We start from the raw sequence: 288,358 nt of genomic DNA on the forward strand, positions 1-288,358 counted from the left end.
GTGTTAATTATAGGTTAGGAAAGAACCTGGTCTACAGAGGCCAAAGGAACAATGACAAGCTGCAGAGCAGGAAATTCGAAGTGTGAAGACAGTCGTAAATGGCCTCTGCAAGGAACAAACTTGGGGGATGGCTCCTGAGCTTCCAGGGAGAGGCCAAGGGGTGGAGCCAAACACCCATTTGTTGCTTAACAAGGACAAAGAACACATTTTAAAAAGACCGATAACCTTGATTTAAAATTGTGAAAAATATAATGAATGTAATTTCTGGCTGCACGGGTGAAGAGGTGCCAGAAATATGTGACATGTTCTGGACAGCAATGGCAAGAAATGTGATTTTACGCAAAATGTATTTCTGCTAGAATTGTGAAACTTTATGCACTTATTCCCATGTTAAGCACGCACACTTGTAGAAATTTGCTTAAAAAGTGGACATTGTGTTCCTAGTGAAAAGGGCAACATTCTGTGAAAGGCGGAGACAAGATCCCACAGCTGCAGGGTTTTGAGGAGTAGCTGCTATGTAAAATATGTAATCTGTATATGTGATTTGTATAGAGGTTCCACATGTGAAAATATGTATTTGGCCAAAAGTAGATTTTGTGTTTCAGGGGCTAGAGGTGGATTCTCAGCCTCATAAAATCACACCATAAAGATGACACTATGTTTCGCTCCTCCTATCAAGGCAGAGAGTAGACTCTGACCCAATCACCTTTCAAAGGGGCAAGCTTAGGCTAAACCGGCCCACACACCCCCTTTACAATGTCATTTCATAGCATAAATAAAGACAGCTCACCACTCATAAGGACAGACAAATTCACTTACTATCCTGATGCTGGCGGAGCACCCTGCTGCTGAACTCTTCTTTGCTCCAGACTCCAGAAACTTGGCAAAAGCAAAGGGCCTATTGCATAGCTGAACCATTCTCAGCTAGGCCTTAAATTCCAGAACAGAACCCCACAAGCCTAAGGGGAAGCATCAGAATACAGTCGGGCTGTGCTGTTACTGCTTGCCTGCTGAAAATCAATATCCTCAGAACCAAGAAGGGCAGATCCGATCCAGTCCTGTGCCGTGCTGTGACCAGAGCCCCTTGCTGACACTGCCGAGTCCGATGTGCCAAGCTGTCTTTCCGAAACCAGATCCCATCCCCTGAACAGAACTGTCAGTTGCAGTTAAAAATGTATCCAGTGAGTATAAATAGGAAGAATTGTGTCACTAGCATATGTACTTTGCATGGTCTTATCCCTATCTTAGACCCATCATATCTTGTGTTCAGAACCTGTATTGTTAGGAGTATCTTTGCATTGTCATTTCTGTGCTGACTTGTTTTGCTCACTACTTACTCCTTGTGTAGTAAAGAGATTATTCAGTGTTACCTCACCACATTGGTGATTGCTGTGTACCTATTAAGACATATTGTGATAACATTTTAAATACATAAACAAATATTTACCTTTGCAAACCAGCCTGGTTCATTGTGACCGGGGGGGGTGGGGGGGGTCCAGGAGAAGGGTGTGATGTGAGTGGTATCTCGTTCAGAATAAATAACTTTTAGACAAAAATAAATAAGGATTTCAGTTGTGCACTACAATCTAGGCGTTGACTTGGGTGTGTGCCGGATTGAAATCATTTACAGTTTGAGGGCTCGCCCAGAGATCTTGATTTAGACATACCACTTGTGACAGTCTAACACAGCCTGCTAACTGACGGGGTACATATACCTTGTTGGGCTACCATACTGTGCTACACTGTAAAAACGCCCTTCAAAAGAAATACTCAAAGGAGTTGGGCCTGTTTTGCAAAAGTAAAGTAACCCTGAGATAAGTCAGAAGGAAATTAATATTTCCGGGATTTGGCGACCCTAGTGGAAATCAATATTGCAAGGGAACACCTACTGCACAAATTGTTTGTCAGGGATGAATGGGTAGAGTAGGATGAGAAAGTTTGGCTGAAGGAAATCAAACAACAAGTCACTGCCACAGAATAAGATTCATGGCAGGGCCAGGGTCCATTACACCAGGCACTTAGTGAATTGTATATGGCCCCAAAAGTAAAAGAAGAGCAAGGCAAAATTGCCAAAATAGCAGTTTACCTGTACCTCCACATTGGAGTAATACAGTAAAAATATGCCGAAAGCCTAGATCTGGCAAACAGGCAAGTACAATCCCTAGAGAAAACCCAAACTGATCTGGACTCTGCAGAGCAAAGGCTACAACAGAGCCAGGAATCAGAGAGAGAAACCAGACAGTATCTGACATAATTAAAGGAAGATCAGGATGTCCTGCTGCAAGAGAAGGCAGAGCAAGATACCAAAATACTGACACTGCAAAAAGAGTGTCAAGAAAGGTTGGATTTTCTACAATAGAGCCAACAAAAGCTGGAGCAGCATTTAAATTATAATAGAGCCTGCGCAAGGCAGATAATTGCCCTAGAAAGTCCGATTGATGAAATAAAGGAAGAAAATAAATTAATAGTGAAGGATCTCCACACTCAAACAGATTTTGATGACAAGCGCCAGAAATTATATGCCATTAGGAAACAAAGGGACGACCTGGCTGAGCAGAGGGGAACTCTGTCAAGAGAGGGACGCCCTAGGCCAGGAAGTCAGCCAATTAAAAACCAAGCTAGAAGAAAATCACCTGGCCCTTCAGGTACTGGGTGAACTCAAAAGGGACTATGAAAAGCTGTTGGAGCATACCAGGAGAGTGGAAGATAGTCTGGCAAAGAATAATCAGGCCAGTAAGGACCAAACTCAGGAGGTGAGCCTCCTGCAACAAAAATTGGCCCAATACTCCCAATGCAGGCAGGAAGCACAGAGACAATGAGGCTCTCTGTGAAAATAATGACAGGCTCCATAGACAGATAGCCATGCAGGAACAACTCAGAGACCAGTGAGGCCTTAATAGAAGAACAAAAAGGTCAGATTCTTGCCCGTCATCAGGGAGTAGGGGCTGAAAGAGATGAGGTCAGATGGGAGAGGGAAACCCCTGAGCATAACCTCAGGAACGCTGGCATCAGGGACTTTAATCCCTTCAATTCCATGGACCATGCCACCTCCATGTCCACTGGCTCATATGATCCACAGGGATGGTAGACTTCAACCCAATGGGAAATACGGGGCTAATAGGTCAGCGCCTTCCAGGAATGGATGGGCGGGTGTCTATGTACAGGTTCCCAAATACTAGGGCCATCTTCTCTGATCAGGGAGACTCCAGTGAGGGGAGAATCGGAGAACTGGATCCTCAGAAATATCACATACCTAGGGACCAGTCACTGAAATTGGGTGGGGAATTCCATGAGACTAAGCCCACTAAGAGCATACTAAAAACCTCTTCCCAGCTAGGACAGGAGGGTGTGGGGGGGGGGGTACTCAACCAATCCTGGGAGCAAGGAAGAGTCAGAAGACTCTTCTGAGTGCCACAGATCCCAAGAGACTAGGCCCCCACATTCTGCCAGCCATTCCCAAGCTCACAGATTCCGGGAGAGTTTAGAAGATTTAACAGCCACCTCTGGTAGCAGTGCCCATGAGTCAGAGGATGAGTGGACCAGGGTGACCAGAATTAAACAGGCTAAAAAAGTCGAGAGCTTTACTCAAGGATCCCCTAAAGCAAATAAAAGCTATTAGGAGCGTCATCACGCCCTACCACAAAAATGCCAAATATTCGGTTTGGGAGCACCTTGAATTGTTTGAGCAGATGATGCAGACTTTCCACCTGAAGGACAGATAAAGCTGTATTCAGTATGTAAAGTGGACATTTTCACCTGAGTACTCCAGCTTCTTTGCGGGGCTGGAGGATCAGAACCATTCCAGATGGTCCACCTATAGGGCAGCCATCCTGAAACATTTTTCTATTCATAGAAACCCTCAAGAGGCCCGCAAGGCAGCCTACAACCTACAATGTGGGGAAGACCAGGCCCCACAAGAATGTGTCCAGGAATTGAAATGCGCCTTTGCGCAGACCACTAGAAGGGTGCACACTGACAGTAAGGAATTTGTGAACACCTTCTTTCATGCTCTAGTGCAAAAGCCGCTAGTAAGTAAAAATATTACCAAAAGCCCCAAGCCAACCAACACCCCTGCTGCTGCCAAGGTGGCAGAGGTGAAGGTTGCCCCCATTTTAGATCTGGGGATGGGGGGGGGGGAATAAAAACCTTCCTGCGCAGAACCCGACCAACCCCAGACCCAGAAGGCCCTCGGGCCAATCCCAAACCGGGAGTCAGGGAGGTAACCGCACAAATGGGACCCCTAACTCCCCAGACTACATCAGCCCACGCTACAAGGGCAACAGACCAATCCTGGGCTATGTGTGGACTCCCCCAGCCCAAGGGGAGAGGACACCCAACCAGACAGCTGGAAACCCAGGAAAATTCCCTCCTCACTTTCCCCAGGAGGGCAGTAATCCCCCAAATGCCGGACCAAATTTCTTTCCCCGGTATCCGCCAAACTTCAACCCCCCAAAACAATCCCTGCTTCTTTCCCCACTTTCCTAAGCCCAGACAGCCCAATCCGGGAGAGGGGAGGCCAAGGGTGGCGGGGTACCCAAACTATCTTAACCTGGGGTATTATGCAAAAAGGGATAGTTACCCTTCCCGGGATCAACCCAGGGTAGACCAGAGGACCCTGTACCAGCCAGAGCTGGTGTCCCAACTGGAGGGCCAGGTCCAGAACATGGCATAGGGTCTGGGTCGCATGTGGAGGGCTCAACAGAACCCTCAGATGAGCATGGCGGCTCAGAACTCCTCAAATCCAGGGTCTGCTGCTCCAGAACAATGACAGGGGAAGAACCCCAACAACCCACTAGTTCCCAGGGAGGAGGCACTGGGGAAAGGGGGGTGTAAAGCTTTAGAGGAAGCTTCCTTCCCCACTTGCGAAAAGCCCCTGGAAACCCAGGAACCAGAATCTCCTGCCCCCGAAAGTCTGCAACCCAAGGAAAAGAGGGTGGGTAGGAGAAACAAAGAGCCTAAAAAGGCCCATTTTGTGGAGGAGGTGCAAATCTTCCAGTTTGAAGGAGGGGTCCTCAGAGGATCCTGGGAAAAAGATCTTCTTCAGGGATGGGGGGACTCCTCCCAAAGAAAAATGGGTCCCAAAGAATCCCAATCCAGACTGGATAGATGTGGGGACCGAGTTAAAACCGCCCCTTAATCATCAAACCCCAGAATGACCAGCACGGAAATCCCCTTGTTCAAACCCATTCTGGTGACTGCTTCCAAAAAGTGGGGGACAGCCCAGAATCAGAACCAGGGGAGTCCAGAACTTCCCCCATATCTAGCGGTCACCTTTTTCTTACAGGTTCCCAAGATCCCAAACAAAACCTAGCCCAAATCACTGCTCTGTCGGTATCCAAAGCAAAGAAATTAACCCACCAATTGGCCAAAAATGTGCATTATCTGTGCCCCCTTGAGGAAAAGGAGGGAAGATGTTATGCCCTGGTCCAAATACAGGGGAAATGTACAATTTTGGCACTGGTGGACACTGGATCCCAAGCCACCCTTCTGTCTAAAAGGGCCTTTGATCAGCTGAATTCGAGAAGGGGGGAGGAATACCAAATTCCTCTCACCTCTCTTCCTGGACAATGTCAGAACTTCGATGGGAAGGAAATTCCTGTTGAGGGGACTGCGGATTTAGACATTAAAATTGGGCGACACAAGGTGAAGCACCAGGTCATAGTTGTGACTCCAGAGGGCACACCATGTTTACTAGGGAATTACATCCTGCGTAGATTGTCTCCCCTCAGGTTGTGTAAACAAGGTCCTCTGGACCCAGACTAAGCGACAAATAAAACTGAAACAGAGTGTCAACCATGTTAGTATAAATGGCACATGCCACATGGTCGAACAAAAACCTGACTAAATTGAATTTCATTTCCAGAATAATCAAATCCCAGACGTGACAGTAATTGCAGTAGGGCAACAAACTGGTGATGGGGAGTCCTCTCCATTTCTGAAAATCAACCTTCCTTCCAGTCTAAGGTGGCATTCCACACTGGAAGGAAACACTCTGAAATTCTATACAAATTCACAATCAGAAAATCCCATTCCTATAGTCCAAAAAGATGAGAAATCAGCTCAAAGCTTGGCTGGTATTCAGAAAATTGGAGAGCAGTTCATCCCTATTCAGTTAAATGAGGCGAAGGACTCTGTTCTTGCCCGAGTATGTGTGAACAACGGTTCCCACATTTAAACTGTTTGACAAATGGGAAATGGACCTGGAAATGCCCAATTCAAAACATTGCCTGCCTAGCACGTGTATACTCAAAATCTCCATAGGCAACAAGAGCATAGTCCATAATTGTTGGGTCGTCCGAGATGTCCCTTCTGCATTTTATTTAGGCAGTGACATTCTCAATCGTTTTGCCATTAGTTTGGACCTAATAAACTTCAAAGCCTGGTCCCGATTAGTGGGTAATTCCATGGCCTTTGATGACCCAGAGAAAGCATTGGTCAGCTCAGCTGCTGCCATATGCAGTTGAAATTGATTGGAGAGGAAGTCACCATCCCAGAAAGGACTAGACAATTCTCACTGGAAGTAAAAATTAAGAGGACAGAAACTGAAAAATCCTGACGCCTATATCCATCTCAATGCTCATTTCCAACTGCAAGGGTTGGGGGTAAACTCAACACCACTAGTCAACATAGAACACGGCACAATTCCAATAGAGGTGGATAACAGCGACCTAAAAAGTATTACTCTGGGCGCAGGCACCATTATTGGAATGGCTGTTGATGACCGACATTTTTCCATAGATTTGGGTAACGAACTGTTAGGACCAATCCCCAAGGACTGTTTTGACAGTGATAGCGACGATGACACCACACCAGACAGGATCTTCACCCGGCATGGGGGGAATTTCCTGGTGTACTCTTCCTGCCCTTATGGTAAGGAAGATGTGACCTGTGACTTCAGGAGGGATGAGGGGATTTTACAAGTCCACAAGGACTGCCTTCCCCACCTGAAGCCATTAGTCCAAATCAACACTTTGACCAGGGACTTTTCCACCCAGCTGCAGGAGGCCGCTGAGATAGCCAAACCAGAAGTCTTTCCAGGCTTCAGGCAGATGGTTGAAGAGAGAGTCAACCTAGCTGATGCCTGTGAGACTCTGGAGCAAAGGCAAAAAATTGAAACAAGTTTTCTTAGATTTTCAATATCTCTTTGCGGTAGACTCATGACTGTGGTCGCACCGACATCCACACAACAATTCCCACGGACCCTGGCATGACTCCAGCATTTGTGAAGCAATATTGCTTGCCTCTCGCATCAATGGAGTCCCTTACTGAAATAATTAAGAACCTTGAGTCCCGTGGGATAATTCGTCCAGTCCACAGCGCCTTCAATAATCCGGTTCTGGGGATTTTGAAACCTAGCAGCTAGTGGAGACTCTGTGCTGCCCTAAGGGAGCTCAACAAACGGGTCCATACTTCCCGATAGCCTCTTCCCTACATTGACCAAGGGCTGGCCCAGATCCAGGGGTTGAAGGTATTCACTGCCATTGACCTGACCAATGGGTACTGGACTGTGCCGGTCAGTAGGGAGGACCAATACAAGCTGGCCTTTACCTTTGGGGGGGGCAGCAGTACACTTGGACCCGGACTCGCTTCGGATACATCAACTCCGGCAATGAATTTAACATCCTTCTACATAAGGCCATGCCCAACCTGGGTGAAAGGGGTAACATGGCCTATGTAGACTATGTTATAGTCAAAAGCTCAACTGTGGAGGAACACATAGCAGAGATCCGTTATGTCCTGACACAGTTGAGGGCTGCCGGAGCAAAACTCTCTTTCCAAAAGGCACAGTGGTGCAGAACCAGTGTCAATTTCTTGGGGCATGAGATAACTCCTCAGGGTCTCTGCCCCCAGGAAAAGATAGTAGAAGCCCTCCAGAAAATAAAAGACCTCACCACTCTGCGGGAACTAAGGAGCCTCCTTTGACTAACTAATTGCAGCAGAAAGTTCATTAAGGATTACGCAGAGATCACAAGACCCCTGATCCATATTTTGAGGGGGGGGGAGGGGGTCAAGTGGGAGTGGGGTCCAGAACAAGCAGAGGCAGTAATAACTCAAAAGAAGCCTCTCACAAGCTCCTTGCCTAGCTTAACTTGTCAAAAACAAGGAGTTCTTCTTGGAGACAGGGTTCTCAAATCATGCTTGACTGCAGTATTATATCAAAAGCATGACAAGGTCAATAAAGTAATCTCCTATGCGAGTAAGACTATCCTCTGGAGGAAAAATTTAACGATTGTGAGAAGGCACTCCTGGCAACGGTGTGGGTATTAAAGAACTACCGCCCATTTATCCAGGGGGAACACATCATAGTTGAGACTCCACACCAACCTTTGCAATATCTTCAAAGTGACAGAATCCGGGCCGGAAATGTGAGTAATTCCCAAATTACTTCCTGGATTCTGTCAATGCAAGGCTTTCCTGTGGAGGTCAGATATGGCCAAAACAAGAAGAGTCCCCTCGCGTAGGGTCTGGCTGACTTGCACGATTGTGCCAGAGAAAACTGTCTCGAGGATAAAAGTCTTAAAATCAAGGACAACATGGAGGCCTACCTTAATTCCCCACACAAAGTCTATGAAGAAGACCAGTGTGAGGGAATGCCCACTGTCTATGTGGATGGGTGCTCCTACCATGTTGACCACAACGGGGAAAAGGAACTTGGCGCCGGCTTAGGGAATGCATGGGTGAATGATTCCCCAGAACCCTCCGCTGGGTACAAAATCGGTCCCTGAAGTAGTCAAGTGGCAAAGCTGATGGCTGTGCATCAAGCCATCCTCACTGCTGTCCAACACCAACTCCACAAACTGGTCATAATCACTGATTCAGATTTTGTACAGAACAGGTTCGTGGAGCACCTTGTTAACTGGAAAACCAGAGGCATGCTATGTGCTAATAATAAACCTTTGAAACATGGGAAATTAATACAAAACATTGATGATCTGGTCACCTAGAATGGGATGACCATCTACTGGAAAAGGGTCATTCTAAAGTAGAGGGACCAGACAAAACTGGAAATGACCTTGCTGATCACCGGGCCAAAACCGGAGCCATGCAAGGGGATCTACTTGAGATTGAGTCCCTGTTGGGGGCACTCCAGGTCACTACTAACACTAGATCCCAGACAAATGCTCACAATGAACTCTCAACTGCACAATGGAGTAAGGAAACCCCATATGCTGATTGGATTACGGCTCAAAAAGGGGATCCAATAATTGGCAAGTTTTATCAACACATTGAGTACCCTGAGAACTTTCCCCTGATGGATACCGATTACATTGGGAAAGAGGACTGCAGAGTGTTGATGAAATGTCCAAACATTTTCAGAATCCAAGACGGTTTGTTGGTAAGGAGATCCATAGCTGGCCATGACCAGTGGGTGGTCCCTACCTCATTCCGAAGCCTGATGCTAAGTCACGCCCATGATGCCGCCACAGAAGGTCATCGGGGGTTTCATACGACATTAGAAATATTGCGAGAGGTTGCATACTGGCCACACATGGGGCAGGACCTCAACCAATACTTGAAGGGGTGTCTTGTGTGTGCACAATTTCAGCCAACATCACTCTCACACCATGCTCCCCTCCAAAATAGGGGGATGACACTGCCTTGGTCAGATTTGCTAGTCGATTTTATCAGGCCCGTGATTCGCTCCTCTAGGGGGAGCAAGTACATGTTGACCGTGACATGCTTGTTCACTAAATGGGTGGAATGTCTCCCGGCCCCAAATTGCAAGGCAGAAACAGCAGCTGCTCTGATGATCAATCACATCTTCTTGTGTTTTGGACTACCCCAAAGGATTGAGTCAGACCGAGGTAGTCACTTCACTAGCGAAGTGATGACAAAGATGTGGGAGATACTTGGGTTCAAAAGAAAAACTACACAGTGCCTACCGGCTATCCTCTAGTGGTGGAGTTGAGAGATTTAACAAAATTATTATACGCATATTAAAAATGTTTGTTGCAGATTCTGGGCTAAGTTGGGACATTTGACTACCCCTTGTCCTGATGGCCATCAGATCTACCCCTTCTTCTGCAACAAAAATGTCTTCATTTGAGCTGATGACTGGATGAAGGATGGTGCTACCCCAGCATCTGCTCTACAGAACCCAAGAGCAGACCTTGATAAATGCTTCCACAACTCATGAGTATGTTGAGAATCTGAGAAAACACCTTCAACAGGCTTTTGCCTATGCTCAGCGGAATCTAGAAAGATATGCAGACAGTATGAAAACCCACTATTATCTTAAGACAACTAGAAAAGAATATCAAGTAGGAGACCGGGTCTACTTGTACAATTTCCAAAGGAACCAAGCCAAAGAGCACAAATTTCTCCCAAGTTGGCGAGGTCCTTTTGAAATTGTGGACAGAATCTCACCAGTCGCCTACAGAATCTGCATCCCCAAGGGCAGTTTGGCAGCAGCGGAAGCTAAGTGGGTCCACATAAGTCAGTTGAAGAGTTGCCATCCCAGGCATACTTTGCAGCAAATAGAGGAGCCAACCGGAAACCCAGAGGGGGAAATTCCACATCCCTAGAAGAATCCACCTGTTAAAACCATTAGTAAATACAGGTGGGGAATATTGTAAATTGTATTCAATGTATGCATCTGCCCCACTACACCTTCGGGGAGTAGTAGTGGGGAAATGTCCATAACCATGCTATGTTCTGTCTCCTAGCATTGGAACTAAGAAATTCTAATTACCGAGGAAGACCACTTGGGGACCGGGAGGAAAGACCCAAGGAGCCCGGAGTGCCGTTCCATACTCCCAACCAGAACCGGCGAGGAGAGCATGTCCATCCAGCACTGATGGGAGAAGCAGACGGCTTTCTCCACCTGGACCAAAAAAAAAAAAAGAACATCCCAATCTCCTGACTTCCCCTTGACAGGCGGTCAAACTCAAGTCATGAGAGGGGGCACTGTGGGATGTATTGACCCACTTTTGCAATGCTATGCTGCAACACTCGGTTATGATGGTGCCAGAAACAGCACAATGGCCGCAAAACCCTTGTGTGCGCCAAAACCCATGAAAATCGCACTTTTCCATGCAAAGAAAACGATGGCTGCCCAATCTGCCACGCATGTTTTTCGGTGGTGGACCAGAGCTCTCACTACTGAAATGTGTCACTGGGTTCCACAACAATTGAAAGTGGAATGCAGAAGGAAAAAGCAGTGCTTTGCTAAATGAAAATCCAAGATAGCTTTAAATCTCTTTCTTTGCTGCTGAAACTTCAGAATGCCTGTACAAAACACCTTTCAAAAATTCAAAATTCTTACTGGGTGCTACAATTCACTTAGTTATGAAATTTTTGTGAACTTACAAGGTGCTGAAAGCATAGAAAGATTTTCACAGCAAAAGTGGCCTGCCTGTGGATCTGTCAAAAATCGTTGTGCAGTTGAGGGCTACTGTGATGACAGCTGTCAGGGGCCTGCCTGATTAAACTTTAACATGTATAAACTGAAAGTCAAATGTTTGCAATCTAAGAGGCCTGTTACTGATAGTAACCCATATTGTAATTGTTTTGATCCCATGGTTTAAAATCTTGAAGGAGAATTCTAGCTGTTATTTGATAACAAGTTTGTTTTGTGCTAAGGAAAAGGCCACATAAATTAACAATTTAATTAAACCTGGCTGAAGCTCCAGAACTTGAATAACAGGTTTTTCTCACAGAAGGAAGGTCTTTCCCCCCAGCAGGAAATCACGCACAGGTGTTAATTACAGGGTAGGAAAGAACCTGGTCTACAGAGGCAATAGGAACAATGACAAGCTGCAGAGCAGGAAATTTGAAGTGCGAAGACAGTCGTAAATGGCCTCTGCAAGGAACAAACTTGGGGGATGGCTCCTGGGCTTCCAGGGAGAGACCAAGGGGTGGAGCCAAACAACCATTTGTTCCTTAACAAGGACAAAGAAAACATTTTAAAAAGACTGATAACTTTCTATTTAAAATTGTGAAAAATATAAAAATAACAGTGTTAATGTAATTTCTGGCTGCACGGGTGAAGAGGTGCCAGAACGATGACATGTTCTGGACAGCAATGGCAAGAAATGTGATTTTACGCAAAATGTATTTCCGCTAGAATTGTGAAACTTTATACACTTATTACCATGTTACACACGCACACTTGTAGAAATTTGCTTAGAAATTGGACATTGTGTTCCTAGTGAAAAGGGCACAATTCTGTGAAAGGTGGAGACCAGATCCCACAGCTACGGAGTTTTGAGGAGTAGCTGCTATGTAAAATATGTAATCTGTATGTGAGATTTTTTTATAGAGGTTGCACATGTGGAAATATGTATTTGGCCAAAAGGAGATTGTGTTCCAGGGGCTAGGGGTGGATTCTCAGACTCGTAAAATCACACCACAAAGATGACAGACACTCTGTTTCGCTCCTCCTATCAAGGCAGAGAGTAGACTCTGCCCCAATCACCTTTCAAAGGGGCAAGCTTAGGCTAAACTGGCCCACACACCCCCTTTACGATGTCATTTCATAGCATAAATAGAGACAGCTCACCACTCATAAGGACAGACAGATTCACTTACTATCCTGATGCTGGGGGAGCACCCTGCTGCTGAACTCTACATCTTCCTTGCTCCAGACTCCAGAAACTTGTCAAAAGCAAAGGGCCTATTGCATAGCTGAACCATTCTCAACTAGGCCTCAAATTCCAGAACATGACCCCACAAGCCTAAGGGGAAGCATCATAATACAGCCGGGCTGTGCTGTTACTGCTTGCCTGCTGGAAATCAATATCCTCAGAACCAAGAAGAGCAGATCCAGTCCTGTGCCATGCTGTGACCAGAGCGCCTTGCTGACCCTGTCCAGTCTTGTGCCATGACCAAAGTGCCTTGCTAACAATTGCCAGTCCGATGTGCCAAGCTGTATTTCCTAAACCAGATCCCATCCCCTGACCAGAACTGATGGTTCCAGTTAAAAATGTATCCAGTGAGTATAAATGGGAAGAATTGTGTCAATAGCATATGTACTTTGCATAGTCTTATCCCTATCTTAGACCCATCATATCTTGTGTTCAGAACCTGTATTGTTAGGAGTATCTTTGCATTGTCTGAACCCACACCAAAGTATTTCTGTGCTGAATTTTTATTTTGCTCACTACTTAATCTTGTGTATTAAAGAGATTATTCAGTGTTACCTCACCCCATTGGTGATTGTTGTGTACCTTTTAAGACATATTGTGATTAAATTTTAAATACATAAATATTTACCTTTGCAAACCAGCCTGATTCCTGGTTCAGTGTGACCGGGGGGTTCCAGGAGAAGGGCGTGATGTGAGTGGTATATCGTTCAGAATAAAGAACTTTTAGACAAAAATAAATAAGGAGTTCAGTTTTGCATACATGCTAGGCATTGACTTGGGTGTGTGCCAGATTGAAATCACTTACACTTGGTTAGGTGTGTAGATGGTTGCAAAGATAATTTTCGTATTTTTTAAATGGATCCCAAAATTAGTAACACCCTCCCTTCTGTGTCCGCCCAGGTTTTCGTGACCTCCATGGGTAAGTCTTTACGTTTTAAAAAGCCCACCCCTACCTTTTGGAGGATACCTGAGCTCCAATATGTTCCACCTATTCGGCCACTGGGTATTTTGCACTTGTCGCCTTTTTGGTATCTGGTTTCTTGCAGAAATAGGATAGCAATATTTGACCTAAATTCTCTGGCGACTAGGGTTCTCTTTGTGGGAGAGTTTAGACCTTTGATATTTAGTGTGCATACTCGAAGTGTGCCATTTTTGTGGGCTCCCATTATTGTCACCGTATGTGGCGATTGTGAAATTCGCCTATTTGTGTGTACCCTACAAGTCCCTCGGGTGTGTTGTTCTTATTTGTCACACTGGTTGCTTTTTGAACCCTTCCGATTTGTGGAGTGATCTTTGGCATTCTCTCTTTTCTTTCTCCCCACGGACCCTCCCAAACCCCTACTCCCACATCCCCACCCCCATTAAGGCGCCCGGTCCCTCCCAGTTACAGTCACTAGGCGTGTCAGAGCCACCAGTGGTGTCTTCTAACCGGACCCCTTCCCTTTGCACTACATTGTTGGGTGCCCCCATGTGCTTTTGCTTATTGTTTTTTAGCTAACCATATCACATTAAACTTTAAATTTTAAGTAACATTTTCCAAAAGTGTGAGATATCCTGTTACGTTACAGCTCCTGTGACCAGCTGTTTGCCACTCTACTTGTCTTTATGGTGTAAAGGACGTTTCTCTACTCACCACCGTCGATCCGATAGCTGGTCGACCTGTGTGGGTGATCTCTTGTTCACATTGGTTGTTAAGGTCTGATGTATCCTCACGGTGCATTGGGTGAGGACGCTTTGAGTTTGATGAACTTCCTTGAACCTGGTATTCTCCTCCTGTTCGGCCCCTTACCTCGCCATCCTGTGTCTGGGATGCAGTCTTCCCCTCGGATTTATTCCTGTATGGTGTTAGTGATTTCCAGTTCTGTGATTATTTTCCGCCTCTGCCCGTCCAGCTCAAAAGGTAATGGAGAAAGGGTATCACCATTTGTAACTTATTCCCTTTTCTTTAAGCCATTTAGTTAGTGATGAGCATAGTCATCTCTTGGCAAGGGTTAGAGATAAATCGTGGAATATGGCTATTTGTGCTGTGTCCAGCATTACAGTGCCTTTCGCGTTGGCCTTCTCCAGGATTTTCAAGTCTATCAGGGTAGTTATGGAAGCGAACTAAGACCGATCTCGATCCTCCTGTTCTATGGAGCCTTTTGATCTTTGTGGCATCAATGGATTCGTCATCAAAGAGATGTTTTAGGATCTGGTGGATTGCATTCTTAAAATCTTTCAATCTCTTTCTGGAATTCAGAAGAAGCAAAGGTTGTTCCTCCTCTCTGTTTTTGAAATCGTCCATCTTTAGAATCATCTCCACCACTCTACACTCTATTTCACTTACTTGGACGTCTATTTGAGTTTCCATGGCATCGAGGCAGGCCTGTTCTACTTCCTGAAGTCTGTCTTCCATTTTGTCCACTTTGCTGCCACTGTCAGTTCGTATACCCCTTATTTTGTCTAATGCAGCAATGTCTCCTTTCGTGGCCATTTATTCTTGAGTTCCTGCAGCCATCGTCTTTGTTGCATTTGAGGGTTCGTTCCTGTTGCCACCTGGGAACACAATTATGGCCAGCGTGTGTTTGCACTCCATGCACCGGTGCGATTGCCTGTGGTCACATCAGCGTGGTGCAGCATCTGGGTGTTTTTTACATAGTTTGTGCTTGGTGTTTAGAGGTGCAGTGCTGGGGGTTGCCTGGGATGTCTGATTGTAGTTACCCAGGGGGTATTTTTAGAGCTAGTTTCAGGGTACGAGAGGCCACTGGGTATTAATTATGATTCACTTGTACATTGGGCCTCAGGTCGCGATGTTGGACGTTGCAGGGTATCTGTTTTCGGTTTCAGACCCGGTTGGCCTAATTAGCTTGAGTACATGTTAAAGAAGAAGGCGGGCACACACCCCTAGTCGGGCCCCACACCTTTGTTTCTTCCTCTGTTATTCCGGGGTCTTGTCTGGTGCTTTTGCGAGATCTGCAGGTTTCTCCTCTGATTCCAGTTTGGAGTCACTGCTGGTCGTTGTCTTCAGAAGATGATGCGATTTCAGGATCTAGAATTCAATGCCCGTTTGTGTTCAAGAGCCCTATTGTCTTGTTCTTTATTATGTCAGGACGACAGATCCTGCGGAAGGTTATGGTCCTGGTGATATTCGACCAGGTTTTGCAGTCTTCCGACTTTACGTGTGTTTTTGGTTAGCAGGGGGTCAAAAAGAAAACACAGGCTGTGTATGAGGCCTGCGGGGTAAGTTCACCTCTATTGTAAATGGGATCAGGATCCTTGGTGCCCCCTCAGGATTCCACATGTTATCTAGCCTCATGTACGTCATGTTGGTGATGTGGGGGTGCAACACAATTATATGGGGGGGGGCAGTTTGAGCTTGCTTTCGGAGGGCTTACCCCTCTCCAGGTTTCGTATATGTCCCGTGGCCGGTGCAGTGACATGGTACCAGATTATGTCGGGATGCCAGATCTCGCCACTGTACCGCAGTGACTTGCGTAGTGGTAAGGCGTGGTGCGGGGTGAGTGATGTGCGATGGTGTGGTTTTGCAGGGCACTACAGGGCCTCCCGGTCAGGCCTGTTCTCCCTGCAGGATGCGCTCCAGCACCCGGCTGAGTCACGTTGTTAATCCGGCAATGTCTGTCAGTCTTGGCCTAGTGGCGCAGAAAGGGTCACCCTTTGTACAAAGGGCAGGTCTCTTACCGGGTGGGACTATGTTCCCAATGTTCTCGGGAAGCTTCTGTGGTGTTCGTTCTGCAGGGGGAACGGTGTCTGAGCAGTGTGTGTCGTTTATTTCCTTCACTGCGCTTGTATGTATAGCACTGGGTTCCCAGGGCAATAAGGTTAAGCACCATACAATGGGCTGATACGAAGATGCGTCACCATACATGGAGGAGGGGCTGATTAAGTAGGTCCAGGCAGTGCAGGGAGGCAAGAGCCCCAGATGTTTGTTGTCTGTGGTTACCACTGAGTGCTATCTACTTTCATGGTTTTTCTTGTTACGGGTAATTCGGCCTTCTTTTACTACATGAAGCGCACAAGTGTTTTGGGGGGCTTACGTTGACAATTGAGGTCCTTGTGCAGGAGCCTATGTTCAGGTTCCATATGCGTTGTTTGTCGGCGGGCGGTCAGGCCACTGAGTTTTGCAATGCTCAGGGAAGTTGTACCTGTTCCACGGCTTTGTAGTTCTTGCTGTCCAGTCGGGGTGACTGTAGTGTGTTGGTCATTGCTGCGGTGGGCTGCACGTTTCTGCAAGACTTTCCCCGTTGAAGACCTCTGCCAGCTACGGCTCCTTGTGATCCTTCAGGGGAGTGACCGATGGGCATCCGCAACACAGTTTCCACCGCTGAGCTCGGGCATTTGTTTCAGACAATATTTTCTCTGGGATGGCGTGTCCGATTTCGATCAGATTTTCTCTGAGTGTGTGCGCTCTGGGAGTCCTCCGACCCAGGCAGTGTTGTGGAGTTGTCGGAATATAGGCAAATGGGGGCACATTTGCTAATTTGGGGTCCAGGGACAGAGGCCATCCAAAGTTTTTGCATTTTAAGTACACATTGAAAGCAAATTAAATTGGTTGTTTTAATGTTCTGAAAGAAATCTTTGCTGTACTTTTCTCCCCTATGAATGCTGCACTACATGATCCACCTACAATGTGCGCCTCTCAAAGAACATGCCTGTTTCTGCATCTACTTTATACAAATTAGTTACTCCTGCTACATCCCAATTAGCAGCACAATGTGGGAGAGGAATTTGGGAATCAGATTTGGGTTCAGTATTGTCTGATTCTGAATGGAACACAGTATGCATGGGTCCGATTACATATAAAGTTGACTTCGATCTAAGGTACATGTAACAGAATTAATCATTACCTGTACTGGTCCCCCTGGAGATGCGCTCGTGCAAAATGTGTAATGAAGATGTTTGTTGCAACTGTAAAAGAGATGTGGGTACCACGTTACATATGCTGTGGTTGTGTAGAAAGATGCAATTATTCTGGGTTGCTGTTTTTCAAAGAATAGATTTGGTTTTGGGTCCATCTCTACCAAGAGCCCCTCTTCTTGGTGTGTTGGGCCTCTTCCCCTCAAGCATTGTATTGTCGAACAGCAAATTGTTTTGGATATATAGAGCCCTTCTTCTTTCTAAGAAACATTCTTAAATTTTGGAAACACGACGCATCCCCTTGTGTTGATTGGTTGCAAAGATGATCCCTCTTGTCTAAGAGAGAGAAGGTATCCTTTAACGCTAAAGATCAACTTCATTAATATGAGATGATCTCTGGAGGATTTAATGATCTTTATGCTTAGTTATTTCTCATGCTAAAGGATTTTTTTTTTTAAATTCTCTTATTTCATCTCCTTTTGTCTTTTGTCAGCATTTCTCATTCTCTTCACCTTCTATTTTTCTCTGTCACACCCTTCAGAGAATTGAGCCGATATAATTTACTTTTAACAGTGTTCCTATATACTAATGTTACTTTATTCATTTTATTGTTCATGTTTATATTATTTGAATAAACATAACTTGAAAGAAAAAAAAAAGAAGATCTAGGGTAAGAATGAAGGCTTAACCCTCAGAACAATCCTATCCTTATGGTAGATAGTAAAGGGTGGCTTAGATGAAAGGGCCTGCAACTCACTCTACGGGCTTAAGTCGGCAACCAAGAGAAAGGTTTTAAAGGTCAACAACCTTAGAGGACATGAGTGTAAAGGTTCAAAGGGTACACATCAGAAATGTTAATACTAGATTAAGGTTCCAAGTTTGAACCTGAAAAGGGAGGACTAGGGCACACATTGATGAGCCCCTTTAAAAATTGCGTCACCAGTGGAATTTGAAAATATGAATATTCCTCTGATGAGCACTTGGACAGCGCCGCCAAAATAGCCTTTAATAGTACCAATCTGGAACCCCAAATTGGCTAAAGATAGTAGAAAGGATAAAACATCTGGTGTTTTACACATAAAAGGATCTACAGTCTTTGCACCAGTTGCAGAATTTGTTCCAATGGCAAATCATTAAGGAAGGCAGGAATTGTAAGCTCCTGGGAAAGAAGGAATTTTTACACTATTAGACGGAAAGTAGGGTCATACCACAGAATGGCTGCCTCTTGAGAGACACAGGAGGAAAGAAGAACACAGTAGTAACTCAAATTGCCCTACTCTATAGGCAAAGACCAAAGCAGTCCCCAAAACAGTTCACATGGTGAAGTATTCGAGTTCTTCAGACTGCAGAAGTTAAAACTGAGGACATGGCAGATCCTGTAGCACCAGCCCTAAGTCCCAAGGCGGTGACAGATTTAACTGTCTAGATATGAGAACATTTTGCAACAACCTTAAGCCTACTATTTCAGATTAAAGTGTTACTAGCCAAGAAGCCCAGACCATCCAAATAGCAGCTACTAGGTTCCAGAGTGGCAACCAAGAGACCCATTCTCCAAAAACCTGGCAACGTCAGGGGAACCACAGTCCAAAGGAAGCAAACCATACCCATCACACCAGCCAGAAAGGCCCTCTAGTGCCTGTAAGACCTAGGAGTAGAAGGCTTTTTAGATTCTTGGACTGCTAAGGAAATCGAAGAGGACAACCCTGGACACCAACTCCTGCCTTTCAAGTATCAAACTGCACAACAAACTCATGAGGCATTTGGTCGGATGCCAAAATGGAGGGAGAAGCAACAGAGGGGTCACTGCTAGCTGAAGCAATTGGGGAAATGAATCCATGCGCATCGACATGGGGCTACCAGATGTACCTCTGCTCTGGAGGACTTCTTTCTCAAGACTCTGGCCAACTTTGGAATTGGGAGCTGGGGGGCATACAGTAGCTCCACAGGCCAGGAAATTGATAGAGCATCCACCACCCATTCTCCCCACCCCACACTTGCTTGGCACAAAACAGGAGCCTGTGATTGAGGTGGGATGCAAACATGTCGACCAATAGCAGGCAAAACTTGTGATCCATCAAAAGGCCTCTGGACTGATTGACCTCTCCTGCTGAGGAAGGAAAGCTCCTACTGAGGAAGTCTGCCAAGGTGTTGTGCATCTACCATATGCAGGCTGCTTACATGGATAACAAGTTCCTCTCTGCCTAAGAACACTGTGTGCAATCTTGGCTAAGGATGCCAAACCAACACTCTCCCTTCCCCAGAGAGTTCAATTAAGAAACTGATGTTGTATTGTCTGAAAGTATATGAATTGGACAGGCTGAATGTAGCATAGCCAGAGAACCACCATCAAGGCACGTCGCACTGCTTTGAATTCACTCCATTTGAGACCTGCCTGAATTTTCTGCTCAGCCATTTTCCTTTTATAGCCATGTTCTCATGAACACCTTCCCGGATGTCTTCTTCTGAGGAACCCTCTGCTCCTCCTGCAAAGTTTTCCTGATCAGTGATTTCAACTTTGCTTTGGAACACCCTTTCCTTTTATGAGTGGAGTCTGAAGAGGGGGACGAGTCACTAGAAGAGGGATTCTACACCTCCTCTCTTTCTTATGGCAGTCAGTCTTCTAAGCAGCCACCACTTCATGGTTACCACTTAAGTGCGGTGAGTAGGGTGGGGAGGGTTACAACTGCTTAAGAAGCTTCTCACCGACTGGGAGGTGTATACAAAATCCGCAATGCAAAAGCTTTTAGCCCAATGTATGGAAGGAAGAGGTCCACCCCTGGGTCTTCCATCTGCGTCGTTCAGCCATACTGCCAGACCAGCAAATCCACCTAGCTGTGCCCAGATCTAAGTCCCTGTGGGCCAAACTTAAGCAAGTCGCAGTTGCTACCTCAAGCCCGGCAGAGGAGGTGGGAGCCCTCCAAGAAGCTCACGTGTGAAGACAATCCAAAAGCCTGCCACCCAGCCAACAAAACAGTAGTGTTTGGGGACTTTCACCTGCTTTAGACCTCAGAGAGGTGGGGGCGAGTAAGAATATTAACATTGAAACGTGAGTGGGAAAGGACTGGGTGTGGACTTACGTCCTACAGAAAGGTAAGGACTGGGGTGAAGAAGAGGATGGCATGCATTACTTACTGTGAAAGCATTTCTGATGGTTGTATCTGCTTAGATTCACATGCTGTGCATAGTCCGACATCCAGTGGTCACTGCAGAGTATTGCATCTTGTTTTTCAAAAGTCCAAAAGGGGACGTCGACATAGGTGTGTCTAACACTATCCCTATAGTGACATGTGGTGTACCCAAAATCCCTCACGCGTTGAGGTCCCTCTGTATTTTTTCTGCCATGAGGGAGCCTTATGACTAACGTGAGTGAGTACAGAAAAGAGAAAGTAAAAGAAGTCTATGTTCCTTCCATCCGAGCGGGGAGGAAGGGTGAGCACATGTGAATCTAAGCAGATTCAACCATCAGAAATGCTTTTACGGTAAGTAATGCATGTCTAACAAACATCAGAAATCTGCTTAGAATCACATGCTGTGCATAGACTAGCGAGCAGTACCCGAAGTTGGAGGTGGGTTGTGAGAAAGAACAGTAGAGAAAAGATGTCTTAGTACCGCTTGTCCCACCTGGGAGTCAGATCTAGAATGGGCATCTAGACAATAGTGTTTTGTAAAGGTGTGTACAGAACTCCAGGATGCCGCTTTGCAAATTGACTCATGGGGAACATTTGCAATGAATGCTATGGATGCCCCGGTGCCTTGAGTAGAATGAGCTCTAGGCTTGAAGGGCAGTTCTCTCTTAGCAAGAGCGTAACAGAGTGATGCACTGGACAATCCATCTAGATATAGTGGATTTGGAAACTCCATCTCCTTTTCCTGCCGCCACTGAGACAAAGAACTGATTAGTCTTTCTTAGTGGTCGAGTTCTTTCCATATAAAACATGACCGCCCTGCGCACATCAAGTGTGTGCAGGCTCTTCTCTCCCAAGTTTGATGGGTTTTGAAAGAACGTTGGTAGTTCTATAGACTGGTTGACATGAAACTTTGAAATGAATTTCGGTGCAAACCTAGGGTGTGTGCATAGAACCACCTTATCTTTGTGAACTAGAATAGATCTAAGAGATCTAGAATAGAGAGCGCTTGTAGTTCACTGACTCTCCTAATGGAGGTGATTGCTATCAAGAAAGCAGTCTAAAGAATGAGGTCCATAAGGCTAGCTTTATGCATGGGCTCGAAGGGGGAGCCCATTAGCCTGGTTAGCACAACATTCAGATCGCATCCGGGTTAGATATAGGCGGGTGAATTCTTTTCACTCCCTCCATGAAAGCTTTAATAACTGGAACCTTCCACCATGACACCTTATGTTGTGACGTAGTGTAGGCGGAGAGTGCAGCTAGGTGAACTTTAATAGAGTTAAAGACTAACCCTGAGTCTAGCAAGTGAGTCAGGTATAAAACAATATGAGTGGGAGAGCAGTCGACAGGGTTGATGCTGTTTGAGTTACACTAGATGATGACCGTTTCCACTTAATAGAGACCGTTTCCACTTAATAGAGTAGCAGTAACGAGTGTTCGGTTTCCTTGCATCCCTGAGAATGTCCATGCATCTCTGAGGAAGCTGCAAATGTCCAAATTCTATGACCTCAGGAGCCAGGCTGCCAAGTTCAGGGTCTGCGGGTATGGGTGCAGCGTTCGGCCCCTGTCCTGCAACAATATGTTGTATGGGCAGGGTAGTTTCACTGGAGGAGATAGTAACATCTCCATCAGATGAGCGAACCAGGGTTGGCGGGCCCACATGGGGGCCACCAGTATCATGGTAACTGGTTCCTGGTGCACTATCTTGCTGAGAAGGGGAGTCGGGGGGGGGGGGGGGAGAAGTGTAGACACATTTCCCCGACTGTACCTGGAGGCATAATCTTGGCATTGGGTGTTCTCCAGAGTTGCGAACAAGTCGATCTCTGGGAAGCCCCATTCTGCGAAAACTTGAGAGACAATGTCTCCGTGTAATTGCCATTCGTACTCTACGGGTAGAGGGAAGTCTCTGCCGAGTCAGTCTGCCAGAAGATTGAGTTCCCCTGGTACATGTGATAACAGGAACATGTGTTTGAAAGCCCACTTCCAGATGTTCTGAGACAGCTTGGACAGTCCTGGAGAGTGAGTGCCCCCTTGCTTGTTCAGGTAGTACATGGCTGTGGTGCTGTCCGTGAGGATCAGCACTGTTTTTCCTTGTAGGTGTGTCTGGAAGGCCTTCAGTGCTTTGAAGACCGCCAACAACTCCAGCAGGTTTGTGTCTTTGGACGCCACACTTGGAGTCCAAACTCTGTGTTCAGTCTGATGGGATAGGTGAGCCCCCAAATTGTGAGGGATGTGCCTGTGGTTAGAGTGGCGTCTACTGCGGGCGTGGTGAAGGATTTCCCCAACACGAGGTTTTCCTTCGACCACCACTGCAGCAAGAGAACCAAGGCTTGCGAGACAACCACTAGATCGTCCCATTGTCCGCTGGCCTGACACCACTGGCTGTTGAGCCACTCTTCATTGGGCGAATGCGCAGGCGCGCGTGAGGGACCAAATAAATACAGGACGCCATCATTCCTAGCAATCGTATGGCTTTGCGTACCGTCACCTCTCGACCAGCTACATATTGAGGGATCTGAAACCGCATGTTTTGGACCCTCTCATTGGAGGGAAAGACGAGGCCGTCCTTTGTTCGAATTAGAGCCCCTAGGAATTGCTTGACTTGGCTGGGGACTAGAGTGGACTTCTTCTCATTGATGGAGAAGCCCAGGTGGAACAAAAGGTCTATAGTCTTTTGGGTATTTGAGAAGTAGGTTTCGTAAGAATCCCCGGTTATGAGCTAGTCGTTGAGGTAAGGATAAACCGGAATGGACAACCTGCGCAGGTGTGCCACTGCCAGCACCTTCGTGAATACCCTTGGCGCTGAGACTATGCCGAAGGGTAGCACTTTGAGCTGATAGTGTTTGCCTTCTATCATGAACCCGAGGCATTTCCTGTGCGCTGGAAACATTGAAATATGAAAGTATGCAGCGTTCATGTCTAGTGTTGCCATGTAATCCTCCTGTGTGAGCAGGGGGATTACTTCCTGCAGAATCACCATACAAAACTTTTGAGGTATTACAAATTTGTTCGATGGGGGCAGATCTAATACAGGGTGCATGGTTAGATCCTTTTTGGGGTACAAGGAAGTACACTGAATAAATACCCTCCTTTAGCTGTGACAGAGGCAGGACCTCAATGGCTCCTTTTTCCAGCAGCGATTCCACTTCCTGAAGAAGGATGAGAAGGTGTTCTGGTGTGAGACGTCTTCCCTTTGGAGGTCTGAATGTCGGGGACCGGCTGAACTCTATACAGTAATCGTGGGCTATTGTTGACAGTACCAAACAGTCTGTGGTAATTCCCTCCCATGCTTGCAGAAAAGATGTTAACCAGCCCCCGACTGGAGATGCAAGCGAGGGGACCCGAATCTTCGGGTCATTTGGTGGTGGTGGCGGGGAGCCTCTAGGAGTAGGGCCCCAACCTCTTCCCTTGCCACGACATTGTCCTCTTTGAGCATACTGCTTGTTATAACCACTGGTTTCCTGAGGGGAGTAGCTACTGGCTGAGGTGTATTGCTGTTGAGTATGTCGTTGGCCACGAAAAAAGCGCCTATTGCAATATCCGTGCTTATTAGGGGGTCTCGTTATTTGGTCCAGGGTCTTTAATGTTTCATGCTCCTTCTTAGCTGTTTCCAGTGCGTCATCAACCGCCTTACCAAACAAGTTGGAATACTCAAGGGGTTTGTTGAGGGACTCCTGCGTTTCTGGCTTGAAACCCGAGTTTCTGAGCGATGCATGTCTTTTAAGGAGTACGCCCTGGACTAAAGAACAGTCCGCCATTTCCGAGGCTTCTAAGGTATTCTTGATTGGTTCACTTGAGTGCCTTCAGTGACGGTGGCCAATAAGCGGGTACGAAAGGGCTCAGGGACTTCTTGTAGGCCTTCGCGCAACAGGCCCCATTGTGCATTAGCGTAACTAGCTAACAGAGCTGTATTGTTGGCAATACGCGTGGCGAAAGCTGCAGAAGATGTAATCCTTAGCGAATAGAGCTTTTTCCCCCCCTCTTTATCGGGAGGTGCCTCGCTGGTGGACAGCAGGACCCCCGCCCTTTTTCTCGTGGTGGTCCCTACCAGAGAATCTGGTATGGAATGACCCCCAACATATAAGGGATCTGAGGGTGAGGGGCTAAAAAGCTCCTTGATACGTGGGTTTACACCTCTAAGGTAGGTGTAGATAAAGAGGGAACGAGGCGTCTCTTGATGGAGGCGATGAGGGGTATGGCTTGGTTTTTCTTCGATTATTCTTTCAACAAAAATCGACTTCTGGGATAGTCTCCCCCGTATCAATTAGAAAGTGTGCTGCCGCCTTGCGTAGCGTGGCATTAAATGTTGATTGATCGTCCACAGGTGAAGCATATCTGACAGGCGTAGTCTGTGAAGAGGCCAGATCCAAAGCATCAGGGTCCGTTGATGCCCCTGGGGACTGCCAGGGCTGTGGCTCGCACATGTCCAAAGTCCCCTACAGGGTCTTGTAAATCCTTAGTATTTATGAATGCATCCTCTTCCTGAAAGTGGGGATCCTCTTCAGTGAGGTCAAGTGTATCTAGTTCTTCCTCATGTGGGTTGAAAAGTCTTGGGAATTTGGCTCTAGGGTCTTGAGGGAGTACCTCCCTTGGCCTTTTAGGTGTAGTGTTCAGAAGTGGACACAAACCCATCCAGCCTGTTCATACAGGATTCAAATCTCTCTCTAGTCCAGTGGGATGACCCAGAACGGTCTAGTGGCGGAAAGGGTTGCTCCTCCGCCTCTAGGCGTTGAGATCTCTCCCATAAAGTGGAGGAGATACCCCCGTCGCCCTTTGAGAAACCTTCCCGTGGGCCCGATGGTGGGGGAAGTACCTCTGGGTCTGTCCTTCGACGTAGGGGGAGGTACCGGCGTACCTTCGCTTGGTTTCGGCATGTCCCTGACCTTTTGAGCGGGCTTCGGTGACTCCTTCACCAGCCGTTTCTGAGAGTCCTGTGAGACTATCCTTGCTATGCTTTCCCCGACCATCCTGTCCGTCGGGGGCTGGTCGTGAGTAGCTTTCAGCAGAGCCAGAACCTTGCAGTCGACGGACGCCTTCTTCCAAGGAGTCTCGACGGATGATGTTTTAGTGATAGCGCCCTTAGTACTAGACGGCCAAGTCGCTAGGCGCGGCTGCAGGGAGGGCGGACGACCCTTACGGTTGGTGGAGGCAGCCGGCTGTGTCGGCGTCTGTTGGTGCTGAGGCCGCCTTCGATTTACTCAACAAATGGCCGTGGGTTGTGTGCTTAGTGACTTGTTTGCGTCTGTCAGCGTTGACGGGTTGTACATCCCCAAAAGCAGGGCCGGGGACAGATGCCACGGAGCGAGATCGCTCCGATGGGGGTCACAACAACCTCCACTACGGAGGTAGAGTTATCACCATCTCCCTCGTCACACTCGTCGGCGGCGGGCGAGGAATCAGCCTTCGACATTCCGTAGGCTGCCCACCTTTTGACCCTGCGTTCCTTCAGAGTTTTTGGTCGAAGGAGCTTACAGGCCGCGCAACCGACTCGTTGTGGTCGAGGGGTAAGCAGCGGTTGCACCGCGTGCTTGTCCTTCCATGTAAATTTGCCCTTACAACGTGGGCAAAACCTAAAAGGAATCCTCTCCACAGCTGTGGACGTTATAAGTGATAACAACCCGGAAGGAAAGTGGGGAGAATCGGAAAGGCATTCTAGAAGAAACAAAAATCGCCACCCCGACCCCCACTCACCCTACTGTGTAGGCCGGCGAGGCCGGGCCACGTGTTCGGCAGCACCGATAGGATCACCGTCTGTTGAAACCTACAGCTGTCGAAGATCTTGTCTCGGCGGGGATGTGGAATGGCTGTCGAAAGAGGGCTGGAGAACAATAATTAACAAATTTGACCAAGGGTGGAGTCAATGGTAATGTCTCTTACAAGCTCTGCTTAAGGCGACCAGTATTCTGGGCTGAAAAAAACAATCTGTGGGACATCGACGCGTGAGGGATTTTGGGTACACCACACGTCACTATAGGGATAGTGTTACAGAGACGCCTAGGTCGACGTCCCCTTTTCAACTTTCGAAAAACAAGATGCAATACTCTGCAGTGACCACTGGATGTCGGACTAGGCACAGCATGTGATTCTAAGCAGATTAACAAATAAACATCAGAAACATGGAGATATCCTAAGTTTCCTAGGGTCATCCAGACGTTGACCCCTTGCTCACTGTTCTCAGAGAGGCGCAGCTGCACCTCACTGATGAGGCCCAACAAGGCTGGAACAACAAGGCTGTCATTGAATTAATTTCAAAAGGTGTTGACAATGTATATTCTTTTTAGTTTTCTTCTTTCATTTTCATACCAATGTATATGGATTTTACCAAATATAGGAACACCTCTATGGTGTGAGCCAAGACACTTGATAGTATTAATTCACTTTGCAAGGCCCCAAAAATGTTAATATAGTGGTCAGCCGGTGTCCTAAAAGAGTGTATTGCGAGTGTATTGTACATGGTATTTCCTTACTGAAACACTCCTTTGTCTATGCACTATCATTACACAATGCAGCAGTTGGAGCACACGAGGTTCTGCATGCATGAGATTACACAATGTGTCTGATGATGATGCAATAGTACCTCTGCCTGTCCAACAAACTAAGCCTTCACCTCCCGCTAGCTGCTAACATTGCAAGGTTGCGGTCCCTTCACGTGACTTATCAAAACGGTGGCGCACCCACCATCTAGTGGGAGTATTTCCACTATGTTTGGGTAAAGATTGTACGTGTCCTATATACCAGATCACCTTCAGGTTATCGTGAATCTGGTGGGTTGGGTTAGCTGCCTAGTAGTGTCGACCGGTTTCAGCGGGGTAACTTGTTTGCCGCTTTCTTCAGGTCCTTCTATAGTGCCCCATATGGCTATCTTCTAACTTCTTTTGCTGGTGTGGGCATCCTCCACAAAGTTGGGACATTTCATTGTTGCGTCCATTCCCTGCAAGGGAAAATACATACATATCAGGGGGCTGGGGTTGGCATGACTGCTGTATACTATACTATGGTGTCCTCAGTATCTCTTATCGAAACGTGTAGCCTGTGTGGTATAGGCATGGATCCTGTCTCCGTAGTGTGTCTGGTGCACCCCTATGAAGTAAGTAGCCACCAGTGAGTTTTCTATTCTGCTGTATTATTACCAATCTTAACTGTAGGGATCTTAGTATCAGGAGATGCAAAGGGACACTTACCCTATTGGGTCAAGCACAGTTCATTCGGTACGTGCAGGATTTTCATGTCCTTCTTTGGTTTTGCTAGTAGACCGTCTCGTATGATTGGTGAAATGTGCCTAAAATAATGAGACATCGTCAGGCACAACGGTTTCACCCTCTGTAAGTTACATATGGTATCTTATTGTTGTATTGAGGCCAATTACTCCTCGTGGCTAGGGAGTGCCGAGTTAGTGTACCCTAAATCTTCCCTGCATAAACAAATGCAGTCCTAATTGCCGGTAGCCGCATGTTACAGCCGAGTTAGTGTACCCTAAATCTTCCCTGCATAAACAAATGCAGTCCTAATTGCCGGTAGCCGCATGTTTACATATCACAATAGCAGATGGAGATCTAGTTACAGCGGCTACGTTTTTTTTTTTTAAATTAAGAATTTAGTCAATTTAGCAAATTTCGTGATGCGCGTAATGCGAGTCGTCCATGCGTGGGCTTAGGTTTACCTGTTCTGTGGCTGGTTTCTCGTGTCCGTCCCCTTCAAGCTTCCGCGTGATGTGCGGTCGCCATGTTGGGAGAGTTGCCCTTATGTACTTGCCTGGTAATCGGCAGTCCCTTTTCAGTTACTATTACGAAACGTACCTGCTAGTGGCGTTCTCATGGTATTTAATACTTAAACAGGGGCCTTATTGCTGATTTGACAACTTTGTTTGCATAGATTTTTACAGTGAATGCATTTCGTCATTGAGCAATGATGAAGTTTAAAGGAATCCCTTAGTGACAATCGCCTCGTTCTTGTGTAGTCCTCTTTCAATTTCTATTAGACATTTGTATTGGTGTCATCAATGCCGCTCATGCATGAGTGTTATACAGGTATGTAATTAGGTGGGGGGTTTACCTGGGATTGTATATCCTCCATCTATGGATGCACCATGTCATTCAGCAATTGGTGATATTTCGTAACAGCGTCTGGTGTTGTTCCGGTCTTATTGCTATTGGTACAGATGTGCTGGGCAGTTTATGAGTATGGTATTTTCGGTGCAATTTAACTATGTCATGCAGCATTGCTGGTTAATACAACTATAGTTCCTTAGTCCGTTAGGTGTGGATGTAATTCAATCAGACTGGGTCTACATATTTGGCGATTCTATTGTCCAGGGCTGCTGGAGTAGTTTTGGTAGCATCCTTGAGGCCTCATATGTGTAATGATCCAATTAGTAACATTTACAGGACTGCAAGGGCTTGCCAACAGATTGCTTCATTCAGGCCAATCAAGTGGCTTTTAAGTTTGAATGTTCTCGTTTGAGACGCATGGCTCCTAGGTTTTCACCTCTTTTTGGCTGTATTACTTTTTCCAATATCATCCAGCTTACATCGTTCTCTGTGTGTTTCATAAGTAATGCTCAACTATAGGGGCAGTGGTCCTTCTCATTCTTATATTGGACCCATGTTCCCCAATACGCACTTTTATTGGTCTTGAGGTCATCCCTACATATATCTTATTGCAGGGGCATTTTAGTAGATAGATCACATTGGAGGTGTTGCAATTTGTTAGTACCCTCTGTTCCCAAGGCGTTTTCCACCCGATGTCAATGGATGTGGTTCGTTTCCTGAAGGGGCAAGCTGAGCATGTACCACATGGTGTGTGTCCTATTGCTTTAGGTCGATTCCACAGGGTGGTTTGGTTGTGCGTCATGTCTTTTTTCTGTTCATAGGTCTGGACTAGGATGTCTCCTATATTTCGTCTTCTCTTGATAGCGAACCTGGGGGTGTCCAGGATGTTCTCATACATTTAGGATGTGCCAGAGTTTTTTTTAACTCTCTTTATTCGATTCACTATGGGTGAGTGGCTGAACACTGCTGTTATTTGGTTCTCATCTCTTTTTCTTGGAGTGTTCCAGAGTTGTTTCCCTGGGGATGTTGCATGCCCCTTTCTTGGCATGTCTTATGATTTTTTCAGGATAGTGTCTTTCCCTTAGCCTTTTTGCTAGACCTTCTGCTTGTGTGTCATACGGGTTGAGCAATTGCGTCGAAATCTAAGAAACTGCCCGAAGGGTAAGTTTTCTTTTAATGATTGCTGGTGGAAGCTGTTGTATTCCAATAAGGAGTTCCAGTCAGTTGTTTTTTGGTAGACCGTTTTGATTTTTCTTCCTTGCCTCAGTAGTTTTAGATAGAGAAAGGTTGCAGTCTCTTTGCTACTTTCCGATGTGAAAGTTAAGAAGGGATTCTGTGAGTTCAGCCATTCCGTGAATTCCTGGTGTGTTCTTTCATCTCCACTGAACAACATTAATATGTAGTCAATATAGCGGCGCCAACTCAAGATGTTATTTGCAAAACGGTTGGATGGATGGTAAATCATCCGCTCCTCAAAATCTGCGACATATAGATTCGCTAGGGGTGGGGCAAATGTTGCCCCCATCGCTGTTACCGAGATCTGTTCGAAAAAACTATTCTCGAGTATAAAATAGTTCTTCATGAGGGCTAGTTGTGCCATTTGCATAATGAAGCAGATGGGTATCTTGATCTCGTGATTTTTTTGCCCGTAATGTTTTTTCAATGATCTTGAGGGTTTCTCCCTGGGGTATCTTGGAGTACAATGATTCTATGTGCATGGCGACGATGTAGATGTTTTCATTGTCGAATGTGAGGTTGTCCAGGTACGCAAGGACCACAGTGGTATCCTTTGTATATGATCTCATGTGGGTTACCTCGTCCTTTAGGAAGAAATCCACGAATTGGGATAGTGGTTCTAATATAGAGCCTATGCCCGATACTATGGGGCGTCCTGGAGTGGGTATGATGCCCTTATGTATCTTTGGTAAAGCGTAAAACGTCGGGCATCTGGGATGTTTAGGGCACAGAAATTCTGTCTCTTTTTGACTTCTATACCCCTCTGAGTGCCTCCTCAATAATGGGGTCGATTTGTCTAAGGGCCTCTGTTGGATCTCTACCTAGTCTCCTATAAGCGGTAATGTCATTTACCAGGGTATTTGCCATATTCTGGTAGTCTTCCTTTCTCATTATCACTATGGCACCCCCTTTGTCGGCTGGTTTTATTACAATGAGTTTGTTGTTTTCTAGTTCTGAGTGCTTGGATTTCTGCTTTCTGCAAATGGGTTTCTTCCGCCTCTATGGTTTCAATTTTCTTGAGCAGTGCTTTTTCAAATGTAATAGATTCTGGCGTGATAGAATGGGGGGGGGGGGAGTGGGAGGATAGTAAGATTTATTGTGGAGGTCAGTGGACCTTTGGTTCTCTCTCGTTATTGTGTCGGAAAAGAACTGTTTTAGACTGATCTTCCTCACGAGTTTTGTCACTTCTATCCGAACTTCAAAGGGGTTGTGTTTAGGTGTTGGGACAAAGGAGAGTCCCTTCTGTAGGACTGAGTGTAGACCCAGTCTGATTGTTTGAATTGCATCCACATCTAACGGACTAAGGAACTATAATTGTATTAACCAGCAATGCTGCATGACAGTTAAATTGCACCGAAAATACCATACTCCAACTACCCAGCACATGTGTACCAATAGCAATAAGACTGGAACCACACCAGACGCTGTTACGAAATATCACCAATTGCTGAATGACCTGGTGCATCCATACATAGAGGATATACAATCCCAGGTAAACCCCCCCCACCTAATTACATACCTGTATAACACTCATGTATGAGCAGCATTGATGACACCAATACAAATGTCTAATAGAAATTGAAAGAGGACTACACAAGAACGAGGCGATTGTCACTAAGGGATTCCTTTAAACTTCCTCATTGCTCAATGACGAAATGCATTCACTGTAAAAATCTATGCAAACAATGTTGTCAAATCAGCAATAAGGCCCCTGTTTAAGTATTAAATACCATGAGAACTCCACAAGCAGGTACGTTCGTAATAGTAACTGAAAAGGGACTGCCGATTATCAGGCAAGTACATAAGGGCGGCAACTCTCCCAAAATGGTGACCGCACATCACGCGGAAGCTGAAGGGGATGGACACAACAAGACGCCAGCCACAGAACAGGTAACCTAAGCCCACGCTGGACGACTCATTACGCGGATCACGAAATTCATAAAATTGACAATTCTTTAAAAAAAATTACAAATAATCACGTAGCCGCTGTAACTATTTCCCCATCTGCTATTGTGATATGTACACATGCGGCTACCGGCAATTAGGAGTGCATTTGTTTATGCAGGGAAGATTTAGGGTACACTAACTCCACACTCCCTAGCCAAGAGGAGTAATTAGCCTCAATACAACAATAAGATACCATATGTAACTTACAGAGAGTGTGAAACCGTTGTGCCTGACGATATCTCGTTATTTTAGGCACTTTTCACCAATCATACGAGACGGCCTACTAGCAAAACCAAAGAAGGACATGAAAATCCCGAATTAACTGTGCTTGACCCAATAGGGTAAGTGCCCCTTTGCATCTCCTGATACTAAGATCCGTACAGTTATGATTGGTAATACAGCAGAATAGAAAACTCACTGGTGGCTACTTACCTTATAGGGGTCCACCAGACACTACAGAGACCGGATCTACGCCTATACAACACAGGCTACAAGTTTCCGGTAAGAGATACTGAGGACACCATAGTATAGTATACAGCAGTCATGCCAACTCCAGTCCCCTGTATGTATTTTCCCTTGCAGGGAATGGATGCAACGATGAAGTGCCCCAACTCTGTGGAGGATCCCCGCACCAGCAGAAGAAATTAGAAGACAGCCATAACAAAAACGGTCCTTTTTATAACTGAATAGGTGTCCACATGGGGCACTATAGAAGGTCCTGAAGAAAGCGGCAAAAAAGTTACCCCGCTGAAACTGGTCGACACTGGTTGGATTAGGCAGCTAACCCAACCCACCAGATTCACGATAACCTGAAAGTGATCTGGTATATAGGACACATACAAGCTTTTACCCAAACAGTGGAAATACTCCCACTAGACGGTGGGTGCGCGTTTTTATGATAAGTCACATGAAGGGACAGCAACGCCATTGAAAGACAAATGTTGTCTGACCTTGGTGTGCAGGTTTTAGCGTAGGAAAGTAGTGACCCAGGCTAGGGGGAGCTTTTTCACTCCTCTTTCTCTCCCTCCCCAGATAGGCGAGACACCAGCGCCTCACTAGGGACACTATACCCCAAGGGAGAGCAAGCTTGTTCTCTGGATAGGAACAAGCTAGTTGAAGGGACTAAAGCGGCAGGTTTAAATATTTTTTTTAAGTGACATAATTGGCTCTGCTCATGATGCGTTAACCACAATTGACATGAGCCTCATCCACATCCTTTACAGATTCATGTTACACAAATACCTGGACCCCACAGCAAAAATTGAGCAGGTTTTCCCCACACTCTTCAGAGGGTTGGGAAAGCTGAAAGGACGTCAAATTGAACTGCACATTGACACTAAAGTCCCCCCCCCCCTGTCGCACAACACTATCGGGGAATCCCCATAAACATACAAAGGCAAGTGGAGGAAGAACTGACGAAATTGCTAGAAGCGGACATCATCGAACCTGCCAAAGGACCCACCCCGTGGGTATCCCATAGTCCCTGTGCCCAAGAAATACTCAGCAGACATTTGTTTATGCTTGGACATGCGGCGGCCCAACTAGGCCATCCTCAGAAAACGCCACCAAGCTCCTTGCATCACAGACACGGTGCACCTCAACCGAGCAACAATATTTTCCAAGCTAGACCTCAACAAGGGGCATCATCAAGTTGAACTCCACAAAGCGTCCAGAAAAAAAAATAAATTATAATAATTACAAACAAAAACAACACCACATTCCCCACTCATCTGGGGCTATACAGATATAAAGCGTCTCAGCTTTGGCGTCTCATCTGCAGCAGAAATCTTTCAAGCGGAGATCCATAACATCATCAAGCATATACCCATTATAGTGATGATATCCTAGTGTTCGGGTAAGACCAAGAGCAGCACGATAACGCTCATGAAAGTGTGCATGGCCGTCAAGGAGAAATGTGAGTTTAGAAAACGGACATTGTTTCTTTTGTCACTTATTCTCATCCAAGGGGATGACACCAGATCCAGAAAAAGTCAGTGCCCTCACAGACGCAGAACCACCCATGTCCACGGCAGACCTACGATCAACCCTCGGACTAGCCAGCTATTGTACCCTTTAAATACTTTGCATCTGTCAGTGAGCCCCTCAGGGCGTTAACCAAGCAGAACGCAGAATTTGAAAATTGCCAGCAAGCGTTTCAACTAATAAAGCAGCGCATATCCAACGCCAAGAACATGCCCTACTTCAATCCAAGGCAAGAAACTGAACTGGTAGTGGATGCAAGCCCGGTGGGTCCCGGGGTCATCCTGATGCAAATGGATGAGGGACAAGCAAGAAATATCGTATCCTCTGCCAGCAGGAGCCTGTCCAAAACTGAACAAGCCTACTCACAGGCTGAAAAAGAAGGACTAGCAGTAGTGTGGGCCTGTGAACACTCATCTATTCCTATACGGGAAACAGTTCACAATTGTCACAGACCGCCAGGCCTGGTTGTTAATTTATGGAAACCCTCAAGCCAAAATGCCACTGCGCATAGCGAGATGGGCCCAGAGATTGCAAGACTACCGCGTTGACATAATTCACAGAACGGGGAGAGATCACAACCCGGCTGACTTTGTCAAGACAACCATGCAAGGAGTCCCAGCCGCCACCATCCATTGCAGACCAATACATTTGCTATGTGATACACAGAAGCACCCTGAAAGGTCTCGCCTCTCACCCAATAGCCCAGGAAACAAACGATGAAGGGCTGCAAATCCTAAAATGCTTAGGGACGGGACACTGGAAACAGGCACGTCAGCTGAAGGAAAACAAGAGTGAGGACACAAAACAAGACATCACATGTCTCCTAGCCGTCAAGGACGAACTAGCAAAAACAGAAGGTGGGCTACGACTAAAAGGCACCAAGCTAGTCATCCCCAGGACACCAAGAAAGAAAGTATTAGAACTTGCACATGAAGCAAAGTGTCCACAAAAAGGATGCTTAGGCAAGAACTCTGGTTTACCCATCTTGACACACAAGTAGATCAAATGAAACACTGCCCTACGTTTGCGGTCATAAACCCACAAACGAGACCTGAACCCCTGTGCATGACTCTTCCAGAGGGCACGTGGGAAGAAATTGCAGTGGACCGTTGGAAGGGGGTGATCACATACTAGTAGCGGTTGATGAATACTCTCTCTATTCCAGATATTCAGAGCGTACCCTCCACCTCAGCGTTTCACACCATCCTAGCTCTTGACCAAATGTTTCCACATACGGTATCCCGAAGGTCCTCAAGTCAGACAATGGGCCCCTGTTCACAGGCAGGACTTCAAAACATTCTCAGAATATATGGGATTTCACCACCGGAAATTAACACTGCTGTGGCCACAGGCCAACGGCAAAGGAGAGCTTTTCATGAGCAACATAAAAAGAGAACAGTACAAATTGCTCAATTAACTGGAGAAACTGTGGTTAACTGGAGAAACTGTGGAAAAGCTGCTCTTCCATCTACTGAGGGACTACCGGAGCACTCCCCACAGCACCACGGGAAAGGCACCCTCTGAAGTGATGTTTGGGAGAAGCATATGAACAAGGATACCACACCTAATCCGAGAAGATGAAAGATATCGCGAGGACCGAGAAATACAAGCCCGAGACTCATGAGGAAAAGGAGATGAAAATACGGGCCAATGAAAAGCAGAAAGCCAAGGAAAATGACTTAGAACCCAGGGATATAGTCATAGCTCAACAAGCATGGCCGTAATTTTAGGGGGAGGGGGCGGGGGGCGTTTGTCCCCCCCCAACTTTCATGGCACACCATTTTGTCCCCATTCATTTGGCTCGGGCAACTTTTCTTCAGATGTCATGTCCCCCCCAACATTTTCAACAAAGTTACTCCACTGTCAAGTCCAAAGCCGCAAAAGCATGGCCGCGTTTAGAGAAGAGCCCCTAACAGAAGTTGAAGTGAAAGGGTCCCTCATCACAGCGGAAGGTGACCGGAAAACCACATCCAGAAACTACTCACATTTTCGGTGAATGCCAGGGACTATCCCAGTCGCGAACCCCTCTTTAATCATCACACCATCCATGTGGGATTCATCCTATGAAGGAGATGAAGACTCCAGCGCAGAGACAGCACCTTGGCCTCCCGAGATCAGTGAAGAACAGTTGGACATGAGACCACAGAGCGCGGAAAAAATCTCAACTAATTGAGGAGAATGGACTTCGTGTTAAGTATCGGCGGGGTGTGATGTCATCACAAGTCTCACCTCACGTGACAGGGGAGAAGGGGACACGGGGAGGGGCGGGAAGGAAAAGTCAATGCATAGTAGGAGGTCAATGATTAAAGGTGCGTTTGACCTTCCCTCCTGTCTCCGGCTCGTGTGTTATACTGGAGAAGCTTGAGGCCGTGTGAGTGTTGGAGGGACATCTAGAATTCAACACTGACCAGGATTGTAAATGTTAAAATTAAATCAAGTTCTTTCAGACAGTCTCAAAAAGTTTATTTTAAAAAAAAAAGCCACTTTCACGATTAAGATTGAACATAGTAAAATAACTACTTACTTTTCTGCAAATATACATTACAGTAACAAATTGATGCAAAGATTCAAATGACGCAGTGAGGCAGTTGCAGACTCTAATAGGCCGGTTACATGTTACTGGACAAATACAGTTAGGCGAAAAGAAGTGCACCTCCGGCTTTTTTTTCCCAAATTCACATGTTCATTAAAAAGAAAAACACAATGGTTCGTTTGGTTTGAAGCAGGCTGCTGTAAATACTCCCCTAATGATGCAGAGTGTCAAGCTTCTCAAAATGGACTTCAATCAGGTGGGAATTATAGCGCCTCCAATCTGCCATGAGCTATAGGCTGGCAAGTTATCCTTAAGTATTCCAACTAGCTTTCCAACCAGTTGCAACATGGATTCTAGTAGTTTACAGTAATGAGACTTCCTCGCCCTCATCAGGGTAAAGCCAAACATAACATGGCCTGGTATGAGTCACAAAACAGCCCTATCGGAGAGCCCGCAATTTACATTTGGCATGCAAAATGTGCCACGTTTCAAACTGTAGGCCAGGCTAATAACAGGATTCGAGCTGCTCACAAAAGGCCTTTTTGGTTCAAGTTATTCTACTTGGTAAGTTTAGCTTGTTTTTTGGTATGAAAGAAGGAAGAAACATTAATAAAATTAGGTCCTCCAAATCTTGGCCTACGAATGTGCACCTTTTGTTTTAAACACACTTTGGTAATCTCTCCTTCAAAGAAAAGCTCTCCAATCAGAGGTCTTTGTGAGCATAGGCAAGAAAGAAGAGATCCTCTGAGGCTTGGCACATTTGTAAAGGGCACTGGCCCACGGTTGTATCCGTGCAGTGAATGATTCGTGTAGTGGACAAGGCCTAGTGTAGAGGACAGGGACTTTTTGTAGGATCTAGGACGCAGAATCTATTGCCGTAAAATCGGCCGTGCCCTCAGGAGAATATGCTCAGTTTACCCAAAATGCGACTTTAAGGGGAAGTGCAGTAACACACAGTGAACCCATATGGAGAAAAGCCTTTCTTTTCAAAGACAGTGCAGACAAAAGTAACATTTTTATAATAAAATACTGATTGGTCATCTAAAGCCATGTTAGATGTCAGAAAATGGGATAAACAAGTATGAATGGCTTGGATACGAATGGATTGTTAAATTGCAGAGATCACAGTTTCAATCTTTCTCCACCACTGCCAATATTCCTCCAACCACCCAAATGCTGTTCTGCGCGACACCCAATACCAAGTCATGAGGTGCAGACATCGCTGTGGCACACGCATTCAAGGTGGCATATGCAAAACGTCTTTATTTTGTAACGATGGGGGGGGGTGAAGGGCATAATTGGACGTTTGGAATACTTAACATCGGTCATATAGGACCAATTTGAACACATTTTGCCGACCCGGTCTACCTCCCATCTCCATTAGTGTGCACATTTTCTCTGAAGAGCTTGTGATGTAGGGGTAGGGGGACAGTAACTTAGGTGACAGCAAAATGTTTTCTTTCAGTTACATTTTACAGAATACAGGGCAACCAGTTCCCTTGCACCTGCACGATCTCAAGGTCACCTGGCCTAGGAAGATCTTTGTCCGTCTTCCCCCTATTCCCTCTCCCTTGCCTCGTTGCGCCTTGAAACACTTGTGTGTAGGCGCATTATAAATGCCATATCATAGATACCAGAAGTGGGGCAGGGCAAAAAGGCAGGAAGATCCCTTTGCCCTGGGAGGCAGGCAAATGGTATAGTTTCCATTACTTGTTGGGGGACTTTAAATGCACAGCTGTACCACTTTCATAACTGCCCTAATCCCAATGTTCGTTGGAGACCGTGGTGCCCACAAACTTCTACAGGAGTGGGTTGTGTTTAGCTGCCGCGCATGCCATCAGCGGCACTGCTGGCTGGCGTGTTGATGCAGTCAAGCTCCCTGCCAATGGGGCTGGAAAATGTCCAACCCACTGGCATCACCAGTGCCTTTGTAGGGGCTCCCAATAAAAGTGGGATCTATGGACAAGCAGCCGGCAGCTACAAGCCTACACTGGATGCAATGGCTTGCTTGCATTGTCCTTAATGGGGAGGCAGGGGGTGAGGGGCGGGGGAGGGGGGGGGGAGTCAAATAAAACACATTAAAAAGCAATTTCATTTTTTGTGTGCATTTTTTTTTAAAACTTGTGTGCAATATCGGAAAGGGAAGGGGAAGCCTCGACACTTTTTTTTTTTAGCAGTAGATCTGTGGGTGTGGGTTCAGCTTTACTTTTAATGGGAATACATTATTCTCATTTCCACCTTTGGGCCATTATTTCATCCCCCTCTTCCCCGAGCATTTTCCGTAGTGCAACTGCTTAACACCATACCGAAATCATGATCATCAGCTTCACGAGTCTTTCAGTGCATACGTTTAAATATAAAAAAGGCTTTATTTCCTTGATCGTTGGATATTTTAACAAACATGTAAGAAACAGATAAAATGAGGAATTTTAATAAATAAGGCAATTACACATGTGCTATACATTAAATTAGATTCTTTTGTATTAGCTCCATTTGATACAGACGACATTACAGTTTAGAAAATGTTGTACAATACCAGACGTCCAGCACTGGTGCTGGGTCTCCCATCTGTTAGCATCATGAACAATAGAATTCTCCAAAGTTAAATGCAGACTAACATGCCCGACCCCCTCGATTTTCAGTTTCCGTAAAAGCGTTTAACCTGGACGTCTTTTAGGAGGATTCCATTTGGGCATAGAAATGATGGGAGAGTTAACAGATGTTGCATCCCCCTTCCCCTCTCGCTGCCATGTCCTCTGAGACTTTCCAGCATTTGAAATGTCAGTTCTGGGATTCACCCCTGCATGTCCTTCATTTAAACATTTAAAAAACCCAAGAAAAACAGTACACAGATAGCTTTTAGCATGGGGATACTTTGTGTTGTGTGCATTTAATGTTCTATAGATCTGTTGGACGTCTGACCTGTGCAAATTGATACATGTAACACATGTTCTCGCATCATGTGCGCACGCGCACCACTCATGATTCTAGAGTAGGAAAAACATCGAACAACAAATGCCATCACTCTGCCTGCAGCCCATCACATTTATGAGCCAACTGTCATAGTACTTGGTTACTGTCCATAAACTACATCTTGAACAAAATGGATTAAAAGTGCTCTGATGTTATGAGTAGGTTATGAACACCAGAACTTTGCGTATTTTTAGAAACCAAAAAACATTGCAAGAACAGCTTAACCTAGTTTGACTTCCATGCAATTGTTTCAAGTTAGGATGACAGGCGTGTGTTGGCAAGCCTTAAGTGTCTAGAATGTAGGGACATTCTCTGAATTTTCCCGAATGGATTCCAAGTTTGCAGTTAGAGCTGGGTCACAAGCATGTCTAAAGAAAAGGGGTAACTAATTGAATCTTTAGGAGGCAATCTTCTGGGTTCCTCCCTTTTTACTAGTCACCTGATCAGCCTGGTTTCTATCAACTCTAGAAGATCCATGCAAACCCTGCAAAAATAAACTCCATAACTGGGCCAAGATTAAAAAGAAATCGAAAGGACTAAAGAGAGAATTTGGTTTCCTCGTTTGTGGTGCTTTATCCCAAACCTTTTGATTTTATTTCGGGGAACAAGATACTATTATGACACCCTCAAGGAATTGTACAGACTTACTAGTCAGGCAGTCATTCATCAACAAATGCACCAGCGCAGGGCAATCAAATACTTTCCACAGGAAATGGCTCAGTATCCCTGGTCTGAAACAAAATGTATGGTGTATACAGAGTTAAATGGAAGAGGTTTGTAACAGTACTGCGTTCTCATCAAGAGTTTCCACACAGCAAAAAGGAAAAAACAGCCAGCGCAAATAGTATACTCTCACAAACCTATCAAGCTTTTTACAAATTCTATTTCGGCTCTAAATTCCCCATTTACAGCAGGAGAGTCAAAGTGAGGGCTAAATGAAATTGGTTGACACCCAATGCTGTCCTACACGAGAATACCCATATTGAGATATGGGCAAGGAGGGAACACGACGGGACAGAATAACTTGCCATTCTTTGCCAAGCAGACAATGGAAATCCATCCATTTTACAATGGATGCATACATTGATGAACTTTAAGTAAACACTAGAGCAGCGTTTCAAACAACCAATTAACTGAACGATCCTTTAAGCCCTTCACTGCCTATTGTGATGCGTTCCGAGAATCTTGAATTCTAAGTCAGAGGGGGCTCAAACATTTTTCTAGAGAACCTTTCAGATGCAGTTTGCCCAGCAGTTTCGTTAATCACCTGAAGGAAATCATTCAAGAGAAACTACAGTGATTACATTTTAGATAGTCATTTAAGTGTCTTCCCTGATGATCGTAGGAAAACTCCCTTTGAAAGAATTTGGGATGATGTCATTTGAGGCTCACCTACATTCTAAGACCGAGGATTATGAGAAGCACTGAAGAAGTCGCAGTCTAGTGGCACTTTATATTCTGCCAGAACTCTAATCGCATAATTGAAACTTGTGTAGACTCACAAATGATGGCATAAGAGTCTCACAATCTCCACGAGAAGTCCATTTGAGAATTCAATAGGTATATTGAGACGAACGATATGGAACAGCCAGCCAACACTCAGATCATATTAGTCTAGCCCGTATTAGCAGTCCGATAGTGGAAGCAACCCCTTCCATGGACTCGGTGGACAGAAATATGTGCCAAAGTCACTGGGAGCCCATTGGTCCAATTCTCAACCTGGCATTTCTATACTAAAAATACAAACATTCCGTAACCAGTCTCATGTTGGGGGAGCAGGTGGGTTGGGAGGGTGGAAGGAAGGGTGATCTGATGTTGCAGGAGTATTGGGGTTGTTGCTGCAGATGTTTTGTGACGGATGCTGAACTGGTCCAAGTTTGCCTATCCTAGTGGAGGATTTGTTTCAAAGTTGAGTCTTGGAAACCCTGTGAAAGGTCTATTAGCAGTTTCCCATGGTGCACTGAATCGAAGGTTAATCAGCCATCGACAGCAGCCTTCCATCCCAACTCCCACTCTTCATCCCAAGGCTGTAATTTAGAGACTCCTACAGAAAATTAGAGCAAGGAGGTTGGAGATGGTGTAGCTTAGGCAATTTTTGTTAACTCGTGGAAGAGGTAGTCACTACACGAAGTGTCAAATTACTGCAGCTTCAAATTAATATAATTTGAATCTGAACCAGAAGGATCTAGTGCAGTGATGGTCCCGGTTTCGTCTACGTATCCAAGTCATGGAATTTGGCATTTCTTGGCAAACTTAAAAAGGTCTCATCTAGATCCTTTACATTCGCCAAATCACGGACAATCATGGGTGCAATTATCTTTCCAACAAGCAAATCCAAGATACTGGCTACTTGCAGCATACTGTACAGCCACTTGGAAAACCAGCCCCTACAAGCTATGCCAGGCATTCTTCTCAGGTTGAAGCCAAAAACATTGTTTTAGTGGCGCATCTCCAAGATGCTAAAGGCCTCTACAACGAAACTGCACACAGTCTCTTGCCACACACACAGTTGCTGTGCATAGGTCCCTCCTTTTGCTTCACTGGGCGAGCAGGCCCCGGGAAAGCAGTCACCATAGCTTGTCAATGAAGGTTAGCTGCACAAAAACCTTATATCCTTTACGCCCAATGCTGGGCTGATCAACTGCACACTAAACCCAAGGGGAACACATTTAGGTAGAGCCACTTCCATACTGCAGCCAACACAACGGCCCCTGTGCATATTTCCCAAAAATGATGTTACACAAGTCGCTCACCCTTTATAAATAGGGCTCTACTTTTTCCTCTCTTTTTACGAGTCCAAACCACTTTTGGTAATGGTAATGCATTGACATTAGAAACGTGCATTTAAACAGATTTAGGGTGCATAGAACTCGATAGAAACTACCAACTACATAAGGTATGTTAATTATATAGAACCACTTGTGCATAGTAAAAAGAAAAATGCCACCAACTTTTTTTTCGAAACCTGGGGTCTTCTTTATAGGTTTAAAAAGGCATATTAAAGTGCAGAATGTGCCACTGCATTGTCAACGAACATCAAAGCAAGTGTTGCATAGCTTGTGAAATTATACTGCAGTTCAGAAAAGAAAAAAAAACAAAAAAAAACGGCACCATCCATTTTGCAATGGTTCTTTTGTAATGGACTTGATCATATTTTCTGTAATGCCCTTGTCAAAAAGCCGATTTCAACCCTAGACGTAGTGACAGAGTACGTAGTCAAATTAAGAAACGAATTGCTTTGTCACGTTTAACCCATGCCTCCCTGGTCAATGTTAATTTTCATTGTTTGGCCCATCCTTCCTGCTCCAGCTGGTGGATCTGGAGTGCCTAAATTGCACACACAGGCCTGTTGTAGAGCACATACCAACTATTACTCCAGTTGCCTCATTGTTGTGGAAGCACTACAACACTGAATAGGAGTAGAGTCCCCATATCTCCAATCTATGCGTGGCTATGCAGATCCTACCCAAGATTCACCTGCTGGGCTCGAGTTTCCATCTGTGTAGTCTATGTAAACAACGGCCCCACTTTCTCAGATGCCCTATTCAGACCCCTAGATGCATAAGAGCTCCAGGGCGTCAAAAACAACTGGATGGTAAAGTCTGCAGATTATTCCTTCTGTGCTAACCTCTAGTTAATAATTTGGCCATTGTCTGCGGTTGAAAGATTAAGCAATGTGGAAACAGGAGAACCCCCTTACAAAAAGGAACACCCCCCTTTTGCAAAGCAGGTCTCTTATTTCCATCAACACGCTCTTCCGTTGAGCTATACAACCCTTCCCGTGTTCAGGCCCTGTCAATTGTGAAAAAGTGAGTGTTGCAGCCTGGGGCATTTTAATGCTTAAATTAGCCCCATGGACCAGAGCTGGATGGAAGGTAATGGCAGAGCGTGGAGCTACTGTACATTGGAATAAGTCAACACTAGGATGTTGCTTCTTCCATCATTCAGTTGCCTTTTACTAAGCAAAAAGGAGAGGGATTTATTTGCCCATTGAAAAAGGAATCTACATCATTAGGTAGCACTGGCTCTGTTGGCACCTCCCTTAATGGTTCTGCCAGCTCATGAAAGGAAAGAAACAAAATGATACCGCAACATGGTGGGAGGTCCCAAGGCAGGAAATATTAGCCACCAAATTTGGTGCAAAAGGTCTGCCAATTTCCCCAGGACAAATTCCATGCATGAAAGCATTACACACTTGCCCATTTGTTGGTGGACTCTACAGGACTATTGGTGACAAGTCACAGAAAGTTACCAGTACTTTTCACATAGTAGCTTGATATGAGTCTTGCAAACCAGTCTAAAGTCACAAACGGGGCACAAACAATGCATGTATTCGACAATGCAATCGAGCCACCCATGTGTACCTGCATGGACACTAGGTTTAAAAATAAAAAAACAAAAAATGAACAGCACAAGAAGCTACAATCAACATGATGACCTGCAGACCAAACCTTGGGTGTTCACAACACTATAGTTTATAGCTGATGGAGTTATGATGCTGTGCACAAAAATAGATAGAGATCCACACGCCAGGCACCTTCATAAAAAAATAATAATTCAAATGTACATTTGTTAAGAGCATTCGTTTTTCACATCCTCGAGGATCGGACGCCACCACTGCGCACAATATGTCCAGGCTGCCGCCTAACTGAGCACAAGTGGAATGTTCCGCTGTAAACCATAACTACTGGAATGTCGATTGAGGTCTGTGGGGGGTGCAGGGTGGCATCATATGACAGCATTGCCTGCACTGATGCTACTGATTTGCAATTGTCTGGCGTAATTGGCTTGGCCATTGGGGCACTTGGAAAAACTGTCCTTCTTGCAAACAAAGTACTTGGAGATGATCTTCCGAAACGTGCAGCGGAAGTCCTGAATTTTGTATGCGTAGATGATTGGATTGACAACAGAGTTTGCATGCGAGAGGATGATGCCAGTGAACATCACCTCGCTGGGCTTTTCCAACTCTGGTGCAAAGAGGTTAAAGCAGTTCAGGATATGGACAGGTAGCCAGCAAAAGGCAAATAGCCCCACAATGATGGCCAGCGATTTAGCAGCATTCACTTCCTTCTGCAACGTGGACCGGATTGTCCGGGAGTTGTCCGAGCTAATGCACTTGAGCTCGATCTGCCGCAGCTGTTTTCGGGCCACCATAAAGATCTTGATGTAGATCCCCAGCATGATCAGCATGGGGAGTAGAACACAGCCAAAGAAGTTAAAATAGACCATATAACTCATGGTCACCACACTCTCAAACAAGCACTTGACCGAGCAGCCAGCCTCGGTCATATTTCTAGTCCTGTTGGCCCCACATTCATAGTCCCATCGGTTCCAGCCCATGAGCGGAGTTAGGCCGATGACGAAGGACAGGATCCAGATGATGGCAATAGTGGCTCTGGCTCGTTTCCCAGTCACTAAACTTTTGTATCTGAAAAGACAAAGTCATACACTCGTCAGTATGGGGATTCCAGAAGATTCACATCCTAATGTGTATATCACTACACAAACATTCCTATGTGCTCACTGTTCGTTCCCACTTCGCTGGCTACTTCCCAACAAACATTGGCAATTGTACAGCAATCCGCCAGAAGCGAATGGCTGTCCCATCAGTGCCCAACATTAACAGGAGGAACGATAAAACACAGAAGACTAACAAAACCCCACTTTCCTGAAATGTTACAACTCCATGTGACGGGCTGGTACAAGGGTCTTGGCGAATTAGGTTTGACGGTTTAGGCAATAAGAATATATGCAACACTTAACCACCCAAGAACACATTTCAATGCTCTGTGAGGATTTGGAGGTGGGGAGCTTAGACCAATAATATCTATGAATCATACAATCCCACCTTTAATGTGCAACACATCGATTCTCACACCTGATTGAGAGCATTCTAGTCCAGGCTAATCAGTGGTCGGGCCAGTCGTGAGCCATGTCCTCGCTCTCCTTTTCCTGCCCCCACCTTCAAATATGTCCTCCCTTGCAGAGAAATATTTTTGAATAATGGTGCATTGTATAGCACACTCTGAATAATTACTTAAAGAGCCAATGTGCCATTGGTTTTAATCCAACAGATGCACTTAACCAACAGTGCACAGGAGCATTTCCATGATGCTTTTGCCCACAAAATTTGCCAGTATTAAAGCATTTTGTTGCCCATACATGTCCACTTTGGCAGCACCTATGTATATGGAACTAATATAAGTACATGCTAATTGTTCCTTTGTGCATAATGCAGGCAATGATACTGTAAGAAAATATGTCCAGGCTGGTTATGCCAATATATGGCAGTATCCTTGCCATAAAGGACATGCTCTTGTGGCTTTGCCATTCAAAATGCCATGCCACAGGAAAACATGCCCAAACTGGCTGCATAAAAATGCCAGTTTGCCCATGTAATTATCATGCAACAATATATGCTTGCTTTAGGATGGATGGCTGCGCATTAAAAATTTCATGCCAGAGTAAGAACTAACTACCCTCGCTGCACCGAAATGCCCGTCTAGCCAAATAAGACTTAATGCTTGCTTTATCATAAATGCGTTGTAAAAAACAGCTAGACTGGCTGCACTTAAATTCCTAGCTAGCCAGGTAATAAAGCAAGCTACAAGCATGATAAGTTATCATTAATTGTTTAGTGACTGGAGGATAGGCCAGGGGCAATGAGTTTCTCTTGGAAGCAAGACCATGCATAGCAACAGGTTTGAATCCCGGTCTCGCGCTTAGAAACTAGTCTTCGGTAATTATAAAACAACAATTATGATCAATTATAATGAATGAATGATGCCCAGATATGCATAACACCCCTTCCCCCACCCATCATCCCACACACCCCTACCTTCCCTGCCACCAAATCCCACCCCTCATCCCCTACTCCCAAAATCAGCACCTCAACAGACCAAGCAAAAACTCACTCACATGCAGGGAATTAATTGGGCCGGTACAAGACAGAGCTGCGCTTCGGCAAAAAGTCTTGCCAGAGCGCCATTCCACGTAGACCCGGGGCCCAGTTTTGCTGTCATGGTAACTTCTGACAGATGAAATTAGCATCATACCAAGGTGTGCATTGCATGCTCAGAAGGAATTCACATTTTTATCACCATTACAGACATGTTTAATACATTGGTGGTCATTCTTAGGTTCCAAAAATGCACTCAGTTTTATGCAAAGCAGCCAGCATCCTAAATTCAGGGCACCCACATTATTCGACACCTAGCTCCGCTCCTCAGCCTCCCCGAACTTTATCTTCTCCTCACGCAAGGGGACGGGTGGTGGGGAGTTCCCCTAGTAATTTTTGTCCATTTCCAGCGCACGCGCGCACACACACACAACCCTCTCCCCCCCCCCCCACATGGACACCCATTCACACAACATTCAGTCTCATTTACTCCATTCACACCAACACCAAAAACGTGTTCATTCACATAGGCACACACAGCCACCATATTCGCATATACATTGCATAATTCACCCTTACATGCAAGCATACATACAAACCACCATCATACCCATGAAACGTTTTTTTCACTGCTTGCGGCAGCAAGGGCCTCTCCAGGTAGGCATTCGTATCCCCGAGCTCAGTCACTCCGACAGAAGCCAGGAAGCATGGGCTTTCCCTGCTTCCTTTTTCCTGACGTGCATAGAGGAGCCCGAGCACCTCCATCACAAAGAAATGTTCTGGTTGTGCAGCGGTAATGTATCCTCCATTCTGCGGCACAACTGAACATTTCTTTCTGAAGTCGCGCTTCGACTTCTGAAAGAAAGGATTTTTCATTAGCCTCTGGAGCCTCCCCTAGAACATGGTGTGGTGTTCCCAGAGAACATTCCCATTTCCGTCACAAAGTTAACTTATATTCAGGTTATAATGACTGAACATGAGTCGCTGCAAAGAAGCTGGGTAGGGAGAACGAAAGAACTAAAGAGGAAAATCGGAGAACGAGGAAAAAAGACTGGAAGAGATGGATACGGGTCATTTCGTTTCAGAGTGACATTGAACAAATCTTTGTTTTGCTAAAAGAAAAGTAGACCACATAAGGAGAATTTCTCTTCATGCAACTTAAAAAGGCAGTGGTCTACATTTAACTACACAATTGGCTTCTGGCAACTGGGTATATAGCTTGAAATTAGGAATTTGGCAATGGACCAGAGGGTGGGTGGCATTTTCTTCTTTCAGTATCACTGCATGGCATTGAATGGACCATATGCTTGGTTGACCGGATTTGTACTGCAATCACAACTGTATGGGTAGGCAATCGTGGCAGGTTGCTGCGTTCCAGAGTGGACGTAGTGTTGGGAAGGAAGCGAACCCATCCCACCGCGCTAGGTGCTTTGGGGCAAGGCGGGCCCAATTGTAAGACCTGTAATAGGCCGGGGGGGGGGGGGATGTGGGACATTCTAAAAGTCCCCACACAATCATAATATTGTACGCAATTTAGACGTTTAGATATAGTGCAGAAGCCATTTTGCAGATATGTAGTAGCCATAATATAAGCATATGGCCTGCACGGCCAAGCAGTATTTAGTGTATCAGACACAGGCCGCACACTTGGAGGAAATCTGAACAGGTCAAAGCTCTGATAAGAGGCTTGCACTGCTAACTTCCACAGAAACTCGGTTCTAAAATGGTTGCCAATATGTTTGTTCTAAGAAAGAATGTGCTCTGCAAGGCCACGAGACAATCCTGGGCACCTTGGTGTACGCGTAGCCTCTGACCCCCACCCAGCTCACTACGAGCTACAGCCAGCCAACCCCAGACCACCGACCATAAACCAGTGAACCATAAAAGGTGATGGAGGGGGCAGGATGGATGGGCAGATGCAGAGACAATGGACGGCAACTGAACAGAGGACACCTGAGCTTTATGGGAGTCCAGCATACTCTGAAAGGTTATACCCTCGGTTTTGGCTCGATGGTAGAAGCGTATTGGCTAGATTCCCCCACACTAATGTCAAATGAGTCCTCTGCCCACAGTGCCAAGAGTAACGTGCAGTTCAACATGTGGATGATACCGAGTGAAGGAGTTAGAGAATTGCAGAGCAGAGATGAAGTGACATACTTTTATGGTACCAAAAAAGTCGATGGAAAACTTGAAGGCTTCGCCCCCTCTATTCAATCACAAGGGTTATCCAACAGTAAGTCCAAATGGCTATGAACCATTGTGTGACGTCACTGCACCCTGCTCCCAGGAAAGTTCCTGGGATTCCCCAACCTGCTCGCATGACAGTCTCTGGGTTCCCTCATCCCACTCTTAGCTCAGTTCCTCGGTTCTCCCCACCCTGCTCCCAGCACAGTCCCAGGGTCAGTGACGGGTGGTGAATTTTTTAAGTGGAGGGGCATAAATATCTACCCTAGATATGCCATAACGACCGATCGTAGCAAGGGAGCCTGATCCAATCAAGGGAAGTTCGGGATCTCCCCCTGGGAACTTTTTTAAAATAATGAGTTAAAATGTGGTATTTTAGGGCACACTTTTTAAAATAAATTGGTAAAAATCTAAACACTTTGCAGTTGGCGCTGGGGGGGCCCACTGGGCAGGCATGGCCTTTTCTAGTGGACATCTAGGATAGATGTCCAGTAAAAAGATACCATCCCTGTCCCCTGGGCCCTGCAGTGCCTAACACGCACACAACGTGTGTATGCAAGGCACTGGAGGGCCAAGGTGGAAATGGCACTCAGCTGGCAAAAGGACTGGGCTGGCTCCTCCATAGAGACCCCTCGCCCATAGTGGACGCGCCACCCATGCACAGCCCCCACCACCTGCTCTACTCCTCCCTACCCCCACACCCTGAATAGTATCAGGGCTCCCAACCCTCTGCATAACTAACCCTAGGCCCTCCCCCCCCCCACCGGCTCCAAAAAACCACCCCAGGGCCCCCCTCCTTACCTCTTATAATCCCGGTCCTGTGACTAGATTCAAACACCCTGAAAGCATGCTCTGGAAAGGGATAGAGAGTGTGCTCCCAGGGTGTCTATTTCCTGGGTCAGCCACTCCCACGGACCCTAAGCCTGACCCAGTCACACTGAGCATGTGCGGTCATGGTTAGGATGGGATATGCACAAACCTGCATGTCCCATCTTATGCCTGCTTTTTCCCCCCTCCCTTTTTTGTAAAAATACATTTTAAAAAAATCTTTGGGGAGGGCTAATTTCAGGCTGGGATCCCGTGCTGTCAGTCTAGAAATACGGATACCTCTAATTTGAGGCCGCAAATGCATTTTGGTGGCCGTGGACCAACCGTCTCATGCACGATACAACAGAATATAGGTTTTCTAGTTTGCCAATGAATGGCCATTTTGATGTAACAAGAATCACCATTTTGTTTTCTAACCATTGCTCATTGCTTTCTGTTCCTATTGTTTCGCAGTATATTTTCCGCTTACCCTGCTCGACTGTGGAACACTGTTGTCTGTATGTGAAAAGGACAAGGCCACAGGGCCGAGAGGATAACAAGAGTTCGCTGAAACACAAACGTAGGCAGTGCCAGGAAGAATGCCCGGCTCCCTCCTTAATGTAGCCTTGAAGCAGAGCTGCAGGGCATTTAATCATTTCACAGCTGCCAGCCAATCTCGTTATATGGTAGAATACGTTAGAATAATACCGCTAAAGGCTTGAATTATGATTCTCTAATGGCCCCCCTTTGCTGAGCCCGCTAAGAGCATGTCGGCTCCCAGGACGAATAGCACCCGATAGCAAGGTCCGGAATGCAACTCCCCCCCCCCCCGTATGTAGTTCGCTTCCAAGAACAGAAGCGCCGTGTTCTATTCAATAACCGAAAGATGCCTACGCACTCACAAATTGTTACTAGAATAGATGTTTGAAGGTGTCATAGTGGTCGGAGATGTCCATCACACCAAGTTCAAAGAAACCCAATAAAGAGGGGTGTTAAACATGTCATAGCTGATCGTTTGATATGCATTTTGTATATATGTAACGGATGTACGTAATTCACTATTGCGTCCCTCGGGGTCTAGAGATACACGTCGCGGGGCGTGAGACCGAGTTGGCCAACTGAGACTTTTGCTTTGCAATAAAACCCTAGCTTTGGGAATACAACCTTGTGTCGGGCGTCTATCGGGTGTGGTGACCCGCCTTGTTTCCATAGACGTCAGGGTCCCCTAGGGGCCCCTTTCAGTGCCACCCCCTGTGAGTTCGGCCGTGCCCCCTCCCTCTGTCCCCACCCAATGGGGCACTTCCCACAATTTGAACACCTCTGGATTAGAGAATAGACCATGTTACTGTGCTTTTGATGTAATCCAATGCTAAAAATAGAAATCAATATGGCTAGAATGGCCGGTGGTAGCATGTTCCACAACTAGGCTGCGAAGATCTTGAAGCTAATCAGCCTCGTGTCCATTCCGAGTGTCATGGTATTGGGATGTTTGCATTTTAAGGTGCATGACCAACGGCCTATAATGGTGGATTGTTTTCAATTAGGAATGGTTAATACCAATAGTGAAAGGTGCGCTGGACAATGCATAGGGAAGTGCATTTGTTTGTGCACGGTCGGTATGTGTCAAAATCTGTGGTGGTCAATTAGTGTTCCGACGTTCAACGTCACCACCCAAGAGGTCTGTAGTCTTACTGCCTCATTCTTGTGTCTGTTGGAATTGTTGGGAAGAGTTGACTCGATATCACTCTCAAACGATCACACCTTTCCCAATAGATTCTGTAAATGGATGAGAAAAACTGTTCAAAAGGCAGCCACATTAGCAAACCTAGTGGCTCAAGCTGCATCTATACAAATGGATATTTGTCCTCTGAAGGGGAGTGAGCTAAAACGTGGTCGTAGACCCTCCTGAGTGGAAGAAATTCCATGGAACCGGGTATTTGGCCAGTGTTCGTTCTCAGTAGAGGGGCTCCCACACTCCTTTTGAAGCTGGATGTTTAGTCTGCTTTTTCCAAGCTCAGGAAAAACCTTGTACAATGAGTTGGAGACCTGCCAGCACACTGAGATCAGAATTCGGGAACTCCTCGTGCACCACCAGCATGACAATGAGGCACAAGAGGTCACTTGCAGAAAGCTATTTTCTGCATGGACCTCCATCGGCAACATTCAGAATGCGGCAGTTAGAAGTCAGCACACAGACTTCCTATAACCTGCTGTAACCTTCACACATGTGCTGTTTGTGTAGTTCAGTTATGATGTAATGTGTGGACTGATGTCCTCCTGGCTGGAAAGTAGAAGACAATTCCAGTTGGGGTTTTCAAAATTTACTATACAGTTAGTACGCATTTGGGACTTGCTAATGTCAAAACAGCGAGGATATCATTTGTTGAATGTTTTAGTAGTTTGTAAAAGGATTCCAAAAAAGTGCAACATGCAGGGGGGGGGCGACTACCCCGACGTGGTGAGTAAGCTCAGGCCCCCACCCCCCCAGAGCATCCCATATTTTTACAAGTGCTTTAAAAAGCATTTGCAGTGCACTCAACGTCTGCTTCTCCCGGCAGCCCCATTTGCTTCCTGACTCCCTGTGCCCACCTCCCGCACCACCCCTGCGACCAGATTGGTGCTCTGCGCGGTCATAACGAACACCCCAGGCAGCGCCCCAGCCCGTGCAGCCCCCATGGCTAATGGCCCCAAGGCCAAGGGCAGCTCCTACATTGGCGGCTCCAAGATGTGTCTGCTCTGCAGTTGTCCGCACGGGGAGCCAATGAAGCCAGCAGTGAACAGACACCAACAAAACTAAGTGTGGCATGGGTGGGGTGTAGAGCAATTACTCTACTCCAGAAAGCCCCTGCCACCTTTCCATAACAAACTGCCATAGACTTGCACCATGCAGACCTAGAGAGATTCATGACCACCAACCTAAATCTATTCATGGCTGGCCTGTAAATGTTGTCTTGCATAATGTACTAACATACTTGCCAATGTTAACTAGTGCCACAAGTAGATAGAATGATGAAGATTAGCCAGCCTCACATTTAGACAGGTGTAACAATGTTAGCATGTGCCACACTTAGATGGAATTCTCAACTTTAGCCTGTGTCCCATCTAGATAGGATTGTGAATGTTCGCATGCGCCACACCTAGATGGAATCGCGACCACTAGCCTGCCCCACATCTAGATAGGATATTGAAGATTAGCATGTGCCACACTCAGATGGAATAGTGAATGATAGCAAACATCACACCTAGACATAATTCCAAGGACAGCAATGCCAACCAATCCACTAACAATTCCACCCCTCGGCATACACCTCAAAGTCTAACCAAACACAACCAAGCCTGCAACACTACAATCCGCACACACGCCACTACACTGCAACAACAAACTACATAGACTTGCACAACAGCACATGACTACCGGCTGTAAAACACCCCAAGACCAGCCAACAGACCCACCGGGCTGAGGCTGCCAACAGCACATCACTGCTCTCTTGCACTTTTCCAGCTTATTCCCACTAACTCTCCCACCGCCCATCCTTTTTCAGAGCCGCCATAGCGCCGGGGGACCACTCCGGTGGTGATAGTGCACGGTACAAATAAAATATCCTTGAACATTAACTGTAATCCAACTAGTTTCTATTTATGATCTACTGTGCAGAATTGTTTTAGCCATAGATGGTGAGATTTCTAGTTGAATGGATGGAACAGGATTGAGGGATACATAGATCTCCATGTACTTTGAAATACAGCCATCTCCTATTACGCCACATATCTATCAAAGTGATAGAGTTAATTTATCATTGGCTAGCACAAGAACATTCAATTGCTGTGATGCCATCCTGCCTTAGAGAGTGCTAACTGCTAATGAAGTGTATATATCCCATTCTTAACAGATCGTTTTACCGTTAGATTTCCCGTTGCTAAATATAATGTAAAACATGAAATATTTGTCAAACGCCTGCGTGTATAATCATGGCCTTGTCAAGCCATGGGATCACCGACAATGTTTATTTTGAGCCCTGGCTGTAAATCACTTGTTTTCTTTCTAAGCTTAAGTGTTGTTGAGCCAAAGAGCCGACTCGGCACACATTGTTTTTATCCCCCCTCTGAGTAACAGGGATTATAGGATTTTACCGACCTTGAGCGGTTCTATATCCCTTGTTTATAAGTGGTGTCTTGTATCAACAAAGCATCACGCATTCTCCTAGCGAAGGTTAAAGAGCACGCCCTTGAGGCTCACCTACCTCCTAGTGAAATGGCATTGACGGGTACCCCCTGAGAAGCTATTCGCCCTCACCTGCCATCAAATTTTACCACTGACACTTGTTTTTGCCATTTAGGCTGTCTGAAGGATAAAAGCAGTTGGAAGACCAGACGTAAAATAAGAAACCTCTTCAAAAAGGAGGCAACAAGAATGAAGTGAAACACAATGTTTAGGTCTACTTGATCGAAAATATTCCTTTTTGACCGACCCCCATATATATTTAAATGAATTTCGACCGCAAAAAAAAAAATGGATCAGAAAAATTCGATCAAATTGAAAAGGTCAAATCATTTTCAATCAAGTATGCAATATCAAACGCAAACATTTACAGCACCACCACGATCAGTATTTGAGGGACGCGACACAACAGCTACACCTGGACAGACATTAGCCTCGCTGCTATATAAAATAAAACGGCACCTAACCATTCACATTAAACACAAATAAGTTCTAAATGACAGTTATTTTCAATTTCTACGCCTGCCTGTGTCAGATCTTGTGGCAACCATGTAGCTAGAAACTACTGGGCATCTGATCCAGAAGAGAGGACAAGTGGTTCCTCACTACCACCACTGCAATGGCCTCAAGTTAGGAGGGGGTCACTGTGCAGTCATTAGGCAGCCTTCATGATCCATCATGGAGTTAATTTGAGAGCAAATTTTACGAACCAAGCAAACTGGGTGTGTCAGACAAGCGTTCATTCCAGTCCAAGGAGGGAAAGTCAGCTGCTTTGCAGAAAAGAGATGCACCTCGGGGCGTCCTCATTTTCCCCTTCCGTGCAAGGGGTTGTGTCAGTCTTTCTCCTCCTCCCCCCCCGCAACTCCCCACTTTAGAGAGATTAATAGAACATTCAGGCCTAACACGGAGTGTATTCATGCATTCGCAGTCAAATGCTTTCTGGATATTCTCCAGTTACCAAATGCCATGTGCGTTGTAGTACCTTCTCAAGGCACTGAAGACACATTTGGAATACAGCAACGTCAAGCGGCTATTGTGCTTTTCACAGGCATCGTTAACCTTAAGTGGATGCAATTAAATAAGATTTGGTTTTGGGCCAGATAGCTTACCATCCAACAGCACTTTCTACAATGTGGACCCCGAGTGCAGGAGAACGAGCGTGAACCCCTTCTGCTCCCGCCTGGATCTTGCTCGCCTCGTCCATCCCGCAGGTAAATCATGCTCGCAGATTACTGAACTACCAGCAACCCACAGTGGGATTGGAATGCAAAAAAAGTAAGCACCATCAACCCAGAAAGCTTTTGTGAAAGATGAGCCCATTCAGTGTCTACGAAGATAAGCCGTGCTTTGTAAGTAACTTTTCCTCTGCAAGAATCATCCCTCGATTTAATTTCTCTAAAGAAATAAGCTTAGCCACGCAATCACTACACAGAACGCTTTCGAGCTAGTCTATAACATGATGTCTTTAAGGAATATATTTACTTCATTTAAATACTGCTCAGGATTCCCCATGCCATACATAAGAACTCCAGGCACTTTTTCCCTGGCATTTTGGGATTTATAGTCTTAAATGTAAAACCGTAACAGAAAATAACGATTTCCAGGAAAATCATGACTGGAAAACTAAGGGATGGCATGGGGATCCTTGAGAGTTGTGCATCCACACATCAGAAATAAATGGCATAGAGTATACCTACATTACATAATCAACTAATTGAACGGGTTGGTCCATCATAGATTATGGAAGAGATTTATTTTCGTTTCTAGGTCACTAGTTAAACCATTTTGGGACCGATAGTAGCTTGCTCGAAATACCCGTAGAATCCCACAGCCATTTACACACATTACAAACTAAATTGAATAGATAGGGCTATTAATCTCAATCATTTCATCAACCTCAGAAGGATGAAAGGCTACGTTGATCTTCCATGGTTTGCTGGTGCACTTCATGTTACATTCAGATCTCAGAAGTGAATACATGAATCCTCTGCACTGTCTAACCAGAACATGAATTCCAGTCTATGGGTGCTTCAGACTAAACGGCACTGTAATGGATACATTGGTTAAATTATCTGAAACATCCGAAGATAAACAATAAAATTAAAATAAATTGTTGCATAACAAATTTAAAAGCAACATTAACACCTACAAGGCTTAACGCGTGAACCTAGTACGAGAGCGGCAGAGCGCTATACAGAGTGTGGGTAGCCAGAATTTGGACTGGCATCTTTGAACAGTAGCGCAGTACTGTGAGGTATGTGCACCCATTACAATCTCCCATTGGTACAGCCTCAGTGCTTTGGATAGTCTCATGTTCCTGCGGTGCATGGACCTGCGCGTTTGTCCACAATCAAGCGGTCTCACTGCACCTGCATAAGAGCCACAGCAGTATGCACGCTTGCCTTCCAACACTTGTTACTGCAGCGTTGGTGTGCCCCACTTTAGCACACTGCTCCTCCACCTTTTAGTGGTGCCATCCCAGGGAAATGTCCTACTTAGTAGGTGCCATGGAAGTAGTCTGCATCAAAGGTTTAGCTCACATGCGGGTTGCAAGCTTAATAGTCCTCGTATGTTTCCACAGCCCCACCAACTCCATGACTGATCCACACCACCAGGTCCTTCCTAAACGTTTCCACTCAACTGCATTGCCTCCTGCTCCTCAGACGTTCCTTTTGGAGGTACCGGCTCGGAGACAGGCTTCACCTCTGTGTGCTGGTAGGGGTGCAGTCTTGTTTGGGAGGGCAGGGAGAGGGGTGAAGGGTGGATCACTTTAGTATTGACTGCTTAACATCTGGCGAGTCCTTTTTAAAACAGGCTCATTGTGCCAAGATGCACAGTTAGGGTTATTTCGCTTGTCCTGCAATGGCCGATTGCAGACTGAAACCATAAGAACATATACCGAAAGGCTAGTGTACATTTCAGACCACTGTTCATTTTGGTAGAAGATATAACAGTGCACAAAGAGCGTGCATAATAAACCCAGTTATTATGCGGTGTAACACTACCTGCATGCTAATGCTACAGTTTGCGATCTGATTGGCTATGCCACTCATGTGCCAATGTATGCCTGGCTAGATGGTGCTATGATCCTGAGTGAGGCAGACCGGTTCTGCTTTTAGGGAGGTGTTTTTTGAGTCATCCAGCCATCAATAACCTTCCACAGAGTCCCTTTAAATAGCAACACCCATTGTGGGATAATGTCTGATCTGCTCGGATCATTTTATATCCAGCAGGGTAGTGAGGATAGCTTCCCGGGCAGTGGCAGCATTAAGCCAAGTCTTGGTGAGGAACAAACTAGCCAACTTGGATTCCTCTATTATGTCAGACAATTAAACTGCATGTTAAACGAGCGCCAAGTTCCAATTCAGATGCCTCAGCTAAAGAGTTATCCAATGTGGGCTCAACCAGGGGGAACACAGAATGGACGATCCGGTATCCTGCCATTTTGACTTAGGCCAGATGCAACAAGGACATCAAAAGGCATAGGAACAGTGTCCTGGACATATTAAGAAAGATTTCTGATGCACAGGAGGATTAACTGAAAGGTAGATCCATGTATGGCATCATCAATTGTATTGGACTTAAACCCATCAGCTCTGCCTTTGTCTACATTGACAATAGTTGAGATAGGAGCAAACGCATTCGATAGGGCAGTAGTATAATGGCAGTATGTGTTTATGGGGGCTTGGGACATGTCGAATATCAATTACATCAGAGGAGTTAGGACTGCAATATACCAGATTTATTAAAAGAAGTAATCGAACATGATAAATTGGTGCCAAAATCAATTTCCTGATCACACGTAACGATGGAGGTCATCTGAAATCTACCCAAATTGGGGTAGTGTTTGTGTGTCAGTGCAGACCAGCTACGTTTACGATGGAGGTCTGCACTGCAAATTCGTATGAACACCTGTTGTGTGTGAAGGAACCTTCGCTTGTCATGTTTTGAGAAGGTGTGCCGATGAGGAGGATCTCAGTCTCGCTGGCATTCAGACAAAGATAATCACCAATCTTGAATGGCAGTAAGGCAATCAGAGATGGGAGAGGAGGTGGCCGAGGGCAGCCTGAAAATTGGAGTGTCATCAGTGTAGCACTGGAAATTTGAGCAGAAAATCTGTACACAGAAAGTATCTACTATTCTATCACCCACATCCTTCGAACAGCACATGGCAGTTAGCCACCAGAATTATACCTACCGGTGAATTCTACGTGCATACGTAACGTACTACCCGTAACACGAGACATTGCCATTTACAGAGAACGCCATCCATGGTGGCTGTACTCACTACCTCATCGCAGGATGCCTCCACCCTGTCCTAGGCTTATTTTGCACTTCCTTCATGTGCAGAATATAGCCTTGTGGAACCTGCATTCCTCTATTATAATCTTGTTTGCAATTACTTCACCATTGCCTCTCATAGTAACTCATAGTAACTGTGTATACAGTAATTCATGTATGGGTCTGCACTAATCCCACTGCCTGACTTGCTATTAACCTGCCGCATTTGCACCAACAAATTGTGTACTGCCAATAAGTCTCCCATGCAATTATCAATTTGCCACATTGCCTATAGCTGCCCTGTACACCTGTATTGCAGAACTGCCATACACCTTCCAACTGTCCTTTAGTTAGACCCAGTATATGCTAGTACATTACAGTTGAACTGTATATCGCCCATGTGTCTCCCATGCCTTGCCTAGATCTGCCACACTCCTACACCTGACTTGTACACCTGTATTGCACAACTGAGTACTGCCAACACCCCCCCCACTCCTCATCCTTTGCCATAGACCTGACGAACTACATCCCCCCAATAGTTCAATGCACCAGCTCTCATATGAAAAGGTCTAGCCCTACCACAATGCACCAGCTCATATATGAAAAGGTCTAGCCCTACCACAATAATGGACATTACATACAGTGTGATACTAACTAGGTCTATGTTACTACGTCCGCCCCAAGCAATGGCACCTACCATATTCCTATCAGCACTACTGTGTCAGGACCATCACTAATACCCACGACTCACACCTAGCCAATGGATCCAACGATTGTCACACGGCCCACACCAAATCAATTGTGTCATTAGGAACTCTAGACAAGCCTCTCGAAAAAAAAAAAAAAAAATCACCAGATGCCACCCACCACAGTACTCAACCAAGGAGGAAAGCTACACCTACCATGTCAGGAAATGGTAACCATGACATCCACAAGACAGTAGCAATCCGCCCACTCCTGCTAACATTGTGCACCATAGTCACTCCCAACTCTGATGCGGCCCACTTATCAATGGTGCACTCATAAATGCAAGGTCACTTCTAGCACACGCGCTAGCTATAGCGGACCTCATCATAACAAACAACTTAGACTTCCTAGCTATTTCTGAAACCTGGCTCCATGTCACAGCAGGCCCTACCCCATCACTAGCCATACCGGATTAACTATACTATTCTAAGGTCTGATGGGGAAACCACCAGAAGTGGCGGAGTAGCCATCATTGCTAAAAATCAGTTTGGTCTAAGAAAACGACCTAACTAAGTGCTCCCTTCAGGAGAACGCCTATCAAACTACCACTTACGCCTGCTCGCACTTTAAATATCCACCTCTATATAGACCCCCCATGCCCTACATCTTTTGAGGAAGACGTCGCTCATCTCCTCATGGAACACCAAACCAGGTTCCCAAATCGTGTTTATTCATTTATTACATTTATTATACGCCCAGACCCTGAGGTATCAGGGCGTAGTTGCAGTTGATATATGGTACAATATTAGCAGTGATCATTGCAAAGAGGCAATACAGTATAGGTTACAATACTACAATATGTACATTTATTTACATTTATATACAGTGCAGATACAGAATTGGACAGGGAAGAGAGGTGCCTGGGCTATGTTAGAATTGGTTGAATAACCACGTTAGTTTTTTTAATTGTGGGAAGGACAATTCATTCTTGATAATGGGTAAGGCGTTCCAATGCTTAGGGGCAAGTACTTTGAAGCTGCTGCCCCCAGCTTTTTCTCTCTTGTAGCGTGGGATTTCGAGGTTATCGCTGTTAGATCTGAGTAGTCTGGGTTTTCTTGGTGATTGTATTGAGGAGGTATTTGGGGGCTTTATGGTTGATGCATTTATACCTGATGCTGATGGTTTTGAAGAGTATTCTGGCTTTAGTGGGCAGCCAGTGGTTTTGTCTTCTGATGTTGGATATGTGCTCGGGTTTTTTTTTTTTTTTTTTTTTTATACCCAGTGCGGCACGGAGGGCTTTGTTCTGCATAAGTTGGAGTTTAGATAGGTTAGTATTGGATGTGCCTAGGAAGAGGATGTTGCAGTAATCAAGCTTTGATAGTAGGAGTGCTCGTGCGATGCAGTTTTCTGGTGTCAGGAATTTGCGACAGATATGAGTTTGGCTGTGTAGGAGGTGGATGTTGGGAGATCTGAACCTAGTTCCCAATGACTAATGACAACAATGCACTAGCATTTGCCAACAAATCACCGAGATGGGGTTCTCTCACCATATCACCAATCTTACGCACAAGAAAGCTAGAACCTTAGATTGGCTTACAGACCTAAACTGTGACCCCAAGATATTATCCAACTCTCCATGTGCTTGCTCAGACCATCACGTTAGCTCCTTCACCATCCAAGACAGCAGAGACCCAATTCCAGCACCCCCAGCCTGCACCAGAAACAATTGGAATATCACAGTACAGAATGTATTGCCTTTACTACAGCCCATCAATCAACCTACTTCAAGCTGTTGATAAAGTAGCACCACTAAAAATGTGCAAAGCCAAGATGCTTGCACACTTAAACATATGGCTCACGCCCAACCTTAAAACCATGCGCAAGAACAAAAGAACAGCAGAAACTGGTTAAAATACCCATTAGATTCTAACTAAATAAAGTGCTGTACTGCCTCTAATACTTATAAGGCGGCTATCATCCAAACTAAAAGCGATACCTACAACAACCATATCTTGAATGCCAACTCTAGAACTAAAGAGTTTGTCATCATCCTGAGAGAATTAGAATCCCCTACACCACCTCTAGAATCCTGCACTAAAGACGCAACATGGTGCTCGAACATACAAAAAGCACTACTAGACACAATCTCACTCCTACAAACAAAAATAGAGACCAGCTGACACGCCAATACTCATACAACCATATCGCCCCCCCCCCATGAACCTTTGTAGACCATTTGAGTTTGCCCCCCTTTCAACCAGGGATGTAGAAGGAATAACAGTAAGTCTTAAACCATCAAAGGGACAACTGCCCTGCGACAAGCATCAAAGAGGTGTCAGTGGAGCTTTCCCCATTCATCGCCTTGCTCATAAACGCATCCTTCGATACGAGCATTGTCCCCAACTAACTTGAGACGCTTGGGTCCGCCCCCTACTAAAAAAAAAAAAAAAAAAAAAAAAAAAAAAAAAACACACACCATAGACACCAACATCCCCACAAATTATGGCCCATAACGACAGTACCCTGCTTACTGAAAATTCTGGACAGGACGGCATAGCTACAAATTTAAGCCCATCTGGAAGCAACTAATCTCCTAGGCCTTCGACAATCAGGCTTCAGACCAGGTCATGGTACTGAATCAGCCCACAGACTTAAAAACCCAAATGGATGAGCTAAAAGATAAGGAAGCCTAGCCCTCTTCCTCCTATTAGATCTATCAGCAGCCTTTGATTTAGTCGACCATAAAATCCTGTGCAAGCATTGGGCTTTGGCTGCCCACTTTACCACCAACGCGTCCATGTGGATACAGTCCTTCCTTGCCAACAGAACCATGAGGGTTTTCACACCCGCAGCTGAGCCGGCCCTAGTCTCCTGTGCAGTACTTTACCAAGCCACTGTGACAAACTAGATGACATGGGTGTCACCTACACGAACTATGCGGATGACACCCAAATACTCATTCCCATTTCAGGCTCCTACGACACCGACACGAAATTACTTATCGAAATCTATCAAACCATCCAAGCGTGGATTGCTATCCACGGCCTCTCCCTTAATGACGGAACTACTCCTAGTCGGATCGCAGGCCCGACTAGCCAAACTGGACACTCAATTTAACTCCATCAATATCGATGGCATCAACATTAAAGTCTCCAAGGAAATAAAAACTTGCATTTACCTTGACTCCACCCTCACTCTTACTAAACATGTGAATGCAATGGCTTCAGCAACAGCTTACACATCCAAATTGATTAACGCCTGTAGACCATTCTTGTCACCAGGCAGTTGTATTACATTGGCTAGAGCCCTTGTACTTTCCAAACTTTTCAACGCCCTGTATCCAGGGATGAACAGACCCAATATCAATAAATTACAAGTACTACAAAATAATGTATTGAGAGTGGCACTCAACTTCCAAAAGCCAACCACATCTCATCAGCTAGACAAAACGCCCACTGGCTTCCTGTGCGAGACAGAATCATGTTCAAAACCTTAGCACTCACAAAGGTCTCTCCAGCTCAGCACCAAAATACCTAGTGGATAAAGTCACCAGAAATCACTGACAGACCTACCCGATCCATACATACACACACACACACACTGCTTAAAGATCCCAACATTTAAGCTACAAAAAGCTGGGGCTAACGGTTTCCCAGTTCTAGCCGCTAAATTATGGAATTCCATGCCTCTGGCTCTTAGAGCAAACCCTCCTTCTGGAACTTTAGGAAAAAATGTGAAAACACGGCTCTTACACAAGAGCAATAATGTTGCCCCTGACCCATAGCTGCATTTACCTGGCCTGACTGTCCACTCACCAGCTATGTCATTATTATCATGAACTATGAAATGATGGTCCCTCTACATGCTGTGCAATGATATGCAATAATTTGTCGGTCACTGCCTTGTGATAACTGTGTAACCTCAAGTATTGCGCCCAGATACCCTTGGGTGAGGTGCGCTATATAAATAAAAATGACTGCCTTACCAGGGCTGCCCCACCCACCTTTCCTTTATGACCGGGCTAGTTTTCAGGTTGTGTGACTGAAGCGTGCCAAATCTCTCCGATGCCGCCTTATTACATTACCAGCCCTGGTTGCACACTTAAGGCCAGACCAGGCAAACTAACCAGGATCTAGGTGTCAGCTGCCAGCAAACCAAAGCAGCTCAGCCACTTCAGCAGGCACCCCTAGCTCGAAGGCCCCATCAAAGATACTGCACACCCCTGGGAGACATGGAGATTGCTAAATGCATAGGAATCGACAGAGGCCTCCTGTGGGGATTTGGGGGGAGAGAGCCAGATGAAGCCAGCTCACGCAGCTTAATATTCGCGCCTCTCCATGGCACCAGAAGGCACAGCTCTCCCACAATGCCCTGTGGCTCAGACTTCCAGGCACTTAGCTGGACCCTGGTGCAACCCGAGTAAAAGCGGGAAGGCTAACTGGCACAATTACCTTCTCGCTCCAGAGTGACAAGGTGAATAACAGGAAGATAGCCATCTGCAGGATCCCGCATGCAAAGCGTTTTCCTGGAAAGGGCGATAAGATGCACTGAAGAGGTCTAGATCGTGTGCGCGATGCATTTATTGTCCGTGCTTGTAAACGTCAGAGGACCATTAAGCGTTCGGGTGGGCTGCACATAGTCGGTGTACACATCAAAGACCGTCTTGCATGAGCAATTTACGATAATTTGGTTACCTGTGACGCTCCGAGTTTCCTTTTCTAGGAACCCAAGAGCACATTTTATTATCAATGTACGTCGAAGCCTCACTTCCAACATGACACAAACGAACCAAACCGGACTTGGAGGGAACCACGGTATCTGAACTAAGGAACCACTCCATTACTCTCAGTTCCTTTTCTACAGGATCCTCGCACATTGATTACAGGCAGGCATTTTCAGAAAGGGGGTAACAAAAGGAGAGCCCGACTTTAAGCTGAGGGGTTGAAAAAAAAGGCACTTAAAAAACATGGAATTAAACAGGCAGGGTGAGGATCAAGTAAACCTGCCTTTTGATTTGCTGCACATGTGCGTATGGGATTGATAAAAGGGCAAACCTTGCTGAGAAACAGCAGAATGCTGTACATAAGGGACGTACCCAGGGGAGGTTACAAGTAGGGTCCGGCTTAGCAGAGGATCTAGGATGGGCTCCAGAGTGGCAGAAGTGAGGAAAAGTGCAGCGACTGGCGAGATCTTCTTGGTTCTTCAGCAGCAGAGCCACTTCCTACAGTGACTTCGGCCATAGTGAAATGGTTCACTTTGGCATTTATCTTGGTTTTGTTCTGGGGCCATTTCCAAACATTTGGTCGGTGTAGCCAACCCAGTCCTGGCGTTATTCTTTGCCAGTACTTTTATTTCTTCCATTTGAAGTACAGGACTACAAGTCCCAGAATCTAAAGAAACTCAAGGGAGCATTTGCAGGCTTGTGGCAGCTTTAGGAAAAGGGGGGGACGGGTGCTGCGCCATTAGAAAGCACCAATAGATTAATTATGTCCATGGTTTTGCTCTGTATGTAGCATGTAGGATTGAGGAAGCCATTATACCAATGACTCTTCAGTAACTCCAAGATCCGTGGACTGATTTTAATTTCCATGGTCTCATTTGAAAAATGTTCAGGCGGTTCAAACATTTACTCCGAAGTCAATGGTGTCTCAATATGTCCATATTTACATTATGAAATCTCATGTGTGCTCTTAAATTGGATGTTCCACCCATAGGCAATGCAAGCATATTGCTACTCTTTTTTAATTTGTGCAATAGGATTATAGGACTGAACTTTTGAAATTAGTAACCTTGAGAAAACATAATTCAATGGGGTCCTTTAGTTTTGCAGAAATTATTTTCACTGTCAGTCTGCTAAGATCAGTACAGTGTTAGAATCATTTACATAGTTCGTTTCCCCCACACTCACATCTGTACAAGCGGGTGGTTTGTTAAACATTTACATGATGAACTGAAGCCGCGAGTCACACACGAGCATCATAACTACGGAAGGGCGTCTGGGGCACATGGAGCTATTTCTGCATCACCCAGGTTTCAGATTAAATTGTTGCTAGCAATCCGTAATCTTGGTTTCAGATCAGGAACTGGTAGCGCACAATCATTACAGGTATGAAATCACATTTTGTGGGTGGTAACTTTTCCAGTGCAATTTTCTTCTTCTATGCACTTGCTCCATCAGAATTGTTCCTCGGCCTAGTACGATAGCAATCTCGTCTGTCTCCTCCCCCGTCCCCTTACTGTTTTTCCTCCCCACCCCTCCAGCACTATCTGAAATGTCATCAGGCCTAGTATGATAGTCGCTTGTATTGTTTCTCTCCTCCCTTTTTGCGCCCCTCTCCATCACATTTGTTTTTCTCTGGCTCTACCAGAAATGTCGTCAGGCCTAGTACGGTAGTCGCCTGCATTTCCTTCCCACTCTTCCCCCTCCCTTCCTTATCGATGTCTTCTCTTGCACTATCTGAAATGTCGTCAGGCCGAGCATGATAGTTAATTTCACATCCTTACTGTTCATGGCCTGTAAGAATGTCATTGTAGAATGTCATTGTATTTTCCCCTTGTTCCCTCCCTTGCCTTGAAGCGCTTTCAAACACATTGTGTATAGGCGCTATATAAATAAACTATCATATCATGTCAGTTTTGTCCACATCTTAAAAAACAGTCCACACAACTCAGCAAATGTAGTTATCGCAATTCTGAGCTGATCGACTTTGCATATGAATGCTTCCAAGTATATTCAGCACATTTTCAGGATTACTTTTCTTGTGTTCTTAGTGCATTAAGTGTCGCTGTGGTGAACAATGTCCAAAATTAAAATACTACCTTTACTGAATAAGTACCTGTGCAAGCAGATCATGAATGCAGTTAACTGAGAGGACTTCAGAGAGCCTAGGGATACAATTCTCTGCAATCATTTTTTGCAGGTGACAAAGACCGACTCTAGGGAGGGGGGGGGGGAGGGGTGTTGAATACCTTCTTAGAGCAAGAAAGAAAACATATGTTGTTCAGCGTCCCTTTCTGCGGCATTGATGACATGAAGAATGTTCTTCAGGTCTGGTTCTTTTGTACTCTGAAGACAGTCCAAAGAACCATCAGAGACGGACCCTTTACGCCATGCCACAACAATGTCTTTAGTCATTTGTGATGCATAGATCCATCACTAAACCGTATTCATGGTGCAGCATGGAATTCATAGAGACCACATTTTTCATGTAAATGTGTGCTTCTTCAGCACATTAAATGTGTTGGCCGATGATGTGTTGTACAGTGCTCACTGTACTAAACGACCCACATTTCAAGAATACCAAGCTCATCAATAAGAGCCAATAGCACAAAGTAATGCCGTACAGTTTGCCCATTTATAAGGCAAATCGATCACAAAGAAACGTGATATTAATTGCTGCACAGGACAGTAGAGACCCAATCTAATGTCAACATATTTTAAATCTGTTCGACGAATTAGGTTTTGTTCAATTTGAAGTATATGTCGAGGAAGTCATCAGAATTGAAAGATATGCTGCGATAGCCGATATGACTGGCAGAACATATGCAAGTTATTTGCTTTGACTTCTTGTAATGCTGCATTGAAAACAGTGTTCGTTGGCACACTCAGTATAAGAACTTGTTTTCCTATGTTGGTTTTGGTAGTCTGTAAACATTGCATTATCAGTCCTGTGCACTCAATATTCAAAGTAGTAGAAGTTGCTATACTTCCAGTTTTTCATTTAAAAAACAAAACATACCAAGTCTCCTTCTCAAAAAGATCATGTCCTTGGGTAGCTTATCCGTTAACATCAGATTCCTAAAACACTGTACGCTGTGAGCCTTTGTAGGAGATGAAGTGTGCCATGCAGTTTTTTTTTTCTTAATGTAGTGAATGATTCAGCAAACTTGCAAAATGGAGGAGTTGCTCTATGCAACAAGTTTTTCTGTTGCTACTCAGCCATTGACAGAGGAGAAGCAGACCAGATTACCCAGCATACTTGGGATATTCTTTCCTCTGTGTTATGCTACAAGTGTCCAAACTACAAAAACAGCACCTTGCTTCTTGAAAGTCTCCAAATCTAGAGGAACAAAATGCGTACCCACCAGGAAGTACCAGTAGAGCTGTTTCTCATCACTCTACACCATAGGTAGCAGGGGAAGCTGGTCACGCCACCTTTGACAAAAACACCCAATTCCCCCCCCCCCCAAGCTCCAGAAACGACCACTTCCCTGCCTAGCAATAAGAGGCACACAACCCACTTTATAATGCAAATCCGAAGGAAGAGTTGAAACATTTTCTTTTAATTGGTCATTTATCATGCACAAAGCATGACAATTTAGCAGTGACCATTGCCTACTATGAGGCTCTCTCTCAAAGATGGCCACCCGCCCGCCAATTCCGACGACTACAACCTTTGCACAGCCACACCGAGACCACATAGTGCTATACGCCTATACAAGTTATGGAACGCTCTCCTTGCCTACCAGCATAATCCTGTGAACTCCATGTGACACTGCCATTAATACATATTCGTCTGACCAATGCTATGAGTTCAAGACATTAAGCAGATCACTATACATTTTAACTGTGCTCCGTAAAGTTTATATTGCTGCAATCATGTATGCCGATTCAACAGAATGTTCTCTTCCTTCTCGATTAGCTAAATATTTTTGATGTTTGATGCAATGCTAATTACCCAGCTTGTCTCAAGTTCTGCTAAGCTCCCGCACATTGCAGCCTCATGCACCCTAACACAAATATATGTACTTTTAACTAATGCTGCTCAAAGCTGTGACATCTCCCCCTATATCTAGGGAATGGTTAGGATTAGCTCACCCATACGGTTCATGCATCTCTTAACATAGCGCCAACTGTATAGTTAACAGCGCATATAGTACTATTTGCATTCAGTAGTGTTCCCAATAGTATTTTTCTATGTATCCTAGTATTATGTCCTGAAATGTCCTGCCACAGACCATCAGATTTGCCAACAGTTCCCATACTAGTACAAGACAGCAATTTTCAGTGAAGCCCATTACTATCTTTACCTACTAAATGTAGTTGTAACCTCCATTGCAGTATGTACACCCTGCCACTCTACATTTGCATGATAGGCACCCTGCTCATCCTCAAGAGCTAACTGTATCACCACATGTTAGAGACCGCCAACCACTTTAACTCCATCAACCTCAATTCCCACACTATGGATTTGCTGCATAGACCACCCACCTCACTCATCACACTACACAGGTAGTCACACACGCACTTAACCATCCGTACAGACTACACAGACTTGGAACACGCACCCACCCCATGAACATCTCTGCCATTCCCATATTGGCAGCACTCAAACACCCTAGGTTCATGCACTACTCTCAGAGCAAACACCAATGACCAATGCATATTTGACCGCAAATTTAGCAATACCAAACCGACACATGTAATGCCCAGCCTTACCACCAAACAACGTACCTCCTCCACTATAATAGGCTCCCCAGAACTGTAATTCAGCCATAGTTTCTAACACTGTCCTCCCATGGGCAGACCACAACTGTTTACAATTCACCCTCCCATTAACGCTACACACTAAATCTACTTCTACAGCACCTGCCACCTTAGCTAGAAGCACTAAAAAACTTACAGCTGACAACATCCGTGCCTTCCTTGACCTTCCTTGCCTAGTACCGCCATTCTCAACAGACCCGAACATCCTAGCAGAGATATTCAAAAACACACTTACACGTGCCATTAACACTGTTGCCCCTTCAGAAAAGAAAAAATAATTCCACTCCAATTCTTGGTTCACAGAGGAGCTCCATACTCTACGCAAAAGTAAGCGTCAGGCGCTTAAATTCTAGCAGATCAACCCCTCTGACATCACTAAAGAAAACTTCCAAACCAATGCTAAAAAATGCAAAGACTCCATCTTCATTGCCAAATCCGAAGCTTACAATCACCGAATCACTGATGCTAACTCCCAAACTAAAGAACTCTTTACTATCTTCAATGAACTAACAGTCCCTCCCTTCTGCAGTGATGAGATTGTTAAAGATAAAGCATGGTGCACCAGCATACAAACTGCTATGTTAAATAAAATAGAACTCCTTCAAAACAAAATATCAAAACATTACAAGGCACTGCCTAAGCAGAACTTTCAGACCCAGACCATTCCCCAACGCTAAAAACTCCAAACTTACCAAAATTCTCATTTACGGAAACCACAGAAGCAGACGTCGTAGACATCCTTAAACATCTCAAACCATAACAATGCAAAAGCGATGTGTGCCCCCCCCCCAAAATCAAGGAATGTGCAGAGCCACTTGCTCCTCTCCTTACCGCCTTCATCAACGCCTCATTCAACACAGGCTCTGTCCCAGACAGCCTCAAAGAGGCTTGGGTGTGCCCGCTCTTAAAAAAAAATTTTTTTTAAAAAAAACCTACGCTAGACCCCTCTCAACCTAATAACTACAGACCTATAAGGACTGTCCCGTTCCTCATAATTCTAGATAAGGTCGCGCATAGGCAAATCCAACTGTACCTTGAAACTAACTCCATTTTAGGTAAGAGACAGTCGGGTTTTTGCAAAGGGCACGGAACTGAAACCGCCTTATTATACTTAAAAAAATCAAATCACTCATAACCTGGACAAGGGCAAGCCGGCTCTCCTCCTCCTCCTCCTCCTCCTCCTCTTCTTCTTAGACCTCTCAGCGGCATTTGATCTGGTTGATCACAACACCCTCACCAATCAGCTCACGCAGGCTGCACACTTCTCCAATCATGTAGCGACATGGGTCACATCCTTCCTTGTAGGCAGAGCTATGAAAGTGGGTTCACTGTGGTGTGCCCCAGGGATCTTGTACTGCCCCCACTCTTTTCAATCTTTTTACTAAGCCACTCTTTGATAAGCTGGTTGCACTTAGGATCACATACACTAACTATGCTGATGACCCAAGTGCTCCTTCCCCTTACAGGGAGCCATCACCAAGACGCCACTACCTTACAGCAAATTTACTCCCCCATCCAAGCTTGGATGGCAACTAATGGCCTTTGCCGCAATGGGGACAAGACAGAAATCCTTATTCTCGGTCAAAAGTCCACATTAGCTAATCTCAACTCGCTCTACTCCAACTTCCGTATCGACAACTGTCATCCCAGTCTTATCCTCTGTTAAAACTCTAGGAGTCCACATTGATGCTACATTATCTATGGACACACAAGTCAGTGCCATTGTCTCTACCTCCGCATTGAGCACTAAACTTATTAATGCTATTAAGCCGTTTCTAACTGAGGAAAACTGCCCATCCATTGCCAGAGCAACTATAGGAGCCAAGTTGGATTACTGCAATGCACTACTAGCTGGCACCTCAAAAAGAAACCTTACCAGACTCCAAACTACCCAAAACAGCGCACTCAGAGCAGCACTCAGTATACCCAGAAGAGACCACATCACAGAAGCAAGAAAGACGGTTCACTGGCTCCCTGTCAAAGACCGCATTACATTCAAAGTTCTCACCACCACACACAAATGCATCAACCTCTCAGCACCCTCATACCCATCAGGCACCCTATCTAGATCACTCTCAACAAGGCCTGCTAGACTTTGCTACACCAACCAACTCACGGTACTGTATCAAAAAGGCCAAGGCAGGTGGAATAAGCTTCCCTTATCTCGCCCCCAAGCTATGGAACACGCTCCCTACAACTCTTAGAGCTGGAACGTCCCTCTATGCCTGCCGCAAAAATCTCAAAACCATTCTGTTCAATTAACTGGCTACACTCATACTCACTATCTGCATTCCTCCTCTACTATGCACACTATCTATTCCTAGCATGCTAGTCTGTATTTTTCTGTATGTAACTAAGCCAGGATCACCCACTGTAACAAGCGCCACAATGCCTGCGGGCTGCTGTGCGCTCAACAAATGTGCATAAATAGTGTTTTATCTGTTATTCAGTATATCTAGGGTTAAGAATTTGAAGTCACCCCCTTATAAAAAAGCCCCACCCAAAAGCCAAATAAAACCAAAGAAAAAAGTTGGAACTTTTAAAGTCCATGTTTTATTTTTTAACAGTTACAGGTGGCATACAGTCAAGCTGCAAGCTGTTTTTTGGTACAAAACGCATCTTTATTTGACTTGGCAGTAACTTTGAACTAAAGGCTCCAAATGTAACTTCATCCGAATTTAAGGAGGAACTTCTTCTGTCTGACCCATTGCTCCTTTTTGCCAGTAGTGTCAATCAAGCTTATGAATATGTATACCAGCCTGAATCAGCTAAGGATAAGACGTCCATTGGTAGTGAGTGCTAGATAGATCATGTGGTGCAGTTTATGCAGGACTTCAGTTTATCCTGGCTTTTTTCATTAGAGAAAGAAGTTGATTTATGTAGTATATCTACCATCTGATGTCCTTTCTGTGCTCAACACTAGGATCAACCAGAACATACCACAATACGCAATGCTTCTCCATTGACTATCCTTCCCTTCTCACCAAGTCTGGTAGGAAGAAGTTCAAAAAGGATATCTTGGCCTCTAATCCTGGTCTTCCCATCGCCGACACCTACTCCAATGCTCCCGCCAGACAGACCCTTACCGACGTTCTCTGTCGTTCCTTCGCCAGATCTATGGACTCCTCATATGGTCTCTGTGCTCCGCCCTATCTCCTCCTCTCCCATTAATGGTGGCACTCGCTGGGAAGTTCTCATGGCTTCCTTCGACTCCTCTAAAGTCATCATTAATGTCTACCTAAATGGCACTGTCATGGTCCAAGGCCCTCAGGCCAATCTCCTCCTCTTTGATAGGCGCTTCCCTCGCCTCAGCAATTTCCTCTCATCTCCTGCTGTCCCCTCCTCTCCCCTCCTTGCCCTCTCTCCCTCCTCCTCCTCCTCCTCCTCCTCCTCCTCCTCCTAGGGCTCTTTCTCCTCTGATCTGTACCCCTCCCCGGAAGGTATTCAAGGCTGGCAACCTTCTTCATATTACCACTCTTAACTCTCGCTCTACCGTCAAACACTCCTCTGACATCTGCCACCTCCTTGAAGAACTAGACCTTGATGTCCTTGGTCTTACTGAGACATGGTTCACGGCCAGCTCTGTTACAAGCTTTGACACTCTCCTCCCCGATGGCTACAAGATCCTCTCAGCACCCAGATCCTCCCGGTCTGGTGGGTGGGGGGGGGGGGGGGGGGTAAGCCCTGAGCTTTCCTGCGTGGATTCCTGCCTCTATCATTCCCACTCAGACCTACTTCTCTTTTGAATGCCTTGTCTGTAGGCTTTCTCTCTCGCCTACCCATTCTCTTACTCTGGTTACCATCTACCGGCCTCCTGGGCAAATCACCTCATTTCTCTCTGAGTGGGCAGACCTCTCCACCTCCCTCCTGGCCTCTACCACTAAACTCTTCCTCCTCGGTGACCTAAATATACATTTAGACTCTCCTTGCTCCTCCTCTGTACTCTTCCGTGACGGTATCAGCTAATATCGCCACCAAAAATATCGCCGTACATATGGTCATCGGGAACGGCCATAGGCGATATTTTGGGTGGGGATAATTTATGGGGTAAATGGATGTGGGGTCGTGGGGGGGTCCCCCGCAGGTTCCATGGGGTAATATTGCCGCAAAAATATGCCGAAATTTTTGTACGGCGATATTTTTGTGGCGATATTATCACATGGAACCTCCGTGACCTCTGCGACTCCCTCTCCCTGTCCATCCTCCCCTCTGGCCCGACTCACTCTGCAGGGCACACACTCGATGTCTTGATCTCCTCTGACCACCCCCTCTCCATCCCTCTGACCACTCCTCTCTCCTGGAGCGATCACTCCCTCCTCTCATATCTCATCTCTCCCTCTCTCCCCCCCCCCCCCAAGCCAAGCCTACCCCATTACTGCCACCTACCTTCCCGGACATCCGGCGCATTAAGCATGTGTCAGTTGAGGCTTTTGCTGCCACTTTCTCTCCCCACCCCCTCCACCTTTGGCCGTCTCTCATCCTGATACAGCCCCGTCTCTGCTCTACTCTTCAATTTCTGATACGCTTCATGTTCTTGCCCCTGTCATGAGGATGCGTTTGAAGTCCAAAGCCAAGTGCAATTCCTGGTATTACTCACCTAGCTACACTTAAATGCAAGTGTAGGGCAGCTGAGAGGAAATGGAGGACTTCCTGTTCATCCTCTGACAAACTGGCCTGTCGCCTGCTACAAAGGCAATACCGACTCTGTCCTCACCAAGAAGAGAGTCCACATTTAAGCTTGTGTCTCTGTGGCATCTAACAACTCGGCCGAACTCTTTAAAATCTGAAAGGAGCTGGACAACCCTGCTGCAGTCCCTACCCCTCCTGTTGCCTCCCAGGCTCTTTGAAATGAAGTGAGAGGCAAGGGCATTGCAAACACCCAGGACAACCTGTCTCCATCCACACTCCTCCTCCTCCTCTTCCCTCTCCATCTGTGCTTGTTGACCCTCCTTTAGCCGCCCTCCCACCATTCTTCTCGTCCTTTCCTCTTTTCACCACTGACAAGGTTGCTAGACAAGTCCGATCTATGAAAGCCTCTTCAAAACAGGTTCATCCCTGTTCCAAAGCCATCAAGGACCACATGGACACCCTCGCTCCGGCCCTTGCTGATTTTTGCAACTACTCCTTTGCCTCTGAATCCTTCCCCTCCAAAGCACTCCTTTGTGCATCCTCTTCTCAAGAAGCCCACAGCTGATCCTTCTTGTCCAGCTAACTATCGCCCAATTTCCATTACTCCCTTTCTTGGCAAACTCCTGGAAATGTTGGCCATCTCTCAGCTTAACCTTCATTCCAATTCTGTTGGCTGTCTCCATGACCACCAGTCTGGCTTCAGAGCTGCCAGAAGCACAGAAACTGCTCTCCTAAACATCCGTGAAGATCTGCTCACCAACCTTGACTAACATGCCCTCCGTCCTCATTCTCCTCGATCTCTCTTCTGCCTTCGACACGGTCAACCATACCATCCTGCTCAACTGTCTCCGTGAAAACCTGTGCATCACTGATCAAGCTCTGGCCTGGCTGACCTCTTTCCTCTCAGATTGACCCTCCCAGGTCCAACTTGGGTCCTTCCTTTCATCTATCTTCCTCTCTACCTGTGGTGTTCCCCAGGGGTCTAATTTCTCGCCCTGGCTTTTCAACCAATACCTGGCAACTCTCGCCCACTGCATTGCCATTTTCTGCTCAAATTTCCAGCACTACGCTGACACTCATTTTCAGGCTGCCCTCTGCCACCTCTTCTCCCTCTCTCATCTCTGATTGCCTAACTGCCATTCAAGATTGGTGTGCCGCCAATGATCTTTGTCTGAATGCCAGCAAGACTGAGATCCTCATCGGCACACCTTCACTATCCTTTCCCCACTCTGGCCGGCCTCCCTTGGCTCTCCTCCTACCCCCACCTGCAAGGCTAAGAACCGCGGGGTCATCTTTGACTCCACCCTTTCCTTCTCCGCCCACATCTCTGAGGTCTCTAAAAAGTCAAATTTCCGACTGCACCTCCTCAGAGGTACTCTGCCTTTCCTCTCCTTCCCCCAGAAGCTCATGGTATCTCAAGCTCTGGTTCTCTCTAGCTTGGACTATTGCAACAGCCTCTTTCTAAATCTACCTGCCTCTACTCTCTGCCCTCTGCAACTAATCCAGAACAGGACTGCAAGACTTGTCCTTGGCCTCAAGCCCTGGGATCGTATCTCTCCAGCGCTGAAATCCCTTCACTGGCTCCCAGTTGATGCAAGGATTAAATTCAAAACCCTCTTGCATTGTCCACAAGGCTTCCTGGGGCCTGGGTCCAAAATACCTTCAGCTATCCCTCCACAAATACCTCCCCTCTCGAGCTCTTCGCTCCTCTACCTCCAACTCACTCAGTGTCAGTTGTTTTTCTAAGAAACGAGCTGGGGGTAGACCTCTCTCTTCGGTTGGGGCCTCCCTCTGGAACAGTCTCCCTGCTGCTCTAAAACTTGAGAACCATCTCCGGTTCCGGAAGCACCTCAAGACCTTCCTCTTTTATTCTGCCTTCGCTCCCCCTCTCCCCTACTGATCTGTTTTCTCTTGGCACCGTGCACCTGGCCACCCTCTGTCTTTTGGGCCCAGGTACCTGCTCATTCTGTCACCCCTTGCACTGGGGTCTGCATCTGTACCCATACAGCCCCCCCCCCTTTTTCTTCCTGCACTTATCGGACCTACCCTGTCTGCTGCCTTATACCTAGCACTTGCAAATTGCTGGCTGCATTACCACGGTTTGTTGCCTTTATTATTTATTTATTGTTATTTATCTGTTTCTCCTCTGCTTCCCACTTTCCACCTCGCCCCCCTTCCATGCACTTTTCCCCTCCCCCCCTCTCCCATGCATTTGCGCGTTCTCAATGTCATTGGGCCTAGTAAGATCGCTGTTTTGTTCTCCCCTGTTCCCCTCCCTTGCCGCGCTCTGAAACACTGTACAAGCGTGAAATAAATATAATAGAAATAAAATATCAATCACAATCTCAGTTAGTTTCCTAAAACTGCTGAAAACACGTGCCTATCTTGAGGCTTAAACGGAGGATGTGTCCTCTCTGAGCCCTACATGTGTATTTACACCACTTGTTTATCTGTTCAGATTCCTTTAGCAAAGACGTCTGTCACAACTAAAAACAAAATCAATTTTATTCTAAGTAGGCATTTTTATAAGTCCACAAGACCTTCTAAATCTCGGCTCTTACCTTGGGTGGGGAAACCCTTACAGTTTGGAGAACATTGTAACAGACTCGTTCCCAAATTAAGCATTCAAGATCATCTCATAAGAAGTGACCAGCACGTTCAATTAATTCATTCAAATAGGATTTCATCAAGCTGAGAAGTTCACATCATGGTTGACATTGGAGCAAGTGTTAGATGTCTGCAGTTCTTAGCTTTATATCTTGAATAGCATCACTGGCTACCACACACGATTAGGGAAAGGGTCATGCATCTCGATTGTTTAGACTCTGCCTCATTCAAGTGCTCTTGGGGTATTGCTTCTCATTCGGGTAGGTAGGCCACCAGCCCTTTGGAATGCTCTTCCTCCAGATCTCAGAGGCTGCATATCGACTGTTCAATTTAAGCAACATCTAAAGACCTTAGGAAAAATGTAAATTGTAGGTTTCTCTCCTTTCCTCTGGCTAAAATCCCTGCTGACTTGTTGTTGGTTCGTCTATCTTGAGGCCAATGGGCGAGTGGAGCAATCGAAGAATTAGATAGAGTGCCCCTGCTCTCACCGAGTTCTGCAAGCACTCTTACCACAGGATCTTCCCCACTCCCCTAAAGCACTCTCTCGTGCTCCCACTCCTGAAAAAACCTTCCTCTGACCCTCCCATCTATCGCCCTTTTCCATCACCCCATTTCTTGGGACGCTTCGAGAAGCTGGCCTTGCCCAAACTTCTCTCACGCTAAACTTGTTGGTGGCCTCCATGACCAGCAATCTGGATTTAGAGCATCCAGAGGCATGGAAAGTGCTCTTCTGAACACCCATGAAGAACTGCTTGCCTCTCTTGACCCAAACAGTCCTTATCCTTCTTGATCTCTCCTCTGCATTTGACAGAGTTAACAAGTGTATCATGGAGCTTTTGTATGAGGATGGAATGGTTATCTTGGAGCGGGCACTGGACTGCCTGTCCTCTTTCCTCACCAAGCGCTCTTGCCAAGCCATCATGGGCCCATTCTCGTCTCCTACTTACATCTCCACCTGTGGCATCCTCCAGGGCTCTATTCCTTTCCCCAGCTCTTGCTCTCCTTGCACGCCTCATCTCCTCCCACTTCATGTTACGCAGATGACACAGCTCTTCTTCAGACTCCCTGCTGACCCTCCATCATCCCCAACTGCCTTTCTGCCATCCAGTCCTGGTGCACCTCCAATGATCTCTGCCTCAACGCCTGTAAAACGGAGATCCTTCCCATTTGAGACCCCTGCACCCTCTTTCTTCCCTTCACTCTGGCCTTCATCCTTGGGTTCTCCCACTGCTCCTTCAACTGAAGCCAGAAACCTTGGAGTCATCTTTGACTCCTCCCTCTCCTTCCTCCCTCACACTCAGGATAAGTCCAACTACCAGATCTTCCTTCTCAAAGGAATTCTACCTTTTCTCACTTTCCCACAGAGGCTCAATATGACTCAAGCCCTAGTTCTCTCTAGACTAGACTTAAGAGCCTTCTCCTGATTCTTCCATCCTCCACGCTGTATCCCCGCCAGCTTATCCAGAATAGAGCAAGACTTGGCCTTGGCCTTAAATCCAGGGACTGCATCTCTCCTGCTCTAAAACATCTTCACTGGCTCCTGCACAGATCAGATTAAATTCAAATCCCTCTGCATCATCCACAAGGGTGCCTGGGCCCTGGGCCCACACCATCTTCAACTCTTTAATATTCTCCTACTAGACCTCTTCGCTCCTCTGCCACCAACTCTGTGTGTAAAGCATTTTGCTAAAAAGAGGGCGGGGGGGGTCACCCTTTCCTCTGAATGCTCCCTCCTTTGGAATAGCCTCCCCCTTGAGCAGAACCTTCTCAAATTCTGGAAGCTCCTTAAGACTTTCCTCTTTTCCTCCACCTTCTCTCCTCTGCTAGTCCCACAGTTGCTGAATCGGTGTCCTTGGCCCTTATGCATTTTCAGGGCCTTGACCTCCCTCACCATTACTCCCAGCTCCTAACAAGCAAACAAATAAATAGGGAACTAGGGGCATACAACACAGCAACCTTCCCACGGTTTTCCTGAATATCAAACCCCTTTGTTCACGCACCATTACACCACCAGCAACGCCCAGTCACCCTGCAATGCTGCCTAAACACACCTACAACATATACATGCCCTTCCTATTCATTGTAGCCTCTTATCCCCTTCCTAATCCTTGTAACCTCTTATTCGCTCAACATCCACGCATGCATCTAGTCAGATCGCTGGAGAGAATCAGATCGCTGGAGAGAATCAACATCAGTCTTGAAATACAGAGTTCATTGGAGGGTTGCTGCCAATCTGTTTCAGTCAATTCTGAAAATAGGCACTGTACAGGGAAAGTCACACATTATAGTGGGTGTGGGGGGGGGGGGGGGAAATGGAGATGGAACCAAGCAACACCACATAGGCTAGTGCAATTTATACTGTTCTAGATTTGGTAATATGGTCCTAGTCCTAAATCTAGAAGACATTCAATTGCAGGGGACTGACTACTGCTGGATTACCTTAGAGTTGCAGATTATGCATTTAACATCCCTTTTTAAAACAAATCAAATTTTCAGGAAGTACCAAGACTGATCTCATGAATGAAGTGCACTCCGATAAGCAGTGGTTTTGAATGTGCTTATGCTGACGGGGGAGCTTCTACCTCTTTAACGTCTGTGGCGTTGCCTGGTTCCATCTCCATTCCCGTCCTCAACTCCATCAGAGGTTGATGTGCCATTTAAACTGTTCCCAGTACCAAAATAGTCTCCCGTTATTATGCCCATCCAGCGAGCAGTGAGTCTTACTGAAGTGCTGCAGAATAAAACCGCCTGGGATTGAGAAGCAGCAGGTTACCTCCGATTTTAAGTGCAAAGATGCAGCTCATCTAAATGTGCACAGAAGACACTGAAAGTCTTCTTAATGGCCACCAAAAGGCAACGCACGTTTAGAGAAAGCCTGGGTAAAAGTTACAGATTAAGTAGGATCACCGGGTGTTGTTGCAGGTTAGGAGACGTACCTGCTAGCCCGGCCTGGACACTATGAAAAGCGACAAACTGAAGTCGATGCAGTCAGTACAAACCACTGTTTATCATTGACTAAGCCCTGGCCAACTGGACTACACGATGGAAAAATGAAACCTAGCTGGATGCACAGGCACCTCTCAAGTCCCACAAGCAAGGTTACTGATAACCAGAACAAGCCACAATACGTGTAGCCTTACTCTATGGACCCCACCCTCTGGAATGCCATATCTATCCAGCTCAGAATTCTAACTACACAAACCTACAGGAAAGCACTAATCGCCCTTCACCTCTCCTCCTCTCCCAATCTGATCTCTCCTCCCTCCCCAATGTCCAGTAAAAGCCATGTAACACTACAAATCCACCACCAACTAGATTTTTCTTTTTTAATTAGTTATTCGGTTGACAAGCAACCTTTAAAAATAAATTCATACATAGATCAAAATCTCAATTCATCTGACAAAAAAAAAAAAAAACACAAATTAGATGCACACAATTCATTACTCAATTCCTAGTAAACGTTTTTTCTATTTGACCCTTAAGATAAAAGCTCACAGATTAATTCATACTCTGACTCATAAAACCCTGAATACAAATATAAATGTTCTCCACATTCCAGATTGACCTCATATCATAAATCCACACACCTAAGAAAACCAATGACTGATCTCACATCTGTCGTCATTCAGCTTCGAAGATACCTATTCCATAAGTAAGACTGGCCAATTGATTCCCAAGAATAGAAAAAATGTCCAAAGTATTTCTCTCACAAGAGTATAAGAGAAGGGCACTCACTACCAAGTGCCTAATTGTTTCTATCTTCTCTTCTACACAGAATCTTCATTTGGTTTCAGAACTATGAATACTCATATCTGATCAAGATTTCTTTTGTCAATGCCTCAAAAATGTATTTGACAGATCGAAAAGGTGCCAGGATTCCCTGTTTCTCCAGCATGGGGTCTGGCATGGATTCACATGCTCATGAATATTCCCCGTCGTCAGGCTGGGAATCCTCGGTAAAGAAAAAAAATCAGTATCAGTTTCGTTTCTGATCAGTCTTTCTTAGTAGTAACCAATCACTGATCTTTGGGTCATAGTGCCCCCAGCCAATGACTGCCCTCTTCCTAAGCCCCGCCCCTGGCAGCCATCCTCATATTTTTACCGCACGCTCAAGTGTTGGGAGTCCTCGTGTTTAGCGAGTTTTTCACTGCGTTTTCACGCTTTTTCAGGAGAATTTCTCATTTTTTCGGTTTAATCGAGCCTCAAGCTCCACCGTCTCTACTTCCGATAACGGGGACGCGTTTTGGAATTCTACGCCCCTCAAGGGTGAAGTTTTCGTCGAGTTTACACTTCTTGGAGGATTCCGGAAGATCTGCGGCCTACGTCAACGGACATGGCCCAGGACAAGGGGAGCTCGACGCCCGGATCCAAGCTGTTCAGGAACTGCCCTGGATGCGGATTATATAACGTTTTCAAGAAGGACGAGCATTCGCAATGTCTCTGTCTCCATGGGGACAAGACGCACGTGGAGAAGGACTGTGCGTTCTGCAAGAACCTTTCGGAACGGACCAAACAAGATCGTCGTTCCCACCTTGCCACCTGGCTGGAGAAGGGAACAGCAAGTGAGAAGGCGAAGAAGAAGTCTGAGCGGGCTTCTAAGTCCTTTGAGGGCGCCCCGGCGACAGGGGCCCAACAGAAGGCCAAGCACCGCGAGTCTGCGGGCTCCGGGAGCGCCAAAAGGTCAGGCTCTTCGGTTGCCAAGCAGGGCGCTACTTCCTCGGCACGTTCGACCACGAGCCAGCGCTCTGGTTCGGGGAAGAGGAAGTCCGAGAACCCGGGTAGGCCGCTGGAGCGGACCCAGTCGATCTCGAAGGGGGAGCGAGGCACTGACCCTTCCCCAAAGGCGAAGGCCCAGGACGCACCTAAGGTGGTGAGGGCTTTGATCCACCCGGCTAAGGCCTCTACCAAAGTGGTCGCTGCGACCCTGGCAGAGCTGGCTGAGGCTGCGCCAATGGAAACGGCCGTGGGCCCAGAGTATCCCTGCCGCTGCAGAGGGAATCCTCTTTCCAGCCCATCGCTAAGACCCCCGTGAATCCCCCGGCTGAAAAAGAGGGGGGGGCCGGTGGCCATTACAGACTCGGAATCAGCCTCCGAGGAGGAACTGGTGGGGACCGAAAAGGGCCTCAACGAAAGGTCCATAGGCCTCAACGAGAGGTTCGAGAAGGTTCGATCCCAGGGGATGATCCCTGCTGACGTGATCGAAGATAGCGACAATGACGACGAACAGGGCCCAGTGGAGCGGCCATCGCGTCCGTCGCAGCCATTGCCAGAGCCCCAGGATAGCTCGGCGGCCATTTTGTTATGTACCGAGATAAGGACGAGATTACCACGCACCCCGACGGAGGAGCCAGAACCAGGCCCGTCGGGAAGCCCTCCGAACAAGCAGAGGAGAGTCCACCCCGCTCCGCCCTACGTGCCTGCGAGAGCGGTGGACCCCTCATCCCCCTCGCTGGGAGAGGATACGGCAACGGATACGGCGAAGGGGACGGACGATGACACAGCGGACATCCAGTCGTCACCCCCCCCCCCCCGCGGGCGTTCCCAGCCGACGAAGTTGGCCCTTCGCCATGATAACCAGGGCATCTCAGCTCTTCCAGCTCTGCTCTGAAGAACAGAAAAAGGAGGGTTTTCTGTACCAACGAGGAGAGGCTAAGAGGAAGACGGTCCTCGCGGTGCCTTTACTCGACATCTGGGACGAGGGGCTTGCTGTCCTCAAGAACCCTGCCACGACACCCGCCAAGAGGGACAGGTACGAGAAGAAGTACTGAGTCCCTGCGGCTAAGAAGGCAGCGGGCGCGGCGGCTTCAACTTCCACTTCCCCGCCAGACAGCGAGGGCAAGAAGCTGGACTCTATGGGACGACGAGTCATCTCGTCGGCGGCGACGATTAAGGGGGCCAATGCCTTAGCAATCGTGGCCCGCTACGGCAGGGAGCTCTGGTTCAAGATAGCTCCCCTGCTAAATTTCCTGCCTGATGACAAAAGGGCGGAGGCCCTGGAAATTCTGCAGGAGGGCGAGGTGGCGTCGGATCACGCCATAACGGTGGCGACGGAAATTGCCGATACCGGATTTCGCCAACTGGGCAACGGAGTTTGCCACCGATGACGAGGATGGCTCAAGGCGACAGACTTTCGCCAGGACGTCCAGACCAGAGTGTTGGACATGCCGTTCGACGGCAACAACCTCTTTGGTAAGGCGGTGGATGAGTCTCTACAGGCCATCAAGACCAACTCGGAGACGACCCGGGCCCTTGGGGAGCTTCAGCAGCCACGGCCCTTTCGGAGCACCGGAGGCAGACAGGGTGCCTCCAAAGGATCCAGCGGTGGCTCCTCCACTTAGCGACAGGCGGCCCCGCTCCTCTTCCCAGGTGGCCTACAGAGGTCGCGGCAAGCAAGGGGGATCCCGCCGTTGTCGTCAAGGAGGCCAAAGCTTCAAGGCCGCTTCCAAGCAAGACTGACCCGGCCGGGTTGTCGGGCCCCCACCGAAGCACCCCAGTGGGAGGCCTGCTGATGAAGTTCGTCAGAGTGTGGGAGTCCATCTCCACCGATCTTTGGGTGGACACCCTGGCCAACGGGCACTCGCTTGAATTCCTAAAGAAGTGCCCTTGCATTCCTCCCGTGGCCAGGAAGGAGAATCACGTCCCTCAACCGCTATTGGAAGTAAAGGCGATGCTCAAGAAAGGTGCCATCGAGCTTGTCCCCAGGAGGCTCAGGGGCTCCGGAGTGTACTCAAGGTACTTCCTCGTCAGAAAGAAGACAGGCGGTTGGCGCCCCATCCTGGACCTGCATCGGTTAAACAAATACATCAAGGCACAGAAATTCAGGATGGTCACCCTCCAGCACGTGCTGGGACAGCTGGAGGAAGGCGACTTCCTATCGTCGTTGGACCTGGAGCATGCCTACTTCCACATCCCCATTCTAAAAAGGCACAGGAAGTTCCTCAGGTTCGTGGTTCAGGGACGCCACTACCAATTCAGAGCCCTGCCGTCGGATTAAAGTCGGCACCCAGGGTTTTCACCAAGTGCCTGGCACCAGTGGCGGCGCGGCTGTGCCTGCAGGGGATCCACGTCTACCCCTACCTGGATGACTGGCTAATCCGGGCAAGGTCAAGGGAACCCGCCGTCGATCATAAGGCGAGGACCGTCCAGTTGCTCACGGAGCTGGGATTCGCCATCAACTACCCCAAATCCCACCTGGTTCCATCGCAAGTAGCACTGTTTTTGGGGGCAAAGCTCGATACAGTGGAGCCATTGGCCTCCCCTTCAGAGGAGAGGACCAAGACCATCCTGGGCAAGGTGCGGTGCCCGTTAGCCACGGACGTGGCCAGGCTGAGGTCCATCAAGTCCCTTCTCGGGATGATGTCCTCATGCATCTACTTTGTGCCCCTTTGCAGACTTCGGATGCATCCGCTACAGGAGTTCCTCGATGCCCGCTGGTTTCAGGCGAGGGGCTGCTTCGAGGACAGGATCCCCCTCGACGAGGAGTTCCGTCAGGCGATCCTATGGTGGGGCACCCGGGCTCACCTCACGACGGGCACAGACTTTCAAACCCCGGCGTTTCAGGAGACTGACTACAGACTCCTCTCTGGAGGGTTGGGGGGCCCACACCGGAGATCTCCACGCAAGAGGCCTTTGGCTCCCAGAGGAGAAGTCTCTTCACATCAACATCTTGGAGCTCCGAGCAGTGTTCTGGGCGCTCAAGTCGTTCCTCCCGTCCCTCAAGGACAAAGTGGTGAGGATCTTCACCGACAACACCACCACAATGTTCTACATACGGAAGCAGGGGGGCACCAGACCCCCAGTCCTATCCAAGGAGGCCCAGGATCTGTGGCACTGGGCCGTCGCCCAGGGGATGTTTCTGGTTCCCTTCCACCTGGCAGGAATAAAAAATACCATCGCCGACTCACTCAGCAGGGAGCTGCGCTCGTGCCACGAGTGGGAACTGCGCCAGGATCAAGTGGATCGACTCTTCCAACAATGGGGCAAACCCCATATCAACCTGTTCGCGACAGCGATGAACTCCAAGTGCCAGAGGTTCGCCAGCAGGTTCCCACAGCCGAGGGGCATGGGCGATGCTTTCTCGTTCCCTTGGGACGGGCCGTTTCTATACGCCTTCCCTCCATTGCTGTTGCTGCTCTGCCTCATCAACCAGCTCAAGAAGTCCAGGTGCAGGATTATCCTCGTCGCACCGGCGTGGCCGAGGCAGGACTGGTTCCCGGACCATCTGGACTTGCCAACGTCCCCGCCAGTCAGGCTGCCGGCGGACGCGGATCTCCTCTCCAGAGAAGGAGGTGCCATTCTCCACCACGAACCACAGTCGCTGAACTTGCAGGCCTGGCTCCTGCAGCACTAGAGTTTGGAGGGTACGATATCCCGGCTGATTGCAAAGAGGTTCTTGCAAAGGCCAGGGCGTCCTCAACTCTCAAGTGTTACGGTCATAAATGGAAGAGGTTCTCTGTCTGGTGCCGTGCACAGAAGATTAACCCTCTGCGAATTACGGCCCCTCAAGTGCTGCTGTACCCGCTGTCTCTGGTCAAGGCTGCACTGGCTCACGCCTCGATAAAAATACATCTGGCTGCTATCTCCCGATATACCAGGACAACGGGACGGGCGTCCTTGTGGTCTCATCGCCTGGTGAAGGAATTTATGAAGGGGCTATTCCGATCATTCCCGCCGGTGAAGGCTCCTGCCCCGGCGTGGGAGCTTAATGTGGTGCTGACCAGGCTAATGGGGGCCCCATTCGAGCCTATGCATTTGGCGCCTTTGAAGTTCCTGTCATGGAAGACAGCGTTCCTCGTGGCCCTCACCTCTGCACGACGTGTGGGAGAGATTCAGGCCCCATCTTGCAAGCCTCCATACTTGACTTTTCATGACACGAGGGTGGTGCTGAGGACGCACCCCTCCTTCATGCCCAAGGTGACGTCGGACTTCCACCTCAACAAGCCCTTGGTGTTACCAGTTTTCTTTCCGTCGCCTTCGACTCCGGCCGAGAGGACTTTGCACTCACTGGATGTAGCAGAGTGCTGAAGTTCTACGTGGACCGCATGAAGAGTTTTCGGAAGACGTCACAACTGTTTGTGAACTTTGCGTCTGTGAATCAAGGGAAGGCTCTCTCGAAGACTTCCATTTCCAGATGGCTCTCTGGCTGCATCATACATGGTCACCGGTTGGCAAACCGACCGCTGCCCGGCCGTCCAAGAGCCCATTCGACCAGAGCGATCGCTGCTACCATGGCGTTCCTGTCTGGTGTGCCCCTGCTGGACATCTGCAGGGCTGCTACGTGGACGTCGACGCACACCTTCACAAGATTATACTGCGTCGATCGGGACTCCAGGGAGGAGTCCAGGGTCAGCCAAGCAGTGCTGCGCAACCTGTTCGCTTAAGGTGAGCCAGGTGAGGAGGTAAGAGATGCTCAATGTTGGGTTGTTGTATTGCTTAATGTTGAGCCTGTTGCCACCTCCCTTGGTTGTGCATGTGTATACTGCCATGTATTCTTTTATTCATGAGCATGTGAATCCATGCCAGACCCATTGCTGGAGAAGGAACAAGTTACTTACCTGTAACTGTTGTTCTCTAGCATGGGTCTGGCATGGATTCACATGCGAACCCTCCCACCTACCCCTCTGCGGCTCTTCACTTGGTCATACTACCACTTGGCGTGCTACCAAATCTGAGGATGGCTGCCAGGGGCGGGGCTTAGAGAGAGGGCAGTCATTGGCTGGGGCATTATGACCCAGAGATCAATGATTGGTTACTACTAAGAAAGACAGATCAGAAACGAAACCGATACCGATTTTTTCTTTACCGAGGATTCCCAGCCTGACGACGGGGAATATTCATGAGCATGTGAATCCATGCCAGACCCATGCTGGAGAACAACAGTTACAGGTAAGTAACTTGTTCCTTCTTATGATCCATCCGCAGATGTGTCAGAGAAGGATAACGATGAAGTTTTTCCATAGTTATAATCCAATACCATGTTCTTAGTCGTTTCATGGTGCTTTTTGGTCTTAGGGTTCCTCCCTACTAGATCCTATATCTTTCAGAAGACTCCTTTAGTGAATACAAAAAGGAATTATTTCACTGCACCCATCATTTTATGCATTCATAAAACTCCGGACTTCTCCATAAAACGCAGCAAGTTATTCCACTCACCCCTTGATCTAAGTGATTGGATACCCAATAGCCGCTTACTGGAAGAGTTTGGAAGGTTAAGCAGCTTCCTCCAAATTAAAGATTCCAAACCAGGCAACAGACTCAAGGTAACAGTTCTATGCCATACAATAATTTTGGAATTATTTTACCTTGATAACATTTTAGGGGAGGAACTAATGAAAATGTACCCTACTTCCTGTCCACCTTTTTCATTTGGTTTATTAATCAGATTGTTTTCTGCAGAAGATGCCCCCTTAAGAACGCCCTAGAGTGTTTCACAGTAATTTGAAAGCCCAAATAAACTAATGATTCCACATTATCCAATTTATGGCCTTCACTGTGGCAAGATTATTTTTCCTTTCCTTGTAAATCTAATCACGTTTACGAGACTATTAGTCGCAGAAATACCCAGTCACAGAATACACTCCAAAAGTTTCAATTTCTGAAGCCCCCTAGGTGTTTGGTCAAAGAGTAAAAACAATCATCGGCATAAGCGAGCCACTTTAGATGGCGATTATTAGGCTTGGGAAATGCAAAAGCAAACTGCTCCAATATCTTGCCCACATCAGACACAGATTAAAAAAAACAGGGAGCAAGAATGCAACCTTGTCTAACCCCCAAGAGTTGGAATCGCCCATGTTGAATCTCCCTTAGCATTCAGCCTAACTCTAATATTTGAGTTATCATGAAGAGCAAATACAATTTTAGAAGCCCGTCGGGATGTCCCAACTGGCCAGCTTTCGGCATAAAAGATTTCTATTGACCATGTCGAAAGCAGGCGTTAGGTCAATACTTGCCACTTAAGTGTCCTTAACCATTACGTTGAGAACTAGATTTGGTACATATCTCAGCAAAAGACTGTTCGGCTTCCAGAAGAACCACAGCACTAATCTGGTCTGCCATTTCTGAATCCGGCTTTGCCTAGATGACCATGCCTCTAGATGTTTTAACAGCAAGGGCGCAAAGACATTGCTGTCTGCATCTAGTACTGAAATAGGTCTATCATTTATAGGGTAATTCCTATCCCCACTCTTAAAGATTACAATCAAATTGGCCATCAGAACAGGCAAAAGCCGCTCTTAATATCTGGCGAAAATACATTGTTAAAATCATGGACCATGTAACTGACTGATATGTAACTGACTCATATTTAAACACCATGTTTGCCAATCTATTAGGGCCCGGGGTTCTAGACTTGAACTTTTATTGTCCAGAACTTCATCAAAGTCAATTGCTAACTGCCAATAGTCCCCACTCTTTTCCCTCACTATATACAGTTGCTGAACCGGCTCCAGCCCAAATTTTACCTTGTAAAAGGTCACCAACTTCTCCCCTATAGGGTTCAATTGAAAGTCTGACTGTTCTCCCAAGTCACTAATAAGGCGCCAAAACGATGCAGTGTCGGACAAAAGAGATTCAGTATTAATTCTGCATCATTTTGAAGCAGCTGTGCCTTTTGTACTGCGGTAAACTTGTTTAACTAACTTGGCCTCTAACTTGGGGCTTCGGTTGACATTAGTAATTCCCCTGGAAAAGAATCAAAACAATTTCCAATATAGGGTTGTCGAGGCCAACATTCTGACACCTTGTCATTAATAAACAAAACCTTAAGTTGGTTCATGTTATTCTGTTGGCCCCCTGATGGACAATAACTGAGGGCAATTTATGACCTATAGCTTTGCCAAGAGAGTCAAAACTCAGCAACTATCATGTCATGGTCACTCCATGCACAAGCAGTCACTTGAAAAGGAGTGCAAACATGAAAGAAATCCTGGTCTACAAACATGTAATCCAAAATGGAAGCTTTCTCACCCATTGCCCATGTGGTCTGACTTGGAAGATCCCCCATAACCCAACCATTCAGCCTATGCAGGCCCAGTGATTCCAAATTTTCCAACAACCTCTTCCCATTTTTAGATATCATAGAAGGGTTCTGCCCTGCCTCACACAGGCTAGACTCAAAAACACAAAATGGGTTCAGATCACTAGATAAGATTATCCTGCCATCCACCCAAATAGATAACCAGTTCCCTATACAATCCGCCACTTATGTCAAAATGGTATCCAAGCTACACAGTGTGGAATGCCAATAAATGCGGATTGATAAAACCCTAGTTTTGATGCCATTATTCATTATACTTTTGAACGGCAAGCATGCTTTGATATAATATGATGATCAAACCTTACCCCAATCACCTTTTTTATTAGTGTAACCAACCCCCTGGGCCACTTCACTGCTGGAGAAAATAATGACACAAACCCATCTTTGACAGGAGACAAATAACCAGATTTCTTGTATAAAGTTAATTGTATGCTGTTGTGGGGACTTCCCCAAAGTCTGTTTTGTGTATAGAGGATTATGGCTGCAACTATTCCAAGAGAGAACCCGTAAGTATCAATGCCTTTCCCTCTGCCTTGCTTGGGGTTTTTCATTATCCACACTAGGGGCCTAAGCCCAATCCTTCCTCACGCTTGGAACCTCCCCGACTTCCTGGCTATTGCGAGAGACCCTATTACAAATCTTGGACCAGCTCTTAAATCGTGAACATCCCCCTCATTTGACTCCCACGATTTTCCCTCCGGAGCAGACGTCAACTGGGGATCCATCTGGAGATAAACCCAGGTGGCGAAAAGTAACTGTTTCACTCAATCTAAGGTCATAAACCATCTTAGAACAGATGTGGTTCTGTCAGTAAGGGGAAAGCCAACTCTATCCAGATCTTTTGTGCATATGGCTCTTAAGCAGAGAATCATGAGAGAACCTTGAGAATACCAGAACGATTCAGCAGGATATATCGATTATCATACATTTCAATTTTAAACAACCATCCCCTGTGCTCATTAATTTGGCCTTTTGTTCTCTTGTTCCTAACCACTTACCACTTCTGAGCGGCAGGCTGGGAGCCTGCGCTTTCTTCCTGCCTCCTCTCTGGGCCACCACTTGCAACCAGATGGGACAAAATCGTGTCCATTCCCCTCCTTCCGGAGGTCCGCAAATGATTACCCTACCCTTCCATAAAGTAATTAGGGGGCCCGTCAAATCCACCCAAGTAGGTTTCTTTAACGCTACCTCCTGCATCATATAGCATCTAGCCTTGCCCTTTCCTACCCCATGCTTCCCCTCCGAAAGAGCCAGGTTCCCACAGTGCATTTCCCAATTCACAGAGCTTGTTGCCACCCCCGTAGCCTTCCCCTGCTCATAACAGGCAGATACTCCATCGGTATCTACACCAGGAGCCAGGCGACCCAGATCACATTGCATACATTTTTCTGTGAGAAAGACCGTCTGAGCCACTGAGTCCCTGGTGGAGACCTTTACACAGTCTGTAAGTGCTGTAGCCCTCCGCCCCCGCCATATCCCCAACAGAAGGGCTATCGCTCAATCCGGCCCCACCATGAACACCAGCCTCCTGTATCACCACAGGCTTAAAAGGCCTATGTATTTCTTACTGGCATTGGCAGGATATTAAAGAATGACTTTGTACCTGGGTTGGAGATTTTTTTTAAACATTTTTAGATTTTTTTTGTACTGTTTCCCCTTCATTTTTATCAGGCATTTGGAGGTAATGTGGGACGGAGGAGGCACACCCTCCCCTATTAACCACCCCCTCTGTTCTTGGATTATAATCCACACCCTTGCCCACGAAAAACCCAAATCGATTGCCCCATTTTCCACTGCTGGCTCAGATGCCCTGCCAAATCCTTTATTACATCAGCCACAGTACTTTGGACATTTCCATGTATGCATTTCAGTTTTCCCCATATTAAGTCCAGCAACGCTGCTTGTACAGTGTGATTCGCAAACAAAGTCAATCGAGAACTCAGTACCGGATTCAACGCTAAAATAATTGAATCCGTGACCCCCCTGTGGCAGTTTGATCAATGGACTTAATTATTGATGATAATCTTTAACGCTGTGCTGGTACAGGGGTTGAGGAATTCGATGTAATCGTCGAGTATCAACCGCCTCCAAAAAAAATAGGAGGCGTATTCAGAAAACAATCTTCTGATCCAGAGTCCTGTTGCTCAACCCTCCTGTATGACAACACGGGCCCGCTCTGTTGCAATAAGGGGTTGCCCACATGAATAGGGGGCTGCCAGGATTAGTTTTTCCAGTTCACTCCTTGATGTTGTAGGCTGCTGCAGATCACTCACTTTAGTTTTCTGCATTTTTTAGAAATAAGCGGCAATTGATTTGGAAACCGTGTTTCTCTTTGGAACATGCCACCTCTACTCCAGGGCTCAATTGCCCCAAATTAATGGCCGATCCAAAACAAGAGCGGGACCAACCAAGGACGCAACCGGGGACACAGGAAATGGTAGTTCCAAGGAAAGGGACATAACAGCAGATCAATACAACTTTGTGGCAATAGACATAGTGTCAGCTTTTGCTCCACTCTTAAAATCATAGATAGATTTTTTGTTTTTAAAGAGTAGTCACCTGGTCTCCCATAATTTATGGAGTGAAAAAACCCAGGATCTAATTAACCGGCCAAAATAAGCTAAATTCGAGCAAGACAAATCCTAGATGTTGCCACAGAACAGTAGTAGAGTAACTGATCACCTATCCTTCAGAGCCGACACACACACTCCTAGGCTGGATAGTGGAGCACTAATTCGAATGCTCCGTGACTTGCGCCCAGTCCTGGAATACCAATCCCTCGGGTCTGCAAAAGTATTTTGAGGATTTATTTTGCCCAAGGCTATCCTTATAATACAACAAGCTGAGTAGCGGACTGTGCGCTATTATCCAGTAATATGGATAAGTATTAGTGGTATAAACAATCACTGGATGGTCTCCAGGGCCCTCAAACCTGAAGTACTCCCCCCCCCCCCCCCCAGTCGCTCTGTAATTACAGAAAGAATGCAGGGTGCCGTTGCACTTGCTGCACTCGGACCTGGGAGGAGGAGATGTTGCTAAAATCAATGCGAGGCTAACCACAAGTACTACAGCTGTACCTCTTTCCCCCTCTAATAATCCCCAAGCACAAAGCAACCACCTCAGGGGTTTGTCACCTGGGTGCAAGCCTTCGAATCAAGAATGCAGGCTCTAATCTCCAAGCTCACCCAGCTATGGCTCACTCATTATGTTGCGTCAAGCTCATGATGACTTCTGCAACAATCTCTGCAGCCCCAGCGATGTCTGTGATACTCGATATTATCCACCACACCAGTAGTGTCCCGAGCTTGTGTCTGGCGGCCACAGCACCCGCCCACGTTGATTCTGCTGGTTAGAGGAATGGCATCAGCAGAGTCTTGCTTGCAATTCACTATGCGTCAAGCCGCACTGGTCGAAATCTCAGCCGCGTCAGACTGTCACCTGTGCACTATATAAGCCTCTCAAGCCTGCACTGTTACCCAACAAGTCACTAGGCTTATTTTCCCCTCCTGCGCATCAGAGCTGTGGCTGAGCAGAAGTGGATTCTTCTCATTAAAAAGGTATGTGACAAAATGCAAGTAGAAGGATGGGGCATTCTTTTAACAAACCCAAGCAAGTCATTCAGTAAAAGGTTATTGTGGGGAGGTATGATATGACATTTTATTTATATCGCGCTCGTATACAGGTGTTTCAGAGCGCGACTAGGCAATGGGGGGGTTGGGGACATGGGAGAAAACAAAAACAACGATCTTACTAGGCCCAGTGACATTGAGAACACGCAAGTGCATAAGTGCATGGGGAAGGGAAAAGGGGGAAGTGCATGGGGGGGGGAAGAAATTGGAAAGTGCAGAGCATAAAAGAGGACAAGATGAATAATAAGTAAATAAGGTGATCCAAAACAGTGGTAATGCAGCCTGTGAGTGGCGAAGTGCAAAGTTAGTCAGATAGGGAGTTTCTGATAAGTGCAGAGTGTGGGGGTGGGGGGAGGGTGTATGGGTACAGATACAGGCCCCAGTGCAGGGGTGGCCAGGAAGCAGTGCAGGAGGATGGCAGGGTGAGCAGATACCTGGGCCCGAAGGGGCAAAGGCGAAGAGAAAGGTATTGAGGAACTTCCGGAACTGTAGATGGTTCAAGTTTCAAGGTGGCAGGTAGGCAGTTCCAGAGGGGGGGACCCCGGCAAAGACAGATCTACCGCCAGCTTGTTTCTTTGAAAAACGACTGACCCTGAGGGAGTTCGAGGTAGAGGAGCAAAGGACTCGAGAGGGGAGGTATTTACGCAGGTATAGTTGAAGGCAATTTGGACCCAGGCCTCAGAAAGCCTTGTGGACAATGCAAAGGGTTTTAAATATATTCCTTGCCTTGTGGACAATACAAAGGGTTTTAAATATAATCCTTGCAACCACACAGAGCCAATGAAGGGATTTCAGAGCTGGAGAGATACGATCCCAGGGTTTGAGGCCAAGGACTCGCAGTCCTGTTCTGGATTAGTTGTAGAGGACGGAGAGTGGAGGCAGGTAGTTTCAGAAAGAGGCTGTTACAGTAGTCCACCCTAGAGAGAATCAGAGCTTGGGAGACGAGGAGCTTCTGAGGGAAGGAGAGTAAAGGAAGAGTTCCTTTAAGAAGATGCAGTAAGAAGTTTGACTTTTTTGGAGACAGATGTGTGCGGAGAAGGAAAGTGTGGAGTCAAAGATGAACCCCAATGTTCTTAGCTTCGCAGGTAGGGGCAGGAGGAGGGCCAAAGGAGTCCGGCCAGAGAGTGAGGTGAAAGGATGGAAGGGATGTACCAATGAGAAGGATCTCAGTCTTGTTGGCGTTTAAAACAAAGATCATTTGCGGCAGATCAATTTTGAATGGCAGTTAGGCAGTCAGAGATGAGGGAAGGAGAGGAGGTGGCCGAGGGAAGCCTGAAAATTAGTTGGGTGTCAGCATAGCACTGGAAATTTGAGCAGAAAATGGAAATGCAGTAGGCGAGAGTAGCCAGGTATTGGTTGAAAAGCCAGGGTGAGAGGTTAGACCCCCTGGGGAACACCACAGGTAGAGAGGGAGAAGATAGGAAGGACCCAAGTTGTAGAACTCCATGAGTTTAATACTCTCCCCCTTGCGCCCCATGGCATTTATGAATTACCTAGAGCCCCGTGTTCATAGCATGGCACAGCTTACTCAGCCCTTCATCCTTTTAAGGATGAGAAGTGGTGTAGCATTACATTTGATAAAAACTAAATGTTGCAGCACTTAGAAGCATCGGATATTAAGTGTGTATATATAATAAGAAAGTGTGTCCCAATCTGTTATTCATGCATTGACATGCATTTTTTCTATGGGTTTTTTGCTGTATATTTTCCGGAAAAAAAAACATCGAAAAAGGTTTCACCTTTAGGGTGGGGGAGTTCCTGACCCTTCACCCCCACCCAACACCTATTAATCTAACACTATTCCCAAACTCCTTATAAACCCTTCCCGACAGCCCCTTATTTTTTTCTGTGGGTTTTTTTAGAGAAAGAAAATCTGCAAAAAAACCCATTGAGAAAAATGCATGTCGATGTATGGACCTAGCAATTATGCAGTTTGAGGAGTCTTGCCTATTTTCTGTCAAAGCAGTGCGATTTTTTTTTTCTAAACCATGGTTGAAGCTCCGCTAAAGAAATCCCTGCTCTTACCATGCTGGTTTGCTTCTCGTTGTTTGGGCACGTTCCCCCATCCGTTCATCTGTCCAAAAAATGGAAACTGCGCAAAATAAAAAGGAAAAACGAAAAAGAAAATATAACGCTCAACAAGTCAAACCAAGTCTTTGTAAGTTCAGCCTGCTTCTATTGCATATCTGCTGAAGTACATTTCTTGTAAAGGGGCAAATAGGCACAAAGCAATTTTGGAAATGGGATACACCTTGATTGTCCCAACACATACTCTGGGGCAATGCGTTTGTCTTGGAAGCAAGACTACGCAGCGCAACACCGGTTCAAATCCCGATCCCGCATTTAGAAACCGCTTGGTGGTATTAAGCATGTTATAAAAGAATAATTATATTTTTTTATGCAGGCATTCAGAGCGACATTGCTTCCTTCAGGTAGTTCACTACCATGGTTTCAGATGTTTTTGCAAAGAAATTGTTTGGACATTTGCAGAGAGTTCTCCTCCCTAGGCCATCTGAATACTTGGTTTTATGTCAGGCTTCACACACTCCAAAACACCGGTGCCACAGCAAGTGTCTAAAGAACAAATGGCCAACCCTCCAAAAATCATTTGAACTCTATATTACAACTCTGCCACGTTACTGTAGTAGCACCAAGCAGAATCACCAACTGAGAAAATCGCAGAAAAGGAGGGTCTGCTAGGGGATTGAAACGAGGTCTTGAAACGTAACCATGTGAAAAGAGGCAGACCTGATGCAACACTACAAGCTAGAATGTTAGGTAGCTAGGACAAAGCTTTCATCTGGCAGCGTAACTCACAATGGCAAAACGTACAAAAAGCAGAGCAAAACCTTTCCAAAATGTATACCTGGCAGGCTGGGCCTGGCCAATAGGGCAATGCCCGAAGGGCTAGCCCCAACATGCTAATATGGATCCATATTTTTGGACAAAGGGAGTTTTTTTGGCCAAAGTTAGCCAGTTTGAGGAGTTATTGCTTTGTGCAGCTGGTAGCCTCGACCAATGTTATCTGCCAAGTATGCTTTGAAATGATTTGCAACATATTTTATCCAACACTCTAATGGGCCCAAGGACAATTTTAAGTCCCAGCCCAAACACGGTAGACTGGCCAAAACAGGAAAAAACAACAAGGCCATAGAGAGTGGACACTGCCTCAAGTGTGTCCTGAGCTGCCTTACATACGAGTACATCGAAGCCCCGTTTGGAATCAGAGAGGGAGCAAGTCTGAACGAAACAAAAGAGAAGTCCTTCCATACACAGAAGAAAGGGCTGCAAATAGATCTATACACGTCAGCAAACAATACTGTTTGCGGAAAACGTAGCAGTGGGTCCATCATCCCTAACAATTGGTCAACAGCTCTCATTTGACAAGTGTTTGGCGGGGGGGGGGGGTAGAGAGGCGAGGTAGCAGCAATGTGTCCCCATAGGCAGTGTCTCCCAGCCCACCTTCACCAGGACTGCATGCCACGTCGGAATCCCCATGCACCCTAAGATCCTAGAATGAATGGGCGATTCATGGGATCATCATGGACTCCCAGGCCGACAACAGCACAGTGTCGGGAGCAAGGCAATATGTGTTGTTCAGGCAGATGGCTCCAAGTCTGGCAGGAAGAAATCAATGACCATCAGAGAATTGGGAGCAAACATTGTCGCATTGAGGAGCGATTATGAAATAAATGGGTTTGTCTAGAAAACGAATGGCTTGTGGATGAGGCCAATCAGCATCAGCTGTCCCCGATGGGCAGCATTCTCTGGTAAGGGCACGATTCTTGCCGATCTTGGACATCAGCGAGGTTTTAATCCATAATGGTTATACGACTGAAGAGCCCACGAGCACTGGATAACGCCAAATTATATATTGTAGAGAAAAAACAAACAAGTAATAATGCATGTGCGCAATATTTCAGTTGATTGTCAACCTTTCCCTTTGACGTGGAGCTTTTGCAACTACTTTAACCAGGTAAAGTATATAGTTGCTCTCCCTGTCCCAACGTGCAACTAGAATGCGAGTAAGCAGCGAAGCCAGAAGGTTTGCCCTTGTGCGGGTTGCAGAGGCCCAACTGTAGGAACCGTGTTCAAGTTAAAATAACAAAGGTTGAAAAACTGGGTAACAGAAAGCAAGAAGAGGGCGAAATATAATACAGGATAGTTAGTAGTTTCCGGTGAGATCCAAACAAGGAAAGTAAATGGCTTTTCAGTGTAATGACGTGAGACTGAAGCCCCAATCGGCCAGAACCATTTCTAGCAAGCCAGTTACAGGCCTTATGTTGGCAGAAGTTTGTGCCAACCTTTAAATTTGCTTTCCAACAACTGTACCCATCTCCTTAGTCTGGAATTCCCCTTGGCTTTATCTTGGCTTCTCCGTCCCTCCTCTCCTAACCTGGACAAGGGTGGTGGGCATAAATTATAGAAAAAGATAAACTGCCATGCTCCCCAAAACCAGCAACACCTGAAGCAAAGCTTAGGCTTCTTCCTAGTTTTTGTCCAGCCATCAATTCCCATGTCCTTCACATACTTGTAGGTTGGTTAGACTAGGTGACTTGCCCACACGGTGGCTCTGCATAGCTCTTTCCATCTGTGATCTGTACTAGCAGGAGAGGCTCATGTTTTGGCAGCAAGCTCGATTGGGTAGAATTCAGTTTCGTCATCGTAGTCTGGACTCTATATAGCTGGGTAGGATTCCATTTTAAGAACCCCGACACAGGAGGTGACCCCTCCCGCCCCCCAATTCACTAGCCCTTCAAAGAGGAGAAAGCTAGGAGGAAAAAAAAACCTGCAGCGTAGTCTTCATCACAAACCACAGTTTGGAGTACATTTGACAAACGTAGAGCAAGAATGTTTTCAGCAGTGAAAAACCTCTCTGGTGTAAATATTGTGAGGTTGAAAGGATTTCAGTAAGTGGTTGCAAAACGTGAACCAACCTTTGGAGATCCGTTAGACTGAAGGGAGCATCTTTGTTTCCTTTTTTGTACAGAGCCCGAGGGGCATGCATTGAATATTCTTTCAACGTGAGCACGAAGATAGCTTGTATAGTATCCACATTTTAGGCAGCCCTAGGACAGAGCGTCCCAATTGAAGGGGTTAGATCACATAGCTTTACTTGTAAGGCAACAGAGATGAAGAGTTGTGTACATAGTGGGTCAGTGGTCCTTAGTTGAGGTTCGTTAGAGATTTCCATGGTACAGGAGATATTATGGACCATTGCTTCGATGGTTTGCCATTACAAGCGATCAGCCCAACAGACTTTACTGGCACATGCTGGCATTCTTCCGCCATATTGAAACAAATCCAAAACGAATTAGTACACTGCGAGCAACCAAATCAGAATACTTTGGACCGTTGGCTCCCACCACTTGAATAAGTGCACATTCTCAGCAAGCAATTGAAAGTTAGCGTGTGTTCCTCTGCCCTTCTGTGGTGCTGGCTCCTCTTAACCAATGCATCATATTCCCTGTAAAGTAAAAATAAATTGCTCTATTGTCCTTACTCTACCTCTAGGGCAGGACAAAGTCTGATATGTTTGGGATATTTCTCCTCTGTGAAGGATAGTGAGCTAAGGACTCTGGGTAAGGCTCTTGCAACCAGGACTCATGTCTGGCAGAGAGTCTCCCAGGACCCTCTTTATTTGCTTACTCTACCTCTACAGCTTGACCAACTGCTATGGAAGTTGAATATGACTGCTTCAGCCCTGGCAACCATTTTCAGGGTGGATATCTTGAATGACGGTGTTGCGGGGGATGGGCGACTGTCAGATACACACAGCACTGCCTATTTTCTCATCAATAAAATATGCCCCTTAAAAGCCTATATGTCGCATGCCCCCCTCGGCCCACAAATGCTAATTGCAAAGCTCTCATGACAGTTCATACTTGCAATTCTCCAGCATTGGATCTTTCATAGATTCACATGCTGTGAATATTCCCAGTCGTCAGGCTGGGAATCCTCCGTAACAGCAGTTTAAACTTAAACTGAAATCACTTTTGCACTCTAGTATCGCCCCAAAGCCATTAGAAACACCTCCCATAGTACCGCCCCTGTCGGCCATCTTTTTACTGCACGTTAGTGTAAGGAGTCCTCAAAAATCATCTTCAAATGTTCTACAAATATATATATATATATATATATATATATATATATATATATATATATAAACATCTTCTACGAAAAATATATCTTTAGCGAGGTCTACTCGCCGACCGGCATTCGCGGAAACAGCGCTACCTCCATCGACCGTTCCCGATAATCTTTGATGAAGCTTTGTCAGAGTTTGGCCTACCGCATGGCGTCCGAATCCACAAAGTAAGGGAATGTTCAAGGCCTGTGTCTTCTGTGGCCTGAAGAATGTCTATGTGGCGGATCACCACTACTGTCTTCATCCTCACCAGGCCATCCAAGACTTGTCAGTTTTCCAACAAGATACTGAGGGATCGTCACCACCGATTTTGCACACTCAAGGAAGCCAGTGGGGCCTATAATTCTGCTTCAGTACGAAGTAATGACTCATTACGGCAGGGCAGGGCAGGATGGCCCTGTGAACCACATCAAGTAAGAGGTCTAGGTCGCATGAAGTCCAGAACCCCAGCAGGACGAAGCACAAGGACACCTCCGACAACGAGCCCAGATCTTCGCACAAAGATCGGTCTTCACCAAAGGTCAGTGCCGAAGGGTTGGCAGAAGAAGAAGAAGGCCATAGAAGACGTTGCCTCTGGAGTGATGGAACGGGCTAAGTCCACGTCAAAGTCTGGTGGCCACTCTTCAACTTCAGTGTCGAAAACTAGCTCCTCAAGTCGGTGACGAAGCAGTCATAGTCGACCAAGTCTCACTCCAGATAGTCTACACCGAGACCATCAACGCTGTCCAACGGCACACGGTCAACAAAGCCATCCACGGCCACCTCATCATTGATAAAAACAGTCATCGCCACGACCTACCACGGCATCAACAAAGATGTCGATGACCACGTCCACGAAGATCTTAGTCCGTGTCCCTCTTCATACCATGCCGGTCTCCCAACTCTCACATGGAAAAAGTGCAGCATGTCCAGCTGCAGCGCAAGCTTCAATCAGATTTTCTGACCGGGGATTAGCCGAAAAGCAGTGTGAAGCTCCGTGCTTTAAGGAGGGATAAGACATCATGAATGGGCCACGAACAAGTACCAAAAATATTTATTTGGGGACAGTTTAAGACTGCCTAGGTGTGGCCTAAAACGTGTAGCTATCCTGTTTTTTTTTTCTAGCACTCCTTCCCATTGGTTCTCAGACCCCAACCCCTGGCATTTGACCCTTTCTTCCTTCCTCATCCGTCTCTCCTTACCTCCATTCTTAACCTCACGGTCCCAGTTCTCACTTTAACTCTCTCTGGGCTTGTCAGCTTCAATCTGTTCACTGTGACATTTGTAAGGGTGTGCCGGGAAGAGAAGGTCACCCTGTGTGTACAATGGAGGTTAGGTATTCATCTACTTGCTCCTCTCAAGACACCGCAACCGTTTGAAGATTTCCTAAAATTCCTAAAAGCAAAGAGAAGATTCCACCTTGGTAAACGTGTGGCCCTCCCACACCCCTGCCAGCTTGTGGCATGGAAACAAAGGCCCTCGAGCCAAGATACTCCATGGGGGTCATTAGGCCATCGCTTACCGAGTCTATGAATTGAAAACAAAATTAGTGGGCTAATTTACTAAGGTTGTAGAATGCTGGCTCACATTCCTGAAAATGCGAAATGCATGCAAACCGTCACAGAGAAAGTAAAGCAATGTGTGGTTTTATTTTAAGAGGAGTAGTACCCCCAACAACTTATAGTATTGTGTTGGTTGAATGAAGTAATAACTAGCACGTGAAATATTTCACAAAACAGTATTCGAAAGCCCCCTTTAATGTTTTCCATTCTTTGCTGTGGTCCTTGCTTTCCAACTCTCACAGTCCTCCCTCTACTTCTCCCACTTGCTCTTCCTCGGATGGTAGTGCCCACATTGGGTAATAAAGTACAATACAGTACAGCCAGAGAGACAGGCACATGTCAGCAAGCAGTGCCTCTCCTTTGGTTCAATTGTGGTGCCGACACTCATCAGGCAGCCCTTTTGCCACAAACCAGCATCTCCTCCTCATCCCCTAGTAACCAAACATAATGGGGTGCCATTTGTAAGTGTGGGTGTACCTAGTTCAAGAAGCGCATGCAGAGCTCTGCCCCATAGGTCGCCTCACTGGCTCCTACTAGGAGGCCGCCTCAATTCCATCCTCACAAGGCTACTTTCCTCAGCATGCTGCCGACGTCCATTATCTTTGCAAACTGCTGGCTGAGGTAGACCAGAACGGGAAAAGACAAGATGCGGAGAGTCAACAGCAGGCACTACCTAGCCCACACTGTATTTATCGACATCAGCCTTATTTGCTACTACCCTCTAACAAAAGGACAGCACCCGCTTTAGTCTGACCCAACAAAACCAATTTTCTATCATATACCTTACGAGACAGCTCATTACTTGCAATCACAGGTTCGAATCCCATCAGGGCCAACTCCATTCTTTGTCCTTTCTAAGTCGATAGGTGATGTGCTGTTAGATTGGATAAGAACAGCCATCACTCAGAAGCCGAGTAATCCAGTATTCGTGGAGATATTTATGCGGTCGCCATCGATGGAAGGAATTCTTTCCCTCCCCAATCAAAAGCACCACACCAATATTCCTTTTCAGTTCAAACTAGCCTGGTCGGATTCGTATAGCACAACATAGGTCCCTCACCCTTTATCAATGAGTAAGCCAAGAACCAGGCCATGGTATAGAAAGAATATATATATATTTTTTTATTTGATTTAGTTGACAATTCAACTTTACAAATATGTTAGAAAAAAGAACTCCTTTATTAACAATATAATACATCGTTTGCTCATAGATTGCATTCACAAACTTTTTAAAAGATCAATGTTGCAACATTCACTTCTAAGTGGCATTCATAATAAAAACAGAAATAGATTTTATCATCTACATTATGCATCATATTAATTATGTAGATACTTCCTTAAAAGAAGAGAAAACAAGTTAACAAACAGGTAATACCCTTTAGCAATTTCTGCTAAGCACACACATTCCGAGTGCTATCAAGATACACTAGCTTGTTTCCAATTTATGAGACTTAAAACTTTTCTGCTCATAAGGAAAAGCACTATCCAAGATGTGAATCGTTGCAACTCTGACAGATATTTTTGCAGTGTCAAAGATTTCAGCCCAAAATTCAGCATCGGACCGATAATATTTTGGAGTCATGCATTTGACAAGTTTAATAAACAGACACAAAAGCTTTACATTTCAGGATAATATGATGCAGGGTTTCTTTGATAGATGTGTCATTGCAAAACCAACAATAGCTTAGTTCTTTTTTGACAATGCCTCGTCTTACCAAAATTTCATTAACCAGCCACAGATTCAGGCGTAATCTTAAGGTTTTTGTTCTTAGATTTGGGGGATGGGCATTTAACAAGGTAATCAGCCATTATACGTAGTTGCTTATGACGGAAAAGGTCCCCATTAAAATCTTTAAGCCTTAGCCATTTTTCTTGAGTCATTATCCAATCCAGATGGTAAATTTTGACCTTAGCACGATTGGGATTTGTTAACAGAAAATCAATTTAAATGCTTGCATCTGCAAGGGCATTTATAATGTGCGGTCTCCATTTCAGAGGAAATAAGTGATTAGAAGTTAAAAAGTTTTCAACTAAAATAGCTAAGATATCTCTTTTGGAGAAACCCATGATACATTTTCTAAACAGTGTGCACATTTTCCAGGTCACCTACGCTTGGATTGACAGAAGACCAAGTTCATATCTTAATAACATGTTGGGTGTACTTTTAGGCAGATTTAAAACCGTTTCCCAAAATTTGGCTTCAAGTTGATTCCATAGTTGCTCAGATTTAGATAACACAGATTCCAACCCATATGTAATAACTGGTACTACCTTTTGCTGGTAGAAAGACATTATGGGAATACACGTAAATTTGCCAAATTTGGCGTGAACAATTTTAGCCTGCGATGTCAACATAATTAGTTTGGTTTGTATTGCTATTTCAAGGGATTTTTCACACATTATTGTTAAAATGTATTCCCAGATATTTAGTCTGAAACCACTTGTAGTTTGTGGCTGCATATTGTCCACTGGAATCTATTTTGGGAAGTTGTTTAAGATCTGCCCAAGATAACAATTTGTGTTTTATTTTGATTTACAGTTAGATTATTTTCCGAAACATATGTCAAGCAAAGTTTGTAGCCCAGTTGGAGTTTGGGAAATCAAGACAAGATCGTCCGCATAGAGGAGACATGCTATATATACATTGTTTCCCTAACTTTGGGGCATCAGAGCGAGCTGAGGCAAATGCGTCAGCTATGTCCAGTAGAAACAAGTTAAAGTGTGGAAGCCAATATGCAACCTTGTTTTAAACCTCTAGCTGTTGTGATTTTCTTGGATAGAATGCCTTCAATGTTCAGCTTAATTTGTACTGAGGTGTTTGAGTGCAATAGGCTCACAATTTTTATCAGAGATTTAGGACAATCAAATTTCAACAATTTTCTGATGAGTAGATCTCTATCGATTGAATCAAAGGCCATGCGGAAGTCAACAAAAGCAACATATAGAGGTTACTTCCGCATGGCATATGAAAACTTTAAGGCATTCAGAATGGTGAGATTTATCAAAGTCCCTAGCCCTGAGATGAAACCAGTTTGGAATGGGTCTCTGCTGGTTTGAGAGTGACCAAGAGTTCAAGTCACGCAGGACTAGTCTGCAAAATATTTTACCGGGAACGTCCAAAAGGGCAATTGGACGATAGCTCGTGGGATTTTGTCCATTTCCTTTTTTGTGGATGGGAACAATGATAGTGTGTGTCCACGATGTCGGACGTTTTTGATAGCGGATGATTAACCTAAACAAAGTGTATAGAATTGGAGCCCACAGATCCACATTCTTTTTATAAAACAGCATTAGATAGTCCATCTGACCTGGACCACGGAACATGCTGGATTTATTGATGAGATATCGGATATCCTCTTCATAAAACTCAAGATCGAACAGTGTCAGGCATGTCCATGGTCCCTTGCACAGATGGAGCAGCATATAGATTTGAGAAATGTAATACCCAATCATTCTCTGATACACCATTTATTTGAGTGGTGAGTTGTGGTGCTACAGAGACTGAATTGAGCATTTGCCAAATTTGAGATGTGTTCTATCATGGATTCACCATCCTTTTGATTAACGTATATTCTCGCATCCAATTTTTGTAACCAGTTTTGATGTTTCTCAAGGCTGTCTCTTTCACTGCAAATGGTAGATGTTGAGCAGGTCTCTTGTTTTCTGAACAATGCATTCCTGAGACAAATTGCATTGTCGGATACTTGGGTTTGTTTCCCATGAGAATTCTGCTTAGTGGCATACAATTGCATTAGCTGATAGGGTACCAGGTTATTTGCATTGGCAAGCTCAAAATTTCCCTTCTCATACATTTTTAAATGATCGCTATAGTGACCTAATGATTATCTGGACCATTTTAGCCGATTTAAAGAATTGTTAACATTGACTACGCCCTTAAAGGTTTGTCTCTGGAGCTGGAAGATGGGTCAGCATAAGCTTGAAAGTCAATGGCCGATGATCACTGTGATCAGAGGTTTTTACTGCAAAATCCTTTGTTCAAACAGACTTCTAGGTACGAAAATATAGTCAATGATGGCAGATTGTTTCCCACTGAACCAAGTCGCAAGAGGGGGAGAATCAGCCATACTCTTACCATTCAGCATGACCAAATTCCAAGCTTTCGCAAATGTGTTCCATAATCCCACCCGTTCTTGTTTTCTCACTGTATTCCCATTTAATAGGTGTGAATTCAAATCCGCAGCAATAATAATGTAAACAATGCCATGTATCAATATTACATTTTCCAAAGCAGTTGTTACTTTTTTTTTTTTTTTTAAACAATGCAGTTGTAATTCCCAAAGGGTTCCAATAAACATTGATGCAGGCAATTTTAAAGGAATTAATGTTAATGATGGAGCATTGAATTAACGGGTTGATCGCAGGTATTGGAACAAGATGTATATTGGCTAGTGTGTTTGTGGCAGTAAGTAGTCCAGACATAGGCCTTCCTTTGGTGGCTCGTAGAGCCGGTTCAAGTTGTGCGTCATAGTTGTTCCAAGTGGGAGGCGTAGAGAGCCAAGTTTCCTGCAGGAAAATGAGATCATAATCACACAGAATACTTAGGGTTATTGATAAGGTGGCTATGACCTCGCGTATTCCAGCTTACTATAGAGACACACACACTTGCTCTATTGTCTGTTCTAGTTATACTCTCGTAATATGGGAATATTCTTTCTGTTCAGGCGCATTCTCTCTGGCGTTACGAGTTGGTATATAACGTTGAGTTTTTTTTTGGTGTTTTGAGGCATGATTTTAATGGACATTTTGCATCTGAATTCAGTGAAATCACAAAACCTAAATTGAACACCACCTCCCGAGCTGCCCAAATGATGTTGTGTATGATCAAAGAGCGAGTCCAAACAAGGGCTACACTAAGGTTATCCTTGTTTGGAAACTCAATCTGATCAAGGTCATCCGACTCAATTTCTCTGAGCATCACAGTGTCAGAACAAACTGAGAATACTCTGACGATTCATTATATATTGACGATCTTGCCGACAAGTCAGTAGCAAGGAGTGTCTGTTCTCAGATTTGGGTGTCATCTTATTTGGGATCACTTTCGGTTGTCTTAAGGGCAGAGTACCAGGAGGTGGAGATGCATATCTATGCATAGCCTGTATATTTGTTGTGTTGTTATTGGGATTCTTTTTTGATGGCACAGCATCATTTGTTTTTGAGTTTAACAACCAAAGACGAGCAATTGAGTTTTTAATCTCATCGAGATCATTTTGCAATAGATTACCATCATTTCTCGAACCCTGAGCCACACCTCTGGCAAATGGAGGCTCATATTGAGCAAAGGACACTAGTTTTGGAATGACATTTCTTACATTCTGCGAATGTTGTTGCTGGCAAAGATATAGATGCAATGGCAGAAGTACATTTGGCAGGGCCATTTGCTACAATTGGGAATTTGGGAGGCTCGAAGCTTCGATTCTCTAGATATCGATCAATCTCTCGTCTTAGGTTTTGCCTTGATACTAATGCAATGTCAGAGTCTTCACTGTTGAGGTTTCCTATTGCATGTGAAGAGTTTGACATACTGGTTGCAAGAGTATCTTTATGGGTGAGTTGTTTAGCAGGTTGCTGAACTTGATTATTCATCAATTGGAGGGGGATCCAAGATCACTCTTGGCGACTGGCACGAGTCAAGAGGTTTGTTCTTCCTCAGGTTGGTCAGTGCTGCATATTTTTTTTGCTATGGAGCTCGAGACCAGCTGTGTTAGACTATTGGCACGTGTCAGGTTGTTGATCAATTGTTTTGTTGATGAGACCACCATCATTGCAGATTTCACATTCTTTGATTTTTTTATTTGGGCTGGTAGTTTTTTTGGCTTTGATTTTTGTGCTGCCGCTTGATTAGCAGCTTTCACGTCAAAAACAGAGTACGTGGATTTCGGTGTTTGCGTCAAACGAGATGTTTTATCCACAGGGCTCAAGTGAGGGTCATCAAGTAAGGCGGAATTGGTGTTAGTCGTTGCACATTTTTCTGTTATAATTCCAATCACGAAAGGAACAGATGTTTTCATTTTATGAGACTGTACATCTGCTGGAATTTGTTGAATATTTTGAGAATCAGGAATAAATTCCACAATGTGACACTCATCATCCTTGTCTGTTTGTGTGTAAACATCTAAACAGACCAATCCCTTTCCCACAGTGACAGTCTGTTGTTTCTCAACTAATAATTGTGCTATTCCCTTTTGCAAATCAAAAACATTAAGTTTTTCATTAGACTTGCATCGTAAACATGCCACATCAATGGTTAGTTTCACTTGCTCAGATTTAAGTGATTCAAAATTGTCTGCAAGTCCTCAGTGTGCCATCAATGGACTCAAACAATTTAGCAAGTGACATTAGTGTGATGTTCAGAACCTCAAACGTTAGAAGGGATGTTTTGGGAGTGTTGGGGTTTTTGGAGGAACCTGTGTATCATCATATATCACAGGGGGGGGGGGGTCGGAGGAATGAATGAAACATCTAGCGCTGATGCATTGCAATTAGATCATTGGAACATATCAGGAGATTGTGACAAATTGGAACCTTCTATGCTAGCTGAAAAACATGAGTTAGTTGAGTTCAAATAAATTACTGCCTCTTTAGGGTCTCAAGTTGCAGTTGGAATCACTGGGAACGGAGCTCCAGATAAAGCATTTCTCAAAAGCATGCTATCTGACATAGAGATGGACATTTTGTTGTTTTCAACCATTTGAGGAGCGATAGTTAGAGCAGGCAGATCAAGTACGCCTAGCCTTGCATCAGAATGAATAGCTACCGCGTCATTCAACAACATTGTAACGGGTGCATTTATAATAGAAATTTTTGCTGAATCAGCAGTTCCCACTGTTCCAAATCCATATTTACAAATGTCCGCATTATTCACATTTGAAGTTTTTTTTCTTGATCAACGCTTTTAGGTCGAGTAGTTCGCTGAATTGGTGTAGAGCACATGTTACTTTGCGCAACCTCGGTTTGTATATCTTCATGAAGGGACTGGGACTCAGACATAATACGATGCCTAATATTATCAGGCATGGCTGTTGTAAGTCGATAAGGACCATTAAAGCGCGAGGCCATGGTCCTAAAACACTTGAAAATAACCACGTTATTCAAAAAAAGGGTGTTCACACTAATAGTGTTATACACATACAGAGGCAGATAAGATCAGGGATTGAAAAACAAAAGCGGGCCTGCGGAAGCCCGGACGCCGTGGCGAAGCGGCAAAGAGGGACCCCACGGGACTCACTCAGGTGCGCGCGGCTCCTTGCTTTTAAGGATCCGCCTCCAACAACGCCACAAAGCCTAAACAAATAGAAAAGTATGTATAGCTAAGTGGCGATGTTGGATGGATGAGTCTCTGTGCACCGTGTTTAGATGTGAATTCACCTTGTGGTAATTGCAGTCCCAGAAGGAGCAAAACTCGTAAAACACACAGCGGTCTTCAACAGCAGAAGCAGAGAGTCGTGGCAAAGCGGGACTCGCTCGGGTGCACGCTCGCGCACGGCTCCTTGCTTTTAAGGATCCGCCTCCAACAACAATGCCACAAAGCCTTGTGGTAATTGCAGTCCCAGAAGGAGCAAAACTCGTAAAACACACAGCGGTCTTCAACAGCAGAAGCAGAGAGTCGCGGCAAAGTGGGACTCCACGGGATTCGCTCGGGTGCGATAAAGAATATATATATTTAAAGGATAGGTAAAATAATATTGGTACAAAAATCACAAATCACACCACCTCACTCCATGGCCCAAAAGCTTTTCTTTCCCAACTCTTTTTTCACAAATTGAAAACACTGGGAAGTTCAGGATAGCAGATCAAACTCTTTACCCCACAACATGTACAGTCAAAACACTTTCCATCAACGTAAAACGAACTTCAACAAAGTATTATAAACACATAATGCAAACACATGCTTCATGTAGGGGTAGGGAAAAATCACAGGGGAATCGCTTTTCGACAATCTCTTGATGCCTGGTTTCTGGGCTAAAACATATTCACAACAAAGATGAGAAACACCAAGACAACGGACATATACTCGAGTAGGGACTTCATCCCCCTACTACTTGCTTTGAGGCTGACGTCAGCATAAAGCAACAAACATCTTAAATGTTTTTTTCTAGTTATGTTGCAGTGAATCTGGGTTCCCTGCAAACCCCAACTGTGTTTAAGCACCAACATCGAAATTGCTTTCTAGAAGAGAATAAGATCGAATTACTGAATGTGCCAAGGAAGACAGCAAGGAACCCTTTTAGTGCAGCTAAATAGAGCAGGACACTGACGAATAAACTGGTCGAGGATTTCTAAATATCAATCAGCCCCACACCTCTAATACACCATAAGGGATCCGAACAGATTGGAAACAAGCAAATTATAAACCTATGGACGGAACGGCAGGCTCATCGCCGCAAGGTCGTGGATCGTTGGTTAGATGCAACATCTCGAAAATACAATTACCCAATGATAAAACGGACTGTCCAGTCAAGGTAGTATAAAAATTATTTTTATTATTTTCACAACTAACAGTTCAAGCACACTACAAAATACAACCCACCCTGTAAACGGGGATGGATCGGCCTATAGGGAACTCTGGAGATTTTCCAGTAGGCCTCTGCACCCTGGGCCTCTTATGTGGTCTTTCCAAATATTTCCATAGGAAAAGGGTTGGGCCTGTTGAAATTGCGTAATATGGGGCCACTTGGAAAATGATTTCCAGAGCCTCTTTTGTTTCCCAGTCTACCTGTAAAGGAAAAGGGGTGCACTCTGGATACTGACAGGAGGGTAGTCAGTATAGTAATTAATCGCAATAGTTGAACGATACTTTGTTTCAAAACAAAGGGGGGCAATGGGTTGTAAAATGTCATTTCGGAGAAGGACCAGGGAGACAGAACCACAATGTACCTTGTGCTTGTAGAAGTTTTTGGTGCTCGACCGTGTAGAGTCGGTTTCAGGGCGCTTTGCAGCTTCGGCGATAAAGTCCAAGACAGGAGACAGCTGCAGGAATCAGGTGGCAGACAGTTCAGCGAGCGAGGCTGGGCAGACGACTGCAGGCTGGCCTACATGGCAGTTCAGGGCCAGGAATCGTCGTCTCACTGCTGGGGAGCATATATGAAGCACTGGTTGAGGCGTCTGACGGTGCTAGCGACGGCGGCATAACAGTGAGCGGTGCAGTCTGTTGCAGCTCGAGGGGCTCCACTGACTCGAAAATGTCCTTTAATGCAGACATCAGTGCATGCTTGTCGATGCAATCCTCAAAGCTTCGTCACTGGGCTTGTGTTGTCCTTTAAAGCGGAAAACCCAAAGCTGAGGAGAGTGTTGCAGGCAGCTGCCTTGTCCTTCGTTCAGAGACTCTCTGGCACTTCACCACCTAGGAAGCTTGCTGCAGGGCAAGCTGTGTGGTGGCTGGGTAATGGTTTTGGAGCTGCTGGAGAGTCCTCTGAATTCAGTATCTCCCCCTCTTCCTTGGGAGATGTTTAGGGGAGGTATCTTGCTTCCCTCTTGGAGGTCCTGGCTATCCTTCACTGGCAGAAGATGTAAAGTAGACTGTCAGGGATGTCTTTTCACCAAAATTCCAGGGATAGCGGAAGTGACATCACAAGACCCTTGACCCCCTGATGACATCACATTAAGTGATGTAATTTGACCCTGCCCCCAGGTGGCAACATAGGAAGTCATGGCAAACGATCTTCAGATATTATAGATGCATCTAGCACCCGTGTTTCCAGGTGCTCTCATTTCAGCCAGATATAAGAACCGAGGCACAGAGGGAGACATGATTAGTCTACGATTACACATTTGGGAAATGCCATTTTCCAGATTCAATCGTGGGGTCTATATATAAAAAAAACATACATAATGCAGTATTTGTAACAGAGTAACCCAAATCTGTAACGCATGCTACAGCTAGTGTATGAAACGTCTATGGATCAAGAGACTGAGGTATGTGTGGCATTGCTGTGTTGAAATCACTGACCTGGTGTGGCGTGCACTGCTGTTTAACTAGGAGAAAAATTCTGCACAAGCAAGGCCTGAAAATTCCCTGGTTATAAAATCTATAAGTCATCTACCACTATGATAGAAGAAACATTCGATTGGTCTGCGTGCACAGAAGGGAATGCACCTGACAAGTTTCTTTGCTGGAGTATAATACCTGGAAAAGGTTCTTTCGGTGTACAAAATAACCCCCCCTCCCCCCATCGTTTTTATTATTCTAAGAGTAATACTGGGTGCCAGAGGACTCAAAAAACCTTTTAATATAATATCTTACAATTGAAAACACCCACAAGTTGCTTCTCATTCAGGAACTCACTGGCAGACTTAGGTGCGCGCAGGCGAAGAACGATGGTCTGGAGGGTTGCCCCGAGCAATGCCAGTGGTTAAGATTCAGTCTGGTTAAGATTCAGTCTTAACCTTCCAGCCATCACCCCTTTGTTTTTGCTTTGTCACCCCGAGTGGGACGAGTATGCCCAGATGTGGGTCCCATGCCTGCTGGGCCTAGAGACCCAAGCTACTCCTCACTGATGAGCCCCAACAAGGGCGAAACATGTTTGGGGATGCTTGTGGTCTCGTGCAGAAGGGATGTGACCTAGCAGTTCGGGCTGGACTGCCCCTTTTGGGGTGGGGCCTTGCCTGATTTGCATATGGTCTTTCCCCTTCTGTAATGGCTTGGCAGGTGAAGAACGATGGTCTGGAGGGTTGCCCCGAGCAATGCCAGTGGTTAAGATTCAGTCTAAACCTTCCAGCCATCACCCCTTTGTTTTTGCGCGCTGCACACTACACCTTTGTCAGATCCAGTCGTGCCCAATGGCGTAGCACAACATTTCGCAGTTCCCCTGCGAGCCATGCTGTGGGCCTCCCGCCCCGAAGCTCCTTAAAACACAGGGCACAACACACCCCGGATCAGACCACCATGTGTGCCCAATGTCCATGATGATTATGCCGCTGCAGGGGCATGCACTACTGCAAGTGAAAGAAGTAAATATGTTCTTCAAAGCTGACATCTTTAACGTAACAGAAGGGGCTGGTGCCCGATACACAAAATTACCAGCCACCAGTGGTGGCTCAGGAGTTTTTTTTGGAGGGGGTAAATATTTGCCACTAGTGCGACCGAGCAGCACCAGGGAGCCCAAACTAATGAAAATGGGTTGGGGGGGCGGATGGTGCAGGGGGATTCTTATCCTTCCCCAGATTAAATGTTTTAATGAATGGGTTAAAATGGTGCATTACACAGCACACTTTCTGGGAAAATGTGGGTAAAGGGCCATCAATCAGTTTAGTAAATCATGAAAAAAAGTACAAAAGATGCAAGTCATCACAAGTGCACAGGGCATTTCCCAATCATGCTGGTCCTTGGAATATATACAAATATAAAAAAGATGTTCATGCTGGCTCTGCCCATACATTTCCATGCTGGCTTCAACATAGTTAGTATTCCCATATAAGACCATACTTTCGTTCTAAGACTTTTCTATAGTATCATTACTAGCACTGGGCACAAAACTGGCACAGCCAATACATGCCAGTACTCCTATATAAGCCCAGAGTCCCGTAGGTTTGCCCATTAAAAGTGACGTGTTACAATATAAAAACCTGCCTAAACTGGTTCCAGTGTAAGCCAGTCGAGACCCATAAGAACTTAACTTGCTTGATTCATCATAGATGCTCAGTTAATAAAAAGTCATGCTACAGTGAATATACAATCTGCTGCACCAGAACATCAGTCTAGCGCGAGAACACTATTATGCTTGCTTTCTCAAAGATACTGAGTAATATAGGTCATGCCACAGTAAGCAATGGCTAGACTGACTGCACAATGCCAGTCTAGCCAGGGAATGGCGCACATGAACCTGCCTTTGCCCATAAATACCAGTAAAACATGCAACGTCAATAAAAGGATGTGGCAAGTGATCCCAGTGTCTCAGGGCTTTAAACGCACACATATGCATCCCCTTTCACACACCAGTCACTCACCCATACATCTCCTCTAGCATTCACTCACACTGGGTTCACCACACAGGCACACACCAAACCCCACCCAGAACATTCACACTACCACATGCATGCTCATTCATCCACCAACTAGTCACTCACTAACACCTATTACATGCACTTATTGCATTATTTACACAGGCACACACCCACCTACCCAGAACACACCATCAGATTCATAGCTCATTCACCCACCACTCATACACCTTTTCTTACCTCCACCTATTGTATTTTCTACATGGGCACACACCCACCCAGAACATTTAAAAACCCATCACTTCTCACTCACCCGCCATTCACATACATCTGACACTTCACACATGCAAAAACACACATTACAAAAAAATAAAAATGCCTTCCTACCTTTTTCCTGCAGCGTCGGTCCATCCTTCCAGGCCCCCTCGACTCCTCTGTGCTGCTCACAAACAGGAACCAGGCAGCTGCGAGAGCTTCCTGGATGTGAGCTGCAAGGAAACAGAGGGAGAAGGGGTTGGAGCTGAATGTGGCATGTGCCACATGTCACGTCAGCTCCAACCCCTACTGAGTGCCTTCCCGGCCCAGCCTTCAACCTGATGGGTGAAGGCTGGGCCGGGGACCCACCAGACCTGGTGTGGCGGGCCCCTGCACCGCAGGAGAGCCCGCTACCAGGAGAACCCATTTTATTTTTTGCAAGATAAATATATTTTTTTAAAAATTAAATTCACAAGGAGTCCCCAGGGGTTGCAGCTGTGGCCCCTAGGGGTCGCAGTTGCAATCCCTGGCGACCCCCAAGTGATGTCCCTGAAGACTGTACCTTCAGCCAGGGTCTAATGTGGCGGCGTTCTTGCTAATCCTTGTGAAGTCTTCAGATCTGCCCAAAAGAGGGTCTCAGTTTGCCTTTAAAGCCAAATGGGACACAGGGATTGGTGTAGGCTAAACCTACCTTAATGAACCAATCCTGTGTCCTCCTCAAACAACCTCCTGTATGCATGAGGTCATAACCAGAGTGCTTTGCAACAGAAAAGGTAAAGGGATGAATACTAAGTCCCACCCATCTTCTTGTCTGTTGTAGATCAAAGGGTCTCGTTAATTGAGCTTTGTGGTTCCCAATTAAAGCAGCAGGTCTCCCATGAAGCTGCGGCAGAACCAGATGGTCTGTCAAATGACATACTCTTACCTTCTGAAAGGGGTCTCCCTGTGGGGATGACTGTAGTACATGCATTCCCAGACATGACATTTGACTTTCAATTGATACGAAGGCAGGAGCTGGCTTCAGGTTGACAGTTGTTGGGGGTTTCCGGTCTCCTGTGCTAGCCTCTGCAGCCAGGCCCCATGTGGACCCGTTTGCTTGTGGCAGCTTTGAATACTAATCAAGAGTTTAATTCAGAGCTAACACAAGGACAGGGTGGATCCATGGAGCCTTTGTTAGGTAACTAGGCTGACAGGGCAGGGGAATGTTTTGCCCTCTCCCTTCTGAAAGGAGAGGTGTAATGCTGACAGAGGTCTATGTGTGTGTCTTGCGGTGAGCATAGAAAAATGTAGATTAGCCCCACACATTTTCTGGAGGTTTATCTACCATCATTCAATTTCTTTTAAAATTAAAAAAAAAAAAAGAAACAAAGAAATAAAAAATGTAAAAAAGCAGAGCGCACACCCACCGTGTGGATGGTCGAAGTCTTCACCCACACACTATGGCTCATCATCCAGAACTGCCAGAACATGTGGCCAGTGAAACCATAAGTACGCCAGTGGAGCTGCAAAATGTAGCATAAGGGTGTAAAATGCAATTAAGGTCTTAAAAAAAAAATGCACCCGCCACAGCCGTTTTAAACATGCGGATGCCAAAAACACAGCCATACACGATGTACCTCCATCAGGAATGCATAGTCACTAAACTAGAAGACATGTTCAGAACAATGAAATGCGGGTTTCCGTTATGTAATCAAGTAGCACCATTGTTAAAAGGGAATGTGATTATTAAAGTTCTTTGGGTAAAACAACTTCACCACTACTCACTAGGCGTAGACAACTACTAATAGCTAAAAGCTTCTTCTTGTGTTCAATTTCTATTTAACTCAATGTCTATTCCAATAATGAGGTAATAAACAATCATTTCAAAACCCAGCAAACTCAGTGGGGTTGAGAATCCCCCCCCAAACGCGCAGTAACCCGAATTTGATGGCCATGTTCGACCTTCCTAATCATTTTGCGAGAGCGTTTTGTTTAATGGATTTAGCTTAAACCGCTGCAATGTGCACCCTTTGACATAACGGAGAATGAAAGCAAGTGGCTTTTGGGATAAATCTGTACGGATGCAGATTAGGAAAAGCAGCGTCTTGACACCAAGGAGTGGATGGACAACCGGGTTCTGCGCACAGAAAATACAAGTCTGGTCAAAATAACAGTTTTGCAGTTTATTTTCCATGGTGTGGCTTTTTTTCGGGTGCAAGACTACAGACCACCTGCTATTAAACGCCAAATAGATGGAGCAAGTTCCCACTTGGTATTACCCACTGTTGCCGAATGACAATTTCACCGAATATGATGCCACTTTTTTCCAACCACAAACATGTCAATGGTTAAGTTGGGGTACAGTATATAGTACGAGGGGTGCGGGGGTCTCACCCCCCACCCCCGAATGTGTGAAAAAAGCAGCAAAAATCAGCAACAAAAATAAATAGAAAAACTAGGCGAAATTGCCATCGGGTGAGAAAACAATTGATACGAAGTTAAACATTCATAGATTGCAAACCTCCACTGACCAGCCAGTCACGGAGCACTCCCCCTGCCCCCTCCCACACCCAGCCAACACGCAGCTAGACTTGTGGATTGAGTGTGTGCCAATGACGGAGCTGCTGCTGGGCGACATGTCTGAGCAGCAGCAGAAGCTAGGCTTGGACGTGCAGTTTATATTAACAATGACATTTCCCTTCTGTTTCAAATTCATTAGCACACTGGCTGCACGAGCTCCCTTTTCTCCCATTTTCCAGCTGTTCTTCACGGTTGATCGTGTGCAGCTTAAAAAGAATTTCCAAGAAAACCTTGGGTCTTCCCCCCCCCTTTTTACATCGATTCCATTATGCACACTAGCCACTTAATATGATCATGTTCCACATATACAAAAAGATTTAACAATTTACAAATAAACGAAACTAAAATATATTTCTTAAATCACCCTGCCTATAACCAGTCTCTACCCAAAACATTAGCATCACTCAGTTCGTTGCAATAACATGCCCGGTTGATTTATGTGTCCACGAAGCTTAATCCGGATTAAGCATGGTACAAGATCTTTTAGGCCATGGCAAGTGATCATATTAAATTAATAATTCGCATAGAATCTCCAGACGTAATTGTGCTACGAATGTTGGTTGTTGTGGATTCCAGATTTTCCATCAACTAAGTCCTCTGTTCCCTTTTTTGGGCGTCACATTTTTAAAGTAACTATGCTAGTAGAAAGAGTCCATAATATTTTGCAGCAAGACGTCATGGCACCTTTCTAAAAATATTCCCCCTCAGCCCTTTTTGGTTTATAGAACAGCCACTCAACCATTCCTCCCAAGACTCATCCCGTCCTCTAATACACGAAGTTGCAACCTAACGCAATCTGGGAACACAGACTAGCCGGAGCTTTTTGAATCCCAAAATTATACTGGCAAATCTGCCTGTAAAAGGGAGCTCTGCTAATCAGACTCAGTGCTGGACTGGCCCACCGGGACTTTCCCCGGTGGGCCTAAAGGCATAGGGCCTCTTTTTCTGCTTGGTGGAAGGATACATAATGGGAACATCATCCATGATCCGGCCCAGTGTGGGTGGTTGGACTTCAGCTGGTCTGCTTCATTTCTCCCCGGGACATGCCGGCTGTGTGGCTCACGTCTGCGCATTTGGGTTGCTGTCTGGGGCCAGGCAAGAAGCAAACCACACGTGCCCTGAAAGGACTAACTTTGTGACTTGTGACTCGCGCTTTATGCCCAGTCCTCAGGGAAGGACTTTCTAAGTGCTACAAAATAAAAGGCAGCGTCAGACAGACCATCAGGGGGTGCAGCAAGTGACATGGCTGGTTAATCTGTCCGGTCCCCTGTTCAGGAGCCTTTTAAGCCCTTCCTGGGCTTTCTACATGGTCTGCGAGTGGAGTTTTGCCTTTGTATTGAAGGTGTGCCATGTGCGACCTCTGTGTGCACTGCCAAGCCAGGAAACGGATTTCAGTCCTTGATGGCGATTTCATTGTAGAGGCCTGGCCGGTGGATGCAGAGCGAGATCCATGCTGCTCCGAGGACAGGGCCGCAGTATGGATACAGCGATATCCCGCCTCTGAGCTTATCTAGCTATCACATCGTCAAAGTTTGTGTGCGATGTAGATTGGGAAGTCAATAATTCGACTTCGTTTACAGGTAAGAGCTGCAGCCCCGGACAGGGGCTCCACAGAGAGGTGATACCTTGGCCCTGTGTGAGACTGTGTGGTTTGCTCGCCTTTGGACTCTTCCAACATGAGTTCTCCCCAGTAGATGGATTTTCATAGCCTCAACACATGTAGCGCCCAAACGAAGTGACAGTCATTTCGAAATATACATGATTGCCATTGCAGAACCTTGCATGGTCACGAAAGGCTCACAGGCGACCCCTCCTATAGGCTGACCATCAGCTTGCTTCTTAAAGGGGACAAAGAATTTAAATTCTGTTTTCATCATTACGGTGTGCAGATCTCCAATACAGTGGTTTTCCTGGACACTTTTGCATTTACAGTGCAGTTTGTTTTTTAATGTGTTTGTGCCTTTTGGTCACATTGGGAATCTTGCTTTTTTCAGCGCTCTATTGTTTGACATACAAGGTTTGTTTGCAATTATTTAATCTAGTCAACTAACCGGTCACCTACGCCACTACCTTAAAACTTGATGCACTTTATAACAACAATAGTTAGTATTCTAGATTCAGACAGAATTTATGGTGGTGTACGCTTTATTTGTACAGCCAGCTAACACGTGTTTTGACCTTGGCAAGGAGCAAGACTTGGGGTTTAAAGGGCTCGCGCTTAGGGCGATAAACAGCAACTTTTTGACATCCTACATTGGCAAGGAATTGGGCCACACGTTTCAATTGGCAGCGGGAGGCAGAGAACAAAAGGCAATTGGAAACCATTGGGATGGTAAGCAAAGTGATTGTCTGAGAAGGCCTAGGTACTTTCAACTGTAGTCAAGTGCAAGGGGCCCCATGTTGGCAGTTATTGGCCTGGTGCCACTGCGCAATATTCTTGCGCAGTGGCACCAGGCCAATAACTGGATGATTTAGAGTCTTCACAGGGAGCGTTGTGTTATGTGCAGGGAATTACAATTCGGGAGTGTGCAGCATGCAATGCACCGATTTGTCTGCTGTGTACCATGCGGACATGAGTCAGTGGGATGTGGAGACTGATGGAGTGAGTAATGTAATTACCCACTAGAGTGGACCTAGCATCTGTGCACATCTTTTGTATGCTGAGTTGTCTGGCTTAGTAAATAGTTATGTTTGTGCAAGGCCTAACTTTAGCAAAGTATTCTTGCAGCTACTTGACATCACTGTCCTCTCTTGCTGCTTTTGTAGTTGGTGAAATGATATATGATATAGCATTTATAACGCGCCTACACACAAGTGTTTCAAGGCGAACTAGGCAAGGGAGGGGGGACAGAGGGAAGACAGACAACGGTCCTACTAGGCCAGGTGTCATTCAGATCGCGCAAGTGCATGGGAAGGGGAAGGAGGAAAGCGCAGACGGGGAGGTGGGAGGGGACAGTGCAGTACATGGGATAAGATAAATAAAGTAAAAGTTTGGCTAGCAGGTGGCAAGTGCAAGGGTAAGTGCAGACATTGGGTGTCAAGTGCTGGTAGTGGGACTGTAGGGATACAGAAAAACAGCCCCCCCCCCAGTGTGGGGTTGCCAGGAAGGCAGTGCAGGAGTGCGACTGGCGGGGGAGGGGGCCTGGGCCCAAGATCAGAGCGTGGACAGGTAACGAGTGCAGTTTCAGTATCAGCCAGGAAGTCAGCAGGGGAGAGGAGGAGAACAAGCAGAAGCAGAGAGAAAGGTTTTGAGGTGCTTCTGGAGCCGGAGAGGATTCTCCTCAAGTTTCAGGGAGGCTGTTCCAGAGGGAGGCCCCAGCCAAAGAAAGAGATCTACTACCAACTTGTTGCTTGGAGAAGCATCTGACCCTGAGGGAGTTGGAGGCGGATGAGGGAAGAGCTCGAGAAGGAAGATAGAGTTGAAGATATTGAGGCCCCAGAAGACCTTATGGACAATGCAGAGGGTTTTGAACTTAATCCTCACTTAATCCTTACAGCCACTGGGAGCCAATGCAGAGATTTCAGTCCTGGAGGGATACGATCCCTGGGCTTGAGGCCAAGGACGAGTCTTGCAGTCCTGTTCTGGATGAGTTGCAGAGGGCGGAGTAGAAGCAGGCACATTTAGAAAGAGGCTGTTGCAATAGTCCAGCCTTGAGAGAAACAGAGGTCTGGAGACAGTGAGCTTCTGAGGGAAGGAGAGGCAAGGAAGAATGCATCTGAGGAGGTGCAGCTGGTAGTGAGACTTCTTACAGACGTCAAATATGTGAGGAGAGAAGGAGAGTGTGGAGTCGAAGATGACCGAGGTTTTTGGCTCTCACGTTTGGTGCAGTCTAAATATAGAAAAAGGCAGAATAGAGTGGACTTGAAGCTACGACCACAAACCAGGATGTCCTGTGTGACAGTCTGCCAAAACATTAATTTCTTCTAATGAAAAATGTAGCTATTGTTCGAATGTGGGGTTTGTGGTCAGCAAGCTCTCACATTTTGTGCCGCCCACCTGCTGGGAGGCGAGAGAGATCTCGTATTGGTCCTTTTGACTCATCACCTTGCTTTGTGCATCTGACCTTTCTACACCACTCGTTCCACCGGAGGTCGGAGCAGCTTTGGACTTTTCCCGCTGGTGACAAAATGACTAGTGCCCTGCAGAAGTACAAGGATGAGTAGTGTCTAGCCCGTCTATTCGGTCCTCTCACTTAACAAAAGTGATCCCAATTAAAATGTTGAAACAGGCACATGTAAGAAATACACCCCTTTTGCCAGATGCATGGTACTAAATGAGGCCCCAAACTCTCAATATACCTTAACCAAAAGTGCAACATGCAAACACAGTCATTCGCGAAGTGGAGCCAGCGAAAAGCGAACCACTATGGTTGAAGGCACAGGTGCCAAACCACTCTGTCGGAACATTGTGGGCACTGCATTGGCATGACTCACTGATCTCATACCAAGTCAACCTTTTTTGTTAGTTTTGGCTAAAGTGCCACCTATAAGCTGAAACTATTGCATTAGAGTACAGCTAGGGAGAAATGGCATGTGAGGCGGACACAAAGCTTGTACATGTTTGGTTATTTACCCACCCATTGAATGCCCATGGCTGTGGTAATCCATATGGCCATGTCTACCTACTTTCTGCCCCTCTCCACTCAAAAAACGTCCTCCTAGGATGCATTTGAGCTAGTTTTATGAAGCCTTAACATCATACTGTGTGCCTAACGTGCCTGCCAGTGTTTTCTCAAAGCAGTCTTCTAAGAGTTAATGACTTTATTGGAACTGTAAAAATGCTACTGGTGAAATAAAAAGTACTATGCCTGTTCTTCACTGAAGTCCTGTGAAAAACAAGCATTGGTAAAGCCAACAGTTTGAGCTTGTGCATCAATATTAGGCATTCACTAGGCTGTTTTATTATATGCCGAGGTACTCATCAATTTGCAGCTGCTACCATCAATGGCCAGTTAGTACCACTACGGAAGCACCTGGCAAATGCCTTTTCCATGCCTACACAAAAGCCAAAACTGATGGAATTGCCAATGCTCGTTTAAGAATGTCTTATCGGTCTGCAATTCCCAGCCTAGGAATACGGTGAAATGGGTTACGGATGCATGTTGTCTGGGCACCTTTAATACCAGAAGAATTCGATTTTTCTTATCTGCAAAATGTGTAATGTCCCAGGTCCCTCTATCATTGAAGATCTACTTTATGAGATCATGAACTTATTTAAAACAGACTTTTTAATCCATATAACTTAAAACATGCTTTAAATGCACTCATTTTGACTAATTTTATTCAACACTTTCTTGGAGGATACTCCCAATACCCTCATAGAAGGGTTGGGCTCACACACTGTGCTCCCTCGTTCAGTAGAATATGGGGCCACTTTGAAAAAACATTCCGGGGCCACTTTTCGTTCCCAGTCCGGCCCTGATCAGACTCTTTCATAAATGTTCAAAGCTGAAGTACAGTGCAAACATGTAACTTTGCAGAGTATCTACAGACCCACCTCAGCAGCTGCCTTGTAGTTTAGCAAAATGATAGTTAGAGTAGCATGTGCCTTCCTGCAATCAGCCTGGTGGAGCACAAAGTTCCAACATCCAGGGACTGCCTTTAACCGTGGGCAGCTGTGTCTGCTCTCAGTGCCTGGTGGCAGATTAAGATCTAAATAGAAGCCATGTTTAATGTTGACATTGAAACCTCTGGGACTCTGCAAATAGATGGTAAATAAAACGTTGTTATAATTTTGCTAGCTCGGTTTCTAGTAACCTTTCCGTCCGGGTCTTCTGTGTATTCCCTGTCAAGGACAGAGTTTCAACCTAATCAAACCATTTGGGGCTCAGCACCAACAAAAGTGTTAGATCCCTCTACGAAAGACTAGTTGTATTCCAGGAGGATATGATAAACCCTTCCAGAGGGCACAGAGCAGCCTTGTGCTTCACAGGACAGGCGGTGCCAGACAGCAGGGAATCACACAAATTACGCATTCTCTTCTGCCTGCTCTTCATCAGAGTAGCCTGGGTTGGAGTACCAGTGCAGAGGAGGATCCCACCAGCTCCGAATATTTCAGGTATCCCATACTTCCTGTGTCCCCCCTACCCTGTGTCCCCCCTACCCCCTCCCACCCCCCAGCTCCCTCATCTACTTCCTGCAGACAAAGCACTCTGGGTCTGAGATGACTAGGAAAAGACACTGAACACAGTAGTTAGGGGTTAGGACCCTTACAGAAGGCTTGAAATGGACCAGTCCACTGTCACAAATTGATTATATAAGGGGGTGGCACTACCCCTTTGATTGAATCATCCTTGGACTTCAGAAAGAGGAATTTGCCTAGGCCTCCATTGGGCTATTGTCTGCCCATGGTCTTCTACCATAGAGGTGAAAGTAAAGGATCCAAGAACAAAGGGAGAAAGTCCCTTTGCCGACCATCTCAGAGGGCCATTTGAAGTTAACTGCTGTGCAGTTGAGGCTTACCTGAACACTGGACCCAGGATCCTTCCCATTGGTGTCACGGCCACTACAAGTGCTTTCTGGCTACCTTCCTGCCTGGGAAGGGCAGAACAAGGACTACCCATATTCCTGCAGACATTAGACAGGGTTCCCGTGCAACCCAGGAGTCAAAAATCAGTTCTGGCCTCAGTTTCCCACTTCGACTTTCAAGTTGCTGTTACCACTGCAGGATCCCAGAGCCGGTTTGACACTCCCTGCTTTTTTACCTAATTCGAGAGGTTGACTCCACCATTGCCTGCGTCGCTCCAGCTTTTTGAGCCGATCGCCACTGAATAAAGGCATTGCATTGTTGAACCTCGTCAAACCAACTCCACCATCACCTGCCAGTTGATCAGATTCAAGCCGATCACCACTGCAGGGCCATATTGCATTACTGGACCATCTCAACTCACTGGGCACAGTCGACTTCCAATCCCGTTTCTCCAGCACTGGTAGTACTTACACTCCCATGTAAGTACCTCTTGGGTCCTCAATGGGATGCTTTGATCAAGTTATGTACTCAATGATTCCACACGAAATATTGCAGGGTTATTTTTTTTGCCTCTACTGGACTCCACAATCACCCCAAAACAAATAACCTTTCCAAGTTATGAATATATAAATCACAATTCATCTTTTATACAACGCTCTTAAAGCCAGAGATCAGTCTTCAAGCGCTGCCAACACAAACTCGTTGACCCTGAGCCATCTACCTCAGGGACTCCGAAGTGGTCAGTTCCAACATCCATGGGCTTGAGTGTTCACAGCCCGTTCTATGGAGGGTCAACGAATACACCCCATCCCCGCGTTCAGCCTTACCCTTCAATGCCCAGATCCACACATGATTAGTGGGCGCCATTCATTTTTGCTGCATCAAACCGCTCAGAAATGTGTAGGTGCCTGTGCCTTGTGCGTGCCAGCAGAGCCCCTTTTATTAGAGCAGCGTCATGACGCTCTGTCGCGCTAGAAACACTAGACACACACACACACAACAGTGCCCACTGACCATTTATACATGAGCTGGCAGCATGGAGGCAACCCTAGTCTAATGCTTTATCGAGCATTGCACCAGCCTCGAACCAGGCAGAGGGACAGAAAAATAAATGTGCAAAGCTGGAGGTGAATACTCCGGATTTGGCTAGGATAACCAGATGTAAGCCAACCCGGAAGGACCTCAAGTGGAGGAGCCCTTTACAGTTCCCGGTAGCCATCCCATCCCCCTGCCCCCCTTTCCTTAAAGTTTTCCAGAACATTTTGTTTATTTCATAAACACCCCCCCCCCCCCCCCCTAAATGCAACCAACCTCATGGGAGCGTGCAGCAGGGCGTACCCCCGTGATATTTGCATTGTTTTCGCAAGGATGGGGACCCGAAGCCGGCAGCTGAGGACAAGTTTACATCACAGTAGCTGCGCAGAGAATTGTGTGGGAAGCTCTCTGCGGGTGCGGACAAGTTCAAACAGTAAAACAGGAAGCCCTCTAGCAGAAACGAAATGTTATGCACCTGCCCATACCAGATAAGGCTGTTGCCAAAGAAGAACGGGCGGGGGGTGGGGGGATGCGGTGGGTGCTAAAGGCGTACGTCATCAATTACCTTTCTGGTATGCTTTTCTTGAAGCGTAAAGTGTAAGCGCTGAACGGTCCCTCAATTTGGAAAGTTTTAAACACGGGCCATTAAAATCATAACCGTACAGCCGATAAGTGGCCGCTGTCGTGTCCAGTTCAAAAGTAAAGTGGCACTGTTGATAAGGCGCACCTGGTAGAGGTGCTGCAGGGCTGGTGTGTCAATCCACAGCAGATACCTTGGGGAAGAGACAGTTTATAAACAGAACCGTAGTAATTATAACAATAAATCTCTTTAATAGGTTCTATAAAAAGATTGTTGTAGAAAAATATATATGTTCATAGGCTTTATCATATCTCACTCATACCATTCATATCGGTGCAAACATTCTGTGACAATTAGGTGCAAAAGTTAACAATTTCTTCAAACATATCAGTTGTTATAGATATGGGAAAACCATGAGAAAAAACACAATCGAATTTTCTATAGGTCGACATATGTTTCGGCCCCTTTTAATAGTCCCATCGTTGTCTGCGGTGGTCTACGTGGTTAATGTTGGGCCATCTTCAGGACAATGATGATTTAATACAAGCTTAACGTCTTCACCCTATTTCTGTATGACAAGCCAAATCAGTGGCCGAGAAAATAGTAGAAGACCACGGAGAAGAAATTTGGGGGTATCTTCAATATTCCCCTGATCTATGGCCTAGGGTCCCTTGAGCGGTGAGTGGCGCTTAAGAGGCTCCGTCATGGATCAGTTCCAATGTCGGGAGGCTTTTTTTCTTTTTTTCACCCTCGACCTCGTAGTGTCTTGTTGGAACGTTTTAGCGGTGCGGCATAGTAACTCGAGCGGCGTCTGCTTGCTCCAGTCTGTAACCTTGTTCTTATTTCCCTTACCCTCCCTGTCTACAGACTTGTCCCCCCGTTAACAAAAAATATTTGGGAGTACCCATTATTATACCTACTGTTGATAAGGGACAGTACTTTGCCGTTTAAAGTAAAGAACTGTAAATAGTGCGCCAATAAAAAAAATAAAAAAACCAAAATCTAAACCAACCCGATTGAAAACGTGGACCTTCTCCAAGTTCAAATATCGGAGTCCTGTTGAGCAAGTGTTCATTACTGCGCCATTAGCACAGTGTTTGGCAGTCAGAGAATGGCGGCTGTTGCTGTGCCGGCTGCGCTGTCCTCCACCTCTTTCGGTTCAACTGGCTCTTGCATTCTATGTCTAGGATTAATATCGTTTCAAAACGTACCTGATGTGCCGCCACATAACTACTAGGTGGCCAACCCTCTTTCTTTGCTCCTAGTGACGCTATGGAACCAGTAAGGAAACTTTCTGAATGAGCTCCATTGTAGGTTTACTCGACAGCCATCTTTTTTTCTTTTTGGGAAGGGGTTGGCACACCGAGCACAAGTACTACCCCAAAATGAAAAGCAATGGCAACAACAATGCTGGCTGCAGCAGGTTATACAAGGCATAAAGGGGCTGCCCACCCATTTGGTGAAGCACATTAACTGGCTGTGGGCTGTTACTGCCCAGTACATCTCTCCTAAGCGGTTAAAATGTCCAAATAAGTATTGCAGTCCTGCTAATAAAGTCCATAATTGCCCTGTTAACAGTATTCGAGTGCTGTTGCAAAACACTTCCCTGTTAAAATGGTAGTGGGCCTGGTGACAAATTGGTCATAGTCCTGAAAAAGGAATTCGAAATGTTCGCAAAGGAAATAATCACCCACCATCCCTGCTCCCGCCCCCTCCCTAACCCTTAAAACACCCCTACTTCTGGCACCCACTGACCTCTACTCCTTCACTGCTACGCGGACCCTGCAACGTGAGTTCCACCTTTCGTGAGTTCCGCCTCCCCACTGAAAGGCGGAACTCACGTTGCAGGGTCGTTTTTTTTTTCCTTTTGTCCCTCGCTTTCTGAATGGAAGTGAGGGACACCCCCGCCCCCCCAAATACCCAGGTCAATGAATGGGTGCAGGGGACACCCTCGATCAACATCCAGCATTTTTGTGCATGCCTTTTTTTCCTCGATTTTTTTCTGCCGATACCCTGAAAAATGCTGGCGCCGTCACATTAGAAAGTAGTGAAGACTCAAGAAGCCTCTCTACTGGCTCGTTAATGGAATAGTGCACTGTTCGGCCCCAATATATACACTTCAAGCGTGGCCAACTGTGCCGTATTTTGCACGGGGAAAGCGCAGACTTTGTTCATTAAGCAGTTATGGAGTTATAGCCACACCAAGGCCTCCCTTTTGGTAGTGAAGATAGCACGACCGTCACAGCATTAGCTCACAGGTGCTCTAACAGTGAATGGACGGTTAACCCTGCTTAATTCCAATGAGGATTTTTTTTCTTGGGGTTGCGACCATCACGTTTACAGTTAAACTGTGTCTCCGTAGGCGCTCCTATTAACATATGAAAACGTGGCCATCACCACCCAAGGACAAACCATTGGCATAAGAACTAAGCTGGTGTTGGAGCGTTAAGTCATTCACCAATACCTTAAAAATTGGGAGTTGGCCACGGGATGTCATTGCAGAGTTAGGTTATGCTATCCAATATTTATACTGCTCCCATCACACTGGGTTAACCAAGCGAGCTGACAGGAGTGTGTCAAGTATGCCCGTGGAGAACCTGGGCTAAGTGGTAGGGAAGGCGAACAGGAGACATGACTGACCAGTAATATTAGTTTCTGTAAACTAGGTATAATTCACTGCCACTTAACAATAACATTCATTAAAAATATTGCTCAAGCAACTTTCAAGCTGGGAAGACCATTGCAGAACCTTAATAGCCTCTTCAGGAATGAACTTCAACATGCTACGTGTCTAGCATCACCATACTCCGGATCAGACAGAAAGCAGCAGCGTATCAAAGTGTCCAGAAAGTTGGCCACCCTACGCTCTTCAATTCTACAGCGTGTCGGGACTGTCCCACTAAAAGACTTGCTATCCTAGTTCGAGTTCTGATTTTAGAAAAGAAAGGACCCATGCCAGCCTCTTTAAAAGGTATGCACACTCAAAGCAGTCCCTTTCACTGAGCAGTGATCAACAAAGGCGTGAGGGAATCGTCACTTGGTTTCAAGTGCCTCTCTCCAGCCTATGCAAAGGTTGATATTGGGACACTAACTGTTGGAAAAGCAGGAATAAAAATGGGTTAAAGTGATAATTCATCTAAAACTGCTGAGAAGTGGTAATGCAATGTATGTTGGTTGTGTATAATGTATGCCAAATTCTGCCATACAGAATGTTGAAGCACTTGCCGACACATCTAGGCACAAACACATATGGTAAAATAGTCTGGAGCACCTCATACAAAATGCAACGAAATGCAAAACAAGGTTTTGAGAATGCCCTTATGGGACCGTTCTGCGCAACCCTACACGAATACGCTGGTGAATAGACTATGGATATTGGGAGACCGTAAAAATTAAGTGTGATTGAAGAATCCACTGGCCACCTTTGGCCTTATTTTGGAAATCTCCAACAGGCAACAGTTACGCTGGCCAGATTCTGGACACAAATTCTAAAGAAGTCACAGTTGTTTTACAAAAGATATAGACAACAACGGGTTGCACATAAACCAAAGATGGGAACTGAAGCAGAGTGTACAAAGTGCACCCCCCACACAATACAATGACTCTAGCTATTCCCTGGGAGCAAACACCATAAATAAGGCATTTTACACATGGACGAGATGTGTGGAAACGTTTTAGCAGTCAAGGGCTACGGGGCAGTGAACACTGAACATTTAAGGCACAGACTTTCAGACACTGGCACCACTGTCCAGTCGCAGATCAAACTAACTTCTGGGGAACAGTTTACACAAGCAATGGCAACAGTCTGGGCTTTTGTGTAGGCATGGGAAAGGCACTCGTCAGGTACAGCCTTAATGGTATTAACTGCCCATTGGTGGTAGCAGGTGCAAGCACCTGGGCATCTATTCGCAGTGCCTGGCAAATGCCAAATACTTGTACACAAGGCAAAACAGTTGGCTTTGCCAATGCTGGTGTGTCCTTCACTAAATTCCTGTGCAAAACAGAGTGCTTATAAATCAAGTGGCTAAAGGTAGACCTAGTAAGACTATTACACCAGTAGTAGGTTTTCAACTCCAATTAAATCATTACCACTTAGAAGACTGCTTTGGAAAAACCCTTGCAGGCACTAGTGCAACGTTTGATGGTAAGGTTTGATTACAGTAGGTGTTTTGTTAAGGGAGGGGCAGTAACTGAGAATGGCCATAGGGAACATTACCTTGGGAAATGGGTGGTCAAATAACCAAACAACTACATGCTTTGCGTCACTCATTTGCCATTCCTCCCCATCTGCACCCTAATGCAACAGTTTCGGCTTGTAGGTGTTGCAAGGGACACCTGGCTTTGCTGGGGCTTTTAGCACTGCTGACAGACGCATCCAAGTAGGCCGACAAGCGGCAGGCTGGAGAACTTGCAAGTCACACTTTTTAATGGCAATTTGTTCTCAAGAACAAGGAGACGTGGGAACGCTCTTCTCTCAAGAAGTAGGTTTCTAGTTCTAGCAATCTCAATTGGTCTTTAAAGGCATGGTCTAGTAAAACATTTTATTGTCCCTACGGGTCGGCCATGTTTTTTTAAGCCTAAGTGGCTCGATTTTAGAAAACTTTCCTATGGACCTTACCAGAGTTTTCGTCCATTAAACGCACGCGAAAATAAGCACCAGGGAGCCGCCATTTTTTGATAATCCTATCTTTTCCCCGATCGCCCTGGCTGACCTGCTTTTGCGGCACTAAATCAATTCCCCCGCCCCCGAGCCTGACATTATCAAAACATTCATATTCCCCGCCTCTCTCCGTGACGTTACTGTGCTGCGTAGGCAAACGCGCCCAGTCGTCTTCTGCACGACTCCACACAGAACCCGGAAACCAACACAGATCAACTCACAACACAGCGCGCCACAATTCGGAATATGAAACTGTACTTTAAAATGAAACAGCAACACGGTACATTTGGTAAAGTAAATTTATTTGACATTAAATGTTTAGAGAATATTCAGCAATTGCCATAGGAACTCCGAAAGCCATTTATTTTCTTATCTGTATTCGCAATAACTGTTCCGTTTCATCTTGAGTCACGCGCTGTTCCTTTATGGTACACAGGGTGTTCATTTTGGTAAAAAGAATCACTTTGGAAGCACGGTGAACCGCAAGGCTGTTCCATCAACTAGGCACTAGTCCAGCCTTAAGGTTGATATGTTGCTTCTAGCCACTAGTACAGCGGAAGGGCATGTGGGCCCTTGGTGATCGTCCCATAATATGGTGATCGTGCTCCAGTTGACACAAAGCTGCAGGTGTCTGCTGAAGAATCCATCCGCCGGTGTCTCAAACAGATGGCAGTGGCAGAATGGGATCAAATACCTGTTATGAGAACAAAAAAATTATAATTAGTCTCGCTAGCCGAACTTCATTAATATTACTCATTTTATTTATTACGGCCGATCAGAAACTATTTGCTTGCAAGGATAGTTCAATGGAGTATGTTCGTCTCTAAAATCAATGCGAAAAGTAATGAGATAAATCGAGGCCAACACACAATGATAAACAACAGTTAGTCTACATGCGTGAGGAATGATATATGATATGGCATTTGTAACGCGCCTATACTCGTGTTTCTAGGCGTGACGAGGCAGGTGGGGAACAAGGGCAGACAGACAATGATCCTACTAGGCCAGGTGTCTTTCTGATCGCGCATGGGGAAGGGCTGTACATGGTTAGTTGAATATCAATTAAATAATAGGGCCAGCTGGTGGCAAGTGCAAGGTAAATGCCGGGAGAAGGGGCTGAAGGATACAGAGACAGTCCCGTAGTGCAGGTAGGCAGTGCAGGGAAAAGTGGCTGGGCCAAGGACCAAGATCGGTGAGACCAGTGGACCTGCATGCCCATGTGCCCACTACGAACACGTTTTACTTGCTTTTCCTAGCTCTTCATTCATTCATGCATCCATTCATTAAATCTTCATTCCGGTATAAAAGCGTGTAAAGATTTACTTGCATTATATTTGAAATTTCCATTGTGTCTCTTCGTAATGCAGTCTGTAAAACGGACCGTGCTCTTGACAACGATTTTTCGTATACTGAACTAAAATGAAACTCGGTCTAGTTTCTGAATTTTCTGCCTTATCGTCTTACGTTAATGCGCACTCCCTTCAAATGTAGTTCTTTCAGCATGGTCCCTGTCTCAAGGTCAAAAAACAATAGACCCTTATACTTCCAGTGCGACTTGTGGGCCTCATCTGGGCACTGTCCTTCGCATTCTTTATTTGCAACATCACGTAGTATAGGCATCTGTGAGAACTTGAAGTTTAGAATCCGTCTATGTAGTGCGCCTCAATGTGCAAATGCGAACTGGCTTCTCTCCCAAATGCCACGGCCCGCTTGGCTGGCACATTCTAAGCGCCCCAATTTTGTCCCCATTGTCTGTGAGCTTTGCAGCCCAAATTGAGACATTTAATTTTTGGCGGAAGGTCAGGGAAAGTATAAAGTACCACAGGAGTGGAGTTAAAAGTGAGATTTATTGTTTGTTTGATTATTTGCAATACGCAAGCCTCCCCTCCGTTAACAGTGCGCAGCATTTACATTTACATGAGATGACATGAGAAAAATATATACATACACATATGTGAGGTGAATAGAGAGAATTCAAAGATGACACCCAGCTTGTTCGCCACCCATGATGGTGAAGGTAGGGGTTAGGTTTACAGGTACACTGTACAATAACATTTAAAAAGACAATCGTATTGCAATTTTTTAAACCGGGATTTGTACTTCACAATCATCTGTGCTTCGGGTGGGCATGGCACATTCGCAATGTTCGGTGGCAATGGATCACTGCCCTGCACAGAAACGTCCAAAATTCCATATCTGTGCTTCTCTAACACAGCAACAATAAGGCCTTTCACAAAGTCGAACTGCATTTCATCATAGACTGGTTTGATCACCCATTGCTTACTTCATTTTAAAAACACCTTAGTGTAGCGAGGCATCCTTACTTTACCCCTAGTCCTAGATTGTTCACGTCAGACATTGCAGTTATGGGCCAAGACCGCTAGTAGAGTGCAATGTTTAATGCCCCGAAAGCTAAAATGCAAGCCCTTTGGCCTGTACTTTAGGCACATATTGTGGAACACCTCCAAATCTCCTGTGTGACAGAATTCTGTCAGTCCTCTCAAATCTCTTGATAGAGTTTTGTCGAAAACAATCTTCTCAATGGCTTTGTGTGTCGGTGAAGATGGAATCAACCACTTCTTCTTCCGTGCCTCCTCTGGGGACAAAGGGCCATGTTCACATTGGTGGAAATGTTCATTTGCTGTCCAGCGGTGAACATTGGTACAGTGGTGCATCAGTGACCGCCATTTTTCAAGTAGTATTTCCACTGACCCCTCAAGTTTTTGAGCTCCACCAAAGATGGTTGGTGATAGAATGTGACCACTGCAAAATACTGTCAAAACCTTTTTTTTCCCCTGCAGCCGAGATTTTCTTATTGATTGATTTAGCAAGATGCCATACGTCAAATTGATGTTTAATATGTGGGAACTGCTCTCTCATTGTCTTGGCAATTGAAACGTGTCTATCCGTGGCTATGAGGTCGATGTGCATTCCCCTTGATTGTAGATATTCCACTGATTTTATAAATCCTAGTTTCTCCATGGCCACTGACTATGTACATTGTGTTACCTGCACGACCACCGAACTCACAATTTTCTTACTATCCATGTCCTGAAAGTGGTAGGTGCAGTACTTGGCAGAAAAACCAGGGCTGTCGCACTGTCCATCGCTGGCTAGCCTGAATCTTTTGCCTTCGAATGTACTTGCTAGAGACAATTGTTTAATTTTCCAAGCATCACTAATGGCCGGAAACAGATAATCACGTTGGTATATGTAGCTTTAGAAATGAAATGGAGTCCCACAAACTGAAAGAAAGCCTCTAACTTTCTAAAACTGGAGCCACTATAAAGTGATGCAGCTGCACACAGTAGATTGCCTGCTGGCAGTTTCCCCAGCATCGGTTGTGCAGACCATGAGAACCTATGATTTAATCTACAGGCGGCATTTATTTTGACGTTACTGCCTTTTATTTGACGAGTCACATTAATCAATGGCTTCCCACATACTTTCCCTCTAATGGAATGCACACATTTCAGCATACTTATAATTTCCATCAAACAACTGTCGAATACAATGTATTTGCTCTCTTTCATTAGACTGTCATCCTGCGTCAACGTTGTTTCGGCCTGCGACGGAGATTTCAACACATTGGAAAGTAATATCGCGGATATCAAGTTCTGATGCGTCTATGGATGCTGCGGCTGGTTCATTCTCTGTCATTTCGACATCTATTACTTAAACATTGATGGGAGAACACAACAATGTCGACAGGTTTTTTGGTGGCAAATTTTTGGCGGGTGTAGATTGTGTAAATTGATCTGCAACTACTTCAGAGCTACCTTCAATACATTCAATAACATCTTCTTGTGGTGGTGCGGTCGCACTGTAGCTATGGTCCAATGCAACTTTGCTGTAGTCTCCAAACGCAGGTAATTCATGTTCTGGACATTGGACATGAGCATCTCGAGCCTGAACACGCCTCGCCTCAATTAATAGTTCCTCCATAGTGTAGACGGTCTGGCAAGCCACAGCTCTCATTCGCTTCACTGTCTGTGTGTATGTATGCATATAGTTCTGACACCCACGGGTAACTGGAGGAGAGATTGGAAAAGGGATGTTCAGTTTAAACACAAGATGGTGTAGTAGAATTGACTGGAAAAAAACAAAATCGTCCCCAGCACAAACATTTTTTTAAAGTTATGAACTGTTTGTAACTAACCTTTTTTTGGTTTTTTTTCTTTGCAACTTTTTTGACTCGACCTTCAACATCTGCACGCTGTAGCTCCGATTCGTTTCCGCATGTCCTCCCTTCTTCTTGCGCTGCAACGACTAGATTTTCTGTATCCGCATAGACAGCACGGAATGAGGCTCCATCGTCTCCCTGAAACATAGTACTTTCATTACTATGTATCAAAATATTGTTAGCATAAAACACACGTGAGGACGAACACACAGGTACATCTCAATAGCCAAACACGATTTAAACATTGTGTGCAACAATCAAACGACAAGTATTCGACCAGTGATGATCTATTTCGATGGAACTGTCAGTATCCATACCTCTGGCTCTGCATGGACTGCCATGAATGGTTATATTGGAGAGGAGGCATCCGCATCTCCCTGAAACACAGTACTTGCATTAGTATGCTTTTCAATATTTGAAACACAACACACACGGGGTCGAACGCACAGGTACATATAAAGAGATAACCACAAATGATGCATTGTCCAAAAGAATCAAGGAAAATCTAAATATGATCGACTTATACATCGACTTATTTCTCCAATTTATTTACATCTGCATCATCTAAATTGGATGTTGTGATTGTAGTGGAAGCTTCGTCGTCTCCCTGAAACAGCACTTGCGTTAATAGGGAAGAAAGTATAGCAAATGGAATCACGTTATATGATCACGCATGATGGAGCCGTCATTATCCATACCTCGTGCTGCTGAAGAATATCTATGATGTTGCAAATGTAGTGCGCACTTCCGAAAGCTGTTGCGCCGATTCGTATACGCATGGTCCCACTTCCCCTGGAATTACTTGAATGTCAGGCTCTGCATCAAGTGCAGGGGTTGACGCTCCATCAACTGCCTGAAACATAGTACTTGCATTAGTGAGGATTACAATAGTGAAAACATAACACACCTGGGGTCGCCAGCACAGGTACATATCAACGGCTAACCACGAATGAAACATTGTGTAGAACAATCAAACGGCAAGAATTCCAGCTCTGATGACGCTCGATGGAGCCGTCAGTATCCATACCTCCAGCTGTTGAACATCTAGAAATGTTGTAGATGTGGCGGACGCTTCAGCATCTCCCTGAAAGACAGTACTTGCATTAGTATGGATAACACTAATTATGACTGAAAACAAACACCAGTGGACGATAACTAAGGTGTATATCAATTGGAAAGCACTAACCAAACATTCGGTAAAATGATTACACGATAAAATAAAAATATTACTTGACATGCATAAAACAGGTCTGTAGCGGATTAGCCTAGTAAGATTACCTGATACGCGCTAGATGCGGTTGATAACTGCGACCACGTCAAGGATGTAGAATGTTCTTGCTTCAGATTCAAGGGATAGTCAAGAAGTTGTAAAGGTAAATTAATGATTGATAATGAAATGCCAATATTAAAAATAGCCATGTAAGGCGACAGAATACTTGTAAATTGCTCAATACAGCACAGTTCCCCGTTCCCATATATACATTGCGTTTGTGGGTTATGAAATCGAAAAAGAATATATTGGTAAATGTCATTCAAAAAACTATACACTCATATCAATATCGAAATTATTACAAGGGATAGAACACCTACAATATCAATTAATCAGTTCGGATACCTACACACTACCGCAAGGCCTAAAGCTAAATCCGGACACTTGACTCACCAGTGGCGGAATGTGGACGAATAGAGTGGGAATAGCGTTTGAGCAATTTCCGTGTCGTTCGCCGTTTATTCTTCTTTGTTACCCAAGATGTTGTGTACATGTCCAAGGAAAAGTGCCGGCTGCAGATGCGGTATCGATCACCCCTCTTGTCCTGTAAGACTTGTTGGACTCTACTTTCCAGCTCATCCAGTGGATATCTGCAATGTCTGACCCATTCTCTTATTCGATCAACAGTTTTCGGGAATACATGCATTGTAGTGCCTTCAGATTTAGCATGGGTCTTCGAAGGGCAACCGCTAATCTAACGGGCAGGCATTGTTGATAAATCTGAAAAGTAAATATCGACATTATTATACAATCTTCAAGAATAAAGATTTGATACAAAAGTAAATGAATCATACAATGATCAATGAAAGGTTTGTTTTGGTCGCAGGAACTATACAAGTTCATTATGTGCGGCTTAGTATTTGCATAAGTTGCAGAAATGTATAAATGATGTGACTAAAAACTGAACATGTGACTCATCCCTTGGATGTTCTGTATTGCACGAGAAGGAAACATGCTTACATTATAGACTGGACCCCCGAAGGGTGCAATTCGAGGACAATAGACACAGATGAAAATAAATAGATCTATTGATAGCATAGCAATGGAAACTCAAGTCAATAGCAATGAGACCAATGAACCTAGCACTATTGTGTACTCAACTCGCAAATAGATAGAAATTTAAAAATCTGTGAAATATGACTAGGATACATGGCCTTACCTTGACCAACAAACAGTTGGATTCAGCAAGCAGAGCAGTATGTTGCAGGAGAATAGGTGGGTGGCCACAGGTAGCACACTGATGGGTATGCTCGAAGCGGTCACAGAAGTTCACGGATAGCACGACGACGAGCAGATTAGCGTAGATCTCAGTGGTTGCCAGGTAACACGTTCAGGAGTTGACTTGCAAAGCACAAAGATGTTCTCATGAGACATATCAAGTGGTTTATAAAGTATTAGAAACAGGGGTGTGTTTGTGAATGAATGACGTATGTATGTCGTGGTCTAAGGGGGGCGGCCTGCTTCAAGGGGAGGCGTGGCTGGAGACACGGGGTCTGAGGAGGCCATGTGACCGATGGCCCCTTGGCGTGGGATACTTTTTGAAGTGTACATGTAGTTTGGCACCTTGGCCTTTCGCGCCCCTGACAGCCCCCCATGCCAGCGCGCATCCACCGGCATGAACCGCCTTTGATAGAGGGGGGTGGGATGGATGGGCCTGGGGCGTGCAGATAAGGCACAGGAAGACTGCTGAATGGAGACACTTATGTGGATTGCAGGGGGGTGGCCTGCGTCAAGGGGAGGCCTGGCTGGAGACACGGGGTCTGAGGAGGCCATGTGACCGATGGCCCCTTGGCGTGGGATACTTTTTGAAGTGTACATGTAGTTTGGCACCTTGGCCTTTCGCGCCCCTGACAGCCCCCCCTGCCAGCGCGCATCCACTGGCGCGAACCGCCTTTATATCAGTATATCGTTGCTTATCAATAACAAATGCCACATACCGGAGATTCTTGTGAGCACAGACCCACACTTCAACCGGTGTATTATAGTGGTCAAGATCCTAAGGCCTGTATAATCCAATGGTAATTGTTAGTATAGACATATGTGTGACTTTTATAGAGACATAACCCACTGAAAGACTTTGAACAAGTGTTATTTAGTGCATGCATTATCGAGAATATGTTATGTTAGCTTAGATAGATAGTGACCACCCTGCTTCACAGCGACCAGACCTTCACCCATTCGGAGCACAGATGTCCGACGTCCATCCTTGAATGGAGACACACTTGATTCATTTAAAAAAAAAAAAAAAAAAAAAAAAAAAAAATCGAAGCAACCGTTGTTAAAATATATGTGGTGTTTTATTTTGTATCTTATTTTCATGACACAAAAATACAAGACTTTAAAGATTATACATGTCAGGTTGCAGCACAGCGAGAGAAAATCCCCTGTACTGACTGCTGTCACTCAGGAACGTTTCTCTAATGGCACGAACGGCACAGGCGGGTATCACTCTTCGAACACGGTGTGCAAGCCTCCCGTGGAGCCACCATGTAAAGGAACGATAGGCCACCAGCCTGTACCACCTGTGAAAAGGAATGAAACAAACTGTTTTTAAATGACCAAGATAAGTTTAATGAACGTTTGTTGTCAATGACAATTCTTGTAACTAATGGCATTCTGCACGGACAAATGCTATCTAGACAATGCACACTATTGAACGACTTACATGTGTTACAATGATATGTAGATGTAATTTTGGATATAGGAGAAGAACATGAAATAGGAGTGGCATGACAAGCAGAGTATACTTACTCGTTACTCGGATTACGAGGGCGAACAGTTGCGCGAAGTTCGTGCATAAGCACCATCATTATTCTCAACACGGCCCGTGTGAGGCAGGCTGCCCTGAAGTCTGGCAGCTCGGTGATGCATTGCGGTCGTGGCTCGCCTTCCGAAATGTAGGCCAGGCATCCCCAGTTTTCTCGGCAGCAGCAGTTCTCGTCCTCAGTTGGCATTAGCTCGCACCGATTGCATGTGCACCAGGTGGAGACGCCGTCCATTCGACTAGGCCCAGGCTCTTCATCTGTTGATTCGTCCTGCCAACTGCCGTCCGAATCCCCATCGTTTTCGCGCGCTTCCCTTTCCAGTAGTTCCTCCTCGGTATACTCGGGCTCGTACATGTCGGGCATTATTGTAGCCATTGTGTGTTAAACAAACTAAAATAATTTATAGCGGTGGTACTGCTATCTGTTCACACGGGCTACAAGCGGCGAAGGTAGCTGACCAGAGCACTGAAACGAGTCACAGAATACTCAAAGTAACACAGAGAGGAATGGAATCGAAAATCTGCTGCTGTATGTTGTGAAACGGTCTGTTTATACTTATTGAGGAAAGAGGCGTCCTGCCATTTCCATGGCGACACGTCATTATCTGAAGCGCAGCGAATGTTGACACAAGACGTGCTTTGGCGTTGGGAAATGGGCGGTACGAGTCTGCTGATGACAGGCTCAGGGGCGGGGGAATTAGTTTAGTGCCGCAAAAGCAGGTCAGCCAGGGCGATCGGGGAAAAGATAGGATTATCAGAAAATGGCGGCTCCCTGGTGCTTGTTTTCGCGTGCGTTTAATGGACGAAAAACTCGGGTAAGGTCCATAGGAAAGTTTTCTAAAATCGAGCCACTTAGGCTTAAAAAAACATGGCCGACCCGTAGGGACAATAAAAATGTTTACTAGACTATGCCTTCAAGCTTAAAATCTACCGGAATCTTAGGACACAAGTTCTGCATCAAAACGAACACCACCAGGTACACTGCACGACCTCTGAAATCACAGGCCTCAGACAGAGGGACTAGCTAACACAAGATGCCTGCTGGGCAGGCCCTGGGTTTACACGAAACACCCCATGCGCTGCGTGAGCTCCCTTCATAGTGGCGATTAACCCACCTGGGGAAAGGGCATTTCCATCCCCCCTGTCAATAGCTGATAAGCCACTTAGGAAATCAAACTCAAAATGGTAGCCATCTAATCTGGCCAGTCCTTTGATGCAGGCTTTTAAGAAATTCTGCAACCCCCTCAGCCTCCACCCTCCTTCTCCAGGGGCAAGAATGTAAAACGAGTCTCAAGAACGCGAAAATGCATGCATATTGAAAAACCACCTTCCTCCTTACCCCCACAAATACGGCTGATGCGGGCTAGTGATTAAAGGCCATAAGAGGAGAGAAAAATATGTATATACTGCTGCTGTAAGATGTTTGTATCATTTGTATATAACCCCCTGTATCCTTCGCCTGTAAATAGTTACCATCTGTACTTACCTTCTTGTAATTAATGACATTGTATGTAGATACTATACCTGTTTTGCATATACTTGTAATTGCTGCGCCCTGTTTACCCCCCGCCCCCACTCCCACAGGTATGATGCACATTATAAACAATAAACTAATTGCAAGCCAGGCCCAGCTTGGCTACTGCCCAACATAGTGCACAAATGTTTAAACTAACTTGGCACTCGAGGCTTTCCTGTATGAAACTCTTGATGTTCTCGCCTCGAATGTGACCAGTACCATTACAGGATAGAGAAGAACAAAAAAAAATAAACATCCTTCCCTATACGAAAGGCCTTATTCCTGTGCTGCAGGTAAAAGTGGTTAAATGCAGCCGCTAATTCAGATCAGTCTATGCACATGGTAGAAACTGATCAAGGAGTCAAAGTCACACGAATGCCTTACCAATGCAGGTACGGCGAGTCAGATCTGGCCATTGCCATGTGTGCGGGCCATGGCTGGGATCTACTATGGGGAGAGGGGGGGTGGTCGCCATAACAAACATGGCAGACATTCAGACATTTTTACAGACTCCCGCCCGCAAAGTGGACTCAGTCAGCCTGCAGAAATCAAACATCTTCAGGGATCGCATACGGATCCCAGCAGACCAGCTGCAGGCTTCCCCTCGGCCTTATAATGGGGCTAGGTGGGGAGGCTCGAAGCATTTTCCAGTGTTTAGTTCGACATCAGTCCATTCAGAAAGAGGGTGCGATTCTTCCTTACCCTATGCAGTGTATATAGTGCAATGTACACCCTGGGGTATCTTGGCATGTTAGAAGAGTACTGAACGCAGTCTGGTGTCAGATATGAGCTTTAGGGAAGACTAAATAGATAGGTAGACTGGTCAATTTCCGAAGAAGGAGAGGAATGGAGTTCCATAACTTACCTGCCCCCTGTACAGAAAAGGCACGCCCCACTGGTTCCCTTTTGTGTACTGAGAAATATTTACCAAGCCTTCATTGCCAGATCTCAAGGGCCGTCAGGGAACATGCCAGTTGCATCGAGATGAAAGAGGTCAGTCACAAGAGAAATGTAAGATTTTAAATATGATGCAAAGGGGCTCTTGGATATTATCCTCATTTTAATTGGAAACCAGTGCACGAAGAGCAGGTGGGATGTGTTGGCGTCTCCCAAGCTTCATCAGAGTTCTGGCTGCCATATTGTGTATCCTCTGTAATTTGTTCAGGGAATTAGCTGGAAGACCGAAATATATGCCATTACTGTAATGTAGTCTACATGAGACTAAAGCATGCATCGCACTCGTCTGCTGCGTGAAACGAGCAGAGGCATAATGTTCCTGATGAGGAAGGCGCCCGTTTTAGTAACTGTCCCCATTTTTTGCGTTTAGCTCTTTTTTCCAAAAGTATCTCTACATTTTTAACATCCTGTCTGTCAAGGTTCTGGACACTGGCCGAAAGGATTAGGCAGAAGGAAAGTGTCCAGTGTAATGGCTTGAGATAAACAAGGGTTGATTTTTAAAGAGTTCAATTGCAGAAAGACACTATCAGACCATGTACTATTAGTTGGATAGAAGTCCAAAACAATGAGTGTTATCTGTGAAAGTATAAACGGTCAACCCATCACTAGAAAAAAGGTCAATTAAAAGGACGCACATACAGGTTAAAAAGCAAATGGCAACAAGGCAAAGTTCCATGGGACAAAACAACCCACAATATACCTACCAACCGTCAACCCCTTACCCAATTAAAATGGGACAAAAGGCCAATATGGATAATTATTCATACAAAATTAATGATCGAAACCATTTAAGCAATGGCGTTTGGGTGGCATGACATCCATTTAAGCAACGCAGTTAGGGGTGGGGGCGCCTTCAGTGTCAAAGCGGAAACCATCAAAAGCTTTCTGCCATATCAACCCTCCCTGTGAGTTTACATCGTTTACTGAAGGAAACGCAGCTTTCAAAGAAAAAAAGAGCGATTTTAAATCTAGGCAAATGTAGGTCTACAAATAATGTACAGGATAACTTTACTTACATTATCCAAATATTTTCTGTAATGTCAAGAATGTGATGTTGCCTCAACATTGTACACATGGAAAACGTAAGACCGCTTTCGATGAAGTTAAAAAAAAATACAGCATTTGTTTGCCGTGCTCGGTTACCTAAAAAGAGAAATCCAAGTAAAAGAAAAATAAATAAAATGAAATGCACTGAAGTAGAGCCTATGCATACAATTGTATACATGGTTTGCCATCTTTAATTTGTAGTTAATTCCATCCGAGGAATTACAAGTCAGGAAGCCAAAAGACCCGCCCAGAAATGCGCATACACCCTCGCCCGTCTTCATCGTCACAGTCCTTCCAAATGAGAAGCATACGCTCCCGACAGGCATTTAACTGCCATTCTAAGATTAAATGAAAACGGAGGCAGAGGATATATTCATATTCCTTTTTCTAAAGACGTTGTTTTACCCCCTCCTACCCCTTTTTTCCGGCTATCAAAAAACACGCCTCTCCCATTCTTGACCCTCTAAGGAGCAGCGAGGGGAAAATCAAAGACTAACGAGGGAGACCGTCCTGGACTCAGTGGAATGAAGAGGAACCCTGGATGTGGGTAGAAACATAGGCAGGCGGTCCATCCACATGCCATCACATGATACAAACAGTGCCGGGTTTCCAATTGCAGCCCGCATCTGCCTCTCCCAAGCGCAGGATACACACATGCAGTCTTTCCTTGTACTATGCCTTCTGTGTCGGCCTACACTGGAGCATCATTTTCTGGCTTCACCGAACGCCTGATACAAGTTGTAAGCTTTAAACCTTGTATAATGACATCACCCAGACCTAGTAGCCCTCGTTGAAGGTTTCCCCAGCCACCCCCCTCTTTTCTTGTGGTGCTGGCACCTCACCTTTGGCTACTTGTCACGTTGCTGCAGAGTTATTGTGGCCTTGACGACACACTCGCAAGAAACGGGGCAGACCACAGGCGCCCAGGCACAAGAAACATGACCTACCCGGGCCTTGCCGCAGCTTGCAGCCAATGCATTTACTAAAGAAAAATAAATAGTGGCACGAGACAGTTTGCCGCGAGTTATTTTGGGTCATTACAGTATGTCCGTTTAGCATTCTCATTTTGTGCCCATGTGAGTTTCACTTGGGTGGTTCAATAGCTCAGTCGGTAAACGCGCATGCAGCAGGGCAGTTGTAATGAGAATATGTTAAAATCTTAGAAATTCGAACTGGTTGTCTTTCTAAAGAAAATAAAACTTGGGTAACGCAAACAAAATAAATATGAAACATGCAATATATATATATATATATATATATATATATATATATATATATATATATATATATATATATATATATATATATATATATATATATGGTAAACATGAGATTTTATAACGAGGTCTCCATGGTTTACCTCCGATCTCTACTCAGTCATCCTACGTCTCTGAAGCCTTCAACCCTGTTCATCCTCTTCCCAGCCGCCCCCCCCCCCCCCCAAGCTCTACCCCCTTGCCTTCAAGGGCACAGCACACATCTGGTGCAACTAAGCAACCCCTCCCCACACACACAAACAGCCACTAGTGGTGGTGAGCCCCACAAGGATTAGTCCTAGGTCCACTTCACACCCTCTGCACTGCAACCCCACCTGCCCCTCCCCCCCCTTAAACTCACCTCATCCCTTTGGCTTTGGCCATAGCTGCGGACTACACAAGCGTTTTGTAATTTCCCTCCTTCACCCCTGACACCAGGTGGCGGCTCGTGGTTTCTCAACTTCGAATCCAGTAAATGCAATTCACCGTATACCAGACACACTTGACATGACCCTTACTCGTACATATACAACAAGCCAGTGCACGCAACCAACCGCCTGCAAGTCAACAGACAGACGCCAGTTTCTTCTGGTGCTGGACCCATCTCATCCTCACTAACCTTGTCCTCCTTCTTGCAGAGCCACATGAGCGCTTGGAGACTATCCCGGGGTGGTAGCGGTGCAGGAGGTAAATCAACATAATAAAATGCCATGCCACAGTATGAAAACATGTCCGGACTGGCAGTAGCAAAATTCCACAACAGGGCACATCTTGCTTATTTATTATAGATGCACAAGATATGCCATTTCAAAGAAATACCTAGGCTGGCTGCACGAAAATTCCAGTCTTGTCACGTAATAGCAAATCGCGCTTACTTTCTTATAGATATCCAATAAAAAAAATGCCATGACAAAGTAGCTGGGCTGGCTTAGCAAGTCATTACACAAATCTTGAAGATGCCCAGTAAAAACATATGCTTTTAGGGCATCATTTCTTTTACTGCGTATCTATGATTTTGGCGTCGTATCCCAGCTCCCCACCCCAATCAGCGGTCTGGCAAAATACAGATTCTTACCTTCAGCCCCGACCCGGGCTCAGCTCCTAGCTGCCTAAGGCCTTGCAGGAAATGGTTCCTGTGCCACACGATCAGAAACCAGGAAGTAAATGTCACTTCCGGGCTGTACATTCCCACAGAGTCCTGAGCGCTTCTGTGTCACCGCCCCAGATTGAATGTGTGGGAAGAGCAGGAGTGGCCCCACACACAGATATGCAGTTCCTGTGAAGAATTCCACCATCCACACGGTGGGTGTGCGCTCGTCTGGGCTTTTTTGAAATTTTAAATGAAATTGAATGATTGATCAACCTCAGGACAATGTGTGGGGCTAATCCGCACACATTTTCCTATGCTTACCGCACAACATACGCATAGCCCAATCTACTCTGGGTGGACACAGCCTACAGGTGGAGTCGCCCCCCCATAATATTTAGTTGGGATGTGACAGGTAGTACACAATGCATTTCCAGAAGCAGGAGGGCCAAACCTTCCCCTTGTCAGGACCAGCCTAATTAACTAACAAAGGCTCCATAGATCCACCATGTCATTTTGTTGAGCCATGTCGCTGGTGGCAGCATTCCCATACTAATCAAAGAGTTTAATTCAAACAGGCCCATATGGGGCCTGGCTGAAGAGGCTAACGAAGGAGACAGGAAACCTCACCACCCTTTCATACGCACTGTGTCAACCTGAAGGCAGCCCTCGCCCTCAAGTGTTTTGGACTGCATGTTTACAGTAGTCACCCCACAAGGAGACGCCATTCATAAGGTACGAGCATGTAGTTTGATGGAGCCAAGAAGTCTGGTCTCACCACAGCTTCAAGGGAGACTTGCCACTATCAGGGACCACATAGCTCATAACCAGAGGGACCTTTTGATCCACAACAAACAGGAAGATGGTGGGACTTCATATTACAGGTTTTCACCACTTTACTTTTTCTGTTGCAAAGCACTCGGTTATGACTGCATGCATACAGGTGATTGTTGGTGGGGACTCAGGATTGGTTCACTAAAGTAGGCTTAGCCTAAACTAATCCCTGTGGTTCATGTGGCTTTAAAATAGGGCCAATCCCCTCTTGGCAGATCATATGAAGGCTTCAACAGAAGCAGAAGGAAGAACTCATTGTACCCTGGCTGAAGGTACAGTCTGCTTTACATCTTCCGACAGTAAAAGAAGAGGGAAGCAACATCCCTCCCCTAAACATCTCCCAGAGAACAGAGGGAGATAAGAATCCAGGACCCTCCAACAGCTCCAGAACCAGTACCCAGCCAGCACACAGTGCACCATCCTAGGCTCTGCAGCAAACTTCCTAGATGGGAAGTGCCACCGAACCAAGGACAAGGAGGCTGCCTTCAACACTCTCCTCAGCTTTGGCCCTTCCCCCTTAAAAGACAACACAAGCCCAGTGAAGAAGCTATGAGGAGTGCATCAACAAGGGTCTACCGACATCGGCCTTAAAAAGATATTTGACCCAGTCGAGCCCCTCAAGCTGCAAAGCACTGCTGACAGTTACGTCACCGTCACTAAAGCCATCCAAGACGCCTCAACCACCAGTGCTTCAGGAGCTCCGAACAGCACAGAGCCAATGATTCCTGACCCTGTGCTGCCGTGTAGGCCAGCCTGCAGCAGTCCGTCCAGCTTCGCTTGCTGAATTGCCTGCCGCCCGATAGCCGCAGCCGTCTCCCATCTTCAACTCTGTCACAGCAGTTGCAAAGCATCCTGAAACTGACCCGGTCGCACACGAAGAACTCCTACAGTATAAGGTACATTGTGGTTCTCTCCCCCTGGTTCTTCTCTGAAAGGCCCTAGTGACATTTTATGACCCATTGCTCCCTTTGTGTTGAAACCCAAGTATCCCCGAAATATTGTGATCAATTACTATACCTATTACACTCCTGTCAGTATCCATCCCTTTTCCTTCATTGAAACAATCTGTCCTCTCGATTGCTTTAAAGGGTGGGTTGTATTTTTTAGTGTGCTAGAACTGTCTGTTGTGATAATAAGGTAGATATTTGTATACAACCTTGATCGGACCGTTGCTTTTATCATTGGGTAATTGTCTTTTTGCTGTTTTGCAACTAACCAACAATCCACGACCTTTCAGAGATAAGCCTTCCGTTCCGCCCACGTTACCAAAATTGGACAGGGAGGTTTATAGTTTGCTTGCGTTTCCCCATCTGTTCAGATTCCTTCTGGTGTACTAGAGGTGTGGGGCTGATTGATGGTTTAGCAACAGATGATATTCATCCCTGGACCACTGGTGCCCTGATTAGCCACAGTTCCCCAGCATGCAGTTTACCTTTGACAGTTTAGGCAAGCCCCAGAGCACATCCTCCGTTGCAGAATGCAGCTGCGGATGAGGGGGCACCCTGTGCCTACAGTGGGCTTGCTCGGCTCCTCCATAATGACAGAAGGTACTGGCACCTCATCAACCATTATAGATGAGCCACCACTGTGGGGGTGTGGGGATTATAGAGACTATACTGGGACCGCGCTCTCTCACTTTCGGGGGGGGGGGGAAGGGGCTGGACAGGGGGGACGCACGCAGCAGATTCTCCCACCAAATGCCTGGAATTGGGTTATGTTGTAGCAAACTCCCTTTCCGGATGAGTGCTTTAAGCGTGACCTAAAGACAACCTGCAGCAAACAACATTTAAATGGCAGCCGGTTCATCAAAAGCCCTTCACTGTCGTTAGTAGACCCACACACGTTAGGTCAAATTACCCTTTCTCCCAGTACTGTAGTGCAAAGTCAGCAAAAGCACACGTTTGGCAGCGGCCAACTAGTGTATTTTTAATTTGTCTGGACAGGAGGCTAGTGCTACTTTTACTCCATGCCTCCTCGTACGCCTGGTACCGCCTCCAGCTTGCAGCTTTTACGACTGATGTGGCTTCTTTTTAAAGAAAGGCAGCGCAGGGAGAGTGTTTGGGGGAACAAGCCATATATACACATACAGGATTCCCCATACCGGAGGCAGTAGAGGGAGGGGTGGTGCGATCAATGCCAGGAAATCATGTCTACTCTGGCCATAGGCTGCAGTGCCGCAAAGCTCAATGAAGCAGCCTAATATTAGTACTGTATAAATCACAATAACAAACCACCATCATTTTCAGGCATAAAGGGAGGCCTCAGGGGAAAAACACAGTTTGGGATTTCGCACAGAAGATGCAGTTATGATGCCACGGTTTAGGATGAATGTGATTACAAGTGGGGAGGCCATTATAAAGTCGTGTACAGAGGTTATTGCATCTAGGGTGGGCCATGAATGGTCTTAAGTATAGGGGTCTTAAGTATAGGGGGTCGGTGTGCCACACCAGGGGTGGGGGATTTTTACTCACGATTAGCATATTATGAAATAAGTGAAGGACAACAAGTCTCTAAAGTCAAAAGGGAAGCGAGGTCACTAAAGGAAAGGTTATATCCACTCCAGTGAGAAGGGGATTGCGAGCATGCTGCCATGTAAAGAACATGCGGCTAACCCGTCACCAAATTGCTCCACGGATTGCAGTGGCAAACGGAGAAGGGGGAAGTGGGGAAATAGTGTGGTCACTCAGTTAAGAAAGCAATCATAAGTTCTTCAAAATGAGGCCTCTATGGGGCATCATGGGAAGGAGGAAAGTGGGAAGTCAGTCCGCAAAGGAGGTCACAAGGTCAGAGGAAAAAGGGGTCATGGAGACCCATTTACTGTTGGCTCTGTAGAGCCATTTTAGAAACAATTGGCTGCAATGTGGATTCTTCGGCATGGCAAAAACGAACTAGCAAAAAAAAAAAAACACCTCTTGCCATTAATATTTATTGCAAATGATGTTCCACCCGCTGCACCCCTTTTTATATATCTGTGCAAAGGGCTTCGAGCAGAGGAGATTAGTTATGGAGCATCCTCCCCAGTGCGTCTCAGGAGCAGATGGAAACCTTAAAAGGGATGAGAGAAGACGCGATTGTGTTGAGCATTTTAACAGCCAGAGGGGTGTCCTTGCTAGGTTTCAATATATCCGCTTTCATTACTTCTGTTTATACAGGTCTTTGCTCAGCACATGCTTATGAAGTCCTTGATGGGTCACCGAAGACGAAACTCGCCAGCCTTTCACGAATAATCACCCCACTCCCCCACAGCATCAATTTCCACTGAAAGCTCAAGACATGCCTTTACAGAAATGTTCAATTTAACGCCAGATAATAACTGGACGAACTGCATAAGTTCCATTCTGCATTTGGATGTCCTCCATGCCATATTAATAAAATGCATAGATATTTCAGCAAAAAACACAAAATGATCAAATCTACAACTTTTTATTATCGACATAACTTCATGTAATGTTTTCCAGAGTGACACTGTCTGGTGGGGCATGAATCTGCATTGGGCCAGGCTATGAAATTAGCCTTCAGTTAAATCAATTCATCTTTACATTCTGTACCCAAGCCGGGCATGGAATGTCTGCGGTTTCATGCCATTATAACGAATTAAATAACTTGTTGCAATTTACTTCATGGGTAATACTTCGATTTTTTGGGGGGGGTGGGGCTCGGAGGGGAGCATGCCTGCTACCCCTTCATTACCACCCGACCCTAAACTCCTCCCCATACCCTTAGACCCCTTGCCCCGCAAATACATATTCGAAGTAAAAGCCACAAAGTAAATTATAACAAAGAAATGTACTTCGTGGACACAACGGGATACCATGTCAACATGCACAAGCAGTGGCTTTTTATGTCAGAATTACTTACCGTCATTGACACTACTTACTCATGAGGCAACCTATCACAGGGCAAGGAACTTCTTTTTTTTCTTTCATGTATGCCTAACCACATCTGGAGTGGAGCCAGGCTACTATCCCTTTACCCAGAAAGGTTCACTTACGTGCCCGTTCTGCAAGAGTAGACCCTTCCCTGGTCTAAGCAGAAGCAATGACCGTAAAGAATAGGACTGGGAGTAATCATTATTACTGAAGTAATCCAGGCATTACTTAAACGTCCCTCTTACCTGTACTTACTCATGAGGTAGAACAAATAAAACGACATGAAGAAAAAAAAAAAAAAAAACAATTAGTGTGCAAATGCATCTGCCCAAACCAGAGCTGATCAGGGAACCCAAACACTAAAATCCTGGGGGGAAAAAAAAAATAAGTAGGTAGCCTTCATGTCCAATTCATGAAGCAGCTATCCTTCGTCTGGACCTACCGTGGACACATTTTGGTGGGAGAGTACACCTTAACCACCATATTAAAGAAACGGTGGTTGCCCTTCAACCATGGCAAGAAAGATTTCGTGTTTCATCAAAGGCCCATAAGGAAGCATTTTCGTCCTGCTGACATTAAACAGATATTCCCTTTGCACCTCAGGCAAGAAATGCAAATACAATTATTGCACATTGATAAAAGGGACTGTCCAGTCAAAGTTGTATACATCTACTTTATTATTATTACAACAGACAGTTCTAGCAGACTACCATTACAACCCACACTGTAAAGGAACACAGAGGACAGAGTTTCCACGAACGAATGGGATGCACTCTGGAAACTGACAGGAGGGTACTTGGTAAAGCAATCAGTCTTACTGTTCCAAGGTTATTTGGTTTCAACAAAGGAGCAAAGGGTTGTAACTGTCTCTAGACAGTTACAACCTGTCCCTAGACAGTTCTGCCCCCCGGGGCCTTCAGAGAAGGACCCGGGGGGGCAGAACCACAACGTACCTGGTGCTGAAGAAATGCTTGGTGCTCGACGGCGTGGAGGCACTTCCAGGGCACCTCGCAGCCCATGAGACAGTTAGTGGCGGGAGACAGCTGCGGGTACCAGTCGGCCAGCGCGTCTGTCTGGCTCGGCAGCTCAGGCCAAGAATTGTTGTCGGTGCTGGTTGGTGGATCTGGAATGCTGGTTGAGGCATCTGACGGCTCTGGTGACTACGGTGCGACAACAGTCAGTGGTGCAGCAGGATGCGGTTCGAGGACTCCATCTCCAAATGGTCCTTAAAAAGATGGATGCTGAATGATACTCGTGTGGTACTCCTCTTAGCTTCTTCAGTGGGCTTGTGTCCTTTCAAGGCGGATGGCCCAAACCTCAGCAGGGATTAGCAGGCAACGGCCTTGTCCTGTCTCCAGAGACTATCTGGCACTTCGCACATTGGACGCTTGCGGTCAAGACCCTAGCAGGGCATGCGGTGTGCTGGCTGGGTACTGGAGCTGCTGGACAGGTCCTCTTGGTATCGCCCGTGGTTCCCTAGGAGATGTTTAGGTGAGGGATCTTGCTTCCCTCATGAAACTCCTGGACTTCCTTCAGTGGCGGAAGATGCAAGGTAGACTGCACCTTCAGCTTGGGTCCAAATGAGTCCTTACTCTTTGCTAAGTCTTCAGAAGCTCTGTTTATCAGTGTGTGGTTCAGCACTCTTAAAGCCCAATGGGCCCTAGCGATTGGTGTACGCTAACCCACCTTAATGGGCCAATCCTGGGTCCCCACCAACAATCTTCAGTGATGCTTCCGGTCAGAATAAGAGCACTTGGCAACAGACAGGAGAAGGATGACAACATATACTTCCAAGTCCCAACCATCTTTCTGTCTGCTGTACATCAAAGTGTCTCCCTAATTAACTGAGCCCTATGCAGCGCTTGGTCAAGACATGGGCCTTTCAGATAGGGGGTTGCAGGCAGACTTTAGTCTCCTACAATTCACTTACTTCCCCGCTCTGAAAGGATTGGTTCCAGGAAGGACATTCACTGCCCTTTCATACTAAGGAGGGGTGGTTAGTACCAAGTTGATCCATTGCATTTCAAAGAGGTGTTGGTCTCCATTGTCACTCCCTGCGGCCTGCTAATTAACATTCTTCAGTATTCGCTGCCACCAGCAAGGTCTAACAATGGAGATGCTAATCAATCTGCCCATGGTCAGAGGCTTTGGAAGAACCCACAGCTGTGTCCACTACACATGACCGGAGAGGGCGGCACTGGTAAGCTGTGCCCTCCCAGAGTACATGACTATTTTTCTGCGGCGAGCATGGACAATATGTGCAGGAATGGACCTACACATTTTTTCCTGAGGTTGATCGTCCATCATTCATTCTTTTAAATAATCCAAAAAAATAAGCAAAAGCCTCGGCAAGCAAACTCCCTGTGCAGATGTTTCTCACAGCTGCACCTTGCATATTATTATGCAGACATGATTCATCATACAATGGGATCAACTGGGCATACGAGTAAACGTTCAGAAAATGATGGCAGCACTTGGGAATTGGGCAATATGTGTTCGCTTTACCTGGTATATGAGGGTATAACTGGCATAAGGTTGCTGGAGCTGGACTTGCATATGAAGGCTGTGCCCCATGCCCACTATGGCTGATCCTCTGGCTGGTCAGGCCCGTCAATAAGGCGGCATATGAAGGCAGCACTGTAGTTAAGGCATGGTTATGTGAAATAGATGCTTCAGTGATTTTTTTAAAATTATTAACCTTATACTGATCATGCTTTTTTTTTTACATCCGCTTTGTCACTTCCTGTCATCACTACAAATGGTCATGTGGAATTCGGGCATTACTTCCTATGACATAATTGAGTCAAAGGTAATGTGATGTTACTTCCTGTGATGTCGTTTTCCCTAGCGCACATGCTTGCAGCATAGTCTCAGAAACTTCAACCAGGGCTGTTTGCAGTGCTCAACCGGGCAACCAGTACTGAGACTGATTGCCTGCAGCTCTCCGTCCAGCCACGCTCGCCGAACTGCCTGCCGCCTGATGCCCACAGCTGTCTCCCGTCTTGAACTCTGTCGCTGAAGCTGCAAAGCGCCCAGAAACTGACTCTACACTGTCGAGAACCAAGTAGTTCAATCAGCACAAGTTACATTGGTTCTGTCCCCCTGGTCCTTCTCTGAAGGACCCTAGTGACGTTTTACGACCCATTGTGCTGAAACAAAGTATTCTTGAACTATTACAATTAATTACTTTTCCGACAACCCTCCTGTCTGTATCCAGAGTGCATCTCTTTTCCTTCTTGAAACTGTCTCTGCATCCCTGGTTTGTGTTTTGTAGTGTGCTAGAACGGTCTGTTGAATAAGTAGATTGTTCTATACAACCATGACTGGACAGTTCTTTTATCATTGGGTAATAATTATATTTTCACTGTGTTGCAATTAACCAATGATCCACAACCTTGTGGCGATGCCGTTCCGTCCACGTTACCGAAATTGAGGGTTCTGCGTTATTTCGCCGCAGTATTTATCATCGCGGGTTTTTTCATCGACGTTTTTTTTGTTTTTTCAAAATACTTTTTTGGGGGTGGGGGGGTTACCCCCAAGCCCCCCTTTTTTTATTCCCTTACTCCCACAAACATATTAAATTTTTTTAACCCCCCAAAAAAAACAAAAAAAATAAGTTTTTCGAAATAAAAACGGCGATGAAAAAACGCGATGAAAATACTGCGGTGAAATGCGTGTATACCAAATTGAGCAAGGTTTATAATGTTCTTGTGTTACCAACCTGTTCGGATCCCTTCTCATGCATTAGAGGTGTGGGCTGATTGCTGGTTTAGAAACAGATTTTCATCCCTGGACCACTGGTGCCTCGGAAGTTGATTAGTCACATCCCTCACCCTTCGCCTATGTGACGAGCTATGGGGGGGACGTGGAGGCCCATTTAAAAATGCCGTCTATGCTATTCCCTTGCCCAACTGTCTCCCTCCCCACAGTCCAACGATACTATCTGAGGCAGATGTGTGGTGCATAGAATATAACGAAGGTGTTCCTAATACAAACTCTAATGGTTGATTTTCCAGACCATCAACTTCGTTATTGCCCAACCATATTCCCGGTCCCCCACCAAGAGCTGAAAGCAAGGTACAACGTGTCTGTGATAATCTTTTAAAGAGGTCCATCGTTAACCAGAAAAAGCACAACAGCCTTTAGTGTTGAGAAGACTTGTCTCTAGGGAATATGTGCATATGATCAGGCCGAACTTGCAGCTTTATTCTGGACAAATTCGATATAAAGCAATACAGTGAGGGGATTAATAGCTACAGATATCAAGGGGCAGATTTCTTGGTATCTGCAGAGCAGAAAATAGCAAAGCAGCCAGCAGGGGGATTGAAAACCTAAATTACCACTTTTAAGTCATTTAATTTACAAAATTAAGGTGATTTACTCACAATTTAACTATTATATACGAAGCGAGAAAGCAATTTTAATAGAGCTCTCTGCTACACTTTCTAAAAGTATGTGGACAAGACCACCCGATCCCGTGCTAAGGTACCCAAAACACATGTTTGCAGGGCTTATTGCTTGGGGTTAGCAGTCCTTGCCTAAGCTACCTACCCCTGCTTTAGACCACTTCAGCACAATTTGACCACACACCCTTTACATGTAGTGAGAATAAAAGTTCAATTCTCCATCCCACTTAAAGCGCTGCACAACATATAGCAGTGTTCTACTTCTAGGCCTTGCTATATGCCAACTATCTATGCCTGTGTGCAGAGGTGTAACTAGGCTAACATTCTGTGGGAGGCTGTGGGAGAGGGTTGCTAACCCTTCAAATGATGACAGAGGGGCTATCTTCTGAGACTGTGAAGGAGTGCAAAACTTATTTGTGTCTAAAGAGACTCTTCTAGTAAAGCTTCAATGTTAGAAGCTGCTGGCTCTCCTCTTCACGACTGAAAACACACGTAAGGACTGCTGTGAGAATGCGCTATCTCCTGTCCTCTCCCCTTCCAATCAATCACCTGACAGAGTACTAACCGCCCATCATTTCAATTGGCTAAATATGCACAGGAATGCAGTCGCTAACAATGAAATGCTTTACATTAGTCATTGCCAGCAATGGAGTAAATGTTTGGGGGGGCGCGGAGGGGACATGACATCTTAAGAAAAGGAGGCCCATGATTGCCGGGCATTTAACCGCTTCCGCCAGGTCACGCGCATAACTCACATTTCGCGGGGCGGAGGGGGGGGGGGGGAATAGGAGGGATCAGCGGCTGCGTAAGCTCTGCCAATGTTCATTGCGCCACTAGCTGTGGGTACTTGAATTCATGCACATGCTTTCCGTTTAATGATCCACTTTCCGTGCACATGCTTGCGTTTAATGGTCCACATCCAGCACCCAGTAACTAGCGTTTACTCCCCCATAAGTTTGCCAGCCTTTCAGCTTCTTGTAGTATTATAACCATCGCTCCAGTGCTGCTGCAGAGGCACGAACGTCGGGCAGAAATAGTTAAAACCCTGTTAACGGGTAAATCTCGTTCCTGAGCAGTTTATTTACACCACTCCAGAAGTGATGTCCCCTGGGGAGTTTAGATACTGAAGGGGGCAGTCCCTGGTCAATGCCGGGGGGAGAGGGCTTGGGGGACAGGGGCAGCAATTTTTTGTAAAGCCACGCTCTGGCGCCTGATCAGAGAGTTAATCATCTCACAGCACCCTATTGTTAAATGTGCACCGCCGCCACTGGTACTTTTAATAACAAAGGGCCCCTGTCACGCCTTCTCCCACTACGCCAGTTTGGGGGAGCCCTTGAAAGACTACCCTAAGCTGGTGTGGTGGTGGGCGCTATTGTGCCCCAGGTATTCACCCAACCTGCCCTAAGGCCGTCCCTGGGGGCCAGTGGCAAATAATTGCCCCACTCACACCATGCCTAATCCACCTCCATATAGTCTCAAAGAAGTTGGTTAACAGCTGCCCCCAAAATTGGCAAATGTCACAGCTTATTTATACTGAGTCCCTCCTGTAGCTACTAGGAACATCTAAGTTGTCGTGAACTAGTGGCTGACAGCCATTACCTCTACCTCCTCTAACTCAGCACCATACTTCCGCATGAAGAAAAGCATCAGACACAGCAACTTGTCAAAGATTTTTAACCATTTTTTTTCTTCAGTTCTCAAGTCCCACCATATCTGCTGTGGGAACATAAGAACGTCCATTACCAGAAAACTCCTGGGATTCCCACCTTTCTGCTGTGTCTTGGCTCTTAACTCAGAAACTAAAGGAGTTGACAGGCAATCCAGCCCTCCTATTTCTTAGTAAAAGCCATCAAGCAGCCAGCAGCCCATTTAGCTGATGTGCTGCATGGTTAAAGGGCTGACTGCAGTGTTGACCTCAGCTGCACCTGTGTAGCACATACGTGCCACAATTTGACCACAGTCAGCGGTGCAGTCTGTTGCAGCTCGATGGGCTTGGCTGGCTCAAAAATGTCTCGAGGCAGACATGGTGGATTCTCGTCACTGCACTCCTAGCTTCTTCACTGGGCTTGTGTCCTTTAAGGCGGATGGCCCAAAGCAGAGGAGAGTGCTGCAGTCAACGGCCTTGTCCTTGGTTTGGTTCAGAGACTCTGGCACTTCCCACCTAGGAAGCTTGCTTGCAGAGCCTAGCAGGGCATGCTGTGTGTTGGCTGGGTACCGGTTCTGGTGCTGGAGGGTCCTCGGGATTCTGTGTCTCCCTCTGTTCCCTGGGAGATGTTTAGGGGAGGGATCTTGCTCCTCTCTGGAAATCCTGGCCTTCCTTGATAGGAGATGGCATTTATAATGCACCTATATACAAGTGCTTCAAGGCGCGATGAGGCAAGGGAGGAAGACAGACAATAATCCTACTAGGCCAGGTGACATTGGGATTGCGCAAGTGCTTCGCTTGCAGAAGCTGCAAGGGAGACCCTACCTTCAGCCATGGACCAAATGCGTTTGCTACTCGTTGCAAAGTCTTCAGATCTGCCCAAAAGAGGGCTTGACTCTTTAAAGCCAAATGGGCTCCAGTGATTGGTGGAGGCTAAGCCTACCTTAATGAACCAATCCTGGGTCCCCACCATCAATCTCCTGTATGCAAGAGGTCATAACCAGGGTGCTTTGCGACAGAAAAGGTAAAGGGGTAAAAACAGGTCCCACCAATCTTCCTGTCTGTTGTGGATCAAAGGGTCTCTAGTTAACCGAGCTCTGTGATTCCGGATTAAAGCGGCAGGTGTCCCTTGAAGCTGTGGCGGGACAAGAGTTTTGGTCTCCGCCAAACCACATTGTCGTACCTTCTGAATAAGGGTAAATGCATAGTTGCAGACATGACAGGTCCCTCCCCCTGATACTCAGAGGCAGGAGCTGGCTTCAGGTTGACAGTGCATATCAAAAGGTTGTTGGGGGTTTTCCTGTGCTTGGTTAGTCCTGCGACCAGGCCTTGTGTGGGCCTGTTTGAATTAGCGCCATGCGAGGGTGCCATCAGCAGCTAACAAAGGAAAAGGTGGATACATTGAGCCTTTGTTAGTTAAAATATTGGACTGGCCATGGTAGTAGGAACTTTTTCCCCCCTCTCCCCCTTCTTAGAGGACATGGTGTAATACTGGTTTTCATATTCCAGCAAAATCTGACAGGGGGGGCGGCACCTGTAGGCTGTGTCCACCCAGAGTGCATGGGTCTATGTGTATGTCATGCAGTGAGCATAGGAAAATATGTGCGGTTTAGCCCCACACATTTTCCGTAGGTTGACCTACCATCATTCAATTTCATTTAAAGAGTTGAAAAAGCCCAGGTGTGCGTGCACCCACCCACCGTACGGATGGTCGAATTCCTCACAGGGGCACATAGCACAAAAGTAGTCTTATGGATTCTTTGCAAAAAAAAAAAAAAAAACGAATGAAAAAAATAAATATTTTTTTTTAAAAATAAATTTAAAAAAAGCGCAGTTGGGGAATTTAAGGATGACCACAAACTTCAAAGTTTCAGACCATATCTGACACCGATTCAAGCCTTCACCCCTTCTGAGCACATAATCTAAACTGGGTGTGCTGCTCAATTTCATTTATAATAAACAAATATATTAAAAAACGTCTGCAAATAATGCATCATATATACTCTTGACTCTGACTTTGGGAATGAGGTATTGGCTGCCCTGCTTGAGCAACAATGCCTCGTTTCCCCTTCACCTATTATCAGTACACCGCTTGTTAATTACTCAATCTAGCGCCGTGGTTTTCGTGGGCCAGAGGGCGTCCCAGCAGCACGACCTACATCATAAGCCATTTTTGGAGACTGCCAGAGCTTGGCCCTAGCAAGCTCAGGTCCACTTAAACTCCCACTCATGTACTGCCGAACTTGCTGGAGGCCAGCATGAGTTACTGCATTCGAACTGGGCTACACCACGTGCACTGCCCGATCAATGTTTTTACAAAAAGGGGTTTTAATGTGTCCTCAGTGTGAACACCAAAATCTACTGCAGAAAAGGGTACTATAGAAAGAACCCTGAAAGTGGCAGCACAATACCCCTACCATAGGTGTACAGATACCAACCCGAGACGTTTTTTGGAACATCGTTCTACTTAAGTCCCAATGTTTTTATTGTGAGCTGCATGGTTATCACAACAGAATGTTCTAAGTATGAGAAATAATTTCCCATTTCCCTGCCACCTTCGGTCCGAACAAAAGGCCTGAATGGGGCCTCCTGATCTACCCTCCCTTGCACGTTGCGGTGTGGGACTCCAAACACATCCCACAAGCCCAATCCTCCAGCAGGGAGATTGTAAAGCCGGGAGTGGGTAGCAAGACTGCTCTTCAAAAAAAAAAAAAGTGCTATGCTAGGCGTCCAAATGCAACGGGCCAGATGCAATTACTTTGCTCGATGCTGAAAAGCTTATAGGCTTATATTGAATACCGAGCGCAAGTCCCGTTCTGATAGGCATGCACACATGCACAACGGTCTACAAACGGATAGAAGTAGCCTGTCTGGATTGAACCCTATTGGACCTAGCCAACATGCACTCCAGCGTACCTTATCATTTCACTCCCCTTATGGAACCTCCGCAGTCCACCTGCCCATCAGTGGTGTGTGCAACATTCGGAGAACCGAGAGGTAATTGTTACTGTAAACGGATACCTCAATGCAGCCATCAGTGAGATCCCAGTGCCCAAGGTTCCCTTTACGGGGTTCGAGAAGCAGGCATTCAAATTGCAAGCCTTCCACTTAGTCTGAAAGAGATCGGAGGCACAGAGGGAGTAGCTCAGTAGAGAGGCAGCTAGTGCATTTTCTTTTTTATTCAAGAGGAAAACGTTTCTTACAAATGTGCGCAAGGAAATGAGTTGGCATACTTTTCATGCTGGTTGTGTCCAATAAGGCCACGGTTGCCACAAAAGAACACACCGTTAGCTTTGTTCATAATGCCACTGTAAGACAACAACCATGTTGTCCGTTGCATTATATGCCAGCATTGCCCCTCAGTGGCAATGACTACTTTCCCTTGCACCTGCCCCTGCATTCACTGGTCTTTCTCCAGACACACATACACCACGCTGCATACATGTTTTTTCAAATGCTTGTTGCTGCCTCAGCGCCAGACTCCCATTGATGTGCTGGATGACATACCCCCATGTACGCTGAAGTCGGGAAGCAGCAGGGGGTGGTATCAATGCAACACCTCTCCCAGAGTCCTAGTTTGTCGCACGCAGAACAGTAGGAACTCAAACACCCCAGGCAGCCCTTACGCTTGTGGTTGCACAGGAGTGCACCCTACACAATTTGCAGCCAAACAGTACCCCAACCATGGTGGGCCATGACAGGGTGGGGGCCAAGTGGAAGGGAAAATGCTTCCGGCATTGCAGGACTCATTGAACAGGTACAGCTCTGCTACGCCCTAGGTGCATGAATCTAGATTTGGCCTCCAACATGACTGGGCCAGGAGTGCTTCTTCTGCTGCAGCAGAGGGTGTGCTGAGGTTTTTCACTGGGCTGGTTTTGTCTCCTGCATAATGGATGGAAAGCCAGCTCCGTTCCATATAATGACTAATCCGTCACTAGTAGATGAGACCGAAACCAATATCAGAGACAGTCCCTCAATCCACCCTGGTCCCTGAGGCAGAGACACATGCAGACCTTATTCAGAACCACTTTTGAGGCTCTACACTGCTGCACCAATTACCCTCCAAGGGCAGTGCCAATTGCAGGAGACTGATTCAGCTTTAGCTCATTTGCAGAGCGCAACACCCAACAATCACTTGGGCACATATTGTGAGCATCCTTTATAGAGTGTGGGGTCCCTATGGTTCCATGCACAGCTTCCTCGCCAATGGCGGAAATGGAAAACAAGCAAACTTCCTCTGCATAGAGAAACTATGCCTCCTTGCTCTCATCCCCATTTAACCACCCAAGCCCCCCCCAAGGAGAGGCTCATTGTACATCATCCTTGTGATGTCGGCTGTGGCACCTTCATGCACAGCCAAGCTTCCAAAAGAATTCAGTCACAAAGGAAGGCCTGTTCCCCTTGAAAGAGCTAGACGAGAAGCCCAGTGCCTCCATGCCAGAAAGCTGCAGAAATCGCCATCCCAGTTGCTCTGAAAAGCAGTTGATCAACGCTCATTTATTACAACAAACGGTTGCCTCCAGCAGTGTCACGGTTCTCTTGTACACTGAAGCAGCCGTACACTTCAAGCCCCATGGCATGAGATGGACGACCGCGTTACAAGTAGCATTGAGAAGGCGAGTGTAAAGAGCTATGAGGAAGCCTTTGCCTATACGGTGTAATCACATAGCTTAGGAGACCAAATATCGCCAGCCTTCACCTGTCTGCGGCACTTCACAGAGGATTAACAGAGACCAACCATATGCACAATGGTGGTCAAACGCCTGGTCGATAGAAGTTATCGCATTGCTAGGAAAACGCCAGCCTATGTGTTCCCTTAAAACACACACCAGTCCGTAGGAGAATAGGATTAGAGAGAAAACAACCACTTACGCTCGATCTTGGGTCCTAGTGGTCATGGACGGGGAATCTACAGAGGAGGGAAGGGGTAGAGTAAGCAGAACTTACTGGGTGGTGCAGCAATGGTAATTGCACCAATTCAAGAGCTGCTACCACCTACTCTACTTAGGATCTGTGGTCAATGACTGTATTTGGTAGGAATCCCCCCCCCCCTCTCAACCCAAAACGAAAAAAAAAAAAAAAAAAAAAAAAAACACACACCAAATTGTGAAGAAATACATTTCATGCCCCACCCCAAAAATCGGAGCATGATAACTGGATCTACCTTCAGCCTCATTAACTTTCATAGATTGTGCCAGGTTCCTTCTGGCGGTGGGAATCCAGGCACAATCTGGCAGAAATAACCCATTCCCCTGGCATTGCAATGTTGTGATCCCCGATAGATTGCAAAGTCCGCCGAGGAATTCCAGTGTGGTAACTCCATGCAGACTTGGCTTGCCACCAGAGATGTGTGGGTGCGGGGAGGGGGGGGCGCAGAATGCCAAATTGTGTTCTATATTCCACCCATGACTAAGAAAAATACAGCCTATTAATATGGAAATTTGTAATTTGTACAACTATGCTAGTGTAGAAAATAAATGTGCTTGCATGTATAGTTTGTGTGCATGTGTTTGCTACTCATTTCCAGGTACTGCTGATGTGTCTGATGCACCCTCATCTTATAGTATTCAGACACTCTACCATATCCATTCCTGCTGCCAAGCCATCTACCCCCATTTTGTTTTCTGCAAAACAGCCCTTCACTATGTTGGCCAGCAATTTGGTCCGAAGTTGTAAGCATATGCAGGTGAAGAAAGTTCCTCATAGGAGGACAAGAATGGAGGTGCATTGGCCACACAAAAAACAAAAATAAAAAAGTTGCTCTCTCATACTGCTCAAAAGAAGTGTACACAGCCTCATATTCCACCATTCCTAGCATCTCCTCTGTCCCAGCATCTGCGGGGGCTACTCGATGCAACTGGAATGGTAAGGGCTGAGTTAACAATGCATTGCAGTTATTGTATTTAGTGATTTACATGCAACATAAAGCCGACAACTCCAGCTGAATGCACCTTGCTCACAAGCCTCCCAGCGCCTGACACATGCCCCCACTCTCACCCAGCGAAAGGGAAGTGGACAGGTTTCTCAGGCGGAGCCAGGTCAGAAGATTGCAAACTTAGTCTTCTGGCACACAGTAAAAATGTTTAGCCAACGATCCTGAGCCAGATCTCTCAATCTTTTGTGCCCCCAGGACAGGTGAACATATCAGATTTAGTTTTTGGCAGGAGCCCATTGACAAATATGGTCGTGTAAGCAGGGCGAGTGAGCCAATTAAATGGCGGGTGGCACCCGCTAAAAGCGTGTGAATGGAGAGGAAAACATACGCATTAAAAACACAAAGCTGAAGGTTCAATCTGACCAATCTTTCTCCAGGACCAGATGTGTCCACAGAGGAGCAGCCAGTCTGTCACATGACTTTCGGCACCCAAGACGTTCTAGGGCCCCTTCACTGAGAATTCACCACAAGATGCATCTAAAGCAACTGCACCTGGCTAAAACGGAGACTCCATATTTAGATGCCCTTCCTTTCAATGGTGTGTGCGGGTGCATGTCAAATCAAATTCCTATGAGTTTGGCCTTTTTCAGAGACTAGCTTGGACATCCAGCTGCAATGTAACATCTGACCGAATTTCAATGAAAGAAACCCAGGCGGTGCATCGCATGGGTTTCCTTGGAAACTCATGGTAGGGACAACATGGGGTGTTATTTCAGCTCCATATATTCCCTCACAGACTTCGGTTTTTTTGTTTCCATTCTTTTTCCCACTCTTCGTTGCACCTGCATTTCCTTTATCCTTCTGAAATGTTGCCCTTTTGATCCTCCCCGTACTTGCCACACTTTACTCTTTACTTTTTACTATTCATCTTTGTTGGGTCAGAGATATCTCCTTTTCCAGCTCAAGCTCAAGATTTCTCACCAATTGCTTTTTAATCTATCCCATTTTCCTCTCCTCTCCCACCATGCTCATCTCTTGCCCTCATTCCACTCACCTTTCTCCTCCCATCTCAATTTCTTCCATTTAATCGCCACTATTAGGAGTCAGACTCACTGAACGTATGCAGCCAGATGAGACTGCACTGTGGCCCAGTGCAAGAACGAAGGCATCCCCCTCACTCAGTGGAGTAACTTTGCTGAAAAAGTTGGGGGGGGCGGACATGACATCTGAAGAAAAGGTGCCCCAGCCAAATGAATGGGTGCAAAATGGTGTGCCATGAAAGTTGGGGGGGACAAACACCCCTGCCCCCCCCCTAAAATTACACCCATGCCCTCACTTACCAAGAACAGCCCTAGGATTAAACTGGGCGATTGGGCCCAGTGGGGTCAGTTAGAGGGTGAAGGCTATATGAATCAGTCACAAGGTATTTGAAAATATGTGCATGTACAGTTTTTTAGACGATGCTTGTGTGCTCCCAAATGTGAGAGGCAAATGCCAGAGGCCATATCAGGCATCCGATCAATCTCCCTCTCCCTCCCCCCCCCCCCCCCAGTCCAGTTCTATGACTTTGCTGCAGCTCACACAGGGCAAGCAATTTTACCTCAATGGGCATTCTCAGGCTAAGGACAGCTATGGTGGGCAAGGAAACTGTGTTGGACTCTGGCAATGCAAAGGAAAGGGTAGTGCAGATTTCACCCCATCTCACTTCACATTGGGCCAGGTTCTATGGACTTACGTTTGCCTTGAAAGGGGGAGGTCCCAAGCAGAGGGACATCGGGCTCTCCTACGACATATTCAGTCAATGCAGAATCCTGTCCATTCAAGTCTCCCTCATTTCACATCTATGTCGAGGGGGCAAGAGTATGACCTGTCCCACTTTTGTGCAGCAAGTACATTTCAACCCTTTGTCCCGGCAAGGTTCTAGTGCTGGCAACATTACAATGCAATGCTCCCCATCCATCCCTTTCCACTATACAGCCTCCCCTGCATAACATCGGGGTTGCTTATCCCACAGAGTAATTAATTACATATTAACTAATTTATAGCCGATATCTGGTGCTAAGAAGTTTCCCTCTTACAAGAATTCCCCTAAAGTAGGTACCAAGAACCCACTGGAAGCCCTGCACACTACACAATCCACAATTTGCAATCTTGTGCAAGAGAGTTGTGGGGGACTGAGGGAGAAGGCCACACTATGGAGGTAATGGGTTCTCCGAGGAGAGCTATTAATTTCAGATGTAGCAACACTTGGAGTTTAAAGGTCGGCCCTGCTGTAAAGAGTTGCATAGCATGTAACTAGGTAGACCCAGAGGAAGGCAGGGGCATTGGCTGCTCTGTAACAGTACGAGAGCATTAACAATTCTTTATTAAGGCTACTTTATCAGACAAAGGACAAAGACTGGTTGGGCAACAGCAAACTATGCATGGACAGCCAGCCTAGGCAGTTCCCCTTCACCAGTGACATGTCTGAACACAGAGGCGCTCCGACTTTGAGGAAGTCGGAAGGGTTTTCGACTGGTGGGGGACCTCTCGAGAGGTGGGAGAGAGGCAGCCAGGAACAAGGCAGGCAACAGCCTAACATGTTCATGGTGAACAGTTAATCGGTCCATCAATCCCTGGGGCGGGGGGGGGGGGGAGGAGGAGAACAGTTGCAGGATTAAGAGTCCAGCACTCATGCGCCCACATACACTGATAGGGAACAGCTGCATTGAAAACCCTTTTGTGGTTCTAGCTAGGACCCACATGTGCCAATGTTTCCGGTGTTAAGAATGAACACACCAGGTGAGCTGAGACAAGTGCGTTTACTGATTCAGAGGAGACCCCTGTGGCACAACATGCATGCCTTGCACAACACGTCCAGCCTCTCAACTGCCATCCTAAAGTGTTCCTGAACAAAGGTTCTAGAACATTTTGACTGCAGGCAAATCATAATATCCCCCCCCCCCCCCATAACAGCGAGAAAAGAAAAAATGCAAGGAAGGTGAGGGAGGGAAAAGGAAGGTTGACAGGGTCCTTTCAGGGGAAAAGGAACCTCAAACATATTCTAAGAAAAGGCTACAGTTCAATAATTTATGAAGTCATTTCTGGTGTTCGGTAAAATTCTTCTCTGCACAGATCGTTCACGACCCTCTAGAGGACGTACAAACTGCTCTGTATTCCCCTCCCTCCCCCCACCCCAATCTCCTTCCACTTCTGCATTGGAGCAAAAAAAAAAAAAAAATCTGCCATGCCCTCATGCAAACAAAGTTAGCGAAAGACCAAACTTTGCCATCTTCCAGCACTACTCTTTTCCTGCCAACTCTTTCAATCTTTTGAGCATTTCTAAATTTGGAAAAACCTTTTGCCACTCTCGGATGCTTACAAACTCTCACCAGATCTCCTTCCTTAAATACAACCTCACAGGCAGCGCTCACCCAATCATAGTACTCCTTGTACCTCTTCCGTTTTTCTTTTACTCTAAGGATCTCATCCAGATCGACCCTCTTCCCCATTAACCACGAGGGACTAAGCCGCCCACAAGGCACCGCGCCCTTCATCATGACAAATGGTTTCATTTTGGTTGCTGTACGAGGAGTCATCCTGTATTCATTTAATGACTCTCAGTGTCTCCTTCCATGGTAATGAATTCGCCACAGCTAACTGAATCATACTTTTCATGAAACCCATGCGCTCGACAAGACCATTCATCATGGGATGGTATAATGCAGTGAGTTTATGTTAAATTCCCTGATCTTTCCAAAAATATTTGCATGTTCTCAAAAATTAACTGTGCTCCATTGTCGGTAACTAGTTCCTCTCCGTCACCTTCTCTGTCAAATACAGTTTCTAGAAATCCCTTTATGCAGTGGCCGCATTTTCCTCCATATCTGCGATGTATAATCTATGAGGACAACTATAAACACCTTGCATTGCTCCAACCCCTAAAATGGGACAGCTAGGTCTATAGCTAGCTTTTTTGACACCGACTCAGGAACTTTAACAGGTTGTAGGGATGCCATGTTGGTTTTCTTGGATTTAAAAATCACTGACAGCACAAGCCTGACATGGCTTCACTAGATCCTTAGCCTCGCGCAACATTCCAGGCCACCAATAATTCTCTTACTCTTCTCTTTGTGAGGTTTCTCCCTAGGTTCCCTTCATGTTCCAAATTAATCATTTTGTTCCTCGTGGACTTATGCAGTCTACTCTTAATACACACTCGGATGTCAATCACGGATCTGGTCGTAGTCCAGAAGGGCATTTCCTACACTCTTCCATCCCTCGCATATGGCACGTCTCAACAATTGCTGTTAGGGGTCTTCTGCTGCTTCCCTCAACCACTCCTTTTCCAAATCTTGCCTGAATCTGCACAATGATGCTCTTCTTTCTCTCACCTCTGGCTGACCTACTCCTTCAGCCCACGGTACCGAGAAAAGCAATCAGCAATGACGTTCCCCTTTCCTGGTGTACATACTACTCTGACATTGTATTGCATGATCTCTTAACATCCACCTGCAGATCCTCAGTGATGCTAGGTGTGGTTCTTTGAATTCATTATGTGGATTAGAGGTTTGTGATCCGTCTTTATTATCGCTGGGAGGCCCCAAATGAGCATACTGAAATGTTCTAGTGCTCATTTTACATCTAGAGCTTCCTTTTCGATGGTGGAATAGTTTAACTCTGCTTCTTTTAGCACTTGGGAGGCGAAAGCAATACCATCTTAAATCTGTTAAAGTACTCCTCCCAAACCTACATTACTGGCATCTACTGCGGTTATGCTGGTAGCCGCATTATGAAACATTGTAAGGGTTGGTACTTTGCTGACATCACTCTTAATCATCTCCCACTCTTTTTGGCCACTAAAATTGTACAGGAGTGTCCTCGTGTGTTCTGTTTTCTCTGTAGCATACAATGAACTGAGTAATATTCAGCCAACCAAAGGAAAGACCCAAGTTGATCCTGGTTGGTGGGGACATCATGGTTTCCACAAGTTTCCCCTTTGGCTCACTATTACGTGTCCTAGGTAAGTCCCCTCCTGCACCTTAACTTTAAGCTTCTTTATCTTCAGAGTAAGTCCCTTTTCTCTCTAATTACCTGCAGGACACCTGAAAGCTTAGCATTATGCTCCTCTTCATTGCATATCGCTATCAGATTTCATCTTGAAAAAAGTAGACCCCTTCCAGACCTCTAAATTACTGCTGCATAAGTCTTTGAAAAACTCCAGCCACCGATGCCAAACCAAACGTAATGTGTTTGTACCTAAAGGCACCCATCTGAGTCACAAAAGACGTTAAATGCTTTGGCTCATCTAGCACTACCTAGTGACAAGCAGACAAATCCAATGTTGAGAAATATTTGGCAGGCTTTATTGTCGTTTAGAGATCATTGATTTTCAGTAGAGGGTGTCGGCCAATCCAGATATTAGAGAGCTTTCTAAGGTCTACACACGTGTATTGAACAGTCTCCCTTCTGCACAATAACAATAGGAGATAGCCAAATGGTTCTATGATATATTGTCTGCAGAGACTCAATTCTTCCTGTAGTGCATTTTTAGTGCAGACAGGAATGTTCCTCACTTTGTGTACTATTGGTTTCGTTACTCTACTTATACTATGCAGTGCTTACATCCTTGGAGCTTCCCAATGGTGTCATTGAACACTTGAGGAAACTTCAGACTTTTCTTGGATGAATGATCTTGCATTGTGTCACTCAATATCGGTTTCTCTTCTCCTGGATGAATCCTCATTCGCAACGCATCCCGCTCGTCCCAACCCGGATGATCCTTTCCGAGCTACAAATAACTTGAAATAAGTCTTTCTCCAGATTTGAGATGTACCCACTTAAATCCTAGTATGTTGATGGGGCTTTGGCCATATCCAGTTGCCCTCACATTGGAGTGTTTCAATTCTTCCATGGAACAACCCAACTGCTACTGAAACGTAAGTGCGTCCACAATCCTAAGGTGATCCAGTGTCTATCATCACTAAAAGAGGCACCTTATTCTCTTCAACTCTTCCCCCCTTCCTCCCCTCGGTCCTTTTTTTAGGTGCATTCAGTGATTGGATGCATAGCGGGCCCTCTCAAGGGTCCAGGATATTGGGAAGGCTGCTGGGCCCTCCCATTTCTTCCAGTGATCTTATGGTGAGAGACGTCCCTTAGGTCTGGGATCTTTGCACACACTCCCAAAATGCCCTATTGTGCCACATTTGTAACACTCCGCATGAACAGCTGGACACTCAATATTCAGGTGCCTGTTGTGCCCACACTTAGAACAGTTCAGCTGGGGACATTCACTCTTCTCGGGAGACCTCTCTCCCTGATCTTTCTTGAACTGGTCATTGGCATTTGTCCTACGCCATGTTGCAGCTTCTGTGTTTTTCTTCACTAAAGCAATGGCCGCATTATCATTTTCATCATCATGTCCTATTCTTTTGATGGAAGCCCCTTCCTCTTGTACCACTTTCATGCACTTAATTCAAGTGTTCTAGCCAGATCAATGGCCTGGTCTAATGTCGGATCTTTAGCGGGCCACAGTCTCTGCTGAATCTGTGGGTCTGCAGTGTGTAGTACTAGTTGATCTCGGATATACTCATCTCGCACTCCAGTGCAATTGCAGGTAATGATGAGGACTTGCAAGTGTCGCTATATAGGTATCTACAGATTCTCTGGGGAGGAGGGAAGTTTCCTCCCAGTGGCAACTGGGGGTCGCCCTTCACCCACTGGCGTTGAAGATGTTGGATTGTCGAAGAGCTGCTCCCTCCTTCTCTGGTGTCTCCTCTGGGCTGACAGCAGCCCGTGTACTCCTCGTCGCCATTTTGTTAAGAATGAACGCACACTTGATGAGCTGAGAAAAGTGCGTTTATTGAGTCAGAGGATAACCCTGGGGCACACCATAATTGCCTTGCACAACACATTCAGCATCTCAACTGCTATCCGAGTGTTCCAGAACAAGGGTTCGAGAACGCTTTGACAGCAGGCAGAACATCATTATACCATTCGGTCCTTAGCCAGAAGGCAGAGCAGAACAAGTACATGTTCTGGGGTTTTTCGGGAGGTAATATAGCTTGCATTTCTCCAACCCACGATGTGACGCAGGAGACGTTTTCGTACCAATAATCTCCACTGACAACAGAAAATAAAAAGAAACGTGCGAGTAAATTGCAGTCTAAACTTGCCATTTCCCCATTGACGCCTTCCTTTCTGATTAGGGTGGAGGAGGTGCGAGGTATCCAGCAGCGTTAGTAGGCCCATTTATCTATATCACTTAAAGGCCTGCAGATATGGGCAAAGAAAGGTGGCACGCCATTATCTCAGTGGGGTGGATTTCGACATGAAGGGATTCCATTCGCTCTTGAGCTGTACACTCCTTAACAGTGTAACCAAAAACACATTGCACTCACTACCAGTAGCGTGCAAGTACAAAGCTACAGCTCAAACAGTATGAGCTGGGGAATTATTTTCATCCGACAGGAGGGATGTAAGCATTTTCTCACTTATGAGGGAAAGTGATGTGTAGTAAGTGGGCACCCCCGTGCACTCTACCTCCTACCCTCAAGACTGCGGGGGCACCCATTGGGGTTCTTCCTAACAGACATTTTGTAGAACAGTGGGTTTAAAATGGGGCATTTGTCCCCTCGGTGTAGTGACTGGTGAAGGGCTCAGTGAGAAAAGCACCTAGGGTCAGAAACCCCAGAACTAGGAACGGACACCCAAAATACAGCGTGCGGACGAGAGGGCAGTGTGAGCCAGGTGAAGAACGAAGGCCGGAATTAGACGGTTGGACTTAAACGGTTTCTAGGTCAAAAAAGAGTAAGAACCGAAATGTTAAACGAAGCTTTGCTTGAGAATGGAAATGTCAGGTAAGATTATCCTTTTAATAATGCGGGCTTCAGTGAAACTCGATGCCTTAGGCTGGCAGGAGCGTCGCCTGAAGCACTCTGTCTCAAGCCTAGAAACAAATAGAAAAACTGGAGCAAAGGCTGGAGCGCTGGCACGCGAGGGCATGTGAAAGTTCAGGGTTTAAAAACAGGTTAACAGGCAGGTGGTTTAGGGAATTTAGAATTTGACATACAAACTGGACCTTGCTTCCAACATTTAACCCCATGCCACCAGCAGGTCCCAAAGCCAACATGCCACCTAACCTAGATACCGTTTTATTAGTCTTTAATGGAAGGCAGGGGTCCACATTTGCAGAAAAAAAAAAATCAACTCAACCCCAAGTTCGCCGTCACACGGTTATAGCAATGATATAGTTTCTCTGGTGTATTGGCGTCATTTACAGAGTGCATGCAACAGTGGCGTCGCCAGGAATCAAATTTAGGAGGGGCACAGAGGGGGCCAAAGACAAAAGTATGGGGGGGGCAAAGACAAAAGTGTAGGGACACCTAACGTGTGAAGTCACAAGCACTCCTGCAGAGATGCTTTTTTGCACACCAACTACCCACCCCACACTGTACCTCCCCTCCCATCCCATCAGAATGCAGGCACGAAACCTTTCAGTGACTAATGGCCCATCATTAGCAGTTTTGTGGCTACATTCTGATGGGAGGGGCTGCAAGCTACTCCATCACTGCGCCCTTCCAGACAAAAGGAGTATCACCATGTGATCTGCAGACATTTGCCTCAGTGAGTGTCACAAATAACACCATGATCAGAGAGCAGTCACTGCTCCCCTTTGGGGGGGGGGGCGCAAGATTTCAGAGAGGGGCACTGCCCCCCCATGCCCCGCACCCCAGCAATGCCAGCAATGCCACTGGCATACAAATGGCCCAGAGTGGCGGCGGGGGGGGGGCGGGGGGGGCTGTAAATCAGAGGCTTGAGGTTAGTCTTTCAGTCTTGGAGAGGCCTACATTATCCTGTAAAAAGGCATGTTTTCATGGCTATGCTGAAAGTACTCGAAGAAGAGAGCAGGCTGTGCTATAGTACTGGGACATGTAGATTTTGGGTTTAGACTCGGAGAATGCCCTTTACTAAGGGCTACCAAAAGTTTGTACTAGAACACTGGTCTACCCCGGATAGTTTTACGAATAGAGCAAAGCAACTTCAAAATCCAAACCTTTGATGTGCTGCACTGGCTTCTTCATCTGCTCGGTACCATTGAGAAAGCAACACAGCCAGCCCACGCCCTTCCATTGAGCAAGAAACCAGCAAGAAGGAGGGCACAGCTAACAGACTTATTTATTAGCAATTTAGACGATATTGTGTGCCACTAGAAACAGCCCCTTTAGGAGGGCCAAAAACGGAAGAAAAAAATAAAATGATAAAAAAAAAGGCTCACGAAAAAAAATAAAGTGGTGCAACAGAAAACCAAAATCATACAAGCAACAACGAGGCTGGCTGGCAAGCACTGTCGTCATGCCAGAACAGAACAGTGTTTGGACCTCACAAACGATTTCACTTGGTCTTGAAAACAGTTCAATATGGATCTATACAAGATGTCGGACACTACATTAGCCCACTCCAGTCCAAAAACTCCTGGTCGGATACCTTTTTAACTAACAAAAAACTACCCGCTTATGAGACTCAAGGTCTGACAGTCAGGACAACGTTAGTCACCATAACAATTACTGCACTCAGTCGGGCATTTCCCCCAACTCCCCCAACCCCCAGTACGTCCGGACCCCGTGGGACGGAATGTCCGACAAATATGGAGGAAAGGGGACAGGAGGAGGGGGAGCTAGAGACTGGTTAGGTGGGTTAATGCAAAGCCCATGGGGCTCTGCACTTCTAGCATTTTTAGCTCTTGTTCTTTGGAGAGACTTCAACATATTCCTATACAGCTCATGCCCAGTGGCGCGGCATGACTGATGAGAATTGGCTGACTGGTTGGCATTCCATCAACTGCAATAGTGAGAAGATTGATGCAATGGTAGGAGGGGTGGGTGAAGTAGGGCTCTATGGCTCCACATTTTGGCGTTGGAGTGTCCCTCTCCCTGTGCCTGCTGCCAAAACATTGGTATTAAGTGGGATCAGGATTGCTCATTTAAACCTTATATTGGTGTAGTGACAGCAGTTTTTTTGGCACAAAATACCATTCTTTTTTTCCTGTTGAGATTAGACATGTCACCAGTGACTTAAGTGGCAAGGGAAAACGAGCCGGGGCTCATCAAGGTGCGTGGCCTAATGGCAGAGCGCCTGCTTGCTCGTTAGGCCATGCCCCTTCAAGACCTGGCTAGGAGCTACAGGCAGCCCTTTAGGGGAGAGGGTGCGGATCTCTGCATCCATTAACTATAAGGGATGTCTGGCAGGGGATAGTGACACGTTTTCAGCCTTAATGGTGGCACTGCCCTTCGCCAGACATTCCTTAAGCCACTTTGCACTGATCATCACCCTCGCACCTGTGGCGCAAGGGTGATGAACCCTGCATTTCTAATGAAAGGTGTCATGCAGGGGGTCGGCGTTGCAATGAAAAGGAAGGCAAGACTTGTTTTCTAAAGGCTGAAGCTGTTGCGTATACGTTAGCGCTTCGATCTTAAGAAAAATGGTTTTTGCTTCTAGTGGCCTCGGGTTACTAGTCTCAGACTTAATTGTCAGAGCATGCCAGGGCTCAGCCCTGGCCCACTTATAGCCCTGCACGATTCAAATACACGTCATTGCTAGCACTGAAATGCTTGCAGCAAGTTTGCAGTACCAGTTTTTTTTTATCGTTACTTTACCAGGTTATGTGAATATTTTAACCGAGAAAAGTGGCAGGCCATGAAGTGCCTATTGTAGTCTAGCTGCCAAAAGGTCACTGTAGTTGAAGAAACAGATGAAGCTGGGATTTTCTTGTTCCAAGACGCAGGCTGGTTACTACATCTCTAGATTGCCCCAGAGGCCACTCCACCTCTGCACGTGGGTTCGAAAAAACAGTGAAATCTGCATGGGAAACTTCAGAGGAGCGCAGAGCGGAGGAATCTAAAAACCACAAAAGAAAATGCAGCCAAACCGTAGATTAGAAAAAAAAGTGCGATTCCAATGACGAGAGCAGAACAGCCAAAGCTCTAAAGAGCAGATTCTCTCAGAGTAGGAAATGCGGAGATACTGTTCCCCATGGGCACCCACTTCCCTCTGAGCATATTATTTTGCCCCCACCAGTCTGTCCCTAAACGCAATCGTTTTGTATGTCCACAAGACCTATTTTCAATCTTACCCATAGCTGAATCCTCTTACTGGGATATCCTGGCAAAGGATTATGAATTTCAACTGCTGTGGTTGCACAATAAGAGGAAACCGCGTTTTTTTTCCAGCCGGATATTTTTTGGGGTATCCCTTAAGTTTGTGTACAGCGTTACTAACCTGCATCTTCTATTTTGTATATAGTTTCCAAATACTGCCCTACCACACCCCCTGCAAAAAAGGAGGGGCTATACAAATCCAACAATAGATTAGCTTTTAATTGTCACTTGGAACTTGAAGTGGAATCCAAGTGACAGACAGCTCATTTATCCCATAGTTTAAAGCTGTATCATTTCATTTGTTATTGTTATTGTTATTGTTACTTTGCACTTATATAGCGCCTTATATACCATTGGTATGGTCTGAAGGCGCTGGTAGGTTGAACGCCCTTGGGAACCGAAGTTCAAGTCAGTAGAGAATGGGGAGGGCCAAACGGCGCGTGTGCGCGCCGGGTATGTGTGCAGCTGGTGTGTTATTCGTGAAATAGCTGCTTCTTAGTGGTAGGTGTGGTGGTTGATATCAGGGGTATGTGTTCGTTCTGGCAGGATTTATCCAGACCGATTATGGCTGCGTTAGGCCTGAGGAGAACGCCTGGCTGGGGGGGGTGTAACCAGCGGTGTTTACTTAGAGTGATGGGGAGTGAGCGAGAAGTATTGGTATGAGAACAGTTATACCGAATGGGGTCATAGTATCTCTGTGTTCTATTTGAGTGGTGATGTAGAGGAGAGAGTAAGCGTGGGGTGTGATATGGTGGGTTTACATGTTCTTCCATGTCCAATATCCCACTGGCAAGCAGGCTAAAGCATTAAAGCAAAACAAAAAAGGGGATGACCGGAAGGTTTAGAATTCATCTTAAACCTTTGGCATTGCTCCGGGCAACCCTCCAGCCCATCGTTCTTCACCTGCCAGGCCATACAGAAAGGGTAAAGACCATATGCAAATCAGGCTTGGTAGTCCAACTCAACTGCTAGGGCATATCCCTTCTGCACGAGACCAGAAGCATCTCCGGATAAGTTAGAGCCTCATTGGGCCTCATCAGTGAGAAAGAACTTGGGTCTCTAGGCCCAGCAGGACCTGGATCCACACCTGGGCTTGCCGTCCCACTCGGGGTGACAAAGCGGTAATGGCTGTAACGTTTAGTTGGGCTTCCCCCTTTTCGTAATGGCTTGTAAGGCAAAGAATGATGGTCTGTAGGATTCGCCCAGATCAATGCCAGAGGATAAGATTAATTCTCCAGCATTGGATCTTTCATGGATTCACATGCTTAGAATATTCCCGGTCGTCAGGCTGGGAATCCCCGGTACATTATATAGACCCTTTCCCGTAGGAAAACTTTTTCGACGCTTATGCGTCCTATCCACCTCGTTTTGTATCATGCGTGCCCGCGCCGTCAGGACGCCATGATATAAATACAGGACCCGCCCCCGCGCTCCCTCAGATTTCAACCGTCTTTCAAAGTAGTGGGATCCTCGTGGTTACTGCTAGTCGAAATTAGGTTGTATTTTCGCTTCGGCGACGTTACATTCTGGAAAAAATATGTCCGGAAAAGCTTTATTTCGTCCTTGTGCGACATGTGGACTCAAAAAAGTCTATGAAGGTGATGCCCACATGGATTGTATCTACTGTCTCCACCCGCACCACACGGCGGATACATGCGAGATATGCCAGGGTTTCTCCCAAAAAACCCTTAAAGACCGGAAAAGAAGGTTGGTCGGCTGGCTTAACGACGGAGCGGGTGCCTATCCGGCATCAGAAGTTGGCTCCACGGCCTCCAGGAGCAAGTCGGAACCTCCCTCGAAGAAGGTGCGGCCTGTCGAAAAACGCCCTGCGGACAAGCATACGGGGAAGCATGCTGGGTCTTCCTCATCACACAAAAAGTCCTCCTCATCCTCTAAGACGGAGAGGCAAGCGGCATCAAAATCCTCCTCAGGGGACCATCCCAGGTCTTCCGTGAGTCGAGACTCTTCAGCAGGGAAGTCGGCAACGAAATCAGCTACGAAGTCTAAAGGCTCGGTGCCGGCTACTTGCTCGTCGACCCCAGTGTCGCTGACGATGCCTATTACTATTCAGGCAGCAGCGGTGGGGATTCCTTCGTCGACGGTGACTCAATCTATGGCCTGGCAGCCAGAGGTTTGTGACCCGGCCCCCCCCTGAGGTCCTACTGCAGCCAGACACGGCCTTGTCGGTGTCGTCGGTGGAAGGAGAATGTGGCATGGTTATGCAGCCGTCGGACTTGGGTTTACGGCCTTCCAATACGTCGACGACGAGTGCGAGTGGGGGTGTGGTCCCTCTATCCTCGACGTTGCTGACCCCCCAGACGGTTTTGTCTCTGGATGTGCTTAATACACTTCAGAAGCTCCTGCAGCGTCTGGATACGCAGATCCCTCAGCCTGGCACTTCATCGTTGATATTTTCTGCACCTTCCGTCGACGAACAAGCTCAAGCAGCTCGCTCGACGACCAAAAGCCTGTCGGCCTCCCAGGTGGTGAAGGATCGTCCTCGAGCGCAGGAGGAGGGTGAGCTATCGGAGTCCGATTCTATACGAGGTGACTCAGGGTCGGACATTTCCCTGTCACCGTCGAGAGACCCAACATGGAATTCGGATGTAGAGGTAGAGTCTACAAGGAGCCAGGCACAACCATCTCCTCCGGATGATGTGGGAGCCTTCCATGCAATGATGGGAAAAGCGTGTTCCGAGTTCGGCTTAATTCCTGAGGAGCAAAAGAAAGACTGTTTTCTTTTTGATCACATGGGCCAAAGGAGGAAATCGGTATTTGCCATCCCAATCCTGGACCACGTGTGGCAAGAAGGCCTCAAGACGATGCGTCATCCGTTCTCGGAACCGGCTATTAAGGGGCGTACTGAGAAAAAGTTTAAAGCTCCGGAGTCCACTCCAAAATGTCTAACATCACAGCCTCTGTCAGACTCTGTGGTATCGGCGGCAGCGGCTAGGAAGGCCAGAGTACAGCAAAAATGTTCAACCCCACCAGAAAGCGAGGCCAGGAGGCAGGACGCCTTTGGAAAAAAAGGTGCTCTCAGTCGGCGCCACGACGGTAAGAGCAGCCAACTCCTTGGCGATTGTATCACGATACGATAGGGAGATGTGGCATAACTAGCCCCTATCCTAGAACATCTGCCCGAAGAACATCGAAAGGCAGCCATGTTGCTAGTACGAGATGGTGAGGAGGCCTCGAACCACGCAATTAATATTGCGGTGGACCTAGCAGAGTCTGGTTTCAAACAAATCAATCATGGCGTAGTACTACATCGACAAGCGTGGCTCAAATGTACTACTTTCAGACCTGAAGTCCAATACAAAGTCCTAGACATGCCATGTGAAGGAGAACATCTGTTTGGAGACAAGGTAGATGAAGCCTTGAAGGGGATGAAAGAAGACACAGATACTGCTAGGTCTCTCGGCGCCCTCCAGATAGGTAGAAGTTTTCGCTCTTTTCGCCCCTTCAGGGGTTCTTCCGGAAACTCCCGCTTTGGAGCCTCTAGGGACCGTGGATTTAACAGGCCCTCATACTCCTCACAAGGTTACAGACGTGCATCCCAGTCGGCACGTAGAGGCAGAGATTATCAAGCCTCCAGACGACGCGGCTCGGGTCCCTCGTCGACGAAGGACAAGCAAACCAGCAACCAATGACTGCCTTCGGAACGTCCTGGGGGTCGAGTCTCTCATCATATCGACCAATGGAAATGCATCACCACAGATCGATGGGTTCTGGACACGATTCGCATGGGTCATGCGCTGCAATTCAAAAACAAGCCTCCAAGTCTTCCGCCAGTGTTTTCGGCCCAGCCCCACCTTCGAGTTCTAAGACAAGAGGTGGCGCTTATGCTGCAAAAAGGAGCGGTAGAACGGGTTCCTGTGGCACAGGAAGGACAAGGGGTTTATTCCCGGTTCTTCGTTGTCAAGAAGCCAAATGGAAAATGGAGGCCCATTCTCGACCTGAGGGTACGCAACAAATGGCTAAAGAGCTCAAAATTCAAAATGCTAAAGCTCCAGGAGGTTATCAGGTCAGTGCAACCCATGGATTATCTGTCGTCGCTAGACCTTCAAGACGCATATTTTCATATCCCAATACGTCCACGACACAGGAGATATTTAAGGTTCGTCGTCAGGCGAAAGCATTTTCAGTTCAAGGTCCTCCCGTTCGGTCTCAAGTCCTCCCCCAGGACGTTCACCAAGTGTTTGGCCCCTATAGCGGCCCATTTAACGAAGGACGGTCACCATGTCTATCCCTATCTAGACGACTGGCTGGTCAGAGGTTCGTCCATGGAACAAACACAAAACAGTCTGGGGGCCACGATGTCCCTCTTACAGGAACTGGGCTTCGCGATAAACTTCAGCAAGTCCTCTGTAGAGACTTCGAGGACCTTGGTCTTTCTAGGAGCGGAGTTTCATACGCACACAAGCCTTGTAAGACCATCCAGCGAAAGAATACAGAAGCTACAAAGCAAGGCGTCGGAATGGAGATGCGGTACCAGGGTGTCGGTGCGCAAATACATGTCCCTGCTAGGGACCATGTCATCCTGCATTCCGTTGATAAACAACTGCCGTCTGTTTATGAGGCCTTGCCAGGAATTTCTAGCGGACCGTTGGGCGCAGAGCCAAGGTCGCTGGTCCGACAGACTGGTCATCGACAAACAACTGGTACAAGCACTCTGTTGGTGGAGAGTTTCTACTCATTTAACGAAAGGAATGCCTCTGGTGGACCCGGAGTTCCAGAAGACGGTGGTGACGGATGCATCGCTGAGCGGATGGGGAGCTCATCTGGATACGTTACAGGTACAAGGCCGGTGGTCGTTACAAGAGTCCTCCCTGCATATCAACCTGCTAGAACTGAGAGCAGTGCGGTGGGCTCTAAAATCTTTTCTTCCTCAATTGAGAGACTCTGTGGTGCGTGTCATGACGGACAACACGACTACAATGTTTTACCTAAGGAAAAAAGGAGGAACACGTTCCAGGTCCCTGTCGATGGAGGCACAGAAAATCTGGCATTGGGCCCTGCAACACAACATGCTAATCTTGGCGTTCCACCTGCCAGGTGTGAGAAATGTGGAGGCCGATGCCCTCAGCAGGGAAATGAACGAAGTTCACGAATGGGTGCTGAACGACCAGCAACTACAACAAGTATTCAAGAAGTGGGGACATCCTTCCATCGATCTGTTCGCGACGAAGGACAACAGGAAATGCCCGCAGTATGCAAGCAGATGGCCTCAGCAGGGCTCACTGGGGGATGCGTTCTCCTTCCCATGGACGAACAAATTCCTGTACGCATTCCCTCCATTTCCTCTTATCCGGAGGACGTTGCAATGGATCCTCAAGTACCCATGTCGGGTGATTCTGGTGGCCCCGTATTGGGCCAGACAGGTGTGGTTTTCAGACCTGCTGCACATAGCGGCGGCGGAGCCAATGAGGTTCAGGAAGATCCCCAACCTTCTGTCTCGACAGGAGGGTATCGTTTGGCATCACGACCCGGACAGCCTCAAGTTGACGGCCTGGCTCCTGACTTCGCCGAATTTGGTCAGCTAACGATTCCGGAGGAGTGTCGTTGTATTCTGCAAGCGGCAAGAGCACCTTCCACAAACACTTCATACTCGTACAAATGGAGGAGTTTCTGTCAGTGGTGTGTGGATCAACCAGGTTTGGTTCCGCAGTCGATTACGCCGGAACAGCTCCTTCCATACTTGCTGTTCTTAGCTCAAAAGGGCTTATCGGTGTCGTCGATAAAAGTACACCTGGCCTCCATCTCCAGGTTTACACGTCAACGACATTCCGCACCATTATTCAGCGACCGCCTGATTAAGCACTTCCTTAGAGGTTTGTTTAGGAGTTTCCCTCCCGAGAAGAGATTTCCTCCGGTGTGGAGCCTCAATCTGGTGTTAGCGTCTCTTATGAAACCTCCTTTTGAACCAATGTCATCATCGTCTCTAAAGTTTTTGTCGTGGAAATTGGCCTTCCTGGTGGCCATCACTTCAGCCCGACGTATTTCGGAAATCCAAGCTCTAATGGTAGACCCACCATACTTAAGATTTTTCAAGAACAAGGTGGTCCTTGCCACTAACCCACAGTTCATACTGAAAGCTCCTTCAGTGTTCCATAAACATTCCTCTATTGTCTTACCCACGTTTTTTCCAGAGCCATGCTCGGGAGCGGAGCGCACGTTACACACATTAGACGTGAAAAGGGCTCTCAAGTTTTATCTTCATCGCACGCAACCTTTCAGGAAAACGAGGCAATTGTTCGTGGCCTATGGTTTGGGTGCTAAAGGCAAAGCCATTTCAAAGCAAGGACTGTCAAGATGGGTATCGTCTACCATTTCGTACTGCCATTCCAAGGCTGGGAAGCCTCTTCTGCGACACCCAAGAGCTCATTCAACTAGAGCGGCGGCATAGTCGACGGCGCTGTGGTCTGGAGTCCCTCTGGGGGACATCTGCATGGCGGCTACCTGGGCGGCTACACACTTTTACCCACCATTACTGCCTGTCACAACAACATGCCGAAGATACTCGGATGGGACAGGCGGTGCTTCGACACCTATTCCAATAAGGTAAGCCCCGGTTGAGGGGTTAGATCTTGTTGCAATTATGATTGAATATTGTTCATTTTCTATGTTAACAATTGCTGATGGGTACACGACCATAGGGAACGGGCATTGTGAGGAAAGTATGTGAGTTTGCATGCACGCCTCCTCTTTTCGGGATGGTTCTGCTATGTAATCTATTCTAAGCATGTGAATCCATGAAAGATCCAATGCTGGAGAAGGGTATAGTTTCTTACCTGTAACTCCATTTCTCCAGCATTGGTATCTTTCATGGATTCACATGCGCCCGCCTGCCTCCCCTGGGCATGCAAACTGGTTCCCCCACTACTTTGGGGGCCGAAATCTGAGGGAGCGCGGGGGCGGGTCCTGTATTTATATCATGGCGTCCTGACGGCACGGGCACGCATGATACAAAACGAGGTGGATAGGACGCATAAGCGTCGAAAAAGTTTTCCTACGGGAAAGGGTCTATATAATGTACCGGGGATTCCCAGCCTGACGACGGGGAATATTCTAAGCATGTGAATCCATGAAAGATACCAATGCTGGAGAAATGGAGTTACAGGTAAGAAACTATACCCTTCCAAACCTTCCAGCCATCACCTCGTTTTGCTGTAGGATTACACAAACATGGTCTGCTACTGTTGACAGTAGTGGCTTGGAAATTTTTGAACGGAGGGGCGTAAATGTATGTGCCGAATATGTGGGAGTGAACGAATACAGCGAGGGTGCCCAATCCAAACAAGGGGTGCCCCACATTAAGTCTTTAATTAATGGGGATTTAGCAGCACTTTGTGAAAACTTGGGTAAAAAAACGAGTTTGCAACCGTTTTTTTTAATAGCATATCAAAATGTCCAATAGATGCAAGTGTCCAACAGTGCCCAGGACCAATTTCCTTTGCCCATAATATATGCCAGTATAGAATACATGTTCGTGCTGGCTGTAGCCATGTATGTCCATGCAGGCCTCTCCAAAAGATTCCAGTATAACCATATAAAGGACTTCCAGGCAGTAAAATAATGTCATGCCAAAGAAAACACACTAGACTGGCTATACAAACATAGGCCAGCATAGCACATAATCACACTTCCGTTTGCCTTTACTCGTGATGCCAAGTACAAAAATATGATGTCACACAAAGAGATAAAGCCAGATTAGAGCCATCAATGTAAGGCTGTCTAGCCACGTAAAAGCACTCTTCCTTAACATTTGATCCCAAGCAAAAAATGCCATGCCACAATAAGAAAGCATATGAAGACTGGTACTACTAATGTAGTCTGTCCAGCCATGTAATAAAACCCATCAGGTTTTCTTTACACTTCATGCCAAGTAAATAAAATGCATCAAGGGTAAAGAATACACGATCGGTGTTATGCGGCTAAACTGGCCTACATTCAATGTAGGCTACTTTAGCCACATAATACCGGTTTGCTTTACCCCTGATGCAAAATAAAAATATGTAAATGTGCATCAAGGGTAAATCAAAAAAAGAATGCCATGCCCCCGACATGGGGGCAGACAGAAAGATGCTTGCATACAATACAGTCACCTACACATTCAAATATTTTTAAAATGTATTCCATGCACACATACAAAAAACAAACACCAAAATGTGCACATATGTACATTGTGACGAATCCAGGAAATTCGTCCCTGCTCCCCAAAGGGGAAATTGCCCCCTTTGAGAATAGTGAGGTGAGCCTGCCAAGCTTTACACCCACTATAGGACAGGACAAACGGGATCTCACTGGATGGGACTCCCTCCCCCCACTCCCTCATTGGTGGATAAGGAATCCTCAAAGGAATTGTATTCATCCGCCATCATGTAAAGTCCCATGTGTCTGTTGGCTATACGAGGGCTGACCAGTATAATTATATGAATTACCCTTTAACAAAGGCTGGTGCAGTTTGACTATTAGACAGTCATTATGAGAAACACAGAATCAATGAATCATCCAATTTGGTTTCACTTTGAAACAGACGTCGCAGGAGCAACCCCAGGGGAGAATAAAAGGGAAGAGGAAGTCCTATGGGGTGAGCTGCAAGAGGGCATGTCCTCCTGAAGGGCAGTGCTAGGCAGCAGTTGGACACTGAAGGGGCTCCTCCAAGCAAAACAGTCTGGAGCCAGCCTGGCTCAACAAAGAATGCAATGAAGCATTGTCTAAGCTAGAAGAGGTTGATCGGCACCCGCAGTCTATGGTGCCGACAAACCAGCCAGCATCGGACTGAAGAGGAGGCCGACGCGTCAACTGATGTGGGGAGTCTAGGGAGAGGCCAAACCGCGGTCCTGCGCCAGTTTCCTCCGAGGCATACCACCACGACAAATAGGTACGAAACTGTTCCCGGCGGAGAGACCCGACAAAACTACACAGCGGGGTGAGAGACCAGAGAGCCCGAGATAGGGTGAAAGCCAAAATGACCAAGGTGGGGGTAAGAGACCCACAGTATCGGGAGAAGAACCCACATGGTTGGGTGAGAGACCCGAAAACCCTGGGTGAGAGACGGCAGGGTGAAAGCCAACACAACCTCAAGAAGGGCTGATGGACAACTCTCAGCAGGCTAGAGTGTCCGGGCCCCAAGAGAGGGTGGGAGAAATAAAACCCCAAAAAGGAGTAAAGTAATACAACAAGGTTGGGAGAGAAAAATACGCTCCAGGGTTGGTTGAGAGAAACCATACTCCAGGGTTGAGGAATCGCGATTGGATTGCTGTATTCAAAAACTGTAGTATTCCTCGTTTCTCAAATAACAGTCTTATTGCAACTCTGAATTATCTAGCCAGGCACAGAGCCTGGAAACATCCCAAGATACATTTGGGTGGGAGGGGGGTTAGCTGGGTGCCTACAGCCATCATGGTCCGCTCTGGTGATCCGGAGCGAGCAGGGTGCTCCCTGCCGTCTAGGAGCTACATGGATGCGGCTCGAAGAGTCCCGTCGGGTGATCCCGAATTCAGCTGTGGCCCGCTCCGGTGATCCGCGAGCAGCCCACCATAGTCCATTCTACCGGTTTCCATCAGAGTACGCAGGAGATTTAAGTTAGCTCGCCTCTGCATGAGGTTGGTTTAGAAACGGGGATCGTTTCTTGGTCGGTGGCGTTTTTTTTTTTTTTTAAATTGAAGCCATTTCGATTACCTTCCATGCAGAACGACCCACATGTCGCAGTGTTTCCACTTCTGCATTTAGTCCAGCAGATCTCCTCCACTCTCTAGGTTGTGCAAACCCAATAAAAGGGTACAGGCAAACCATGCCATAAACGTTCAATCTACGCAAGAAAGCATTAAAAAAGAGAAAATGAAAAACGCTTTAAAAAGTAAGTCTAACTTTTTATTTATTTATTTATTATTTTTTTTAAAACCTTGTTTCATAAGCTCAAAAAAAAAAATCAATCAGCAAAGAGGGAATACATTTTACTTTAATGTACCAAGAACATTGTCGGCATTGGGTTGAGTTTTTTTCCACAGCCAGCAAAAAATGCTAACCCGGGTAGTGAACTATCAACTTGCACCCTTCGTTTGGTTTAATGCGTTTGCTGAAGTCGTGATTCAAACCCATCGTCGCTCGGGCAAGGGAGATGGAGGGGGGCGACACCGACAAGACCACCGGCGCATTCTCATAAGAATACCTGTGCATTCACTTGTTTCATTCTACCGGAAATATTTGCATGCCCCATTTTAGGTTTGAAAAAAAAAAAGTGTGCACCTTTTATAATTTGCCAGCAACTGAAACGGTCCTCTCTTGGGTTATGTTCCAGGTGTTCATGATTAATCTTCTGAGGGACAAATGTGGGGGTGGTCGGTACAACCCTTCACACCCCTTGCCTATCCTCCTGTGGCAGCTGGCAGGATCCCTCAGTAAATGGATTTCAATGACGAATACTAGAGTTTGATATGAGCAGTGGTCGGTGTTGGGGGTGTGGTTTCTTGAACTGCACTCCCCAGAGTCCGTGAAAAGTTCTTTCCGAAAGACGTTGTGGCCAAAAGACTGAATTCCACGCCGCGTGATGTGACGTGCGCTCGCGCTTTCTTGAAAACACCAGATGCAACTGCCAACGTCTCTAGGAGGTGACGGTGTGAAGCTGCAGTGCGCAATTTAACTTTTGGTATCGGATGTATAAGGACGTTTTTTTAGGCGGTGTTCCAGCGTGAATTCTTGGTGATCTCTTTTTAGAGATTTGAGTTCTAAGATGTTTCACATTTTCCAACATGTGGGGGAAATGCACGTGTGTATGCCACACCCCCTTCCCCAAACAAACAGCTTACCCAAGGGGAAAGCCAGGACAAGAATGCAAGACCACGAATGCAATCCATTCTGTTTGCCAACAGCAGTGCTTAATTTCTAACAAAATAAAGGCCAGGGCCCAAATATTTTTTTGAATGTCACGGACACATCGGCGCGTGCAGCTCGCAGCCCGTAGCCCCTAGCCCCTGACAGCACCCATGCCTGCTCCACACATTACCAACAACATTGGTGTTAAGGCTGCACATAACACGGGTTCATTGAGGCTGTTGGATGCAAGGTGTGATTTACAGAAGCGACATAACATTGTGTATTGAAATAATATAAATAAAAGTGTTTCTTTAATACACATTCATATTTTGCTGTGATCCCATCAGTGGCAAGTGGAACATTTTAACAAATCGATAGAAAATAAGAGCCCTCATGCTTTTTTCTATGGTAAATTATTGTACAAATGTAGGCAACATCCTTACTGGACTGATGAACCTGCCCGACAAGGACTGCAGCCAGGCCCTCTTCCTTGGTTTGGCACCATGCTAGACCCTCTTCTTTGATATGGACCTTTCACTGACCTTGCGTGTTGAAGCTGCTGGCTGGCGAGTGTCCCGTTTGGTTGTTACAGTAAAGAATGTGCAGCAATGTCAAGCAGGTTTTTTGGAGCAGTGTGTGGGCATGGCCAGCATCGGTGTCCAACATTGTCACCTTCCAACTCATTAAAGAAAATGGATAAATAGCCAGGCCTGCCAACCTGGGTTATCAAGTTCATGAATAACAATGAACAGGCCCAGGATGAAGAGACCCAGGTCAGTGCACTCGGATGTTTGTATATTACTATGACTGTCTTAAAATAATACAGTTGCCAAAAACAATATAATCAAGCAGTGCAGTGGCTTACAAATAAGGGCCAGGACTGAGTAATGGCAAGCCCCCTCCCCCCCACAAATCAAGGGCTGCCCAACAGGCATATTGTGGAATACTATTGCACCTTATTATAAAGGAGCAGTGATTGGAAAGTGCCCAGGAAATGGTCAAGTTACAAGCAATACATTTACTGCCACGTGCATGGAACCAGCCACTTTGTCCTCCACTGCAGTAAAATCAACCTTCATGGATGTCCACTTGTTATTCCCAGGAGCTGTTCGCCTGAAGCGTTCATTTACCACTTAGGAACCACAAGTCGCAGCAAAGCGATCACATAGCAAAGCCCCCCATTTAGATCCCTGGGGGGGGATTCAATCAGCTGGAAGTGGGAGAAAAGGGCCGATGTTCCCTGGAAAATGCGCTGTCACATGTGTTTGAAATCAGATCACACACTATAACACTCTCTTACTATTGATAATACTCGGTTTTAATTGATAAGTTCGTTGCCTTTGCCGACACGTGTTCGACCCCTTTTTTGGGGCTTTTTCAAGGCACAGCTTATTACAAAACCACTCGAATTTAAATGTGCATAAAATAATCTCAACCACATTGGGATGTTGTGCCGAGAGTAAAAATGAATGGACCGATTTTTCGGCCAAAACTTCAAAGGGTTTGAAATATGTCCTGCGCGAGTCCTGTGCGTGCAGATGCCTCCTTGATAATAATTTGGCATTTATATAGCGCTACGAACCCTCAGGTATCTGAGCGCTGCTTATTATTACCCACGGTGTGTGGTGCTCATTTATCGACCTCGGAAAGATGAAGGGCTGAGTTTGGCCCAGCCGGGATGATGGCTGTTGCATTAAACATCCAGATAGATAAACCACTTCGTGAGGTTTTGTATTAAAGTATTAAATTCCGCTGACAAGCTTGCCGTCACTCAGCCACTGTTAATAGCTTGGAAACCAGGAATTGGTGGTATCCGCGTGCTGTCACAGATGAACAAAGTGTTTTAGACGTATACTGGTCAAGGGATGAAATCCCATTCGAAGTCCCAAATTACCTTGTGACATGGTCGCCGCACCGCTCAGTAAGAATAATAATGATAGTTCTCGCGTTTCCGCTTCCCGTATTACCCTTGAGCTGGAAGTGTACAGAGTCAGACAAGACACAGGGAACGGCTACTATTGAGGCACAGATCTCCACGGTCAAGCTGCATTTTCTTCCCAGCGAGTAGTTTCTGTTCATGGCTTGAATGGTGGACTAGCTTGGAATCCTCCCCAACTGAGCAGTATTCAGAATAGGCCGACTGTTGGCCGCTCACATATGCCACACTCCATTAATGAAAGGGTGGTGTGGTCTATAGAATTGAAGGGGCTCTGAAGAGGCTTTTGATCATCACCACGAACTCTAGCACAAAAGTTTCCGTAGATATTCCCCTAACCAAGGAAGGCTTTCTGTTGAGAGAAGAGAGGCTCCTCCCAATGGAAAACGAAATATAGCTCAGTCGGACAAGCACAACAGGCTTAGAGATGTGCATGATGCGTGTAGTTTCGGAAATCAGCCGCAGCCAAAGTGTTTTTTTGTTTTTTTTTTCGAATTGTCCAACTGCTGCCATCGTCATGCTTCATTTGCATTTTGGGATCGCAGGAGAGTGGCTCGTAGATGCCAAGGGAGCAGTGCAATGTTGCTTTGCAATTGTGCGGATGCCTACAGATGGCAAGCAACCAGGCCCTGTGTGGAGGGCAAGCTAGGTGTTTTGGACTTTCTGGCCCATTGGGACAGTGCCCGAGTCCCCCTCCCCCTGTGGTAGGCATACAAATTGCACATTTGTTTAATGTCTGTATTGGTCCAAGTGAGCATTCTAGTCAATGTGGGGGATACAGGGAGAGCAAGAAGGGGGAAGTTGCGACCTGCAGCAGTTCTTGCATGTTGGATCCGTGCTCTGCGGTGTTCATTAGACCTTGGTTTAGAATGGTAAGTGGTGTCGTGATGGGGTATGTAGTTTATTGCGAAACTAAAAGGGGATAGTAGGGTGTGCAGCTTCGTTCGCAAACGGCAGTCGGTAGCAGAATTTCACTCAGTGCAATCGAATGAGCAAAATATCGATGAGGAGCCAAGTAACAGCACAGCCAAGGAGCAATGTATCAGACAGGATCCACGGGCTGCAATCACAGGTATCAAGCACCAATGGGGAACGGAGCACCACAAGGCACAATTCAGTGGGAATATCACCACACGGAGCATCGTGTCACAGGGCGCAATGAAAAAGGTATTGAATGTTGAGCAACATAACACATTGCAGAGTGCAGGTGCAATCAATCAGGATCAGACCCCCCAATGAGTAGCAACATATTAGAGTGCAATCAAAGAGGCAAATATTTGCACCACACATTTTGAAGAGTACGATCAATGAAGGCAACAGTCAAATGGAAGACAATAAATCTAATTATGGGATAGTAGTGGAGTCGCAGACTCATGCCCCGCAGTACCATAAGCAGACCTGGTTCTCAGTGCAGATTAGTAGAAGTGACGTGTGGCAAGAGCCCACTGCAGGAGCTAGCACCGTTACCCGTCACAGTGCAAGCAAACGTTTGCATAAGAGGGAGCATAGTTGTTCACCTTTTTTGTCACAAGTCTCTGGTTCCGGTACCTAGATGGGTGTCAGAGCAGGCAAACAGGCGTCACCTTTTGCTTGCTGCCCTGGGGGGGGGGGAGGGGGGAGGGGGGAGGGGCGGGGAGGGGCCTAGGTCATGCGACCCAGACAACCCATCACACCAAATAAAGCACACATTAGGAGGTGATGGTTCAGCATCCATGTGGGTTTCTGATACAAAACAGCACGCTTATTCTAGAATTGTGGGATGGGCTACTATATACATGTTCAATACTATTTCCTGCATGCAGAGTTAATGCCTCCGGCTGTCTTCTATTGGCCATAGACACAAGAAGCTGGATTTATTGTGGCAGAGGTGGCGGCAGTATCTGGAAGCCAGATTGAATTCAGAACACAACATAGGTTGTTAAGATCGTCAACCTCTTATTTGGTTAAAATCATAGAGGATACATCCAAAGGCCCACACTACAAACGTATACTATGATCCCATAGTTAATATCGAGCCAGTTTCTCAGAGAGCCACTGTCAATTACCCAAGCACTACTCTGCAACTTGTCTCTGTGCATCTTGATCTGCATGGAGGCTTATCATTTGCTACGGCATTTGTAGCCAAGTTTTATAAACTTAATTTAATCCAACCACCAACTTGATGGCTGTCCAGTTTCACTTTAGACATTGCAATATCCTACAACTAGGTGGTTCAAGCCCCCTATTGCCAGTTTTGAGGCATTAGGGTCTACTTTCCTTCCTGTAAATAGCATTAATATTTTTGCTTGGGAAAAGTATGTTGAGAGTCTATATATTAGAGATCTTCCAGAGTCTGTGATTCCAAAACTATATTTCGAATTCCATCAGGATTCCACCCCCCGCCCCCCCAAAATCTGGTCGTTCAAATAGGTAATTGTTGCTCTTGAAGATTAAAAGCTTATGAAATTCTGACCAAATTATTGTCAATGTTCTTTATAGATTATCTTGCCTTTTTTAAAAAAGGTATAAACATTTTATAGAAAAATATATAGAACTTCAATATCAAAACAGGTACATCAATTGAAATACAGAAAAAGCATCCCCCCTGCACAAAACCAAAAAGATAATGCACATTAACCAGAACACAGACCTGAAACTCCCCTCCCCCCGCCCCCCCAAAACCCTGTCCCACTTCCCAAGCTGTAAAGCAGATCAAGGTCTAAAAATTTCTTCCAAAGATCATCTGAAACCTTGCTTTTTTTTCTGTTGTCTCAGTAGAACCCTCTCAATAAGGGACAAAGCACCCATCTCCTGAAACCATGTCCACTTTCCTACGTAGACGGGAGACTTCCATTCCAGCAAAATAATCTTTGCAACCAGCAAAGCCCTAAAACGTAAGCACTTTTGCACGTAAGACACGTCCTCCAGCAAAGGATCTCCGCCTAAAATCAGAGTGTCAAAATCTGGCCCACCCCAAACACCTCGTTTAACACGATTTAATGTCATACCAAACATTCAGCAATCCTTATGCTCCAAAGTACCGGTTTTATGCTTGCTCCAGCAACACGCATTAGAGTATCATCTCACACCTGTACATTCGATCAGGGCTCCAATACACCCTACTCAATAGCTTTATTTTACTAGATGCCTGTAATTAAAGTGATCGAATCTGGTTGCAAAACACCTGGCTTGGGGTGTTGCCCTTTAGTTGGAAGAGCTCTGGTTATCCTGCAGGTGTCCTTTTAACTCGTGCTTACTTTTACACTTCTGTTTCAATGCTTTAAAGCCATAAGAATGCATTATTATTAAACCGCTAACCGCATACCTTGCAGTACCATGCTAACTGGTTCAAAGTACGCATCTTGATTTGGGAGCTACTGAAGATGCAGCGATGCAGCTAGTTCTTCACGAATGTTGGGTGTGCAATTCCATGCACAATGAGGATGACTGCTGGGCGTCCTGTGCACAGCATGAGGGTTGAGTGTTGCAAGATCAGGAGGGTCTCTCGTTTATAGGGCCATGGACACAATTTATGGTATTTCCTTTCAATGCAAACACTTTTGAAGCAGATTTTAGAGGGCGTCTTCCCTGTGCTGAGGACCAGTGAAAAGTAGCAGGTTTACTTCTTATGGAAGCCAATATACTGCCTCCTGGAAGTCACGATCTAGAAATGCCCCTAATAGCAGCATCATTTCAGCAGCTTCTGGGTGCAAGACGGTGCTCCTAGACAGATATTACATTTTCTTCACTTGTGTTCTGGACGCAAACCCAAGGATTAAACTTGTTGTGAAGCAGCGGATTTCCCATCGACTCCTGCCACCTAATTGGGTGAGATTGCCACTCCCTTCTGGGAGCAAACTGCTGGCACATATCTGCCAGCCAAATGCAAAGCTAGAGCTTGAGAACAGCACCCACACTTTGCCTTACAGTGGGTCATTTAACACATCCCGCAGGAAAACACACCTCCCCCAATATAGCAAAGAAACAGGTTTTTAATGGGTTTTTTTTGTTAAACAATTTTTTTATTACTTTTGTGATGGATAAAAAAATACAGAATATAATAAACACCAAAAGAGGTATTTTTAAACATTTCTTTTAATGTATATATTTGCACAGCTCTATATACTATGGGGGGTCATTCCGAGTTTGCCTCCAAACCCGGGTCCGGTGTCTCTGAATGGGGACTTACCGGGTCATTCCAACCTTGAGGACCCGGAAAGTCCCCATTCAGAAAACCATTCCCCATTCGAGCCCCCATACGGCTCAATGGTAATGGGGAAGGAGCAAATAACGGGCCCGCTATTTGCTTTTCTCCCTGGTCCCTTAACGGGTCCCGCTGAGAACGGCTTGTCAGACCAGCCGTTCCTGGTGGGACCCACTAAGGGACCTTGGAATATGACGCTAGGGGGTTAACGGCACCGCCATGCCATACTCGGAATGAGGCCCTATGTGTGTCTGTAAACTGCCGGAGAGTAGAGAGTGTCATCATTTGGGGGTTACCAAAAGCAGCAGCTACTACCCCTGGCAGTGCCCTTGGTTCCCCTGGCTCAGTCTGTGATTCCCTGATCACAGAGCCAGTGACCCGACCCCCCGCCCCCAGGTCCATTTTGTGATGTTTCAAAGAGTGATTAATATCCGCCCATCTACTTTGCGGTACTGGTGACAATTGTAAACTTTGCAAAGCACTTTTCTACATCTCAGAAAGAACACTCTTTGTACAAAGTGTGGAGAAGTGCATTGAGGTGGCTCTGTGCGCTGAGAGCTTGTTGCCAATAACTGTGTGCCCTTCCTCCAGCCGGCCACAGGTCTGAGTCCCAGTGGGGCAGACTCCTACTTCTGTTGCCGATCTAGGAGTGCCATTAGATCGGAGACCATCAGCCTGTTCGGGAACTATAGCGAAGCCAAGAGAAGAAATCAATGAATCATACTGGTTTGACTTAATACATTTCCATCATGATTTGTTTTATACCGTGCAGTGACTTTTGCATACTGTTGGGGCTTTGCAAATCATCTTTATTCCCCATGGACTACAATGCAAGACCACTGTAGATTGCTGTAAAACTAAATATGGTATGGGAGGGTATGTGGGCTACTGGCTAAACTATAAGCAAACAGTACAATAGGCTCAAATGATGGCTTCTCTATTAAACAAGTCGTTTGATCCTGGGCAAAACCACTTTACCTCCAATTCACTCAGCTAGAAGGCATTCTTTTTGATGTGCACTTTTAAAATTTACAGAAAAAATCATTTTTTAGTGTTATGGTTTTAAAAATGTAAACCTTTCGCATCACAATGTCTAGTTATACAAACCATAAGGAAGTAATCAATACAAAAACATTAACCATTTTACAACATCATAAAATCTTCTCATCTCTTAAACAACTTTCGCACAGCATGCAAAGAACTTCTGCCATTTAAAACGACTTGTACATTCAAGTCCTTTAAAATGTTCAACTTCTAATAGGGGGCAGAGAAAAATTCAACACTACATTCGAGCTATCCAAGAACCAAAAATCCAGCGCGGAATAAGTTACAATTTCATGTTGACCATCTAAAGCGCTTTAAATGTTCGAGGGACCAACTTTCACATAAGCCCAAGTGCTACAGTCAATTAAATAGTCTAGTCCACCCATAAACCTAAGCTTTGTACTAATCAAGGGCTTCACTAGCTCTATATGCTCCATTATTACAGCCAAGAGGAACCCAAAGCTACCTACCTCAAAAGGACCCCAACCACTACAGGACCTTTTTGACACTTGTCTTAAATCCGACTGCTGGTGCGGCATAGCGGCCCAGCGGCACACAGCCATGGCTCGGCAAATAAGGCTCCATTGGCTACGATGACTACATCTGGCATATGAGGCTTCAAGTGGTATCAATGAGAGTTACTGGATGGGGGAATAGAAGGAGGTTTTCCTGGTAATTGGTGGCTCTGCTTAATGTGCTCTTCGTATATCAGGTCAGCGCACATTGGATATAAAGGCAGCACACCAATATATGGTTGGCAACTAAACAGACTTGCTAGCTTTAGTACCATTTGTTATTTTATTACTGTGCATCCCTTGTAGTTTTCTTCACTTTTGGGATGTCACTTCCTGTATCTAATCGGGCTAGTTCATATGGCACTGCTTACTACAAGGTCATTAGAGGTCCAAGATCACGTGATAAGACTTCCTGGGAGATCATTGGGTGCGAGGTCACTACCAGTACCCATGGCATTTTGATGAAGTGGTATCCCTTTCACGTGGGCGGGCAGAGCAGATCATCAAGTCTACACAGCGGCTACAACAGAACTGCCACACCAACTTGGAGGTTGGGGTGGAGGACGACGAGCGCAGGATATGAAAAGGAGCTCTTCCTTACACACCCCAGCAGGGAGAGCTCGGCCTTCTCTAGAGGCCTGACAGTAGAAGTCCAGAATGACATCACTACAGGAGATCTTTATACAGAATATCACATCACTCCAAGAAACCGAGCTGAATCCCCCCTACCAAACACTCCGGCCCCATGTAACTACGCTCCTCCACCACTTCTGGTGAATGCACACTGGTTCAACATTAAGGCCTGTTGGCATTATAAGCTGGAAACCTAGGTTAATTTAATATAGTACTACTTCAAAAAAGGTAACATGCCTGTGCAATGGGTTTAAAAAAAAGGCACATTACAAGTCACTCAAAAAGACTACACTAGCCTCCAACATGTCATTTTGACAATTCTGAACAGAAATAGTTGATCTAACGATCTAATTTTAATTCTGGTGTTTGTGCAGACATCAAAAGCCAACTGACCACAGCTAATCGATGCAACGCGGTATATGTTGGATACAAGTTATGAGCACACCCAGTACCAAAAACAAAATGGCCAACCATCTCAAAAGAGACTCGTATACATCCTCCGGCAGAGCGGTTTTCAGTATTTCCAAACAATTAAAGAAAGTCCCATTTTCAGTACCAGGCAAACTGGTTTGTTAATGAAAATTGGCAACACAAAGTAAACGCCTATGTTCTGTGTTCGTTGTGTCTTCGTGCTGGCAGGTACCTTTTGGAAAGGTGTCTATGCAAATGCTGTGAGAGTGAAGACACTAGTTTTGCTAGTCTGCGGCCCCCCCCCCCACAGCCCCCAGCACCTCTTTTCTACCTGCTCAAAGCTTTTCAGTTCTGACTGGGCGGCTCTCGCTCAGTGCCGGCTGCCTGCCCAGGTAGTGGTTTCTGGTTGGCGCGAAATCCCTGCTTTTTGTTGGCACTGAAGGATACACAGCTGCCGCTCTGAACTTCACCTGCATCCGCCAGGTTTATTTTTGTTATTGCGTTTGCCTAGTGATCTCCTGCATTACCCAGTCATTCGAGCCTTGCATACTCTGGCTTCAAAATACTAGATCAACTGGCCAGTTGGCCTACATTTTCGTACAATAAGGACTAAGCAACACGCATCCTGCAAACAAGCCACACCCCTTGAGTTGATATGGTTTGCATTTGCTTCACGATTCCCTCCCTCATTCCCATAATCAAAGTGCACGAGGGAGATTTTGTAAGCAAGTGTGGCAGCAATAGGTCGACTAAAGGCAGTGAATGAGTAAAGCCACCCTTGACCAGAATCGAACCTAGGAGGTAATAGTCACTTAGTATTGTCACCGACACCCTCCATCCGCACTCTTCCCGAGACATGGTTCAATGCCAGCTCAGTCACTGATTTTGACTCCCTTCTCCCTGATGGCTGGCTACAAGATCATCTCCAAGCCTCGCCCTAACCATGTTGGTTGGTGGGGTTGCCTCAATTTTCCCTGAGTGGGTCCCTTCCTCCCTCATATCTACCCAGCCTTACTCTTCCTTCGAGAGCCTGGTTTGCAAGCTGATCATCTCCTCCTCGTCGTCGTCCTCCTCCTCTCTGACCAGTGCCACCATCTACAGGCCACCTACCTCCACCACCCTGTTCTTCTCCAATTGGTCCGATTTCTGCTCCCCTCTAAACTCCTTCTCTTGGGAGATTTCAACATCCATCTGGACTCATCACGGCATCCACTTTCTTCCGTGACCTTAGCACTTCACTCTCCCACACCATTCTGCCTTCTGGTCCAACCCACTCGGCTGAACACTCTGGATGCCTTCAAAAACTATGATCTTTCATTCTCCTCCCCACCGATCACCCCTCTCTCCTGGCCACACCACTGTCTCCTCTCTTATACAGGTCCCCTCAGCCCTCTGAATGCACCTCCTCCAGCCCTGCCAACCTCGTTCACGAACATCCGTCCGATGAAGAGTGTCCGCTGCTGCCTTCGCATCTACCTTAATCCCCCCCCCCCCTTCCCTCAACCTCCACCCGGCCATTACTAACACTCTGGACATTCTTGCCCCAGTCATGAGGATCTGCTTGAAACCTGCTGCTAAGCATAACCCCTGGTACGACTCCGAACTTGCAGCCCTGAAACACAAGTGCAGAGCTGCGGAACGGAAGTGGCAGACCTTTGGCCACCCTCTGACAAACTGGCCCGTCGCCTGCTCCAGAGAAAATACAGACTTTCCATCCGACCAAAGAAAAGAGCTCACCTCCGGGCGTGCGTCTCTGGTGCATCCAACCACACATTTGAACTCTAAAATCTGCAGAGAACTAGCCAACCCATCTCGCTGTCTCCTACTCACCCCTGCAAAGCCCTTGCAATGCATTGGCACACACTACTACTAAAACACAGGACATCTTCAGCACCCTTGCATCCTCACCCCTACCCCTCCACCCCATTGCCTACTATGCCCCCCCCACCCCCCTTCCTTTCTCTCCTCCATCACACCGGATGAGGTTACCAAAGTGGTCTGCTCCATGAAGGTATCCTTCCCCCTGCTCCTCCAGAACCAGTAAGGACAATATTTGCTCTCTTGCCCCTGCACTTGCTTATTTCTGCAACCACTCTGGCCACTGCAACTTATCTCTCAAGCACTTCTTTGTGTGCCCCCACCTGAAAAAACCTTCAGTAGACCCCACGTGCCAAACCCACTACCGCCTTATTTCTATCACCCCCCCCCCCCCGCCTCAGGCCCCTTCTGGAGAAGTCGGCCTTCCCCCAATTTAACCCACACACTGAACTGATTGGTTGCCTCCATGACAATCAATCTGGATTCAAGCATCCAGGAGGCACGGAAACTACTCTCCTGAACACCTGTGAAGAACTGCTCGCATCTATGGACCCAACTCTCCAGCTGTCCTCATTCTACTTGATCTCTCCTCTGATTTTGACACGGTCAACCACTCAATCCTCAAAACAGCTCCACAGTAACCTGGGCATCTCGGACCGGGCACTGGACTGGCTGACCTCCTTCCTCAGTGACCATCCGTCCCAGGTTATTCTGGGCACTTACTCCCTTACCTCTCTCTCCACCTGTCGTAGGTGTCCACCTCTCTTCCTGGCTCTTTAACACAACTTGCTCCACTGGCATACCTCATTTCCACCTTTTGCCCCAACTTCCACTGTTACACTACACAACTCTTCTTCAAACACCACTCTTTATCAAACTCCCTTTGGACCCTCTCCTTACTTCATCATTCCGGGCTGACCATCTGCCATCTAGTCACTGCCTCAATTCCAGCAAGACCGAGATCCTTCCTACTGGGATACCTGCTCCCTCTTTCTTCCCCTCCCTCCGGCCATCCTCTATGGGTTCTCCTTCATCTGAAGTCAGAAACCCTTCACTAAACTTGGACTTTCTCCCCTCACATTCAGGACCTTGCCAAGAAGTCCAATTTCGTCACTTTCCCCCAGAAGCTCAAGGTCGCCAGAGCTCGGATTCTCTCTAGGCTAGACAACTTCAACCCCCCCGCCCCCTCCCCTCCCCTCTACGACCCCCTCCAGTTAATCCAGAATAGAGCAGCAAGCCTCATCTTGGCCTCAAGCCCAGCGACTGCATATCCCCCAGCCCTAAAAACTCTCCACTGGCTCCTGGTTGCTGCAAGGATCAAATTCAAATCCCTCTGCATCATCCACAAGGCTGTCTGGGGCCGGGGACCATGCCATCTACAACTTGCTCTTACTAAATACGCTCCCCTCTAGATCTCGGTGTACCCCTGGTACCAACTCTGAGTGTCAAGTGTTCTGCTAAACAGAGGGCTGTGGCCGATACCCTTTCCTCAGCTGGCTACCTCTCATGGAACAACCCCGCCACCCCCCCAATCTCCCCCCATCCTCTTCGTCCTGAGCTGAATCTTCTCAAATCTCAGACGCTCAAGACTTTCATTTTCACCTCCCTCCTCTGCTAATCCCTCAGCTGCTGATATTGGTGACCAGGGCCCTCATGTGTCCTTGGCGGCCCTGGCCTCCCTCACCCAATCACCTTCAGCCTCTGCCCACTCCTAGCACTTGCCTTGGCACCCACTGGCCTATTCCACTATAGGCCTGCACTTCTATTTATTGGCAGCTGAACTCCCCCTAGCACTTCCTCCACTGGGCACTTGCATCCGCTGCACCCTCACAAATGCAAGCAATCCTAGCAATAACTCCTCCCCCCACTTTCCACTCCCTTCTCTCTGCACTTGAACGTTCTGAATGCTCACAAGGCCTAGTAGGTCAGCCTTTACAGTGTTTTAATTATTTCCTCAATCCCATGTTCCCTCCCGGTTGCCCTGTGGGTGCTTTGAAATACAAGTACTAACAAATGTACAATACATTCTTATGTGCTCCTTTACTCTTCGGCCTCCTTTTTCACCCTACAATTTAACTCTAAAAAATAACTCTTCCTAAAATTCGGATTCATCATTGGTGCCTGGAATCCTCGCTGGACCGTACCAAATCGAGATACCATGTAGCTACCCGCCGCAATCATTTCTCCAGAACGCCTTGCATGGATGTGCTCCGTTCCGATTTACCTTGGCCCATGTGAAACATGTACTGCAGCTAGCCAGTGAAGTGACTCAGGGTAAAATTGCCGACAAAGACAACAAAAGGGGCATTTGGAGGTTTCTTGACTGCTGTGGGAGGTGTCCAAAACTAAAAGGAGACTGCTCCCACCTTCTGCCACATGGTGTCGGCGCGATACGCCCGAGAGAGGCCACCGCCGGACCCGGAGAGCTCCGCGGAACGACGCAAGCACAGGAACACAAGCGTGAGAGTGTGTGAAACGCACCCAACCCCCCGCCACACTTTAAATTCTGCTTGACACTACCTCACTTTCCCTGCGAAAAGTATGACTCAATTAGGCTTAAGTTTGCACAGCCCAAAAACACCTCCAAGCCAGCGCCGGTGAACATTCGCAAGCTTCTATGCGCCAAGTCTGAATCATGGGACGCAAGGCCCCTACGTTGAACGAGTTTAAGCAGGGGCTCACCCACTGGGAGACCAGCTGGGCCAGTTTCCTTCTACCACTGAGTACAAAGAGATTTATTGTGCGGATTTCAAGGTCTTGTGCACAAGACTCCGAGGAGGGACTGCTATTATGCGCTCTATAGGCTCGAGCCGCATGCACCGCGATGGGTGCCACGGCCTCCTCTCGAGGGCACTCAATTTGCCTTGCTCAGTGGATTTCTGAAACATGTTGAGGATTTTGATGCAAAAAACACTCCCGGTTTACTTGTTCACGGAAAAAATACAAAGAACAGCTACTTTTAAAACGCAATGCCAACCAGCGCCATCGGGGCCCAAACGCCTTTGGACCCACTGGAACCAAAGAAACGAAGGGATCCTGAATCTCTGGTCACCCGCCCATCATCGCAGATCCTGAATCTCTGGTCACCCGCCCATCATCGCAGATCCTGAATCTCTGGTCACCCGCCCATCATCGCAATCGTCACCCATAGCTTGATGTGCTGTCGCACAGTAATCAAAGCAGGCTTCCTTCCTGTCCCTTTACCCTCTTAGCAGTTCACAACCAGGCTACTGGGTTTCTGGCAGAGGTATATGACATTTTAACAATAGCGGCCATGAGTAAGGTGCAGTATGGATGCAGGACAGACCAGTAGTTGCATGAAAAAAGTGCACATTCCCTGGCTGAAACAGAAGACTCGGACTAACAGCCTCACAAAATGTCAAAGCATGGAGACCAAATGGGCAGAGGCGTAGCCAGGATTGTCCAACAAGTCGGCCTTGAAGCTAATGTAGTTGGACCCACGCAGGGACATTAACATTTGTAAATGCCCTCACAGTGCTGCTGACTGGGCATTTACAGATAGTGGGCCTTGCCCGCTCAGGCCCTACCCTGGCTACGCTTCTGCAAATGGAAAAAAAAGAAAATAACAGGCAAGGTACATATGCCATAGCATCGATAGTGGATATGGATTAGATGCTACCAGAAAGGCATACATATCCTTACAGAGGACATTAGAGGAGGTCCATAGTTTTCAAATGGTACTGCTATTGGCGAGCAAAGAAACACATGGTGTCCAGTACAGTAATGGTCACCATCCTTCACGAAGAAACGCCATTGCCAGTTAAGCCATGAGAAGCATTTTCGAGGCACATAACCCATGAAAGTGATTTTGTTATTGGGGTAACAGTTTAGTCACTATGAGATGGAATGGATTGCCCAGGATCACACATGTTGGTTAAGAGGTGTAGTTGGAACTTCAACACAATCTGCAATTTCTGCACTGGACCATATGATTGTTTTTTTTTTCAACATATTGTAAAATATTCCACTGACCTACATAAAAAGAGCAATACAGCAATGGCCTAAACAACGACCCCAGTATGCGAGAAGACAAACCTTTTCACGGGCAACAGCAAAGTGCTATACAGGGAGATAGAATGTGTTCAGTATCACCTATCACCATCTGCTGGCAAGGCCAGGATACAAGCCTCCACAGTCTCCAAATGTCACTTCCTAATTATTGCTCGTCACTGGAGGTGTCTGCCCAGTTTTTACACCCCCTCCTGGAGAGGGTCGCCATACTGTTTAAGCTATCACCATCTTGTGCTGATATGCAGCACTGTAGGCATTTCTATCACATAAGTATACACACGCAGGTTTATCGGTGTCATACATAGCAAAGGTGGAATTGGCCTTGCTGGAATTTGGTGCAGTTATAGCGCATGTGGACACAAACGGGTGCAACTAGACTAACATTGAAATATTGGCAGCAGCAGCAACTTCACAGAGGGTAGCGGTGCATACTTACTCGTATGGGGGGAATCTAGTTCTTTACACTTTCTAATGAGTATTCTGGTTCACAGTCAAGGTTACAAGCAGTTAACTCTCTCCATGTCTGAAACCACACACACACACTTCAGGACTGGCGTGAGAATGATCTGTACTGCCCCCATACCCTTCTAATCACTCCCCTAACTTGCAAGTACCAGCACCCTATCATGATTTAAATTGCCTAAAAATGTATGCATACGAACGTAGATGCTACAATGAAATGCTTCATATTAGTGATGCCGAGCCTTTGTGAACTGTGCAGCCGCCGGCACCTTTGCATCGTGTCCGCTCCCGTCACCCCTCTGTCGATCAAGTCAAAGCAACCCAAAATGTCAGGGGTGAGGGAAGGGCTAAAGCCCAACGGTCATTGCGCCACTGAACACAAATCGGTGCTCAATACATCCACGCAGCGCTTCCATTTATCAATATGCACTGCAACTTTTGGTGTTGTGCCCGATCAATAGATCACCACAGAAGGGCGAGAACGCTGTAGGAGTTGTGCTATAACGAACACACATTGTTAGAGAGGCAAAGCTACACCCTACTGATGAGGTTCAAACAGACCGAAACACATGTATGGGGTTGCTGTGGCACTCTTGTTCAGAGGAGAATTGCCTAGCATTTCGGTGCTGGACTGCCCCAGGGCAGGACAAAGACTGATATTTTTGGGACATTCTCCTCTGTGAAAGATAGTGAGCTTAAGACTCTGGGTAAGGCTCTCATAACCAGGACTCGTGTCTGGCAGAGGGACTCCCAGTGCCCCCCCTACCTTGTTATTTGCACACTGTGCCCCCCCCCCCCCATCTCCTTGTTATTTGCACACTGTGTACTGCAGTGACCACAAAGCATTACAGGTTGATCATAACAGCCAGGCAGCAGGTTTAGAATTTCAGCAGCAAACCATGAAACATCCTGGCATGTGTTATGTATGTTTTGGAAAGAAAAATGGGCACTACTTCTTTGAACCAGGCAGCCATGTGGGTTCCATCGTCCCTCTCCCCCCCACAGCCGCCTCCAGGAGCTCATGACCCGTCGCCCTACCATTAAGACGTCTCTAACGTAAAGCATAAGTATTCCAATCACGGTTGCATTTGATCAGAGAAGGCAAACCCATCAAACATAATTTTAGGGAACAAGACTGCAATATCCGATCGCCAGGCATGGCTTTGCAACGATTGGCTCAAGAAAGTGTCAGAGGTTTTTAGATAAGATAACACGCCTCTCAGTAAACATTCCAGAGTCGCCACTGTCCCTACTTTTGACCAGCTCCAGGGTAGCGGGTTCCTTGCCTGGCAGCAGTGGCTATTCGAGTTGCCCCCAATCGGATTTGTAGAGGTCCTCTTTCTCCCTCAAGTTCTGCATTTTCATAGCAGTGTTCCCAGAGGTTGACCATCTTGTGGCATGCATGTCTTCTAATAACAAAACGCCATTTCTATAAACAGAATATTAAAAAAAGCACTTGAACACTGGTGTAACTAACAACTCTGAGTCAAAGTGTACGGGGATAGTGGGCCAGAGTTTTCGGAGAGGCGAAATCACAAATGGAGGGGGGCGGGGGCACATCATGGGGAAGGTGGCTGGCTAGCGGAAACTTAATTTCGGCCGTTTGAATATCTTTGGTGTACCAGATGCATTGCGGTTGAGAGAACCTCCCCCACCACAGTCGGCCTACAGTTCCGATTTCCTTAAATAGGGATGCAGCAGGGAAGCGCATAAGTGTCTGCACCCGCATCTCATGCTGGAAGGCTGGGCGCTCTACAGACTGCAGCAACCCTTCCGGGTCCATATATCCGGTCCTCTAGAAGCTAAGTGCCCTGCTGCCAAGTAAAAGCCTCCCGAGGCAGCTTGGATGTGCTCATTCCAGTGTGGGCCCAGTGAGCGAACAGCCCAGCCCGCACAGTAAGTCTAGCAGCTATGAGATGTGTTTTAGTAGTAAAAGCAAAACTAGAAGGAATAGTCCTTACAAAAATAAAAACGCATACAATGAAAATATTTGTTTTTCAAGTATCAAGCTGCATTTATTACTCGATGCACCTAGACTAACGAGCTGTTTGACACTTGTTAGAAGCAATACAGCTAAAACATGTTGGAGGTTGCTGGTGTCCTTGTTGGATGTGACCTAGCAATTCGGGCTGGGCTGCATATGGCCTGTTCTTTGATGGTATCAGTGGTAGGACAGGGTTACCCAGAACAATTGTTAGGAATATACCCATCACTCCCAAGTTATGGGGTATACATGTGCGGTAATGCCCCACCAGCCAGAGCCTAGACAGACCTTAGGAAAGAGGGCCTTGTGAGGGCTGTGACTGGCCATGTACACACCCACGACGAGGGGGCGCTAGCTATTCGCATCCCCAGAGTGCAAATAGATGAATTTTCCCCCCTAAGGGGGGGGGGGGGGGGTGATTTTGCATGTATATGTCTATATGGGATTTAGTCCCTTTTCCAGTTCCATGGCTGCCACTGCAGGTAGGTGCAGCGCTGGGACCGGAGCACAAAGCTCTGGCGCAACAGTTAAGTGGGGAGGGGTGTAGGTGGTGGGGAAGGAGAGCAGGATCTCTTTGGGTGTTGGTGGATGGTGGGAACGTGTAGAGGCAACAAGGAGAGGCTCCCTGTTGCCTCCCTACAATTAAGATGGCACCACCCAGGGAATGTCTTTGGGTGGCTGGAAGATGCATGCGCTACATAGGGAGTTCCCGTCTGCATTTCCAGCCATGAGTGCCCTTCCCTATGTGCAAATAATTTGAGGTTTTAACTGTTTTGCTCATCTTTTCCTCAGTGAACCGAGTTGACCACTAATCAAGTGCTCTAAAAAAGGACTATTGGGCTTTTAGATTAGGTTGTCCTATGTAGAGGAGCAGATGTGTACATCACTATAGACTCCACCCCCTCACCTTGGTCATACTGGATGAATAACAGGAAGACACTGCACAAATTGAGTGTATGAGACGTTATGCACTGAAAGCCATTTTGTAATTGTTGGAGTTGTAATTGAACGTACCCTTGTACTGAGGTCATAGCAGGAGACTTGCAGGCACCACTGAATATCGAGGAGTTAAGATCTGACAAGTGCAAAGTGATGTCATAAGAAGATACAATGATGCACTGAAACGATAAGAATACTCAAGAATGAAGATTAACTGAAGACACAAGAGTAAACATACGTACAAGAGACTATATATATGCAAAAATAGATCAGTAACCAGATGAGAAGTGACTGTGTACACGCAGAAACGCAAGGTAGATTAGCCATATAGAAGCTTGCTGCAGTAGAAAACATAACATGGGTGAAGCGGCCATGCTGAAAAGATGGACACCGGCTCTCAATGATAGTAAGCAAAGTGCTCGAAACGAGTGTTGCAGAGCGGACAGGATCTGGAAATACAAATTCATGCATGAACAAAGAATAGCTGCAAGGCAGAGATCAAGGATGCCACAGCGAGAAACTAACGAAAGGTACAAGGGGAGGTAACAAGGATAAGCGGGACATATTTCTCTTAGATTAAATAAAATGAGCAAACCTTTGCAAATGCCAAGTATTGACAATATAAGATGCCGAAAAGCCTATGTGAGGTAGAGCAACCAAGTGTCCAGATGCCAAGAGGAGTAATGACACCCAGCTTAATTGAATGAAATAGCACTAAATAAAAGGCCGAAATGGACAAAATTTTAGTCTTCTCACACGTGATCCTGAACTCAAAAACAAGGCCCATTGGCCCATTCATTAAGCTCCAGGCGAAGATAGTGGTGTACTTACACTCCCTTAAAAGTCATAGAGAAGAGAAAAGTCTGCAAAGTGAACTACAAGGAAGAGGCCTTGGCCGAAGGCTTGGCTCATGCGAGATGGTGGACTAATTGGACAAATTGTTAGTAGTCCGATGTTCTCTGCACTATCGATTTGTTTTGCTTACGTACTGCTAGTGAGTCAAGTGTCCAAGGTTGGGAGAGGATGTCAACGTATCATGAGGATCTATGCAACGATAAGCATACAATGTTGCATGAGCCAATCCGCTAGTTATACTGTTCTAATCTGTATAATATGTACTTCGAGGGAAGTTTGCCTACCAGAGAGGAGCAGCCAATAAAACACTTATAGACTCTAAGCAGATATGCTCCCCTAACCAATCCCTAAACGGTTTTAAAACCTATGTGTAACCAATCTGCATTGCGAGTATGTGGACTACAAACCGTTATTCACCAGATTGCCCTACTTTATTGAACCAATAATAAATTAGTACTTTGCCATATACTTGGAGTCTGTCCGTCATTTGGGTCGAAGACCGTCCGTCTATTATGGTAATCCCATAGATATGCCCAAAAAGTGCTACTGCACACCTGTAAAAAGAATTGTGCTGAACATAATTCTCCTCAGGAAGGCATAAAGTGTGTTCTTCGGACCCGTTTGTTGCGGAGGCCAAACAGTATTCCCATTGTAAATAAACATTTACAAAAACAAGAAGTTTGTTGGCCTTCACTGGCTTTTCATTAAAAAAAACTACACAACCCTACCTAGCACAGACACCATGCTGAGGGTGTGGAGTGCCCTGTGACTCACTGACCTAGAGTCTCCTAGTATAGCCACTACGGTGCTTGTCAATGGAAGCCGTTTCTAATGCAGAACGTACTTGGTCAGGCAGGTCGAGAGGCATGGTGGTATAGAAGACAAAGTGTAGAAAGAACATACACCTATTCAACCTATTCTAACGTAACACTAAGTGCTGGCTTCATGACCTTGACACAATGACAGCCCAACTTCCTAGATCCTAATCTTGTTGCCTGCCTAATGTATGTATGTAAATAATATATTATAGGATATATAATTATTTACACCCTCCATTGCCTACCACATGAAAATGACAACTTGTATGTATGTACCTGTAACACCAATGTTTGTATTTATCTGTAACCGTAACCTTGAAACCTTTGCCTCCTGCATACTAATGTATCTGTAACCAGATCTAAACCTACGCGCCTATATGCCCCTGGCTGCGCTTTATAAATAAAACAAATACAAAAGATACCACTGCTATGGCAAGAGCCACTCTGTGCCCCCTGATTTTTCCCACCCTTTCATCAGAAGCCAGCAACACCCACAACAAGTGGCACCAAGAAACTGGTTCCCAGATCCCATTGCCTGCAGATAGTGAATACCATGGGTGGGGCAACCTTGCGCAAGTGCTTAAACGCTGAGCACCTTCTGAAAGCCATTGCTATTGGACACACCATTGTGAGGAATTTGCCCATCGCATGGAGGGTGTGCACTCACCTGGGCTTTTTTAAAAATATTTAACCAATTGAATTATGTGAGATCTACCTCAGAGTGTGTGGGGCTAATCTGCACAGATTTTCCTATGCTCACCGCACATCAAACCCTTTGACTGGTGTACTATTGGGGTGGGGAGTGTCCTCCGAGTCACATTTAGTTGGAATGCAAAAACCAGGAAGGCATCTCTAAATGGGGAGGGCAAAACCCTCCTCCTGCAACTGCCAGCCCAATTCAATATCAAAAAGGTGCCATGGATCTCCCTGCACATGTCAGTTCTGCTGGTGGCAGCGTATACTGATAAGTTCATTAAAGCAGGTCTGCGTGAGGCCTGGTCGCAAAGCTAGCAAAGGGGACAGGAAACTCCTTTTTGATATTCATCTGTGTCAACCTGAAGTCAGCTCCCGCCCCTTAGTATAAATGGAAATGAAATGTCTGGGACAACTGTTTACAGTAGGCAACCCCAGCGGGGGGGGACCCCCTTTCAGAGGGTAGAATTATGTGATTTAATGGAGACAAAGTCTGTTCTCACCACAACATCAAGGAAGTCTTGCGCTTTGATCGGGAACCACAGAGAGCTCAATTAACCAGAGAGTCCCTTTGATCCACGACAGACCGGAAGCTGGATGGGACTTAGTAGTACATGTTTTCACTCCTCTACCTTTCCTGTTGCAACCTTACGCATAACAGAAGATGGTTGGTAGGGACCAAGGATTGGTTCATTAAGGTAGGCTTAGCCTGCACCAATCACTGTGACCCATATGGCTTTAAAAGAGGGCAGAGACCCTCCCTTAGGAGATCATCTGAAGACTTCACAAGGAGTAGCAAGAACAACTAATTTGGACTCTGACTGAATGTACAGTCTGCCTTACAGCTTCCACTATTAAACCGCTAACCAGCCAGCACACAGCATGCCCTGCTATGCTCTGCAGGCTTCCTATCTGAACCAAACCAAGGAAAAGGCTGTTGCCTGCAACACTCTCCTCAATTTTGGGCAGTCACCGTAAAAGGACGACACAAGCCCAACGAAGAAGCTAGGAGGAGTGCACCGACAAGCACCAATAAGCATCCACTTTTAAAAGGACATTTTTGAGGCAGTCGATCCCCTTAAACTGCAACCACTGACTGTTTTGATGCCAGTCGCTCACACTGTCCGAGACACCTTGACCAGTGCTTCAGACCCACCAACCAGAACACACACACACACCAGATTCCCAACCATGAGCCGCCATGTAGGCCAGCCTGCAGCAGTCCGTCCAGCCTCGCTTGCTGAACTGCCTCACGCCTGATACCCGTAGCAGTCTCCCGTCTTGAACTCTGTCGCAGGAGCTGCAAAGTGCCCAGAAACTGACTCAATGCTGTCTAGCACCAAGAACTTCTACAAGCACATGGTACATTAACACCAAGAACTTCTATAAGAAAAAGGTACATTGGGATTCTGTCCTCCTTGTCCTTCTCCGAAGGACCATAGTGACATTTTACAACACATTGCTCCCTTTGTGCTGAAACCAAGTATCTTTGAACTATTGAGATTAATTACTTTACCAACTACCCTTCGGTCAGTATCCAGAGTGCATCCCCTTTCCTTCTTGAAACTTTCGGTCTTCTCCATTCCTTTACAGGGTGGGTTGTATTTTGTAGTGTGCTAGAACTGTGATAATAAAGTAGATATTTGTGTACAACCTTCACTGGACAGTCCCTTTAATCATTGGTAATTTTATTTTCACTGTGTTGCAACTAACCAACGACCTTGTGGAGATGAGCCCGACGTTCTGTCCACGCTACCAAAATCGGACAAGGAGGTTTATAAGGGACTTGTGTTTCCAATCTGTTCGGATCCCTTCTAGTGTACTAGAGGTGTGGGGCTGATTGATGGTTTGGAAACTGATATTCATCTCTGTACCACTGGTGCCCCGGAAGAGGATTCGTCACAGCCATACCATAAGGGACCACCTTTATTAGAGGCCAAGGAGGCAGATTCTTGCATCATGCGCCGGCTAGGAACATGGCATTCGAGAGGGTCATGTTATAATTGATATAAGCTATTCATTAAATCGAAAAATCATGACTTTTTTTTTAATTTATTATTTTTTTTTTTTTAGAAGCCACACATTCAAAAGTATTCCCCCCCCCCCCCCATCATCTATGGTGGCTAGCTCAAGAGAGTAAAGTCCTGCTCTCAGCCACGAGGGCAGCATGCACTTTGCAATATCAAGTAAAGTGGGAGGACTCAAGCCTTATACATGCAGTACCATAAAAATTGGCATGTAACGGTTTGAGAAGCCACCCTCCAGGGATTTCCTTCCTTCCTCACTTAAGGTGTGATGCAACAAACTTGTTTAACTGATTCTTTTCTTTAGCCCTATGTCAGACACAGATCATGCCTCTTGTATCCTTGTAACAATCAGCCAAGAACCAAGCCGGTGTTTTGGTATTTAAATAAAAGTAATAGAAATTAGAACACAAATGTCAAAACACCACTCTTTATGCGTGTCACAACACAATCAATTTGTCTCAGCATAAAGAAATCAAAACTGATTTGAAAAGAACAATCACAATTCTTAACTTTCTGCAATTTCACTTCAAGAAATAAATGACACTGATTCAATAACGAAAGCAATCATGTAGTGTTGTGCGATTCTGATTTTTCTTCGGGCTTAAAAGGCTAGCAGTAGGATTTCAAAATTGGTACAAATACATAGGGCTATTATGATTTTGCTCACAATTGTTAATAAAGACAGGGTGATTCAGTGGTTTGTTTTTCAGACCCCCTCCTTACTTGGTCTCTGTTGGGAAGTCGGACAGATTTGTGGACCTTTTTTCTATTTTAGATCCTCCTCCACTGAAAGGCCTCGGTTGGGGAAGCTGGATAAAAAAAAGGTTGGACTGATTTAAGAACAAAGACACCCCTCTTCCTTAAAAGAAGTTGGGGTCAGCAGGACAAAAAATAAATATTGCCCAATTAAATTATAGGCTATATTCAGCACACACACTGAACGTGCACTTTGTTAATTTTGGAGAAAAAAATAATAATTCACCCTGTCGTGTTCTGCCAAATGGCGAATTAATTAAATGTATATTTTTAGTTAAATAGGCCAACGATCTACACAGTTTTACCCCTCGAACTATAAAGGAAAAGGATTCAAGGCAAGTAGCCACCTTTTGGTTTCCCCAAGGCTCCGTTCGACTTCCATAGAAAGCCTTGGTTTAAAGTTCAGGAAAGCCAGCTGCATCTCAGGGCACTCTGGAAAGATAGCGCAGGGTCAGGGGTCTAGTCACTCCACTCTCAAAGATGACCTCCCACTCTCCACCATAGGACCGTCAGCTTTGAGGCCTTCCTAGAAATAGACAGCTCCACCCAGATGCACTCTCAGCAATCACCTCTGGCGTTTCCTTACAGCTGTCAGGTGGTAAGTTTCAGCAGCCCACTCTCTTGGTCTGTCACTCCTAGTGCAGTCCCCCTTATATAGCCGCGATGACACCACCAATACAATCTTGGGAAGTGCTCTTCAATAGTTCCCGCAACTAGGATTGGACAATTATCTTCCGACCTCCCAAACACAGCCTCAAGTCAGTATTGGTTTAGGGGTCTGGAGCAACATATGGCAATTCCCTTATTTATAAACCGCCATTTGTTCTCCTTTCAAATTTTGGGCAAAAACTAGTTATGTATCACAACTTCATAATTTTACTAGCACCTGCCATAATACACATACTTTGCGATTGAGCTAATCATGAGGGGATTAGGTAAGCCTACCACCTGCTCTGTACCAGATAGCACATTTCTGACGTTTGCATACATTTCTGACGTTTGCATAAAAAGCATAACAGTTATGAATATGTTGTTACCCATATCCCTCATTTTACTCTCGACCTGCTCACCAACTCCACATTTGGAACAGATCAGCCAGAAACACATCTTAGATCGCCATTACAATTCAGAGTTGCAGGTGGATGAAGTTAAGATCTCAAAAATTGCCTGGAAATGACCGAGAAAAAAAATTATGAATCTTTGTGTGGGACAAATGGCCATTCTCTGCCATTCTCCTTCCTTCCGGCCATTTGTTTTCACTGGGTCTGCCTGTACTGTGTTCGAAGCTTGCTCTTTGCAGTTGTTGCCCATTTTCACACATCATGCTCTAGCCAAGGGGAACTTCTCCTGCAGTCCATACCTTCAGAGCCAGCAGGTCTAGAGAACACTGAATTGTGACATCTTTATCGGGACACTTTATTGCAGTCGGTAATTGGCTGGTGTTGCGGGGGTAAAATCCAACAGCAGAGGGTGGTTCCTTTGTGAAGTGTCCCACAGCCAGCAAAAAGGGTTAGTCTTGGGCTAACATTTTTTCCACGAAAACAAAGTGGTTTTTCAAATGTCACTGGTGTTTTAATGTACATGGCTTTTTTGTCAACCCGTACATCGTCTTTTCCCTGACATTTTTCTGTGAGCAGTGATACATTTGCTTTTAAACTGCTTTTATTTGCACACACCTGTACAAGCTGTTTTTTGTGTCACTGTTTAAAAACCCAGTCCCATTTGAAAGGGGTCTGTAATTCCACTGTTTGTGAATTAAAATGCCACTTTTCCTTTGGTAATGACAGGTAGGCCCCTTTTCCACATGACTAGTTTTACTTGAATTTTTTTTTATTTTTAAATAACAAAGGCCAAGCCGTTTTTGTTTGTTATTACAGCACTTCGAAGCAGGAGGCATCCAACATGCAGTTATATCAGAACACACATTATCGTCATTCTACTTCCAGAACACAACATGTAGCAAGGTAGCAATAGTGCCAGACCTCACGCCAATGCTGCATTAATAATGCACAATTATTGGCATCCAGGTATTTTCATGGTCCGTCTTTTACACGTCTGCACTTTAAGCGTGCAATTTTTGCCTCGGCATTTCTGTTGGCCAATGCGATTATTGGAACAACCTGACATTGGATTGCCAGATTACTGGAGAGCAGGAATATCTGCACAATTAGCCCATGGAAGGGTGGTACAAACCCCTTCAAAGGAAAAATGGTTGCCCGTGTATTTGCTGCTGCAATCAAAATCTCTCATGGCTTGGGTCACGCTTTTACTTTTCCCGCCTTTTTTCCCCCCTTCCACCTCCACCGCGAAGCGGGCGGAGCTTTGGTTCGCGACGAGATCTCGCAAGAGCGCGCGCTCTCGCAATATCTCTACACATCTCCCTTTTTCAATGCACAGCGGAATCACTGTAAAACATAGTCATTATATCTCACCGGTCTTCTGTGTTCTCTTCTGGGCCGATCATCAGTTCGGGTGCAATTCTCCTGTTGCTCCTGATCGGGATCTGCACCCAGTGCTTCCGGTTCGACCTCGGTTTCCACCCTCTCTCTGTCGTCTCCTTCTGGTTCTCGTTCTTCACCTGCTCCGTAGTCTCTTTCGGTTTCCGTTCGTGATCTCTCTGGGGTCTTCGCTCTTCCGCGAGTCTTCTGGTATAGTGCCACTCTTTCAAGATTCCACGCTCGCCCGTCTTCCGTGCGAACATGATTTGTTCCTTTGTGAATCACTTTGATGGGTCGGCTAAACCGAGACCCTGTGACCTGATCTTTCTTCGGCAACTGGATTTTTACCAAGTCTCCATTTCCTATGTCGGAGGCTTGCTTGGTTCTTCTTCTCCTATCACTCCATAATTTCATGCGTGACTTGTTGCTTTCGATTCTCCAGACTACTTCTGCCATGTCCACCACTTCATCTTCTCGTATTTTCGACAACCATGGTGGAATCAGCGTGGATGCCGCACTCCTCCCTCTCAACATTTTGAACGGGGATATTTGGGTGATCCCATTTGGAGTGAGTCTGTGGGCCGCTATGGCCTCCTTGGTGGTTTTGAGCGGGTCCATGCCCGAAGCCGTTGCTAATTGGATGGTGCCTTTTATGAACCTGTTTGCCCTCTCTACAAGCCCATTGGCTTAGGGGTGATATAGGGCCACTTTTCTTTGTTTCATGTGGTTCCTCTTTAAGAATTCCTCCATATCTTTTGAGACTAGTTGCACTCCGTTGTCTGTAACTACTTCCTTGGGGAGGCATTCCCTCTGAAAAATTTCTGTGAGTACTTCTATAACGGTTGCCGTGGTTATGTTCGGGACGAACGCGGCCTCCACCCACTTGGATAGATAATCAACCAGTACTATGCCATACCGGTGTTCAGGTGCCATTGCTTCCAAAGGCCCTATGAAGTCAATACCAAGCTTTGACCACACGGCTTCTGGAATTTCCGTGGGTATTAGGGGTGCTTGGCGAACCTTAAGTCTCTTGTCGCTGTTGAGACATTCATGGCAACGTTCTATCATGGAACGAATCTCCTGGTCCATGGATGGCCACCAGTAAGCCTCTCTCACTCTGCGACGGGTCATGGTGTTTCCCAAGTGGCCTGCGTGGGCTCTACATAGGATGATCCTTCTCATTCCTGTGGGAGGAATAATCTGATCTGATTTCATAATTATCCCCTCCGTTTCAGACAGTTCGTCCGACATCTTGCAGTAGGGTCTCATGCCCTCAGGCAACGCCCTTTCAGTTGGCCAACCTTCCTTGGTCCATTTGCGAATCATGGCCATGGTGGGGTCTTTCCCCATCTTCCTCTTCCCAGTGTCTCTCACCGAGTTCCAGGTAATCTGGCGCTCTCAAGTCCATGATGGATGCAACTATGCATTCTCCATGAAGGAACGTGGTGGCTTTATCCTTACCCTCCGGCAGTCTCGACATGCAGTCAGCTTGTGAATTTTTCCAACCTGAGATATGCTGGATCTCAAACGTGTACTCTTGCAGCTTGGCTGCAATGCGTGCCAATCTGGGAGTGGATATTTTTGTGCCGCCCGGGCTGAGCATATGGATGAGGGGCTTATGATCAGTTACTAACTTGAATTTGGTGCCCCATACATACGTCCTGAAGTGTTCCACCGCCCATGCGCAGGCCAACATTTCTTTTTCAATGGTGGAATAGTTCTGTTCCACTTCCGATAAAGCCTTCGATGCAAAGGCCACCACATGTTCAGTGTCACCTTTCTTTTGTGTTAGCACTGCTCCCAGTCCATAAGCACTGGCGTTGGTGGTTACGACTGTTACCCACGCCGGATTAAACGGTTGAAGGCACGGGGCATCTATGATGTGCTGTTTTATATTCACCATCGCCGTCCTTTGGGGTTCTTGCCATACAAATTCCGAGCCCTTTTTGAGTACGTCGCGAAGGGGTGCCGTGGTCTCGGAAAACTTCGGTATGAACTTCGCATAGTATTCAGCCAACCCCAGAAATGACCTTACTTCCTCTTTGCTGTTTGGTTCCGGTGCTTTAATGATTGCTTGCATGAGATTCTGTTTGGGACTGATACCCTTTTCTGAAATCTTGTACCCTAAGTATTCCACTTCTTTCACTCTGAACAAGTATTTTTCATACCGTAACCGCACACCTGCTTCTTGTTGCTTGTTTAGGACAATTCTTAACGTGGCGTTGTGCGTCTGCTCATCCTCCGCGTACACGAGGATGTCATCCTGGAAGTACACCACGTTTTTAACTTTCCTTAGCAAGACATCCATCATGCGTTGGAAAGCCGATGCTGCTGATGACAACCCGAATGGCATCTTGGTGAATTGGTAGGTGCCAAATGGAGTGATGAATGCCGCGAGGGGTTTCGACTCTTCATGTAGCTGTATTTGGTGGTATGCATTCCTCATGTCCAGTTTTGAAAATATTCTGGCTTCTTTCATCAACAGAATGAGTTCATTTATGCTTGGAAGGGGGTAGTTATCTGTGATGACTTCCAAGTTTAAACTGCGTAGATCTATGCATACTCTGAGTTCCTGTGATTGGGGTTTCTTTATGAGCACGACCGGGCTCAGCCATTCAGATGCTTCGATGACACCCTCCATCTTCATCTTTTCCAACTGACTTCTGAGGATGTCCCTTGCCGTGGCTGGTACAGGCCTCACTCGGTGCTTTACAGGGACCGCATTCCTTTTGAGCACTATTTTGTGCAGAAAGCCCTTAATGTGCCCCGGCTCCTCCGAGAAAAGTGTTGGGTAGTCGCTTTTGACGACAGGTCCGCTCGTCACCCTGACCGACAGGACCTGATCTTCGGTGCTAGGATCCAGTTTGATTTTTAGTTTGTCTTGGTCGTCCCACCCTAGCACTGCTGGGCCTTCGTGACTGAAGTAGACCCTGGTTGTGGTTTCCCTTCCTTTGAATTCTACTTTGGCTTTGATGTATCCTAACAGTTCGACTGACGCCCCTCCAAAAACCGTGGGTTTGTGCCTCGTCATAAGCACTTGCACCTTTTCTTTTCCCACCATGTCCTTATATGTGCGAAGGGGAATGATCGTTAGATCTGAACCTGAATCTGCCATGACCCTTGTTTCCATGCCATCAATCTTGATCATGCAGTGAGGTTTCTCTCTCCTTGCTCTTGTGCTGTTCACCATGATGACTGTGGGTCTTCCTTCATCTTCTGAGGATGATTCTTTCTCTGTATTGCGATCTGCATTAAGGCTGGAGACTTTCTTGTTCCTCCACCGACACACACTGGAGAAATGGCCAATGCGTTTACAAATGGAGCACTCCTTGTCTCTGGCTGGGCACTCCCTGTCAAACGCCAGGTGTTTCATGCTGGTGCACCTGTGACACTTTAGGGGTTCTTTCCTGTTCCCTCTTCCTTCTCTCGTGTCGGTTGCCGGCCTTTCTCTTCTTGCATGGAAACTCACAGCTTGTATTTCAGCGGAACTCTGGGCCCCAGTAAGCTCCTTTCGTCTTCCCGCCGTTTCCTCGACTGCTCTGGCGATCTCGATCGCTTTCTCCAACTGCAGTTCCTTTTCCACGATAAATTTATCTTGGACCTTCCGACTGTTAGTGTGGACGACCAACATGTCACATATGAGGCTCTCCGCATTGTTGCCAAAATTACACAGCGCTGCTAATTCCCTCAGCTTGGTGACGTAATAGTCTACTGGTTCAGACATTTCTTGCCTTCGCGTGTAAAACCGTATCCTGTGGAGCACTGTGTTCTCTTTACTGGCAAACCTTTTTATGATTCTCCCGACTGCCTCCTTGAAAACAGTCATTGTCGTCGGCCACCGGTATCGGGGTGAGACTCTCGAATATTCTTTGACCTTCCACTCCCAGGGCATTTAGTAACATGGCCCTGCGCCTCGCCGCTGAGAACCCTGCCCCACCTAGGGCCTCCACATATGTCGTGAATAGGGGCTGCCATTGTGGCCAAGGGATGGCAGGCCTACCTGGCGTTTGGAGAAAGGGTGGCGGTGGCGTTGCTCCTTGCATGCTCTTCGGTGAGTTCTGGTGGTGATCCTCGTCGCCAATTTATGTTGTAAAATACTTGAAATGAAGACAGGAGTCTCCGAGCTTGTAACCGCTGTATTTATTCCATCATAGGTTTTATGCAGGATGCACACAACATGTGTGCCTCAATAACAGAGGCCAACGGGCCTATAGTGGCTGGGAGGCAGCTGCCTCTTGTCTGTGTCCAAGATTTATCAGGAGCGGGCCCGTGTGAGGAGGGCTCAGCAGGACGCGCCTTGTCGCGTCCTCCGCTCGTCCCGTAGTGCGCGCGGGGGCGGAGCTTTGGTTCGAGACGAGATCTCGCGAGAGCGCGCGCTCTCGCGATATCTCTACACACAGTAGCCTCAATGGCATTATAGTGCTCCTGTACTTAACTATAGAAAGACATTTTTAAAATTACTGTCGAGGAGTCCTTGTGAGGAGCAACTTGTCCCAAGTCTCCTCAAGAAATGTGCAATTCAGCAGTCCGCCTTAAACCGGGACATTGCAAAATGCAGTGCAAGTCATCCTGCGAACTTCACGGTCAAGAGGTCACATCCTGGTCGTGACATATGTCGTAATTGCGGAGAATTCTCCCCCCCCCCCCCCCCGGCCCCTGGCAGCAGAGACTGGACCACACATTGAGGGAAGTCATAAACCCTGGCCGCCTCTGGATTCCCAGGCATACATCCCAAGAATCGCAACAAAGCCGGCGTATTTATTTTTTTCGGAAATGTCAACATTGTTCTAGCATCTGCTTTGCAGGAACATCCCTGGAGTGGGTGATATGTTGGAAGGAAGCAGGGGCTGGAGAAAATAGCCACTCATAGCACAACATTCCACAGGCATGCATATGGAGATTGCCACCAGCCAACACAATCGTAACCATTGCATGGAACAGAAGGCTGAAAGCCAGCCAGGATTCAAACCTGCAACCTTCCTGTTATGCACAGAGCTCTGCAGCAGGTGCTCAAGCAAATTAGTCTGCCTTCCCTAGTGCTTAAAGTAAGCTAAGTACAAAGCCGTCCCCTGCCTGACCACAGGTGTGTGTAGAAAGCTGGACACGAGGGCCAGATGTGGTCACACACATGATGCAGGGTCTAGGGAGAACCCCTGATTGCACCTTCTACCCCAAGACCCGAGTTAGGGGTAAAAAGGCTTGCCACATAAGCTACAAGACCACATCTAACACTTGAACTAATGAAAGGCTAGATGGAAACGTTGTCCCAGTGGTAAACATAAGCTCCTCCACCTTTCGTTCTCATGCTTTCGTGTGCATCCTATCCTTCCCTCACCCCTATCCTTCCCTCACCCCAACTATCTACCAGACTTTGCTCCTCTCTACCACTACTGAATCTTCTATTATACTGCTATGCCTCGGTCACAGGCAAAAGCGCTTCAATGCCATTAGCTTTGGCAGTAGGCGCTAGACAAATGCAATCCAACATAACAAATGTTACAAATATCTGGTCAAATGATAGGAGAACGGGAGGCGACTGGTATAGGAGCGTGATTGTGGGTAGTTTGCGGCATTTGAACAGTTCTGCTGGAAGCCTGCATGAAACGCACAGATCTGTGCTCTTCATCTCGATGTCATGCTTGTGCGGTTGATTTGAACCCACACATCTCTCGCTATGGTGTACGGCTTCTCCCGCAGACCATGTACATACCGGGGAGAAGTCACGGCTACACTCACTCTACCTAGTGCTCAGGAAGCAGCCCTTCGACTAAAACGTTTATTTCTTTCAAATTTGTGGAACAGGAAAAGTAGAGCGTTCATTTTCCGTCCCTCTAATAGGCACTTGTACAGAAAAGAAAAATAAATAAGGTAGAGTGACAAAGCAGAACTGAAAGAGAAACACAAAGTAACAAAAGCAGGCGCTAGAACTGCCCCAACCTGCACCGCACCAGCCTCAGGTGGAAAAACTTCTGTGAGATGATCACAGGTTTGTTGCTGCAGGAGTAAAAATAAATAAATAGAATATTATGCATTCAGTCAACCGCATAATGGAAATTCCGCTGGTGGGGGATGGGTGGAGGGGCAGTGGAGTGATTGCAAAATATGAAACGCACAATGAAAACAAGCACTGGCAATGCCAACAGTTCATGATTTTTTGGTAGGCATGGGAAAGGGACTTGACCGGCACAGCCGTAGTGGTATTAACTGGCCATTGATGGTAGCAGGTGCAAAGTGGTGCGAATACCTGGGCATCTAATAGCAGTGCCTGTCTAATGCCCAATAGCTATACACAAGCCAAAACTGCTGGCTTTGCCAATGCTTGTTTTAACAGGACTTCAGTACAAAAGACAGTGCATATAAATAGGGTGGCTGAAGACCTGGTTAAGGCGTTTTTATTAAAGCAGGAGCTCAAAGAGTTCCACCAGTACGTGTTTTGGGCAGGCAGGGGAAGGAACTGGGTGGGAATGGCCATAGGGATTAGCATGGGCAGTCAATGGGTGGGAAAAATAACCAAACTTTGTGTTCCTCCCGATAAGCCATTTCTCAACATCTGTACTCTAATGCAATGGTTTTATGCCAAACTAAAACGCGCTTGGAGAAGAGGTGGGTGAATACATTCTGATGTCAGATGGAGCTCAAACCCACCAGTTTACCATCCCTCTCTTTTTGCAGCTCGAGATGCACGTTTCTTCAATCGGTCAGTCGTCGTTTATGATCTAATTCACAGAACCATCTGAGACTTCGAAGACAGATTAAGTCTTTTGTCTCTAGAAAATGTGAAACCTTGGTCCGAGCCACTATTTTGCCTAGGATTGACTATTGCAATGCTCTTTTGGCCAGTAATAGCAAAAAGGTAACATTCACAAACTCCAAGTTGTGCAGTATGAGGCAGTTTATGATCTAATCCATGGTGTGCTCCTTTTGCTACCTGAACAAACCAGCCAGCGATACTTTGGGCCTCATTACGAGTCACCCGGTATGGAAATAACGGTGGCGTTAAAACCGCCACCATTGTTTCCATACCGGGTGATCTCTAGTCCTGCAGGCGGAGGTGTCATTCCCGCCAGGTCTGACCTGGCGGGTTTAACACCGCCCGCCTGCAGGCAGACATGGAAACACCGGCACCATCTCGTGATGGTGCCGGCGTTTCCATGGTCCCCATTCCCATTGAGTCCTATGGGACTCAATGGGAATGGGGATTTACCAAATTCCGCCTCGGGAATTCCCGGGTCACTGGGGTTGCAATGCCCCGGTAATGAGGCAGAATGGTAATACGAGTCCGGCGGTAACTGAACCGGAAAAACCGCAGGTTACCGCTGGACTCGTAAAGAGGCCCTTTGTCTTCTCTTCTCCAGCATCCACTGCTCATGAGTCGCGAGACGTCAGTACAGTCGAGAGGACAGCCATAGGAGGAAAGGTTTAAAAAGAAAAGGATGGTTGTCCCCTGCATCACGTAGCGAGAGGCTCAGCACCTAGACTCTCACACAGGTTGGAGGCAGAGCGCAAGGCCCCCTGAAAGCATCAGCTCCAGCATTACTGGGACCTACAATATCATCCAGCTGGTGGGTTAACACTCTTCTACGGTTTCCATTTACCATTGCAAATGGCAAGCAAGAGTGAGCATCCAAGGAGGACACAGCCGGGGGGGGGGGAGGGGGGGTTACACAATGAAGACCTATTGGAACAGAGGTAAATAAAGGGGTGCACCTGCACTCACAGTCCCTGATCCTTCAGGTAGAATATATAATCAAAAAAGTGGACCAGTGGAATGGGATGACACTGGTTAGATTAAGTATACATCACATATTTATTTGAAAAAACTCACATGATTGTAATTTTTTATGAAAGTAAAATGATTAATCAACTCATGCCTTCATACATATCCGCATTTAAAAATACATTCAAACATACGTTGATGTAGGCATGAGTTGATGTAGGCATGAGTTGATGTAATTTATGAAATTTTATGAAAGTAAAATGATCAATCATGTGATGAGTTTTTTTTCAAATAAATATGTGATGTATACTTAATCTAACCAGTGTCATCCCATTCCACTGGTCCACTTTTTTGATTGTGACCTATTGGAACAGACAGAACCCATCAGTGCTAGAAGGAGGAATGTAAACACAATAGGATTAAAACAGAAGATACAAACTTTTCAGTTTCCCCAAAGGTGGTCGAAGAAGGGCCCCAATTTGCTCTAAAAGTATGTACCCACACCTACTGGTTAATCTTTAGAAATGTATTATTTTTGATGTAAAATGTATTGGGTATATCCCACAGTATAGTTGAAAAAGAAAAGGGATCATGAACTCATTAGTACTAAATGTGCATGCGTTGGAACTGGTTAAGTGATCTTTGCACCCTTAGCAAGAATATAAAAGTTTTGGCCAGTACCAACAATTACGTTGGAATCGTTAAGAGGTGGATGCAACATCCACAGGGGCGGGGACACCAGAGCACAAGCCGAGATGAGCAAAACGGTGCTGCTAGTTAGATTCATTTTCGGAAAGGAGTTGCAACATAGCAATTTCATTGAAGCAGGAGACAGCCTGTGCAGAATGCAGTTGGAAATTCCACCATTTTAGAAATCGCGAAAGGAAGGTCACGAGGACCCTTCCGTCAGCAGGACATCCTGGAGCTGAAGTCATCTTGCTATCAACATACTCTGGGCAAAGATACAATTGAAGGCCAGCAAATGAGGACGTGAACACAATTCCTTTACAGTATGGAATGTGGTGGCAGTAGAAATTGACTTAATGTACCAACATGGCCGGGCCAAACCAACATGGCAATGATCCTTTGTTGTGTGTGGAGAGAAAATCTCAGGTGTTCACTGCGAGAGCATGTCAAGATCCTGGTTCCTACAGAGTTGTATTTTAAAAAAAAAAAAAAATTTAACATCCCATTTTAAATTCATACATCCAATTCACCACATGAAAATGACAGTAGGACAAAATAGATATGGGGTGGGGGCGCTGAATTCCTCGCCCTCCACCCCCATTCTACACGGCCATTACAGCAACTTAGCCTGGGAGATAAGGGAGATGGAGGCGGGGAGGCTATTGGAGATAGACCGGGATACATTTAGTATGATCATTCTATCTTTTTTAGTATTATGTGGCGCCATTAGTACTGCCTAAAAGCCAAAAATATTGGTAGGGGGGGCAGGCAAAGGTAGAAGTAGACGATATGGGATGCGAGGAGGGACACAGCCTGTGGCCTTTTACCCACCTATTGACTGCCCATGTACATGCAAGTCCCTATGTACATTTTCACCCACTACCTTTCCCCTGCCACTCCTTCCCAGGATCCCCTTCATCTACCTCTGCGATTTTAAGGTAATGCCAGGATTATTTCTAAGCAGTCTTCCGAAAGGTAGTGTCTTAATTGCAGCTGAAAGCCAGCTTCTGGTGTAATGACTTTACCAAGTGTGCCGTCTCCCACTTAAATATTTAAGCAATGTTGTGTGTGCTTGCGTTGGTTTCTTGCACTGAACTTGAAAAACAGCATTGGCAAAGCTGACAAGTTTTTTTGCTCCAAGCATTAGATAGGCACTTACCAGGCACCACTGCAAGCTGCCCAGCCAGCTGTTAACATCTTATGGCTAAGTAGCACTATTACGGTAGTACTCGGAAAATGCCTGACTCAGGATTGCACAAAACCCTAACTGTTGACTTTCCCAATGCTCGTTTTTGGTTTCTCCAAGGTGAAAAAAAGGTAGGGTAGTACACTACATGGATCCAGTTGTAAGTGTGATTAAATACACGCCCTTAAGTGACATCGTAGAAGAAATTGAGGGCATTGTGAATGGAATTTGGAGGGATCATCGGGCTACAGGCACACCATAACAGGGATTTATACCTCACGCTACAGTCCTTTTGATAGTAGAGTTAGCATAGTAGAGTTCATAGATTATACATTGAATGTCATGGAAGGCGATTCTTTTAAATGTATTTTTGGAAGGCATTCCAAAACAAACATCTCACGTTTTTATATTGTACACACACTGCAAATACTAGAGTGGCAAATTGGAATGGAAGCGTAGCTCGCCCTGCCTGCTCACCTTCCCCCCAAGGGATAAGCAAAGCTCCAGCGGGGTCTGCATTGCTACAGCCCTGCTACCCTCCAAGAAAGGCATCTTTCATTTAGGGAAAATATCCTAAGAAGGAGCAAAAGAAATTGCAGTTGAAGGGCATCTTGATGCCAAATTCCTTTAGCCCTTCAGTCTATGTTTTAAATACCTGTGTGGGTTCCGCACAGAATAAATTTATTGAACCCTTTATGAGTTTTTCCTCAGTCTGATTGGTCCACTCATGGTTATACTATTACAAAGCATCTCACAGCAGGGGTGCAACGAAACCTGAATTTCAGGGGGGTTTGGAGTGGCATTTCAGAAACTGGGTGGGTCAAACTTGGAGGCTCTGCCCCCTCTGTTCAAACCCAAGGGTTGTCCGGCATGGGGCCCAAGTAAGCGCAATATATCTAAAGCCCAGGTATCCGATCAGGCACCACCCTTTAAACAAAAGTGACCACCGGGGGACTATAGAGTAGTACAGTGTGCCTACTCCATCCCTCTCCAAAAATCATGCCTCTCCCCACCAACTCCTACCTGCCAAAATCAGCTCCTCTGCCCAGCATTACACAAGCGTGCATGCATACACTCCTTTCACTCACTCATTTAAACATACCATTCACTTGTGCCCCATACACTCGCTAATTCACATGCACCCCAGTTCCCCATTCTTCATGCACTCCTTCACACACAAGTTACATAATCCACGTACACACTCCTTGCACACATACATATTAAGCTAACATGCAACAATGATTCCCTCCCCTCTCTGCATTATAAAAAGCAAGTACGCACATGTGAAGAGCACATGCGTTGGTTCACATCCGTTGAGAGGGGGCTGATGTGCGCATTTGATTTGCATTAGGCAGAGAGGTGAGGGGGAGCTTTTCCTGAAACTAGCAGCTCTAGAGTTTTGCTGCATTTGGGCAAATACTCAAACACAGTAACACTTTAACGCCACCAGTTTCAGGGAAGCCTTTCCCGCCCTCTGCTTAAAAAAAAGCGAGTGCGCACATCAGCCGACCCCAGATGCGTGCCAACATATAACAATGTTGTGTACATTCACATCCGAGGGGAGGAGGGCTGATGTGGCACTGTTTTGTTATGCAGAGAGATGGGGGTGGGAGGGAAGCCTTTAACACTCATTTGCAGAAACGACGGGCTCCCGCGCCCTACGAAGGAGGGCCCCTCGGCGGGGGCCCCCCCTTAGTGCCGACTGCCTCACGCGGCACGGCGGCAAGAGGAGTCTGGAGGGGAAGGGGGGTGGAGGGGGTGAGTGGCCGGTGAATACTGTTTCCTGAAGAGCATTAGTGCAAGCGTTTGGCGTGGGGACGTGGTCGTGCAGCAAATTTCAGGTACAGGCATTTTGGACAGCTGAGGCGCGTTAGATCCGAATTGGGCCCAGGGCAGAGGGTGGCCGGCTAGGGTATGTCAGGCGGTAGGGGCAATCCACTGGACCAGGGCGGGTAGATGAGGCAGCTGCCATTTACGGGGGCAGCAGCTATGAAGAGGGGCCACGTTGCAGCGTGGAAAGTGCTTCCCTTTCTTCTAAGAGGGCGCCTGTGAGGACCCTTCGTTGCTTGCAAGGGGGGGGAGGGGGCGTGCAGCTGGCGTGCCTCGCATTTCACCTTTGAATCCTGACACGCTCGCTTGTAGTTTCAGTTTGTGGCACCGCACGTTTGGCGCGGGTGCGGTGCGTTGCAGCCGATTTAAACACACACAAAAGAAGTCGCGGGTGAAGTGAACCCGACAGGGAGCTGCTCCGGGACAATGGGGAGCCTCCCTTCTCAAGGAGGCCGGGGGCAGCAGGGAGCAGGTTGTCCCCCTTCTCGTGCCGGGCCCTGTGCCGGCTGAGGGTGAGTAGATGTCGCTTTTGTTTAAAGGGACAGCAATTAAGGGCAGGGTGGACACACGTTGAAAAGCGTGACCTATTTCTTTTGATCAGCTGTCAACGGTAGAGCAGGGGGTCGGGGGAGGTGGGGGCATGCGGAGGGTAGGCAAGGAATATAATTAGCATGTGTAGGATAATCTCACTTTTGGTCCGTTTCAAGTGTGGATCGCAACAGCAACAAGGTCATCCAGAGATCCCTTACACTACGGGCATTGCTGGTATAAAGCGTTGGGAACGGTAGTTGCCACAGCAAAGGAGCCAGTCAATGGATGGGCGAGGGGATACACACTGCCTGAGACGACGGAGGGAGGGAAAGGGGTAAGGGGTGTTGGCTCCTGGTGCCACGGGGCAGATCGAGAGGGGGGGGAGGATGCAGGCACGTTGGGTGTCAGGCTGCTGGGAGGGGGGGGAGAAAAAAAAAAAAAAAAAAAAAAAAAAAAAAAAAACCCATGCTACCGTCTGAATAGCTACGTCACGTCGGGGGGGGGGGGGTGGGCGAAATGGGCCGATTGGCCTTGCATTCATTCTCGTTTGGGGTGTGCTAATAAGGCAACAGTGTGCGCTTACCAGGCACTAGGGGGCTAGGCTAGGGGGGTGCATTGCGAGCAGATTACTGGCTAAACCGCGTGTGGTTTGTTCTTTATGCAGGTTTACAACGCGCCTTTTGTAGAAGCGTTGGGGAATTTTGCTGACCCTCAAACATTCATAAACTGATACTGCGTGCCCTCGACTGTTGTCGGGGGCACGCAGTATAGGGGGTATGGTGCGGGGAACCATTGTGGTCCCTCGACTGGTGGCCGCACCGCGTGGGGCCTTCTTTGATGACTGCAATGTAGCCGTTGTGCCACAGGTGGCTGTTACCTACGGTAATATGCAGGCACGCTTTGCATTCTGGGATATGTAGTTTTGTTAAGCCTCAGGATGGTGGGCCTAGAGCACCCAGCAAGTAATGCTTTTAACTCAAGCCGGTCAAGTAGCACAGCGAGTAGAGCGCTCGCTTTTGACATCGTTGTAGAGCCTGCTGACGCAGGTTCGAATCCCGGCAGGACCAAACTCGGCCTTTAATCCTTCCGAGGTCGACACCGTGGGTAATGATAAGCAGCGCTCGGATACCCGAGGGTTCGTAGCGCTGTATAAATGCCAGAGAAGGGTCCAGGTTTCGGGTATGTCCTGATTTGGTTCTAGAGCGGGAGTTCAGTTTCGGGCACGGGAGTAAGCAAGAGTGCCGACATTTGAAATTGAGCGGCCGGCCATGGGAAGCCTTATGGAGTTAGCTACACTTAGGGTGAAAGGGGGGGGCGGATCGCATGGAGCGCCAGGGTGGTGGGGCACTTGAATTATTGGGGCAGGCAGCCCTATATAAGAGGTGACAATGCAAAGGGAGTGAGTTGTACGGGCGACTGCTTCCGTGGCCTGTCGGTATGTTTTCCTCCATGGCATTCGTTCTCAGGTGTGTTTTCCTTGTTCCCTTGGTTCTCACCCATTGCTCCTCACCTTTCCTGGGCCCCCCTTAATGGGCATGGGCAACAAAGGGATGTCGGGGAGCTCCGTTGCCTCCTGGGCTATGGCGGAGCACTCACGGGAATTCAGAAAATCCGGCAGAGGGGCCAAACAAGGTATGGGGACATCGAGCAGCTGCTGGAACAGGTGGGGTTTCAGGAAAGCAGTTAAGCACGCAGGCCGGGGGGGGGGGGTACTGTGGGATCGCTCAAGGGGGAACGGGGGTGTGGGCAATATTTGAGGTGCGCCGGTTTAGAGTTTTTCTGGAAGGTAGTGGTTTTCCTGCTTCGTGGGCGGGGAAGGTGCTTCAGGGGTCGTCAATTTACTGGTGTTTAAGTGTGGGGAAATGTTTTGTTGTTGGCATCGTTTGGTTTTGCTACACTGGGGGTTAACTAATATGTGCAGTTGGGTGGGTTACACGAAGTCAATTGCTTTAATTATTAGCGTTTCGAGGAAGGCGCGTGGCAATTGGGGGAAGTAAAAAAAAAAAAAAAAAAAAAAAAAAAAAAAAAATAAATAAATAAATAAATAAATAAATAAATAATAAAAATAAAAAAAAAAAAAAAAAAAACAATTTAAACTGTTATGAGGTGGAAATGGAAACTCGTGGCATGGCATAGGGCGCGCCTTCATTAAAGTTTATTCCAAGTGCGGGCGGGGGTTAATATTTACGCGCTCCAGGTGAAGGGGTGGGGTCTGCTGGTCCACTAAAAGGTGCATTGTGGGCTACACGAGGTTAATGAGTCACACCTTCGTGGGCTGGGGTAAGGTGTTTTGCTTTTCATTTATCAGGGTAAACAGTGGCATGGAAAGGGCACCATGGGGCGTCATGTCAAAGGGCAGGACAGTATGGGCGCCGGGGCCGTGGTTCATTTCAAGTTAAATGGGATGCAGGATGAGCTGGTGCCGTGCCTCGTAGGGCGTCCGTGTGATGCAACGGTGTGCAGGAGGTACGAGTGGACGAGGCAGGGAGCACGAGGGACCAGCGAAGCGGCTCACAGGCCCTTTGGGGGATGCAGCGGTGTGCAGGAGGGAGCGGTGCAGCACCTCGCAGGGCCGCATGCACACGGGTGCAGGGGGGGACATGTGCGCAAGGTAGCTTAGTGCCGAGCAGGGTCGGACTGGGCATAAAGTTGGCCCGGGCGCCATTTAGAAAGTGGCCCACAGTTGGAAATGCCAAGTCAGTCCTTTTGGGCCTACTGTTTGGGGGTATCCAAGGGGCAGGCATTGATGAAATGGGAAGTATATTGTGCATGTAAATAACATTGATTCAGCAAGACTGGTCCAAACTACTAGCCGCATAGTCATTTTGCTCTCTTTAAGTATAAACCCTTCGACCTAGCTACGCCACTGCTTTCTACCTCGGGTGTGGGAAAGGCGTTTTGGGGACCACGCTGGGGAATGGGGGTTGCAACCTTAAGACGTTGTATGTCCAGTGCTCAAACTTGTGCATAGATGGGGTACACAAAGGGAAAGGCGTCACCCCTCATGGGGTGGGGGAAGGTGTTTTTGCATCACGTTCAACGGTAGTACAGCAGCAATGAGGCCCGCCAAGGGGCTACAAGGCAAATGGCAGGGGTCCGTCGGTGCGCTTATGGGTGGGGAGGGGGTTGGATACCCAACGGGCATGGGGGCATTAGGGATAATTCGCTTTCAATCTACGGTGGGATGGTCGCGCATAATGTTTTGTTGCATAAGGGGGGGATTTCATACATCGGGATCGTGCTGTTTGTATGGATGGACCCTTCGACCTAGCTACGCCACTGCTTTCTACCTCGGGTGTGGGGAAGGCGTTTTGGCATTCTTTTCAAATTAAATTGTTTAAAGTACGTGAGGGTTTCGCTTTCAAATTGGGAATGTCATTTATTATGGGCTTTCTGGAAGTTGGGACCACGCTGGGGAATGGGGGTTGCAACCTTAAGACGTTGTATGTCCAGTGCTCAAACTTGTGCATAGATGGGGTACACAAAGGGAAATGCGTCACCCCTCATGGGGTGGGGGAAGGTGTTTTGCATCACGTTCAACAGTAGTACAGCAGCAATAAGGCCCGCCAAGGGGCCACAAGGCAAATGGCAGGACGGTTGTGTGCAGGGGTCTGTTGGTGCGCTTCCGGCCGGGGCGGGGGGGGGTGGATACCCAACGGGCATGGGGGCAGTGGCCACGGCGCTGACCATTAGGGATAATTCGCTTTCAATATACGGTGGGGTGGTCGCGTTTCTAATGTTTTGTTGCATAAGGGGGGGGGATTTCATACATCGGGATCGTGCTGTTTGTATGCTTTTGCAAGGCTAAGATTGCCAATGTCATATGGTTTAGTGTGTATAGGAGGGTATTTGTGTCCTGCGGTGTACTCAAAGTAGGCTTTGTGTTCATTCGGCAATTCCTTTCGTCGGCATTGCAGATCTGATGTACTTAACAGGCACTTAGTCAAAAACGCAGCATGGCAGTTGCACTTAGCAAGGAGAAGTGGAGGTTTAAGCTAGGGGGAAGGTAGGGTGCGCAAGCCGGATCCCCCTCTCTCTCTCTTGCAGGAGAGGGGTGCTCTGGCAGGCGTGTGGAAGGGGGGCGCCAGGAGGGACTGAGGACGTGCACGGTGACCGGAGGGGTTGCAAGGGAAGAGGGGGTGGGGGAGCGTAGAGCGGACACGGGAAGGGGGGTGGAAGAATGGGACAGGATTCTTATCTTACGGAAAGGATACGACAGGGGTAAATGAGTCTATCAAATCAATAGTCACTAAAACATTGCTTAGACAGATGCAACAACAGAAGTGATCAAAAGGCTTACAAATGAGGGCCCACAAGGAAGGGGGGTGGAACGCTATAGACTTGCCCATTAAGAAAGGCCATTAGTTGGCCCGAAACGCCCCCTCCCCAATACTTAGGGGGTTTTGGGGGCCTCCGCTAGGAACGGAACGGTCAAAGGAAGGCCTCATTTCGGAACGCTGCTGCCAGGTCAGGGGCCCTCCTGCAAGGGAGTACGGAACAAGCAGCAACAGGAGGAGCACCAGCAGGGAAGGCTGCAGCACCATTCATCACGCCACCGGTTCTAGCCGGAGGGCCTGCGTGTTTGTTGCGGATGGAATGAATGGGGGTAAAAAGAACAGGGTGGTATTATAACTGGGGATTGGTGCACTAAGGCGACCAGGTGCATGAGGGGGAACTCACTGCGGCCGGTGGCCCGCTGTGAGTCGTGGCGGTGACACCGGTCGCAGCGACCGGTCTCTTGCAGACAAGCCCAGCGGATGTTACCTGGTGTTCCCGTTAGAAAGTACTGGCGGATACCACAAGGGGAACTGCACAGCCATCAGCTTATTAAGAACGGCGCCCAGGAGTATTAGACTCAGGGGAGGCCCACGTTAATGGGGAGGGTTAGGGGGCTTGGAAGACCTTTCCAACTCCAAAATTGGGTGGGGGAAATGGGAAGTGCATCGTTGGAAACTGAAAATTGGAAAGCAACAATGAAGTCAGCAAGGGGGGGTGAATTGAAAGTTTGCACTGTAAACGGGGCTCCGGCAAGTACGTTGGTAACTGAGGGGAAGGGGGGCCCCTGGGAGTTGGAGGATGTTAAGGGGGGGTGCAAGTGAGGGGGGCCCTTCGTGATTGGCAGCTTAAGGAGATCAAAAAGAAACTGGGGGGGGGGTTTGGAGTGCGGGGGGTAGGGGCCAGGAGGAGCAGGGGGGATAGTTGGGGAGGACCCCTCTTTAGCGAAAAGCAGGGGAAGAGGATGGGGATAAGAATGATGTTGGGCTCTGGGGGGATAGGTAGCGCTTGTTGGATGGGGCTCTCTAGAACAGGAGGCCGCGATGGGGGCCGGAGGGGATGGGACAACCAAGGCGGCGGGGAGAGCTAGGGCAGATCGGGGTCTTGGCGGAAGGGGGGAGAGGGGCTCCTGGCAGGATGGGTTGGAGGAAGACCTGTTTGGGGAGAGATAATTTAACAATAATAATAAGCCAACCCGGGGAAACGGGAAGAGGGAATCCTGGGGTAAGAATAAAGGAGCAAAAGGGGAAAGGAGACCGGAACGCATCCTTTAGAAGGAGCCTAAGCGGAAATGGAGACTGGAAAGAAAGTAAAGCACGGAATAAAATGCACTTAAATAGCGTTGGGGAAAGAAAAATGAAAAGAAAATTGCAAAACAAAGAAATTGCCAAAGGGTAGAGAGGGACTGCTGAGGAAGGGACTGGGCGTCCGCGTCGGGTCCCCCAAGGACCCGAAGGGGCGGGGGGGAAAAGTTGCTTGCTCTCAGCGCAGAATCCTGAGCGTGAACGGAACACCTGTAAGTTAACTCCTGACTTTATGTATAATAAAGTTTGCTGTGGCAATTTTTTCTCCCACTCATCCTACTGGTCTCTGCCTATCCTTTGGGTGGATGGGGGTTGGGCTAATTTGGGAGGAGGGTAGCTGGGCAGGAGTGAGAGTCGGAATGTGGAATGAGAGCTGGGGGGGCGTTGGGAGCAACAAGGTCTGCCACCGTGCCACCCCACTGAGGGTGTCGGCGCTACGACGGGCTCCCGCGCCCTACGAAGGAGGGCCCCTCGGCGGGGGCCCCCCCTTAGTGCCGACTGCCTCACGCGGCACGGCGGCAAGAGGAGTCTGGAGGGGAAGGGGGGTGGAGGGGGTGGGTGACGTCATCTCCCGCGCGCCCATTGGCGCCATAAATACAACGGACAAGGGTCGCGGGGTCTCTCTTTGCCGGCTCCTCACCGACGTTGCCCTCCCGCCCGCCCTTTACAATGTTGTACTGATGTGTAATGTTTTCTCTTGCAGACAAGCCCAGCGGATGTTACCTGGTGTTCCCGTTAGAAAGTACTGGCGGATACCACAAGGGGAACTGCACAGCCATCAGCTTATTAAGAACGGCGCCCAGGAGTATTAGACTCAGGGGAGGCCCACGTTAATGGGGAGGGTTAGGGGGCTTGGAAGACCTTTCCAACTCCAAAATTGGGTGGGGGAAATGGGAAGTGCATCGTTGGAAACTGAAAATTGGAAAGCAACAATGAAGTCAGCAAGGGGGGGTGAATTGAAAGTTTGCACTGTAAACGGGGCTCCGGCAAGTACGTTGGTAACTGAGGGGAAGGGGGGCCCCTGGGAGTTGGAGGATGTTAAGGGGGGGTGCAAGTGAGGGGGGCCCTTCGTGATTGGCAGCTTAAGGAGATCAAAAAGAAACTGGGGGGGGGGTTTGGAGTGCGGGGGGTAGGGGCCAGGAGGAGCAGGGGGGATAGTTGGGGAGGACCCCTCTTTAGCGAAAAGCAGGGGAAGAGGATGGGGATAAGAATGATGTTGGGCTCTGGGGGGATAGGTAGCGCTTGTTGGATGGGGCTCTCTAGAACAGGAGGCCGCGATGGGGGCCGGAGGGGATGGGACAACCAAGGCGGCGGGGAGAGCTAGGGCAGATCGGGGTCTTGGCGGAAGGGGGGAGAGGGGCTCCTGGCAGGATGGGTTGGAGGAAGACCTGTTTGGGGAGAGATAATTTAACAATAATAATAAGCCAACCCGGGGAAACGGGAAGAGGGAATCCTGGGGTAAGAATAAAGGAGCAAAAGGGGAAAGGAGACCGGAACGCATCCTTTAGAAGGAGCCTAAGCGGAAATGGAGACTGGAAAGAAAGTAAAGCACGGAATAAAATGCACTTAAATAGCGTTGGGGAAAGAAAAATGAAAAGAAAATTGCAAAACAAAGAAATTGCCAAAGGGTAGAGAGGGACTGCTGAGGAAGGGACTGGGCGTCCGCGTCGGGTCCCCCAAGGACCCGAAGGGGCGGGGGGGAAAAGTTGCTTGCTCTCAGCGCAGAATCCTGAGCGTGAACGGAACACCTGTAAGTTAACTCCTGACTTTATGTATAATAAAGTTTGCTGTGGCAATTTTTTCTCCCACTCATCCTACTGGTCTCTGCCTATCCTTTGGGTGGATGGGGGTTGGGCTAATTTGGGAGGAGGGTAGCTGGGCAGGAGTGAGAGTCGGAATGTGGAATGAGAGCTGGGGGGGCGTTGGGAGCAACAAGGTCTGCCACCGTGCCACCCCACTGAGGGTGTCGGCGCTAAGGCTTCCCTCCCCCCTCTGCATAACCAAAAGGAAAGTGTGGAAGCCCAGTCCCTCAACTCACAAGACAGGGAGTACTGGAGCCAGATTAGCCCAATGGCGTTGTGCCACTGTCTCACAGTGCTCCACTATAAATACACCCTCCAACCAGCAACGCAAAGACCACCATAACAAACCAAAAATCCCTGACCAATGCAGGAATGGACTCCACTTGCAACCAGGCAATGCAGTGCACGGAAAGCGCATGCCTTCCACCCATCTCAGCGGCACCACGCAGCATTTTGTTGACTGAAAAGTACATTGGTTTCCTACATGAAATATTCATGGCCGTCTACGTCGAAAGAACCCACAGGAAAGGAAGTCAGTGAGACTCGCACTATACCTCAATCGCAGACTAGGAGATCCAGAGCTGGCTGGGCGGTCGCTGGGGTGCCCTGCTTTTAGATCCCCATCATGCCAGCTTGTGGGGAGGCTTTCAAGGTCTCCCCCGAGCTGGCTTGGTGGGGGGGTGGGGAAGGCTCTCCGGGGCAGAGAGCATTTAATAGCAATAGGGCGCCTGACGTGCATATTAAAAAATGTGTCGTCCCCCCCTCCGGAAAGTGATCATATATTTACTTTCCACATAGGTGCTCCCGACCAGCTTGCCGTCAACAAGTCGAGAATAGTCCCCTGTGCAAAGGAAGGCCCTGCCCGGAGTCACGCTCTGCATCTGGGCCAGCGATTTCTCAAAGGCTGTGATAATTCAATAACTGTCGCCTTCCGCAGCCCAAGCGGTGGGAATGAGGAACGCTCACCGAGGAGACACGGCGCTAATTCGTGCTCAGCGGGAAGGGTCCCGAGATGTTCCTTCGCAAACTGCCGGAACATCTCCCAGGGCGAAATTGCAGTTTCACAGAGAGAAGAGAAAAGGCGCCCTAAAGAAAATTGCTTGGGCTTCACTTGCAATCATTCACCGATTCCAAGCACGCCAGACTGGATTTCTATAATGTTGGCCGCTAGCAATACATCCGAAAGCGCTCTTGCAGCAGAGTAGACAGCAATAGAACGTGCTGTGCAACAGGTGCCTCCACTGCGATTATTACTCCTCACGCTGGGACTGCTTTCATGTAAATTTGCGAGGTGTACCATGCATATCTGGTTTCTAGAATAAACAGAAAGCACTTGCAAGAATTTGAAGAAGTGCTATACACGGGTGTTAGTATTGCCCAATTTGAAGGTAATCAGTGTATCAATTTGAGAAAGAAGGCATGATTCGGCCCTGCAAGGATTGAAAGCTTGATCTCACCAGGAAGCAGTAACTGGCTGAACGATCGGACCGGCCTAGGGGTTACAAATGCCCAACCTAGAAGCAGGCATGCGCACACACCCCAAAGTTGCACCCTTCCATTACGCCACCAGTTTATTCAACGAGACAATTATAAAGGCTGCCACTTTTGGCCCCCAAAGTCTTTTACCCGATATACAGGAATACACTTGCCCCAGAAAGCACCAGTGGATTGACAAGATATTTTCCTGAATGTTATAATGAAAGGAATAAAATAAGGTGACTTGGTAGGTGGATATACAGCTAATGGAACGCAATGAAATGACACCATTTGGCTTTAAAAGAGGGCAGAGCCCCCGTCCCCCCGATTAGCAGATCTGAAGACCTTGCAAGGAGTAACAAGATGGACCCATTTGGACCCTGGCTGAAGGTACAGTCTGCCTTACAGCTTCTGCCAGTGAAGCAAGGCCAGGATTACCAAGAGGGGGGGGAAGCAAGATACCTCCGCTAAACATCCCACAGGGAACAGAGGGAGATACTGAACCCAGAGGGCCCTACAGCAGCTCCAGAACCGGTACCCAGCCAGCACACAGCGTGCACCGCTAGGCTCTGCAAGAACGCTTCATACAGCTGTATCCCATCTGGAACTCTTGTCATAGGTGCTGCAAGCACACTGGTACAGCTTGATTGTCGAGCACCAAGAACTTCTAAGAGCACAAGGTACAGTGTGGTTCTGTCCAGCTGGTCCTTCTCTGAATCCCCCTAGTGACATTTTATGACCCATTGCTCCATTTTTGCTGAGACCAAGTATTCTTGAACATTGTGATTAATTACTACTACCCTCCCGTCATTATCCAGAGTGCATCCCCTTTCCTTCCTGAAACCATCAATCCTCTGTATTCCTTCACAGTGTGGGTTGTATTTCGTAACGTGCTAGAACGGTCTGTTGTGATAATAAAGTCGATATTTGTATACAACCATAGACTGTCAGTTCCTTTTAGCATTGGGTAATAGTGGTTAGTTGTAACACAGCAAAAATACTATTATCCACGACCTTGTAGAGATAAGCCCACCGTGTCCAAAATTGGACAAGGAGGTTTACAATGGACTGGTTTCCCCAATCGGTTTGGATCCCTTCTGGTGTGCTAGAGGGTTGGGGCTGATTGATGGTTTAGAAACCGATTTTCATCCCTGGACCGCTGGTGCCCCGGAAGTTGATTAGTCACGCAGACTAAACATAAAAGGCCAATAAATAACACATTGAGGAAACTAATGTTCTGAAGAAGGATCTACTGGGTCAGAGTAGGGCAGTCAGGACCTACTAGAGACACTTCATGAACTCAATCTCTTGTTATATTAAGATTTATACTGCGCCCATCACCACAAAAACTGGTTTTACAGCATCTAGCCTGGTTGTGTTATTGGCGTGTTGTGACTCCAGGGCATGTCGCAATAGTCTGTTGGTAGAAAGGAATTGATGAAAGGGCTAGAAACGTACAGTTTAACGGTGGGGTGGGACTGGAAATGTTTGTGGTAGTATGGATGCGTGTCTTTAGTCTGTAAAGGCTAATGACGCAGTGCCGAAAGCAACTATAATGAATGGTACTTGTAGTAAAATATAGTTTACACATAACAGGCAATGTCTAGGTCTGGAACTGTGTGTTCTTATGAAGGAGCATTGTGCGATTTTACAATGGGCTTGAGGTGTGCTCAAGCGGGCCCTTGTAATGTGAAAGGCTTTTTGTTCTAGAGTTTATAAGAAATCCCTCCGGTAAACGGGGGAATAGTGAGTTTCGCAGAGCCAACTGACAAGATTCATCAGCGCCAAGATTTGGGCGGGTCATGAAGAGAATGTTGCGAACAATGGGGTCAAAGAGTAACAGTCAATGGCTCTTTTTCAGCCTGGTAATGGTAGATACACATTTCCAACTTTCGATGCAGGACAATTCCAGAACGCAATTTGATAGGAGTTCAAAAGCAAAGAGGGCTGGACATTTCCTATCCAACACGGGACAATTTCAGGACTCCAATCCAATGCAAGCCCATAGATCTTAAATGCCCCTTGTCCAACAGGAATGCCCCTTTCAGCCTTGTTTTTTTTTCCAATCTGTAGTGTGGTTTGTAGTTTCAAATGTACCAGGAGGTAGGGTAACAAAACCACAAGTAGGGCTCTTGACAAAACCCAGTGTGTGCGCGTGCAAGTGTAGCACATCTAGTCCAGCCCAATTGAATAGATAGCTGCAGCTTTGCTTTTTGCATGTAGGAGTGGTAACCATCCATTTTGTTTGGGGCGTTTATAAAAACAGGGACACAGCAGCAGTGAACCGACATCAAGGTCTGGTTGAAGAAACATCGACAGGATGGGAATGGGTGTGCCATAGGAGCAGAAAGGAGGTAAGTAGCTAGAGGAAGAAGAGATGGCAACAAAAAGGGATCAAAGGATCTTGAGGAAGCAGAAGGCACAGTACACACTTCCCATCCCCTACAGTGGTGGTGTCCAGAGCCAGGCCTAGCTGGGAGCGGCTGTCAATGGAAAATGCAGGTAACGAGGGGGAACCAAGCCAGGGGAACTCTGGCCATGAGGAGAAGGCAGAGACTAGTGGCAGGACAGCAGTACAAAGGAGGCCTGCAAGGACAAACCCGATCTGGGCAGGATTCATACGCTGTGTTCAATCTATTGGTACAGAGGCACAAAGGTCATGAGTTTCAGTCTTTCCTCGCCAGACTTCTGGTCATCAATAATGCATAATATGGTTATCTTAACTTTTACGGGTGGTGTCCTTTGTTTAAAAATAGCTACCCGTGGTATACCGTCTTGGAAGCTGGCACCGATTTTTAAGTTGACTGCAGCCGGGTGGGGGTCTTTCAGTTGGACATGTCCCAGCACTGCTTCACCCTCCTTAAGCGCTGCACAGTCCCAGACACGATCATCTGTGTTCTGTCCTGCTTAGGGCTGTTCTGTAGGTGAAGGCACAGCAAGGAATTCTGTAGGGGTAGCGGGGGGTAAAGCCCCACTAGCCCTAGGGCTGGGTCATGCCTGCCTTGAAGTAGGCATGAGTGGAAAAATCTGAAAGGAAAGGAGGCGTAGACAGAGCGTGCTTTTCAATCTTGGCTATTAGGTGGCACTAAAGCGCCACTTACAAGCTGAAACGAGTGCATTATAGTGCAGCTAGGAAGTCAATGGCATAGGAGGAGGGACACAAAGCTTATAGGCGTTTCGTTATTTAGCCACCCATTGACTGCAATGGCCATGCTAATCCCTATGGTCATTCCCACCCACTTCTTGCCCAGTCGTACCCAAAACACATCCTCTTGGGTTCTCTTGGAGCTTGCTTTATCAAGCAGGGACATAAAAATGTGTGTTAAAACCTGCCATGCTATTCTTATGAGGGATAATGTCTTAATTGGGGTTGGAACTGCTACTGGTGAAATAAAAAAAAGCTCTTAAACAAGTGTAACTTAAGCCTTTTCCTCTGTAAGCAGTATGCACGTCCTTTACTGAAGTCCTGTTAAAAAAAAACAACCATTGACAAAGACAACAGTTTTGGCTTGGTATTAGATAGGAATTTGCCAAGCAATGCCATTAGGTTTCCAGGTACTCGCACCATGTTGCTGCTGCCACCATTAATAGCCAGTTGGTACCATTATGACAGTGCCTGGCAAATGCTATCCCATGACGACACAAAATCCAAAACTGTTGGCATGCCAATGCTTGCCTTTACCAGTTTTGAAAATCCAAGTCACGCGAGTGCTTATCTATTGGGGGTTACAAATGAACAGGCCACGTTTTTTTTTTTTAACTTGACATATGCATTTATACTGCTCTTGTGTGGTTGTTGCTTCAGTTAGAAAAGAGATTATTTCAAATGCAGAAGTCAGGAGTTCAAACCCCATCAGTACGGACACTTCTTTAGATCGTGGGGGCCGGAGTGTCTTGATCAATCACCACATGGAGATTAAAACTTCATCGGACACCAGCCACTTAATAACTAGCAGTGGACGAAGTGTACGAAAAGCAGTAGTGGAACCATGTTCCCTGTTGGCCTGCCCCCCTCCTCTCCACAAATCCCATTGCCACGCCCCCTCCCACGCGCAATCCAACACCCCAAACACACACACACACCTGCTGTTTAAAGGGCAAGTGTCAACTTCTTCCCACACTTTTTCAAATTGAATTCTAGGAACAGTAACATTGTTTATTTTTTTTAAAGTAGAGGAGCACCGCTCCCGCCCACTTTCAGCAGGAAGCCAGGGTCACCGTATTTCGGGAATGGAGGACTTCCAGGCACTTCAGCGAGGTTGCAGCGTGGATTTTGTGTTGATGAAAAGGCACTGGACTGAAAGAACTGCATGCATGCGACATCCTCCAGGGCACTGCGAGCTTCTCACACTGCACGCAATGATTAACTCCGTTTACAATCCTTGCTCACAATCAGTTTGTTTTGGGGTCTTGCAAAGCGCTGCATTCCACTCAGCCGCTTCAGAAGAATTGGAGTGGATTGCCGAGGATACATGCGAGTTGACCAGGCTCCCTTATAGAGTGTACTCAGTCACCCTTAGATAAGCCAAAGGATAAGGGAAAGGTGCCACATATCAGTTCGAGCCTGTGAAGCAGTCTCTCGTGATGGGCTACCCTTGGCCCTCTCAGCACAGGCTATGTAAGTGCCTTCCTAGGCCAGGCTGTTCCCAGCCAGACACTAAGGGGGCACGCACTTCCGCCCCCTCAGCGAGAGGAGGCCAGTGCAACGGAAAGGGGGGGCCCACGGGGGCGGCCCGCTATGCCAGCTGCCCCTCTAACGCCCCGTGCGTATGCATCAGCTTAACAGCAAGCTGCTTGCCTATCTGAACAACCGAGAAGCAAAATTATGCAAAAAAAAAGGGAGGCAGTACTTTCTCAAAATAGCTAGGTTGATTGGAATCCAGCCCTTCCTCCTCAGCAGCGACTTCATGCACATGACTACTGTGCAGGGACACCTAGTACACGGGTGATACGGGTGCCCGGGCACTCCAGCGGGAAAAGCCATCTGCATTAAAAGTCCCTATACTTTCAGTGGAAAGTCATACAAATTTCACGGGCAGTACGCCCCCTCCCCCGCCCCCCCCACTCCCCCGAGAATCAAAAGTCAGCTCCCCTGCTACGGTGCTGCAGAAGAGAAAACGAATTCTAATGCCAACAACTACATGCCCCCCCCCTGCCAGGTGTAACACCTGACGACTGCTACTGAAGGGGCTGGCATTGCCTTGCAGTGGTTTCATTTACTCTGAAGTAATTTCTGCTTGATGCATATTGTGTATGCCAGTTACTCCTTGCGTTAAGGCCTCACCTCCAGCAGTGTACGGTCAGCTTATCCCGGCCAGCTTATCCCGACCATAGGCACAACGTGCCACTTGATGACAAGCACAGGTGCTCCGAAACTACTACAGTGGTGATCCAATGCAATACAAAAGCATTTCAAACAAGAGAACGTGTACCTTGTTGGCCTGCTTGTTGGATAGAGAGGGTGTTTTCTTTTTTTTTTTGTATAGCAGAGGTGGGCGGACACAGCCAGCACAAGTTTCAAACCAATGGCAAGCCAAAACATGTGCCTCTACGTACACTTCCAACCCAATTGGCCTTGCGGCAGAGGGTAGCGGGGGGCATGGTATTTGCTGGGGGGGGGGGGGAAGAGCGTGTTTATCAGGACTCTCCCTCGCCTGTTACCCTATAGAAAGAAATGGAGATGGGGGGGGGGGGGGAGGCACAAGTAACTGGTGTCCCGCTCCTTTCACAGTGCCTATAATGGAAGACACCCCGCCCCTCACTCCCCCTTCAGGTGGGTTTGCAAGCGCGACAGGCCCCTCCAAATCATGTACACCAATAAAGGGCCCCAATTCACAGAGAGGTTTCCTATGGGATTGCGCCATTATACAACTCTTCTGTGAATCGGGCCCAAAATGTTATCCTGTGTTACTGAGGTAGTTCAGCCTGCCACCGCGTTGCCCCATTTCCAGTGCCATCATTGCCAGCGTGCCCCCCTTTTCACATTCACATGCCATTAGTCTCCTCCTGACCGCCGCCAGCAAAAAATAAATACACCTTGAAGGACTTTTGTTGTGAGCGTCAGGCAGAATGCCAGATCTGGAATCTGTGTCGTAGTGGGTGCGAAGGCAGGACATCAGGAGGGGTGAGGTGTGTGGGGGGGGGGGCTCGTTGCCAGCTAGGTGGTTCGGGGGGAAAGGGAGGCAGGGATGCGTTGTCAGGGGTGAGGGGGCGCAGGATGCAAGGTATGGTTATCTATTACAATCTACTTGCAAGATTTACAAGCTGTTGCCGGCTCAGATTTAGCTTTTGGAAAAGTCAGAACCGCTGCTGTCTGGGCTCTGCCTCAACTACCCACAAGTTCTCAGGCACCCCATTTTCTAGTGTTTACGAAGCAACTAGACCATGAAAGCATGGGGGGCGGGGCAGATGGCAACTTAATGTGGGGGTGGCTTATTAGCAGATGGTGAAAGTTGGTCTTGGTCCAATTCCCCAGCCTTTCTGTTCAGACCGATACCAATAGTTACAATATTGCAACATTTGTAAGATGGGTGTTGTGGGAAAGTTTGGTAAACAAGCACACAATGTGCGGAACGTTTGATTTCCAGGTGGCAGGGGTGGGCAGAGAATCAGGGAGAGCAGGCACAGACAAGCTATTGTAGTAATACATGTAGTGCAGTGCCAGCCTGTAGAACACTGAACAAGCAGTTGGAAATGGCCAGTGAACTGCCATCCCGCAAACACGAGTGCACAAGGAAACCGCCCAAGAAACCGAGTTCGGTGTTGGATGTTCAGAAACAAATCGCTCAGTCTTGTGCTGCGATTATACGCCCTTCCTCTTCAGGGGTCACTTCTAGGCACCCCCACAGAATTATACAACGAGCAAGCATTTACCAATGGGCACTTGGGAGTTCATTACACCCAATCACTGTGCCCACACCACACAGCGGGCGCCTACAACCACTGGCTCTACAGATGTTTTGAACTACAATACCCATCAGTATAGTCAATGGTGAAGGATCATTGGAGTCTTCGTTCTAAACCCTGGGAGAGCTGGAAGATGAAGTAGACCCCTGGCAGGCAGTATACAACATTTATCAATGGCGATGCCAACAGAGTCCCCGCCTTCCCCCCCGTCAAGCAGTTCAACCATAAATGTAATCACTTCCAAGACCAGCATTAAGATCCATCCCGTTTTCTATCGCATTTGACGTCTGTATTATCAAGTTCTCAGTGCGCCCACTGGGAGCCTCCTTCAAACTTCTCCGCCCATTCAGCACCGTCTACTCATCCATTTTTCTTCCATAGACATCACATATACCCATGAGAGCCACAAACAACTGCAGATTGTTCACACACACTATAACACATTGAGTAGAAATCATGACGTCAGAGACCCCTGCAAAAAAGGTCTTGTAATCCAATTTGTGCAAAGGTGGGTTTTCAAGAAACGGGAGCTGTATTGCGGACCACATCGTGGCTTTTCGTAATAAGGTGCCCCAACAAAGCATTAATGAATGTGTAGTGTGCAAAGGTTCAACAATCTGTACTGTACTATAAAACTTTAGTAATAAATAATGATGTGTAACTTACACATATCAAATGGCAGCAGCGTCATTCTGTACAGAGCGAGTGCTTCACCGGTGATTCAACACGTGGTTGGCTACATAGAGGCCACAATGTTGGGATCTCGATATATCCCTTTCCAAGTGTATAATGTATGGCAAAAAACAATGCTATGCTGGGGCATTGCACAGCTCCAGACACGCAGAATTTAGACAGACGAGGGAGGGGGTGTAACAATATGCAGTAGGCACAGGAGGGTGGGGCTCGCCCTTTAACGCTGGTGAATCACTCGTACTGTATAGAATGACCCCGGGAGCCAGTTGTCATGTGTATGTTACAAGATATATCACTTGAATCTAAAGCGCTTTACATAGGGCATGTTTACATACTACCCAATCGAAATTGGTACTCTTATTGACATCGGAGGGATCAAAGGCTGAATTGGTGCGATTTGAACTGGTGACCTAAACATCAAACAAACCACAGCAACAAAAAGCCATCTTATCGGCAAGTGTTGTCACACCTTTGTTTAGTTACTCATTGCTGAATGTTTATACTTCTGTTGCTTAGTAACTACACATTCATTAATACATTGTTACGTTTCTATGTCATTTCAATGGGCTTTAGCATTTTGTAACCCCCCCCATTGTATTTTTAACTATTCCTGACCCCCAGCCCCTTATATACATACATACACTTTCCCAAACCCCCTATATATTTCAATGGGTTTTTTCATTAAAAAACACTCGTAAAAAAAATCGAAATTGGAGGACGTTATACCCATTGTTACTGCACCTTACTAGAAAGACACCAAAACTTGCTCTGGGCCAGTAAAAGAGAGTATCCCCCGACTGAATCTATGCCAACAAGCCATCCCGCACAGAGAAGCTCTTACCGTAGCGGAATCTTTATGGCGAGGTACCGGTCAACGGCCACGGCCAACAGGCTGAAGATGGAGCTCTGGGTCAGGACCAGCACGAAACAAGCAAAGAAGAGGCAGCCGTGGAAGTCGGTCTCGAAGCCAATGCTGATCGTGATGGCGAAGGGGATGGCCAGCAGGCCCACGGCAATGTCCGCCACCGCCAGCGACACCAAGAAATAGTTGGTGGCATTCTTCAGGGTGCTGTTGATAGCCACGGCCCAACAAACCAAGACATTGCCTGCGATGGACAGGATGGCGATGATGACCTCTATGGTAATGTAGATGGAGTTCACAGTCATGTCCAGTCCTTGGGGCAGCCGAGTAGGGGATCCACACACCGGGCTGGTAATGGGATGGCCCCTTCACCAAGAGTGGTCCGATCAAAGTCCATGCCCGGGAAATGATATGCTGAAACAGCCACTGTCCTCCATGGTTGCCCAACAGCCACAATCACCACCACCTGAGCTGGCCCCACAGACAGACCCTATTCCTCCATGGAGGGGTCCCCCAAGCCCCACAAGTCAAACACCTTCTGTTATGGGAGTGGCAGCAGCGGCTTCCAGGAGTTCCCACCAGAGAGTTTAGAGCCGGCGCAGCTCCGAGCAGAATCAAACCAAGACTCGTCACCCTTGGGATCTCTCAGCCCTGCCGGAAACTTTCCCTGCCTTTTCCTTTGAGCTCAGTGCTCCCCCTCCGCCCCACTTCCATCCCATTTCCAGAATGTCCACACACAATACGCAGGCCACTTTCCCTCCTCCTTGGAGCATCGCCACTCCCCGCACCAATCTGGAAGTACTTCGCGCACCCCCTTAAGAGCCCAAAGCAACCGCCCGAGAGGCAGCTACTAATTCAGGCAGCACGCTCTCGAGTCCGGCAGGAACGCGGGTTATCGCCGCCCGCTGCCACCAGGCTGGAGCTCTGCGACGTCAACGCAGTGCAGGCGCTTCCCCCGGACTCAGACCCGTTGATGGCTGCGAACACCTACAGACTCAAGGAGGCGGCTATCCCACAGCTGCGACCCGCTCTCATTAAGGCACACTAATTGTTTTAAACTGTAAACGCACAGAGCGAATGAATAACACGAGTTTTCTGCCCGCGCCCGTGTAATTGTCCACAGTTCAGATGCTGGGTGAATTGCAACGCGCTGCAGTTAATTGCACTCCCTCACGCTGACGAACAAACGAATTGCAGCTGAACGGAGCCCGCGCTTTTCCTTTGCCCACATTTAGTTGTTCGCAGAGGCCGCCGACGCCCCTCTTTCATGTCCCGCAAAGGTGGGCGTGAATCGTGCCCCTTCCTTTAACAGTTCGGGAACTCCGCCCCTTCAGAACCGGACACCCCCGGGGCTCCTGTCCATTAGGTGCGTGGTGCTCGGGTGTCCTTGCTCCCGAATGTCGGATCCCCTGGCACGCCTCCTTCTCCCTTGGGTGCACAGCTGCAGGTTCCCGTCTCCCAGTGCTGCTATTGACAGTTCCCCGCTGCTAATGACCGTGACGGCTTCTGGGGAGAGGCGCGCCCGCACTTATCTCGCTCCTCGCACAGCAGCACGCTGCCTGGCCGGCACGTGGGCTGACCGTCTTTATAGCGGGCGCCTCGGGCTGTTTAGGAAAATCTTCCTACACAGTTCATTACTCTCCGCCCCCGCTTTACCATAAGGCTCCGCCTGCAGGGCCCCACATCCGCTCCCTTGTGTAGTCTCCTCTCTTCACATACACATGTGATAATGTGCAGTGCAGGTGCTACTATGTAGGCAACAATGGGAAATCCCCCTCAGTAACGTGACAGGGGGTTTAGATTCTATTAAAGACAGGAGGCAAGTATTATGCATTTCAATCTTTACTCTGAAACCACAGCAGCAAAGAAAACACTTTTACAAACAAAAAAGTTTCAACAACAGAACTAGATAGAGTTCAATGCCAATGCATGGGGAACTCCCCAAACCATCATGGAGGACAGGACAGGTCATGCCCTGCAGGGGACCAATGAGCAGGGACCCTCCTCTATATATGTCCTTTACTCGAACCCCAACTCCTCTTTCTGCAGCTGTCTTGCACCAGGCGCCCAATGTAACGATTCAATTGCGTAGCGCTGAGAAAGGATCCAGCAAAACTGGAGAGATCTCAACCTTTCCGCAGCCTGAAGCTATGACGAAGCTCTTTTGGATAGGACTTCTCAGCCAAAATCTGAAACAATATGAAATATAACAGGGTGGGTGGGTGGAACTCTCCTCCTGTCTTTAATAGAGTCTAAACTCCCTGTCACATTAGTGAGGGGGATTTCCCATTCTATGGCTTCATATTATGCAAGTTCAAAGCCCTTGCATTCCAATCCCAACCTGAGCAATACACTTGTGATAAAATAAAATTATTCCAAATATTCCCATGACCAAACAGCTGCTTTGAATATTCCCTCCCCACAGGAAAGCGTCTTAAACACTACAGCATCTTCCTCTGAAGGACCAAAGGAGCAATGGACTCCCTTCTTTGCAAAATCTACTTAATCCAAATGGACCAAGGGAAAGAGACCCCGCAATAGTGTTCCCACAGGACAGCTGAGAGGTATTTAGGGGTTAAGTCCAACTTAAGCATTTTAAGGCCGATTCATGGAATAATTAGCGCGGCGCAAGTGGGCAAAAACGTGCGATTCGCAGTGGAATAGCGATAATCGCAGTGCAAGTGCGAAAATCGCACGAAAAGCAGCGCACATCGATTCATGGAAGGCCGTGCGCGAGAAAACCATCGGATGTGCGAAAAAAAAGTGTGCGGCGCACGTTGGCGCACAGGCCATCTAACAGCGTGCGCCAGGTCACAGCGAAAATCGCACAGGCCACAGCGAAAATCGCACATAGCGCGGCGCACGCAACAAAAGTAGGCGGAACACGGGGCGTAACACTCGGAATGGGGAACAACTTGCCAAAACGTGGGCGTCACGGGGGAAGTACAGGGTACAAGTGCGCGGAACGCCCACACGCTCGCCTACAACACAAATTCATGGAATAGAATAGGGCAATAAAGCGCACGCTCAAACCAGCGCACAGGCACAAACACTACCGCCACAAGAAAGCAGGCGGTAGCGTCTCTGCGCCTGGAACAAATTTGCGCCAAAAGGTGCGCCAACAAATAGCACCTATATACAGCCATGAAGAATGTCCTATACTGTGGCCCTCCAGGACAAATGACGTGCAAAGGGGTACCCACAAACACGGACAGCCGCTGACAAAAAATTACGTGTGCGTGTATACCGGGGTGCGCGGGAAGTCTCACACGCGATTTCGGCAGGGTACGTGTATTACATGGGTGCGCGGGAAGTTCCACACGCGATTTCAGCAGGGTACGTGTATTTCAGGGGTGCGCGGGAAGTACCACACGCGATTCGAGCAGGGTACGTGCATTTCAGGGGTGCGCGGGAAGTTCCACACGCGATTTCAGCAGGGTACGTGTATTTCAGGGGTGCGCGGGAAGTTCCACACGCGATTCGAGCAGGGTACGTGCATTTCAGGGGTGCGCGGGAAGTACCACACGCGATTCGAGCAGGGTACGTGCATTTCAGGGGTGCGCGGGAAGTTCCACACGCGATTTCAGCAGGGTACGTGTATTTCAGGGGTGCGCGGGAAGTACCACACGCGATTCGAGCAGGGTACGTGCATTTCAGGGGTGCGCGGGAAGTCCCACACGCGATTTCAGCAGGGTATGTGCATTTCAGGGGTGCGCGGGAAGTACCACACGCAATTTCAGCAGGGTACGTGGATTTCAGGGGTGCGCGGGAAGTTCCACACGCGATTGGCCCAGTGCGAGCAGGGTACGTGTATTTCAGGGGTGCGCGGGAAGTTCCACACGCGATTCGAGCAGGGTACGTGTATTTCAGGGGTGCGCGGGAAGTTCCACACGCGATTTCAGCAGGGTACGTGTATTTCAGGGGTGCGCGGGAAGTTACACACGCGATTTCAGCAGGGTATGTGTATTTCAGGGGTTCTGGGGAGTACTACACGTAAATTGGCCGTGTGGGTCCTCCAAGGTGTACGCTCCACAACCTCCACGGCCCCTGCAGGCAGCCCACACCACGGGGGACTACCCTGCACCCCTGCTCATGTCCCGCAGGCAGCCATCCACCATGGGCATGCCCCCCAGCCAACCCACATGTCACCTTGCACTACTGATCAACAATGCATGTCTCCCACCACCCCCACCCCCCAGCAGTGCATGGGCACCCTCCACCAGGCCCCCACTCATGTCTCCCACCACCCCCACCCCCCAGCAGTGCATGGGCACCCTCCACCAGGCCCCCACTCATGTCTCCCACCACCCCCACCCCCCAGAATCCAGGGGCAGCCCCCACCAGGCCCCCACTCATGTCTCCCACCACCCCCACCCCCCAGCAGTGCAGGGGCACCCTCCACCAGGCCCCCACTCATGCCTCCCAACACCCCCACCACCCAGCCACCAGGGGCACCCTCCACCAGGCCCCCACTCATGTCTCCCACCACCCCCACCCCCCAGCAGTGCATGGGCACCCTCCACCAGGCCCCCACTCATGTCTCCCACCACCCCCACCCCCCAGCAGTGCAGGGGCACCCTCCACCAGGCCCCACTCATGTCTCCCACCACCCCCACCCCCCTGCCACCATGGGCAGCCTCCACCAGGCCCCCACTCATGTCTCCCTGCACCCCCACCCCCGAGGAGTGCAGGGGCAGCCTCCACCAGGCCCCCACTCATGTCTCCCACCACCCCCACCACCCAGCCACCAGGGGCACCCTCCACCAGGCCCCCACTCATGTCTCCCACCACCCCCACCCCCCAGCAGTGCAGGGGCAGCCCCCACCAGGCCCCCACTCATGTCTCCCACCACCCCCACCACCCAGCCACCAGGGGCACCCTCCACCAGGCCCCCACTCATGTCTCCCACCACCCCCACCCCCGAGCAGTGCATGGGCACCCTCCACCAGGCCCCCACTCATGTCTCCCACCACCCCCACCCCCCAGCAGTGCATGGGCACCCTCCACCAGGCCCCCACTCATGTCTCCCACCACCCCCACCCCCCAGCAGTGCAGGGGCACCCTCCACCAGGCCCCCACTCATGTCTCCCACCACCCCCACCCCCCAGCATCCAGGGGCAGCCCCCACCAGGCCCCCACTCATGTCTCCCACCACCCCCACCACCCAGCCACCAGGGGCACCCTCCACCAGGCCCCCACTCATGTCTCCCACCACCCCCACCCCCCAGCAGTGCATGGGCACCCTCCACCAGGCCCCCACTCATGTCTCCCACCACCCCCACCCCCCAGCAGTGCAGGGGCACCCTCCACCAGGCCCCCACTCATGTCTCCCACCACCCCCACCCCCCAGCATCCAGGGGCAGCCCCCACCAGGCCCCCACTCATGTCTCCCACCACCCCCACCACCCAGCCACCAGGGGCACCCTCCACCAGGCCCCCACACATGTCTCCCACCACCCCCACCCCCCAGCAGTGCATGGGCACCCTCCACCAGGCCCCCACTCATGTCTCCCACCACCCCCACCCCCCAGCAGTGCAGGGGCACCCTCCACCAGGCCCCCACTCATGTCTCCCACCACCCCCACCCCCAGCATCCAGGGGCAGCCCCCACCAGGCCCCCACTCATGTCTCCCACCACCCCCACCACCCAGCCACCAGGGGCACCCTCCAGCAGGCCCCCACTCATGTCTCCCACCACCCCACCCCCCAGCAGTGCATGGGCACCCTCCACCAGCCCCCCACTCATGTCTCCCACCACCCCCACCCCCCAGCAGTGCATGGGCACCCTCCACCAGGCCCCCACTCATGTCTCCCACCACCCCCAACCCCCAGCAGTGCAGGGGCACCCTCCACCAGGCCCCCACTCATGTCTCCCACCACCCCCACCCCCCAGCATCCAGGGGCAGCCCCCACCAAGCCCCCACTCATGTCTCCCACCACCCCCACCACCCAGCCACCAGGGGCACCCTCCACCAGGCCCCCACTCATGTCTCCCACCACCCCCACCCCCCTGCCACCATGGGCAGCCCCCACCAGGCCCCCACTCATGTCTCCCTGCACCCCCACCCCCGAGGAGTGCAGGGGCAGCCTCCACCATGCCCCCACTCATGTCTCCCACTACCCCCACCCCCCAGCATCCAGGGGCAGCCCCCACTCATATCTCCCACCACCCCCCAGCCACCAGGGGCACCCTCGACCAGGTCCTCACAATCCCCAATCATGTGCGTTATGGTCAGCCTCCACAGCCAAAAAGCCCTACCAAGTAACCCATTCACCCACATGGAAATGGAAATTACATGTCACACCCCCAATGTTCATGAAGCTAATGAACCCATGTCCGTCACACACAATGTTTGCAATTGAATGGGAAAACACCCAACATGACATGCATGAAACCAATGAGATGATACCACACAGTGAAGCATGAAAACAAAATTGTATTGAAAAAAAGAAAGAATGCTAAAGAAATGAAACAAACTACAATGGGAAGTAAAAAAAATCAAGCTGCATGTCCGCATAAAAATAAAGAACTGCTAATCATAATCCAAAAAAATTTCCTCCAAAGTCAAATGTAAAAAAATTATCCATCAAATCAAGAACTATGTAAAAAACTCGAAAGGGTCCATGAGCCCAACTGAACAAAGGAAACCTAAAAAAACACCTAACTAAAAAGCAACTATATACAAAAAGTGGAGCAGTGTCCGTCGACTCCAAATCATAAGAAAAAACAAAGGAAACCTAAAACTAAAGAACTATATACAAAGGCGGCGGCCAAGTCCAGCGGCTCACTCCGTGGTGTTCCGGGCCAGGGCATCATCGAACTCCTGTTCGATGTCCCGGAGGCGGTCCAGTTCCATGGCCCCGAGGGTCCGCAGGGACGACGCCGTGTCCTCCTCCAACCCCCTGCGGATTGCCTTGAGGCACTCGGCCCGCCTCAGGGCCCTCCGCATGGAGTTCTCCGCCCTGACCATTGTGAGCCGCGCCTCTTCCGCCCGCCGCCGCTCCGCACCTATGGCGTGGCCCAACCGCTGCCACACGGAAGACACTCTCTGTCCTGGGTCCTCCTGCCCTCCGGCCGATGCCTGCCCCTCCGATGTCGAAGGCCCCGAGCCTTCATGGCTCCCACCATGTTGCTGCTGCTGCTCTGCCTCTGCCCGTGCACTGCCTCCTGCTGCCTGCACATCCTCCGCCGGCTGGGGTGCAGTTGTTGATGTGGCCACCCCTGCTGGACGTCCGACTCCCGACTGTGGCAGGGATGCCTCCTCCACCAGCCTGGCCGCACTGTCAGAGGCAGCTCCACAGGGCACCCAGGTGACTGATGGGTGGGAAGATGGCACAGAGGACGACTGGCGCGTAGGGGGTCCAGTTGAGGAGGGGGTCGGAACAAGCCCCATCAGACGGAGGAATCCGGTCTGGGTGACCTGTCCCAGCAGGCTGACGTGGTCAACGAGCCATTCGAGATGACGTGCAGTCTCTCCATGAAAAGACTGCAGGTCACCTCGCATGGCCTGTTGACGCAACGCCACACCAGCCAGGACAGGCTCAACCCGGACCTGGATAGCCACGTCCGCAGGCAGAGGAAGGCCAGTTGACGTCAGCTCATCCCCTGCCTGAAAACGGGTCTGGACGTAGGCATCCCTGCTGGTGCAAGATGATGCAGGGACAGGATCGGGGACAGGATTGCACACAGGCACCTCCGCGGCGGCCTGTGCTGCCTCCTGTCCCTGGTCCTGGACTGCACCACTAGCACCAGTGGGATCCCCACCTCCAGACCCAGTCTCTGGTGCTTGCACGGCCTCCTCCTCCACCAGACCCCCCACCAACCTGGATGACTCCGTGCCATCTTCCCCTGTTGGGCCCTGTGGGGTCCCAGCTGCCCCTTCTGCTGCCGAGGAGTCCAACTCCAACCTCCGCCTCTTGGACCTCCCCCCGGCAGCTGCAGCCTGGGACGCGGCACCGGACTCCTCACTCCCCGACGAGATGACAACACGGGAGGGGAGCCGGGCCTTGCGTCTCCGGCTGGCGGTCGGATCCCCGCCGCTGTGCTCCACAGCACCTTCTCCGCCCTCTTCATCAGTTGACGCTACAGACAGGGAGAAACAAAACACAGGCATCAGGGCACTGTACAATGGACACATACACACATGACAGTTGCACATGAGTGGCATTGGCAAACCTCAGACATGTCATCACAATCCCCAACACACATGTCATTGCAACTCGCACACATTAGCCATACCACAGCCATACCGCAACTGCCACCACCATCCATACACATACAACAGCATGAGCAGCCAAAGGTGACCCAGACATCATATGCAACACAGGAAGTGCACCACACATGTACACACACCACCACACTTGCATGCATGTGTACACCTCTGCCAAGTGTCGCACTGTTCAGACCGGCATCCATGTCACATCTGCCAATCAGGCTTACACATACCGCAGTCACATGCATCCATGTTGCATCACTGTTGCACCCTTGTCAAATACACACACATGCACATGTACACAGTGCTCATACATGCAGCCCAAAACAACATACATGCGTGACATCACGGACATGTCTACTTACATACACATTCATCCAAACATGTGTGCACGCACAACTGCATTTGCCATGCAAGCCTACACACACAAGCACCATCCATGTCTCACACATCACAGCCCTCGCATGTGTAAGCCCCACGGCCCTGTACACCCCCACCCATACTCGACCCCATACAAACAGATGTGCAACCTGCACAATACCGAATAATCACCACACGCACTGCTCACAATCAGGATGCATGTACACTCACCGCTCGACTCCAGACGGGTCTGCTTCTCCAGGACCTGGACGTGGAGCGCTGGGGATATGCGTTCCAGGACCCCCATCTGTTCTTCCGACAAGTGGCCCCGGCGCCCCTTGGCATCCGCTGCCTTCAAGAGGCGCAGGGCCTTGTTCAGGGTCCTGGACCTGAAGTCCTCCCAGCGCTTCCTGACATGTTGTAAGTCCCGGACTGCCACCCCCTCCGCGTTGATGGCAGTCACGATGTCAGTCCAGATCCGAGTCCGTCATTCCTTGTCGGCGCGGGAACTTCCGAAGAGGGCATCATACTGCCCCAGGACTTGCTCCACCAGGACACCAACTTCGGTGGCACTGAAGCTGGTGCCCCTCTGCCTCTCTGGCCGGGGGTTGTCAGTGGTCACAGATGGTGTTTGCCCCGACATGACAACCCCAGAGGCAGGAGTGGGTGGGCAACTGGGTCCTGGGGCTGGGCTGTGGAGCGATGGAATTCCAGTCGGGAGTCTTCGGTTCCAGCAGGGGTGGTCACAGCAACAGCACCCCTGGCTGATGTGCAGGCAGCAAATGGCAGTGCACGTGGGCAGCAGGCAGTCAGGCAGCAGCAGATGGTAGGTGGGAGCGTGCTTGGGGCTCTGGGGGGCAGTAGTTCGGCCTTCTGGGCAGGAGCGTGGTCTTCCGTGTGCTTACGCGTGGCCAGCTTGGTACGGAGTGATTTGGCACGTGAAAATCCTGCACGTCAGCGTGAAAATCGAGGAAAGGCCCTTAGCGCGTAAGCCCGTCAGCACGCATACGCGATTCTATTGGACCAAAGGCCCTCAGCGCGTAAGCGCGTCTGTGACGTGACCCGCACAGGTGTTTCCCACACAGCACGTGATGACAGAGCACACGTGGAAAGACTGCACGTCAGAGTGTCATCGCGTGTGATTGGTGGAAATGGCCCTACACGCAGAAGTGACAAAGCGTGTAATTGGTGGAAATGGCCCTAGCGCGTACACGCCGCGTAAGTGACGCTGGACGTGTGGGCCTGTATAAAAGGTACGTGTAGAACACCATTTCCTTGTACGTGCTTTTCGTGGAGAGCGAGTGGGTGAATTCTGTACTTCTTGTCGTTTCACACGCGATTTACTTCACAGCGTTTCAAGTTCGTATTCCCTGTTACCTCTGACAGCTTTTTCTCTTTTTTCTCTTTTACTGGTTTACCTGGCCCTGTTCCCTCAAACAGTGTTCCCTTCTACTGTTGTCCTGTCTCCACAGACAGCGTACAAATCTTCTTTTGGAGGGGGTGTTGCCAACCAAACGCGCTCCTTTTACACGCTCGTTTACCAGGCAGACGGTGAGTCACGCACGTATCTAACTTCTGTGCTTGCCCCGTGTGTAGCCTACCCCTTCAGAGGTCATTCTAGGATGCGTGTGACACGCATACGTTCATTCTTGTGTTACTGGGTGCCGCAGCGTAGTGCAGGTTTTTCGTTCTGCACACGTGGTCTAGGAGGGGTTGCGTGCACGTCATCTCCCTTTTTTGGGGCTCCTGTGCGTAGCGTGACCCGTCATCTTTCCCCAGGGGTTACAATCAGCCTTGCAAGAGCACTAGGGTACAATTACCATCTGGTACCCAACCCCTTTGACCCCCAATTGCCCAGGACAATAGTTTACAGCCACTCCCATACGCACATTTACATCAGTGCCATGGCTGGGAGGCGAGGATTCCGTAAGGGTGGCAAAGGTGGAAGAGCCACAAGTGGTGGCCGTGGTGGATCCGGTAGGGGACGTGGTCATTACTTGCAGCGTGAGCCTGTCCCCCCATGTGTGGAGGACCAGTCAAGGGCACCCATAATCCCCCCCCCTCCCGTTGAGGCTGATGTGGCTGACACCATCCATGCTCAGCCCTTGTTGGACCAGCCCATTGTGGCACCAGACCTGGCTGACTCCATGGCTGACTTCCAGGTCAGCAGGCCTATGACACGTGCGCTGGTGCACGTTGATGTCACCATGCCACGTGCATCTGGGGCAGCAAGGTCATCTGCTGCACCAAGTAGGCAGGGCGGAGAGGCTGCAGGGGCAGCTGAGGCTCCATCCACCCCAGCCCTCACACACCCAGCCAGGACAGTGTCGGTCCTAGTCCATGCTGCTGACATTCCCCCTGACACCATCACACTAGAGCCAATGCCTGCACCAACTCCCATGCTGAGTGTGCAATCCCACACTCCTCATACAGAGTCCACCAGGGCTCCTGCCCCTAGTGTCCAGAGCGGCGCAGGACACTCAGGATCCCCACCACCTTCCAAGCGGAAGAGGAAGAGTGCTCGTCCGGCACAGGCTGATGCCCCAGACACGGCTACACAGTCCGGCCCGTCCAGGAAGCCCAGCTTCACGGATGACGAACTGAATGCACTTGTCGAGTATGTGTCCGCACATGACAACGAGATGGTCATTGTTGCAGGATCCAAGACCACACCTGCACAACGCCAGGCACACTGGCAGACTGTTGCGGACATCGTAAGTGCCCTTGGAATCGTGAGGCGCACAGCCAATGATTGCTATAAGCGCTGGAATGACCTAAAGCGCAGGGCAAAGAGTAAGCTGGCCTCAAGTCATGCCGCAACTCTAGTGACTGGAGGTGGGTCTCCAGTAGTAGACATGGAACTCACTCCACATGAGTCAGTCGCTGGGACCTACGTCACGGAGGAACAGATCCAAGGCGTGGGAGATCTGGCTGATTACGAGGCATTGTCTGGTGAGTGCACATGCATGTGTGTGTCATCCATGTGCATGGTGTGTGTGTGAGGGCTTCTGTTTGTGTGCCAGGTGAGAGTGTGTGCGCCTGAGTCGTATGGGTCAGCCATGTGCTTCATGCAATACATCCTGCGCAGCTGCATTTGGCCATAGCAGTATCCCTTCTGCCAACAGTAGACATCTAGCCCAACTGCACGCCAGTTGCCCTTGAAGTGTCACCTTGCCACAACATTGTTGCTTATTTTTCACTGTTCATTCAGTCAGATTGTTTGCATTCCACCACTTTTACTAGGCATGTCGCAGTCCACTAGTCACATGTCTGACATGGCTATGGTAAAGTGGAGTGACTTTGTTACCTGGATATCATTTGTTCACACATGTCCCTGTGCAATTGGACCATTTCAGACTGGCAGCTCCAGGTGAAAAATCTGACCTGTTAGAATTAGAAAAGCTATTACATGCGGGAACTGGACTGAATGAATAGGTGCTGCCCTCCTCTCCATCTTCACTCAATAGCAATGGTACATGCCATCTGTGTGATGGCATGTGTGTTTCACCTGGCAATCACAGGCCAATGTGTGATGCCACTGCCAGGCAGCATGCAGAAAATGTGTTCATCTTCCATCTTGGTGTCATCAGTGTGTGCCATTTGCCTGCCCTTCATACGCAGTGAGGGTGCATGCATGGGAGGGTTTTAGTCATGTGGGACATGTGTCAATCAAGTACTGGTTCTCTTGCTTCTCAGCCCTCATTGTATGCCATGGTGCTAATGCCTGTTTCCATTTCTTTGTTTTTATGTCTTTGCAGGGGAAGACGCACCTGATACTGCTGGGGTTGTGGAGATGGTGCAGACCCAGGAGGGGTCCGAGGGCCGACCAACCACCAGTGAGGGATGTGGTGTGGTGGTGGGTGAGAACCCACAAGTGCTGCAGGTCGTGCTCTCAAGGGGTGTCTCTGGCTGCACCTCCCCCGAGCTGTACTCAGGTGTTGATTCGGATGAGACCTACGTGCCGTCGCAGGTGAGTGTTCCAGGGAGGGATTCTGTTCTGTCTCACCCACCTGCACCAGGGTCAGAACCCTCAATGGGGATGTCAGTGTTGGCAGCTACGCCTTTGGTGGTTACGGATGCAGGGTCACACTCCGCGACATCTGATCCTGTTCCTGGGCCAGCAGATCAGAGGGGGAATGCAGTCCTGCAGCCTCAGGCAGTGCCGGCACAGCAAGGCGCAGTTCGCCTTGCCCCAGACAGGTGTGGTGCCCGCCGACGTGGTGGCCGTACGCCACCTGGCAATACCGCATGGGAGCAATCCATTTACGGTATGGCAACCCAACAGGCTGCATCATCCAAGATGATGGCTCAGGCCATGGATAGGGTGGCCACTTCCATTGTCCCCCCTGAAAGGCTGATGGAGCGACTAGAGCAGGCAACCGACTCCATCTGCCAGTCACACAGGGAGGACATGTTGGGGTCCAACAGGGACAGGCGGGCGGCACTGGCGACTCTGCAGGAGGCCATCTCCATTGAATCCCAGGGCCACAGGGAAGCCCTGAGGCAGGAGCTCCTTCACCTCAGGACGACTCTTGTTGAGCTTGAGGCTTCAACACACCAAAGGACAGAACAGCAGCTGGAGCGTCTCACCCGTACGCTCTCAGCTGAGATGCAGGCAACGAGGGCGGAGGTCCGGGCATCCCGTGAGTTGTTGCATGGGGACCTCCGCACACTCATCCTCCAGAACCAGACCTACCACACCCGCATGCTTGCAGCCATGGAGGAGCAAACTAGGGCCTTGCGTGGGCTGCCTCCCATAGTGCAACCACCTCCGGATGCAGCTGCACAGGGTGATAATAGCGACAGCAGTGATACTCCCACAATAGGGTAGCCGTGTGGGCCATGAGCCCATGGAGGTGTTTTATTTTCTCAGGATCCACGCAGGTGGGTTCTGGTGTGCATCCTGTCCTCGGACCTCCTGGGTGGCCTCCCCAACCCCCCCGGGCCCATCAATGGCCATTTTTGATTTTTTTTTATTTTTATTTTTATTTTTATTTTTATTTATTTTATTCCCTATTTTTTTGGGACGATTTGTTGGCTTCCGTGGTTCCTGTGGGCATACGCTGCATTGTGGCTGGGCACATGCAGGCTTGTAATGTATTTGGTTCAGATGCTTGGGTTTGAGTCACACACACCCCTCCTGCTTCCCGTTCCCATGGGCTTGCAAAGGGTGTGCCCAAGTGACAGTGAATTACACAGTGACGTTGGACTCCCATGAGCTGTGTGGGCAGTCTGTAGTCAATACTGTGTATACATTCCTAGTGCATATTGCTGTTGTGTTGTACACTGCATGTTGCATTGATGTGTAACTCATCTTCTGTGTCTACCTCCCAATTTGCAGGTCCCTTCCTCATGTCTACACAAGGACCTCTAGTCTGGAGATGGGGTCCATGTTGGCAGCAGTGCACCTACAACTCTACATGGCGCCAACACTGCACAGTTGGTAGTGGTGGGAGTGCAGGCATTTCCAGGTGGTGAGACTACTAATATTTAACATTTGTGATGTCATGTTAATGGTAGTACGTGCTCAAGTTTGTTGTTGGTCCGGCATTACTGTGAGCATTTCAGGTGTTGCAAGTTTCTAATAGGGACACTGTACATGGTGACACTAGTGTCATGTTGTGGGGATTACTTTGTTTACCTGCAAATAGCATGACATGGCACTGTGTGTCGTGTGGCGGTGCTGGGGTTGGGTTGGCTGACATGGCACTGTCCTCTTGTTGCATTTAGCAAGTGGGTATTCATTTTAGCTGCTTGAATGTGTAACTTCACAAAACTGCATTGGTGGTGTCTGTGTGGGTAGGGATGCACACATTGTGACACTTCCAGGTGAACAATCTCAGGCTGATATGGTATTCACGGTTCATTCTCCAGACATTCAGGATCAGTGTCAGGTTGAGTCATCATTGATCGTCAGATGGAATGTGCCAGGGCAGTGTGCACTCCACAGGGGTGTGATTTCTATGTGAAGTAATTAGCCACTAGCTGTGTACGGGCTGCCTCCCCCCGTGCCCTTTCCCCTCCCATGCGCAGCGGCTGTGCATGTGGTTGGGGATGTGGGGCCACCACCATGTCCACGGCCAGGCCCCGGCGTGTTGCAACGTTGTGCAGGACACATGCTGCCACTATGATCCTGCACACTACTGGGGGAGCGTACAACAGCTGGCCGCCAGAACGGTCAAGGGAGCGAAAGCATGACTTTAGCACTCCAAATGTGCGCTCCACTATGCCCCGGGTTGTAATGTGGGCTGTGTTATATCTTACCTCGGGATGCGTGGTGGGGTTCCGAATTGGCGTCATCATGTGGGGGCTGAGAGGGTAGGCACTGTCCCCTGTGGAGGTGGTGATTGGTATCATTGGTGGGGTTGTGACCTTGCTCAGTATCTGACATGCATGCATGTGCAGTGGCATTCATACTCACCAAGCAGCCATGTATCGCCATGCCGCCCAGCTTCTAGGTCCCGGCTTAGGGTGGACATTCGGTAAATGAAGCTGTCGTGGGTTGACCCGGGATAGTTGGCATATACTGAGGTGATGATTCCCTTGGCATTACATACTACCTGCACGTTGATGGAATGCCAGTGCTTGCGGTTCCTATAGATGTGCTCTGATGCCCTGGGGGGACGTAAAGCCACATGGGTGCAGTGATGGCACCTAGCACTTTGAGGAATCGTGCCACACCGTAAAAATCCAGGGCGGCAGCATGCCTTTCTGCAGGTGTTCTGGGAAGGTATATGTGCCTGCGGACTGACGGCCGTGCAGTGATGATGTTCAAGACCTGGTGTAGGCAGCGTGACTGGGTGGCCTGTGATACACCACCCACAATGGCACTTGTCCGCTGAAATGATCCAGTGGCTAAGAAGTGCAGTACATTGAGGACCTTCTCCAGGGGGCTGAGTGCTTGGGAGCACAGGGTGGGTGATGTGAGGTCATCCTCCCACTCACTCACCAGGTCCAGTATAATGTGTGGTGGAAACCTGTACCTCCCATGCACCTGGTCATCAGGCATCCCGAAAAGGCTGGTTCTGGGTGTGAATATTCTGGCCCTGACTATCCTCCTCCTCCTCCTTTGGTAGCCCACGCCCACTGCTGCTAGGAACGGTATGTTCATCCTGGGTCTGAGCTTGTTCTTTTGTTAGCGTGCAAATTTATGCGTTGCGCGTGTTGTAGGCGAGCGTGTGACCCGCGCACCCCTGAAATCCAGTACCCAGTCCAATAGCGTGTGGAAATTCCCGCGCACCCCGGGATACAGGTGCGCTGACGTACTTGCGTGTGTAAGTGTCCGCACACCCCTGATATACACGTACATAGGCCAATCGCGTGTACGCGCACTTTTGTCCAATTACACGCGATGACACTCTGACGTGCTGTCCAATTACACGCGATGACACTCTGACGTGCAGTCTTTCCACGTGTGCTCTGTCATCACGTGCTGTGTGGGAAACACCCGTGCGGGTCACGTCACAGACGCGTTTACGCGCTGAGGGCCTTTGGTCCAATAGAATCGCGTATGCGTGCTGACGCGTTTACGCGCTGAGGGCCTTTGGTCCAATAGAATCGCGTATGCGTGCTGACGCGTTTACGCGCTGAGGGCCTTTGGTCCAATAGAATCGCGTATGCGTGCTGACGCGCTTACGCGCTAAGGGCCTTTCCTCGATTTTCACGCTGACGTGCAGGATTTTCACGTGCCAAATCACTCCGTACCAAGCTGGCCACGCGTAAGCACACGGAAGACCACGCTCCTGCCCAGAAGGCCGAACTACTGCCCCCCAGAGCCCCGAGCACGCTCCCACCTGCCATCTGCTGCTGCCTGACTGCCTGCTGCCCACGTGCACTGCCATTTGCTGCCTGCACATCAGCCAGGGGTGCTGTTGCTGTGACCACCCCTGCTGGAACCGAAGACTCCCGACTGGAATTCCATCGCTCCACAGCCCAGCCCCAGGACCCAGTTGCCCACCCACTCCTGCCTCTGGGGTTGTCATGTCGGGGCAAACACCATCTGTGACCACTGACAACCCCCGGCCAGAGAGGCAGAGGGGCACCAGCTTCAGTGCCACCGAAGTTGGTGTCCTGGTGGAGCAAGTCCTGGGGCAGTATGATGCCCTCTTCGAAGTTCCCGCGCCGACAAGGAAGGACGGACTCGGATCTGGACTGACATCGTGACTGCCATCAACGCGGAGGGGGTGGCAGTCCGGGACTTACAACATGTCAGGAAGCACTTGTCGGAAGAACAGATGGGGGTCCTGGAACGCATATCCCCAGCGCTCCACGTCCAGGTCCTGGAGAAGCAGACCCGTCTGGAGTCGAGCGGTGAGTGTACATGCATCCTGATTGTGAGCAGTGCGTGTGGTGATAATTCGGTATTGTGCAGGTTGCACATCTGTTTGTATGGGGTAGAGTATGGGTGGGGGTGTACAGGGCCGTGGGGCTGACACATACGAGGGCTGTGATGTGTGAGACATGGATGGTGCTTGTGTGTGTAGGCTTGCATAGCAAATGCAGTTGTGCGTGCACACATGTTTGGATGAATGTGTATGTAAGTAGACATATCCGTCATGTCAGGCATGTATGTTGTTTTCGGCTGCATGTACGAGCACTGTGTACATGTGCATGTGTGTGTATTTGACAAGGGTGCAACAGTGATGCAACATGGATGCATGTGACAGCGGTATGTGGAAGCCTGATTGGCAGATGTGACATGGATGCCCGTCTGAACAGTGCGACACTTGGCAGAGGTGTAGACATGCATGCAAGTGTGGTGGTGTGTGTACATGTGTGGTGCACTTCCTGTGTTGCATGTGATGTCTGGCTCCCCTTTGGCTGCTCATGCTGTTGTATGTGTAGGGATGGTGGTGGCAGTTGCGATATGGCTGTGGTATGGCTCATGTGTGCGAGTTGCAATGACATGTGTGTTGGGGATTGTGATGACATGTCTGAGGTTTGCCAATGCCACTCATGTGCAACTGTCATGTGTGTATGTGTCCATTGTACAGTGCCCTGATGCCTGTGTTTTGTTTCTCCCTGTCTGCAGCGTCAACTGATGAAGAGGGCGGAGAAGGTGCTGTGGAGCACAGCGGCGGGGATCCGACCGCCAGCCGGAGACGCAAGGCCCGGCTCCCCTCCCGTGTTGTCATCTCGTCGCGGAGTGAGTAGTCCGGTGCCGCGTCCCAGGCCGCAGCTGCCCCGGGGGAGGTCCAAGAGGCGGAGGTTGCAGTTGGACTCCTCGGCAGCAGAAGGGGCAGCTGGGACCCCACAGGGCCCAACAGGGGAAGATGGCACGGAGTCATCCAGGTTGGTGGGGGGTTTGGTGGAGGAGGAGGCCGTGCAAGCACCAGAGACGGGGTCTGGAGGTGGGGATCCCACTGGTGCTAGTGGTGCAGTGCAGGACCAGGGACAGGAGGCAGCACAGGCCGCCGCGGAGGTGCCTGTGTGCAATCCTGTCCCCGATCCTGTCCCTGCATCATCTTGCACCAGCAGGGATGCCTACGTCCAGACCCGTTTTCAGGCAGGGGATGAGCTGACGTCAACTGGCCTTCCTCTGCCTGCGGACGTGGCCATCCAGGTCCGGGTTGAGCCTGTCCTGGCTGGTGTGGCGTTGCGTCAACGGGCCATGCGAGGTGACCTGCAGTCTTTTCATGAAGAGACTGCGAGTCATCTCGAATGGCTCGTTGACCACGTCAGCCTGCTGGGACAGGTCACCCAGGCCGGATTCCTCCGTCTGATGGGGCTTGCTCCGACCCCCTCCTCAACTGGTTCCCCTACGCGCCAGTCGTCCTCTGTGCCATCTTCCCACCCATCAGTCACCTGGGTGCCCTGTGGAGCTGCCTCTGAAGGTGCGGCCAGGCTGGTGGAGGAGGCATCCCTGCCACAGTCGGGAGTCGGAGGTCCAGCAGGGGTGGCCACATCAACAACTGCACCCCAGCCGGCGGAGGATGTGCAGGCAGCAGGAGGCAGTGCACGGGCAGAGGCAGAGCAGCAGCAGCAGCAACATGGTGGGAGACATGAAGGCTCGGGGCTTTCGACATCGGAGGGGCAGGCATCGGCCGGAGGGCAGGGGGACCCAGGACAGAGAGTGTCTTCCGTGTGGCAGAGGTTGGACCACGCCATAGGTGCGGAGCGGCGGCGGGCGGAAGAGGCGCGGCTCACAATGGTCAGGGCGGAGAACTCCATGTGGAGGGCCCTGAGGCGGGCCGAGTGCCTCGAGGCAATCCGCAGGGGGTTGGAGGAGGACACGGCGTCGTCCCTGCGGACCCTCGGGGCCACGGAACTGGACCGCCTCCGGGACATCGAACAGGAGTTCGATGATGCCCTGGCCCGGGACACCACGGAGTGAGCCGCTGGACTTGCCCGCCGCCTTTGTATATAGTTCTTTAGTTTTAGGTTTCCTTTGTTTCTTATTATGATTTGGAGTCGACGGACACTGCTCCACTTTTTGTATATAGTTGATTTTTAGGTAGGTTTTTTAGTAGGTTTCCTTTGTTCAGTTGGGCTCATGGACCCTTGGTAGTTTTTTACATAGTTCTTTGTTGCATGGAGAATTTTTTACATTTGACTTTGGACAAAATTTTTTGGGATTCTGATTTGCATTTTTTGGTTTTTATACGGACAGCAAGCTTATTTTTTCTCATTCACATTGTAGCTTGTTTCCTTTCTTTAGCATTCTTTATTTTTTTCAATACAATTTTGTTTCCATACTTCACTGTGTGGTATCATCTCATTGGTTTCATGCATGTCATGTTGGGTGTTTTCCCATTCAATTGCAACCATTGTGTGTGACGGACATGGGTTCATTAGCTTCATGAACATTGGGGGTGTAACATGTAATTTCCATTTCCATGTGGGTGAATGGGTTACTTGGTAGGGCTTTTTGGCTGTGGAGACTGACCATTACGCACATGATTGGGGATTGTGAGGACCTGGTGGAGGGTGCCCCTGCACTCCTCGGGGGTGGGGGTGCAGGGAGACATGAGTGGGGGCCTGGTGGGGGCTGCCCATGGTGGCAGGGGGGTGGGGGTGGTGGGAGACATGAGTGGGGGCCTGCTGGAGGCTGCCCCTGCACTGCTGGCGGGTGGGGGTGGTGGGAGACATGAGTGGGGGCCTGGTGGAGGCTGCCCCTGCACTGCTGGGGGGTGGGGGTGGTGGGAGACATGAGTGGGGGCCTGGTGGAGGCTGCCCCTGCACTCCTCGGGGGTGGGGGTGGTGGGAGACATGAGTGGGGGCCTGGTGGGGGCTGCCCATGGTGGCAGGGGGTTGGGGGTGGTGGGAGACATGAGTGGGGGCCTGCTGGAGGCTGCCCCTGCACTCCTCGGGGGTGGGGGTGCAGGGAGACATGAGTGGGGGCCTGGTGGGGGCTGCCCATGGTGGCAGGGGGGTGGGGGTGGTGGGAGACATGGGTGGGGGCCTGGTGGAGGATGCCCCTGCACTGCTGGGGGGTGGGGGTGGTGGGAGACATGAGTGGGGGCCTGGTGGAGGCTGCCCCTGCACTGCTGGGGGGTGGGGGTGGTGGGAGACATGAGTGGGGGCCTGGTGGAGGCTGCCCCTGCACTCCTCGGGGGTGGGGGTGGTGGGAGACATGAGTGGGGGCCTGGTGGGGGCTGCCCATGGTGGCAGGGGGTTGGGGGTGGTGGGAGACATGAGTGGGGGCCTGCTGGAGGCTGCCCCTGCACTGCTGGCGGGTGGGGGTGGTGGGAGACATGAGTGGGGGCCTGCTGGAGGGTGGCCATGGTGGCAGGGGGGTGGGGGTGGTGGGAGACATGAGTGGGGGCCTGGTGGAGGCTGCCCCTGCACTCCTCGGGGGTGGGGGTGCAGGGAGATATGAGTGGGGGCCTGGTGGGGGCTGCCCATGGTGGCAGGGGGGTGGGGGTGGTGGGAGACATGGGTGGGGGCCTGGTGGAGGCTGCCCCTGCACTGCTGGGGGGTGGGGGTGGTGCGAGTCATGAGTGGGGGCCTGGTGGAGGCTGCCCCTGCACTCCTCGGGGGTGGGGGTGCAGGGAGACATGAGTGGGGGCCTGGTGGGGGCTGCCCATGGTGGCAGGGGGGTGGGGGTGGTGGGAGACATGAGTGGGGGCCTGCTGGAGGCTGCCCCTGCACTGCTGGCGGGTGGGGGTGGTGGGAGACATGAGTGGGGGCCTGCTGGAGGGTGGCCATGGTGGCAGGGGGGTGGGGGTGGTGGGAGACATGAGTGGGGGCCTGGTGGAGGCTGCCCCTGCACTCCTCGGGGGTGGGGGTGCAGGGAGACATGAGTGGGGGCCTGGTGGGGGCTGCCCATGGTGGCAGGGGGTGGGGGTGGTGGGAGACATGGGTGGGGGCCTGGTGGAGGCTGCCCCTGCACTGCTGGGGGGTGGGGGTGGTGGGAGACATGAGTGGGGGCCTGGTGGAGGCTGCCCCTGCACTCCTCGGGGGTGGGGGTGCAGGGAGACATGAGTGGGGGCCTGGTGGGGGCTGCCCATGGTGGCAGGGGGGTGGGGGTGGTGGGAGACATGAGTGGGGGCCTGCTGGAGGCTGCCCCTGCACTGCTGGCGGGTGGGGGTGGTGGGAGACATGAGTGGGGGCCTGCTGGATGGTGGCCATGGTGGCAGGGGGGTGGGGGTGGTGGGAGACATGGGTGGGGGCCTGGTGGAGGCTGCCCCTGCACTGCTGGGGGGTGGGGGTGGTGCGAGTCATGAGTGGGGGCCTGGTGGAGGCTGCCCCTGCACTCCTCGGGGGTGGGGGTGCAGGGAGACATGAGTGGGGGCCTGGTGGGGGCTGCCCATGGTGGCAGGGGGGTGGGGGTGGTGGGAGACATGAGTGGGGGCCTGCTGGAGGCTGCCCCTGCACTGCTGGCGGGTGGGGGTGGTGGGAGACATGAGTGGGGGCCTGCTGGAGGGTGGCCATGGTGGCAGGGGGGTGGGGGTGGTGGGAGACATGAGTGGGGGCCTGGTGGAGGCTGCCCCTGCACTCCTCGGGGGTGGGGGTGCAGGGAGACATGAGTGGGGGCCTGGTGGGGGCTGCCCATGGTGGCAGGGGGTGGGGGTGGTGGGAGACATGGGTGGGGGCCTGGTGGAGGCTGCCCCTGCACTGCTGGGGGGTGGGGGTGGTGGGAGACATGAGTGGGGGCCTGGTGGAGGCTGCCCCTGCACTCCTCGGGGGTGGGGGTGCAGGGAGACATGAGTGGGGGCCTGGTGGGGGCTGCCCATGGTGGCAGGGGGGTGGGGGTGGTGGGAGACATGAGTGGGGGCCTGCTGGAGGCTGCCCCTGCACTGCTGGCGGGTGGGGGTGGTGGGAGACATGAGTGGGGGCCTGCTGGATGGTGGCCATGGTGGAAGGGGGGTGGGGGTGGTGGGAGACATGAGTGGGGGCCTGGTGGAGGCTGCCCCTGCACTCCTCGGGGGTGGGGATGCAGGGAGACATGAGTGGGGGCGTGGTGGGGGCTGCCCATGGTGGCAGGGGGGTGGGGGTGGTGGGAGACATGGGTGGGGGCCTGGTGGAGGCTGCCCCTGCACTGCTGGGGGGTGGGGGTGGTGGGAGACATGAGTGGGGGCCTGGTGGAGGCTGCCCCTGCACTCCTCGGGGGTGGGGGTGCAGGGAGACATGAGTGGGGGCCTGGCGGGGGCTGCCCATGGTGGCAGGGGGGTGGGGGTGGTGGGAGACATGAGTGGGGGCCTGCTGGAGGCTGCCCCTGCACTGCTGGCGGGTGGGGGTGGTGGGAGACATGAGTGGGGGCCTGCTGGAGGGTGGCCATGGTGGCAGGGGGGTGGGGGTGGTGGGAGACATGGGTGGGGGCCTGGTGGAGGCTGCCCCTGCACTGCTGGGGGGTGGGGGTGGTGGGAGACATGAGTGGGGGCCTGGTGGAGGCTGCCCCTGCACTCCTCGGGGGTGGGGGTGCAGGGGGACATGAGTGGGGGCCTGGTGGGGGCTGCCCATGGTGGCAGGGAGGTGGGGGTGGTGGGAGACATGAGTGGGGGCCTGCTGGAGGCTGCCCCTGCACTGCTGGCGGGTGGGGGTGGTGGGAGACATGAGTGGGGGCCTGCTGGAGGGTGGCCATGGTGGCAGGGGGGTGGGGGTGGTGGGAGACATGAGTGGGGGCCTGGTGGAGGCTGCCCCTGCACTCCTCGGGGGTGGGGGTGCAGGGAGACATGAGTGGGGGCCTGGTGGGGGCTGCCCATGTTGGCAGGGGGGTGGGGGTGGTGGGAGACATGGGTGGGGGCCTGGTGGAGGCTGCCCCTGCACTGCTGGGGGGTGGGGGTGGTGGGAGACATGAGTGGGGGCCTGGTGGAGGCTGCCCCTGCACTCCTCGGGGGTGGGGGTGCAGGGGGACATGAGTGGGGGCCTGGTGGGGGCTGCCCATGGTGGCAGGGGGGTGGGGGTGGTGGGAGACATGAGTGGGGGCCTGCTGGAGGCTGCCCCTGCACTGCTGGCGGGTGGGGGTGGTGGGAGACATGAGTGGGGGCCTGCTGGAGGGTGGCCATGGTGGCAGGGGGGTGGGGGTGGTGGGAGACATGAGTGGGGGCCTGGTGGAGGCTGCCCCTGCACTCCTCGGGGGTGGGGGTGCAGGGAGACATGAGTGGGGGCCTGGTGGGGGCTGCCCATGGTGGCAGGGGGGTGGGGGTGGTGGGAGACATGGGTGGGGGCCTGGTGGAGGCTGCCCCTGCACTGCTGGGGGGTGGGGGTGGTGGGAGACATGAGTGGGGGCCTGGTGGAGGCTGCCCCTGCACTCCTCAGGGGTGGGGGTGCAGGGAGACATGAGTGGGGGCCTTTTGGGGGCTGCCCATGGTGGCAGGGGGGTGGGGGTGGTGGGAGACATGAGTGGGGGCCTGCTGGAGGCTGCCCCTGCACTGCTGGCGGGTGGGGGTGGTGGGAGACATGAGTGGGGGCCTGCTGGAGGGTGGCCATGGTGGCAGGGGGGTGGGGGTGGTGGGAGACATGAGTGGGGGCCTGGTGGAGGCTGCCCCTGCACTCCTCGGGGGTGGGGGTGCAGGGAGACATGAGTGGGGGCCTGGTGGGGGCTGCCCATGGTGGCAGGGGGCTGGGGGTGGTGGGAGACATGAGTGGGGGCCTGCTGGAGGCTGCCCCTGCACTGCTGGGGGGTGGGGGTGGTGGGAAACATGAGTGGGGGCCTGCTGGAGGGTGGCCATGGTGGCAGGGGGGTGGGGGTGGTGGGAGACATGAGTGGGGGCCTGGTGGAGGCTGCCCCTGCACTCCTCAGGGTGGGGGTGCAGGGAGACATGAGTGGGGGCCTGGTGGGGGCTGCCCATGGTGGCAGGGGGGTGGGGGTGGTGGGAGACATGGGTGGGGGCCTGCTGGAGGCTGCCCCTGCACTGCTGGGGGGTGGGGGTGGTGGGAGACATGAGTGGGGGCCTGCTGGAGGGTGGCTATGGTGGCAGGGGGTGGGGGTGGTGGGAGACATGAGTGGGGGCCTGGTGGAGGCTGCCCCTGCACTCCTCGGGGGTGGGGATGCAGGGAGACATGAGTGGGGGCCTGGTGGGGGCTGCCCATGGTGGCAGGGGGGTGGGGGTGGTGGGAGACATGAGTGGGGGCCTGCTGGAGGCTGCCCCTGCACTGCTGGGGGGTGGGGGTGGTGGGAGACATGAGTGGGGGCCTGCTGGAGGGTGGCCATGGTGGCAGGGGGGTGGGGGTGGTGGGAGACATGAGTGGGGGCCTGGTGGAGGCTGCCCCTGCACTCCTCGGGGGTGGGGGTGCAGGGAGACATGAGGGGGGGCCTGGTGGGGGCTGCCCATGGTGGCAGGGGGGTGGGGGTGGTGGGAGACATGAGTGGGGGCCTGCTGGAGGATGCCCCTGCACAGCTGGGGGGTGGGGGTGGTGGGAGACATGAGTGGGGGCCTGCTGGAGGGTGGCCATGGTGGCAGGGGGGTGGGGGTGGTGGGAGACATGAGTGGGGGCCTGGTGGAGGCTGCCCCTGCACTCCTCGGGGGTGGGGGTGCAGGGAGACATGAGTGGGGGCCTGGTGGGGGCTGCCCATGGTGGCAGGGGGTGGGGGTGGTGGGAGACATGAGTGGGGGCCTGCTGGAGGCTGCCCCTGCACTGCTGGGGGGTGGGGGTGGTGGGAGACATGAGTGGGGGCCTGCTGGAGGGTGGCCATGGTGGCAGGGGGGTGGGGGTGGTGGGAGACATGAGTGGGGGCCTGGTGGAGGCTGCCCCTGCACTCCTCGGGGGTGGGGGTGCAGGGAGACATGAGTGGGGGCCTGGTGGGGGCTGCCCATGGTGGCAGGGGGGTGGGGGTGGTGGGAGACATGGGTGGGGGCCTGGTGGAGGATGCCCCTGCACTGCTGGGGGGTGGGGGTGGTGGGAGACATGAGTGGGGGCCTGGTGGAGGCTGCCCCTGCACTCCTCGGGGTGGGGGTGCAGGGAGACATGAGTGGGGGCCTGGTGGGGGCTGCCCATGGTGGCAGGGGGGTGGGGGTGGTGGGAGACATGGGTGGGGGCCTGGTGGAGGATGCCCCTGCACTGCTGGGGGGTGGGGGTGGTGGGAGACATGAGTGGGGGCCTGCTGGAAGCTGCCCCTGCACTGCTGGGGGGTGGGGGTGGTGGGAGACATGAGTGGGGGCCTGCTGGAGGCTGCCCCAGCTGCACTCCTCGGGGGTGGGGGTGCAGGGAGACATGAGTGGGGGCCTGGTGGGGGCTGCCCATGGTGGCAGGGGGGTGGGGGTGGTGGGAGACATGGGTGGGGGCCTGGTGGAGGATGCCCCTGCACTGCTGGGGGGTGGGGGTGGTGGGAGACATGAGTGGGGGCCTGGTGGAGGCTGCCCCTGCACTCCTCGGGGGTGGGGGTGCAGGGAGACATGAGTGGGGGCATGGTGGAGGCTGCCCATGGTGGCAGGGGGGTGGGGGTGGTGGGAGACATGAGTGGGGGCCTGGTGGAGGCTGCCCCTGGTGGCTGGGAGGTGGGGGTGGTGGGAGACATGGGTGGGGGCCTGCTGGCAGGTGCCCCACAGTGCTGGGGGGTGGGGGTGGTGGGAGACATGCATTGTTGATCAGTAGTGCAAGGTGACATGTGGGTTGGCTGGGGGGCATGCCCATGGTGGATGGGCTGCCTGCGGGACATGAGCAGGGGTGCAGGGTAGTCCCCCGTGGTGTGGGCTGCCTGCAGGGGCCGTGGAGGTTGTGGAGCGTACACCTGGGAGGACCCACACGGCCAATTCACGTGTAGTACTCCCCAGAACCCCTGAAATACACATTCCCTGCTGAAATCGCGTGTGCAACTTCCCGCGCACCCCTGAAATACACGTACCCTGCTCGCACTGGCCCATTCGCGTGTGTAACTTCCCGCGCACCCCTGAAATACACGTACCCTGATGGAATCGCGTGTGGAACTTCCCCCGCACCCATGTAATACACGTACCCTGCTCGCACTGGCCCATTCGCATGTGGAACTTCCCGCGCAACCCTGAAATGCACGCACCCTGCAGAAATCGCGTGTGGAACTTCCCGCGCACCCCTGAAATACACGTACCCTGCTGAAATCGCGTGTGGAACTTCCCGCGCACCCCTGAAATACACGTACCCTGCTCGCACTGGCCCATTCGCGTGTGTAACTTCCCGCGCACCCCTGAAATACACGTACCCTGATGGAATCGCGTGTGGAACTTCCCGCGCACCCATGTAATACACGTACCCTGCTCGCACTGGCCCATTCGCGTGTGGAACTTCCCGCGCACCCCTGAAATGCACGTACCCTACAGAAATCACGTGTGGAACTTCCCGCGCACCCCTGAAATACACGTACCCTGCTGAAATTGCGTGTGGAACTTCCCGCGCACCCCTGAAATACACGTACCCTGCTGAAATCGCGTGTGGAACTTCCCGCGCACCCCTGCAATACACTTTCCCCGCTTGGCGTTTGCTGTTTGCCAGCCTGGTGAACTGGTCCAGGGTTAGCGCAGCCCTTTGCGATGATTTAGCGATTTTGATGGCTTTTCCTTGCGCGAGGGCGTTCTTGGGGGCGTTACTGGCGCTGCTGCAGGGTCGCTGCGATTCTCTGCGCCACGGCTGGTTTGGAAGCCTAAAATCCATGAATACGCTGTGCGCGGAAATCGGTTTTAGCGCACGTGCCTGGCGCAGTCAATCGCACGCGGACACTCTGCGCCAGCCGCTTGCGACACTTTTCTGCGAAATTCTATGAATTACCCTGTTAATAACTTATATATTAGAAAATGTCCCGGAGACCTGGATAATAGATGGAGGAAACCCCACGGGTACTCATTCTGGCAATAAAAAAGTGATTTTGCCTCCCCCCGGGAGAAACATTCCACTGTCCATATCTAAAGGACTGATGCAGGAGATGCACTTAACAGGAAAGAAACTCCACATGGATAACTTTGAAAAACAGTTGTAGCACAGACAATCCTTCCTTGAAAAGACAAAGATGCGGTAATACAATACGATATAATCGTAGCCTGTAAGAAACACCTAGTCAAGGTGGAACCACAAAACCAATGGACCTGAAGGTCCTGCGCACCAAGTACTGCCAAACCACTGTTTTCACCCTTAGCGACCATGTCTCGCCAAGATAATCGCAGTAAAATGAAATCATCGACATGTAATATACCCTTCGTAGACCGTTCCACCAGAAATACCTATTTCTGTTAAGGGATAAACAGGAGCAAAATCTGAGTCACATACCCATTCACTGAATAGCCGCCTGCTAAAAGAAACAGACTTATTAAAGGCTTTCCCAAGTCCTTGATGACACAGATCAAGAAACTTCGGAAGGCGCAGGAAAAGAGGAGAATATATTCTAATGAATAACAGAGAAGAACCCTTGAAGGAACCATTCATAAGAGAAACTGTTGGGCACAGATAGACACAGGTGGAGAGGGATGATACTAGACAATATGCACTGCTAAATCCTATAGGGACGGGAACCACCCCTCTCCCGAGAAGGCCAACACTAGCTTTGTCGTCTGCTTGTCGAACTCTCAACCCCTGCTATCCTAACACAGGAGGAAAAACACCCAAAAGGAACTGAGCAATCCCGGAGGAACCGTCCGAAGACAGTGCACTGGCATCCAACTTCTCACAAGGAAAAAGAGATCACTCAATCGGAACTCCAACCGTACAAGATCGTGGCAAAGAGAGAGTTAATAATTTAGCTTTCATAAAGCGCTAAAAACCTTCATGTATCTGCGCCCTGCTTGTTATAGCACACGGTGTGTGGTGCTCACTTATCGATCTCGGAAGGATGAAAGGCTGAGTTTGGCCCTGCCGAGATTGGATCCTGCCTCAGCAGGCTCTACACAGATGTCAAAGCGAGTGCTGTACTTGCTGAGCTACCGGACCGATATCCTGATTGACAATATGTTGCTCCAATCTCGGAGCAATCTGGAATTGATCTTAGAAAAAAGGCTCTTGAGTGCAACAGAGTTCGGTAACCATTCCAAAGGCTGATCTAAATGCGAGAACGATAGATTCTCGCGAGGATGCTGGGAACAATGACATGGAAGGAGCTGACCATCTTCCCATCTAGGTTAGCTAGCTAAGGGAAAAAATCTCCCTTTTCAGGGGAGAAGACGGATAACTACTTACTTAAGTACAGTCTATCATCCCGAAGGATAAGATGCAGAGCTATAATGTCATGCTGAAAACCAAGAACAAACTCTGTGATCGGGGAAGGGACATCTCTAACTGTATCCCAGAAAAATATATATATATATATTCCCCTAGAACCCTTTGGAACTGAGGTGAGTTATCACCTTCTTCATTAACTTGGTAAACACTAGGGGCTGATGGGAAAGGCCAAACCGAAAGGGAGGGACATTGATAAGAGTGAACCCATCAGTGGAACTGAAGCGAAAACTCCTGAGAGGAGGAAAAAAGGAGGAACCCCCAGCACTAATCCTCGAGGTCTAACACGACCATACCATCTGCCAGGAGACAGGAAACAATGAGCATAATAACACTTCCATTTAAAAGGAGCCACAAACAGATGTTAAAACTTGCAATATGTCCACTCCCAATTAGTGGGAGCAGAGTTATCTCATTCATAATTGAGAAACCGGGAGGGAGGCTGTTATCACTGCCCCTTCCAAAAATGAGGTCACTGACCCTCATACTAACACATTTGTTACTTGCCTAGTGACCACTGGGAAAGAGGGCAAGGGAAAACTGATAGAGGAAGTGCGCAAATTGGAACCTTGTTAACCTACAGCAACCCCCGGGGGTTTGTGGTGAACACCATTTAAGAAAAAACCTGGTGAACACCTGAGGCATTACAGGAGATATCCTAGGATTAGCAGGACTCCTGTCGGCATAATCCCTCCAAAGGAAAACATTGTGCTCAAACCCCTCGAGCAGAGGAGTAACTGTGTGCAACACTTGATGCGCCTTTTCCCGGATAGGAAGACTCAGGAAAAACAAAGGAGCGGGCTCTAATCACCTGAGGGGCAAAGATTTGAATAAAAACCACCCGTCCAATAACAATTTGGGATGAAGTCGCACGGGACAGGGCTTACATCCTCCTGTGGCCATGAAGGCGTTTATCAATGCCGAGCAGGCAACCATTCTTATAATCCACCCCCTCATGATCCGCACATTGCAAGTGCTCATATTACAATCCGAACCTGGACGCACTGTATTGTTTTTACCTTTCAGAGGAATGCTTTGCCCTTGAGCCATCCCTCTTCACAAGAGGGGTAGTTACGCCGCTCCGTAAGAGCAGAGGCGTTGACGTTGCCGAGCAGGCAAACAGATCTCAATCAAGTAGCACAGTACTTGCGCATCAAAAAAGGGGAATAGAGGTTACTTCCCTCTGTAGCCAGTCGAGCAAACTGGGTTATATAAATATCCAAATTCACAGCTACTCTCTTCCTTCGTAGGGTCATTTCATTCTTCCCCTAGGGCAAAGAAGGATACAAAGGACTGCCTGCACAATGTCGAGAGGGTTAGCTCTCGAAACAAGAGGATGGCACTGCCTCCCAGGACCGTCCCTTCAATGAGGGAAAGAAGGCTAAGCTCTTTAGCGCCTTTATGAAGGCAAACAGGGTCCTCCAAATTATCTGTCTCAGAAACAAGGACCATGCAGCAGCGGAGATAAATAAGTAAAACAGGCTATGAGGAACAGACCAGGACTGTGGGAACTCCTCCTAACCTGCGCAACTGACCCCTTTTAGGGGAGGAGAAAAACCTAAGGGAAGTAAATGGACTGAGTTGTCCTGCAAACCTAATGGAAAAAAAGATGGGGGTAACTAACCAGACATTTTTTCCGTAAAGGGACATGAAATATCAGGCTAGCACAGGATTGCGTCTGAATGATGGCTGGATAGGAAAGCTCAAGCCCCCTATAGGTCAGATAACGACCTCCTCCACCAACCACTGTCTTTTCTTTAAAGGATAACATGAGAAAATAAATAAATAAAAACAAAGTAATTCTTTTAACAAAAGGGAAGCGTCAATGCTTCACCCACAGCTTAACCATTGCTGTAACCATGGAATGCGCTGAGCAAGCGCTCCACAAGCTGCTTACCCGAGCAGGGTATGGAAACCAGCAGCACGCCAGGGAAACAACCTCGCATCCAAACTCCGGTGAAACCTGAAGCCGAGCAGGCAGCGGCACTCATAACATCTGTGCCGAAATTCTGACACAATATACCTGTATTGTGTATTTTTGTATTATATTACTAAATGTAAAGGAGATGGCACATGGCGCTCCCCTCATCTGCGCATCAGAAAACAAAGCTGTTGTCAGGGCGGGCGTGGGGATAGAAGTGGATGGCCCATGCACTTTTCACATAAGTTTCCTTGAAAGGGAAACAACTCTTAGTATCACATTTATTATATTTTAATAAATCAGCATTTATATAGCGCTAGGAACCCGCAGGTATCCGAGCGCTGCTCCTCAATCCTCAATACCCCCAGGCCTGAGGCAGCACATAAGTAGGGAAAAAACTCCCATCACAAACCCCCCCCCACCGCGTCGGAGAAAAGCAAATCTTTCAACACGCAAGGTGTTTGGGGAGGGTGGGTCCGGTCGGCGGTTAGCCGATCGTGTTAATGAGTAGGCTTCCCTCCGCACAACGGGCCTGAAGCGAAAGCTTCTGAAAGGGCTGCGCGCGACGGAGGGAAGCCAAACAGCAGCCTGAGTGCGCGAGGTCTGAAGCCAAGGCTTCTGAATACCCGCGTGCACAGCTGACAACACAATTAGTAATAAAAAAGAAAACATAACCTGGCGCTCTAGGCGCATCAACCCCCGCATGACAGGCCTGAAGCTACAGCTTGTAAACGGGCCGCACGCGAGAATGAACAAAAGGCTGTGCGCGTGAGGTCAGAAGCCACGGCTTCAAAGACCCGCGTGCCACAGCTCGCATTCCATACACATCAAAGCAAAAAACACACAGGCCGGCGCTGTGCGGCGCCCCAAACCCACGCATGACGGGCCTGAAGCTAAAGCTTCAGAAAGGACCGCGCGCTCTGGGCAGGTAAAAAAAAAGATTTCCTGAAAAGTGAAATACTCGCTTTATAAAAAGAAACCACACCACAATTCAAGTGCGGGCGCTTGCGACCCCATATTTAGGTTAAACGCCACAAAATAAGTGGCAGTTCATACAATACAGCAATAGTAAACTCAAAATAAGGAAACACAATTCCCAAGGTGAACGCAGTAAAGCACCAAGCATATTAAATATGAAACACAAATTCATATGGCAACCACTGACTAACATTCAAGGCACAACTAAAAGAAGTGATTTAGCTGTGGTGTGAGCAGCAAAGAAAGAGGAGTTGGGGTTCGACTAAAGGACATAAATAGAGGAGGGTCCCTGCTCATTGGTCCCCTGCAGGGCATGACCTGTCCTCCATGATGGTTTGGGGAGTTCCTCATGCATTGACATTGAACTCTATATAGTTCTGTTGTTGATACATTTTTGTTTGTAAAAGTTTTTTCTTTGCTGCTGTGGTTTCAGAGTAAAGACTGAAATGCATAATATGAAGCCTCCTGTCATGCCATAGAATCGGTCCCCATCGGCAAATCCGTTCTTTGTTTTTGTAGTCCTCGCTTCGCCTCCTATTGTCTTTGCCAATCTTTTTTTAATCTCTCTTCCCACCGTCCTTTATCTCAACTTTCCTGAGGTACCCAATATTTTCTGTCACTCTTGCTAATTTTCCCTTCATCCCTCTTTTCATCCTGGCCTTTTTTCCTTTTTCCACTCCAAACCTCTTCCCACAATCTTCCTTAATGACCCTCTGCTTCATCCACCAACACCTCTCCCTGACCCATTGATTTTCCCCTCTTTCTCGACGTGTCCCCTGCGCTCAAAGCCCATTTTGCCAAAAACGTTCTTTCCTCCTTTTGTAATCTTGATCACATCTTTGTTGTAACTGCAAACCCCGGTCACCGGTATTCTGTTTGCCCCTCTACTACCCCTGCCCCTCACTGCGCCCTTTCTCACACCTGAATGGAAGAACAGGCGAGTTTTGGTAAAGATAGAAACAGAATTTCAAGAGCATTTAATGACCTATTCAGGTGTTAAGGAAGCCGTCTGATTGGTCAGTACTTCAGGGACAAGGCCTTTGGAATTCCAGGGTCACCACCAGAATGAAAGAAGAATGACTAATCCCCCTCACTAGCGTGAGAAGGGGGTTTAGATTCTATTAAAGACAAGGAGGTGAGTATTATGCATTACAATCTTTACTATGAAACCACAGCAGCAAAGAAAACACTTTTACAAACAAAAAAAAAGTTTGAAACACAGAACTAAATAGAGTTCATGACAATGTAAGGGGGAACTCCCCAATCCATCATGGAGGACAGGTCATGCCCTGCAGGAGACCAATGGGCAGGGACCCGCCTCTATATAAGTCCTTTACTCCAATCCCAACTCCTCTTTCTGTAGCTGTCTTGAACCAGACGTCCACTGCACAGACCAGATGATAACACAATCCAGCGAAGCTCTCAGATCACGCACTCTCCACATCTTGTAACTGTTACTAATGTTCCTCAACAGAACATCTCAGCCTGAAGCTGTAAGAACAACAAACAAAGAAGGGTGGGTGGATGGGAAGAACCACAAACTAAAGAATGTTCTCTCTTGAAACACCTATGTATAGGTGCGCCATAAATGCCATATTATATCATTTCAAGGGTGGGTGGGTGTGATAATGCTCTCCTCCTTGTCTTTAATAGAACCGGAACCCCCTTCTCACACTAGTGAGCGGGATTAGTCATTCTATGGCAAGACAGGAGGCTCCTATTATGCAAGTTTGAAGCCCTTGCATCATATTAATTACAACATGATCAATACAATAGTGACAATACCATAATAATAATAATAATAGGACAAGAAGTGTTTTAAATGTTTCTATTTTGACCAACCAACTGATTGCAAAAAGTATTCCCCCAGGCTAAGCTGCCCCAATAACTGTCTTATAAGACATAGTAGTCTTAACTGCAAAGAACTAGGAAGAAGTGCCAATTCAAGTGTTCCTCACAGGCCACCAAAACCAACTGGTTAAAAAAGATGGGGCGCGGTGGAACACCAGACAAAAGTCCTCCTATAGTAATAGGCAGGAAAAAACATAAGAGTAATAAGCTCCTCTGTTTTCAACATCAGAACATTTAAAACACTTAAAGTCATACCATTTTATGGTAACCTAGATAGTAAATGCAAGAAGTTAAACACTTTAGTTCTCCTGGAGATAAAGACAAAATTAACCCCCAACGGGGTGAAAACTTTGTTGGGTCCATCCCATGTGTTGATGAAAGGAATCTCTATATAAAGAAGACATATCACATGGCCACCCTGGAGAAACAGAGTTGGAAAGGCAAACCTTCCTTGGAAGGCCCTAGCGGGAGACAGACACCTTATTAACATGTTATAGGACAACCTGCTTGTGCTTGGGTGCAGCTAAAATGCAATAGACCTGAGGACCTTGTGCACCCAGAAAAATGTACCCTAAATCCTGTCCCTAAGTACACCATTGTCTACAGTCATATGTACCACCTAATACCAGAAAACCTTCTAAACCCAGAAAAGTATTACATCTTCTGGAGGCAGAAGCGGGATTGAAGAGTGGGGCCACACCTGAAACCCAGCAGAAAGGTGCTAAAAACAACCTGACTAAAAAGAGAGAGCCCAACCAGGGGACACTGATGACAAAGATATTCTTGAAAACCTCAGGAAGAGTTAACTTCACCAAGCCGTAAAGCCAGAGACCCTCAGACCTCCAGAACTCCCGAAAATCAACCATAGGGAGATACTTACATAAACCTGACCCTTAACACACAAACTTGGCAAAGAAAAACTTATCTTACATCCCAACGCTCCCATAACGATGCCTAATCTCCCTGCTATCAGCGCAAGGTACTTGGACCTATCCCCTCCCCCACGGTTGATAAACCCCTAAGGGAACATAAATAAACTGAAGGAAGAGCCCTAAATTCCATAGTCTTGAGAAGTATTCCAGACTGCAAAGAAAACTGGTCACCAAACAATTAATATGAAGCTGGCTTAAGGAGGACCAACCTTCGTCTTAATAAATCTGAACCCTCCAGACACCCCCAGGACACCATGCTGGCACTTTATTGCAGAATAATCTCCAGAGGGAACCAAAAGTTCTACCTGCCATGCAGACAGCTAAGTGAACCCTGTCACTAATGAAGTGTCTCCCTGCCCTTGAGCAATTGTACTGACAGACACTTGCGGGGGTGGCTAATGCTGAGTCGCTGAAATGTCCTACGATAGAGAGGCTGTAATAAGATGGAAGATGAGCACCACTCCCAGACCCTTCTATCCTACTGAGGGATATTGTCAAATGGTCAATGCGAGCTCTGTACTGGTCAAGAGCAAGAACTCCCGTTAAAGGGAAACACAGGAAAAAAACTCATGTGTACCTCCCAGAGGTGTAACTTTATGGTGCAACCCCCCCCAAATGGTGTTGGGGAAAAAAAGGGGGTCTGCGGGGAGAGGGGCTGAGGCGCTGACTTAGGGATAATTATCGTGCTCAATAATGTAAAGGCTGTGAAAGAATAATGGGACCACAGTCCCTTCAACATTGAGGCTTGGACCTCTGTATCCATGCAAGGCTTACTGGCCTCTCCGGAGATCAGGGAAAAGGAAAAAAGAAGCACATAATGTAATAAAATAAAATAAAATAGCACTTATACAGTGTTACAAACCCTCAGACATCTAAGCACTGTTTATTATTATCCACGGTATGTGGGGTGTGGTGTTTATTTATTGACCTCGGAAGGATGAAACGTTTATTCTGACCCTTCCAGGAGTCGACACCTACGTCAGCAGGCTCTGCACAGATGCCAAAGCAAGCACTCTAACCGTTGTGCTGAAGGGTAAAACGAGTGAAAATAAACAGCCACTTATAAACTGCATCGAGAAACAACTCCCTTGAGGGCAAAAACTGGTCTTGTACTCCTTGAGCAGAGGAGAAATTGTATACACCGCTAGATGTATTAGCAGGAACCGACAAAGCCTTAGGAGAAAGGTATGGGGGCATGCTTCAAAATGTTATTATCTGGTAACCTTTCTCTCTGATACCAGCCAGTGTTTCCACACTGCAACAGGGTCAGAACCCGGGAGCTCAACGTTGTCTTGCTAACAAGTCAAAACAGTTACCTTTCAGCAAACCTTGTCCCCGCAAATAGATAAAATTGTATTGCCACCCTTTAAGGAGTGAAATTGGAGTTGCCGAGCAGACAAACCTATCTGCACATTGAGCTGTGCAGCTCTTGCCCGTCCATAGGGACAACACTATCGGGACAATAGTAAGGGAAATCACGCCACCCTTTAATGAGTGGAATTGGTGTTGCCGAGCAGGCAAACCCATCTGCACATCAAGCTCTGCAGCTCTTGGCCGTCAATAGGGATAACACTATTGGGAGAATAGTAAGGGAAATCACACCAGCTTTTAAGGAGCAGAGTTGGTGTTTCCGAGCAGGCAAACCCATCTGCACATCAAGCTATGCAGCTCTTGGCCGTCAATAGGAATAACACTATTGGGACAATAGTAAGGGAAATCACACCACCCTTTAAGGAGTGGAATTGGTGTTGCCGAGCAGGTAAACCCATCTGCACATCAAGCTTTGTAGCTTCTGCCCGTCAATAGGGATAACACTGTCAGGACAATATAATGGGAATCATGCCACCCTTTAAGGAGTGGAATTGGTGTTGCCGAGCAGGCATACCCATGTGCACATCAAGCTCTGCAGCTCTTCAATAGGGATATTAGGGGTTATTTCCCTCTTCAGCCCATATATTATAGATCTCCAACTATTTGTATAAGAAAAAAGGGACTGAACTGCCTAAGGAAGCAAAAGGACTGAGTTGTCCTGAAACTACCTAATGTATAGAATCTACTAAAAGACTAAGGTTAGCGCCTGAGTGATGGCTAGAAAGGAAGGTCGGACCCCCTTAAGGTCTGTTAACTACTTCCTCCAAACACTCTTTTCTTTGAAGTATTAAATAAATAATTAAATAAATAATAAATACAAAGTAATCTTTGTCTAGGAAGTGGGGCTACGCTCTGAACAGGGGCCCAAACCCTGGGCCCTTATATAAAAGCTGATGCTTACTGCGCCATCCGGCTACTGCCAACAGGAAACCCTAATGTGCTGCACACATAGCTTAAAATATTGTTTAAGAGAGCAATACACTGAGTAAATGCTCTTCAACTGCTCATCCTAGCAGTACACGAGGGGCAAGCTCGCACTAGAACGCAGGCAAAGCCTGCCACGAGCAGGTTATGGCACACCTACAGAGAAGGCAATCCTTAAGCCACATGGAGCACTTAAACAAAGCTGCAGATTGGCAGCACATCAGGCTCTTGAGCGGGCGCTAAAATATATATATATATTGTAAAATATAATTATTAAAATATCCAATTAAAAATATCAATTAAAACAAATATATAAAATAATTATGTACTGGAAATATCGGGAAGTGAACGCAGGTCCTCCTGCATGGAAGACATCCAGCTCTATCATTGAGCTATCCTGCTTCTGGATTGAAGCAGATGCTTTTGCTACACTTCAATATAAATCAATGAACATAGCTGCTGAAAAGAAACATAGGGGCCATAAAGGGCTGGCAAAGCCCAGTAGCCTAAAGCACCTGGTGTTCCTAGGCATCTCCTAAATCATATTCAAAGTTACAACATAATAAAATAACTATACTTGTGCCCAAAATATATAAAATTATTTCATAACCTTTTTTAAAAATAAATATATATACATATATATATATATTAAAATATATATAACCATCCAGAGAGTTTTCATGAACCCTGCGTAACAGCAGCGGAGGACTCCAGCTCTAACTGTTGAGCTATTGAGTCCCAATCTTCGCGCAACGGGCCTGAAGCAAAGCTTCTACCTGGCCCGCGTGCGCTGAGAAATGCCGGAAAGAATGCTGCCAACGGATGCGGAATTAAGTATAAAGTATAAAGGCCGACACGCATCGGGTCTGAGGTGAAAACCTCTAACAGACCCACGCGTGTAGGCCTGGAGCGGGCGGGCGCTAGAAAGCCGATGCGCACCTGGCCTGAAGCTAAAGCTTCCATCAGGGCCGCACGCGTCGGGTTGAGTAAAAGCAGGAACTCCGACAACAGCAGAGGTGCTTACTTAAAGAAACAAAATACTGCTTTAAAAATAAAGCGACATTCGCACGCACACTTTATAAAAACTGAAGCCTCAGTGACACACGAGATTAACAACAACCTAATAAACAAATTAGTGACACCAAAGTGAAGCAGTAAGAGTGTAACCTAAAAGTAAAACACTATACTCTACACATTCTAACATATCATATATATATAATTTTTCAATAAACTATAAATATTATGCCCTCTACTGACTAGCATGCAAGGCACAACTAGAAGGAGTAACTTAGCTGTGGTGTCAGCAGCAAAGAAAGAGGAGTTGGGATAGGTGTAAAGGACTTATATAGAGGAGGGTCCCTGCCCATTGGTCTCCTGCAGGGCATGACCTGTCCCCCATGATGGATTGGGGAGTTCCCCCTTACATTGTCATGAACTCTATTTAGTTCCGTGCTTAAAACTTTGTTTTGTTTGTAAAAGTATTTTGTTTGCTCCTGTGGTTTCAGAGTAAATATTGTAATGCATAATAGGAGCCTCCTGCCTTGCCATATAATCCCAGGGCTCACATATGGTCAACATGGAGCTTCAGCTTTGCAGGTTAGGTTGCAGCCCTGACCAGTGCTTTAAATGGAAACTGAAAAGTGCAGGTACTCACTATTCCAGACTGCCTGCTTACTGTTGAGACGTGCTAGTACTGCTCCCTCAAAAGCAGTGGCTTCCTGATAAGAAGCACAAGTACTATGACCTACAAATAAAAGAAGCGCAGGTACTCAGGACCGGCAAATACCTGCCCATTTAAAGCACTGGCACTGACACAGGTTCATTCTTTTAGAACAATGATTTGGGACGTAGGGCTGATTGCAATTGGTTGAATTTGTGCTTTGTTGTCTTGCAGTGCATTGACGATTTTCTTAGCAAGCTGTATAGGAAAATCTCAATTTTAATAAAGACAACAGAGGTGTATCTTCTTTACTGAACTGCCAGCAGCAAATAACTATAAAGCACTCTGTAATGTGGCCAAGGTGAACATGAGCAGAATCAACAGTCCATAAATATTAAAGCGTGTAACACTGCAACGTCTTCAACCAGGAAAATCTGTGGATAAACCAATGTCGGGAATCAACCCAACTGGATCTGTCTTCTTGTGATTTTAAAAAGTTGTTTCCTAATGTGAAAACCAAAAATGTTTGAGCATCAACTGAACATGCTATTGCTTTATGCAAGTTAAACATGCTACAGAGGTGGCTGACTACATTATAGAACGTGAAGTGGATATTTGTGCAATTACGGAAACATGGCTTCATGAGGCAGCCGGCCCCTCTATGATCTTGGCTGCGCCTAGTAACTATACTATGCCGTGTAGAAAGAGACTGAGCCAAACTGGCAGAGGCGTAGCCTTCATTCATAAAGCACATTTGGATATCTGGGAAACAGATATCAGTAGCTGAGAGGGATGTGATACCCTCCTAGTAAAGGTACGGACTGAGGCTACAATGAAAGTCAATATTATGTTAATATATGGGCCCCCTATAATTAAGGATGATTTTATAACTGAAATGGGTAGCTTGATTCTACCACTGTTTAACGAGTCCTCTAAATTCATGTTGATGGGAGATTTAAACTTGTGGAAAGGCAATAAAAGTGATCACAGGCCTCAGAATTAGAGAACATGTTAGCCAATATGGGTTTTACCCAGTGTATGAAGAAGCCACTCACCTAAAAGGCAACAGATTGGATTGGATTGCGACCTATGATATTGAACTAAGTAAACCTCAGAGTATGCCCTGCCCATGGTCCGACCATTTCTTTATTAATTGCACTATACTTTGTTCCAACAAAATAAAGCCACTAGCAGTAGCTAAAACCTGGATCACCTCAAGAAACATTGGGAGAGGTCAGAAAACATGCAGGAATGGATTTTACCTCTAATAAATGATCTTACCAATATGCATACTTCTGAACAATTAACTAAATTTTATCAAGAGTCAATGGAGAAAGCCATGAATTCTCTATCCCTGCTTAAAACTAAACAAATGGCGCTCAAGAAATGTAATTTATGGTTCTCCCCTGAGTTGAGGACCCTCAGAAAATGCAAAAGGAAAAGCTTCCATGTATGGAAACAATCCCCATGAGATAGCGACACATTCATATAAAGTAGGGATGCTAAAAAATATAAAATGGTGGTGATACAGGCAAAAAAGGTTCCTTTAAATCCAGAATAGAGAAAGCAAAATATGATTAAGGAATTGTTTACAATTCTGAAGGAACTCGAAAAACCCTTGGCTAACACTCGAGAAGGGACAGTTAAAGACAAAGAATGGTGCACTTCAATCCAGGACGACATGTTAAACAATCTTTAAGAGATGTGCTGACTGTGATTTGAAGATGTTGATCACTGATCGCACAGGATTTTACTCTGGCGCCTCAGCGAAGAACACAAAGTCATCGAATATGGCTCCTGCCAAACGATGACCATTAAGGCTTTGAAGGAGAGAAGGTCGAAGGTCACCCTAGGCCAGTCAGTTTCAAAATCTCTATTTTCCACACCTTCAAAAAGGAAATCTTCCAAAGGTAGAAGTCTGTAGAAAGGCCCAAAAATGCTCCAAACATTCAAAGCGATCGAGGTTGAGGAGTGATTACCGTCATTCATCTTCTTCTTCATCGCAGAAAACCATGCCTTTCCTAGCCTGACAAGTATTGAGCACGTTTCCCCAAAAAGGATGTCTTTAGTGGCCGAATGGGAAAATATCTGTGAGAAAATGAAGGAATTGTTTTTGAAACTGGCCCCTTCTGGTCCCTAGAAAGAGCCAAAAAAGGCTGTTGATCCCACCCCACCCTCCAGGATGGTGTAAGAAACCTGAAGGTGTCTCACCCACTAGTCCCCAGGGATCTGTCATCCAGGTGGCCAGGGCACAGCCATCGCTATTGGATCGAGTTCCTGGGGGTGGACCAATGTGGGAGGATCACCTGGATGGGGGGGGTCTTCGGGGAGTGGAAGTGGGACACCGAAAGGTGAGACGCAGTACCCCCTTCCTTATGACACCTTTTCCCCATCCTACCCCATAGGATACTTAGAAACTCTACCAACCCCCTTTTACTACACAAACACTTTCTCACACTGCAAAAGACAACAGACTAACACCAGAGACGTTCACCTAACATGTCCCAACACAAGGGTCAGGCAGAGTCAGGCAATTGCCGAAAACTACACACACCTGAGATCCCTTTCCCTTCCCCAAAGGGATAAAAGGCAGAGCACGAGAGCACACTTTGAGAAAGGTTAAATGCACGAGGAAGCATCTATTCCAGGATGGCAGTTCAAACGGAGGAAAAAGGCTGTTGAAACTGAAAGGACGACAAGGAGGGAATTGGCCTTGCCCTTTTCAACCTAGAGCCACAAAGCCTTCGAGAAAAGAACAGTAAGACCAGGAATTGCAGATGGCGATTGGTGTGGCAGATGTCAACGGTACACGGGGCCCTCCTGCACTGATAGCCACGGTGAGGAAAAGAGCTTGATGCTGTGGTACCATCCTTGACTCCAGTGGAAGAAAAGCTAACGAGTTCAGCAGAGCCGGTGAGTCGGAGGAAATTGATAGTGGCCCAGACTGTGTTAAGCTCAAAGTTGCAGTGGCAACATTTGCGCAAAAGAAAAGATAATAAGACAAAGATATTTTTGTGAACAATCGAGGTATTAAGGTTAGAGTCGTCTCGCGCCGCATGTGCGCTGATTCGAATGACTCTTAACGAATGCCCCGCTCCTGAACAAGGAGGATATGCTGAATTGAGAAGACTACAAGAGGCCCTAGGAGAGACATGGGACAAGTCAAAGCTCCTTGTACAGGTAAAAGTCTTGGACAGTTTGTGAATTGAAAAGCTAAGTGAACTGCATTGTGGTGACAAACATGAACCTGACTGAGGGATGTCCATAGTGAATTGTTGATCTGAGCCCGATTGAGGGAGGCTGATGTTGTGAAGGGATTGGAGCCCAGCTGAGGGGGATCCTCGGGTGAAGAGAAATCACCCAAGGTGAAGATTAAAAGAAGGAACAATTGGTTGCTGTTTATGATACATCAGGCCCTCTGAAGCAAGAGACTTTGCAAGAAAGAGACTTGGGCACAGAAGGCCCTGCTCTTGCTGTGCTTGAGAGGCCCACCTTGTCCCGTGCTTCAAACGTGGGGAAGGGAGACCCCAACCATAACATCCTGACTTATCATTTGAGAACAATTCTGTCTTTCTTTGTGAACATTATCCCACACTATTTTGTAGCATAGCAGTAAGGATTGGCAATAGGTTTTTCTTAGTGCAGGCCTTTTTCATTTGACTATGAAATCTGCTGTTCATTCCCCAATAAGACGCTGAGGGATCACCACTGTCATCTCGTTGTGTGGCTCAAGGACCCCGGCGGGACCTCTGACTCCACACCTGTACGGAGCCATGCCTCCCTACGGCAGGGCAGGACCGCCCAGCGAACCACCTCTAGTAAGATGTCTAGGTCGCATGATGTCCACACCACCAGCAATATGAAGCACAAGGAAGCTTCGATCGACAAGCCCAGATTCTCCCATGAAATACCGATCTTCACCAAAGGTCAGTGGCCCAGGGGTGTCTGCAGAGACGGGCAGCCAAGGCCTTTTCCATCGCCCCAGGGAAGGGATACCTTCAACAAAACCTGCTTCTAAATCTAACAGCCAATCTTCATCTTCGGAGGGAAAAGCTACCCCGTTAACATCATCTTCGAAATCGGCGTCAGGTAAGTCCTTGTCAATGCCCAGGCCTTCCTCCAGGTCATCAATGCCAAGGCCATTGATGCCGTCCACCAGTGCCCTGCCAACAAAGCCATCAATGGCGATGGCCACGACGACAAGCGTAAATTGCTCCATCAACGAAGACTTCATGGAGCTACCACGTCAATGACTGTAACATCCTTGTTGACTGCTCCATCGAGCAGCACACAAAGTCGGTGATGTTCCTACCGCTGTTGGAGGATGTATGGGAGGAGGGTCTAGCCACCTCGGCCCATCCTGCTATAGCCCCAGCGAAGAAAGAACACTTTGACAAAAAGTAGAGGGCCCCAGAGAGCACTCCCGTCTGCCTGCGCAACCAACCCACACAAGACTCCATTGTTTCTATTGTCGGTCAGGTCAGCTAACCCGAGGTCAGCTAACCCATCTTCCTTGTGCTCCATATCCCCATTCAAGGAGGGCAAGCGCCTTGATGTCTTCGGAAAAAAAATTAATACCACTGCAGCCACGACTATCAGAGCGGCAAAAGTAATGGCCATCCTCGCACGATACGATCACAAGTTTTGGTATAAGATGGGCCCCATTCGGGAGTTTCTGCCCGAGGACAAGAAACAGGAAGCTATGGAAATCTTCCATGTGGGCAAATTGGCATCAGATCATGCCATCACAGTCTCAGTGGACATCGCCAACACATGTTTTCGCCAGCTTGCAAATGGAGCGGTCCTGCGCAGGCAAGGTTGGCTCAAGGCCACAGAGTTTTTACCTGATGTCCAGTCCTGGGCAATGTTCCCTCTAATTTCTTTGGGCTGTGTGCGCCAAAGAATAGTTGTATGTGGGGTGTTTTTCAGTCATGTGCACAACTGAGTGATGCGATGCCAGACCGGTGATGGTCGGCGACTTGGCGGCACCTGCCCGGCGGCCACCAGTGAGCAAGTGCTTGCTTAGGGATCCGATTCCACAGTGTGCAAGCGAGGAATGCGCATTTGCGGCACAATAAGGTCTACTTCAAGGGACATTTGGGTGCTCTATTCGTCCTAAGACTTTAGTTCATCTCAAATTGTGTCCTTTTTACATCTATAAACATTAGCAAGATCGTTTGTTTTATGATGGGTTGGTACTAGAAAAGAGGGGTTCTTCTAGTGGAACACAGATTACATGATTTCTGATCTGATTATGCTGCTGATGGACTCCAGGAATTCAAACACATAATTTTTACTTCTCCAGCTATCTGGTATTTTGGTGTAGTGTGCTATGTGATTGTGGATTTTTTGGACAGATAGCATGGATGTGTTCAATTTTACAGCTAGCAATACATTGTGTGGTAGAACTTTGACCTCTTCAGGCTTGGACCGTTGTCGCTCAACCACGGCCAATCTATTAACTCTCTCAGTAGAGGTTTGTGCCAGCATACTACGCAATCCAAACCCCAGTTTCTCTGCTGAATTCTTGTGCCTGAGAGCCTGTACAGCAGAGACATGGGGGGTCATTACGACCCTGGCGTTAGGGGGTTAACGGGGCCGGTAGAGCTGCAGGCCCTGTTAACCCCCTACCGCCTCATTACGAGGTGTCCTCGCGGGACCTGCTAAGGACGCTACCAGGTGTCCTTAGCGGGTCCCGCGAGCAGACCAGCATGCTTACAACGGGCCTGTCATTAACGGGCCCGTTGTTAGCATTCTCCCCATTTCCATTGAGCCCTATGGGGGCACGAATGGGAATGGGAATGGGTTTTTGGAATGGGGAAATACCTGGCCCTCCAAGGTCGGAATGGCCCAGTATTTCCCCAATCCAGGAAACCCGGACCCGGTACCTGGAATGGGGGTAGCCATGCCGCAAATAGCGACATAGCTACCTCCAATGTTGTAATGACCTCTGTGGACAATTCCAAGAAAATGGCATTTCATGTAGTCCAATTTCCACCCATCGGCCCATTTCTTTCCTGTCGAAAAATTTGCCAGTAACTTTAGCATCCGCACATACTCTGCGTATCTTGCCCACATCAGCGTTGTACTCAAAAATCTCTCCAAGTTGCACATGTACCTTATCTTGTGATTTGTTTTATCCAATCTTCTTTGAAAGCAGCACAACATTTCTTCTTAGGTGATGCAGCAGCTGCAGCAGCATTCGCTTGCCCTTCCTTTGATGAAGAAGTCTTGAATCTTCTGAAGTTAAACAATTTGTCCATAATCTGGGTAAAAAAGAAATAGCAATTATTTGCATGAAAATAAAGTGCTGTGCTGCTGAGCTGACTATGTGCAAGTAAGTGTAGAACTTGCATTCAGGCCAAAGGCAGGTGCCTTTTATAACTGGCTGTTGCAACTTTAAAGATTTGCTGTGTTTAATTTCTAATGCTGTTATGTTACATAACCACCCTGACAATGTGTGGGCCCAAGCAGAGGGAGTTGGTACTAGACTGACAGTCACTCAATGTTGCAGCCCCAGCTCCCTGCAATCCTGATAGGACAACCATGATGACTGCACTCCTCCAGACAAAAGTGTTCAACAACCCTAGTTGCACAAGTTGTAATGGACATAACTCAAATGGATAGAATGCAGCCACAGAACTAGCACAAAAATTACATCACAAATGCATCACTCAGTCAGGATTGGGAATGATTCCATCCATCTCAAGCATGCAGGACAGACAGATATTACAGATATTACACATCCTCCAACTTTAACAGCACAGGGAAAAGTTGGAAGAACGCACATACGGAATACAGCAAAAGGAAGTAATAAATAAGACATGAAGGGACAACCACATGGTGTTTAAGAGATGCTGGTATAAAACAACTGAAGACGTCTCTTCCCTAACCAGCAAGAATGAGAAGTTAATGGACACACACTCAGGGCGGACCCGGCCCGGCCATCAAGTGTCACAAATTGCGAGTATAATCCAGGAAAACAAGAAAACAGCACACTAAGAAGGTGTCGCACAAGAGGCAAGGGAGAATAGCTCAGGGCAACGTGTTCGCCTTGCAAGGAAGACGACGCAGAGCAACACAGGTTCGATCCCTGAGTCTGTGCTTAGAAACCTCTATTAAGCACATTATAAATAACCAATTACAATTACAAAAGCGGGGCAGACCGGGAATCGGCAGGTGCATAAGCCAACTGAGCTTCTTTACTGGACCTGCACTATGGGATATTCAAGTTACACAAAGAGCAGCATGACCAACAATCCATTTTGCTTTCTTATTGGAATTGTGACCAGCAAGTTACATAAATACCTCAGCAGCAGAATCATTAAACCATCGTTCAACCCGGTGATTCAATGAGCCACCCTGTGTGGAAGCTGAGCTTGCAACCTGCAGGTTGCACACACACCTATGCAATGCAGCAGGCAATGGACCCACTGCGTTACCAATCTTTTGCATTACTAAACTTTTCAGAGGAAAATGAAACTGAAATCTACAGAAAAAGACAACTATTGGAGGGTAAGCAGCAGATTTCTCTCCCGCTTTTCATGGTTTGGTCACACTGTGGTCAGACAGGCCTGTTTTTAGAAGTGAACGCAGGACAATTAGGGCTTGCGTGCACCTGGCACTTAACAGTAGGTACTGTGGTGGAGGGACCTTCCCTTGTTTTCCTAAACAAATAATCAAGTGAAATCCGAGTCTGAGTGTAGTGAGCTATGTCGCTGGGATTGGTGGGTCATTTGTGTGTGCAGCGTGGTCATTTCTCCACAAGGTGAATGGATCAAACAATTACGTCATTCACCTGAACTTCAACAGCACATATCAGTCAGATCACTGCATCTCAGAGTACCACAGCAAGGATGTGACGTACGTATCTAATTCAATAATGCTTTATTTGGATTCACTCCATAATGATAAAAGCAGTAGACTCCGAGTCCCAGCCACTGCTGTACCGCAGAGCTGGTTTAGAGCTCTGTGCTGTCTCTAGTGATTGGCGATTGCCCACTTCAGACCCGCTCTTCCCGGAGAAGCATGAGCATCTTATGAAATGTGCACCACTTGTGAATCCGAACCCCCCCGCCAGCTCCCTCTAAGTGATAAACAGCAACAGTGCCTGGAAGCATTTCTGCGATAGTGCAACTATAGGCGCTGCACAGTAAGCCTGTGCCCGATCACTAATGCAGTACCTGATATACTAAGCCACTGCTGCAGTGGGAAAGCGTCAATCATATACCAGTAGAGATTACACTATTTTTAAATGATGTGTTATGAAATATCATAACACAGGTTTTGAATGCAGTGCTAGGAGATGTCCTGTGCTAGTTAGTAACAGAGTGCTGTGGTGCAGCACCGCCGTTAGACCATCCAAAATAGGGGGCGGGGAGGCTTTCTTCCAGGCCTGTGACCTTCGCACTGGGCATGCAGTCTGCAGAGCCACTGATCGTTAAATGAAAACTAGAGATCAAGGGGGTTAAGGCTTTCTGAGGCAAATAGTGGGCGGAAGATGGGGAGCCTTATTCACCTTGTGGCAGAGCGGAGTACACAACCCATGTGAGAGGACTTAGTACACAGATCATACTGAAGTGGCATAGAAGGGAAGGAAGTAAAGCAAAGCAGAGCGCAAACCGCCAGAGTGGAGAAATCACAGCCCAAACGCCATATTCTACTGGTGCCAGGCTGTAGCGAGCAGTGAAATGCCAAGTTGCAGAGCGTGAAAACTTCTACTAGCAGTGAAGGTGGAGAGAAAGGCGCCATGGAATGAGAAGCCAAAGTGAGGGTAAGAGGAACTGTGCAGGAAAGCAGTGCAGTCAAGTCAACATCCGATGATTTAGCCAACATCAGTTTGGGAGTAACAGTGCCACCAAATCAACAGATCCCCGGATGGTTATAACACTAACTCGGACACCAAACCAACATGTAAGGTTCATGAGAAATGCAGAGGAGAGCGGCGAATGAGTCAAATGGGCAAGATTGAGGAGGAGTGAGGAGGAGGCTGGGGAACCCAGAAGCCACAAAGGGTCTGACAATCCGTCCCTCAAATAATATGCTGCAATCAATGTGTCACTGACACTGTATACTCATCAATCATTCAATGATAATAAGGGATGGTGGATCTGCGCCAGCCAGCGGCCTACCACCTCATCTTACTCACTGTAGTCAGGCGGAGCTGCTGGACACGGCAGCCTCTGCTGTACACTTCCCTGGCTGTGTGCCTGCCCCCACCTCCACGCACCAGCCAGGGTATGGCTGCGAGACTCACTGAGTCTGCGCCCCACCACCCCCAGTCTGGCACGCACGGGAATGCAGCACACATTTAAAAAATGGGGTGACCTGACCACCTTGTCCACTCGTGACCAATGCACGTCGTTAGCAGGCAGAGCAGGCACGCACCACGGCACCACCTGACCCAGGTCAGGCTGGCAGTGTCACTGTGGCAGGCACATGCGGTCCCGCGATGAACACCACACAGCTGTCTGTATGCGGCACACATGCTGCCTGCCCTGCTGTCCTGCAGCATATCCTTGCCGGAGACGGGTCCTGCGGTGTGAGTGCGCCGTGGTGCAGCAGCCACACAGAGGTGGTGGTGGGTGGCTCGCCCGGGCCGAGTCGAGTACACGAGTTGCGCAGCTGGCCGGGCAGCACACTTCACTCACGATCACTGTGAAATGTGATAGATGGGGCCCGGGAGCGCTATAACCACAAAAACAAAATCACCAGCATCCAACAAACCATACAAAGCAGACCACCCGATCTTACTACAATCCCCACCTACACTCAAGAGGAACACCCGAACAAACTACAAAGCTTTCCAGAAGTATCAGTGGAGACCTTCGTCAAACTGGTGAATCAAAGCAGCAACTCAGGGTCTCCCGAGGACCCTTGCCCCCCGGACATATACAGATCGATTCTTAAACAAGGAACGGCCATGTAATATCACCGGAACGCCCTCAACATTTTAATTTCAACTGGGAAAGTGCCACAAGCCATCAAATCAGCATACATCAGGCCACTACTCAATGATACAGCGGGAACCGTAGCGGAGCACTGCCTACTAGACCAGGCACAAGTTGACTTCGGACCAATGAGAGGAATGTAATTAGCTCTCCTCTCAATATGGGACGACCTAAAAATTAACGCAGACTCAGACAACAACACTGCCCTGATACTTCTAGACCTATCCGCAGCATTCAACACAGTTAATCACAACACCTTCATGAAGAGATTAGAAGGACTCCGACTAACAGACACCACCCTACTATGGATTAAAACCTTCCTAACAAACAGAACGGAAACCGTATGGATGAAACCCTTCAAATCCAGCCCGAGAGATTCCACCTGTGGAGTAGCACAAGGATCATCCTCCTCCCCGCTACTATTCAAAATCTACCTATATCTACTAATCAGAATCATCTAAAGTCACGGCCTCACTTGCTCCAACTATGTACACAAATAATCTTCAAAATACAAGACAACCTAGAAATAAACTCAACGCTAGAAAACTGCCTCTGCAATGTATTCAACTTGATGAATTCCAACTGCCTCAAAATCAACCCAGGCAAAACAGAAATAATGATCGTCACAAAAAAATGAGGAGAAAACCACTTCATCCCTTGGCCAATGGAACTCTGGACAACCCCAACACCTTCGCTGATTGTAAAAAACCTGGGGGTCCTGATGGACAATAATCTCACTCTAGAGCCACAAGTAAACACCCTCCTCAGAAAATGCTTCTTTCTCCTGCGAACGGCAAAAAGAATCCTACCGTTCCTTTCATTCGCCAACAAAACAACCACCATCATTGCTCTCGTCATGACAAGAGTAGACAACACCAACAACCTATACGTAGGTATGCCTGAACGACTTCTTAAAAAAAAAACTACAACGCATACAAAATGCAGCAGCCAAACTGCTTCTGAAACGACCCCGAAGAGAACACACCACACCAGCGCTAAAAACACTACATTGGCTACCAATGAAGCAACGAATAAAATTCAAAACAATGTGCATCACGCACAGAGCAGTACACAATGAAGGCGCTGAGTTCCTGAGAGACAAACGGCATCTACAGCAACCAAAAAGAATGCTCAGATCAAGCAATGACTTCCGCCTGGAACCGAAACCCTATAATCAAAGAAAACTCAGAGGATCCTCTTTCTCTCACCAAGTGCCGAAAACCTGGAAGGACCTTCCAAAATAGATACGTAACACAAGAAAGCACCTACTGTTCAGAAAACTACTCAAAACTTGGCTCTTCATGTCTTAACTAGAAGACGGCCCAGAGGGACAAACACACAACTAAAACATCGATGAACGAAGAGACAGACCCTGATCCACACCAAGCAATCGATGGGGAAAAGATCCTATGGAAAATACTCCACGACATACCAAACGACTAACCGAGAGACAGCCGTAATAGGACCCAAAAGACCGAATACATAGCAAGACGAAGACGGAAACAATATGACGACTCATCACTGGCACCATGGCCCTAAACCATAGCCATGCCCAACAGACCTAGTCCCGGCAGATAGTAAGAGTGGACTCCCATCCATTAGCTCTAACCAGAGAGTGAGAAACAGAATAAGCATTCACATTACACAATGCTCATCAAGATACAGCGGGTAGCACAATGTGCCATCACACGCAAACTACAACCAAACAATAGCTCTTAAGGAAGTCACCCTACGGAAAACCGAAGGACTAACTGAAAGGTAGTCATGATAGGAGGAAACTAACGACTAAACACACAGGCTGACCAAGACGGAAGCACTATGACATCTCATTAACAGCACCCCGACCCTGAACCACTCCTAGCTCCGACAGACCACTGTTGCAATAGATAACAAGAGAATAGGTATACCCAACCTCACTTCCACATCCAAAGGAAAGGTTCAGACATACCTATCACTCCATACAATACTGACTAGGATACAGCTGGGTCCACGCCGCACCATTACACTCCACAGCGAGACACCCTATAAGGAATCAGAAAAAACCCCACCAACAGGGATACAGCTGAAATGGAACCAGAAGCATCAGAATCAGGATACAGACCCCACTAACCGAACCTTTAAATCTTTGTATACTCCCACATAAAACTCACACAACCATCTCTCTCCCAGCAATATGCACGCACTTTACCACACCGCACCAAAATCACATAAATAGCACCTACAGCAGATGAGGTCTTGCCCGATCCGATACTTGCACCAAAGCCTAGCACTCGGTGTAAACCGAGCTGAAGCCGCCAACAGCACACCACCTCTCCTACTCCCCCTCCACTCGACTAACCCTACATGCCCTCCTTCCTGTTTACAGATCCGCCAGAGCGCTTGGGGATTAATTCAGTTGGTGACGGTGCGCTATATAAGTACCTTTAACATAACATAACAAATTAAGCACTGGGAATGGAACGGAGTGCCGCTCCCAGTCCCCAAGCCAACTGCTTCCATATTTCTTCGCTCAGAGTCAGTGATGCATAACGTTTTACAATCCAATTCCGGTGTGAAGCTGAAAAGAGGGTCCCGCTGCTGGACTTCAACAAGTACACGCACAGAAATATTACCCCCAAAAGAGTGCAATGTTTACAGTGCAGGTGGGCCTGACAATAACTGCTGGGGGCCTGGGGCATGAGGGATCTGCATTCACACCACACTGGAACTCTTCAAGGTGGCACGCCTTATGCACGAGGGCTGGTGGTTGAAGGGAGCCATATTTGATTGGCTGTAGCAGCGCGGCACGTGCAGCCAAGCGCTGATACAGCCAATCGTATTAAAAGCATGATGTCTATTCACTGTGCACAGCTCCTGATTGGTTGAACAAAATACTGATGAGGGGAGGGCACAATTTGTGTGTGTGTGCACAGTGATTGAAAGAATATGCGCAGCTTCAGAATGAAAGGTGCGCGGCCGCACAGCCGCACACCTTGCAAGGAACATGGTCCCGGGTTGTAGATATGCCCTTCGATGGAAAGGACCTATTTGGAAAAAAAGGTGGATGAGGCTTTACAATCCATTAAAACAGACACAGAGACTGCTTGTTCTCTGGGCACACTACAACAGAGGCCCCATGTCTTTCGCTCTGGGAAAGGGCGTTATGGTAGGACTTCACGGGACAACCGCTTCAAATACCAGTCCTCGCCTTCCTCCAAAACAGCGTACTCCTCAGGGGACCAGTATAGGAAGAAATCCCAATCCTACAGGGGTACACAGCACCACCATGGCTACTCCCAATCTATGGTCCAGTCTTGCAAGTAAGCATGACCAGCCCAGGGCCCAACCCTCCCACTTCAGCACCCCCATGGGAGGACGCTTGTCAAGATTTGTCGATAGAGAAACATCACGACCGACAAATGGGTGCTATCTTTCCGGAGCAGGGCCACTTGCTGGAATTTATAGACTTTCCATCAGACATTCCTCGCACAGACAAGCCAGAAAGGTTGTGACACCTCCTGCTGCAGGAGGTGCGAGTTCTGTTACAGAAAGTGGCAGTGGAGAAGGTGCTGAAAGGTGAAGTGGGCACAGGAGTCTACTCCTGCTACTTCCTGGTAAGGAAAAAGACACTGCACAACAAGTCAGGGAGTTGGAGGCCCATATTAGACCTAAGGGTGCTCAATAATGTTTCTAAAGGCACAAACGTTCCGTATGCCGACTCTACAACCAGTTCTGTCCCAGCTACAGCAGGGAGATTTCTTGCGATCCCTCAACCTCAAGGACGCTTATTTTCACATCGTTATTCGCCGCTCACATTGGCGCTACCTACCCTTCGTGGGGGCAGAAGTACATTATCAATTCAAGGCCTTTCCCTTGGGCCTGTGTTCCGCTCCACAGGTGTTTGCCAAGTGCCTCGCGCCAGTGGTGGCTCACCTGCGCTGGAGGGGCATTCAGGTATACCTGTATCAAGATGACTGGTTGGTGAGAGCCCCTTCCTACCCGCTGGTAGAAGTCAACACCACAGCCACCATCCAGTATCTACAGCAACTAGGTTTCTCCATAAACCTCCCAAAGTCGTGCCTGGTTCCATCATAACAGGCACTCTATCTTGGAACAAGACTCGACACCCAAACCTCCACCACCAGGCCGTCGGATGAAAAAGGATGGCAGCTCTTCTGGAAAAGGTGCGCTGCCTCAGCAGTGTCAGGGTGACCCCAGTACACAATTACACATCTATGCTGGGGATGTTGTCATCATGCATCCCGTTGATCACTGCCTGCCGGCTTCACATGAGGCCCGTTCAGGAATTCCTGGATGCCCGTTGGATACAAGTCTCAGGGTCCTGGGATGACCATATAATTCTGACACAGGCTTTCAGGCAGAGCCTTTGCTAGTGGTCAGTAAGGGAACATCTGGTGGGGGACACCCTTTCAGGTTGCCGGACCATCAGGCCACTGTCACGACAGATGCTTCACTGGAAGTATGGGGTGATCACTGTCGGGACCAACACAGAAGAGTCCCATGGTCCAAAGAGGAAAGAGCCTGGACATCAACCTGCTGGAGTTGCAGGCAATTTTATGGGCCCTGAAGTAATTCCTCCCCCTCCTGGCGGTGAAGGTGATACGGATTTACACTGACAACACAAAATCGATGTTTTATGTCCGCAAGCAGGGAGAACGAGGTCCCCACAGTTTTCCAAGGAGGCCCAAGCTCTCTGGCATTGGACTTCAGAGCAGGGGAGTTGCTAGGTCTGGAAAAGACCCGGGGCTAAGATGATGTCGGAACTGTTGGGACTGGGGGCTAGCTAGTCTTTTGGCTGTAGCTCCTGAGATTCTATCCGGGGCTACAACCAAAAGATCATGGGCTATAACCCCCTTAGCCCCCCCATAGCAACACCCCTGCTTCAGAGCATGACCTGTTTCTCATTCCCCTCCATCTGCCGGGGAATCAGAACACTCTAGCGGACACACTCAGCAGGGAGTTGCGCTCTTGCAACGAGTGGGAGCTGCCCGAGGGTCAACTTCACCTGTTGTTTCAGACGTGGGGTACTCTGGAGATGAACCTTTTTGCCACTTACAACACCAGTCAGTGCAAGACCTTTGCCAGCGGATTTCTCCATCCGCGGGGGAACGCCTTTGAATTTCTATGGGATGGAAAGTTCCTGTATGCATTACTCCTGATTCCTCTGGCGCCTCGAGTCCTCCACACCTTCATACTGTTGTGGTGCAAACTGATATTAGTTGCCCCTGTGTGCCCGAGACAGTTTTGGTACTCCGACCTCCTCGCCCTCTTGTCAGTGCTCCCCTCCAGCTGCATCCACACCAGATGCTCCTGTCAGGAACCGTGGGGCGGTGCGGCACCATGACCCAGCCTCACTCAATCTGACAGCCTGGCTCCTGTGTTCTTAGAGTTTGGATCTCTGTCCCTTCCACAAGCCTGCCAAGAAGTCCTGGCCCGAGCGAGAACTCCATCCACATTAAAGTGCTACAAAAGCAAGTGGAAACGTTTTCAGGTGTGGTGCAGGAACCATAATTTGCAACCTCAGACCATCCGGCAAGAAAATCTGTTACCTTATCTGCTTTCCCGGCCTCAGTCTGGCTTGACGCATTCTTCAATCAAGGTGCACCTGGCGGCAATTTCCAGGTAAAACTGGTCCACAGGGGTATGATTTGATTTAATTTATGTATTTATAACTTGCATACCCCATAGGGACCAAACAGATACTGCATCTAAGCGCTGATGTAAAGTACCAATTCATAGAACTGCACAAGGCTACCTCATGGGTTTACAGATTTATATAGACACTTTTACAAAAAAAGATAAATTTTCAACGCATTCCTGAAGATAGTCAGTGAATCAATCCGTCGAAATTCCAGCGGAACAAAGTTCCAGAACCTAGGTCCAAAGGAGAAGAATAGCCTATCTCCCCAAGTGGTTATTCTCACAAATGGAACTGTTAAAAGGTGCTGGTCCATGGATCGAAGTTCTCGTTGAGGGCAATACGTTTGAATTCTTGTGGTCAGGTAAGCTGGTGCAAGACCATGGATGCATTTAAAGACAAGGCATAAGACTTATCCGCTGTACAGGGAGCCAATGAAGGTTCTTCCAATATTGCAAAACAGTTGCCTTTCTAGGTAGCGAGAAGATCAGCCTAATGGCAGAGTTCTGAGCAACTTACAGTCTCTTAATGTGGCATTTCTGGGCACCCATAAGAAGGGCATTGCAGTAATCTGGTTTTGAATTAGCGAGTATGCCTATTAATGTTGAGCGGTCCTTTTCAGCGATGACGGATAAAACAGGCTTTATAAGTCTCAGTTGGTAGTATACAGATTTAACCATCTGGCTAACCTGGGAGAATTCTGTAGGGACACTAAACAGCGAAGGGCATGTGCATTGGACAGTGTTTATTAACCTTCTCTTAGGGCCAAGCACAACGACCTCTATCTTTGGATTTAACTGAAGTTAGTTTTCCAACATCCAGTTTTTAATTTTGTTGGCACAGGACAGAACTCAATCTATGGATGTATGCATCACCCCTGACCCAGTGCAAAAATGTTGATGAAAAAACTCTCACAGGGCTACCGTACACAGTTCCTCAGGGAGACTCAGCCCCCCCCCCCCTCTCCACAATCCGTTAGTGGGATCTCAGCTGTCTCTTAATGCCTCTTAGACAGGCCCATTTCCTGCCTCACAGGCCTATAAATGTGCCGCAATTGGCGTTCTTGCTCGCAGACACAGAGTGAGGGGCTCCGTTCACCTCATGCTTTTTCTCCACTCCCTGCCATGCGCCCACTTTCCACCACCACAAAATCCTCCAAGGCAGTTGAGGGGCTCCAACGCCTGTGGAGCCGGCTATGCAGATTCAGCCGCTCTGTGCCCCGACTACGCCCCTCTCCTTCGCCGGTCCCGCAGACGCCTTCTGTGCCGGCGTGAGTGCTTTCTCCCGATCTAGGCAATGCCCGCCATGCTGCCCCAATGGGCAGGCCCCCATTGCTCCTTATGACTACAGTGGGAGGGGGGAGCTAGGACCACTGCATTACACTCCTTTAGATGGGGGCGGGTGACGAGCTGCGATTAGCACGTCCTCCCCCTGTCGGCGGCCATTTTGGAATCTCAGTGGCATTGTTTTGACACATTTAATGAACATATTCTAATCTGAGTCTTCTCACACACCATCTGCATACAGTTTCAGTGTTCACCCATGTGACCAAAAGGAGAATCAGATTTT

General features: G+C 47.9%; 1 protein-coding gene across 1 annotated transcript; it reads right to left on the reverse strand.

Annotated features, from left to right (window-relative positions):
• Positions 1 to 38,665: 38,665 nt before the first annotated feature.
• ADORA2B (adenosine A2b receptor) lies at positions 38,666 to 235,072 on the reverse strand. The gene is made up of 2 exons (XM_069615229.1): positions 233,411 to 235,072; positions 38,666 to 44,717 (listed from the first exon to the last, which is right to left on the reverse strand). Exons 1-2 carry the CDS (start codon positions 233,734 to 233,736, stop codon positions 44,018 to 44,020), a joined length of 1,026 nt encoding a protein of 341 aa, XP_069471330.1. The 5' UTR covers positions 233,737 to 235,072; the 3' UTR covers positions 38,666 to 44,017.
• Positions 235,073 to 288,358: the final 53,286 nt, after the last annotated feature.

Source organism: Ambystoma mexicanum, chromosome 9 (genome assembly GCF_040938575.1).
Source record: "Ambystoma mexicanum isolate Mex_15411 chromosome 9, UKY_AmexF1_1, whole genome shotgun sequence".
Taxonomy (NCBI): Eukaryota; Metazoa; Chordata; class Amphibia; order Caudata; family Ambystomatidae; genus Ambystoma; species Ambystoma mexicanum.

What these genes read in the sequence shown, in the direction of transcription:
- ADORA2B (XM_069615229.1), bottom strand. Translation starts at nt 233,736, where the DNA reads ATGACTGTGAACTCCATCTACATTACCATAGAGGTCATCATCGCCATC. An exon ending in GCCATAAAGATTCCGCTACG is followed by an intron (nt 44,718 to 233,410) that starts GTAAGAGCTTCT and finishes TTGTCTTTTCAG; the next exon opens with ATACAAAAGTTTAGTGACTG.